Below are 288,358 nucleotides of genomic sequence, written 5' to 3' on the forward strand. Positions count from 1 at the left end.
AGATGAATAAGAGATTACCCTTTGCACAAGAGGAAGGATATTTCAGGTCACAGGAATGGAATAAGGAAAATATTAAGGGCCTGAAACATGCAGTATGTTTGGGCAATTGCAAGGACTTCAATGAGGTTAGAGCTTAGGGTGCGTGGGGGCAAGTGGTGGAACTTGAGCCTGGAGGAGTTGAAAGTTACTTTAAAAATGCATCTAGACCAACTTTCTGCTTGTGCCCTCTGCCTGGAACTATGTGGTATTTCAAAGTGGTTAGTGCAACTGAAGAACTGAATTTTAAATTGGATCTAATTTGATTAATTCTTATATAAGTTTTAATGTATTCATTATTTATTTTTGTCTGTGCTGAGTCTTGGCTGCTGTGCGAGCTTTTCTCTAGTTGTGGTGAGCAGGGGCTACTCTCTAGCTGCGGTTCATGGGCTTCTCATTGTGATGGCTTCTCTTACTGCAGGGCACGGACTCTCGGGCATGCAGGCTTCAGTAGTTGAGGCTCCCAGACTCTAGAGCACAGGCTCAATAGTTGTAGCCCATGAGTTTAGTTGCTCCGCAGGGTGCAGGATCTTCCTGGATCAGAGATCGAACTCCTGTCTCCTGCATTGGCAGTCTGAGCCATCAGGGAACTCCTAATTTAATTAATTTAAATTTAAATAACCACACATGGCTGGTGGCTGCTGCCTCGGAATCTAAGGAATTGATTCACGTTATGGGACATGAGGAACTTATGATGGGTTTGAAGCTGGGCAGGGACATAGTTGCATCTGTTTTGGAAAAGTAATGTTAAGGGGTGATGTGTCTTTCCTGGGAGAAGTTCTGACTTGCTGTGTGCCCTGCCTGGAGCCCACTTCTGAATAGTTACAAGGCCTAGGGGAGCAGAGCCCTGTCCCATGCAGTGTTGTTGCCTTGGTCACAGCTGATTGAGATGGAGTAGGTGTCTGTGCAAGGTTGTCCTTGTCTGGCTCGCCAAAAGCCCAGCGGGCTGGGGGTGGGGGCAGTGGGGGTGGCTTGATGCAAGAGCTCTACCTACAGGGACCCAGCATGGCCTGGTGGCTGACCAGTGCAAGCAGCTTTCTCCCAGAGGATTTAAGCTGATCTGTGCAGGGACTGTGATAAATTGGTGACATGGTAGAACAAAGAAGCTGGAAGAAAATCAGAATCATGGTAGGGAGACTCATAGAATTGCTATCGGGTGCCCAGAGTTGCACTGGACAGCCACTGTTGCTTTGCAAAGTTAACCAATAGAGAATATTACGTAATTTCTAAAAAAGGCTGCTGACACTGTCTCCTGTCTTCCTTACAGTCCTCTGAATCTTTATACTGATTAATAGCATTGCTTTCTAACTTGTGCCCTGAGAGTTTCAGGGTGCTTTAACCAGCTGATTGGCTTTATTTACTGTTAACAGTGAGACTGAGGACTGTACCTGGTGAGACTCTGGAACCCCTAGTCACATAGCAGGAATACTCTACGTGACTCGCAGCATGTAAGAAATTCCAGCTGAGACTCTGTTTGGGTGATTCATCCACATGTCAGTGGTTCTGGATATGAGAAAGAAAGTATATCCTGCAAAGACCCTTTCAGAGGAAGGGCAGCTGAACCCATGAGTAACTTTTCTGACCCTTCGATGAGACAGTCTTCAGCTGTGAGACTTGTCCTTAATGTGTTGCTACAGTGCATTTTGTTCTTATAACGAACTGTAGATTTCTAAGTGTCATCATTTTGGGTACCATGGCTCTTCCCATAGTTTATCTTGTTCTCCACTACCTGAAAAAGTCTGATGAACTCTGCTGGCATATTTGAACAAGGAAGAGGCCAGTTGTCAGGTGATGGAAGTAGTGTTCCCTCAAGATGGTGAGGTTTCCAGTCAAAGCGGGGGTGCTGAGAGTACAGAAGAAGGGGAAGGTTGGACTGAATTAAGGCGTAGACTTGACAGTGATGGGCCAGTCACCATTTAATTGGACGAAGATATGAAATGGGCTTCCCAGGTGGTGCTAGTGGTAAAGAACCTGCCTGCCAATGCAGGAGACGCAAACGGGTTCTGTCCCTGGGTTAGGAAGATCCCCTGGAGAAGGAAATGGCAACCCACTCCAGTATTCTTGCCTGGAGAATCCCATGGATGGAGGAGCCTGGTGGACTACAGTCCATGGGGTCACAAAGATACTTGACTAAAGCTACTTAACATGTGAACATGGAATGGAGAGAGGGGAGGAGGAGGCGATGACAATGAAGGATTCAACCTTAGGCAATAAGGGCAGCTATGCTAATATGGTTTGAGCAATCTCTATGAGATGCAGAGAAATCTCTTTTTTTAAGAGAATAGTGAAAGTTGTAACCTGTAGGTGAGTTGAAGAACCAATAATATAGCCTTTAGTTGAGCCTATTATATAGTCTATAGCCTATACTCCAACCAGAGATAGAAAATTTTGATTAGAAAATCAGATTTAGAAAACAGATAAACCAGATGTTTGGCAAACAGTGGCTATACCTTGTATATGTCCTTTTATGGGTTGCAGTCCATGGGATCGCAAAGAGTTAGACATGATGGGGAACTGCACAACAATAATAACAACAGCAAGGTCCTTTTACTGTTTGTGATTATTATTCCTTCTTTCAGTCCACAATACTGAGTGCTGCTATGTGTCAAAACTATGCTACATGCTTAGAATAAAGCTAAATCTACAGGCCTGGCCTCTGATCCCAAGGGGCTGCTTGAGGTAACACCATGAAATATTTGGCTATGGAGAGACTAATGTAAAGTGGGAAGATTGTGAATTGAAGAAAATAAAAAATGATGATCGTGAAATTATGAAATAACAATCTGGGTTTTTAAGTAAGGCTGTTTGCATAAAGATATTCACATAAGAATACTAGAATCTTGATAAATTGTTGGAAGATTTTGGAGCAGTTAAAATAATCAATGATCACTCTATGCTGACTCTGTTACTTTGGTAAAGTGATAAAAGAAGGTCTGCGCCAAATCTCACTCCTGGCTACGGGCAACTGAATTTGCTGGGCTGCAAAATGGCCAATTCTGGTGGGTACAGCAACAAGGAGGAAGTTAGCAAAGCTTTCAGTGGGGGTTTCTCAACTTTGACACTATTGAGGTGAGTTTGGCGGCAAGCCCTGCTTACTCCATTACATCTCTGCTTCTAGTCTCTCATTAATTAAACCAGCCATGCCTCAGATTGCCAAACTCCAAACTATAAGCAAAATCATAAGCAAAATCTGGAAACATTAAGAAGAAAATCCAGGACGGCAGAATGGATGAATGGTTCATTTCCCTCTCAGCCACTTGAACTTCAAAACTGAGTGTCAACAATGTCTTCTAAGTTCAGGTGGAATTCTTTAGTCTCCTCACTATGTGACACCCTCAAAATTGCTCTGTATTACTTTAGCTTGATGTATTATAATTACTTAATTCAATGTCTATCTCCCCAGACATGGAGAGCACCTGGAGACCAGTCACCAGGTCTCATTAATTTTTCTGTCCACTGGGACTGAAACAGTACCAGAAGCGTGTGTGTGTGCATGTGCTAAATCGCTTCAGTCATGTCCTATTCTTTGCGACCCCATGGACTGTAGCCAGCCAGGCTCTTCTGTCCATGGGATTCTCCAGGAAAGAATACTGGAGTGGGTTGCCATACCCTATTCCAGGAGATCTTCCCAACGCAGGGATCAAACCTGCGTCTCTTATGTCTCCTGCATTGGCAGGCAGGTTCTGTATCAGTAGCGCCACCTGGGAAGCCCATCCATGTGCATTTACTGACAAAAGCCACTGTTCTTTACTGTCACCCGTTATTCAGGGCTCAGACCTGATGTCAGTGTGGCTCACCCTACAATCCAGCCACGGTCTCTTGGGTAAAGTGCCCATCTCCTTTCTGGCACTTTGGGGAGGCAGTGGACCTGCAAAGCCAAGAATGCAGGCTCTGCAGTCAGCCTGTCTAGGCGGGAATTCTGGACATGTCTAACTCCCAGCTGTGTGACCTTAGGCTTCCACTTTCTGCTGTCTATCACCTAACCACAGTTCCTATGGTTTCTATGGTGTAAGGTTTTTGTGAGGATTAAATGAAATAATAATATAGGTAAAGCATTAAGCAGTTAGAACTGGGCATGGAGTAACAGACTGGCTCAAAATTGGGAAAGGAGTACGTCAAGGCTGTATATTGTCACCCTGCTTATTTAACTTATATGCAGAGGACATCATGTGAAATCCTAGGCTGGATGAAGCATAAGCTTGATTCAAGATTGCTGGGAGAAATATCAATAACCTCAGATACGCAGATGACACCACGGCAGAAAGTGAAGAAGAATTAAAGACCCTCCTGATGAAAGTAAAAGACAAAAGTGAAAAATTTGGCTTAAAACTCGACATTCAGAAAACTAAGGTCATGGCATCTGGTCCCATCACTTCATGGCAAATAGATGGGGAAACAATAGAAACAGTGAGAGGTTTTATTTTTTGGGCTCCAAAATCACTGCAGATGGTGACTGCAGCCATGAAATTAAAAGACGCTTACTCCTTGGAAGAAAAGCTATGACCAACCTAGACAGCATATTAAAAAGCAGAGACATTACTTGGCCAACAAAAGGTCCATCTAGTCAAAGCTATGGTTTTTCCAGTAGTCATGTATGGATGTGAGAGTTAGATTATAAATAAAGCTGAGTGCTGAAGAATTGATGCTTTTGAACTGTGCTGTTGGAGAAGACTCTTGAGTGTCCCTTGGACTGCAAGGAGATCCAACCAGTCCATCCTAAAGGAAATTAGTCCTGAATATTCATTGGAAGGACTGATGCTGAAGCTGAAACTCCAATACTCTGGCCAACTGATTTGAAGAACCGATTCCTTGGAAAAGACCCTGATGCTCGGAAAGATTGAAGGTGGGAGGAGAAGGGGATAGCAGAGGATGAGATAGTTGGATGGCATCACTGACTCGATGGACATGAATTTGAACAAGCTCTGGAAGTTGGTGATAGACAACGAATCCTGGTGTGCTGCAGTTCATGGGGTTGCAAAGAGCTGGACACAACTGAGCGACTGAACTGAACTGAACTGAACTGAAAGCCCTAAGCAGTGACTGGAACATCTTTAAACTATTGTTGTTGCTGTTGTTATTTTTTATCATCATCATTATAATCTTCGTTTACCTTGCCTTATCTCTGCTGGTTTCTTTGGGTAAGGGTAGTTGCCTGTTTGGAGAATTAAGAAGAGTCAGAAAGCTTCAGGAACTCAGGGCTGAGCCCTTTTAGGTCCTCCCGGTGTTGTATGTAAAGTGCAGGTATGGATTTGTGATTAAATAAACCTGATCCCTTCACTGCACCCTGTCCAGGTGGTAAAGAGATTGATGTCATCCTAATCCTCGCACTAAGAAAGACATAAACCTGAGAGTGAAGTGACTGTCTGCAATGAGCAGTGGGTCTGCACAGGTGATGGTGCCCAGGTTCCTGTGGGGTCTCTGCTGGGCTCTCCGAGGTGGGTATGCATCATGCTGGCACTACCAGTGCCTATTAAGCAAGGCACTTGCTCTTGCAACACTGGCAGTAAGGCAGTAATTCATTAATTCTGGCATCTGTCTACTCCCAGCCCAAGAGAAATTGGCACTGTAATTATCACTCTAATGATACCGCTTTTGTTGCAACATGTACATAACATTTCTTTTTTTCCATCTTGGAGGAAAGTGGGAAGCCCTCTATCTTTCAACCTCTCAGAGTCCCTGCATGACAGATGTGAGAGCTTTGAGTTGCTGATTTGTCCTGTTTATATTTTTCTTTTGCATTTTCAGCATCACTTTTTGAATCTCTGTGGGTTGAGAAGGTATCTTAGTCTGTTCACGTGGCTAAAACAAAATTACACAGACCTGGTAGTTTAGAAACAACAGGAATTTGATTCTTCCAGGAGGCTGGGAAGTCTGAGATTAGGCTGCCAGCATGGTGGGATGAGGCCCCTTTTCATGGTTCATACCCTGCATCTTCTTACTGTGTCTTTAGTTGTGGGAGGGGCTAGAAAGCTCTGAGGAGTGGGATCTCTTTTATAAGAACAATGATCCCATTCATGAAGCCTCCACCCTCATGACCTAGGCACCTCCCAAAGGCTCCACTTCCCAGCACTATCATCTTTGCAGGTTAGGATTTCACATATGAGTTTTGAGAGGACACAAACATTCAGACCAGGAGGAGGTGAAGATTTTTCATAGCAATCCTTTTTTTGTTTTTTTACTTTAAACTTTTTAATTAGTATTGAGGGTATAGTCAATTAATAGTATTGTACAACATTGCTCATTATTAGAGAATGCAAATCAAAACTACAATTAGATATCACTTCACACCAGTCAGAATGGTCATCATCAAAAATGCACAAACAATAAACGCTGGAGAGGGTGTGGAGAAAAGGGAACACTCTTGCACCATTGATACAACCACTATGGAAGACAGTATGGAGAGGCCTTAAAACACTAGGAATAAAACCGCCTTATGACCCAGCAATCCCACTCCTAGGCATATACCCTGAGGAAATAAAAATTGAAAGAGACACATGTATGCCACTGTTCATTGCAGCAGTATTTACAATAACTAGAACATGGAAACAACCTAGATGTCCATTGACAGATGAATGGATAAAGAAGTTGTGGTACATATGCACCATGGAATATTACTCAGCCATAAAAAGGAACGCATTTGAGTCAGTTCTAATGAGGTGGATGAACCCAGAACCTATTATACAGAGGAAGTGAGTCAGAAAGAGGAAGATAACCACCATATTCTAACACATATATACGGAATCTAAAAAAATGGTACTGAAGAATTTACTTACAGGGCAGCAGTGGAGAAACAGACATATAGAGTAGACTTATGGACATGGGGAGAGAGGAGGAGAGGGTGAGATGTATGGAGAGAGTAACATGGAAGCTTATATTACCATATGTAAAATAGATAGCCAGTGGGAATTTGCTGTATGGCTCAGGAAACTCAAACAGGGGCTCTGTATCAACCTAGAGGGGTGGAATGGGGAGGGAGATGGGAGGGAGGTTCAAAAGGGAGTGTATATATGTATACCTATGGCTGATTCATGTTGAGGTTTGACAGAAAACAACAAAATTCTGCAAAGAAATCCTTCAATAAAAAATAAATTAATTAAAAAATATAGTAGCTTCAAGTGAACAGCAAAGGGACTCAGCCATACATATACATGTATCCAATCTCCCCCAAATCGCCCTCCCATTCAGGCTGGCACATAATATTAGCAATTCTGAAATGAATGTATGACAAGTTCTTAAAACAATGCCTGGCACATGGACAGTGTTATATAAGTATTTGCTAAGTCGCTTCAGTCATGTCCGACTCTGTGCAACCCCATGGACGGCAGCCCACCAGGCTCCCCTGTCCCTGGGATTCTCCAGGTAAGAACACTGGAGTGGGTTGCCATTTCCTTCTCCAAGTATTTACTACTTTCCTTATAATGTAGTAATAAGTGCTCATTTTTTGGCTATTTGTTTCACTGGAATACAACATGTAGAAAAAGCTCTGCCCTGTTTCAGGCAATAGGTTCAGCAAACATTCCCCCATTTGAGAACCAATCAATCGTGGCTCTCCCCTATGTGGGGCTTCCCAAGTGGTGCTAGTGGTAAAGGATCCATCTGCCAACGCAGGAGACAAGGGTTGCAGGTTCGATCCCTGGGTCGGGAAGATCCCCTGGAGGAGGAAATGGCAACCCACTCCAGTATTCTTGCCTGAAGAATCCCATGGACAGAGAAGCCTGGTGGGCTACAGTCCATGGGGTCACAGAGTCAGGCACTACTGCTGCTGTTGCTACTAAGTCAATTCAGTCGTGTCTGACTCTGTGCAACCCCATAGACGGCAGCCCACCAGGTTCCCCCGTCCCTGGGATTCTCCAGGCAAAAACACTGGAGTGGGTTGCCATTTCCTTCTCCAATGGGTGAAAGTGAAAAGGGAAAGTGAAGTCGCTCAGTAGTGTCTGACTCTGGGCGACCCCATAGATGGCAGCCCACCAGGCTCCCCAGTCCCTGGGATTCTCCAGGCAAGAGTACTGGAGTGGGTTGCCACTGCCTTCTCCGAAAGGAGTCTTCTATGAAAGTTCAAAGTCCCCTTACAAACCTCATTGTATCACCCCAGGCAGCCAGTGCCAAACAGTTGACATGGGCAACCTGGATAAAACATTTGCCATCCCAGCCTAGGAGCTTACATTCTAGAGGCCTCAAGAACTCTGCCTCTCATAGTGAACTAGGTGTGGTAAAGCTGAGTTATTCTAAGCATGTTCAAAGCTCCCCAGCTCAAAGCCTGAGTGAAACTAAGGCTAAACCTATTTGACCTCCTCCACCCCTGGCACATTCTTGACTGACCTCTTTGAACTTTAAGATTCTTAATTTTCAGCAGTCTTTTACCTGAATGTCTGTTCAGCAATGAGGAAGTCTGAATATTGCTGAGGTGTTTAGAATTAGCCCTTTTTTGAATCAAAGACTTAGTTCTAAATGGAAAGACACTGATGTGACTTAGTAGTATAGGTTCTAGTATGTAAAATAAAAGGATAATAAAATAATAATTAACTAATTTTAATAATAAAAATCCTCAATTCTGTGCAGAAATGATTGTTTGGAAACTCGAAATCTTTAATGTATCGTGGGCGGTATATTTTTCTTCATTGCAAAGTAGAAAATTATTTTCTGTTTCTATATTCTACAAGGGATAAAAACATACATTTAAGCATTCTGTAATATATTACTTATCCCTACAAGCTAACTCTGAGACTGTTTTAGCCCTTCATTCAGCTAAATGAATACTGAATGATCCTGAATATAATATTTCTAAAATACTTATTTTTTGAGATGAGCCAAGTCACATCTCGGTTTTTCAACTATCTCATCTGTAATATTAATGTCCAAACTTCAGTCCAACCAATATTTATGGGCCTCACAAAAATTTAGAATGTATTTCTTTTTTTTTTAATGTATTTCTAAAATGCCTTTCAGACATAAAATTCTACGAAAGCACTGAATAAACATGTGTATATATACATATATATATAAACACGTGTATATATACACATATATATATATAAACATACATATATATATATCTCAAGTCAAAGTGTTAGTCGCTCAGTCATGTCCAACTCTTTATGACCCCATGGACTGCAGCCTACCAGGTTCCTCTGTCCATGGGGATTCTCTAGGCAAGAACACTGGAGTGGGTAGCCATTTCCTTCTCCAGGGGATCTTCCCAACCCAGGGATCAAACTTGGGTTGCAGGCAGATTCTTTACCATCTGAACCACCAGGGAATATATACACACACACACACACACACACACACACATATATATATATATATATATATATATACATATATACATTGGAAAAGGAAATGGCAACCCTCTCCCATATTCTTGCCTGGAGAATCCCACATACAGAGGAGCCTAGGGGGCTACAGTCCATGGGGTCCCAAGAGGCGGACACAACTTACAGACTAAATCACCACCAGCACTATATATATATATATATATAACCTTTAAAGAACATTTTCAATTTTACCTTATTTTTTAAAAAAATTTTTGGCCCAGCCACACAGCATGTAAGATTTCAGCTCCATGGCTATGGATCGAATCCCTGTCTCCTGCATTGGAAGCATGGAGTTTCAACCATTGGATGGCCAAGGAAGTCCTTGTTTTCCTTTTTAAATGTTCAAATCCTCAACCCAGAATAAGAGCACATTAAGATAGGGATGTCCCAGTCCATAATAGCTGCATCCTGCAATTGCCTGAACCTTCTAATGGGAATGTTTCTGTATCTTCTTATAGTCACTTCTATGACTGTAGTTCCTCTGGACTGTGGTTTTTCAGGAGCTGTCTTGAAATGGGGAGGATTTGGTTAATTATTGGTGTGGCAGATGAATAGAGGTGACCCAGGACATTCTAATGACTCGTTCCTCTCAGCAGTGTTCCAGATTCACTAAGCTTCTTTAAAGACTCCTGGCTGTCACGGAAGGTACATTTCAGAACCTGTAATAGGAGCCCCCACCTAGTGTGGCTCCGCTTCAGTGTTCTTTGCTCTCTAAGCAGGTATCGACACTGGAGTCTACTGGGCTCTCAGATGAGAAAGAAGTTTCCAGGATGCTTTTCACATTCTTATAGGTGGTGAAATCACAAAACAATCAGAATTCTTACGTTTACTTCAGGATGTAACAGATTGCTTTCCTATTTCCTGATCTCAGCCTTCCAAAGGACTTTTCTCCCCTAAGGATCTTGATTCCAAACAGCTGTGCATTTCCTGTGTGTGTATCTGGGCCCCAGTCTTCCAGGCACCATGGGCAGAGAAGAGATCCCTCCCAGCTTAAGTTTTGTGTTTTGTTTTTTAAAAGAGAATCCAAAATAGGTTGGATACTGTGGCACCTGGTCAAGGTAGAGTTGTATGTACTGTTGATGTCAATTAAAAGGGTGATAACAGAAGTACATATTTTTGGTCTACCAAGGCCATAAATTGCAGAAAGAATTCACCAAGACAGCAGGTCGGTGAGTGAGCTGGTTTAATTGAATTGGTATTTGTACAAGGTGACACCCTCTCTCATACCACCCACCCCCTCCCTGGGTGACTCAGCCACTGAAGGAGAAGCCTCTGAACTGTTCATTAACGCAGGCAGGTGGAGGTGGAAACTGCTTTCAGTAAACCCCACGTACTCATTCGTCTCAGCCGGATCACCTGGGGGAATCACTGCAGGTTGTTTAGACAGAAAGTCCCGGTTTTCTGCCCAAGACAGGTAAGTTGAATTATATTTGCAAAGGTAAAGACATCTGCTTTATTGCGTCACTTTCTCTGCTTCCTTTGCAAGTGGTTAAAATTAGAACTTACTCACTTAACTTTGTCTTCTTTCCGGTGAAATTTTGACAGCTTCCAACTGGCTGCTCTGCTTGTCCACAGCTCTGCTGCTCTTTGTTGTGATTTTAGATGGCGTTGCTTTTAAATTCTCCACAGTTTTACACATTTCTGGCAGCAGAGAAATGAAGGCCTGTTTGAGTTTCCATGTGGGAGCTGTCAGCTGGCAAATCTGGTCACACATAAGGATAGTAAATTCTTAAATCGAGGGGCCAGCATTTGCTGGTTTACTTTCTCAAGATACTATAAAAACCTTTTTTTAAAGGAGCTCCCTGTCTTCACAGATGACACTTTTACTGAAATGGTGAGCTCTACCGTTTTATAGATAAGAAGTCTTATTTGTTTATCTTGACTGCTGAAAACACTGCAAGTCAGTCACTGAGCTATGTGAGAGGGCTAGCCCTCCACCCTGTCCTCTCCAAATAAGAAAATCATGTTTATTGAGTGAATGTATCAAGAAATAAAGCAGGGCGGGATTAACTGGCTGAGGGGTGGTATGCAGTTTCCCGTAGAGATTCGTTCCTGTGCATTTTGCCAACTTGACTATGTTATATCCTGAGTTCCAATTTACAAATTGATTAATGTAGATGGGGGCAATTTTCAATGTCTATTCAAATCCTAGTCCTGCAAAACCAGTTTTAGAAGTCCTTTGATAAGAATAGAAAAGTTATTTTAACCAGGCTTTCTTTTATAATTAATAGCTAAGCTGATTTGTCAGACCTGTGTTTTTCCTCCACCATTTCCATTCAAAACTCAGAGCTGTGGGAATCAAACCCAGGTGCTAATCACACTGAAAGAAAGAGAGCTCTCTTTCTTTCAGAAGGGTGCTTCCCACAGCACATCTGTCTCGGCCTTGGATTCTAGAGATTACATCACTTTCCATTGCTGAGCAGGTTACCTGCCATCTCAGAGGCATTTAGAGCTCAGTGCTCAAAGGTTACTGAGCAATTTTATAATTGGTTTTCAAACATTTTTAGCAATCAGAAAGCTAAAGGGTAGCATTTGTGGATTATAATTTTGTCATGAAATGTGATCAGATTTAAAACCAGCTTTCTCTTCCACCGTTTATAATGCACAAATGGTCCTTCTGATGTTTGCTGTCTTCCAGAACTTAAGTACTAGGAAAAACAATTTGAGAAAACTGTGAGATTACATCAATAAAAATTTTGGTAAAACATTTGGTTGATTCTGAATGTCAGGGTAGACAGAGAATGCAGATAAAAGGCCAGGATTTTTATTGCAATTTTAGCTTCATGTGAAATCTTAGAGCCAATTGACATAAATTTGCAACTGGAGCAGTCAGCCTCATATAAGAAGATGATATAGTATTCACACGTAGGTTGTAGGTAGGTTGCAGGTTGTGATACATGCACTCAGAGCCAGCCTCACCTCGGCTGCCAGTCTGTAGGTGCTGTTCATCTGGCTGACTCCTCTAACGGCTGGAATTTTGGTTGAAATAGCTGAGAGATTCATTTTCCTGGGGACTTTGTCAACAAAGAGGAGGTGTTTTGAATGACAAAGCCCAGACTGTGAAATGAACTGTATATAGTTAACTAAGCAGTCAACTCAAGCGATTTTCACTGATAGTGACCCTGTGATTTGGGCATTGACTCCAAGCACTCTTCAAGAGGGATGTGATAGACTCATTGACCAGCCAGCGGTCCATGGGAAACCTTTGCTGGTCCCACAGTTTGTCTTCTGACATGGTCCTGCTTCTAGGCTATTGGTTGATCATGTTTTTCTTGCTGAGAACTTTGAAATAAGGGTTTTGTGTATTAATTATTGGAAACTTGTCTGTAATTGCTTGAAGTTTACTTTTGAATCAAAACTCTTTATCAAATGTATTTCTTAAGAGTTTCTAGTCCGTTGTAAAACATCCATGTGATTTTAGAATTTGGTAAAGACCCTTCCTTAAATGGACGCTCTGTCAAATAACAGCTATATTTATTAGATTTGTGTTTATGTTAGTTGCTAAACTTTTTAAAGATATGAATCATCCTTTTACTGTGATTATTAAATGGAAGAGTGCTTTTTATAGCTACCCATTAAACAACAACTGGCTTACTTCTAGTTCTGAACTCATTGTAATTGTATACTTGAGAGCTCTAAGCATCTAAATAATTTATTCTCTGTTTCTAGACCCAAGTTTTCCTGGCCTAAAATGTGATTAAGTCTCCTTTTAATGGAACCTTCTGGGAGAAAGTAATAAATCATATAGACCATACTTTTTTAAACTAGAATACACCCATCCAAGGAAACTGTGACAGTATTCCAGAAAATTCTCAGAAGCCACAAGATATGCAGAGTACATCTGCATCAAGAACTAATTTTAAATATTTTGGAGAAAACGGCCTCCCTGCAGCCTTACCTTCCTCACTCATCTTTCCCAGTGTTCTGTCTCTCATTAAGTAAACATTTGAAAGGAATCTACAGAAGGCTGGAATCCAGATAGACTTGGATTTAATTATGACCCCACTTTGACCAAGTGTCACTTATATGATCATACTTACCTCACAGTACCAGCGAATAAAAAGAAAATTTAGGGTCCCTACTTAATTATGCATATATTTGTATAATAAGATAATATGACTTACGTAGTCTTTCACAAAAACACAAAGATATGTAAAACATGGAGAAAAAATTTCTGTATGAAAAATGTGGGACCTAGATTAAGAAAATCACAGAAGTTTACTATAAGGCCTAAACTTTGTTGAGAAAAAACATCTTTGAGTAGGTTCCTGGATGAACAGATCGAATGTCACCAATGTCAGCTCTTCTTCAACCATTTTATAGGATTCATGCAGTTCCAATCAAAAGTGTTAATAGAATATTTCTTTTGAAATCAAAGAAAATAATTTTAATGTTTATCTTAAGAAATTAATAAATTAGAATAGCTGATATAATTTCTACAAGGGAAATTAGTGAGGGGTGCTTGTATTAAATATTAAAATGTATTATAAAAAGACAGAACTAAAATAGTTTGTTTCTGTTGCAAGAAACTAATGGTAGATCTATGGAACAGAAGAGACAGCCATGAAGCACATTCTTGAATATATAAGAAATTTTTTATGTGACAAAGGAAAAATCATGTATCAGTGGGAAAGGGATTATCAAAGTAAATCCATATAGATTAGAGTTTATATGTAAAAATAAAATACATCCTTTAATTAGACGAAAATGTGTAAATATTTATTAATCTCATTTTTGCAACAAATGTTCCTCTAGAATTGATTATGTGCCAGACACAATAATAATATTTGGAAATACAACTGTAGACAAAATGGTCTTGGTAACAACCCTCAGATTTACAATGTGTGTGTGTGTTGGAAATGGAGACAAACTATTCAGCCACGCAAACAGGCAGTCTGTATGGTAATGTTGTTATGGAGAGGTACTCTTTGCCTTGTGAACACTTAGTAAGCCTCTTAACTCAGCCTGGAGAAGTGAAGGCACAGGCAGGTTATGATGGTATCACTGAATGCCTCTAGGAGGATATGTAATGTGTGACCTTAAAAGTCTTTCCTGAAAGGAGAGTAAGGGTGAAGCTGCTAAGTCGCTTCAGTCGTGTCCAACTCTGTGCGACCCCATAGACGGCAGCCCACCAGGCTCCCCCGTCCCTGGGATTCTCCAGGCAAGAACACTGGAGTGGGTTGCCATTTCCTTCTCCAATGCATGAAAGTGAAAAGTGAAAGTGAAGTCGCTCAGTCATGTCTGACTCTTGGCGACCCCATGGACTGCAGCCTTCCAGGCTCCTCTGTCCATGGGATTTTCCAGGCAAGAGTACTGGAGTGGGGTGCCATTGCCTTCTCCAAGGGTGAAGAGAGGCTCAGAAAGAATGCTTCAGGCAAAAACCGTAGTGCACGCAACAGCATAAAGGTGATTAAGAGGATGGAGCCCTCAGGAATTGGAATAACTTAGTCTAGCAGTAGCTCAGATGGTAAAGCGTCTGCCTGCAATGCAGGAGACCAAGGTTCAACCCCTGGGTCGGGAAGATCCCCTGGAGAAGGAAATGGCAACCCACTCCAGTATCCTTGCCTAGAAAATCCTATGGACAGAGGAGCCTGGCAGGCTACAGTCCATGGGGTCACAAAAAGTCAGATACGACTGAGTGGCTAAATTCCCTGGTAGAGCTTGAGTGAAGCATGGGGAGTGGGAAGAAAGAAGACCGGAGGGTACAGACTTGTAAGCCTTGTCAACAATTTGGATTTTATCCTGACAGAAATGGAGGCCATTGAAGAATTTTAAGCAGAGTGGTGACTTGTGAGAATGGATTAAGAGTGTAAGTCTAGAGATTGGGAATATAGGTAGGAAGCTGTTAAAACAGTAAGCAGATGATGTCAGCTTGAATATAGAAAGATAGACAATCAAGAGAGATGTAGGAGAAGAGTTACAGTATTTGGTGATCACTTGGATTTTGAGGTCAGAAAGAAAGTTTTATTGATGGTCTACCGGGGTTTTAAGGAGTGAAAGAATTCAAAAGGGGAAAAATAGAGAATTACAAAATTAGAAGCTGCTAATGAAAAATTAGAATTAGAAGCCAAATGAATACTGGGAAAGTAAAAATAAATATTTCTGACATATAAAGGTGTCAGACATATAAACGTTTTCCTACAAAGAAAATAAGAAAGCAATAAGAAATCTGTAATATTAATCAGTGGATAATTCACAAAATAAGACAATAACCAATAAAATTATAAAAATATGCATTTGAGCCAAAATGATTCTACTTTCACCTATTAAATTATTAAAGAGACTAATAAATGACAATTCTAAATCCTGGCCAGTGTGTGGACATTCATGTGCTGAGGGTGGATTGTAAACTGGTATAAAGTTTATGGGAAGATATTTCACAATAGAGACCAAGGACATTTTAGAAGTTACAACCCTTGGCAAATAATTTTACTTCTAAAGATCTATAAGACATAGATAAGAATAATAAGGGATGTGGTCAAAAGATTTGTATGGTTTTGTTGGAAAAAAACAGAGGAGTTATGTTATACTGATAGACCCACAAGATGAAATATTTTGTACTTGCAGAAGAATTAATTATTCAAATATTTTAAAATGGTATTGAAAATGTGCATCAGTAGGCTGTAATATGCAAAATAATAATAATGGTAATAAAACAACCCTGGAGGAAAAGAACAAAGGTTGATGAAAGGTATCTGACTTTTTCCTTCTTTGTGCTTTCTTATATTTTCCACATTTTCTGTTGAACATATATTACTAATATAATAAGAGATTTTACTGTGTAAAATTGAGATGAAGAGTGACCAGATGACAGAGCTGTAGTGAGTATGAAATAAGATTAAGATAAAGAACTTTGGGTAACAGTGTTTTTGTTCATAGTACATGGTCTAAATTTGGGTTTTTTTACTCATTTAACAAATGTTTTCAGTTAGAACTGAAAATAGTGCTTGAGGGGCTCAGGCAATAGATAATTTTTATTAGATAGCATTTTTATTATTAATAATAAACATTAGACCAGTGTCATGATATGAATTTAATCACTGTCACAGAGACTAGGACTCTGCATGCTACAGCTTGATGTTATCTATCATCTGCAGTAAAGATTGGTGGTGGGAACAAGGGCAGCTGGGGGCTCATGCTAAAAGCAAGAACAAGCAGTAAAAACATTTTATGGTCGATGGTTTGTTGTTTAGTCACTCAGCCGTGTCCAAACTCTTTATGAACTTATGGACTGTAGCCCTCCAGGTTCCTCTGTCCGTGGGATTTCCCAGGCAAGAATACTGGAGTGGGTTGCCATTTCCTTCTCCAGGGGATCTACCTGACCCAGGGATTGAACCCGTGTCTCTTGCATATCCTGCATTGGCAGGCAGATTCTTTACCAATGAGTCACCAGGAAAGCCCTTGGTTGATAGTTTTCAGATTCCAAATTCATAGCGTATAGATAACTAACTGGCTGGCTTCAAGATTTCCTTTGTGCTACATTCTGAACTATTTCACCCTCAGTAAGCAAGTTTTCTAATGGCAAGTGTAGACTGGGAAGCTGTATAACTAAAGAAATAGCAAATTTCTAACCATCACAGCAGGCTAAGCAAGTCTTTCCCAGCCTCGTAATTATTGGATTTCCTTCTACAGTGCGTGTGAAGGCTAAACATAGTCCATTAACTTAAATGCACTTATTAACGTTTACACTTCGTGAAGCCCTGTTTGTTTTATCCTTACATAATATTTCATGTTCTTTTAGGTGATAATTAGTTGTTTGATGGTTTGTTGTATTTATCTCACAGAAGATAATGCTGTTGTTTATTGGGTTTTAATTATAGAGTTTCTCTTATTCTTCTGTTGAAAATAGTTTAATAGCGTTTGTGCTTTTTTCAGTTTCTAGGCATTTTTCCCTATTATTAGTGATTTCTGGGAAGCAAGTACTAGTAGGTATTATTGAACCATGAAGGCTTTTTCATACACAAAAATGAATACCACCAAGCTACATATGTCATTCTAGACATTTTTGCTGTGTTTATTTCCATAGTCTATGTTTGCTTTTGGTTTTCCCCCCATCACTTTAGCGATTTCTCCTAAGCAACTATTCACATTTGGTCTTCCCTATAAAGATATCAATTTACCCAAGTCTATTAGAAGCTCAATAAATTAACTCTGGAGAGACTCTGGAGCATCCAACTATCTCTCTGCTGTTCCCATGATACTTTGTTAAGAAGATCAGAGAAAGTCTGCCCCAAATCTCTCAGTGGAGGTCCATCACAGATTTCTATTGCAAAGGAAACATCATTCTCCTCACCCTTTCTTTTAACCTGGTAACTTTCTACCTGTTGACACCTTTTTATTTCCCGAGCTTCTGGGACAGGAACTCTGATGTCAGCTCTGTTTGGGTTGGAATCCCAATTGTGCACTAGCTTTGTAACTTGAGGCAAACTGCTCATCCTAAAAACCTCTTTCCAAAAAGAGAGATTTTTTTCCCCTACTTTCCTTTTTTTCTTTTTTTATTAGAGGACATTACTCAGCTATAAAACAGAAGGAACTAATATCACCCCCTCTCCACATTTCCAACTCATGCACTGCCTTCTGCAAACAGACTCTGACTTCATTGAAATCATTCATTATAAAGTTTACTTAGGTGGAGAAGGAGGATAATCACTGTATAAGCCTTAAGGCATTATGTGGGTATGTATTATGCATAATACATGCATGCGTGCATGCTAAGCCGCTTCAGTCATGTCTGACTCTTTGTGACCCTGTGGACTGTAACCCAACAGGCTCCTCTGTCCATGGGATTCTCCATGCAAGAATACTGGAGTGGGTTGCCACGCCCTCTTCCAGGGGATCTTCCCCAACCCAGAGATTGAACCCATGTCTCCTGCAGCTCCAGCAATGCAGGCAGACTCTTGATTGCTGAGCCACTGGGGAAGCCCTGAGCATAATACATATACAATCTAAGCTGAATAGGGCTAACACTATCACGTGACCAAGTATCAGTGGTGAATTCTTTTTGTTGGCGTTTTTCTCTTTTCTTCTTTCATCTTCTAGTTTGTTATTCTATTTTCTGCTCTGCATTTTTTTTTTCTTTTCTGTCTTGCTCTTCCTAGTCTCTTTCATCTCTGCACCACCTCATTCCAGTTGCTTTGCTCACACAATCTTTCTTAGGGAGAGTTAGCAGGGAGTGGTAACCCGTAGCCCTTATTAGGTATGTCGAGAGGCATTTTGTCCTTGGGAGGGAAGAGAGAAACCCACAAAGTCTTTTTGTCAGGAGGACCCAAAAGACGGAGAGGAGTGCAGCTTAGCTGGGAGGTGACCCAGGGGAGTCTTTGAGTTGGGCTAGGAGGAGCTGGGGCTGACTGGCTGCAGGGGCAGGGGGATCACCTGGTGACCTAAATCTCTCAAGGAAGTGCTATTATTCAAGATAGAAATTGAGAAGGCCCAGAGGGAGATGAAGAGAATCTGAAAAGGGACAACTTGAGGAAATAGGGGATGTTTGATAGTTTCAAATGCATCCAAAGAAAACCATGGAAAACTTGACTGGCTTTGTAATTCAGAATTTAAGAAGACCAATGTTTTTCTAAAATCTAAATACAACATGTCTTTGGGCAGAAGCTGTAGAATTGGGTACAAACTAGTACTTTCTGGTGTTTGGCCACTAAGAGGAAACGAAAGAGAGGCCAAAAGTTGAAAATATATATATTTTTTCCTTCTACCATATTGACTTTTTTTGGCCATGCCACGTGGCTTCCCCAACCAGGGATCAAACCCAGGTCCCTGCAGTGGAAGTGTGAAGTCCTAACCACTGGACAGCCAGGGAATTCCCTCCCTATTGACTTTTGACAACATGATTTCACATCAGAGTTTTCAACTTAAGCATTTGGTGGTTTAAAAGGGAAAAGTTTCTGTAGTTCCCAGCATAATAGAGACACATCTTTTTACACATCTTTTCCCATAATATTACACATTTAAAATATACTTGTTGGCATATGTGCCAGTAACGGCATTTTAAGAAGCCAAGATGACAGTTGTATCTTTCTCATGAGAAGTTTAAAACTTGATTGGAAGGAAGCCAAGGACAGCACTTAGAAATAAATCTAATTGGCTGAACTGAGACTATTGAAGTGTGATTATCTGGGTGTTAAGTAAATATGAAACTCAGCATAACCTCAGCTGCTGAAATAAGTAATTTCTTTAAAAAATAATATAAAAATGAGATTTTGCTGCATGTATTTCTTGATATAACCAATTTGAAAGGTTTTTAATCCCCAATCCATTCTACAAATAGGTATTTGTTTAACAAGACCATTATTCACAGGGACCTATATTGTTGATCCATTTTTAATAGCAGTATAGAAAATTTCCATATGTAAAAAATGTATATTCTGGTCAAGATGGAGAGTGTTCCATTGCAGTAAAATTTCTGTGGAATTAGAGGTTGTTGAAAGAGGAGCTTGCACCTTAAAGGTTTTAGATTGGAGCTTCTAGAAATGGTTCTGGGGCCACCAAATGGACTGACATAAGGAGATAATTAGGGTGTTGTGGCCAGTGGGTCCTAAGGAAAAATAAAAGAGCAGAACCCTGAGGAAGTTTGTGCAGTTGTGAGTGAAACATGTAGATTTGATGGAAAAAAAAAATTCCCACTGTATTAGTCATTTTTCACTTTAAAAAAAGCTCCCAGAGGGATGGTACGGGGAGGGAGGAGGGAGGAGGGTTCAGGATGGGGAACACGTGTATACCTGTAGCAGATTCATGTTGATATATGGCAAAACCAATACAATATTGTAAAGTTAAAAAATAAAATTAAAAAAAATAAATAAAGTGAGAAAAAAAAGCTCCTGCATACTTATTAAACTATTATCATTTAAAAATAGAATATATTATATTTTCCTATCTCATTTCACATCAGCATTTGGTGGTTTAAAAGGACTCAATGGACAGCAAGCAGCTAGGAAAGAGTATAAAACATTATCAAGCCACTGAACAGGGAGAGATTCAGAGAAGGAGTCAGGTAAGGGATAGTGCCAGGCCACTCACAACTTCAGTGTGGCCATGGGAGGGGAGAGGCTCGGGGTTGAGCTGCCCAATGGTGATGGAGCAGCTATTTACTACTGCTGCTCCTCCCAGCTACTCTCCCATTATCTCCCATCTTCTGGAACTCCTGGGCACTTCCTGCATATCTGGGATTGGCTACATCACATGATACTTTGTGCAACATGCAGTATTGTGCACTGAGAAGACCCTGGCATTGCAATCATATAGACCTAATTGCAGTTCCTGGCTGTCACTTCCTCTGTGGCCTTGGCCAGGTTATTTAGCCTCTCTTGAGTTCCTATAATTAGAGGTAATAATACTCATGTGGAGGATTAAATAAGACGATGTGAACTAAGCATGTGGCACAATCTGAAGCAACAGTAGGAACTAAACACATGATCCTTCTTGCTAGGGGCATCAAACACATAGACATGTTGCAAGAAATAGTGTTTTACTAATAAAAGAGTCACTGGTATCTCATATTTTGAAGACCACCATGGGCTTTTAGACCTTCTGTTTCAGACCTACACAATGACCTTGTAACAGGCAAGAAGAGCACTAAGCTTGAGTAACAAAAATATGAAAGAGTAATCTCATGAATAAACTAGGAGGTTTACTTCTCTCTCACCCAAAGTTAAGAATTAGATCATCCAGGGCTGTCTGGAAACTCTGTAAGGAACCCTGCTCCTTCTAACTTCCCTCTCTGCCATTGTTAGTGTGTGACTTCAGTCCTGAGGTTAGTTCGTAGTCCAAAGATGGCCACTCTTACCTTTAGTCTGGCAATTTCAGAGATGGGAAGTGTGAAGTGCAAAAGGCCTAATCCTTCCCAGGAACTTTCATGAAAGAGGGAACAAGTTGAAACTGGGGTGTCCCAGAGAAAGCAAGTGAGGTCACTGGAAGCTATTCCTAGAAAGTATCCCAGAGACTCTGGGGGTGGAGCCAGAAAGGTGTTTATGGGATACCAGAGGCTACTCATTGGCAGGGAGACAGCAGTAAGGGCCCTGATCTTGTCTGGATTTCAGAGCTTATGACTCCTGGAGAATGCCTGGCTACCAAAGCATGAAAATATCAGATGCTTTAGCAGGATCTGATTACAGCCAGCCTTGAATATAAGGTGTGTATGTGTGTGTTAGTCACTCAGTCATGTCCGACTCTGTGACCACATGGACTGTAGCCCTCCAGATTACCTCCGTCCATGAGGTTCTCCAGGCAAGAATACTGGAGTGGGTTGCCATTCCCTTCTTCAGGGGATCTTCCTAACCTGGGTTCGAACCCAGGTCTCCCGGATTACAGGCAGATTCTTTACCATCTGAGCCACCAGGGAAGCCCAAATATACAGAGTTGCTACATATTACCACATTCCTCTGTCCGTCGGATTTCCCAGGCAAGAATACTGGAGTGGCTTGCAATTTCCTTCTCCATAGGACCTTCCCAACCCAGTGATTGAACGTAGGTCTCGTATATCTCTTGCACTGCAGGCAGATTCTTTATCTGCTGAGCCACTAGGGAAGGGTAAATATAAGGTAAAGAGGAGGTGCTATTCTCTCTACAACTGCAGGGAGTCCCTGGCAGAGAGGAAAAGATGAAGAACCATGAGCTGGAAAACCTCAGGTGGAGTCCCAGCTTTGCCTCTCAGCCACTGCTCAAGCCATGTCTCTGCTAAGTTGGGATTATATTACTCTTAGAACATGGCTATGTAAATGAAATGAGATAAATTATATATTACTATAACATCATCTATAGAATTATTATTGTCTGAACTCTCCTCTTTCTTACCCAGCAGAGCCTAAAGGGGCAGCAGAAGCCTGGTTTGGGGGAAATTGAGGTGGAATATGGGGAGGATACCAAAGAAAATCTAAAGAAACAACATCCAGATAGAACCCTACATATGTCCCCTTTAAGTCTGGCTTCTTTTGCTTAGCTTGTTTCAAGTTTCATCCACATTGTACTGCATATCAACATGTCATTTCTTTTAGTTGCCAACTAATATTCCACTGTATGGGTGTACCACATGCCGTGTACCCATTCATCCATTGATGGGCATCTGGGTTATTTTCACTTTTTGGCTATTTGGAATAATGCTGCCATGACTATTTGTGTGCACATTTTGTATGGACATAGGTTTGTAAGCTAGGAAGTATCAGGGAATACACAGATTAGGCTGCTCTGTGTGTTTGTTTGCTGCAGTGATTCCCTGAGAAGCTGTCCTGGTTCTCCTGCTGCCAGGCATTGCGGGCAGAGATCATGGGACTCCAGAGATGTCAAGAGTCAGGCAGGCCCTGCTGTGTACCAACCCTCTCTCAGTGTAATGCCAGGTACCTGTCCCGTCTTGCAGTGACTCATCACAACCATTATTGCTGGTTGCCGAGGAATGAGTTGGTTTCAGTTTAGAACCAGATTCTGCTTGTTTACACTTTGGCAGTTTACATCCTCTCCCTGAGCTTCAGGTGTCTCATCTGGGAGATGGAGGTAATAGCTGCTGTGCAGAGTTTATGTGAGGAAGAGTTTATGATGCCTGTGAGGTACCCTGTCACGAGCAGATACTATGGCTATGGACAACAGCCCTGTGCAGTGGGGCCATTAAAAAAAATGAAGGTCAGAGATACGGTGGCACGAAGCTCTTTGAATGACTTAGCTATTTTAGAAATGTTTAAACTACTTCCCCCATAAGGACTCTATTAGTTTGCTAGGGCTGCCAAAACAAAGTACCACAGGCTGGTAAGAGAAATTTGTTATCTGGGGGATTTCTTTGGAAGTCCTAAGGTTAAGGCTCTGAGATCTCAATGCAGGGGATGGGGCTCCATCCCTGGTTGGAGAACTGGGATCCCACATGCCATGTGGTGGGGCCAAAAGATTTTTTAAAAATTCTTTAAGAAAGAAAGAAATTTGTTGTCTCACAGTTCTGGAGGTTGGAAGTCTAAGATCAAGGTGTCCTCAGTTTTGATTTCTCCTAAGGCCTCCCTTCAGAGAAGGCGATGGCACCCCACTCCAGTACTCTTGCCTGGGAAATCCCATGGACAGAGGAGCCTGGTAGGCTGCAGTCCATGGAGTCACGAAGAGTTGGACAGGACTGAGCAACTTCACTTTCACTTTTCACTTTCATGTACTGGAGAAGGAAATGGCAACCCACTCCAGTATGCTTGCCTGGAGAATTCCAGGGACGGGAGCCTGGTGGGCTGCTGTCTATGGGGTCGCGCAGAGTTGAACACGACTGACGTGACTTAGCAGCAGCAAGGCCTCCCTTCTTAGTTTCAGGATGGCCACCTTCTTTCTGTCTGCATCCTCTCACACCAGAGAAAAGGTTTGTGTGTCCAAATTCCTCTTATAAGGTCAGAGGAAAGATTGGATTAGGCCTCACCCTAATGGCCTCATTTTAAAGTAATCATTTCTTTAAAAGCCCTGCCTCCAAATACAAACACATCCTGAGACACTGGGGTGTTAGAAATTTTGAAAAGGACCTAACTCAGTGCATAGTAAGTACCGAGGGGGCATCTACTCTGTCCCACAGGCTGGAAATGAGAAGACAACATCTTGGGTCTGACTTACAGAACATTCGGTCTTTTGTGAGAGACAAATAAGCAGTTAATTGCCAAATGCCTCTTCTCTGTGGACCCTGCCCTGTGTTTCATGGTTGAGTTTGCAATCTCTGCAAATACATTACCAGCTGTACATTCAGCATTCTGCCCATGTCAGAATCCCAGTTCAGTTGGCTACAAACCCTTCAGGTCTTTACTGGCTCAGGAAAAGTTTTATCAGAGCCCATTTAGAAACAGAAAGTTGGTTTGCCAAGAGCCCAGAGAAGTGAGGCCAGACTGAGGTGACGTGAACAAGTGGTTGAGACTGAAGTTTGCCAGGCCCTTTTTCCTCCCCTTTCTTCCAAATTTAAGGGGCCTCCAAATACATGAGCGACTTCACTGTTAAGGATTTCCCTGATGGTAAAGCATCTGCCTACAATGCGGAAGACCAGGGTTCAATCTCTGGGTGGGGAAGATCCTCTGGAGAAGGAAATGGCAACCCACTCCAGTACTCTTGCCTGGAAAATCCCACAGACAGAGGAGCGTGGTAGGCTACAGTCCATGGGGTTGCAAAGGGTCAGACATGACTGAGCGACATCACTCACTCACTCAAATACATGAGACAGGGTCTGCTCTACACCCCTTGCGTGTCCAGCACCCAGTGGTCCAGGCTGTGCATCTCCTCCCCACTCCCAACCACACCTCCTCTATGTCTTTGCTTTACACTTTCCGAGGTGATAGAAGCCTGTGTCATCATCTTGATAGACAAATCTGACCCTCAAAACAACCACAGTTCATCTTGTTTTACTCATAAGGGAGCTGAACTATAAATATCATTGCCAAAGTGACACAGTAGATGGCACACCTTAGATACAGGTCTTTCCAATTCTCTGGTGGTGAGGTGGTAAAGAGTCCATCTGCCAAACAGGAGACACGAGCTGACCCCTGGGTTGGGAAGAACCCCTGGAAAAAGAAATAGCAATCCACTCCAGTGGATTGTTTGGAGAATCCCATGGACAGAGGAGCCCGGCAGGCCACAGTCCATGGGGTCACAAAAGAGTCGGACGTAAGTTAATGACAACTTTTTAATTTCACTGAGACCTTGAGACTCTCTGCAGAGTGAATAGCTGCCAGTCTTATGCTGGTTGTTAGTCTGAGGTTGGGTCCTCTCAAAGCAATGACTGAGAGGCCCTTGGGTGCCTGTGATTTATGAAGGGTATATGTCCAAGAGAAGGAGAAAGGGAAGAGGGGGGAGGGTTGGGGAGGCAGGGGAATGAGCTGGGCAATGATGCGCCCCCTGCTGGCCTAACAATGCCACGGTGAGGGCTGAAGCCCCAGTCGCCCGCAGAAGTGGCTCTGCGTTCCGGGGTAGTCAAGTTGCTGGCTGCGGATGTAGTGGATGAGGGTGTACAACTGGCAGCCCCACCAGCCAAGGGCAATTTCCCAGAAGAGATGAAGCTGTGAGCCCATAGTGCCAAGCCCTAGGCTGGTAAAGTCACCAGCAGCTTCCTCTTCTCACCCACTCTTGGGGCACTGATATTCTAAATGAAGACCCCAGGGAAACAATGCCTTGATCCAGAAAATATATCTTTACCTTTTCAGGTCCTATAGTCCATTATCGTAGGAGATACATTTGAACCAGAGGGTGGGAGATGGGGGCTTTATAACCCTCACGTTATACCTGTAAACTGCTGTCTGATGATGCAACTGTAAGTCTCAACTCATTTATAGTTTGACAAGGTGATTTTTGTGTACCTTGTTCAGATGATCATCACAACCTTATGAGGTAGGTAGTGGGTTTCATTAGACCATTTTACAGGGAGATTAAGTAGTTCAGAACTTTGATGTCATGAAGCTGGACCTAGGACTTGATTCTAACTCAAGACGGAGGGCCCCCCCACATTCCATACACCATCTGGTGGGATGGACTCTGCAAAAAATATAACATCCCACCTAGGGTGACCAAGTCATCACTATTGGCCCAGGACTTTTCCAGTTTAAAAACTGCTGCTGCTGTTGCTAAGTCACTTCAGTTGTGTCCGACTCTGTGCGACCCAGTAGATGGTCGCCCACCAGGCTCCCCCATCCCTGAGATTCTCCAGGCAAGAACACTGGAGTGGCTTGCCATTTCCTTCTCCAATGCATGAAAGTGAAAAGTGAAAGTGAAGTCGTTCAGTCATGTCCGACCCCATGGACTGCAGCCCACCAGGCTCCTCTGTCCATGGGATTTTCCAGGCAAGAGCACTGGAAAGACTAGAAAGAGCATTGACTCCTCGGGTTTAAAAACTGAGAGTCTCACATTTGTGGAAATTCAGGGCTGACTTCTCTGTTAAGCAGAAAGGCCACACCTGGGGCTCGCAGTACCTTTAGGGCCCCAGAACAGACACTTGTCATATTATCTTTCTTGTCTCCACCTCCTGGCTCAGTGCCAAGCTCTCAATGCATATTTAGTCACTGAATAAATGAATTAACTGATGGGCTGATTCAGTCAATTGCCTGTCCTGTAACATAGGGGACACTAAATACTCCTGACTTCAGTATCTTCATCTGTAAAATAAATACATTGGAATAGATGAACTCTCATGTTCTCAGGGGACAGTTTATATCATATATCAAATCCAGGTTATGGGACTGTCCATGTCATTGAAAAATGTGTCTCATTAGCAATGAACGAGCCCCTTGTTGATTCTTTGTTGAGTCATTGTCGTGTTTTTCCCCATCCCCGTTTTTCTTTTAGGTCCTGACTGGAAGGCAGCATGTCCAATTTCACCTTGAGAAAAACATCTCCCACAGGAAACGGTAATGTAGATGCTGTTTCCTTTACTCAGAAAACTTAAAAATCTGGGGAAAACAATCCATAGTTCCTAATTTTTTTCATGTAGCTATGAATGCTTAGAAGCAGCAGTCTAATTTAATTAACATGGCCAAAGTTAGGCTTAAGATAAAAGTCAGAGTGCTGTAGATTTAACTCATCTAATTGCAATTCAAAGATTTCTTTTAAAAATCATGTATAGGTGACCTTCTGTATTTCTGACTCCCATGGGATCAAAGAATCATGTTATTTATAATCAGAAGTGTCAAGACTTATTGAGTATTATAAGTACTTCCAAAACAGTCTTGTGTGTCCTTCCAAGGCATATTTCTTTCTGAGCAAAGTGGCCCACCCACTAAACCCAGTATTGATTTAGCTGAGCCTGTGGTTCTACCTTCCCAGCTGCAGGGCAGGGCTTCATAACATGCACAGGTAGTTTCAGTTGGCACCACAGCAGTCTTATATGTTATGTTATCTTTGATGATAGGTGTGGGATTTGTTCTTTCTTGCCAGTGCATCCTACTTTGAAACAGTACTGGAGGTTCCAGCCTAGAAGATGGAGGTTGGACCATCAGATGCGCCTCTCAAGATTTCCAAGTTAGCAAACACACACTCAACTCCATGGCACTGTATCTCTTGAGGTTTCATTTTTCTGTTGTTAGATATGAGGACTACCACGCAGGGGACCACACTGAGGCAACAGGGTTTCCAAGAGGTCAACAAAAGAAGGACTTTCTTACAGGATAATAGCTGGATAAAGAAACGTCCTGAAGAGGAAAGGTAAGCGGGCATGGAGAGGAAGGAGCGGGGAGAAGAAAGAGCTATTCTCCATTTAGGAAACTAATGGCCGACTGGAAAGTGGATGCTTTTTTTTTTCCTAAAGCACTTTGTTGCTTGGCCTCATTTTTGGTAAGATTTAGTAAACATACTTTGGTTATATCAGATTTTTAATATCTGATTTTTAATAATCTCTCTACCATCTTAAATATCCAGATACCTAAAAGAACATGAGTTGTGAGTGAGAGAAAGCAGGATTTCAGTATTATGAGTAGCATAGACATTGATAACCTGAAAAAAAAAAAAGACATTCCAGTTTCCAAAAAGGTAATATTTAGTCCATGGTGGGGATATTCCTGGTATATATTGATCATGTCAGTTGAAACAAACAGAAGTATGATTCCAAATTTACAAATTTAATAATAACTTATCTGAAATTTCCTTATAAGCAAGTGAAATAGATAAATTCTTGGCTCATTTTAGTTCCCACTGGCTGTATACCTCTAGATCCAGGAAGCTGCTAAATGCACTGTCACTTAGTGAGTGAAGACATTTACCAAGAAAGTATTGTCTGTTTTAACCATTACGTCTATTAGCTATATGTTTAAAGGTTTGAAGACTATGTCCCTAAACATATTGCCTCATTGCCAGCACAGATTTATAATAGATATTTGTCTAACCCAGATATATTTATTATAAATTGTGTGTGTGTGTATATGTGTGTGTGTGTGTGTGTGTGTGTGTGTGTAGGAGGCTGTCTATGGGGTTGCACAGAGTCGGACACAACTGAAGCAACTGAGCAGCAGCAGCAGCAGCAGCAGCATACACACACATACATGTGTGTGTCCTTAGTCACTCAGTTGTATCCGATTCTTCGACTCCATGGACTGTAACCTGCCAGGCTCCTCTGTCCATGGGGACTTTCCAGGCAAGAAACTGGAGAGGGTTGCTATGCCCTCCTGCAAGGGGTCTTCCCAACCCAGGGATCAAACCCAGGTCTCTCGCATTGCAGGCAGATTCTTTACTGGCTGCGTCACCAGGGAAGCCCAAGAATACTGGAGTGGGTAGCCTAGCTCTTCTCCAGGGGAACTTCCTGACCCAGGATTGACCCGGGGTCTCCTGCATTGCAGACAGATTCTTTACCAGCTGAGCTACCAGGGAAGCCCATGTATATACATATGTGTGTGTATATATAGATAGATAGATAGATAGATAGACGCATATGCATATGCCTATGTTCTTTGATTCCCTCTTACATGTCAAGTTAGATGCAAGATACTTTACATATAAAGCATCACTAAATCTCACAACTATCATCAGTTCAGTTCAGTTCAGTCACTCAGTCGTGTCCGACTCTTTGCGACCCCATGAATCACAGCACGCCAGGCCTCCCTGTCCATCATCAACTCCCAGAGTTCACTCAGACTCATGTCCATTGAGTCGGTGACACCATCCAGCCATCTCATCCTCTGTTGTCCCCTTCTCCTGCCCACAATCCCTCCCAGCATCAGGGTCTTTTCCAACGAGTCAATTCTTCGCATGAGGTGCCCAAAGTACTGGAGTTTCAGCTTCAGCATCAGTCCTTCCAATGAACACCCAGGACTGATCTCCTTTAGGATGGACTGGTTGGATCTCCTTGCAGTGCAAGGGACTCTCAAGAGTCTTCTCCAACACCACAGTTCAAAAGCATCAATTCTTCAGCGCTCAGCTTTCTTCACAGTCCAACTCTCACATCCATACATGACCACTGGAAAAACCATAGCCTTGACTTTTGGCAAAGTAATGTCTCTGCTTTTGAATATGCTATCTAGGTTGGTCATAACTTTCCTTCCAAGGAGTAAGCGTCTTTTAATTTCATGGCTGCAATCACCATCTGCCGCGATTTTGGAGCCCCCAAATAAAGTCTGACACTGTTTCCACTGTTTCCCCATCTATTTCCCATGAAGTGATGGGACCAGATGCCATGATCTTCGTTTTCTGAATGTTGAGCTTTAAGCCAACTTTTTCACTCTCCTCTTTCACTTTCATCAAGAGGCTTTTTAGTTCCTCTTCACTTTCTGCCATAAGGGTGGTGTCACCTGCATATTTGAGGTTATTGATATTTCTCCCGACAATCTTGATTCCAGCTTGTGTTCCTTCCAGCCCAGCGTTTCTCATGATGTACTCTGCATAGAAGTTAAATAAGCAGGGTGACAATATACAGTCTTGTCATACTCCTTTTCCTATCTGGAACCAGTCTGTTGTTCCATGTCCAGTTCTAACTGTTGCTTCCTGACCTGCATACAGGTTTCTCAAGAGGCAGGTCAGGTTGTCTGGGATTCCCATCCCTTTAAGAATTTTCCACAGTTTATTGTGATCCACACAGTCAAAGGCTTTGGCATAGCCAATAAAGCAGAAATAGATGTTTTTCTGGAACTCTCTTGTTTTTTCAATGATCCAGCAGATGTTGGCAATTTGATCTCTGGTTCCTCTGCTTTTTCTAAAACCAGCTTGAACATCTGGAAGTTCGTGGTTCACGTACTGCTAAAGCCTGGCTTGGAGAATTTTGAGCATTACTTTACTAGCATGTGAGATGAGTGCTTTTGTACAGTAGTTTGAGCATTCTTTGGCATTGCCTTTCTTTGGGATTGGAATGAAGACTGACCTTTTCCAGTCCTGTGGCCATTGCTGAGTTTTCCAGATTTGCTGGCATATTGAGTGCAGCACTTTCACAGCATCATCTTTCAGGATTTGAAATAGCTCCACTGGAATTCCATCACCTCCACTAGCTTTGTTGGTAGTGATGCTTTCTAAGGCCCACTTGACTTCACATTCCAGGATGTCTGGCTCTAGGTGAGTGATCACACCATCGTGATTATCTGGGTCGTGAAGCTTTTTTTTGTACAGTTCTTCTGTGTATTCTTGGTACCTCTTCTTAATATCTTCTGCTTCTGTTAGGCCCATACCATCTCTGTCCTTTATAGAGCCCATCTTTGCATGAAATGTTCCTTTGGTATCTCTAATTTTCTTGAAGAAATCATACAAGGTAGTTATTACATTCTCATTTTACAGAAGAGGAGTCTGAGGCTCAGAGAAGTTAGGTAACTTGTCCAAGAGCGCACATCTATTAAGTGGTAGAGCTGAGAGTAACATGACCCATTGTCTTTCCGTTACTCCAGCGGTTCTCAGTCAGGGACAATTTTGCTCCCAGGGTATGTTTGACAAGGTCAGGAGACATTTACAGATGTCCAAACTAGGGGTGGGGTACCCCTGACATCTAGTCAGTAGAGGCTAGGAATGCCACCAAACAACCTATTAATACAATGCACAGGACACTCCTCACAACAAAAAATGATCAAACCCATAATGTCAAGAGCACTGAAGATGGGAAGCCTACATTACAGGATACTTACTTCAAGCTTTCTACTAAACTATTCATGCATGGTTGTTTGAGGAACATACTTGTAATTGGTGAACAAAAATGTCTCTTAAATTCTGTTATTAAATTCTATTATTTAAGAAACTATAGGGGTATTTGGAGATACACTAAGTTTTGGAGGTAACACTCTTAGATAACAATCAGTTTCACATACTAAATTTTGGAGTTAACACTCTTGGCCTACAGTCATTTTCTTCTATAAAGCAACATTTACAGCTTCTCTTGAAACCTATTATGACATTTCTATTTTTCCAAAGTGACAGAGGGAGATCAAAGGTAAATTTGGTGCTGCAAGTATTTGCACAGATGTGGGGAGATAGAGATGTCTAAGACAATTTACAGTTGGTAGGAGCGATGGTTTTATGCCAGGCACACTTCCTTAAAAAGGCCTAGGGAAGCTTGGACGGCGTGACAGCTTCTCAGTGAAGGGGAAATTGGCTCTGATGCTTCCCCCACACTCGCTGGCCCAGTGCTGGGCTCCTTGTTAGGATTTTTCTTCAGGCAAAAAGTGCGTCTGTCGTCTGCTGCTCTCCCCCAGGTGTAGGGAGGGGATAACTGGGAATCTGGAGGGTTCTCTTGGGATCTTTGAAGGTGTATATTTGCTGGAATTGTTTCAGTTTCACTGTTCATCTTTCTTTTTAATTATCTACTGCAGTTCTTTTATAGCTTTATTGTCAGTGGTTCCAGAGTGTTGAGTAACATTAGTGGAGCAGAACCAGGAGAAATGTGATATTTCAGGTTTGGTTGGGTTCACACTGAAAGGTTCAGATACTTACTCTCTGCCTTGGCTCAAGGCCAAAGTCTTTACTACATGTTTTGACATTTCCTAACATTGCCTGTGGGCTTCCCAGGTGGTAAAGAACCTGCCTGCCAGTGCTGGAGACATAAGAGGTGCAGGTTCAATCCCTGGGTTTGGAAGATCCCCTGGATGAGGGCATGGCAACCCATTCCAGTATTCTTCCCTGGAGAATCCCATGAACAGAGGAACCTGGCGGGCTACAGTCCCCTGGAAGATGGCATGGCAACCCACTCCAGTATTCTTGCCTAGAGAATCCCATGGAGAGAGAAACCTGACAGTCTGTAGGGTTGCAAAGAGTCAGACGTGACTGAAGCAACCTCCCACATACACACACAACATTGCCTATATCTTCAGGTCCACTGTACAAAGTAAGAAGATAGAACTTCATTTTATGTATGAAGTCCTATTGCATGATTGACCAGTAGGAAAAGCAAAAGTTTGGAATATAGAGATCTGGGACCTAAACCTACCCTTGTCACTTGCTAATCTTTTAGCTTTAGGAAAGCCACAGACTCCTTGATTTTCTCATCCATGAATTGGATATGAGTGTCTCCCTTGCCTAATTTATAGGGTATTTTAAGGACCAAACAGAGCACACTATATAATCTCATGGGTAAAAAATAGGCTAAATCTGTGAACAATCCACCTTCTTAATCACAAATACTGGTATATATTTTCCTACACTTTGTCAAGGAAAACTATCAAGGTGATCGAGGGGAAAAATTTCAGACATAACAGGCTTAATTAAATTTAAAACATGTTTGAAAAAAAGTTTGCCTTCCTGCAGAAAAGCCTGCTTCTAATATACACAAAGTAGTTGGCCAAGCATTCCCACACTCTGATGAAAGAAACCAAAACCAAAAAAACCAAAAAGCAAATACTCATTCTGTTGTGGAATCACCTGGAGATCTCATGGGATAAATCCGAATAATGGTCGTTTGTACTCCCAAACTTGTTTCTTTTCACCGTGCTCTTTCAAGTGGTGACTGGTTAAAATAAATGCATAGTTGTATTCTTACACCTGAAGTAAAATGAATTAACTTTGCCAAGCATTGCAAGCTCTTTCCTGTCTGCCTTATTTAATGCTTACTAAAGGCTGTGATAACTTTTCACGTGACTTAATTTTGTTCTTTCTCTGCAGAGACGAAAATTACGGTAGGGCGGTGCTCCACAGACACAATTCCCACGATGCCTTGGACAGGTAGGTGTTTCAGACAAGTTACATCATTAGCAGAAACACAAAGACAATTGTTTTTGAGAGTAGACTTGTTCGAGGCTGAATATTGGTGCCTAGCCGCAGGCTTTCCCTGATGTTCTGGGCACGTGAAAGAGAATCTGATAACATTAGGGATTTTCACAAAGCAAACTGTGCTTCTCCAGCTTTCTGCTCCCAAAATGCAGCTTGAAGGCATAGAATCATCAATCCACTGCTCACCCTACCAAGGTGGCCTTCCTGATGGGAAAGAGCAAGGGCTCCCACAGAAACATGATGAGGTAAGATATTTCCAAGCCTTAGAGAAAGGAACCTAAAGAGAAATAACAGCTGAGTTCACTTGCTTTATGGGACAGTATGTTTCTTTTCTGCGGACGGTGACTGCAGCCATGAAATTAAAAGATTCTTGCTATTTGGAAGGAAAGCTATGACAAACCTACACAGCGTATTAAAAAGTAGAGACATCACTTTGCCAACTAGGTCCATAGAGTCAAAGCTGTGATTTTCCTAGTAATCATGTATGGATGTGAGAGTTGGACCATAAAGAAGGCTGAGCGCTGAAGAATTGATGCTTTTGAATGTGGTGCTGGAGAAGACCCTTGAGAGTCCCTTGACAGCAAGGAGACCAAACCAGTCAATCCTAAAGGAAATCAACCCTGAATATTCATTGGAAGGACTGATGCTGAAGCTGAAACTCCAATACTTTGGCCACCTGATATGAAAAACTGACTTAAGGGAAAAATACCTGATGCTGGGAAAGATTGAGGGCAGGAAGAGAAGGAGGCAATAGAGGATGAGTTGGTTGGATGGCATCACTGACTCAATGGACATAAGTCTGAGCAAACTCCAGGAGATAGTGAAGGACAGAGAAGCCCAGTGTGTTGCAGTCTAAAGAGTTGGACATAATTTAGTGACTGAAAACAACATTTCTTTTCAGAAACTCCTAGGCATGTGGAAAATCGCTAAATGATACTCAGTGGCCAGACAAATGCAAATTAATAGGAAAATTTAAGCAAAACTCATAGTCACAATGATGTAAATAATCTAAGATTGATAAAATGAAAAGACAATATTCTTACTAAAGCACATTGACACTAACACACATACAAAGAACCACACCCAGCAGAAGAACCTAGTTATTTCTCAGACAGAAGTGTTATCTGGTTTAATAGGCAGATTCATGGGGTCACAAAGAGTCAGACATGACTGAGCAACTGAACTGAACCGAACTGACCACCAAGACATACTTAGTAAAGGACTATGATTGTTTTTTCATGGTGGGGCTTTAAAAAGATAAGTATACATTGTAAAGTAACTGTTGTTATTTAGTTGCTAAGTTGTATACAACTCTTTTGTGACCCCCATGGATTGTAGTCCACCAGGCTCTTCTGTCCATGGAATTCTCTGGAGTGAGTTGCTACTTCATTCTCCAGGGGATCTTCCTGACCCAGGGATCAAACCCATGTCACCTACATTGGCAAGTGGATTCTTTACTACTGAACCACCTGGGAAGCCCCGAAGTAACTATACTCAAGTAAAAATTAATTAAAAAAATGTTAAGTGGACACTTTGAATATGTCTATTTTGGAATTTTTATCTGTGAATTTTTCTAAACCATTTAAAAAATGTTCAGAATTTTGATGTGTTGGAGGAGGAAATGACAACCTACTGCAGTGTTCTTGCCTGGAGAATCCCAGGGATGGTGGGGCCTGGTGGGCTGCCATCTATGGGGTCACACAGAGCCGGACATGACTGAAGCGACTTAGCAGCAGCAAGGAACTAAAAAGCCTCTTGATGAAAGTGAAAGAGGAGAGTGAAAAAGTTGGCTTAAAGCTCAACATTCAGGAAACGAAGATCATGGAATCTGGTCCCATCACTTCATGGGAAATAGATGGGGAAACAGTGGAAACAGTGTCAGACTTTATTTTGGGGGGCTCTAAAATCGCGGCAGATGGTGATTGCAGCCATGAAATTAAAAGACACTTACTCCTTGGAAGGAAAGTTATGACCAACCTAGATAGCATATTCAAAAGCAGAGACATTACTTTGCCAACAAAGGTCTGTCTAGGAAGGCTATGGTTTTTCCAGTAGTCATGTATGGATGTGAGGGTTGGACTGTGAAGAAAGCTGAGTGCCGAAGAATTGATGCTTTTGAACTGTGGTGTTGGAGAAGACTCTTGAGAGTCCCTTGCACTGCAAGGAGATCCAACCAGTCCATCCTAAAGGAAATCAGTCCTGGGTGTTCACTGGAAGGACTGATGCTGAAGCTGAAACTCCAATACTTTAGCCACCTCATGCGAAGAGTTGAGTCATTGGAAAAGACCCTATTGCTGGGAGGGATTGTTGGCAGGAGGAGAAGGGGACAACAGAGGATGAGATGGCTGGATGGCATCACCGACTCAATGGACATGAGTCTGAGTGAACTCTGGGAGTTGGTGATGGACAAGGAGGCCTGGCGTGCTGTGTTTTCATGGGGTTGCAAAGAGTCAGACAGGACTGAGTGACTAAACTGAACTGAACTGAAGGGTCCCGAGTTTACCCCCCTCTACATGAAGTATCCCACTGGTTTTTGGGTTCCCAGCCTTAGTTCTTCTGTTTGACTGTTCTGTGATTTAGCTGACTGTCCTGTGACCTGTCCTGGTCTTCATGATTTTGAAGCTTATGTTCTTGTTCTCTGTTGGCCCTCTCTTACAAACAAAGGGAACCTGATAACTTGAATCCAGGCACTAGTGGAAAACACACCCATTGTATTTGCCTTTCTCTGGAACTATTAAAGAACATACTTTTTGTGAAGCATGACCAGGAAAACTAATATTCATGTTCTTAATATGTTTCAAGATACGTGTGTGTGCTTAGTTGCTCAGTCATGTCCGACTCTTTGTGACCATGGACTGTAGCCCACTAGGTTTCTTTGTCTGTGGGGACTCTCCAGGCAAGAATACTGGAGTGGGTTGCCTTGCCCTCCTCCAGGGGATCTTCCCAACCCAGGGATCAAACCCAGGTCTCCCACATTACAGGTGGATTCTTTACCATCTGAGCTACCAGGGAAGCCCATGTTTCAAGATAATGTAATTGTAATGCCTTCTATGGTAATTTTATATATTTAAAATTGACTGAGCGACTGATCTGATATGATATGATCTGATCTGAACCCTTCATGTTGCTGGACAGCATTCTGGCTAAAGCAGCATATTGAGCTGCTTTAGTTTTATTTTATTTTATTTATTTATTTAGAAGTTTTATCTTCACAAATAAAAATCTATAAGCCTGAGACATTTCCCCCTGGACTCCTTGGCGAGTATCTCAAATGACATCTTTATAAAAGGTAGTGTAGGTTATTTTTCTCCTTGCATTTGCACAAACAGATGTCCATGTGACACTTTTGCATCCTTCTGCAGAGTTTGTGTCCACTTTGGTGCTCACCCAACACCACTTTGGAGCACCTACTATGTGCTGACACTGTGCCAGGTGCTGGGAATACAAAGATGCATCAGACACCAGCTGTGATCTTAAGGCGCTCTCACATTTCATGGAAAAAGATGGATCCATAGACACAGATACTCAGATTTACCATGCAAAGTGCTTGTAGAAGTGTGGGCCATGCTATGGGAAGAAGCAGAGGGTAACTCTGACTGAAAGAGTGGAAGCCCGCCCTGAGGAAGTGCTCATTGGTGTTGCTGCTTGAAGGATGGAAGCTGTTTCCAACTAGGAAAGGGTAGCTGGTGAGTGAGGGGCTGGGAAAGAGGCACTTCCAGCAGAAGTGATAACATGCCCAAGAATTCCACATGAGCAGAGACTGAAAATAAAGGAAAATAAATAATTGTCTCGTCATGCTAGAAGACAAGCTTCATAGGACGCACAAACAGCAGGACATTTTACTATGTCCTTTCTCTGCAAGATCATTAACATGTGTCAAAGGAGGCAGAAGGCACAACAAATAGTACCAGTGGAGATGCCCTTCGGAGCCAGACAATATTCTGCAGTCTGGGAACAAAACGAAACCCTTGCTTCCATAAAACTTCAAGTGATTCAAGTGAAAGTCACTCAGTCACGTCCAACTCTTTGTGACCATGTACAGTCCATGGAATTCTCCAGACCAGAATACTGGAGAGGGTAGCCTTTCCATTCTCCAGGGGGTCTTCCAAATCCAGGGATTGAACCCAGGTCTCCCGCATTGCAGGTGGATTCTTTACAAGCTGAGCCACCAGAGAAATCCAAGAATACTGGAATGGGTAGCCTATCCCTTCTCCCATGGATCTTCCTGACCCAGGAATTGAACCGGGGTCTCCTGCATTGCAGGCGGATTCTTTACCGACTGAGCTATCAGGGAAGCTTCCTGGTTAAAGGTCGAGGAGGGAGAGATTGAATGTAGATGAACACAGTATGGTATGTCCTGTGGTGATAAGGACCTGAAAGAATGAAGCAGCTAATGAGACAAAGCAATGGCGTCTGTGAGGGGCTATTTCCTGGATGGGGGTCAGTTCCATCTGCACCCATGCATTACACCTGCTAATGAGTCTCACCATGACCTCACTCTGAGTTTCCTTAAAAACACAAGAGATTGCATTAGCCATTTTTAATAAACATTATTCTTTCCTTAATAAACACTATTCCCTCTATCTCTGTTCATTCATGTCTGTTAATCCTCCAAGTCCCAGCTCAACCTGTATCTCATCCAGGAAGCCTTCTCTGATCCCCACCTCCTCCAAACAAGCTTTCTCAGCTTCAAACTCCCTTGTACTTGACCTGAACCTCTTTTCTGATACTGACTGCTTTCTATGCTTGGATGTACATGTCTTGTCCTGCTAGCTCTGTGTGTGCAGGGTCTGTCTATAGTTAATTCATAACTCATTCCTCAGCTGATGATATACTGTCATCAGTATAGTATATGGTTTACCTGCAAATATTTGCTTAATAAAGATACACTACATCAAGTTAAAAATTGCATCTTAAATAGTATACTGTTTTGGCACATTTTCTGATTCAGTACCTTTGATCTGTCAGCTTCAAATGATGCTTTGAAGTGCAAATACAGTCAATCATGGTAGAATTCTCCAAAGAGCTTACTTTCCCTGTATTACTGGGTTAAGACATTGAACAGGCTTTTCTTGCTGATTGATCAGTCTGATCAAGCTATCTCCAGTGCTTTGATGATCATGGTTCCTTCTCTAATTTTCTTGTCTTCTCTCTGCTCCCTCTTTTTCAAATTATCTGTCTGTCTCAGCTCTCTGCCACTGTCTCTCCTCCCCCTACTTCTCCCAGGCTCCATCCTTTCTCTTTTCTAACACTTTCCTCTGTTCATTTTCTTCCTATGTTTCCTGTTTCTCTCTTTTCTTCTCTTGCTCCCTCTTTCTTCCAGCAAGGCCTCTTCTTTCAACCCTGTCCACGGTGCTGAACTGGTAATAGACTGATTTGTATGTAGCCATCCCACCGCTGCCAGACCAGAGTTTTGGAGAAGGCAATGGCACCCCACTCCAGTACTCCTGCCTGGAAAATCCCATGGACGGAGGAGCCTGGTAGGCTGCAGTCCATGGGGTCGCTAAGAGTCGGACACGACTGCACAACTTCACTTTCACTTTTGACTTTCATGCATTGGAGAAGGAAATGGCAACCCACTCCAGTGTTCTTGCCTGGAGAATCACAGGGACAGGTGGGCTGCCGTCTCTGGGGTCACACAGAGTTGGACACGACTGAAGCGACTTAGCAGTAGCAGCAGCAGCATTGTGCTGGCATAAGGCTCTGATGAAACTGTAAACAAACAGAGCTGATGATAAAGGATTGAGTTCCTCTTACATAAAAATCAACAACACTGAAAGCGGTACATATTAGTAATTAACTCTTTTGCATGATGTGTTGCTTGTTTCACATATCCTTATCTTCGACTTGAATACGTTCCATTGTAATTAGATTAATTGGACCTAAAGAAGAATTCTTTTATTAGCATGGGGAATTGGGTTTGCTAATTTATCCTAGTCAGGTCAAAGCCTGGGACAATTTTGGTACTCCAAATAGGCCTTTTCTGGTAACATATCTATCTCCAACCCCAACAGGCCAAGATTTTACCAAATCTGTGGAAATTGTATAAACTATTTTTTATAATTTATTTGATCTTCCTATAATTATTTTTTGCTACAGGAAAACAAATGAGAGGGAAGAGCCAAAAGCCACAATCAGTCGGTACAGATCTGACGACACTTTGGACAGGTAAGGTGTTTTGAACCAGCAAGTGGAATGTGTAACATATGTTAAATCCCATTTCTTATAAGGCATGAGGCAGATAAATGTTTACCAAAGTGAGCTTCAAACTATGATATTTTATCCCCAGGAACAGAAGGGCTATAAAGATGGAATTATCTTCTTCAAAACTCACAAAATCTTGACTTGCTATGCTATTTTCCTAAAATCTTGCTAATAGTACATCAAAAGGAAAAATCCTAAAGGAACTGGTTTGAGTATAGATGGGATGGGCACTGCATGTTATCTTCTTAATTTTAAAAGGAGAATATAGTTTTTTGTGTGTGAGTCACCAATTCTTGTTCTAACTTCTATTTTTCCATTCTGGAGGCAGAGAAACAGCAGTTTTTGTTTTAACTGTCTTATGGAGAGACTATACATTTTAATAACACAGTAGTTTTGATTCACTCTAGGATAAAGACATTAGCTCTTTAGAAAGTAAAACTGCTCTTTCAGCCATGGAGTCACTGCATGGCTGTACATGAGTCATTGTGTTGTGCCTGTTGTTGGCTCACTCCTAGGTGGAAGGAAAGGAAGGGCTCATAAATAGAAAACTTAGGAATATCTATTCAGGTTGAAGTGTAAATGCTACGAGTCACATTTAAATTTTATATCTCGTAGAGGTGCTTATCGGGAGAAGGCAATGACACCCCACTCCAGTACTCTTGCCTGGAAAATCCCATGGACGGAGGAGCCTGGAAGGCTGCAGTCCATGGGGTCGCTAGGAGTCGGACACGACTGGGCAACTTCACTTTCACTTTTCACCTTCATGCATTGGAGAAGGAAGTGGCAACCCACTCCAGTGTTCTTGCCTGGAGAATCCCAGGGATGGGGAGCCTGGTGGGCTGCTCTCTATGGCGTCGCACAGAGACGGACACGACTGACGCGACTTAGCAGCAGCAGCAGAGGTGCTTCCCAGGTGGCTCAGTGTTAAAGAATCTGCCTGCCAGTATAGGAGACACAAGAGACTTGGAAGCAGTGCCTGGGTGGGGAAGATCACCTGGAGGAGGTCATGGCAACCCACGCTAGTATTCTTGCCTAGAGAATTCTAGGGACATGAGACTGTTGGGCTACAGTCTGTGGGGTTGCATGGAGTCAGACACAACTTAGCAGTGAGTACAGAAGTGTTTATTAAGCATAGATAAAGAACAAAGTTAATATCTTCATTTGGAGTCTAGACACACTGAATGCCCGAGGCCATCAATAGTCGAAGCCACACCCCTGTAAGCTAAAGACGTGCTGTCTTTGGAAACAAACACGCAACCTGCTGCCCTTGCAGCATATACACTGAAACTTATGGCATCTAATAGATTCCATATTCAGACCAGGCCAAAGTCAATTAAAACAGCAAATGCATGCACTTCTGCACTCTTTATAGGCTTTTAAGTCAATCTCCCTAATAGCGAACTAAGGGGGTGACATCTCTCTTGTAATTAACAACCTTGACAAGAATCAGTTTGTGAAAGTATATACCCAGGATCTCATCTCCACAGTACTGAGTGAGAGAGGAGTCACAGTGCTTCTGTCTGTTCATCTTGGCCTTGTGGGCTGTTCTAGTGCTCTGTTAATTGAAGCAGGAAACCCTACTTCTAGGGATGAATTTACAAGTGAGGCAATTATATCTCAAGAAAGGTAAATATGTGGGAGACCTAAGCCTTCACAGGCTGAATGTTTGTGTTTGAATGTTTATATCAGGCCAGTCAAGATGGAACCTTAGAACACCAGTAGTGAACTAGACCAGACCTCACAGTCAAGCCAGTTAGTCATTCTCAACCTCAGCAGCAGATTAGAAGCACTTAGAAAGTGAAGATGTCAGTCTCTCAGTCTTGTCTCTTTACTACCCCATGGACTATAGCCCACCAGGCTCCTCTGTCCATGGGGTTCTCTAGGCAAGAATATTGGAGTGGGTAGCCATTCCTTTCTCCAGGGGATCTTCCCAACCCAGGGATTGAACCTGGGTCTCCAGCACTGCAGGCAGATTCTTTACCATCTGAGCCACCAGGGAAGCCCAAATCACCTAGAGAGCTTTTGGACTGCACTGATAATTTCCTTCCAACAGCTCTTAGTCCCTAAATCTTAATCTAATTAGTCTGAGGGGAACTTGGGCATCTTTTAAAGTTTATGACATGATTCTGATGAGCAGCCAAAATTCCAAACCACCAAACCAGCCCAAACCCTTCATTTTAAAACTAGAAAATGAAGCCAGAGATTTCTTGCTTTATCTACACAGAGGATTAGCAGTGCATATTGGGAAGATGAGCTCCTTCCCCGGGCACTCCTATCCCCAGCTCACCCCCAACAGTGAACTGCATTCATCTCTCTAAATGTGGGCACAGGTGTGAGGGAGAGAACACAGACTAGGTCAAGAAAGGCAAGCCCTGGTAGCAGGAGTCAGACCCCATCATGCAGGGCATTCCAAGTGTAAGATGTGAAATAATTTTAGGAGGAAGATGATCAAATATATTAGGAGTGTGCATGTGTGTGCCATTTTAGTACTAACGTGTGTAATAAGTAAATATGAGAAAAGTACTGAGTTACCTTTAAGGAGTTCCCTTTTAAAATATACATCTGTCGGTAAAAATATGAAGTGTTCTAAAGAAGCATAGGTAATCAATAGTACACCGTAGCATTTCGCTATGGCTCAAACCCTGAAGATTGTTTCATATCCAATTTGGAAAAACCAAGGTTAGGGAGACCTCTAGTGTTCTGTTGTGGAAGTGTAACTTTTCCTTTGGTTCTTCCGATCGTGTTGCTGATTAAGTATTTCCTGTCTCCAAGACTGACCAATCTATCTCATATCACAAGTTGATAGAAACTTCATTTCTAAGGGAAGTACCAAGTTAATCTCCCTAAGAAATGAGAAATTGATGAATACATTGGAATGATGTTTAAATTGATGATACATTGGAATGATGGTTCTGTCCATTATGATTTTATTATTTTATTTATATAAATTATTATTTACATTATACACAATTACTTATATGTTATTTATAGACTGACCCCCCTAGTGTTGTGAAAGAGATAGTGGAGGTGAAAAATAATAACTGAAGAAAGACCTGTTGCTCATGAGTGTTGCAACAATTAGACTACAGAACCAGGTGTATGAACGTTGGCCCTATGGAAAGACTTGGAGACAGACTGCTTCCTGGTTGTATGGCCAAGAGAAAGCCACTCACATTCTCTGAGACTCTATTTCTTCAGCTATAAAATGAAAATAACTACATCTACCTTGTAGAGATGTTCTGAAGAGCAGAGAAAATTGCAAAGAGTAGTAGGGAGCTATTTTGACTATTCCACGCTATATTGCCCACAAAGACAAACACTGTAGAATTTTGATTAACTTCATTTAATTTTAACATCACAACTCTCCTTTATTTAAACCTTGAAGATGATTGAAATTAAGGTTCTGTTTTCTTTAGACAGATTGTTATTTTCAGGGTACCAGAGAAGCAATTTCCCAGGATTATTTTTATCTTATATGAAGATCTTATAGATGGCTCTAAAGTCTGAGCAGTTTGCAAGGAACATTTAAGTTTTATGATTTAGGATTGCATGACATCATGTTTATGATATTCACCATGGTTTACTGCAGAACCCTTTAAATATAAACATATCAGAGGCTCAGTAGCAATTAGTGCAGAGAATATACTTGTAGTCTTTGGTCTAATGATCACCTGAGTGATCTTCATGAGTTTTTTTTTTTTTTTTTTTGCATGTCTGTGCAAATCCTTTATTAAAGCAACAGCCAAAATACAGGATGGCTCACATTATTTTTTTTTCTTTTCTTGCTACTGTATCAACTTTAATACTAATCATTTGTTTATACCTTTAAATTATTTTTTAAAGGTAAACATTTATAATTTACAAATCAACAGAGTGACATTTCTATCCAGATACATTTTTCCATCTTATTTCCCACTTTTAACAAGGCATATCTAGAACCAGAGGGACAGCACATCAAATGGAAGAGCCAGCACCTTCTGCGAGCAGCAGCGCCAGACTGTCTAAGAGATACACTGAAGGTTTACATTCCTTATCAACTAAAAATAATTTATGCCAGAATATTCTCAAACCTATTTGCCTTCTGTTTTTACATTCTCTATGAGCTTCGATTTCGATGGTGGTATTCTGAGCATTAGACCCCTTACATATGACATCTCTAAAAAAAAATTTCAATTAAAGGTCATTATCACCATCATATAATATTTTCTCATATAACAGACACTCAGTCCTTCAGGAAGCATAACAAGCTATTTTGTTTTATTCCATTGCCTCCCCCCACACACACTAATTTGTTTAATCCAAACCTTGTTAATCACTGTAGAAACCCTACAAATCATTAGGAAGATGAACTTTGTTATATACTAGAGGATTTTTAAACAAACAAGTGAATGTAAAAGTGATTAATACCTTGAGGATGGTGGTGGTTTAGTTGCTAAGTTGTATCTGACTCTTTGTAATCCCATGGACTGTAGCCTGCCAGGCTCCTCTGTCCATGGGATTTCCCAGACAAGAATACTGGAGTGGGTTGCCATTTCCTTCTCCACATCATGAATTTTAAATGCGGATTCATTCTGTACAAGTTAATACCTGGATTGTGAACAGTCAGTTGAGAATATGGAGCTCTGGATGATTCAGTGTTCCTCCCTTTTTGCATGCGAGAGTTACCAGTTTACATTCAAAGTATCAGCATTATGCACCATAAACAGAAACTGTGGGGTTGACTTGGGGAGTTTTCATGTATTAGTGTTAGTTATCAAGTGTTTTAGTTACACGTGTCACAATGACATCTAGGAACTGAAATCATTTTAAAGCTGGGAAAATAAGCCATATTTTTTCACCATGACTTGTTTTTAGAGCAAGGCAAGGTGATCATCCATCTTCCCAGGAACAGTTTATATAAAGCCCTGTAGTAAAGTGGATGGTGGGACTTCCCTGGTGGTCCAGTGGTTAGGAATCCACCTTGCGATCCACGGGTTCGATTTGTGATCAGGGACCTAAGGTCTCACATGTGGGATTGCAGCCAAGTCTGCTCACAGAAACTACTAAGCCCACCCACTACAAGGAAAGCTCTCGCTCGACACAATGAAGATCCTGTGTACTGCAACTTAGACCCGATGCAGCCTAAAGAAATATATAAATATTTTTAAAAAAGAAACAGATGCTATGTGCTCATTTCCATGGCTTATTTTTTTTAGATAACATAAATGATAAAGATAACAGTTTAGAGAAAATTATATTAATAGTAGACCCATAGTATGAGATCAGCAGAAGAATCTTGCGAACCTTTTGTTTTCCAGAACCTAATTTTTCCGCATCCTAGTTTTGTGCAACGTGGGGAAGGGAATGACAACCCACTCCAGTATTCTTGCCTGGAGAATCCCATGTACAGAGGAGCCTGGTGGGCTGCAGTCTATGGGGCTGCAGTTTTGTGCAAACCTGCAGAATCCAGAAGACAGCCTCACATCTCAGGAAGAGCTTTCCTTTCTGATGTGCTTTTCTAGGGGTTGCAGTTGTGAGATCCCACCACTGGCATGCAGGCTACAGGATTCCTAATTTGTCTTCTGACCCAAAAGACAGACAAACACACCTTTCCCAGACCTACTCTCCTATGGAGATCTGAGTTTAGAGTGTTTTAAACCTCTGATGGTCCCCAGGACCTATTAACACAATGTGTTAGTCAGTGTAAACAAATTTGCCAGGGTAGAGCAATTTTTGTGACGAGTTCTCTCCCCTGCCTCCAAATCTCCATGGTTTAGCCCAATAGAAGATTATTGCTTGCTCTCAGCAGAGTTCAAAGTGATAGCCTGGAAAATTAGGGGAAATCTCTGCTCCAGGAAATGACTCAGAGACCTAGGTTCTTTCCATGTTTTAATTCTACTATCTTCAACCCGTGAGCACCAAAGCTACAGTAGAAGAGGAGGAAAGAGCATGGAGGATTGTGCAAGAGGTTTTAATGGTGGTTTGGGAGTCATGAACAATATTTCTGTCCACATGCTGTAGAATTCAATCACATGATCCCAATATATGTGTACTGAAGATTGGGATGTGCAGTCTTCCTGTGTGCTCAGAAGGAAAACAAAGAGATTGACAAACATATAGCCTTGTCTATACCATAGCGAACTCTGAGCTGGTGATGGGCAGGGAGGCCTGGTGTGCTGCGATTCATGGGATCGCAAAGAGTCGGACGTGACTGAGTGACTGAAATGAACTGAACTGAACTGATCTGATACCATAGAATATTTGTTTAAATTGCTTAAGTTTTCCATTGATTCCTTTCAGTGACATAGAAAGTACTGTCATTGGGTAAATTATTAAACAACAATGAAAAGGAAATAGTTAATGAATTAAATGCTCAGTGAGTCAGAAAGGCTAGCTGAAAAGCATAAACTTTAAAAGTTACAAACTATCAAAATGGCCCAATAAATAGATTTTTGTGGTGAGTATAATAGTTTTTTTTTTTTTATTGTAAAATTTTATAAAATGTAACACCTGAAAAGCAATTGTTTTCACTAGAGAAAGGTTATGTTGATTCAGGCTAGAAGTGATTCTAGCCTGAAAGAGGTCTAAGAGGAGTTTAAAAACTTAAATGTTGATCCAGACTTTTGTCTTATTTCTTTATAAAGGATTTCAAACAGAAATGATGCTGCTAAAACATATAAGGCCAATACCCTGGATAACCGACTAACCAATAGGTACCAGTATCTACTAACTTGGGGAAAGGTTCAAGTACAATATTTTTCTAAGCATTACTTACTTACATACAGTTCTTCAGTCCTACTTATTATCTTTCTGTAAACCCTTATCCTCTATTTTTTAAACAGAAATAATTTTGGCATAAAAACTTGGCTTCTACTCATGGTTAAAGAAAAATAAAATCTTATTCCTGGCTTCAAAATGAAGAGAATTCATTTCTTCAGGCCATCATTCTTACCACATTTATATTTCTGTTTAAATTATCCTGGTGGCAACAGGATGTATTATGAAATACATGTAAATGTAAAGTTTACATTCCTAGTGTAAAAAATTATTGAACCCATCAAAGAAAAACACTGGGCTTAAAAGATGAAATTTCTAAAGAAAAAAACCTTTTTTTGGAATCTAATACACAAAAAGGTGAAAAATCATGAGATCAACTTTTCAAATGTATTCAACTACTGATACTTTCTTTTTCTTTCTCACAACTAATGTTAACTTTTAATAGTAATAACTCTAACTTCATGGACAACTGCAAATTGATGCAAGAATTTATTCTTTGCTGCTGCTCAAACTTTGCCTTCTTGTTTTCTTACCAGAAATGTGTCCACGTTTCAACCACCAGAAGTGACAAAGATGTATGTACTTCTCTAACTAATCTTACATTTTAAGAATAAAGTGTATTTCTTCCTATATGTCCAAGAAAAAATCAAGGTGTATTGTCTTTAGGCCAAAGTTTCATTGTAACACAGCCATGCCTGCCCCCGCCAGCTTTGACAGGTTAAATAGTATTGATAGAAATACTGAAGTGGTCAGCAAAACTTAAAGTACTTTCTATGTGGACTTTAACACAAAAAGTTTGCCAACCTCTGCTCTAATCAAACACCGAAGCTTAAGTCATTCTTTATTTCTTTTCTTTTTAAAGTCTAGATTCTTTACTTTTTTGCCCATAGAACTTTAAAATTTTTTCCTACTCCTATGGCAACTCTTTATTCTTGTACATTACACTTGCCTCCCAAAACACCCATCACATCTACAGCTCAGTTGAGTCTTGAAATCATGGCTTTGCTAACAATCTGTATAGACAAAATGCATTTTCCCTGGAATGTACTAATGGTGGTTATAAACAAGCAAAGTAGATATATTTTTGAAAACTTGGTTGATTTTTAAATTTGTATTTTCAAAAAAAGTAATTTTCACCCTGGACTGCCCTCCAATAGTTGAAACAGGCCTGAGTCACTTCAATTTTTTGAGGGTCTGCATATATTAACAAATGCTAAATAGAGATTTGGCTTCCCTAGTGGCTCAGACAGTAAAGAACCTGCCTGCAATGCAGGAGACCTGGGTTCAATCCCTGGGTCAGGAAGATCTCCTGGAGAAGGGAATGAAAACCCACTCCAGTATTCTTGCTTGGAGAATTCCATGGACAGAGAAGCTTAGCGGGCTACAATCCATGGGGTCACACATAGTCAGACATGACTGAGCAACTAACACACACACAGATTTAAAACAGTGTGATTTTTAAATGTTTTCTTAAACAAGCTAATGTATTTAATAAAAAAAATTGTAATATAATTCTGTGAGTCACAGCATAGACAGGATTTAAAAATATTTGTTGGAATCGTTTGATGTGGAATCAAAGCACATCGAAATTGATTGGTCTGGGTTTCGGACACCGAATGTCATATAAGGAATGACTTCTCCATTCAATTCCTTCTGTTTTAATTATTTGAATGGAAGCCAGGTGATTTGTAAAATGGGTAAACTAAGGAAGAACTTTTTCTGCTGTTCTTTCATCCTCAAGTGAAACATTTTGTGGTGATTAGGAGTAGGTTGTAAGTCCTTTCAAAGGTGAGATAAAATGAAAAGTTTCAGCAATGTGCTCACTGCTTGTTCTTGTGACAAAACAGGCAACCTGGAGGTCTGTCCAGTGCAAAGGCCACCAGCACCCCCGCTTCCACTTCCACTACTACTCCTGTGAAGAAAAAGAGGTAGGATGGGCTTGTTGGGCGCCCCTCTTCCTGCTGTTCTCTCACAGATTGATCTTTATTAACGTCTGAACCAAAGCATCCACCAAGGCCCCCGGGTGGCATCTAGTTTGCTCTCCGCCCTTCCTCCTCCTTCCCTCCTCCCCTTCCCAGGGATCTGGTGCCTACTGTCTTCTGCTGCCTTCACACTTCAGTCCTTTCCTCCCCAGTCTCCTTTTTAAAAATGCCATCTTTTCCTCCAATTTTATTGAGAAATAATTGACATACATTGCTGTGTAAGCTTAAGGTGTATAGTGTGATTTACACATATGGTGAGGTGATCACCCAGTATGTTTAATTAACATCCATCATATCTTCCCAGGTGGTGCTAGTGGTAAGGAGCCCTCCTGCCAATGCAGGAGACATAAGAGACATGGGTTTGATCCCTGGGTGGGGAAGATCCCCTGAAGAAGGGCATGGCAACCCACTCCAGTGTTCTTGTCTAGAGAATCCCATGGGCAGAGGACCCTGGCAAGCCACAGTCCATAGGGTTGCCAAGAGTTGGACACGATTGAAGCAACATAGCATGCACAAGATTCATCATTCTCACAGAACATCCATTATGTCAATAAAAACATTTCTCCTTTTGATGAGAACTCTTAAGATCTACTCTCTTAACTACTTTTCTATGTATAATGAAATGATATGAAAGAGAAGTTGCTCACTCGTGTCTGACTCTTTGCAACCCCAGGGACTGAAACCTGGCAGGCTCCTCTGTCCATGGGATTTTCCAGGCAAGAATACTGGAATGGGTTGCCATTTCCTTCTCCAGGGAATCTTCCTGACCCAGGGATAGAACCCAGGTCTCCCACATTGCAGGCAGACTCTTTACCATCTGAGCCATCAGGGACTCCTATGTATAATACAATCATGGTAACTGTAGTCATCATGTTATATATTACAACCCTAGAGCTTATAACTTCTTTATCCTTTGTTGGACGATGTTTCAAATGGATATAAAATAAGTTGGCCTAAAGGACAAATAAAAAAATGTAAGTTTTTACCTTTTGGCCACCTTCCTCCAATCTCCCTCAATCTGCCTGCCTCTGATAACCACACATCTGATCTTGTTTTCATATGTGCCATCTTAGGGTCTTGAATAGCTAGGTAATGTTTTGATGCTAGAACTCAAATAGTAAAGCTACTTCAGGTAACGCATGTTAACAGAGTCCTACTACAGAGAATGCCTTATCCTGCACAACAGCTGCAGTGTGGCCTAGTGTCACTAGACTCCAGAAACCAGTCTGCATCTTGGAGGCCTCCTCTGCTATGTAGATCGGGCTTCCTCCACATTCAGGGTCAAGGGTCCTATCTGGAGGCATCGGTCTCTGTTTGCGTGCTTATTACCTCTTCCTTCAACTTCCCCTGTACGGCCTTCCACTTTCACCTGTGCTAACTTCCATTTATCTAGTAGGCATGGAGGAAGAGGTAGATCTTCAGTGGTAGAATCTTCTTTATGTAGCAGAATGGGATGGTGGGAGTGATTTTTGCATGTTGAAGAGAACATAGTACCAGTGAATCGTGACATGAATGGAAAACAAGCTTTCGTGAACCTCACTGCTTTTGAAATTTTTTTATTTTCTTTGCTTGCTCCTCTGCCCATGCTTGGGCTTCCCATATGGTGCTAGAGGTAAAGAACCTGCCTGCCAATGCATGAGACGCAAAAGACATGGGTTCCTCTCTGGGTCGGGAAGATCCCCTGGAGAAGGGCATGGCAACCCACTCCAGTATTTTTGCCTGGGACAATCCCCATGGACAGAGGAATCTGGTGGACTACAGTCCATGTGGTTGCAAAGAGTCAGAAACGACTGAAGCGACTTCGCACGCACACACAGGACTCTGCCTGGTATAGGGCAGGTGTTCAGTGCTTGCTGATGAGCTGGCTGACTGCCACGCTGCTCCTGAAATCCTCCTGGAGGGAAATGACTGATTCTATTTTCTCCTGCAGACAAAATTTTGATTGTGTCTACAGAGTCTCAGGAAATAAGATTATCCTTCTTTTGGATCCAAATTTCACACTTCCCCTGATCCTTTCTTTGTCGTTAGGAGAAACTGAAAGGGAAATTTAAGGTCAGTTAGTTCAATCTCCTACCCCGGGCAAGAATCTTTCCTCTGATAGGCTAGGCATCATTCAGGAGCATTGCAGCCAGAAGCATGACTCTCACTTTTGTGATGTGCCTTGACTAAGCTCTTGGGGGTTGCATTGAGCTGAAATTGGCTTTGATTTACTCCTATCCCATCAGCGCAGTCCTGAAATCTCAGAGAATAGACCAGCTTCGAGAATTTAAAGGACTCTCCTGTCCTTATCCTTGATCTTCCTTTTCCAGGCTATCTTACTCTCCTCTGAACATCATTTTTGATATATAACTTAGTCTTTTTGACAGAGTCCTTAGCTATCTCTACCAATTAAAATGATGTCTTAATAATGGGAAAGCATCTTTCTAATTGGATATGTGTGTGTGTGTGTACATTTATGTATAAATGTATGTGCTTAGTTGCTCATATATGCATCTATATAAAATTGAGCTTGGCATTGCTGTGGCATTCATTTATACTTTCAATATTCTTACTTTCAGCATTTCCTGTCATACAGAATTTTTAAAACCATATTTTGAGTAGAACATAAGTGTTGTTATTTTTATTATGAAATGTTTCAGAAATGCAGACGAACAGAGAGGTGTGTTGATAATGAGCACCCATGAACCTACCATACAGATTCAACATTATTATTTTCCAGATTTCCTGCAGATTTCTTTTTAAAAAGTGTCTACATTGTTTACTGTCAAAGGAAATGGGCAAAGGGATTTATTTGGGAGAGCAGATTGCCTGCAATATAGGCCGTTACTTCCTATGGCAGGAAGTAAATAGTTTTCATTTTATCTCTAAGACCTTGTAGGAAAGTCATCTCATTTCCTTTTCACCTGTCAATTTATTTTCAGCTTTTCCTGGAAGACATGTGGGTGGGGGGTCAGGTCTTTGGAGCACAATGCTTATAACTGATGTCATTTCTTAACAGACAGTCCTGGTTTCCACCACCTCCTCCAGGTTACACCACCACCCCAAACACAGGAGCAAGCAGAAGGTAAGAGAAAGATGTCAGAGGTAATTGCTATGTAATATGATGGAAGAATGTGTTAGATATTGACAACATATAATTGTGGATGCTTTGGAATAAAGCTGAGGCAATTTTGTGAACTCTGAGCTCTCAATAAGATAGTGCCCAGTGAAAGTGAGGTCAGGGTACAAGTGTGCCTGGTAGGAAATCTGACATGCTTTGAGGTGTAAATGACTGTATTTTTAGTTTGCTAAGGGTTGCTGTAGCAAAGTACCATAAAGGTGGGTGATATGAGAGAAATGTATTGTCTCACAGTTGCAGAGGCTGGAAGCCCAAGAGCAAGGTGTTGACGGGGTTCCTTCTGAGAGTTGTGAGAAGGGATCTATTCCACCCTTTTTCCTGGCTTCCGGTGTTTTCCTACCAATCTTTGGTATTCCTGAGTTTGTATAAGGGCTTCCCTGGTGGCTCAGATGGTAAAGAATCTGCCCTCAATGCAAAAGACCCAGGTTCGATCCCTTGGTCAGGAAGGTCCCCTTTAGAAGGGAATGGCTACCCACTCCAGTATTCTTGCCTGGAGAATTCCATGGACAGAGGGGCCTGGCGGGCTACAGTCCATGGGGTCGCGCCATTTCAATCTCCACCTTCATCTTTACATGGTGTTTACCCTGTGTGCCTGTCTGTGTCCAAAGTTCCCCCTCTTATAAGGACACCAGGCCTATCGAATGGGGGCTCATCCAACTCTGGTATGATCTCATCCTGACTCAGCTACTTATGTCCATGACTCATGCCTTACCTACTTGTGTCTACTAATGTCCCCATTTTCCAAACAAATTTGGAGAGGACATCATTCGATCCATAAGGAGGGCAAGGGAGAGAACAGGGCCCATCACTAGATGGGGCCCAGTGTGGGCTCTCGTGCACAGTCAGTTTTGCTCTGATGAACCCAGATGTCAGGATGGGAATGTGTATGGCAAGTTCTTGGTGAACTTAAAGTGACAGATGAGTAGTGTGTGTTTGCTTGTACTTTTTTGTTGCTGTTGAGAGCAATAATTATAACTAAATTAGAGCCCATGTGGAGAACACCTGGCTCTACCGTTTCCATACTGGGAATGTCAACAACTATTTAAATGAATAAATATTTAATAATAAGTGATTACTGTATGCCAGATATTGTTCTAGGATCTTGGGAGATATCAGGGAACAAAACACGGAGCCTACACTCAAGACTTCAGTGCAATAGCCACAGTGTAGGCCTCTAATAATCTATGTTGTCATTAGCACTTGACGAAAAATAGGTCTCCAAGGTGGTTTTGGTTTAGGTATCCAAAATTATTTTCATGTCATCAACCTCTAGAATATCTTCACCCAATATTTCCATGTTTAAATGGGATTCATTTTCCCAATCCAACACTTGGAAAAAGGGTATGAAGCAGTGCCCTTGTTTCATATGAGACTGTTTTATTTCCAAAAGTTTTCATCTGTTGAACAGGCTTTTAATGTGTCTTTAATTTCCCAAATAATAGGTATATTTGGAAATAAATGTCTTATAATTTAACTTGAATCTATAAGGACATAAATAACTTTAGTTGACTAATATACAAAAAGAACTCTAATTGTCTTTCATACCCGTGGCTTCATCTGTATATATGTGTGTGTACATATGTATTATATTATATGTGTATAACATATGTATAAAATTATTGGACTTGTTGAAAAATCACAGCTTGGAATTATACCAACCTTCTCTTAAAATATTTTCTTTTTAAACCTGTTCATCTTTTTAAACCTGTGGGTGGTTTCCAATTATATGAACTGCCAAATATGGATTGTGTCTCTAATTATAACCTCCTTTCTCCTCGGGCTGTGTTTAGATATTTCTCCATGAGTGGTACCTTTCATGGAACTACCCAAGATATTATTGTAAGATACCACTGTATATTCCATCCAATTTTGTCTTGATAGACAGTAACTGATACTTAGAAACATTCATTATGAATTTCCCAAATAACTTATTTTTATCTTTTATCTGTTATTCCATTGTTCATGTAAATTATCATCATAATAAGCATGTGTTATGTAACTGTGTAAAGATACGAAAGGGCTATTCCTACACCACCATCATATGTGCTCAGTGCACATTCAGCTATGGATCTGTTTGAACAGAACTGATACTGCCTGGCTATATGCCCTTACAATTTATGCATAGCTGGATGTGATTTACATGGTAAATAGATAAAATTAGTTACAATGCTTCTATTTCTGATTTCTGGATCAGATGCCTAGCACCAGATTTAAGGGAGAGAGAAGATTATTGGATAAGGTTGATGAATTTAAATATCCACTCCTTTCTTAAAGTCACAGATTATTAATAGAATGGCTAGACCAAACGACTTCTCTTCGAGGATCAGAGCTAATGTTATCCCAAGCTTTCAGGGAAAGGAGAGAATAATAGCAGTATAGCAATGCCTTTGATTCCTAAAGCTCTTTTCTTTGGAACAGCTCCAAGTACTGCTTCTGTTTCTCACCTTTAATACCAGTGCATTCTCGGGGCTGAGAAGTAGCCTTTTCACCAGAAGCCAAAAACTAGAAGCAATTATTAAATGATGAAAGGAATCAAAGATTTCCAAAAGAGATCTTTGTCCCCAGAAGAACAAAAAGAAGATGGAAATAGGTCAGGAACAAATAAAATGGAGAACTGTGATTTTTAATACTAGCTAATAGCCAGTGCTAACTTTATTTCCCTTCCACCTTTACTAATTCACTGGTCTCCATCTCCCTTTCTCCCCTTTCTCCTCTTCTGCAAAAGAATTTCCCCTTAATACCAACACTCACTCTCGTTTCTGTTCTTCATTTTGTGAACCTTCATTTTTCCATCACCTAATCTTTCCAAGAGATTTCATTTTCTCCCACACACCCATTCCCAGTTATTACAAGGAGAGGTCATTTTCCTGAATGTTTTTCCCCTCTAACCTCTCTGTGATCTTTAACCCCATGGACTACCCCATTCCTCAGTTTTCCCTTTCTTGACTTACGTAGTGTGGAAGAACCAAACTTAGTTGTGTTTGGATTGACAACTTGTATTGGTGTTGTGTTTGGATTAAAATCTGTTACAGGCATGATGTAAGCTGCACCCAAGTGGTCTTAAGCTTTTTTTTTAATCTATAGAAGAACCCATAATATCACACTTTTCTCTATATTTATATGTATATCTGTACCTATAACTCTACAAGTCTGTGTTTATGTCTACAGCCATTGATATTTCTATAGCTACATCTAGAAATATATCTACATCTCATTCTGTCTATATAATTAACATAAGGTTGGTGAATTCAGTTCAGTTCGGTTGCTCAGTTGTGTCCAACTCTTTGCAACCCCATGGACTGCAGCACGCCAGGCTTCCCTGTCTATCACCAACTCCTGGAGCCTACTCAAACTCATGTTGGTGAATTCAACTAGATTTTAAATGAGCAAGTTAAATTTTCTAATATAACTATACAGTAGAGCTAAAGAAAAAAGCAATTTCTTAAAACAAATATCATTTTATGTATGACACACATTAGTCTTACAATGAGAAGGTTAAGATCTGGTGAGCAAACAAAATTTTGGAATTAAGAATCAAATATCTCTGAAAGTCTCTTGCCCTCTTTCTGATAAAACAAGTAGAGAAAGAAGCTGTAATTCATGGTAGTAAGACACAGCAGGTAAAGTTCTGAACTTAAATAAAACTCTTTCTAGCTGATTGCTAAGGTAACTCCTTAGTCCTTGAATATAAATGTTCTCTGATCTCTTTTTTCTCTTGTTGAGAAGGGAAAACTCTAGCACAGGGTTTTGAATGACCAACGTGTATGTGCCGTGTGAGCTGTGCTTAGTCACTCAGTCATGTCCAACTCTTTGCGACCCCATGGACTGTAGCCCGCCTTTGTCAGAGGACAGGCTCCTCTGTCCATGGGGATTCCCCAGGCAAGAATACTGGCTGGAGCAGGTTGCCAAGCTGTCCTCAAGGGGTTCTTCCCAACCCAGAGATTGTACCCAGGTCTCCCGCATTCAGACGGATTCTTTACCATTTGATCCACGAGAGAAGCCATGAATACTGGAGTGGGTAGGCTATCCCTTCTCCAGGAGATCTTCCCAACCGAGGAGTCACACTGGGGTCTCCTGCACTACATGTGGACTCTTTACTAGCTGAGCTACCAGAGAAGCCTGTCAGCCTGTGTCAACAAGATTATTTCCTCTGAAATCCTCTTTTCAACTGCCATCAGAACCTATAGTTTCTTTTCATTTTAATCAGGACTGAATCAAATTTTAGCTCTGCAACCTTTGTTCCTCATTATACTGATCTATCTCTCCTTCCTCTGTGATCACTGGTTTACCCCCTTTCCCATGTTCAAATCCCTTTCATTATTTCAGAATATCACTTCTGTTTTAATGTTTTGGTGTAATGTAATTTGAGCTCTATGTATTCGAGATTCTGAAATACATAGAAATACATGTGTCATCAATATGGAAAATTATTAGAAGGTCAGAGCCAGTGAAAGTTTTTCCTTTTCCACGTGTTTCATTTTAAAATTTGTCAGAAAGCCTGACGCAAAGCAGTTTGTCAGCAATCACTAGTGTCTATCTTAATTTCTCAAGTTCTTAAACTTTTTCTCATCTTTGAGTCTTCAAAAGAATGATAACATACGCCAGGACTTGAGCCAATGGTGTGGATAATAGGTGCCATTCATGAGAAGTGCTCAGTCAAATCACAATAAAGTACAGATGCAGCATTTCTAGGAAGTTAATATTAACGTCGCTTCTGATTTTAGAACCCACCTTTAACTCTTGGTATTCTGTTTACGGTAAATTTAAGTGCGTATGCCTTTGTATTTAGGTGATGCAGAGATACAGTGCTTTGATGGCATATGAAGCTCATTTAAGAACCTTGTGGAAGCCAGATTTAGGTAGCAGTTGCTTAAACAATATGAATGTTTACAATGTTACCCATTATAGTGATTCTGGAGAAACAATGAGGCAAACCACCAGCACCACCAAAAAAAAAAAAAAAACCCAATGTGTTTTTTTCTGCAATCATCTCCAAAGACAGAAAATAAATTGTATAATATCTGATAAAATTAAAGTAGTGGAAACACATGCAGGAAATCACCATATTGTGAAATGCTTGCTACATACTTTCATAATTTCTCATCCATATTTGTTTCAATATTCTCTTTCAGTGGTTTTCACTTCCACTTAGCTGACTGGTAGATATGAAGGAGGAAAAAAATTTCTGATTGAGAAGTGGGTTGCTATGGCAACCTTGCACTACAGTTATATTTTTCCATCTGTAACTATAAATGGTAAAATGTAGCTTTTCTAATTATGCTGCAACATTTTTAACTCTATTGGTACCAAACCTTCTATGAAGTTTGCTGTCACCCTAAATTAAATCATTATATTTAATTTTTATCACAACAAACATCTTCTTGTATTAACTGGAAGCCATTTTGCAAAACCTAAGAGTCTAAAATGCTCAGTAAAATGTCAAAGTATAGTGATTTTAAAATTGTATTGGAATGCCTAGAATACCAATTATATTTATTCAAAATAATTAAAACATAAGCCTGAGTCAGGATTTGTTAGGAGAAAGTTAATTCAGAATGTGCTGCTATGGATTCAGCAATACTTGAAAATTTCTATCCCTCTGTGTCCACTGGAAGCTAAAGTTTATTTGTGCTCTTATATTAAATTATACTATTTAAATGTTATTAACCACAACTGAATATTCATACATTTGGAAAGTGCAGCATATGAATATTCAGGGTACTTAGCACATAGCAAGTAGTATTCATGACTACTGTGGAATTGAAGATTCCTTGCAATATTCTGCCTTCTCATGGTCATGTAGTGGTTTGCCAGCCACAGATCTGAGCCAGTCTCATCCTTTTATAAATGAAGAAGCAGATTCTTCAGAGAGGATCAGTGTTCTTTCCATGATCAAACTGGAAGTCAGTGGCAAAACTAGTCTAAAATCTAGGTCTCTGAAATTTTTGTTCAGTCCATGCTCTTTGTTGTGATGTGGTTCATTGAAATGGTCCCTGGCCACTGAAAGTGAGACACTGTTAGGGCAATCATGCTTTTGAACAAATAATCGAAAGATTATTCTCTGGAATCTTTAGAATGCCTTGCATTCTGCAAGCTCTTTGAGACCATGGACCACGTCACACCTTTTCTAGTCTTGAATGCCCAACTTTGCTTGTTATATGTCCTAACATAATAACTAGGGCAGTTGTGGAATAAGTGCTTTTGATGAACTGATACCTTTGGGCAAGCAAATAATGCAGGATCTCTTACTGTTATTATATTTTCATTGGAAATACCTGGAAGGATAATGGTTTAATACAGTACAATAGAGCGCAGCAGTCCCCAACATTTTTGCACCAGGTTTTGTGGAAGATAATCTTTCCATGGACTAGGGAGGGGGGATGGTTTCAGGATGATTCAAGTGCATCACATCTATTATGTCTCTGCTGATCTGACAGGAGGTGAAGCTCAGGCAGTAACGTGAGTGGTGGGGAGCAACTGTAAATACAGATGAAGCTTCACTCACTAGCCCACCACTCACCTCCTCCTCTGCAGCCCAGTTCCTAACAGGCCACAGACCAAAGGGATGCCTGATATAGAGGAGAAAGCATGGGATTAGACATGAGTAAGAGAGGTTAGAACCTTGGCTGAGTCACTTACTATCAGTGTGACCCAGGGCAAATTGCTTACCTTTTTTGAGACTCAGTGAAAAAAGTAAATTCTATACATAATTCATATATATATACACACACACATATTCCACAGGATAGATATATGGACTAAATAAAGTATGTGAGAAGTATGTCAACTTGGACAAGTTGACATGTTACTGAAATGCAAAAATGTAAGTTCCATTTCCTTTGCTATTGTTGGAATAATAATTCTACTGGCAGGCTACAACAGCTAAGCATAATCCGAAGTGAAAACAAAACTCACCATCCGTTTTTTAAGAGTCAATTATTCTTTCAACCCTGACCTGTGTTGAGTCATAGAAACGTTCTTCACAAAGTCATTCTGGAACACAAGTAACAGAGCCAAGAAGTGACATTTGCAGGAGCTTATGGAAATGAGGGAACATATACAGGTTGACAGTGATATCTCTATTAGCTCTGGCCTTTGGGCTACAATCTGCAGGTTTTCAAATGTTGCCCAGGAAAGCTGCCTTTTGATTCCTGGAAGTTATTTTTTACAATTATAGCAGCTAGTGTGGTGTCATCAACCCTGCGGAAGGTCTTACAGGCTGGAAGGAAAGACAGAGGCAGAATCAGGGTCAACTGATCCAGGCTTAAACAGCGCATCTCGAAGTGGTGTTCAAACAGGATCATTCCACATGAATGTCTCTTGTTTTTGTCTCTTTGAAACATTCCAGGCCACAGCTTCCTGCCTCACTCTCGCATTCTAAAGCCCCCGCTTGGCAGGGCCTCAAGCTCCTGGCTCAGCTTGAATGACGCCTCTGATTGCCCCCAGGGCCGGGGTTCTGTCATCTGTGACTGTCACTGTGGAGATGCAAAAAGCTCCTCTGAGATGGACTGAAGTCAGCGTGGCCTTGCCCTGACCCAGGCCAGCAGGGGTGTAAATGCATTATTCTCGCTTCTCTGCTTTTCTTGGCCTTCACAAATGCACATCTGACTTTTATTTCCCCAAACCATCTCCTTCCTGTACACCCAGATCTTCTTCTCGATTCATCTCTGCCTCTCAGACACACCCAGGCAGTCTTTCCGGCCTCTTTGAGGGCTTAATGGCTTCCCAGGTGGGGCTAGTGGTAAAGAACCCACCTGTCAATGCAGGAGACATGAGAGACAAGGGTTCGATCTCTGGGTTGGGAAGATCCCCTGCAGGGGGAAATGTCAACCCACTCCAGCATTCTAGCCTGGATAATCCCATGGACAGAGGAGCCTGGTGGGCTACAGTCCATGGGGTTACAAAAGAGTCAGACACGACTGAAGTGACTTAGCACCACTTTACATGGAAGAAATTTAGCTTTTTATCACTGTGATTCTGGCATAAGCAAACTTGGGTACCATCCCTTGTCTCCCTTTTTGTAAACCTCCTTTCCATCTTGTTACTACTCTCCTGCCTGTTTTCAGATATCCAGTGCTCTGTGTAGACTCATTAATACCTGGGGCCGACCAACTTCTTATCCTTTCCTCTGTCCCTGGAAGAGACGCACATAACCAGCTCATCAACACAGATGCGTGAAAGACACATTATCATTTGAGTGACATTACATTGTTGCAACACAGGGATATGTTTTGAGAAGAGAAGATGATGACAATCAATACAAACAAAAGAACATCTAATTGTGAAATCTAACATTAGGTCAAAATGGGGAGAGTGTTTTCCTGTAAATTACTTTTTGCAGGCATATCATATTACACAATAACTCATCTGAGCACTCAGCGCCCAACAGGTACTCAGTGAAAGTGAAAGTCGCTCAGTTGTATCTGATACTTTGCGACCTTGTTGACTATATAGTCCATGGAGTTCTTCAGGTCAGAATATTGGAGTAGGTAGCCTTTCCCTTCTCCAGGAGATCTTCCCAACCCAGGGATCGAACCCAGGTCTCCTGCATTGCAGGTAGGTTCTTTACCAGCTGAGCCACCAGGTACTTGGTAGTGGAGTCAACAACGGACAGTGGACTTCTATGGGACAGGTAACCTTGAACAGATTTTCAAAGCTTTAGACTCCTGTTCAGTACCCATTTTCCTTCATGCCAAATAAAAATTCAGCCAATCACTCTCTCTTCCAACACATCTTTATCGGGCACCAATATCGTGTACAGTCCTAGTACTTGGCGTGCAACTATCCTTTTAGGGACTTTCGGTCCAACCAGGGTGGAGACAAAAAATTATGTGCAATTCAGACCAGCACAGTATGTATTGTGAAGAAGGTGCACTACTGGGAGACATAGAAGAGTTCACCAGAGCACTGGGTACCACTCCGCACAGTAACTCCCTCAACCAGAGGCTGAAGGGCAAGGAGGGCTCTCCAGGTGGAAGGAGCAGGAGGTACGCCCCAGAGCAGAGAGACTGTGGTGTGGGGTGGGATGGGGTTAGGAAGTGCCAGTGGTTTGGCTCCTCTACAGCACTGGGTTCACATGGCATGAAAACAACCGCAGCCACAACCCTTACACTAAGCCAGGTGGAGCTCTAAAGCTTTGCATTGCCCTCTTGCTGGCTTCAAAGCTGCCATCAACACAAGAACCAGAAGACCCACTGTGCTCTGTGTCCACTCTTCCACTGCCTCTCACCCAGGGACTCACTGTCACACTCGGCCAGAAAAGCTTCAGGACTAACTCTATCATGTCCCCCACCCCTGTGGCCATGGATCCCTATGGGAACCCCAGTCAGATTATTTCTTATCACCTGGACCATCCCTGAAGAGCTCCGTGCATCACTGAACCTGACCCAGGCCTGCTACTGCTGCTGCTAAGTCACTTTAGTTGTGTCCGACTCTGTGCAACCCCATAGACGGCAGCCCACCAGGCTCCCCCTTCCCTGGATTGTCCAGGCAAGAACACTGGAGTGGGTTGCCATTTCCTTCTCCAATGCACGAATGTGAAAAGTGAAAGTGAAAGTGAAGTCATGTCCGACTCTTCGTGACCCCATGGACTGCAGCCTACCAGGCTCCTCTGTCCATGGGATTTTCCAGGCAAGAGTACTGGAGTGGGGTGCCATTGCCTTCTCTGTGACCCAGCCCTACAAACCATCCCAATCCCTCAAACTGGTCCACAGACCTTCCTGGATATGTCATCCATTATCGTCAAAACTCATTCCTCTTCAGTCTTGTCTCTGACTGAATGATCTCTCCCCTCCTTGGTGGGTTCTCCCAGAGAACCCTGCTCCCCCAGCCTCCTTCCCAGTGACAGCTGCTTTTCTTCTAATCCCATGCACTGTGCGGTCTGGAGGAAGAGGAGGGATCCTGTTTGCTCCTTATTTCTAATTTCTATTTCTCCCTCCTCCCTAAAACTCCCTGTCCTCCTTGAAGCCATTCCCTTGTGAGCATCTCTCCTTCCCTGGAGTCATCTCAAGGTCTCTGAGTCACTCACCCTCACTCTGTGGGGACTTCAGCACTTGGCTCACTGTTTCCCCACACTCCTCCCATCGTAATGCCTGAAAGTGAAAGTGAAAGTCACTCCGTTGTGTCCGACTCTTTGTAACCCCATGGACTGTATACTCCTCGAAATTCTCTAGGCCAGAATCTTGGAGTGGGTAACCTTTCCCTTCTCCAGGGGATCTTCCCAACCCAAGGATCGAACCCAGGACTCCCACACTGCAGGTGGATTCTTTACCAGCTGAGCCACAAGGGAAGCCCAAGAATACTGGAGTGGGTAGCCTATCGCTTCTCCAGTGGATCTTCCCAACCCAGGAACCGAACCAGCATGTCCTGCATTGCAGATGGATTCTTTACCAACTGAGCTATCAGGGAAGCCCTCATAAAGCATGGTCCTTCCCAAATTCGTGTAATGGATCCTTCCCATCCTAGACTTTCACTTTCTTGATCTCCTCTCCAATGATCTTGTCCATTGCCCTACCCCAGCCACCCACAGATTTTTCCCTTGTAAGAGTGAAAAAGTTGGCTTAAAGCTCAACATTCAGAAAACGAAGATCATGGCATCCGGTCCCATCACTTCATGGGAAATAGATGGGGAAACAGTGGAAACAGTGTCAGACTTTATTTTGGGGGGCTCCAAAATCACTGAAGATGGTGACTGCAGCCATGAAATTAAAAGACACTTACTCCTTGGAAGGAAAGTTATGACCAACCTAGATAGCATATTCAAAAGCAGAGACATTACTTTACCAACAAAGGTTCATCTAGTCAAGGCTATGGTTTTTCCTGTGGTCATGTATGGATGTGAGAGTTGGACTGTGAAGAAGGCTGAGCGCCGAAGAGTTGATGCTTTTGAACTGTGGTGTTGGAGAAGACTCTTGAGAGTCCCTTGGACTGCAAGGAGATCCAACCAGTTCATTCTAAAGGAGTCAGCCCTGGGATTTCTTTGGAAGGACTGATGCTAAAGCTGAAACTCCAGTACTTTGGCCACCTCATGCGAAGAGTTGACTAGCTGAAACTCCAGTACTTTGGCCACCTCATGCGAAGAGTTGACTCATTGAAAAAGACTCTGATGCTGGGAGGGATTGGGGGCAGGAGGACAAGGGGACGACAGAGGATGAGATGGCTGGATGGTATCACTGACTCAATGGATGTGAGTCTGAGTGAACTCCGGGAGTTGGTGATGGACAGGGAGGCCTGGCGTGCTGCGATTCATGGGGTTGCAAAGAGTCGGACACGACTGAGCGACTGATCTGATCTGATCTGAAGAAACCATATACACTTCAAAACTTCAAAGTTTTCCTTTTTCTGGCTTCCATTTTCCATCTACTCACTTTCTATCTACACTTTCTGGTTCAGTCCCTCCAGTCCTCTGATGCCAGAAGTTTCCCAGTCCCACAACCACCAGTCCATTGGTTCTATCGTCTTTCCACAGCCCTTCTCCCCTCACATCCTCACTTCCCTCCATGTCCATCTCAGCTCCCACAGTCCTTCACTGTAATCACCTCCTCACATACCCCTTCTCCTCCCTTGTCATCAGTCTTTATTACACTCTATTGGCTGAATTAGAAGCTTCCTTAAATCCACTCTCTGTTCAATCTGTTCCTGCCCCTGAAGTACTGAGCGTGGCAAAAGAAAGCAATGGCTATTGGCCTTATTTTAGTTCCATGAGCACTGACTTCAGCAGAGCCATTGGTGTTGCCCAAAGAGTCCTTGAGAGGCAGCATCATGGGGGATGGTTTATGGAGACAGACTTCTTGGTTTGGATCTTGCACTCTGCCCCTTACCAGCTGTATCATCACAGGGTATTTATTTTCACTTTCTGTGCCTCCATCTTTTCATCTATAAAATAGGAAGAAGTAGAATACTTATCTCTGGGATTGAAGGGAGGATTCAATGAGCTCGCTCTCTGTGCTTCCAAGACCAACCTTCCTGCATGTGCCCTCAGTCTCCTTACTTCCCATGTCTAAGCATTTTCTGCTCACTCTCCCGCACCATCAAATTTGCCATCTTACCTGGATCATTCCATCATCATATCTACATACTCTCATACGCTTCATTGACCTACCAACCTTCAGGTAGCTTCCCAATTTTCTCTTCCCTCTTCACTGCAAAGTGCCTCAAAAGAAATCTCTACGTCTATCCCTCCGCCTCCCATTTTCTTTGAGATCCACTCCTAGAAGTTTGTTTTTTTTTTTTTTTCCACTACTGCTCCATCAAAACTGCCTTCGTCAGGTTTATCAATGACCCCTATATTGCCAACACCATGGTAACTCTTCACCCCAGTTTTATTTGACCTGTCAAATGTCTTGCATTTGGCAAGGCTAGTTACTCCTTCTGGAAACACTTGTCTCACTTGACTTCCTGGCACCACACCCTTGTATTTCTCTTCTTTTCTCTTTGGCTGCTTCTCTTCAGATTCCTTTGCTATTTCTTCCCCATATTCTTGATGTCTAAATATTGCTGGGATCAGGGGTTCCACCCTTGGCCCTCTTCCTTCTCTACTTAGGCTGACTTCCTGGGTGGTCTCATCCAGTTTCAAGTGTTAGATGCCATCTCAAAGTTGGTGATACTCTGTCTCCAACATCCTCATGGTTCAGTTTATTACTTCCTTCAGGTCTTGGCTTATATTTCACCTCACATGCAGGTGTTCCCACACCATCACTATATTCTCTCACTGTTTTATTTTCTTCTTAGTACTTTTCTTCATCTGCCATTTATTTATTTGTGTATAGAAAACCTTCTGAAAACAGGGAAATTATCCACTTTGTAGAGTGCTTCATGCATAGAAAGCTACCAATAAGTGTCTTAAATAAAAGCATGATTTCATTCAGTCCCAACAACACCCCCACAGTGCTGTTGGAAAGGTTACTACAAATGAGGAAATGGAATAATTTAGGCCCTTGTCACACAGCTGGCAATTCAGGCAGCCCAACTCCAGAGCCTACATGCTCCCTAGTGCACTGCAGAAGCCAGAGAGGTACAGAGTCGAGATCACAGGGTATTTCTATGGAATTTATCTCGAGGGTTATGGCGAACTACTTGTGTAGGAGTTTGGGGGTAGGGAAGTGACATGCCCTGGGTAAAGTGCTGTGTGTGTGCATGATAAATCACTTCAGTTGTGTCTGACTGTTTGTGACCCTATGGACTGTAGTCTGCCAAGCTCCTCTGTGGGACATGGGATTCTCCAGGCAAGAATACTGGAGGGGATAACCATGCCCTCTTCCAAGGGATTTTCCCAACCCAGGGATCAAACCCATGTCTCCTGCATCTCCTGCATTGCACGTGGATTCTTTACCACTGAGCCACCAGGGAAACCCAAGTAAAGGGCTGACTCCATCCCAAACATGCCCATAATTGCCTGCTTCAGTTCCTGGGCAATCAAATCATGCCATTTCAGAGGCTGTCTTGGTGCTTTGTTGGAAAGTTTAGGCTGACAGTGTTTATAAGCTCTGCCAGCATCAAACTGGCCTGTGCTGTCAATGTTTAAGGTGGATTTAGTTAAGAGCTTCAAATCAACTTCATCTTAATGTCTATGGAATTGAAAACCTTTCTTGCTGTTTCCATAGCAGCTTGATAGTTGACATAATTCCTAAAGAAGCTTATATATTAATTTAGCTCAGGAACCATTTAGTCTGTTCATGTGCTGCTGACCCAAAATATCACAACTTGAGTGAGACAGTCTAGTAAATTACTAAGCTGTTTAAAGTACACATAATGTTTCAAGCTATAGTTGGGGAGGACAGGGTTTCCAAAAATCTGATTAAATGAAGTCTCCTATAATTTACAGATTTGACTTCTTTAAAGTTTAGAACTCCAAACATCCTAGCCTTTCCAGTAGCTCATACAGGAGGCTTGTAAGACGCACGAGATATTTCCACATAGACAATAAACGCATTTGGTGAATAGATGTTAAAATTTACCTGGTTTCCATGGTGAAATGAACTGCTGTTTTCTGTTCTAAAGGGAACCAACTGTTCACCCTCCGATACCTCCAAAGCCCAGTTCCACTGTTTCATCTCCTAACCAGCCGAAGCAAGATAATAGGTAAGACCTAGCATTCCAGAATTTCTGGCAAAATGAAGTTTAAAGGAAATGACACCATATGAATTGTGACTTATGCAAAGCATGGGTATGTTTTTTGTGCAGGGTCACTGCAGAAGCACTTGGAAAGCTGCTCTAATTCCATTTGCCCACACAAATGTGTATTTATGTTTGCCTCTGGGGTCGCTGAGGGTAGGACACAACTGAGTGACTTCACTTTCACTTTTCACTTTCATGCATTGGAGAAGGAAATGGCAACCCACTCCAGTATTCTTGCCTGGAGAATCCCAGGGAAGGGGGAGCCTGGTGGGCTGCCCTCTATGGGGTTGCACAGTGTCGGACACGACTGAAGTGACATAGCAGCAGCAGCTGGATACTTATGGCTGCTACCTGTCCTGTGGAAACAGACTTTCAAGATAGAAACTGAGCAATAGTCACGCCCAGGAGATATTCATACTCAGGTGTCCTCTACTTTATGTATTGGGAACCAATATGTCAGGAAGCCTCTCTCCCTGTATATAAATATATATGTATATATGTGTGGCAGTGGAGGTTTAGTCACTCACTTGTTCCAACTCTCTGTGACCCCAAGGATAGTAACCCGCCAGGCTCCTCTGTCCATGGGATTTCCCAGGCAAGAAAACTGTGCAGGTTGCCGTTTCCTTCCCCAGGGGATCTTTCTGACCCAGGGATCAAACCCATGTCTCCTGCATTGAAGGTGGATTCTTCACCACTAAGCCACCAATGAAGCCCATTTATTGATATATATATGTATTGCTTATATATTGATATGTATATATATTGCAAAGAGTTGGATATGACTTAGCTATTGAATGACAGCAACAAGAACAAATATGTGTATAATATATATGTATATATTTATATACAAACACACACACACGTGTATATATATATATCTTAACTAGTTAAGATTCCCATTAAGAGCTACATTTTCTAACAAAAGATGTTCTTAAAACTTTGTGTTACTGTTCAAACCCTCCCTTACGTTAGAAAATACCTCTGGGTAGTTCTTTAGTCTTACTGAGACATTTGTAACTTATTTAAAAGCTACAACAAATTTTGAAAAATATTATAATTACCTTGCCTCCAAATCAAGGGAAAAAAAAGACAGACTTGCTTTTTCATTTTGAAACTCCAGTGCTCTCTAATTAATATTTAGCAACAAATACTTAGAGACTAATTTGGAGATCTGAGCACCTCCCCATGTGTTGCTGTTAAACAGTTTACTAATCTCAAGCTATTTTCCAAGACTCACACAGCACATTTCCACTATTGTTGAGAGATTTTTAAAATGGTGTCTCAGTGAAGACTGAATACATTAGATTTGCTTGATGGCCTGCCTTTGATTCTTTTGTATTTTTACTTTTTGATGGTGATTTTTTTGACAACATGTAGGACTATTGGAAAACTGTTCTTCATTAAGAGGATAACTTTGCCCAGAAAATGCTGATTGCGTGACAGGGCTATGTAGCTTTAGGCATTCAACTTAATGTGTTAAAAACTCAGGTCTGAATTTCTATTCACTGAAATGTCACAGGATCTTTGAAATTTTGTCCTTAGGAAGAGAGGATAATATTTTTTAATGTTAAAAAAATTCTTCTTCATTGAATTAATGAAAAATATAGGCCAGATTTATGATGTCTAATCTGTGCAATGGTTATAATTATACACTTGAAAATAACTTTTCAGGCTTTCTATCTTATATTATTTTTCCTTTTACTTTGACAGTATTGAGCAATGTAATATTAATGTGAATTGGATTTTTCAGAGGGCTAAAAAAGTTGGTGTTAGTACCTCCTGAATTCAAAACCTTGGATTCTAGAGCAGTGAATTGAATAGATTCAAAAGAAGCTAAATTTCATCAGAACTGGTCTAATCTGTTTTTACTACTCTAATTTATTTCTTCCACAAATGATCCTAAATATAAAATGAGGACAACTTGCATGTTTTAAACCCTGATTACTTTAATCACAGCAAGATGATTTTAATGAAAGAATATGAAAGGGAAGTGTTTCCTATGTAATTAACACATGTCCTCAGGAGTACAAAAAATAGTTGAATTTAGTTTCTTGAGAACAAGCAAGAATGTGTAAGTAGGTCAATTAGATACTTAGAAAAAAAGCTGAGAAAAGCCTTATACCACAAATTGTTACAGAACCTAACACTGTAAAACTTAATTCTAACAACTCAGTGTGGTCATTCCCAATGTGGTGGGTGTGCTGGAAAAATGAAAGTGTTTACCATATTATCTGAGCAAACATATTTTTTGATAGTATTCAAATGGGTTGAGTCTTTGAGAAAAAGATGTTCCTGACACCTAACAAAACATGATTTTTACTACTTAAAAACTTTGTATCATTATTTAATAGAGATAAGTGTATTTATCTAATAAAGATAAGTGCTTTATTGATGACTGAAAACTAAAATAAATGAACATGAACATATTTAGAAGGTTATTTCCACAGTGCTCTTATTCCAGAAAGCACACTTTCATCTCTTTGAATGTAAATGTTTCATAAATTTAAATTTAACAGAGAAGTGTTTTCTTATCTAACAGACATTATCTTTAATTTGAAAAATATAGGCAGATATATCCAGCTAAACCAAGTGTACATACAGAAGCCAACAGATCTGCTGAAAGAAATATAAGGTACAATGATCTATCCTGATATCTCTATATCTATATCTATATAATTGTATAAATGATAAAGTATGCTTTATTAGAACACTGAAACATACATGAAATTAATAAAACAGACAAAATCAGTTTTCCATCTGACTTCAATAGTGGGTAATAAATATTTTTATATGTACTTAGATAATTTTATTCCTTTTATTGCTATTTCTAAATATTACATTAAGAACAACCAAAATTCCCTGAATGTGATAACAGAATAAGATCAAACCCCTTAAGACAGGAAAATCTCTCTTTATTCCTAACACTTGTCCCAGAGCCTATGACATAAGCTGATGTTGATGTGTAAGGGAATAGGTGGAAATACAGTCATCTGACTGAACGTCTACAAAACCTTTGCTTGGAATTGGCCGTATGATAAGGTCACTGAGCTTCTCCTGCACCATCAGTAAAAGGCTTACAAATTGTACTGATGCTTTTGAGTAAGATTTCCCCATGACAGTCCTGGTTTACGCCTATTGTCTTAAACATCCCATCTGGTTTAGTATTTGTTTTAGATGTATCTTTATTTATTTATTTGAAAAAATACTATTTTGAAATTAGTTTTTGAACAATGTTATTTTATAAGTCAACCAATATGATAAACCAGTTTGTTTTTTATGGTAAAAAACACAGCATTAATTTACCATCTTGTTCATGTGGGATAAGTCGCTTCAGTTGTGTCTAACTCTTTGCAACCCCATGGACTGTAGCCTTCCAGGTTCCTCTGTCCATGGGCTTCTCCAGGTAAGAATACTGGAGTGGGTTGCCATTCCCTTCTCCAGGGGATCTTCCCGACCCAGGTTATCAAACCCATGTCTCTTATGCCTACCTCCATTGGCAGGCAAGTTCTTTACCACTAGAGCCACCTGGGAAGCCCATCTTAATTTACCATCTTAACTATTATAATAAATCTTTATTTTAAACAATTTTTTAAACTGAAAACACTTTTAAAAGTGCAAAACTTTATGTATTTTTTTTCTTTATTATCCCCCGTGACTCTTAGACTTATGTCACGCAGATACCTTACCTTTTAGGAGAGTTAAAGGAGTTACCTACTGACTTAAGGTACAGTTGTATCTCAGCATTTTCTACAGTATGTCCTATGTGCCACAAGATATCAATGAATGTTCTGGGAAAGAGGCATTTAAAAGCCAACACATTTAGGAAACACAGGAGAATAGATTTCTCTATCATGAATTTCCAGAGCCTTCAGTGTGCATATATGTACATTCCAAATCTCTAAAAGTCAGTTATGTTTCCTCAGTTCACTTGACTACAAAATTCTTTCTTCATGGAACTCTGTTAACTTTCTATACAGTATTGTTTATGAAACACAGGTCTTAATTCAGGTAAACCTAAAATTATTCCTTTTCATGACCTAGAGATGTAAGTCCATTACATGTCAGGTGATTCCACATACCCTACAGTTTTAAATGTACTTTCTTTCCCTTTGGAAGACTAAGAAGATAGATACTTTCACTTCATATAAGGGGTTAATTGATCTTCTGAATATGTTGCTCAATGTTGCTTGAAAACTGCAAGTGTTAGTCACTCAGTCGTGCCCGACTCTTTGAGCCCCTGTGAGTGGTAGCCTGCCACGCTCTTCTGTCCATGGGATTCTCCAGGCAAGAATGCTGGAGCGGGTTGCCATTCCCTTCTCCAGGGGATCTTCCCAACCCAGGGATCGAATCCAGGTCTCCTGCATTGGCATGTGGATTCTTTACCATCTAAGCCACCAGGGAAGCCCAAGGATATATGCTCAGTGCCATTATAATGTTATGTATAATGTATGCTCAGTGACATTATAATGATCTCTGGTTGATAGAAAAACTTCTAAACATACTCTGTGTTTACTTGTGCAGTTAAATGAATTTCCCCCCCATATCCTTTTTAAGTACGTAACTTGCACATAGCAGATACACGTCTTTAGGAGAAACTGTAATTATTTCAGTGAGCACTAGGTGGCAGAGGCGATGCCCCAGTGGAGTGACTGGCGTGCACGTGTGCCCTTGTGTGAGTGCTGTGAGCTGATGTGATAGGCTATTGTTACTCAGTTAAAGTCAGTAATTTCTGATAACGTATGGACTTTTGCTTTCTTCACTGAACACAGTTACTTTAGTTCCTTTAAGCATAGCTCAGTTGTCATTGACATGAGTTTATTTTTCATTGTTTGAAGGAGTCAGGATCTGGAGAACATTGTCAAAGTGGCCACTTCGCTTCAGAAAACTAACAAGGGGTGAGCGCTCAAGAGGTTTTGAACTTGCATTTTTCTTCTCTCTCTGTTTCAAAAATGCTTAGCCAGTACCTTTAAATCTTCCAAATATTAACGAAAGCCTGATGCTGCTTATTATATATAATTTGAAGGAAGAAAGAGTCACTCTCTAGATTAGTGTTCCTGAGAAACGGGTAATACTGACACGGACGGACACTCTTCTTTCTCCGCTTTCTCTTCTGTGGAGTGATGCTCATGGTGCTGACCTTGCTCCAAACCCCCAGTCCTGTACGTATGTTCTGACCCGGGTCTGTGCTTGTCCATCTCCCCAGCACCCCCATATAGAATGCCCCAGGTTATTTTCAACTTCCTCCCCAAATGTGGTATTTCCTGCCTTCTCTGTGTTCTTTCATTCAGGCAAGCCCACCTTTCTGGAATCATTTTTGATTCTTCCATCTTGACCCCTCTATGTAGTATCAGGCATGTGTGGATTAAATGTCTAAAGTGCCCTGCACACACCCATGGTCTCACCCAGTTCAAACCCTCATTGGTTCCATCACAGGTTATCAGAGTAGCTATTCAGACTGACTGACATTCCTCCAGTCTCTTCTCCCACTAGACCATTACTACCATCACTGCTGGAATTTTCTTTCTATGATTCTGCTTGAAAAATCACTCCACGTGGCTCCCCATGGCCTAGTCAATTGCATATAACTTCATGTAACGCCTTTGTTAACCTGGTTCTGACCTAACATTCCTTAGCAATTTTGGACTTCACCAGTTCCATTTATCCTACATTCAATACCAAATTAAACCACTTCCTTTCTGAAGTTTCCAGAGCCTCTGCCTTTGTCTATACCATTCTATTCATGACGCCTTTTCCAGCCTCAAGGCCACCGTATCAATACATTCAAGTTCTACCCATTTTTCAAGATCCAGATCAGATACCAACGCCTCTGTGAGGTCTTTTCCAAGTGAGTGACCCAGTGAGATGTGACTTCTGCCTCCTTAAGCGATTAGAGTCCTAGTATTCAAGTTACATAACAGCTAATCATATTTAGTATTGTTTTGTGGTATTTATGTAAATGTCTCATCTTCTTTGTTATCTCTTTAATCTCCTAGAGCAGATATTTTGTCTTTCTCACCATCTGTCATCTGCAAAGTCTAACGCAATGCTTTGTGCAAAGCAGAAGTGTTTATATAGTGGATAATGGTAAGACAATGCTGAGCAGTGAGAAAACCTTGGGTATAAACATTCCGTGGTTTAATCCCATGCCTACAGAATTTTTTTCCTTGTTCAGTGGAAGTTAGCAGTGCTAAGAGGGTTGTTAGGATTGCCAGCTCAAAGACCTGAGAAGGAGTCACAGAAGTGATGGTGAGCTCTTCTCTGCAGCTCATGGACACAGTCTAAATTTGGACAGAGACAGTGGAAAGTATCCTAAAATTTTTATTTTCATTTCTTCCGTTGTCTAAGTGTCTAGATTTCTCATTTTTTAATTTATTTTTGTTTGAGGAATATTTTTATGGGGATTGAACAGTGTTTTGGACTGGATAATTTTTGACAGCTGTTTAAGGGAGAGATAGGTGAGTGATGCCGAAGGGCAATTACGGTTTGGCACCAGTCAAACAAAAACAGTGAGAGCTTCAGTTGAATTAGCTTTCCTGTCCCCTCTTCCTCACCAGGATACACAAATTCCACAGCCAGACACATTATTCACAGGGAGAAGCTGCTACTTTGACGGGGACCGGGGGAAATGTCTGATGCTCTGGGCTATATGTAGGGACTCGATATAGCTTTTATGTTTATCTGAGTTGCTTTGTAATACTCCTTTGGGAAATGGACTATTACTCCTATCTGACTAAGAGCATTTAATTTATTGCAAATGCAGTGGTGAAACTTAATATCCAAGCTTTCATCAACTTGATGCCATTTTTAAAGCCCAGCTTCTTCATTCACAATGCAGTCCACATTTTACTTAATTTCCCACAGAGTGTCTTTTCATGATCTATGCTAATTTTCTTGTGGAACCCCAAATCCTGATAATCTCATCATTGTGACTCACCAGTCAGAAAGGTTTGGAGCGAAAATGTATAGAGCTTGCTCTTTCCCTAGGGGACGTGGAACAGATTTGTAGCCTCAGAGTTGGAAGGTAGAATTTCAAATAAGAGATGACAATATAGTGTTGTGTTAGGGTCTGGGTAACATTTGTCCCATGCAAGGATAGAACATTAATCCATTTTTTGTCAGGATTAGCAACTTTCACATTTCTATATTTATTCTCAGCCTTTGGCTCTACCAATGAATACGCAATATTGCTTGAAAGGATTCATCTCTGTGATGGCCGTTGATTGAATACGTTTTTCAGGTCCCTGAGAGGACCATGCCAGTAACTATTCTGGTGATCTGCTGTACCAGGCATCTCTAAGCACATTAGTGACTCAGTGACCTCTCGAGAGCTGAGCCAAAGTCTTGGTGCCTCTAAATTCAGTTTAAAAAATAAATATGGCAAGCATTTAAAAAATGAAAACATTAATATTGCCTGGGTACTGTTTACTATAATTGCCAAAATTAATTGAGAGTTTATGACATGCTAGGCATCACGCTGATCACTTTCTATTCATTAACTTATTGGTTCTTTTCTGAGGTGGGGACGATTAGTATTCTTACTTTGCAACTGAAAAAACTGAGAGAGCAAGAGGTTAGACAACTCACCCAGAGTCACCAAGTAATAAGCAGTAAAGCCTGGATTGGAATCCAAGTATCCCTGACTTGGGAACCTGAATGTCTAACTACCTACTTCCTTGGCCTCCTGGTCTACACCAGTGATGACTCAAGAAGAAAGAGGAACATTGAGAAAGTGTGGAAAATGTGTGGTTTTAGAGCAGGAAGAAGAGAGAACCAAGATTTATGAACTGGAAAACTGGATGAGGAAGGCAAGAGAAATGAGGGTAAAGCGGGTAGATAGAAGGGATGAGGGGAGGAGGTTCTGTGAGGAGCAAACAGGAAGGAAAATCCACTCCAGTCACCTTCTTGGGGGAGAGGGCTGAGCTAAGGAATATTCCAGAACCCAGGGGTTTGGCTTAAACAGGTAGCTCCTGAAAAAGCAGCCAATAGACTTCACAGTCCTCAAATACAAAAGCAGGAGAGCAAATCTAGCTGACCTGGAATGAGGGAGAGTAGAATTCCAGAAAGAGACCAGACTTACTGATAAACAAGTATTTTCCAAAATTTTCTCTGTGCAAGCACATTATGCAAAGATAGAATCTATAATAAGTCAACATACCTATATTTTTTGATGCACTTTGACCTTGTATTAAGCATCTACTGTGTGAAAAACTCCGGATTAAGCACTGAAGAGGATCCAATATAAAACTGTTCTAAATTTTAAGTGGTGTGGGAGTGTGTGTATGTGTCTGTGTTTCTCTCTATGTACACTCACACTTATATATGTAGAAGCAAGGAGACAATTGTGTGACTATTACTGGGTTGGGCAAAAAGTTTGGTTAGTGAATAAGTTATTCAATAAAATTCTTGGTGAATCTGAAAAACATGTCTTATTTTTACTTAAAATTAAGCGAACTTTTTGGCCAACCTAATACATTACAAAGTATAGCAAGGTAAGTACCATAAAGGAGATATAAAAACCCAAAACACTGCAAAGCTTCCAAAAATGTAGGACTCTCTATTCACTAAAAGGACTGGGAAAGATTTGTTGCAGAAAGGTCTGTCTGAGGAGAGCTTTGGAAGATAGACATGTTTTTCATGGATGATGAAGGTGGGATATTTGTTGAACTTCAGAAAACTCAGAAACAGTTGTTTTAAGCTGAATCTGTCCCTGACTTTTACTGAATGGAGATATTCTTTCTCTTCCCAAAGTGAAGAATTGGATAATCTCATCAAAATGAACAAAAGTTTGAATAGGTAAGATCTTTTTTTTTTTTTTTTTGCTTTATTACTGAATTCCCTTTGGTGCTTTTCAGTAGTTTAGAGCATGAGGACCCATATACTGGGCTAGTCAAAAGTGTCCTACAAATCTTGGACAAAAAGCTTGCAGAAATCTTCATTTCATCATTGTTACAAATGGTTATTACAATTTAAAGGTACTAATATTAAACTGTCATTGATTTTCATACACCATTGTTTAGTAAAGCAGTTATAAAAATAAACACATTTATCTTCCTGAAATTCCATTATATTAGTATGTAAATAGTTTCGTTTGGTCACTGAATGCTTTTAGTTTAATCACTACAAAACCCACTAATTTTCTTAGTTAATATTACCTGCTTATTTTGAATCATTTGTAATTGCATAATTTACAGATCTTATTAATTGAAGCTTGAAGTGCAATTTTAGTTTTCTCTCTGTTACTTGGCCCACTAATGCACAAAATAAGTAGGTACCAGAGTGAAGGAGAAACAAAGCAAATATCAAATGAGTTCATAGATCTGATGATAAAGAGATGTGATTTTTCATGCCCTGTGTTGACAAAAATGATCTATTAATAAATGACTACCAAGGACTCACCTGGAAGGAAAGTTATGACCAACCTAGACAGCATATTAAAAAACAGAGACATTACTTTGACAACAAAGGCCCGTCTAGTCAAGGCTATGGTTTTTCCAGTGGTCATGTATGGATATGAGAATTGGACTATAAAGAAAGCTGACCACTGCAGAATTGATGCTTTTGAACTGTGGTGTTGGAGAAGACTCTTGAGAGTCCCTTGGACTGCAAGGAGATCCAACCAGTCCATCCTAAAGGAGATCAGTCCTGGGTGTTCATTGGAAGGACTGATGTTGAAGCTAAAACTCCAGTACTTTGGCCACCTGATGCGAAAAGCTGACTCATTTGAAAAGACCCTGATGCTGGGAAAGATTGAGGGCAGGAGGAGAAGGGGACAACAGATGATTAGATGATTGGATGGCGTCACCAACTCAATGGACATGGGTTTGGGTGGACTCCAGGAATTGGTGATGGACAGGGAGGCCTGGCGTGCTGTGGTTCATGGGGTTGCAAAGAGTCGGACACGACTGAGTGACTGAACTGAACTGAACCAATGACTCACTAGGATTTGCTGCTTTTCAGTTTGTTTTTTTTTTTTAATTTACAGAGAGAGGAGGTATTAGATCAGGAATCAGACTCCGCAGTCTGATGAGGCCAGGCGGGTAGAGATGCATGAAGGGAACTGGCTCTGAAACATGGAGGGAGTGCCTGTCTCAGATGCCTGAATGTTTCTCAGCTCCAATTGCAATGTGAGAATTTGAGCCCAGAGTTGCAGGACACTTTCAGGAGATTCTGAAACTCCAGGCGTCCACATGTCATGATCAGCTTTGTAAATATTGGCTCATACTATAACATTTCTTGAATGCAAACAATGGACTTATTACAGCTTGCAGCTCCCCAGTTTGTATCTTCTTTTCTTTTCTCCAAGGTCCACTGCAATTTAATATTTGAGTCTAGGAAAAAAATCTGTTTGGAATAAAGTGATTTCAGGAATTGTGGCTCATCTTTCCCAAACAACTTCTATTTCCTATCTCAGATATAAACTGATCTTTGCTTATATGAGTTAAGTATCCATCATTAATAGTGACAAGGTTTTTTACTCAATTCTTTTAAAGAAATCAAGGTCTCGATGGTCTCTTCAGAGCAAATCTTAAGTCAGAATTAATGGAGAAAAGGTAAGTGCATCTGTCTCTAACCTGAAAATATTATCTTCCAGATTGCTTGTTTTATTCTTTCAGACATTAGCTGGAAGGGAGTTATCTCCTCTGGCATAAAAATGTGCTAACAGATGGGGCGGTGCACTCAGTATTGTACATGTAGTTCAGACATAATTGCCCAGAAGGATTTCTGCTGCTCTATTCAGTAAGAGTAAATGAGCAATTCATGAAAATTTTTTACTGTATCTGACCTTTCAAGATAACATAATTTTTTTTTTCAATATGCAGTCTCTTATTTTAATTTCTTTGTGTTTTTTAGAGCCAAAAGCCTTGAAAATCTCATCTTTGTGAATACCCGGACAGATAAAGATGGCAAAGGGTAAGATCTGATTGAGACTCTTACAGCCTTTTTTGATTGATTTGTAAACTGTGTGCCATTTCCTGGGGGAGACCTTCTGCTCAAGACAAGAGTCAGACAGGCTGGTGGAACAGACCCTTGATCAGGGTCAGGAGATGGGGGGGCAGGTATCTTGGTGCTACCTCTGTCACTAGGATCAATCAGGGTGACCCTGGACAAGTGGCCTCTGTTTCCTCAATCCATAAAATGAAGGGTATGATCTAAATAGATGGTCTCCAAGTTCCCTCTTACATCTAAAAGTGAAAGAAATCAAACAGATCACTAGACGTAGTGGACAATAGGCTGGTTTATGGACTAAATATATTCACTATAAGACATTTTGATGCCAATTGTATAGCCCCTCACCCCTGAAGTCTTTACCAGGGACTAAAGCATTTTTCAATTGGAATGTTGATCAACTCACTTCATTTGTCTATCACTCAGATGCACTTGTAAACATCTCAAGGTCAAAAGCCATGCTTTTATTGACTTTGTATCATAAAAAGTGTTAATTAATGGTCAGTAACTGAACATTTAAAGAAGTTGACTTACAGTTCTAGACTGTCACTGATATACTAGAAAATGAATTACTACTGATATTATTTTTCATGTTGAAAAATATCAAACTTTTGACAGTTTCATTAAAGAAAATCCCAGAACAATCAAGAACTGCATAAGGCTAAAGATGTATGGGGTCTCCACTGCTTTTTCTCCAGATTGGCTATTTTTACCTTGTATTTGGTTAGTCATTAGATTTGCCTTCCTAACATGATGATTTCTATTGTCCTGGTTATCTTTAAAAACCATTAATCTCTGCCAATCTGTGCACAGGCAGATATTCCAGCTTTCCTGGTCAAGCTTGGAAGTATGCCTTCTTAACCCTCTCTAATATAGAGCACTTAACAAAATCTATATAGTAAAAATTGTTGACAATCACCACCTCCATTCAGACATCGAATACTTATTAACAACGTATTAGTATAGTATGAATCAGCAAGCATTATTATGGGTGATTTTTTTTTTAATAGAGAACAGATGAAGTGAGAAAACAGTCAATTCTCTATAAGTGGTTATATGAGTTTTCCATTAAAGTGGTGGAAATTAGGAAAAGGGAGATGAGTATCACAAATCAATCATTGTATGGGCTAGGGAAGAAGAAAAAAGGGAATGATTTGTGATCTGGGATAGCTTGATAGTGACTGGGCTTTGATGCAGAAAAGACAGCTCTCAATGGTGTAGTAGGGGGCAGGCATAGTTCCTTTTCCTTCTTCCCTCCTTCTTCTTTATACAGAAAGAAAACCTCAGATGTCAACAGTCTTATCACAGTGAAAGACAGAGACAGATGAAAATAACATTGAACAATCAGGGGATTTAGAAAGATTAGCTTTCATTTTCCCTGTTTTAAGCTATCAGCCTGTGAAAGTTTTATTGGTTGTGACCAACTCATATAAAGCACTGGAGTCATCATAGAGTTATTTCTACTTTTCCAAGGTTTCTTTTTATTAAAGATAACTTTTCTAAATCTTCAAAGTGTTTAGATTCAAAATGCTGATCCTCTGATTTCTACCCTTAATATGAATGATTTTCATGTTTAAGGCAGACAATAGCTCAACACGTGTATTAAAGTTAGCTTCCCACCAACCCACCCTCGAAGGATAAAGAAAGCAAAAGTTGAAATGTGGAAAGAACTTTTAAATTGAGTTAATCACGACTGAGTCATGGTTGGGCCCTCACTATAGGATAGTTAGCATGTCAGCATTTGGCATGAGAAGAGCTGCTTGAATTAAATATTTCTAAAGACTTCTGATGTTTTAGGTGCTGATAACATCTTACTCCTATTGTGAGAAATCTGCTGTTGAATTTTTCTCTTTCTCTCTTCACTGCTCTGCTCTCTCCACCCCCTCCAATGTTGTAAAGAAACCAAGGCCTTGGAAGTCTTATTAAAGTTAATCAAAGGGCTGACAAAATCAAGAAAGGGTAAGTAAAGCTTCTAACATGATGGGGCTCCCTTTTTTCATGCTAGCTTTTTACACCTCTTTAGAAATGGAGTGTTATGGTTTCCTCTGTCACAGATGAGCCGTTGTAGTTTGGGGTCTGTCAGAGAGAGGAAGTAAGGAATATGATGAATCCTGTTTCTATAAGACCACATGCTTGCGTTGCCCTAATGTGCAAGAAAGCCTGTTATTCTATATTTTCTTAAATAACTTAAAAATGAGACAAATTTTCTATTTAAATTGAGAAATATAAAGGACAAAAAAGCAAAGTGAGAAGTGTGTTGGTAAAGTTTTTTTTTTTTTTTAATTTTTTTGGTTGTCTTGGGTCTTAGCTGCGGCATGAGAGATCTAGTTCCCTGACCAGGGACTGAACCTGGGCCCCCTGCATTAGGAGTGTAGAATCTTAACCACTGGACCACCAGGGAAGTCCTGCTGAAGCTTTTTAAACTGTGGAAATTAATAAAGATAAGCTAAGGAAAAATTACATCACAATTTCTCCAGTCAGTTGGCCCTGGAAACATCTGACACCCTTTCAGGAATGTTCTTGTTTATATGGTTTTCAGAGAAAACTGAATGCAACCTAACTGATACAGGTTTTCATATTTTTCCCAAAGAAGCCAAGATCTCAAAGAGGTTATTAAAGCAAATGCCACGACAGATCAGACAAGCAGAGGGTGAGATCAGCTTTTATGTTTCCGAATCTTGGTTATTTTCCCCTGGGTTAGCTGTGTGATTTTCTCAGCCCATTGAAGGGGGACGTATCTTTGAGTCTGGCTCCTCTCCTCTGTGTCTGAACCCTATTGCCCCGAGCTTTACCCTGGAGAGTCTATAGAATGTTCTATCTTAATTTAAATTCACGTAGCCCAATAGAATCCTAGAGATTAAGTTAACTTTTTATTGATAGATATGTTTTATAACAAAAATTAATTTAATACTAGTATAATAATTTTCTCTGAAAGCTTGAATTAATCATAAATAATGTGGAATGTGTATATTAAAAAATACTATGGGAATACTTTGAAACTGATCTAATTTTCTTTTTTTTAAGAAGTAAAGACCTTGATAGCATTATCAAAGTGAATCCCAAAGAAAGTGCAAACACCACTGGGTAAGACATACTAGTGTCTTTAAATCTGATTTCTGTAAGTGACAATAAAATAAAATGAGTTGACATTTTAATTTCAGAAACATGTTTTACTAGCATGGAATTGGATAATAATGAGGGGCTACATGACCTTTCACTGTCTGACTCTTTGCAACCCCATAGACTGTAGCCTGCCAGGCTGCTCTGTCCATGGGATTCTCCAGGGAAGAATACTGGAGTGGGTTGCCATTTCCTTCTCCAGGGGATCTTCCCAACTCAGAGAGTGAACCTGGGTCTCCTGCATTGCAGGAACATTCTTTACCATCTGAGCCACAGGGAAGCACAAAGATAAAATGATTTGGCACTTTAATTTCATAAACATGTTTTACTAGTATGGAATTGGATAAGAATGATGGGTCACATGACCTTTCCTCCTTGCTCCCCATAAGATTGCTTATTTTTGAAGAATTGTGCCAATGTTTGATAGGAAGTTGCCTTTTCTCCCAGATTTTGGTTTGGCGTTAGAGGTGAGTTATTGAATTGAATTCCTTTGTGTCTAAAGAAAGTGCAATCTTGACATTTTAAAAGTGAGTTTTTAAAATGGCAAAGGTAACCAAGAGTGAGGCTAGACTAAAATTCATGACAACAACTTCTCTACGGATGGTGTCTCAGAAGGCGATCTAAGGGAGGCACTGGGCGGTACACACTGTCGAGTAAGAGCCTCTCATCCTGGCCTTGCTCAGAGCTGGGCCCACAGGCAGCAGGGCCCAGTCACAGTACTTCTGCCAGCTCCTCCTGCCACCTTTGGATTCAGGCTGTGCCCTTTCTGATATTTCTCAGTGCCTTTTAATAGAGGAAACATGCATCTCCCCAAGAAGTGAGTCGTTTATTTTCCTACCATGTTAAGGCCTTTTTCTTGCTCTTATAATTTACCATAATCTAATTATGGGCTTCCCTGTTGGCTCAGATGGTAAAGAATATACCTGCAATGCAGGAGACTTGGGTTCAATCCTTGGGTTTGGAAGATCCCCTGGAAAAGGGAATGGCTACCCACTCCAGCATTCTTGCCTGGAGAATCCCATGGACAGAAGAGTCTATTGGGCTGCAGTCCATTGGGTTACAAAGAGTTGGACGTGACTGAGCAACTAACACACACACACAATTTAATTATATTCTAAAAGGCTTGATTTGGGGGAGTGGTTGCATTTATATGAAGATATCTATTTTTATTATTTTAATACTGTAAAACTATTATTTATATTATTACTGTCATCTAAAAATAAAACAGGCAATTATATCTGATTTATTAGATGGAAATTTACATTATATCTGGATCCAGTATAGAACTTTATCTATTAATAGCTTATGTTACTTCAGTGCCATCCATCTGGGATATTCAAACAAGATATATCTGAGGGCAAAGTTGATTTTGTTAAATAGTAAGTCATTTAATGTATACATACACATTTTGAGAATAAAACAGAAACATGCTAAGTTTCTTGTTGATAAATTAAGAAACTTAAATGGTTTTTAGCTCAGGATGTGAGAAAAGAGTTTTAATTTGCATTTAGAGCTTTAAAAATTACATTGATAGAGAATGTGTATATTTTATCACTTCTTAATTTTTCCAATCATTGTTCACTTGATTAGTGTTTTATTTTAATGACATTCATTAAAACTCATTTCCTTACTCAAAGGAAGCAAGACCTCAATGGGCTTATTAAAGTAAACCCTGAAACACATAAAAATATTAAGAGGTAAGTAATTTAAAGCTTTTCATTTCTCCTTTGACATTTATAAACTTACTGGAATTCTGAGTACTTGCATTCAGGAGAGCAAATTGGAATTCAAACCAAACTGAACTATTTTTTCCCAAATACATCATATTAAGCAATTCTGTATGACTGATACACAGAAGTGACCTCTTGCATTTTATTCTCAGGTGACATCTGCTATAAGGTAGATTTTGAGAAATTTAATGGGAACTTGACTACCTTATCTAGTATTTATTTCTTTGTGTGTATGTGTGTGTGTGAGGATGTATGTGTATGTACAGTGTAAATAGTAGTGTCATATGTACACACTCTATATTTAGAATGGATAACCAACAAGGGCCTACTGTATACCACAGGGAACTCTGCTCCATGTTATGTGGCAGCCTGGGTGGGAGAGAAGGTTGAGGAAGAAGGGATACATGTATATATATGTTGACTCCTTTTGCTGTCTACCTGAAACTATCACAACATTGTTAATTGGCTATATTCCAATATAAAATAAATCAAAAGTTTTAAAAAATATACTTTAAGTTAATTTTATTTATTAAAGATATAAAAAACTGTGTTATATGTAAATGTATGTGTGCATATATAAGTGTGTTGATATGTGTATGAGTGTGTATTAATCAGGATTCTCCAGAGAAACAAAACAGTAGAATATACAGTAGAAATACAGTAGGGTATACAGGTAGAAAGGGAGATTTATTATAAGGAATTAGCACATACCCTTATGGATGCTGAGAGTTCCCAAGATCTATTGTTGGCAAGCTAGAGACCCAACCAGTTGTGTAGTTCCAATTCCAGTTTGAAGGCCTTAGACTAGGAGAGCCCATGTTTAAGCTTCAGTTCAAGGGCAAGAGAAGAGCAATGTTTCAGGTCCAGCACTCAGGCAGGCAAAGTCTCCTCTTACCTCAGCCTTTTTGTTCTATTCAGTCTTTCAACTGAATAGCCATGGCCCACCCATGTTGGGGATGGCCATCTGCTTTACTCAGTCTACAGATTCAGATGTTAAGCTCATCCCCAAACTCCCCCACAGCATACCTGGAATAATATTTGACCAAACATCTGGGCACCCTGTGGCCTGGTCAAGCTGACCTGTGAAATTAACCATCACAGTGTGGATATGAAAGTGAAAGTGTTAGTTGCTCAGCCATGTGACTCTCTGCAATCCCATGGACTGTAGCCCACCAGATTACTCTGTCCTTGGTCTAAACCACCAGGAAAGCCCATCGCAATGTGTATATTTATATATGTAAATAAATGTATATGTGTGTATGTAAGTAGTATGTGTGTATAAGTGTACGTGTATGAATGCATAGTGAATATAAATAAGTGTATTCTGTGGGTGTGTAAGTAGTGTGTGTGAATGTGTTTATGTACAGATCATGTATGTATGTATACTATATTTGTATGCAGTGTGTATATGTGTATGTTGTGTAATGTATGTTTAAAGATGAAGAGGTTAACAAAGTGTACTTTGTAAAAGACTTGCCCTACCCGTGAATTGCCAAGGAAATCTGGAAAGCTTATGTCCTCTTGCTTTTTTTTTATTTTTTAAAAGACAGATGGAACATATCTGAAACTGAGCTTGTTGTCATGTTGCTGAGAAGCATACCAAGTAATTCCATGTGGTTTCTTTTGAACCTCTTTCCATTCGTTCACTCAGTACATGATATTAGGAGTTGATTCTAAACTGTGGCACTAAAGCCTGCAGGCCCCGGCTGGCTGAAGCTGGTGTGCATCGTCAGGCCATCCTGTTCTCAGCAGTGCTGGTGTGGTTGCAGACCCAGTGACCCGTTGTGTTACAGACGTGCAGTTTTTTGCAGCCAATAAACTAAGAAGAAAGCGCTGATTTCCCTGGTTACCTAGGTGTTTCAGGGAGGGAGCTTGAGGCAGTGAAAGGGAGCAGGGAGTCTAAAGGATCAGGGTTCAAATTCTGGCCTTGTCACTTCCCCCATGCTTCAATTTAGAGATCATAATGCTATCATACTTGGCACATTGGAGATACAAATAATTAACAGCAATAATAAAGATTCACATGAATTATGTTTTCTTAATGATTTAGATGGGGCTTCCTTGGTGGCTCAGCGGTAAAAAATCTGCCTGCCAGTGCAGGAGATGTAGGTTTGATCTCTGGGTCGGAAATATCCACCAGAGAAGGAAATGGCAATCCACTCCAGGTTTCTTGCCTGGAGAATTCCGGGGACAGAGGACCCTGATAGACTACAGTCCACAGGGTAGCAAAGAGTTGGACATGACTTAGCGACTAAACAACAACAATGATTTAGATACTTTCAAATACTTAATTTACTTTGACTCTACAAGAGAAATTCATGGTTTATCTTTCTAATTTTTATTAAAGAGAGTATTTCAAATCATTACCTACTGTTTTTCATAGGTTGAGGGGTGTGTGTGTGTATGTGTTTGCCTACGTGTACACATGCACACACACAAATGTATGCATTCACATGTGTATACTTGTGTGTGCATACGTGTGTGCCTACATGTGTGAATGCATATGAGTGTATGCATGTATGTGCAGACATGTGTGTGATTGTATACATCTGTCCAAATGCTTGTGCATGCCTGAATATATGTGTGAGTATATCCGTGTGCTTTTGTATGTATATGAGTACCTATGTGCACGATTGTGTATGTGTGTGCACTTGTGTGTATGTGTGTAAGAGTGTTGCAGTCTTTGTGTCTATTCGTGTATTTGTATGTGTATGCTTCCTGGGAGCCTTAAGGGCAGTAGTCTTCTTTTTTCGTTTCATCAAGCATCATTAAACTCTGTGGATCTCTTAAAAATAAAACAAGATTGTCTCCCTCCCTTATTAAAAAACTTTCAAAGTTCTCTTAATTCAGGTAGAATTAAGTTCTAAACTTGAGCGATGGCCTTTCACATGTTCAGTAAAGTCCAGCCAAACTTAGCTCTTTTCTATCTAGCCTTACTCCTGCCTTAACACTTCTGTGATTGCTATTCCCACTTTGGGTAGCTCTATTCCCAAATTGTTAGCTTCTCAAAGAGACTGTTTCTAACCATTGAATATAATTACATCACCACGTCCTCCTCCAAACCTAGCATCACAGGCACCAGGCACTGATTTTTTAATCCATATGTTATTATCTAGAATTGTAGCATTCATTTGTATGTTTGATTGCATATAGCCTGCCTCTTGCCAAGTTAGAATGGAAGCTTCTTTTTAAAATTTACTGATTTTAATTTATTATTTTTGACTGCATGGGGTCTTCGTTGCTGCACGCGAGCTTTCTCTAGTTTCAGTGAGTGGGGACTGCCCTCCAGCTGCAGTGCATGGGTTTCTGTTTGGGGTGGCTTCTCTTGTGTGGAGCATGGGCTGTAGGGCATGTGGGCTTTAGTACTTGTGGCTTGTGGGCTCTAGAGCGCCAAACTCTAGTAATTGTGCCCTTAGTTGCCTGCAGCATGTAGGATCTTCCTAGACCAAGGATGGAAATAGTGTTCCCTGCATTGGCAGGCAGATTCTTAACCACTGGACCACCGGGAAGTCCTGGAATGGATGTTTCTTTAGGGTTAAGCCTGTCTGTATTGGTCACAGCTATCCCAGCACTTGGGGCCATGGTAGGCTTTCTGTAACTGTTTGTGGATTGAAAGACTGCATAAGTATTGAAGAGATATACACTATGAGGCACTGCTTCCCACTGTGGAGCTCAAAATATTATTTTCCATTACTACTTTAACTAGCACATTCTTCTTTATTGAGTTTATGAACCTTAAAATTTAGACAACCCTCTGGGTGCTTTATTCAAAATAAAGAGATCAAGGTCTCCAACAGAACCAACACATATTACAAGAGAGGAGTTGCAATGCTTAATGCTGTGGGATTTCTTCTTGAGTACTCAAATGAGTACTACTGTTTCTAGTACTCAAAGTACTAGAAACAGAATTCTGGGAATATTTTTTTCTCAGTCACTGGCATTCGAATTCCACGTATTTTGTTTAGGCAACAAAGGGTTAAAAAAAATCAACATAGGATATTCTGGGGTAGAATAGTTGTTTTTTTCGGGGTTAACAATTTCATTATTTGCATGAAAAAGGTTCAAACTTTTTATTGCCGCTTTTAGCATGGATGTGCACATTCTCATACATCTGGAAATAAGTAAGAACTTGAGTCAGTATCTAGCTAGCTGCTTCCAGATATCTGTATCTTTTGATGTTGCATTGACACCACCTTGGAGACTTTATGATCTGATCTTAGCAGGGCCACGGGGCATGGGGATACAGGGTGTAAATGTCCCTTCTGTGGATGTTCTTTACCCATATGTTATCCTCCGTAGATCAGAGGCACGTTGGCTAGCACTGGGAATGTGGAAAACACATGTAGAAGCAATAGGAAAAAGAAAAATTCCATTAAGATCAGAAGCACAGATCCTAAAGGGTAACTGTAAAATATTGAGTCATTCTCAGTGACTACATGGTGTTTTACATTACAATTTTACATTATAACTTACATTTCAAAAGTTGATAGATTTTAATCTTATTGTTTATTGCCAACACAACCAGTCAAAATTTGTAGTTTTAATACACAGTAGGTACCAGCAGGAGATAACAGATTGTATATTATGGACTTTAACAAATTGCTTCTTGTTATTGTTGTTCAGTCGCTGAGTCATGCATGTCTGACTCTTTGCGACCCCATGGACTGCAGTACACCAGGCTTCCCTGTCCTTCAGCATATCCCGGAGCTTGCTCAAACTTATGTCCATTGAGCTGGTGATACCATCCAACCATCTCATCTTCTGTCACCTCCTTCTTCTTCTGCCTTCAATCTTTCCCAGCATCAGGGTCTTTTCCAATGAGTTGTCTCTTCATATCAGGTGGCCAAAGTATTGGAGCTTCGGCTTCAGCAGCAGTCCTTCAAATGAATATTCAGGGTATACTTATCTAAATCCAGTGTTTAAATAGAAAATCTGCTAATGGCTGACAATTTTACAAAATAAGTGTTCTCCAAAGTTCAAAATTCGCACAGCATGTTGGAAGCTGATGGGTAGAGTTGTGCCTTGTGGAATGTTTCAGGACTGTGTACACAGACTATTACAGAGTATGTTTAGTGCACCTGGAAAAGGTAAGGGCATAGCATTCAGTGAATCAAAGTAGAGGCCTATCTCAGTATTTGCTAGTGCCTGATGGCTCCAAGATTAAAGTATTGTCTCTCTGAGTCTCAATGAGTTTCAGAGATGTATAAATCCCTACATACTTCTGTGTGCTTTTAACAATCTTCAGCTCTTTGGCATGATCTCAGTGTTTATACTATTTCTGAGTTTTAATGAATAGTTTTATTAACTTGGTTGTAATCTGTTATCAACTTTACCACTTTTTCTATGTTTTAAAGGGGCCAGAGTCTTGACAATCTCATCCAAGTGACCCCTGAAGTTAACAGAAGTAACCCAAGGTGAGGATTACACCTTATCTTTCTTCCTTCCCATCAATTTGTGCATCAAGTTCTGAATCAGTCTGTGGCTCTCATTAGAGAAGCTGTGTTGAAAAGTGGTTTGGAGTCAAAACATCTGAATTCCACTACTTATCAGCTGGATATCTTTGAGCAAGTCCCTTGAATACCAAGCTGAGACTTCTTTAGTTATAAAATTAAGATCATAATGTCTGTTCCACTTTGTTGTTTGATTATTATAAAGATCCTGTGAAATAATGGATATAGAATCCCTTTAAAGAAAAAAGTGTTTAAATCCAAAAGTGTTTAAATTTCCATTTAAATCCCTTTAAATGGAAATTATTAACAAAACACAGTTTAATTATAGCTATTGCATCAGGTAGAATACTAAATGGGGCTGACAAGGTGGGATTTTTGGGGGCAAATAATTCCAGAGATGATCTTTTAAACTCAATCTTGCCCTAATTTTATGGTTTTATTTTGAGGGTATATAGGAAACTGATACCAATGAAAGTCAAAAAAGTTTTACTGTTTTAAGTGAAACATATAGACTGGTATTGATTTATCTCAAAACTTAATTGTAAAATTCATCTTGAGCACATATATCCTATAAAGTAATTAGTTTGACTTAATTAGTTGACATAATTTCATTTTTACTTATTACGTTTCTTTTTGTTTAAAGTTCCAAAGACCTGGATAACCTCATCAAAGTGAACCCAAGAACTGGGGAAAGTGTGCAAGGGTAAGCTTTAGTACATTCCTCTTTTTTGTTTCATGTTAACCAATGCTTAAAAACATACTTAAATCATCATTTCAGCAGACTGACACTGCTATAGTATCAATGGTAGTTCAAGAAAAAGCGTGTAAGCTGCACTACCTCATATGTAAGCTGTTAAAGACTTTGGTCAGCCAATTTCTAATACAATGTAGGTATTTTGATTCAGTAGGTGCAGTGTTTTCCCGGGATGGACAAGACACGTTTTTTCACAATTATATATCATTTATCTGAAATGTCCAGAATGGCAAATCCATTGGCAACCAAGAAAATAAAGTGTTTGGTTGTCAAGGGCTGAGGGAAATGATGGTTTTCTGGGTAGTCTTTTATGTGCAATCATTTTACTTAGCTATTTTTTTAAAGCTTTTTGTTTTGTTTTGGGGTGTAGCTGGTTAACAATGCTGTGATAGTTTCAGGTGGACAGCAAAGGGACTCACCCATTCATATACATGTATCCATTCTCCCTCTAACTCCCATCCCAGCTATCACATAACATAGAGCAGAGTTTCCTGTTCCAAACAGTAGTGGTCAGGACACTTTTATTGGTTAGTTTGTTTAATTTTCTTAAGCAGAGGGATGGCACAAGAGAGAGGAAAGAGCATCAGACCAGAGCCCAGAGATGTGGGTCTGGGCATGACTCTGCCCTCACTAACAGTGAGAAATGGCCCTGATCACGCTCCTGTTTAGACTTCGGTTTTCTCATCCTCACAGTAAGGAAATCGGGCCAGATGCTCCCTCGTCACTTCCAATGTTAATTCAGTTAATAATTTCCAGTAAGATGGTTGGTGTTATGACAAGTGTGCACACTCTGGAGTTAATTACATAGCTTTCCATTCCAGCCTTGCCACTGCAGGCCATGTGGGGAAAACTTCATCTTTGTGGGTCTCAGTTTTTGTGAAATGGAGATGATGATACTTCCTATTGTTGACCTGAAAAAAATAGATTGTCAGATATTTCTCCAGCTAAGACGGATTTGCTCAGATCATCAGAGAATTGTAGTCTGGGGTCTGCAACCATGGGGAGCCACATGCAAGTCCCTGCAGGGGAAGGAAGAACACTTTTATAGAGGGGAGGGGGGAAGGAGATTGGGAGGACCAAAGTAAACAGAGAGTTCACAGCTTTTCAATTGGCTGAGTCCTTGCCAGAAAAGAAGAACAGTCTTTCCTCTTCCTGCTGGATTCTGCTATTGGCACAGGGCAGGAGAGAGCCCCCATTCTGGTCTCCCAACTCTATTTCATTGAGGTTTCTGTTTATTAATATTTTTATACTATTTCATAGGGTTGATATGAGTATTGAATCATAGAAATCACTTAGCACAGTGCCTGGCACATCATGAATTTTCTGAAACCACTAATTATTGTTCATTATTTCTATGTGGTTATAGTTAGGTCCAAATATATATTTTCAGAGTCAACAATGAAAACCCTCCAATCTCTTGAGATGATCTCTATTTTAATAAATATTTTCTAGTAAAATATTTTTGTAACAAAAAATGCTCTTCCATTTTAGTAAATATTTTCAACCACTTGATGTAACCTGTCATATGATCTCATCCCTTTTTCCATGTCTTAAAGGGACCAAAGTCTTGACAACGTCATCAGAGTGACTCCAGAAACAAACAAAACTCACCAAGGGTGAGGTTTATGAAGCTCTTCTATTTCTCCGTTTCATTCTGTTCAACTTAGAAAATATGATAAAACTGATTGTTCCATCAAAGAAACTGCCAATAAGGGGACCCAAAACAACAGCTCTGTGTCAGAAAATTAGTGTTCAATTCCCTTATTCAGGGCTCCCTGGCTGTGAATATTTGTGGAGGAATTCCTTAAACTATGAGAATAATCTCTTATCCATGTGGGATTTGTTTTCCATGCTTGGGATTTCCTCAAAATAAATCGAGATTCCTCCTGGGATGAAGTATCTTCTCCAATTTCCTAGAAATAAGCAGCCTAAGAGAAGGTCTTCATGTGAAGAAAATCTCTTTCATTCATCCTCCATCTGTCATCATTTTTTCCCTCTCCTCTTCCATTTACACTCCAATAATTCCTAAAGTTGGGAGGTCATTTAAAAAAATTATAGTTAGTTCACTGAAATAATAAAGAATACAAAAATAATATTCTTTAAGGTACACTCTGTTGAGTAAATAAAGAGATATAGCCAAACCATGAACCTATAAACACATATTGTTATGCTAGTTTGAATGTGAGTTAAATATAAAAGGTACCAAAGCATACCTTCTCTCTCACAGAGTTTTCTATCTTACTTTGCTTCTAGGAATTCTATTTTTACAGTAGATAGCTATCATATAAAGTCTATTAGACTAGATCAGGAGTCAGACTTTTGCTTAAAGGGCTAGGGAATAAAATTTCAGGTATAGGGGCCCAAAACAGTCTTTATTTAAACTATCGATCATTAATAACACATTGTAAAGGAATGGGAATGGCTGTGTTCCAATAAGACTTTACTTGTAAAACCAGACTTCAGGCTGGGTTTAGCTTGAGGACCACAGACTGCTGATTCCTAGGCAGTATTTCATGTGGGTAGGTGAAGAGGATCAACCCTGCATGAACTTGGAACAGCTTCCAAAACACAGCCTCCATTGCATATATTGCTTCATTCACTTTATGGTTAGACTGAAGAATTTATCATTCTTTCATTTGAATATTGAGTTCTAAATTGTCCTTGTATTTTGTTCACTAAATAAAAGTATAATGTATTGTCACTGTCTAAAGGTCAGATACCAAATCCAGAGACCACGTAATACTTTATGTTACAGATTAAGATTCTATGAAAGACAGTTATCCCTTGTCTCTCGTCCAAGATGACTTAGTTTGTAAAGTGAAGAAAGCCTTAATCATATGACCTTCCCCATGCAATTTGTGTGAGCCTTGTTTCGGCACCCACCCTCTGCCATGTCTTGCATTACATCATGTGTTCATCTCTTCCAGTTGGTAGTAAAATATTTTAGTTTAGAGAATATCTGTTAGCTGTATAGTCTTGAACAAATTATTTCACCTCCTAGAATTCTCAGCTTCTTTATCTGTAAAGTGGGGATTGTAAGAATTACCTTCTTTGTGAATTATCAGAAAAATTAGCTTATGAAGCATTTATTCCCCAAGTACTTATTAGACATTACCTATTGGTATTATTATTACTGTTACAGTTTTTCTTCATTGCTGAGTCCCCATTGCACCACTCAATGCTTAGTTCAAACAAGATACCTAAGAAGTAATCTATTCGGTTGAATCTTATGAAATTGCTGACATTCAACAATTTTTGACCCACAAGATGACAATTTCAAATAATTCAATATAACAGAATGCAATAATTTACATGGAAGGATATGAACACGATAAAATTCATTTATAGATTAATCCTAAAAATTAGTTAGGTGATAGAAGCCTTTCTAGTCTCTTTTCTTTTCAGGATATACAATAAACTGTCCAATAATAATGTATATCAAGTTATATATCTTGTTTAGGCCTTTTGGTGTTAGAGTTGATATGAAAGCCCAGTGCAATAACAGAAATGTCTTTTTAGAGATTGTTGTTGTTTAGTCACTAGGTCGTGTCTGACTCTTTTGCAACCCCATGAACTGTATGTAGCCTGCCAGGGTCCTCTGTCCATGGGATTCTCCCGGAAAGAATCTATAGTGAGTTGCCATTTCCTTCTCCAGGGCATCTTCTCAACCCAGGGATCAAACCTGTCTCCTGCATTGGCAGGCGGGTTCTTTACCACTGAGCCACAAGGGAAGCCCCCTTTTAGAGCTATTATTGCCTCAGTTAAGTTCAGTTCAGTTGCTCAGTCTTGTCTGACTCTTTGCAACCCCATGAACCACAGCACGCCAGGCCTCCCTCTCCATCACCAACTCCCGGAGTCCGCCCAAACCCATGCCCATTGAGTCGGTGATGCCATCCAACCATCTTATCCTCTGTCATCCCCTTCTCCTCCTGCCCTCAATCATTCCCAGCATCAGGGTCTTTTCCAATGAGTCAACTCTTCACATGAGGTGGCCAAAGTATTGGAGTTTCAGCTTCAGCATCAGTCCCTTCAATGAATACCTAGGATTGATCCCCTTTAGGATGGACTGGTTGGATCTCCTTGCAGTCCAAGGGACTCTCAAGAGTCTTCTCCAACACCACAGTTCAAAAGCATCAGTTCTTCGGGGCTCAGCTTTCTTCACAGTCCAACTCTCACATCCATACATGACCACAGGAAAAAACATAGCCTTGACTAGATGGACCTTTGTTGGCACAGTAATGTCTCTGCTTTTTAATATGCTGTCTAGATTGATCATAACTTTCCTTCCAAGGAGTAAGCATCTTTTAATTTCATGGCTGCAGTCACCATCTGCAGTGATTTTGGAACCCAGAAAAATGAAGTCAGCCACTGTTTCCACTGTTTCCCCATCTATTTCCCATGAAGTGATGGGACCGGATGCCATGATCTTCGTTTTCTGAATGTTGAGCTTTAAGCCATCTTTTTCACTGTCCTCTTTCACTTTCATCAAGAGGCTCTTTAGTTCCTCTTCACTTTCTGCCATAAAGGTGGTGTTATCTGCATATCTGAGGTTATTGATATTTCTCCCAGCAATCTTGATTCCAGTTTGTGCTTCTTCCAGTCCAGCTTTTCTCATGATATACTCTGCATATAAGTTAAATAAGCAGGGTGACAATATACAGCCTTGACGTACTCCTTTTCCTATTTGGAACCAGCCTGTTGTTTCATGTCCAGTTCTAACTGTTGCTTCCTGACCTGCATACAGGTTTCTCAAGAGGCAGGTCAGGTGGTCTGGTATTCCCATGTCTTTCAGAATTTTCCACAGTTTATTGTGATCCACACAGTCAAAGGCTTTGGCATAGTCAATAAAGCAGAAATAGATGTTTTTCTGGAACTCTCTTGCTTTTTCAATGATCCAGCGGATGTTGGCAATTTGGTCTCTGGTTCCTCTGCCTTTTCTAAAACCAGCTTGAACATCTGGAAGTTCATGGTTCACGTATTGCTGAAGCATGGCTTGGAGAATTTTGAGCATTACTTTACTAGCGTGTGAGATGAGCGCAATTGTACAGTAGTTTGAGCATCCTTTGGCATTGCCTTTCTTTGGGATTGGAATGAAAACTGACCTTTTCCAGTCCTTTGGCCACTGCTGAGTTTTCCAAATTTGCTGGCATCTTGAGTGCAGCACTTTCACAGCATCATCTTTCAGGATTTGAAATAGCTCAACTGTAATTCCATCACCTCCACTAGCTTTGCTCATAGTGATGCTTCCTAAGGCCCACTTGACTTCACATTCCAGGATGTCTGGCTCTAGGTGAGTGATCACACCATTGTGATTATCCGGGTCATGAAGATCTTTTTTGTACAGTTCTTCCATGTATTCTTACCACTTGTTTTTAATATCATCTGCTTCTATTAGGTCCCTACCATTTCTGTCCTTTATTTAGCCCATCTTTATATGAAATGTTCCCTTGGTATCTCTAATTTTCTTGAAGAGATCTCTAGTCTTTCCCATTCTATTGTTTTCCTCTATTTCTTTTTATAAAAAGTAAATATAAAAAATGTATTTATTATAAAGAAAATAAATATTATTGCCTTTTTTGAGTACAAAAGCAAATTTTATTGTCAGAAGTCTTCTTTGTTCTGATATAGACCATGCATGAAGCATGATTCTGAATTGTTTAATATCTTGGAGTTGCCTCTATGTTACATATTCATATTATTTATATTACTTCCATACCTTAGAATCAGGAAATACACTCTCTTTTTTTTTTTTTTTAATTTTTAATTTTATTTTATTTTTAAACTTTACATAATTGTATTAGTTTTGTCAAATATCAAAATGAATCCACCACAGGTATACATGTATTCCCCATCCTGAACCCTCCTCCCTCCTCCCTCCCCATACCATCCCTCTGGGTCATCCCAGTGCACTAGCCCCAATCATCCAGTATCATGCATCGAACCTGGACTGGCAACTCGTTTCATACATGATATTTTACATGTTTCAATGCCATTCTCCCAAATCTTCCCACCCTCTCCCTCTCCCACAGAGTCCATAAGACTGTTCTATACATCAGTGTCTCTTTTGCTGTCTCGTACACAGGGTTATTGTTACCATCTTTCTAAATTCCATATATATGCGTTAGTATACTGTATTGGTGTTTTTCTTTCTGGCTTACTTCACTCTGTATAATAGGCTCCAGTTTCATCCACCTCATTAGAACTGATTCAAATGTATTCTTTTTAATGGCTGAGTAATACTCCATTGTGTATATGTACCATAGTTTTTTTATCTATTCATCTGCTGATGGACATCTAGGTTGCTTCCATGTCCTGGCTATTATAAACTGTGCTGCAATGAACATTGGGGTACACGTGTCTCTTTCCCTTCTGGTTTCCTCAGTGTGTATGCCCTACACTCTTTTTTAAAAAGTTCCAGGGTTTTGTTTTGTTTTATTCTGAGGAGAGGGAAGCAAGGAATACATGGAAATGATGTACACTTCAGATTTTTCTCTTGTTCATTACAACCTTGAAACAAATTCTAAATGCTGATTCTAGTACCAAATACAATACAGGAAATAAGAAATTTAAGAGCAACTTAAATTGAGTTTGTCTTGAAAGGAATAAGAATAAAACTAAATTTTCATATATATGTAGTTGTATAAGAAATGAATTTATATTAGCTATCTGGTTTCACAGAGAACTAAAAAGAATATTCAAGTAAAATGAAGTTTTGAATTAGCAACAATCACTTTATTCAATATTAAGATTAAAAAAATATACAAATTATAACTGATTTTATTTTATGTTACCAGCTATTAAAATTTACATTTTTCAGGAGCCAAGACCTGGACAGTCTTATTAAAGTGACTCCCTCAGCAAAGAAAAGGTAAGTTTATCAGTATTGTTGAAGACTCATGAGCAAGTCTTCAATTTATGCCCCAGAATAAAGTTAATTATTTGGCTAAGGATGTTTGAAAGGGATATGAAAAAAAAAAAGAGAAAAATTGATTTGCTGACATGTAATAATGCTGGATAGGTTTTTATATTGCTTCAATTTGTTATATTATAATATTGTCAAATTGTAATATTGAAGCTAATTCTGTATAATGACGTGAGAAATTCATTTAATGCAATTATAGTTTAACTAGATTATTACTGCAAATTTAGTTAATAAATTATAAGTTCATAAAACTGAATAAACCAAAGAATATTGGCTTTGTTCTCTTTCATAAACCTGAGGATTAATTTTTAAGTGACTCTTCAGAAATTTGGTGACATAACATCCCAATACTTGATTAGAAATATTTCTGCAAGAGTTTGAATATGCTCTGGTCTTCTTAAGAAGTTAAGGCTCATTGTCCACTGGAGCAAAAGTTAAGAAAAGCATGACAGAATAGCCAAGCTGCCTCTCAAAATTATTGTGATAATAATGTTGGTGAAAAGCCTTGTGCAGTTGTAAGGAATTATTGTGAACAGAGAGAGGAAGGATGTGGACAGGAGGCAACATGTGGTTACCTAATTCGCTGTCAGTTATTTCTTATACTTGGCCTAAAGAAGGCCTTAACTTTCATGCAACTCAATTTATTTGCAAAAAGAGAATGCTGATATTTAACTCAGTTGCTTTGAGGATTTAAAAAGATAACTATTTTAGACAAAGTAAAAACTCAGTACATTTATCACTTTTTGTCTAGGATCCCATCAAATGATTTACAAGTGTCAAAAGAAAAAACAGCAGTCATAAAATTTGCTAATTTCCAACTGGATTTGACCATTTATTTTGTTTTAGCAGTGAACAAGGTCTTGATGAACTTATTAACGTAAGCCCCAAAGCTGTCAAAAACACGGCTAGGTAAGACAAAGATGTTATTTATTTACTTTGGTTTGTTTCTCCTTAACTAAGCATAATATGAATATAAATGACTTGTAATCATTCCATGGGCAAACTGAATGTAAATCTTGAAAAGTCATCATGAATTTTATATATCTCTGATAAATAAGATGTGTATTTGCTAATAGAAAGAAAGACAACTCAGATAAAGCAATTGAAGGGAGTGACTGGGCTAGAAACATAATTTAGTCTATGCCCTGTTTATGATTTGTAGTATTGATGGCAATACCTTTGTTTCAGGGTTTGATTAAAATTTGTTAATGGTTGTTAATTTTTGAAAAAGAGCTGGACATCTCATTAGATTCATTATAAGCAAATTTATTCATCTCATTTTTGGAAAGTGATAGTTGGTGGAAATTTTATGAGGTTCATTATTTTTTAGATGATTTGCTGATCCTAGCAAAGTAATGGACCTAAAATGATAATTCTTTAAGTAGTATCTGTGATGATGAAAAATGAAATTCAATTTTTGCCTCTGGTTTATGGAGATTTTTATATCATTATATACTACTATTATAGACATATGTATATATTTAGATTATATATTTATATTTAATATTGTATATATTTAGATTTTTATATCATTATACACCACTATTATAGATATATATAATGTATATATTTAAAAATGTTTTTATGATTTCACTTTTTTGAGTTTATCTGGTACATAGAAAAATCACAAATTTTGGAGATGGAAAGAAGGAACCTCAGAGAACTCATAGCCCAGTCAGTTTGAACAATTTCGCAAACCACTATTTCAGTTAAAGCAGGGGCTGGTGGCTCAGATGGTAAAGAATCTGCCTGCAGTGTGGGAGACCTGGGTTCAATCCCTGGGTTGGAAAGATTCCCCCCTGGAGAAGGGAATGGCTACCCACTCCAGTATTCTTGCCTGGAGAATTCCCATGGACAGAGGAACCTGGCGGGCTACAGTCCATGGGGTCTGCAGAGTCGGACACAACTGAGCAACTTTCACTTTTCACGTTCCACTCAAACCTATTCAATTTACAGAAGAGGAAATTAAGACTCAGAAAGGTTAAGTGATTTGGCCAGGGTCACGGAGAAACTAGTGGAAGATGAACAGTGGTTCTGTGATCTGTTAGGCAGTGAATAATTACTGAACACCTACTGGGTTTGAAGCTTACAACTAGGTATCATTAGGTGCACATTAGGTATAATTATAGGCCGTGGGTGCCAAAAAAGAGAATTCAGTAGACATACTCAATCTTATTAACAGCAGGCAATTATCATAGATTAAAGCTAATTATGTACTGGGGGCACAGAGATGGGACTCCAAGACAATAATAGGTTGTCAATTTAATATATTACATGTACTGCTTGCTGAATATAGAATGTATTGTCAGTGAGTTGCATTTAAAAAAGAAAAGGAGAAATGAAATAGCTAATTCAGTAAATATGACAACCAGTAAAACTCATATTCATAGATTCCTAGGAGTAGAAGATGTTAAAGATGGGCAGAGGATTAGACTCAATCCCGTCTTCTCATTTTACAGATGAGAAGACAGAGGCCAGGGGCAAATATCTCATAGCCTTCTGTGAGTTCTTCCAACCCTCAGCCCAACTCCTGGTCTTTAAGTCACAGTTCACAGACTTTGATCTTAAAATAAATGAAAGTTGATCTAGCACCTCAGGAAAGAGTGGAAATTATAAAGCTAGGCCTTTTGCTGTTGCCTTGAGACAGCTAGAGGATGTTCTCCACTGCTTTCACAGGGTCGTGTGAAATGTTACTTCTGTCTTTGAAATGACTATGGCACAAATTTATGCCAATGACCGCAAAACACCTTATAACTTTTGAACTACATGAAGTGGGTGCATGCTAAATCACTTTAGTCATGTCCAACTCTGCTATGCTATGGACCATAGCCCACCAGGCTCCTCTGTTCATGGCATTCTCCAGGCAAGAATACTAGTGTGTTGCCATGCCCTCCTCCAGGGGATCTTCCCCACCCAGGGATTGAACCCACATCTCTCATATCTCCTGCATTGGCAGGTGGGTTCTTCACCACTAGCACCACTTGGGAGACCCACATGAAAGTAATGATAGCTAAATGTGCCAGTGTATCGCCCTATATCCTTAAAGCAAAATAAACGAAAGCAGTAACTTGAATAGGAAAAACATAACACTTTTTCCTGGATAAAATTCAGATCTCAGATTCCTGTGTTTTTTAAGAATCCAGGGCCTGAAAAAAGTGTCTATTTCATTGAAATTCACTGAAATAAGTTGCATGATACTATCAATCAAGGCAATTCAGGACTTGGTTTATTAACACAGGTGTTGTCATTTTAGGAGAAGTGGTAAATCATAGCACGTGTTTATGTTTTCTAAGCTAGTGATTCTCAAATTATAGACCAAAATCCATTAAATGGTCTTGTAATTAATTTAGTGACTGGCAGTCAGCATTCCCCCCCGCCCCAATTAACTAAAGTGAAACAGAGTAGAAAATGAGAGTTCTTCTTACGTTGGGAAGTCTTACTTTGTGAAGTTTATATTTTATTATGTATGTATGTCTGTCTTACTGACTGACTGAAAAGGTGATGTGTTGTGCTATGATGTAAAATGTATTTTTTAATGACTTCTATGATATAGTACTCCTAGAACTATGAGTAGAACTATAGAACTCTGATACAGTTCTATGATATAGCACAGTTCTAAGTTTTGCAATGAACCAAGTTTTCTGTCCTGAGCAGAACAGTAAAAAAAGGAAGTTCTCATGCTCATGTTTGCTTTTTTATACAATTTACTCTTAATTATGCTGGTAGGTGAAAATTATATGTTGTTACACAAAAATATTGAGCTTGATCTTATGTATTAAAAGGTTGAGGCCTTTGAACATATTATTTCCTCTACAAAATTTTATTCTTTGTACTTTTTTTTTCTTTTAGTGTATGAATAATCAACATTTTAAAGATTGTCTTTCAGGCACAATTTAATTTTACACAGATTTTATAACCAGTTTATACAAGAAAATTATATTTTGGATAATTCTCACATGTTTGGCATTTCTTTGATACTGTTTGTAGACACCAGTTGATTATCTTTAATTGAGAATATTATTACTGAAGATAATTCAAAACAGTGAAAATTCATTTAAGGGCTTTTTGTCTGCCATGGAGATCTAAGGACAAGGATAAGAGCTGAAACTCAGTGAAGCCATGAACTGGGAAGCAAATTCTGTGGAAAGGCTTAGGGGCTGGGGAGGGAAATGCACACCTTTTCCTCAGATTAAAAAAAAAATTTATTGGAATATAGTTGGTTTACAATGCTGTGTTAGTTTCAGGTTATATGTATACCACTCTTTTTTAGATTCTTTTCCCATGTAGGTTTTCTCAGACATTTTGATGATTAACCTCCAAGTGGTTCTCCTTTAGTTCTTAATCTCCCATCAGACTTTTGAAGAGTAAACTATGTTTTTATTTAAGGGAAGAGGACTTTGGAGGGGGAAAGAGATACAGGCAGGTAACTGTCTAAAATATACTGGAAGCAGGTGTTATCAATCCCAAGATTTCTTGCTACTGTGGGCTATTCTATTTCTTTGGATAAATATTATAAAATGGTTTAGAGGAACACTTTGAAAAATCACTAATTTCCAGCCCTTAAAAACAAAGTATTATATGGATGCAATGAGTGATCGCAAACCATGGTCTCTAACTGAGGAAAGAAAGTCATAGCATTTCAACTGGGAAGTCGACAGTTATCAGAGCATGTCCCTAATCTGACCATGATTTCAGCTTTTTAAGTCATCATAGAGGAAAGAGAAGTCACAATTTTTATGGATTACTGGAACTCTCTTTGCCAAGCCTTACGTTAAGTATAATCCCAGTTTTGGTGCTTATTAATTTTTTACAAAATGATATCATTAGTTGATGAATATGGTTTTTAAAATATCAAGGACCTTGTAATCATTTGTATCTTCGTATTGTTAAAGCATTCCGGAGTAAAAGTGGTGAATCACAAGATGTCTGCTGTGGACTCTGAGTCAGCGTGCCCTGGTAGATGGGCTCTGACAACAAACTGTGTGAAGTTAGAGTAGTTTTTCTCTTGATCCTACATAATGTATCCTCCCTGGATTGGTTGAAATGTATCTCAAGGCCGTTCTATGCCAAACCGGTAGGTCTCATAGATGAGTTTCCCTGTTGGCTCAGTGGTAAAGAATCCTCCTGTCAATGCTCAATCCTGGGGTTGGGAAGATCATCTGGAGAAGGGGATGGCAACCTGCTCCAGTATTCCTGCCTGGGAAATCCCATCGACAGAGAAGTCTAGCGGGCTACAGTCCATGGGGTAGCAAAAGAGTCTGACAACAACAACAACCAATGATAAAATAGCTAATCCCTTCTTCCAGTTCCAACCAACTTAAACCTGGATTATCTCTAACAAAACTGCTTTAATTTTTTTGCACTTAAAGAAATCAAGATCTTGATAAGCTCATCAAAGTGAATCCTGAAATTCTCCTCAAAAATCAAAGGTAATAGAACTGTATTAATTTTTGTACTTTGGGTAGGAAGAATGTTCTGTTTTACTGTTAGTTCAAGCAGATTTATAACTTTAGTGATCTTACCAAAATAATTTATAATTAACCTCTTTATTTTTCTATTTACAGAAACCAGGATCTCGATAAACTCATCAAAGTGAATCCTGCAGTAATCAGAAGCAATCAAAGGTAATCAAATAAAAGCAGTCATTTCATAGCTCTCCTGTCTGTTGCTCCTGACAGAGCAGATTTATAATACTGGTTTACAGACCTAGCACAAACAAAAAAACCCCATTACCGATTGGAGTTTGTGTTTTTCTCTTTTTAACAGCCAAGCTTTAGACAATCTCATTCAAGTGAAACCTTCAGCACTCAGAAATACTAAGCGGTAAGTGACTTTGCCTAACTATCTTGCTGCTGCTGCTAAGTCACTTCAGTCGTGTCCGACTCTGTTTGACCCCATAGACATCAGCCCACGAGGCTCCCCCATCCCTGGGATTCTTCAGGCAAGAACACTGGAGTGGGTTGCTATTTCCTTCTCCAATGCAGGAAAGTGAAGAGTGAGAGTGAAGTCGCTCAGTCGTGTCCGACTCTTAGCGACCCCATGGACTGCAGCCCACCAGGCTCCTTCATCCATGGGATTTTCCAGGCAAGAGTACTGGAGTGGGTTGCCATTGCCTGTACCCAAAGTTCTTTCTTTCTTCTCTTTTTAAAAAAGAAGCCTTTTGTTTTTCTTATGTTGAAATGAGCACACATTTATAACCCATGTGTTTCCTGTCAGCAAAGAACATGTTGTACTCTTCCGGAATCAATTGCATTCTCTCACATGCAGTTGTATATTTCTTATTTGCACGAAGACAAATTAGTGTTTGTTGTCTAGAGGAAATAGAGTATCAGGACTGAAATGAAAAATGTATGAAATTAATTAAGAGTAAAACACATTTTGGAGAAGCTGGACCAAACCAGTGATTTACATAGATGCTTACAGAGGATTGGAGCATTGGAAAGGATATTGAGTCTTCAGAATTACAGCTCCAAGTAAAGCCAGCAGATTTTAACCTTGAACTTCCATTTTGAGTTTTGTAAATATCTTTCAGTTCACTATCTTTATGTCATACATGTTTAGTTGCTAAATTGTGTCCGACTCTTTGCAACCCCATGAACCATAGCCCACAACAGACTCCTCTGTCCATGGGATTTCCCAGGTGAGAATACTGGAATGGGTTGCTATTTCTTTCTCCAGGGAGTCTTTATGTCCTATCTTTATGTTATATCTTTCACCAAAAGAGCTTATTCATCAATAATGCACCAGAGTGCATTGTATCAGAAGTCTACATTGTTCTGCTGACCTGAAATTTTGTTGTAATAAATATATAGCTAGGAATTATGGTCTCGCTATTCTGGGATGAAGAAAGCAAATAACATACAGAAAAGTGCTCTGAAGCCACGGTAGCAAGAGGACAGTGTGACATGCTTATCAGCCTGGTTCTTATGTCTTTTAGTTTGTTTTCTACATTAGTGTTTTCATTTGCCCTTTCTATTTGTGTGGTTTTTTTTTTTCCTTTTCTTTAAAAAAATTTTACAACATTGTGTTGGTTCCTACCATACAACAATGCAAACCAACCATAATTACATGTATATTGCCTCCCCACACCCACCCCAGTCCTCCTCTCCACCTCTACGTCCAGCCTCCCTTCCCTCCCCCTATTCCACCCCTCTAGGTCATCACAGAGCGCTAGACTAAGCTCCTTGTGTTATACAGCAACTTCTCATAGCTATCCACTTTACACACGATAGTGTATACATATTGATGCTGTGCTGTGCTGTGCTTCATCACTTAGTCATGTCCGACTCTTCACGACCCTATGGACTATAGCCCGCCAGGCACCTCTGTCCTTGGTGATTCTCCAGGCAAGAATACTTGAGTGGGTTGCCATGCCCTCCTCCAGAGGCTCTTTCCAACCTAGGGATTGAACCCAGGTCTCCCCATTGCAAGTGGATTCTATACTGCCTGAGCCACCAGGGAATCCCTGGAATGCTCCAGGCCAGAATACTGGAGTGGGTAGCCTTTGCCTTCTCCAGGGGATCTTCCCAACCCAGGGGCCAAACCCAGGTCTCCCACATTGCAGACAGATTCTTTATCAGCTGAGCCACAAGGAGGCGGGCGGGGGGTGTGGGGGCTGATTTGATGATAATCAGCCAGGATATTCAAGAATCATCGTAGAATAAACAGGAAAGACTGAGCTGCCTATTTGAAAAAAGGGAGTTCACTCAATGTGTTCAGTCACCTGTATCTACAGTGTATCTTTGTGGCCCATTGATTTTAATGGGTAAAGAGAGGGGGCATTTTAACATGCCTCCCAGTAGAAATAATAGCCACAAAGCACTTTTACATCCAATTCAGTGTGACAGGAGCACTGATTATTTAATAGTATAACAGCAGTGAATCAGAGTTGCTTTTGTGTGACTTTGCTGACATTTCCAGCAGCTGTATATTTAATTCACAGTTAGGGGCGGAATAAGCTTCAGTCATCAATCAGAATGTGAGCAGGTGTCCCTGAGCTCTTCTAGGAGCCCAACAATGTGAACAAATGCAGATGTGCACAGAATTTTCATTTACTCAGGGAAAAACCATTTGACTTTTAGCAGTGAGTTTCACATTTTCATGAACCAACATTAAAGAAAGATAAATATTTCTCAATTATCTGTAGCCTATAAGCAGCTGCTCCCATATGAAGGTTGAAACACATCCAGTGATACAGGTCTTTACTGTTAGAAGGGCATCATTCATCTAAAGTAGAAAAAATACTCTGAACTATTTGTAGAATTACGCACTGTGTGCGTGCTAAGTGGCTTTAGTCGTGTCTGACTCTTTCTGACCCTATGAAGGTAGCCTGCCAGGCTCCTCTGTCCATGGGAGTTTTCAGGCAAGAATACTGGAGTCGGTTGCCATGTCCTCCTCCAGGGGATCTTCCCGACCCAGGGATCGAACCCACGTCTCTTATGTCTCCTGCGTTGGCAGGCAAGTTCTTTACCGCTAGCGCCACCTGGGAAGCTCTTGTAGTATTATACTTCCTTCTTTATAAAGGGTTTCCTATTTGCGGAGACATGTCTTGCTAGTATTTCAATAAGACAAGAATTCTTCTCTATCTCCCTATTGTGTCTTTCTCACATTTCTGCTCAAGACAGAAAGCTGGAGATGGGAGGCCACCTTGACCCTTTCTGTTGCTTCATTCCCCGGAATCAATAGGTCAGTTTGAATGCTTCTCCTAATTATCTCAGGAACTGAGACACTTCATCATCCCCACTTGCTACTAGAGCCCAGCTTACTGTGAGGTCTCCTGACTAGTCCATCTGCTGTCAGTGATACCTTCTGCCCTCAGTCCATCTGCCACACTGTCGAGTGATCTTCCTAAAACATAAATCTGATCCTGTCCTTCCTCTGATGAAATCCTTTGGTGTCTTCTCATTGCCACTGGATAACATGTACCCCTTAACCTGATTTCCAAAGCCTAGCATGATGTTGCCTCCACAGGTTTTCCACCCCCATTCCCTGCTAGGCCCCACCCACAAGCAAAGTCCAGCCACTCACTCTCTGACCTGCTCATACCTTGCTCCTCCGCCATCATTCTTGCAGGGATAACTGCTATTTATACTTCAAGTATGAGCTTAGATGTCTTTTACTCAGGCTCTGAGAAGCCCACCCTGACCCATCACTTCTGCTTCAGGTCCTTCTAGATGTTCTCAAGCTATTATTCTGTTCTGCAGAATGTTTGCCTCTTACAGGGAATTATTATTTAATAATCTGTCTTCAACTACTGGGTTTTTAAGAGCAAATATTGGGTCTGTCTTGTTCACTTCTTTATCTACAGTGCATAGCACAATGTGTGGCACACATTAGGTGCTTAATAAATATTCTCTGAGTTACATGCTAAATCTCAAAATAAATGAAGACCTGTGATCACCTAGCTAGATAAAACCTATAGTGCCTCATAACTCTAACACTCTGAGCCCTCAGGAGTAAAACCAGACTGGAGGGATCTGATATCCTATGACTGGCTTCCTTGCTTAAACCAATGACTCTATTTTGAGCCACAATCTCAATGAACCAGAGTGAATTAGAGCCACTGAAATTCTTGATCATATCTTATATTTAAAATATCTAAGTTGATCATTTTCTCTATGGACCTGTTAATTTCTTTAATACAAAATCTTTAAGATTCCCTCATTAAAGCTAATTATAAAAATATGTAATGCTGGGCCCATATCGAGAAGTCAATAGAGTTGAAGAATTATAGCAGTTATCTCACTGTGTCCTACATTTCTTTCAGAGAGATAAATATTCCTTTTGAACTAAAGCTTAAAGCCTAAGATTTAGTTCTTGGCATAAAAGAAGTACCATAGTGAATTTTTTATATGGAGGCTTTTAATTTTGCAAATGTGTTTGATACTCTGCAAAAACAATTTAAGTAAGCTGTAGAGAGAGAAACATATTGCTGCTTTTAATAAACACCTCCCACACCTCATAAGAGAGGAAGAGCAGTTGGGAGTGATCTGTTAACTTTCACGTAGAGCATATCTTATGAAAACCTGTATTATACAAGACATAATGATAGCTTGGTCCCTGGAATCTCTCTTTTTTTTTTTTTTTTGGCCTAATCTGCTTTGTTAAGAAGTGTTATATTCCTTAATGGGGCTGTGGAAAATAGATTGCATGATTATAACAGATAAATACCTATATTCCAAATGTATGCCATGACTCTACATAACAGATAACTCATATTTCTTCCTAAACATTTTGAAGTCTACATAAAGAAAAACATTTTTAGTTACTATGGTTAACAAAATTTCTTTATAGCACTTCTTGCTGGATCCACAGAGAATTGGTGGTTTTTCTTAAAGTTGATTCTGACTGCTCATAAAATTACAAAATTACCAGGTCATCCTTCCATCGAACCGCCACAGAAAGGGTTTGGAATCAAGCCTTTGTTTGACCCTGCAGCATTTGGCTGGGCTTCTATAAAAATCTATTTTTCACACTTTGACTCACAGCTTTTCATCTTCTATCACGGTGTAAAAGACATGACGTGATAGATGTGGTCTTAATTAAAAAATGAACATTTATTTTCACATTCTTCAGCTTGGTAAGTTTATGGGCAATCTGAACTTCTTTTTATTGTATCTCCAAATCTAGCTGATGACACCAGTCAGGGTGAACAGCCAGAGAAAATCCACATTTTGTACTTTTCATAACCTGGAACTTTTAATTTTGCTTTAAATATTAGTATAGAGGATTCAGAATAAAATCTTATAGCCCACTCTAGCAAACTTGATATGTGGCACCATTTAATAAAAACAGCAAAATTTCTATAACCCTAATAACATGGTTTATTTGATGATTCACAATTATATCCCTTTTGGAGTGTGCTTCTTTGAAGGCAAGTACAGGTTCCAATTTTGAATTATCTACCTGGAGTGGTTGAATTTGTGAGCTTCTGGTGTCTCCTCCTTGCTTAGGTCTAAATCCACTTCTGCCCTCCTTCACCATAGCTAGGATCCAAAAGATTGGGTCCTGGGGGTGGGGTTGGGGAATGAAAGTATAGACAGATCAAAGATGCAGTATCTGCAGCAACTGGGAGTGGAAAGTGCTAAGCAGGTAAGGGTAGCTGGCATCAGGCTCAGGAACTATACATAATAGTATCTGTCGTGAGGGCAGAAGTGAATCTGTATTTGTTCACTAGGACTGCCATAACTAGAACCATAGTCTGAGTGGGTTAAAACAGAAATTTGTTTTCTCATCATTCTGGAGTCTAGAGGTCTAAGATCAAGAAGTCAGTAGGGTTGGTTCCTTCTGAAGGCCCAGATGGAAGGATCTATTCCAGGCCTCCCTTCTTGGCTGGTAGAGGGCTGTCTTCACCATTTGTCTTCACGTTGTCTTCCGTCTGTGTGTATCTGAGCCTAAATTCCTTCTTCTAATAAAGATGCCATTCATATTGGATTAGGACCCACACTGATGACCTCGTTTGAACATAAGGATCTCTGTAAAGACCCCCTTCTCCAAATAAAGGCACATTCTGACATGCTGGTGTTAGGACTTCAGCATATAAATTTGGTGGAAGGGCAATATTCGACCCCGTAAGGAAGTGTTCCAAAATAAGAAAACAAAGCTAGGGTTGGGAGCTGAGTGAAAAAAAGGAAAGAAATATGTGCAATTCAGGGGTGAAGTAAGGCAGGTTCTGGGTGACTGATGCAAATGGAAGTGAAATGTCCATCACTGTCTCTTGTGAACATTTTCTCTGTGGTCCTGGTGCATAATTTGTACCTAGATGTGTGCGGAGCTGGCTATCTTAGAGGTTCAGGGCCTAACATCTTTCCCCTGCGGTCCTTTTCATGTCTTTTCCCAGAGCTGGGTAAGGTAGCAATAAATTTCCACCAGAGAAGGAGAAAAGAGAATTTAAATACATTTAAGGCCATAAGTATTTTTGGAGCAGCTACTGCGTGCGAGGCCGTGTTAAGTCACAGTAATGTGATTTTATTCTTAAGTCATAATGAAAAACACCAGCTTCCTTTAAAAATGCCACTCAGTTCATCCAAGGTTAGCTTTGGAGGGAGAATCACTTCCTAGGATAGAATCCTCCTTCCCCAAGATTCACATTTCTGGGTGCTCTCTCAGTGTTTGCCTCTGCCAACCATCCCAGTTTGACGTTGCTGGGAAACCGGATTATGGAAGACCATGATCCTTTAAAGTTAAGTCAAATACTTAATTTTTAATCCACTATTCACAAGTGTTTAGCGAAGAATTATTTTCAAATGTTAACGGGGAGGATAATTTAATACCCTGGCTGTTAAAATAGTATGGTGAGTCCTGAGGTCGAGAGGTGTTTCTAGTAATTAAGGAAGGACCATCAAGGACTATAAAGAAAGCTGAGTGCCAAAGAACTGATGCTTTTGAACTGTGGTGTTGGAGAAAACTCTTGAGAGTCCCTTGGACAGCAAGGAGATCCAACCTGTCAATCCTAAGGGAAATCAGTCCTGCATATTCATTGGAAGGACTGATGATGAAGCTGAAACTCCAATACTTTGGCCACCTGATGCAAAGAACCTACTCATTGGAAAAGACCCTGATGCTGGGAAAGATTGAAGGTGGGAGGAGAAGGGGACGACAGAGGATGAGATGGTTGGATGGCGTCACCGACTTGGTGGACATGAGCTTGAGTAGGCTCCGGGAGCTGGTGATGGACAGGGAAGCCTGGCATCCTGAAGTCCCTGGGGTCGCAAATAGGTGGACACGACTGAGTGACTAAACTGAACTGATCAAGGTTAAAAAGGAAAAGCCTGCTGTCTCTATTTCTAAATTCAAAAGATGAGATCTGGGAGGTCTCCTCACATAGTTCTAGGAGCTATGCTGGAGAAGTCAGTTTTGAATTTTACATTATTCAGACTGTAGCATCAAATGATTTTGATACTTCCAAGCTACTTCTGAAATCCTTTACTTTTTACATATATTAAATTGGCATATTTTCTACTATAACTCACATTAAAAATTAATTTAATTAATTTCTACATTTTCAAAGATATGTAGCTAGTATTTTAAATGTGAGCTTTAAGTATAGCTACGGAATGCTGCCCAATTAACATATTTATCAATTATTGATGGCTTGGATGTTATATAAAAAGAGTAGTAAGTCTCACTCCACATAAATACAAAGACTTCTATATTATTTTTTATCCTTATAAATATCAATTTGAGTCTGTACACTGATTCCATGTAAAAGAACCTTACTTGAAATCTACCATTCAGGACCAGAGAAGGGAGATTTATGAAAACTGGAGTTAATGCTAAAGATGTGAAAAGTTACAGCAGAAATGAAAATACAGTCCCTCAACATTTTGGAATCCATAGTGCCCACTGCTGTGTCACTACACTTCTATTAATTATCACTTATTTATTCTTACTCAGTTCAGGCACAACTATAGACATTGTGCCTATAAATTTTATTACACTAACTCATGTATTCTCACTGAAACCTTGTGGACTTAGATATTATCCTAGTTTACAAAAGGAAGCTTAGGAAGGTTGATTAACTGGCCCATAAAAGTAGGGGAAGAAATGGCCTCACTCTTACTCCTAAACCATCCTGCAAACCAGTAGAGTTGGTGACAAGGCTTTTCCAAACTCATGGAAGAAAATTAAGAACTACCAGTATTATAGAAAAAATATATAAACAGCTAATATGTACATAACACACCAGAGAACATTGTATCTCATGAAAGTGTGACAAATCATTGTAGCCCAAGATTTAAGAATCTAATTGTCCCATTCATCCTCCACATTGTGGACTGTTGATTCAAATTTTGGGTTGACTTCTCATGTCTCTGTTATGCAAAAAGCTGGAATGAAGACTCTAAATATTAAAGACTTGATTTCAGATGAGCAGGTGGCTCAGCTTCAAGCCTTGACTCTTACAAATTAGTTAATTGACCTTGGAAAATTCACTTAGAGTTGCTGAGCCTCGTATGCTGTCCTGCAAGATTCCGTGAGATCTAAATGAGATAATCCACATGGAAATACAAAGTTAGTCCTTTGTGATGTGAAGAATTCACACAACTGAAATATCAATCAGTTGTTTCTTTTCAGACTGAATTTCTCAAACCTTCCAAAAACTTAGTTCACTTCTCTCTCATAATGTAATTTGTCCTCTATTTGAGTTGTATAGATCTAATAGCTCAATGTCAGATTTTTAGTGTCCCATATTCTTTACAACCACAAATGACTGTATTTAAAATTATGTACTGGTTTAAAATTTTTTATTCTAATGCTTTATTTCTTAAAATTATATGTAACTAAATCACATATACATATATATGTATTTAAATATTTGCTTATTTTTTTCCTGTAGAGACCAGAACCTAGAAAATTTAACTGACATAAATTACAATGTGTCTAAGAATAAGAATGAAAGGTAAGACTTATTCTAATTTACGTTTTTCTTATGAATTCTATGTGAACCTTCAAGTCTTCCCTGGTGGCTCAGATGGTAAAGTGTCTGCCCGCAATGTGGGAGACCAGGGTTCGATCCCTGGGCTGGGAAGATCTCCTGGAGAAGGAAATGGCAACCCACTCCAGTACTCTTGCCTGGAGAATCCCACAGACAGGGGAGCCTGGTAGGCTACAGTCCATGGGGTCGCAAAGAGTCAGACACGACTGAGAGACTTCACTTTCACTTTCATATGAACCTTCATAAATTATGTAACCCTGGAAGATTTTCTGAGAGGTGGAACTGTACTATGATGTTTAAATATAAATACTATCTGAATTAAAAAAAAAAAATGTACAGGGTGCTTGGGTTTCCTTGGCTCAGTGGTAAAGAATCTGCCTGCCACTGCAAGAGACTTGGGTTCAATCCCTGGGTTGGGAAGATCCCCTGGAGAAGGAAATGGCAACCCAATTCAGTAATCTTGCCTGGGAAATCCCATGGACAGAGGAACCTGGCAGGCTACAGTCCACGGGGTTGCAAAGAGTCGGACACAACTGAGCGACTAAACAACTGAGCCACTAAACAACACCAACAGGGTGCTTAATAGCTGATCTGAAGAAAGAAATTTGAATTCTGTTAGAATTTCTGACTAAGGGCCTGCTGTTCAATGACTTAGTGTAAAAGGCATGATGGAAATCGAGTGCTCTGCACTTGGGGTGTGAAGATTTATTTTTACTTACTGTTGCTTGGTAGGTTTTCAGCGGTGCAGAAAGCACTTTGAGAATCTCTGCCTTGGATACCTAGTGCTAAAAGAATGGGCAGATTTGTCACAGCCAGGAAACAGGACCTAATTTTGGAATTTCTTTACACCTCAGAGGATCCTGGCTTTAAAACTGTTGCACTTTTTGTTTCTTTTACAAGGAAACTTAGGATGCTTAGCTATGCTTCATTGTTGTTACAGATTGTTTAAATTAGGAAACAATTTTCAAAGTTTTCCATGTTTAACTGTTCTTCCCCCCACATGTGGGAGGGCCTTAAAAGCAATGCTGCTGCTGCTGCTGCTAAGTCGCTCAGTCGTGTCTGACTCTGTGCGACCCCATGGACTGCAGCCTACCAGGCTTCTCCATCCATTGGATTCTCCAGGCAAGAACACTGGAGTGGGTTGCCATTTCCTCCTCCAATGCATGAAAGTGGAAATTGAAAGTGAAGTCGCTCAGTCGTGTCCAACTCTTAGCGACCCCATGGACTGCAGCCTACCAGGCTCCTCCATCCATGGGACGTAGGTTTCAGTTTTTAACCTTCCTAAGGTGCAGCTGCCTTTTCTGTTAAAAAAAAAAAATTTTTTTGTTATGTGAATAAGTGATATTGTTGGTATCATGCAGAGGACAGAAAAGTAGAAGAGCTGGCTCACTGCTTCGTTCGTTTGGTTTTCCTGTCTGTTAAAGGCTCTTTGCTATGCGAGACACATAGTTTCTTTCTGTCCCCTTCATTCCCTAAATCATCTTCTGCTTTCTCTTTCTGTGATCTCAAGCAAGCCTTTGAGAGAACAAGGGAGGATACATTGTCAAAAGGATCCACCATTTTGGGAATAGTACTGGGTTTACAATTAACCAATCTCTTTCAAATATTATTTGGAAATGATCAAGATTTTAAAACTGACCATAAATGATGAAGTATCATGAAAGAACTTTTCCCTGAATGTGTTTTGAGAGGTGTTTCCGTTTCAGTTGGGCTTGTTCATGAAACAGGATCTTACTAGAAAGATTAATGAGGAAATGGAAATTCAAGGGCAGGGACTGCAGCCTGCCAGGCTCCTCTGTCCATGGGATTCTCCAGGCAAGAATGCTGGAGTGAGTAGCCATTCACTTCCCCAGGGAATCTTCCCGGCCAAGGGTATCCTGTGTCATTGGCGGGTGACTTCTTTACCACTAGTGCCACCTGGGAAGCATATGGAAAGATAAATGAGGAAATGGAAATTCCAGGGCAGAAACGTTAGGCTGGCCAGGCTTCACAGAGGCCTTCCCTGGAAGGCTGCTCATCCGTGGCCAGAGGCATTCCATCAGGAGTCCCCAGACATTAACCCTAGTGCTTTGTCATATTGTAGCTCAGTCATTCCTGAGTGTTGGCCTCTGCCTATTTTTCTCCTCTTCTTCCCTTTACTTATCATCATCCTTATTCTCTACCAGGGCTTCCCTGTGGCTCAGACAGTAAAGAATCTGCCTGCAATGTAGGAGACCTGGGTTTGATCCCTGGGTCGGGAAGATCCCCTGCAGAAGGAAATGGCTATCTCTAGTTTTCTTGCCTGGAGAATTTCATGGACAGAGGAGCCTGGCAGGCTATAGTCCCTGGGGTCACAGAGTCAGACATGACTGAGTGACTAACACTTTCATTCTCTACTCTATAGCTGTTTGGTAACCAGGGACTTTAGCCACTTCCCAGTTTCTCCTTCCTTATAACTTCTCCTTCCTCTAGCTTTCTGAGGCTGTCTGGTCTCCTTCAACAAGAAGATGGGGTTGTGGCCATCTGTGTAGAAGAAGTGTGTGATGGAAAACACCATGGCTGCCAGTAACGTGTACATGGTCTCCTTTACTCTCCTACAATTTCATCTGTGCCTCCTGCCTAACATAACCCAATAACCGCATGTACATTCACAAATGCTCCCCTCTCCCAGTGGGGTTGTGATCATCACAGTCAGTTATGCCCAGAGGCCTTAACCACTGCTACAGAATCTTTTGCTCATCTCTGAGTTCTGTATCTAGATATCATTCATCCTTCTTCAGTTCTATCACAGGATAGATCTTAAACAGGATCTATCTACAAATTAAATGGAAAATGTAGCACTGCCCCAGCCATGACAGAACAACTCTGATAAAAATTTTCGCTTGAAAAAAAAAAAAGTAGAAAAGAAATCCGGGCCCAGTTTTTGTGCCCATCTATTCTGTTTACAGGCTTCCCTGGTGGCTCACATGGTAAAGAATCTGCCTGCAATGCAGGAGACCCAGGTTCCCCTGGGTCAGAAAGATCTGCTGGAGAAGGGAATGGCTACTTACTCCAGTATTCTTGCCTGGAAAATTCCATGGACAGAATTCCTGGAAGGCTACAGTCCATGGGGTCACTAAAAGTCGAACACACTGAGTGACTAACATTTCACTTCATTCTGTTTACAGAATAGAAAGTTTACTTTGACTCTCAAAATGGGTGAAGATTTAACTGAAAGAAAATTGAGAATCAGGGATTAAGAGATTTGATCAGGTAGAGAAAATTAGTAAATTAAAGTGGTGTTCCGGTCTCAAGTTCTCTATTTCTAGAAGTGGAATACTTCTTTGCTTTAATTTTATTTTTTACTGAAGTTTAATTGATTTACAATGTTGTGTTAGTTTCAAGTTTACAACAAAGGGACTCACTTATACATATACATAATATATTCTTCTTCAGATTCTTTTCCCTTATAGATTATCACAATATATTGAGTTTAGTTCCCTGTGCTATACTGGGGGTCCTTGTTGTTTACGATTTCATATATAGTAGTATTCATGTTAATCCCAAACTCCTAATTTATCTCTGCTCCCCACCACTGCTATCCTCTTTGGTTACCATCAGATCAGATCAGTCGCTCAGTCGTGTCCGACTCTTTGCGACCCCATGAATTGCAGCACGCCAGGCCTCCCTGTCCATCACCACCTCCCGGAGTTCACTCAGACTCACGTCCATCGAGTCAGTGATGCCATCCAGCCATCTCATCCTCTGTCGTCCCCTTCTCATCCTGCTCCCAATCCCTCCCAGCATCAGAGTCTTTTCCAATGAGTCAACTCTTCACTTGAGGTGGCCAAAGTACTGGAGTTTCAGCTTTAGCATCATTCCTTCCAAAGAAATCCCAGGGCTGATCTCCTTCAGAATGGACTGGTTGGATCTCCTTGCAGTCCAAGGGACTCTCAAGAGTCTTCTCCAACACCACAGTTCAAAAGCTTCAATTCTTCGGCACTCAGCCTTCTTCACAGTCCAACTTTCACATCCATACATGACCACAGGAAAAACCATAGCCTTGACTAGATGAACACTTAAAATCTGTAAGTATTATAAGAACTCAAAACCTTGATAGTTTTGTGGAAGTAAATCCTAACACATAAAACAATTCAAAATGGTAAGCTCTTAGTAAACTGGCTTTGCTAGTGGCTCAGGAGTAAAGAACTTGCCTGCAATGCAGGAGACGTGAGTTCAGTCCCTTGGTTGAGAAGATTCCCTGGAGAAGGGCATGGCAACTGACTCCAATATTCTTGCCTGGAGAATCCCATGGAAAGAGGAGCTTGGTGGGCTACAGTCTATAGAGTCACAAAGACTTGGACACAACGGAACAACTGAGCACAGCAGAAGCTCTCAGTAAACTTTCGTTCTTCATGCAAAAGAGATTTATAAAGTTGGCAGTGACTTGGGTATTTATCAGTTGAAATTATTTTATGCTATTTAAAGTCAAGTTGTCACTCAGCCATTAAAAGGAATGGAACTGTGCCATTTGCAGAGACATGAATGTCACACAGAGTGAAGAAAGAAAGAGAAAAGCAAATATTGTGTATCGGTTTTATGTGGAATCTAGAAAAATGATACAAATGAACTTATTTGCAGAGCAGAAACAGAGATACAGATGTAGAGAACAAACAAGCGTATGGATACCAAGGGGTGAAGGGGAGGTGGGATGAATTGAGTGATTGGGATTGACATATATACACTCAGTTCAGTTCAGTTCAGTCGCTTAGTCATGTCTGACTCTTTGCAACACCATGAACTTCAGCATGCCAGGCTTCCCTGTCCATCACCAACTCCCAGAGCCTACTCAAACTCATGTCCATTGAGTCAGTGATGCCATCCAACCATCCTTTGTTGTCCCCTTCTCCTCCCACCTTCAATCATTCCCAGCATCGGGGTCTTTTCAAATGAGTCAGTTCTTCACATCAGGTGGCCAAAGTATTGGAGTTTCAGCTTCAACATCAGTCCTTCCAATGAATATTCAGGGCTGATTTTCTTTAGGATGGATCTGGTTGGAGATCTGGTTGGATCTCCTTGCCATCCAAGGAACTCTCAAGAGTCTTCTCCAATACCACAGTTCAAAAGCATCAATTCTTCGGCACTCAGCCTTCTTTATAGTCTAACTCTCACATCCATACATGACTACTGGAAAAACCAAAGCTTTGACTACAGGGGCCTTTGTTGGTAAAGTAATGTCTCCGCTTTTTAATATGCTGTCTAGATTGGTCATAACTTTTCTTCCAAGGAGCAAACATCTTTTAATTTCATGGCTGCAGTCACCATCTGCAGTGATTTTGAAACCCCCCAAAAATAACATCTGTCACTGTTTCCATTGTTTCCCCATCTATTTGTCATGAAGTGATGGGGCCAGATAACGTGATCTTAGTTTTCTGAATGTTGAGTTTTAAGCCAACTTTTTCACTCTCCTCTTTCACTTTCATCAAGAGGCTTTTTAGTTCTTCTTCACTTTCTGCCGTAAGTGTGGTGTTATTTGCATATCTGAGGTTATTGATATTTCTCCCAGCAATCTTGATTCTAGCTTGTGCTTCACCCAGTCCAGCACTTCTCATGATGTACTCTGCATATAAGTTAAATAAGCAGGGTGATGATACACAGCCTTGACATACTCCTTTCCCAATTGGGAACCAGTCTGTTGTTCCATATACGCTACTATGTGTGAAACAGATGACTAATGAGAACCCACAGAATAGCAGTGGAGAAGGAAATGGCAACCCACTCCAGTATTCTTGCCTGGAGTACCCCTGGACAGAGGAACCTGGTGGGCTACAGTCCACGGGGTTGCAAAGAGTCGGATATGACTGAGTGATTAAGCACCCTCACATTGTATAGCTCAGGAAACTGTACTCCGTGCTCTGTGGTGACCTAAATGGGAAGGAAATCCAAAAAAGAGGAAAATATGTACATGTACAGTGGATTCACTTTGCTGTACAGTGGAAACTAACACATATTGTAAAGCAACTATACCCCCATGAAAATTAATTTTTTTTTATTTTTTATTTATTTTTGCATTGATTGATTTTATTTTTAAACTTTACATAATTGTATTAGTTTTGCCAAATATCAAAATGAATCCGCCACAGGTATACATGTGTTCCCCATCCTGAACCCTCCACCCTCCTCCCTCCCCATACCATCCCTCTGGGTCGTCCCAGTGAACTAAAGAAAAAGAAATTGAAGTCAGGTTGCCAAAGTTAAGTCAAATAGGACAATGGAAATTAAATAAATCTGTTAAGCTGAGACTTGTTTTATTTTATGAATGTATTTACTCTGTATAGTAATTGGATATCCACAAATATATGTGCAATCTGATTAGTATATTCGGAGTTGAAGACCATCACCACTATCACTTTTAGAACATTTTCATCACCTCAGAAAGAAACACCATGCCCATTAGCAGTCATGTATCATTTTCCCCCAGCCCTTAGCTCTGGACAACTACTAAGCTACTTTCTGTCTTTTTCAGTTTCTGATTCTGGACATTTCATATAAATGGAATCATAAAATATGTGGTCCTTTGTGACTATTTTCGCATGGCATAATGTTTTCAAAATTCACCCATGTTGTAACATGTCTCAGTATTTCTTTTTATTGCCAAATTTCACATATTCCATTATGTGAATAGACAGAATTTTATCTATTCATCAGCTGATGGGCTTTTGTGTTGTTTCCATTATCAGATTGTAATTCACTATTATGAACAGTGCTGTGATCAGCATTCATATAAAAGTTTTGTGTAGAGTTTTTTAATTTCTCTTGGTAGCGTATATACTTCAGTTCAGTTCAGTCGCTCAGTTTTGTCTGAGCTGTGGACTGCAGCACGCCAGGCCTCCCTGTCCATCACCAGTTCCGAGAGTTTACTCAAACTCATGTCCATTAAGTCAGTGATGCCATCCAACCATCTTATCCTCTGTTGTCCCCTTCTCCTCCCACCTTCAATCATTGCCAGCATCCGGGTCTTTTCAAATGAGTCAGTTCTTTGCATCAGGTGGCCAAAGTATTGGAGTTTCAGCTTCAACATCAGTCCTTCCAATGAACATTCAGGACTGATTTCCTCTAGGATGGACTTCGGGAGGGTATATACTTAGGGGGTGGAATTATTGGATCCTATAGTAACTCCATTTGAGGAACTACCAGTTTTCTTAAATCAGCAGTACCATTTGATGTTGTCATATCAAATGTCTGTGTATAAAAGTTTTAGATAGCTAAATTTTCAAGGTAAACTTCTACAGCAGAAAACATTTTCTCAAGTGAAATTCCATTTGGAATTTTGTAAGTTCCAACACAATATTTAGTTTATAGTTTAAGAAGCTATTTAATTTAGAGATGAAACTGTGACCATTGATTCTAAGTTACAATTCAGCAATTTATTTCAGTGAAGGATAACTTAATAATAAAGCTATCCAGCAAAAAACACTGTGAGCCATAAGCTCTTTTTTATGAATATTATTCAAGGTGTCTAAGAGGAATACTTTGGTGGAGAGTTCTCCTTTGCAATGGTATCAGAATCACCTGCTGATCAGGGACCACACTTTAGAAATCAGTGCTCTTTTGGATAAAATGTCACACTGCCTCTAAGGCAGTGGTTCTCAATCTTGTCTTACATGTGAGACTCACTGGAGAGATTTAAAAGAATCCAAGTGCTCAAGCCATGTGCCTGCTAAGTTGCCCCAGTGGTGTCTGACTCTTTGCAACACTCTGGACTGTAGCCCACGAGGCTCCCCTCTGTCTATGGGATTCTCCAGGCAAGAATACTGGAGTAGGTTGCCATGCCCTCCTCCAGGGGAATCTTTCTGACCCAGGGACTGAACCCGGGTCTCTTAGGTCTCCTGCATTGGCAGTCGAATTCTTTACCACTAGCGCCACCTGGGAAGCCCTACACTAAACCAATTAAGTCAGAATATCTGATGTGGGACCCAGTAACATTTTTAATTTAATCTTGTTTTTTAATCGGTGGAAAATTGCTTTACAATGTTGTGTTGGTTTCTGTTGTACAACAAGGTGAATCAGTCATAATTATATATATACATCTCCTCTCCCTCTTGAGCCTCCCTCCCCTCCCCCATCCCCCTCCTCCAGGTCATCACACAGCACCAGGCTGGGCTCCCTGTGTTAAACAGCAACGTCCTCCCAGTTATCTATTTTACACGTGATAGTGTATATGTCAGTGCCGCTTTCTCAATTCATCCCACCCTCACCTTTCCCCACTGTGTCTGCAACTCTGTTCTCTACTAGGTTCATCAGTACCATTTTTCTAAATTCCATATATATATTCCAATACTTGTTTTTCTCTTTCTGACTTACTTCAGTCTGTATAACAGGTTCTAGGTTCATCTACCTCACGACAACTGACTCGAATCCATTCCTTTTCATGGCTGAGTAATACTCCATCACATATATGTACCACATCTTCTTTAACATTCGTCTGTCAATGGACATCTAGGTTGCTCCCATGTCCCGCCTATTGTAAATGTTGGTGCAATGAACACTGGGTTACATGTGTCTCTTAAAATTGTGGTTTTCTCAGGGTATATGCCAAGTAGTGGGATTGTTGTGTCATATGGTAGATTTTCCCTAGTTTTTTAAGGAATTTCCATATTGTTTTCCATAATGGCTATATCAGTTTACATTCCTACTGAGAGTACAGGAGGGTTACCTTTTCTCCATAACTTCTCCAACATTTATTTTTGTAGATTTTTGGATGGTGGTCATTCTGAATGGTGTGAGGTGATACCTCATTGTGGTTTTGATCTGCATTTCCCTAATAATGAGAAATATTGAGCATCTTTTCTTGTGTTTATTGGAAATTTGTATGCCTTGGGAGAAATGTCCGTTTAAGTTTTCTGCCCACTTTTTGATTGGGTTGTTTGTTTTTCTGATATTGAACTGTATGAGCTGCTTATATATTTTGGAGAGTAATCCTTTTTAAAAGCACTACAGATTATTTAATTGGTTTCCAAAGAATTGTTTCTCTAACTATTTCTATGGTTCTAAATAATTTTAAAAATTAGTGTTACCACTTACTGGCATCAAGATAGAATTTCTTTAGTAAGATCTATCACCATCTCATGAAAAACAAAGCTGGGCTTATCAACTATCACAGACCCTAAGACATGGTGATTATGTGGAAGTTGAGGAGAAGGCAATGACACCCCACTCCAGTACTCTTGCCTGGAAAATCCCATGGACAGAGGAGCCTGGTAGGCTGTAGTCCATGGGGTCACTAAGAGTTGGACACGACTGAGCGACTTCACTTTCACTTTTCACTTTCATGCATTGGAGAAGGAAATGGCAACCCACTCCAGTGTTCTTGCCTGGAGAATCCCAGGGACGGAGGAGCCTGGTGGGTTGCCATCTATGGGGGTCGCACAGAGTCGGACATGACTGAAGCGACTTAGCAGCAACAGCAGCAGCAGCAGCCGCAGTATCCTGATTTGGATCTGAAATTGAGAGGGGACATCAGTGAAAAAACTGGTAAAATAGAAATAAGTCTGTAGTTTTGCTAATGACATTGTACCAATGCTAATTATTTAGTTTTGACAAATGGATCGTGGTTGTGTGAGATGTTAAAATTAAGAGAAGCTGGGTGAAGAGTATACTGGAATTCTCTGAACTATCATTGCAATTATTCTATACTTTTAAAATTATCCAAGATAAAAGATTCTTTTTTTAAAAAAGTGTATTATCTTCCCAGATTATAAGAGGAACATATCCAAGAAAGAATTTGCTGTTCCACATTCCAAATTTATTTTCTAACATCTGATTTTTTTTGTTTGTTTACTTTACAATATTGTATTGGTTTTGCCATACATCAACAGGAATCTGCCACAGGTGTACATGTGTTCCCCATCCAGCATCTGATTTTTATTGACAATTATAAAGTATTGTTATTAGTCTCATTGTAAACACAACTAGGAAATGCTACTTGTGTTAGTCTGCTCAGGCTGCCATAACAAAATACCACAGACCATGTGTTAAAAGACAGAATTTATTTTCTCACTCTTTTGGAGACTAAAATTCTAGATCAAGATACTGTTGAAACAGGAGGAAGGGCATGGGGTACAACCTTAAAAAGAATGACATGGCCACAGAACATGAATAAACTGGTTAAAACCATCTAGGTCCAAGATGGCTGAAGACTCAACTCCCAGTAGACCTTGAGCCTCATTATGTGCTCATTGTAATACATGGGCATATGCTAAATGACACACCCACCAGCATCATGACAGTTCTGAGGCCAGCCATAAAGGGTCAAAAATTGGGCAGTGTGGCCCAGTTCCTAGAAATCTCCACCCTTTCCCCCAAATAATTGGAATAATCTTCCCACTCACTAGCCTATGAAATTACCCAGCCCACAAAAACTAACCACACCACGTTTTGCACCTCTCTCTTCTTGCCTTCTGCAATGGCCCACACTCTGTATAGTGAGCTTTTCTCTAAATAAATCTACTTCTTACCTATCTCTGAATTCTTTCACGATGTAGCAAGAACATCAAATTCATGAGGAACAATGTCAGGATTGGTTTCTGATGAGAACTCTCTCCTTGGTTTGCATATGACTGTGTCTGACTATGTCCTCACATGGCCTTTCCTCTGTGTGTCCACAGAGAGAGAGAGCAAGCTCTAGTACCTCTTCCTCTTCTTATAAGGACACCCTGTCCTATGGGATTAAAGCCCCATCCTTATGATTTCACCTAACCTTTATTTCCTTTTTATAGGCCCTGTCTCCACATCACACTGGGGTATAGGGCTTCAATATAAGAATTTTTGGCAGGACACAATTCGATCCTTATCAGAACTGTTTGCAAAGTATTTCCCGTTCCTATTACAGGTTTCACAAACTGGTAATGTTTGTGAATGATTTTACCTTTCTGAGGGCAGTACAAACACATTTCACACTCATTGACAACCTTTGTCCTTTGAAACTATTTGCTGAAATTGGGTTTTGTATTATTTGCTATATGATCTGAATATTTCCAAATAGTTCCTAGTTAGGTCTATTGTTCCAAAGTGACATATCCTAATGATCACATTTGAGAATCTTCTGATAATATTCATGCTACTTTCTCATTGCCAAGTGTCTTTTGAAACATCTGTCTTAAAAGTAGAAGATGGTTTTCCACATGCCAGAGATGATAATATGTGAACAATTGTTTTTCTCTTTAAAAGCTACCTGGAAATAGAAGGAACAGACCAGTCAAGAATGATAAATCATGATTGAGATCTAAATTCTCCTCTTGATTTTTATGTCTTGCCTCTGTCAGAGTTTTCTAACATGAGGAAAGAAAAAGAGCTAAAGCTTTCACTATGCCTACGTTAATTTTCCACTGTTTCATAGGAAAAAGCAAATATGCCTACACTTTGTTGAACATAGTGACATTTTTAGATTAGCAGAAATCTAGGTCAAAGTTCTTTAGCGATCTTCAAAGTACTGCTTTTCTGTTAAAATGGAAACTGGGATTTCTCAAAGCAACCCCCAGATAATTTTCATTAAATAGATAAACTCCCAGATATGTTGTACATGAAAAACTTTCGAAAATGGCATTGGTGCTGTGAGAATGTTACTGCAACCAGTTTCATATGGTTCCTGCCCTTGGTTAAAAAAGTATTCTGTCCTACTGTTAGCTAATGTGACACATGCCTATAGATTATTCATAATGGTAAGACAGTTGTGTGTATGGAGGAGTAAAATAGTACATGTATTCTGTCTATGTATATGTGCAGAAACCAGGCAAACAGAAACAGCTTTACTGTATGTTTACAAAAATGTTATTTGAACAGAATTTTAATAAAACAAAAATCCTCTAAGTGGCCTTGATTTTAAGTGCCAAATATTTGCATTTGCTTTCTCAGGCAAGATGGCCAGGTCACTGGATCTACTGAGACTTTAATCAGCCCGTCCTCTAGAACAGCTGCCTATTCTTATGAAGCCAGGAAGATGCTCAGGTACCGTGGTCAATTATGGAATAAATGACAGGACCATTCTCCTTCTGGCTTTTTTTCTCCTGTTTTTTTTTTTTTTTTTTCTTTAAGAAAACATCCACATGCAACCTGATCCTTCCTTTGAAATACAGAAAATTTTTTAATTTTGCTGTTGTTGTTTTTATGCATTTTTTGTATTCCAATAAAACTTTCTTATTTTAGGTTTAATTTTTAATTGAAAGATAATGCTTTACTGTATTGTGTTTGTTTTTGCCATGCATCAACATGAATCAGCCATAGGTACACATATGTCCCCTCCCTCCTGAACCTCCCTCCCGTCTCCCTCCCCATCCCACCCCTCTAGGGTGTTACAGAGCCCCAGTTTAAGTTTCCTGAGTCATACAGCAAATTCCCGTTGGATATCTATTTTACATATGTTAGTCGTATGTTTCCATGCTACTCTCTCCATTCGTCCCACCCTCTCCTTCCTCCCCCCTTGCCCATGTCTATAAGTCTGTTCTCTGTGTCTGTGTTTCCATTGCTTCCCTGCAAATAAGTTCATCAGTATCATCTTTCTAGATTCTATATATATGCGTTAATATATTATATTTGTTTGAAGTGCAGAAATTTAAAATTGTAACCAGTGGCTTTATAGGCTTATACAAAGGTGTTGAGTAAACATCTTGGTCATCTGTAAGTTGTCAGTTATGAATAAATGTAGATGTGATTTTTCCTTAAAAGTCTATAATTTTTTAAAAAAACATGATTGTGACATTGAATTGACTTCCTTGCTGTGTCCGACTCTGTGAGACCCCTGAGACAGCAGCCCATCAGGCTCCCCCATCCCTGGGATTCTCCAGGCAAGAACACTGGAGTGGGTTGCCATTTCCTTCTCCAATGCATGAAAGTGAAAACTGAAAGTGAAGTCCCTCAGTTGTATCCGACTCTTAGCGACCCCACAGACGGCAGCCCACCAGGCTCCTCCGTCCATGGAATTTTCCAGGCAAGAGTACTGGAGTGGGGTGCCATTGCCTTCTCCGGATTGACTTCCTTAGGTAGATTTAAAGGTTTCACTAAATCATGTGTTATCATGTTGGTTAACTAAGGTCCACTCTTTGCCTGAAATTTGTGGGGAAAGCAATGGTTTGGAAGTATGAATGAGACATTAGGGTAATAGACACTAAAACATAGTACACAAATATTCAAAGTAATCATCATGGTCTACAATAGACTTGCTAAGTGACTGATTTTCATAGTAGTATTCTGGAAATAGGCCAAGACAGTAGAAGTGAAGACAAAATGGGAAACATAAATTTTTCAGAAATGGATTAGTACCAATTTAACATTGATATTAAAAGACGCTTACTCCTTGGAAGGAAAGTTATGACCAACCTAGATAGCATATTCAAAAGCAGAGACATTACTTTGCCAACAAAGGTCCGTCTAGTCAAGGCTATGGTTTTTCCTGTGGTCATGTATGGATGTGAGAGTTGGACTATGAAGAAGGCTAAGCACCGAAGAATTGATGCTTTTGAACTGTGGTATTGGAGAAGACTCTTGAGAGTCCCTTGGACTGCAAGGAGATCCAACCAGTCCATTCTGAAGGAGATCAGCCCTGGGATTTCTTTGGAAGGAATGATGCTAAAGCTGAAACTCCAGTACTTTGGCCACCTCATGTGAAGAGTTGACTCATTGGAAAAGACTCGGATGCTGGGAGGGATTGGGGGCAGGAGGAGAAGGGGGCGTCAGAAGATGAGATGGCTGGATGGCATCGCTGACTCGATGGACGTGAGTCTGAGTGAACTCCGGGAGTTGGTGATGGACAGGGAGGCCTGGTGTGCTGCGATTCATGGGGTCACAAAGAGTCGGACATGACTGAGCGACTGATGATCTGATCTGAACATTTATATTTCAAGGGTTATAGTTTAGAAGGCATATATGAGCATTTTTTTCCCATTGGATTGTATAATTACCTTGTTAATTTGATTATCCTATAAACAAACTTTAAACATAAAGTCAATGGTTTGTATTGCAGCTCCAATGCTGAAACCAGGCATGCAGGATCAAAAGATACAGTTGTGTACACAAGGACATACATGGAGAATAGGTACTGGAAATTTATTTGAAGTATTTTGCTTTATGTATTTTATAATTGTGAAATAATCTGTGTTTAAGAAGAAATGTCATTTTTTGAAGGTATGCTAATTTTTTTCAAATAACAGACCATTTAAAAGAGTACTGAGTTCTAGATATAAGTTAATAATTCTTTATAATCTTTCCATTATTTGTAGTAGTAGTGTTAGTTGCTCAGTTGTGTCCAACTCTTTGCAACCCCATGGACTGTAGCCTACCACCGTCCTCTATCCACAGGATTCTCCAGGCAAGAATACTGAAGTGGGTCACCATTCCCTTCTCCAGAGGATTTTCCCAATTCAGGGATCGAACCCAGGTCTCCTGTGTTGCAGGCATATTCTTTACCATCTGAGCTACAGGGAGGTTATATTTTTAAGTAGCTGTCAAATAATCGTACAAAGTCATAGGACAGACTAAATGATATTTTAATATAACACATGTATACGTCATAGGATTGTTATTTGAAAGTAGTCAAATAGACATACTTGCCCATAATGAACCTTATAAAATCACACAAGTATTCCTGTGCTAATTTGGAGTCACATTTTAATTGTTTCTGTTGCTCACCTCTAATCTGAAACAAGGGGTATAACTTTTTAGTAAACATGCTCAGGCCCAGAAATTCTGCTGCCCGATGTGATGGATGTCGAGGAAAATGTCCACCAAGATCAGGGATTCACAAGTTATTCAGTTTTTCAGGAGTCTATAAAAAAGAATTAGCCTAATTGTGGCATAGGGTAACAGTGGGGCATTCAAATATGGATAAACTATGGGTTGTATATGTGTTGATCATCACCCAGTTCAAAGAGACCAGAGAGCAGTGTACGGGGTGGGTATGGAGCCTCCATAAATTCAAGGTGTGTCAGGATTTGAGCAGCCTTCCCCCTCAAAAGGATTTTTCAAACCCAAATAAATTTCCTTGTGAAATGCAACCTCAACCTTGATTTTCCTACTTAATCCAACTCTCCCTAAAATCAACAGTGATTTAGAATCAAATCTGAGTTTGTCATTTACTGACCATGTGGCCTCAGCAAAGCCACTTGACTTCAATTTCCTGTCTCAATTTTCTGACCCATAAAATGGGAATGACTGTTTACATGTCATGCATCAATATGCACAAACTCACTTAGCACCGTGGGCTCTGTGATCCATAAAGCAGTTTCTCTTTCTGACAGCAACTGCCTGCAGGTTGTTTGGAGGGAGAGAGAAATTTCTCATTAAAAAATCCCAGGTGAGGCATGTGGAGTTACCCCTCACTGTATGAAATAATAGGAACACATTGCTTCTGGTCCTCATACGTTCCTGGGTAGCGTACATACTGGGGAGGCAATTACAGGCAGCCAGCCGGTTAGTGCAACGCACTCTTCATTTGTCTCCAGGAGCGAATGACATTCATGAACTGGAGCGGAAAGGGAAGAAAGAGGACTTTTGAAAGTTAAAATATTTTTTTGCTTTATTTCAAACAATTTTTGGATGTTTTCATGTAAAAATAGAAGCTTCCAAGGTTTCCCCTAAAAGTTCAAGAGTATTTCTCTACGTGAATGATGTCTGTCTATATTTGCTTGCACTGAGTATAGTCATGCTTTGTGTATATTCTTTATGTTAGAACAACAGAGACCTTTCTTTTAGTAAAAATAAAGGAGGTGCAAGTACAAATTTTATGAAAAACGATAACTACTTTTCCTGCTTACACTTGTGCTTGCGATCTCCTTGCCCCATTCTTTACTTCGGTGGATATGTCGACTTAGGTCACCTTGGAGGTAACTTGCATATCAATACTTCTCCAGGGTAGAAAAAAAAAGAGTTGGTACATTGTCCTGACATATAACATATAACTTGCTTTGTTATTCACAAAGAATAACAATAGTGTGTGTGTGTGTGTGTGTGTGTGTGTTGCGCGCGCGCACGCTCTTCCTTGCCTACACAGGGGTATTAATATGTATCAATACTTCAACACTAGGGAAATAGTCCAGTTCTCACATGTCCATATGTGCTTGTTTCTAGCAAATCACCAAAGGATGGCTATCAGGAGACTGTCTCTGGAAAATACATACAAACTGTTTATTCGACTTCAGATAGGTGAGTATATCTGTACTTCCATACATACAAGTATACATATACCCATATCCACACATATATTAATAAACAGATATATTCTTGGGCTTCCTTGGTGGCTCAGATGGTAAAGAATCTGCCTGCCCATGTAGGAAATCCAGGTTCGATCCCCAAGTCAGGAAGATCTCTTGGAGGAGGGCATGGTAACCCACTCCAGAATTTTTGCCTGGAGAAATCCATGGACTGAGGAGCCTGGTGGGATACATATATATGTGTGTATTTACTTTTATAAATAATATGTTTTTATTAGATATGTGTATATGTACTTATAATATATATTTAATATATTTTTAGTATATATATATATACATTAAAGTATTACAAGTATATATATACTAAAGTATTATAAGTATATATATATTATATATATATATACACTAAAGTATTATAAGTATTTTATATATATACTATATATATACTAAAGGATTACAAGTATTTTATATATATATAGCATTCTTATTGTCCATTGAACTTGGAGATGACCCTCCTGAGAGTGATTGTTCTACTGCTGATTGTATGAGTGGAAGGAAATACAACCACCTCTGCATCCAGGAGTTTGTTCCTTGGCCTCCTGGCTGTCATTCTCTGATTTTGATGTATTTTGTTCCAGTAGAGCTTTCTGTGTTTTACAGCTGCCTCCCAGGCGAGTGTCTCTGCTGTGATCCCTGGGGTCCCCATTGCCACCACATTATTGGCCTCTAGGCTTCACTGCATCCCTAGATCATGTCCTCAGCCCTCTCTCCTTGTGGTCCTCTAGAGCCAGATCACCTTACAAACAGCTGCGTGGATGCACTGCTGTGACCCACTCCGAGCATGGGCTCAGTGCCCAGGAGGGAGGGCTAGGGTGAGCATCAATTTAATGCCAGTAAACTGACCCCAGCATTTTGCTCTTGATTACTCTCTTTTAGCATGTAATGCTCAGTGGGGCAAATAGGTGACACTCATGTGACACAAGTCTGCAGACTTCCAGCAGAGAAAATGAAAATAAATAATTCATGTTGCGACCCAACCACTGGAAACCAGCTGTAATACAAATGTCTGATATTCTGTTGACGGTGTTTCTCCATTGCTGGTGCTAAAATAAGGCTCACTGAGGGTCAGGACATATTTTTATGCATAGCCTTAGCTTGGGACACAGTCCTTGGCACCTCACAGATACTCAATAAATTGACTCCAGAAAAAAAAAAAAACAAAAAAACAAAACCTGTGTCCCATTTGCTGAGGGAAACATAGATGAACCAGGCATCAAAATTATATCCTCTTTTGGTCACTTTTGTGAGATCTTGTATTACCAAGGGTCTTCTGAGTGTCTTGGCTTTAAGTCATAGCTCTTTGATGTGACTACCTGAGCACCACAAATACTGTCTAGATAAGCAAAAAATAGAAAAAAAAGAAACAGAACTAGATTTTTCAAAATACTCTGAAAAGATCTTTGACTAACAGTATGATCTTAGTAAGGACATCAGCAACTTCAGAGTTTGGTGGGCTTATATTTTAATGGTTAGCTAAAGTGAAGGAAAACATCCTTCACTAAAGTATTGCTCTTCGTATGAAGAATTTCACTCCTGTTTCCCAAGTGGTCCTTGAAATTTTTTCAGTCACCAGAGCAAAAGTCAATTCTCCGTTAAAGCCTGTCAGTCAGGTAACATTTTCTGTTGATTATTGTGAGAAATTAGCTGTTTCCACACAGTTCTTATCTAGTCATGTCAATCCCATTTAAAGTCAAGTCATTAATACAGTTGGAGAAGGCAATGGCACCCCACTCCAGTACTCTTGCCTGGAAAATCCCATGGATGCAGGAGCCTGGTAGGCTGCAGTCCATGGGGTCACTAAGAGTCGGACACGACTGAGTGTCTTCACTTTCCCTCTTCACTTTCATGCATTGGAGAAGGAAATGGCAACCCACTCCAGTGTTCTTGCCTGGAGAATCCCAGGGACGGGGGAGCCTGGTGGGCTGCCGTCTATGGGGTCACACAGTCGGACACAACTGAAGCAGCAGCAGCAGCAGCATTAATGCAGTCATAAAAAAGAACAAAATAATGCCATCTGCAGTAACATGGATGGGTCTATGGATTATCAACTGAGTGAAGTAAGTCAGACACAGACAAATATATGGTGTCTGTCATATGTGGAATCAGAAAGGGTACAAACGAACTTATCTACAAAACAGAGATAGAGTCACAGATGTAGAAAACAAATTTATAGTTACCAAGGGATGGGGGAGGGAAGGGATAAATTGGGAGACTGGGACTGACATATATATACTACTATATATAAAATAAGAGATTCCCAGGTGGCTCAGTGGTAAAAATATCTGCCTGCCTATGCAAGAGATACGGGAGACATGGGTTTGATCTCTGAGTCAAGAAGATCCCCTGGAGAATGAAATGGCAACCCACTTCAGTATTCTTGTGTGAAAAATCCCATGGACAGATGAGCCTGGCGGGCTACAGTCCATGGGGTCACAAAGAGTCAGATACAACTGAGTGACTGAGCATGCACACACATTAAATTATTAGGGTATGAAAATTTATGACTAAGAGACCCAGTACTAGGGCAAACACTAAATTTAGTATGTTTTCTTCCTAATTGTACCCAAGAATTAAACATTGCTTCAATTTATGATCACAATTTAAATTCTTAATAAATTAGAGTTTTAAGTCATGTTATATGTACTTTCATCACGTTCAGTTCAGTTCAGTCACTCAGTCATGTCTGACTCTTTGTGACCCCATGAACCACAGCACGCCAGGCCTCCCTGTCCATCACCAACTCCCGGAGTCCACCTAGACCCATGTCCATTGAGCTGGTGACGCCATCCAACCATCTCATCCTCTGTTGTCCCCTTCTCCTCCTGCCCTCAATCTTTCCCAGCATCAGGGTCTTTTCAAATAAGTCAGCTCTTTGCATCAGGTGGCCAAAGTATTGGAGTTACAGCTTCAACATCAGTCCTTCCAATGAACACCCAGGACTGATCTCCTTTAGGATGGACTGGTTGGATCTCCTTGCAGTCCAAGGGACTCTCAAGAGTCTTCTTCAACACCACAGTTCAAAAGCATCAATTCTTCGGCGCTCAGCCTTCTTCACAGTCCAACTCTCACATCCATACATGACCACAGGAAAAACCATAGCCTTGACTAGATGGACCTTTGTTGGCAAAGTAATGCCTCTGCTTTTTAAATATGCTGTCTAGGTTGGTCATAACTTTCCTTCCAAGGAGTAAGCGTCTTTTAATTTCATGGCTGCAATCACCATCTGCAGTGGTTTCAAATCATTTTCTGCATATTAAGTTTATAATAATGATTGTATTGGAAAACACATTAAAAGTGCTATGGTCTAAGCTCACACACACACACACACACAATAACGTGGCCAGTGCCACTTTATAGGATAAAGATCAAATCCTCTGCACAGGATTTATGGGCCTTCAGCACCTTGTCCTGCTGAATACGGACTAAAGTTCAACCACTTCAGCCACCCTCATTGTGTCTCACCTTGACACGTCCCGTTCACTCTGCTTAGAACCCTTCCATCATGCCCCTCCCCACCTCACCTTGAGAGCTCCTTCACCTTCAAGCTTTAACTCACCTGGCAGTTATGCTGACAAGCCTTTCCTACTTCACCCCAGAGATTAGCTGTTCATCTGGCTGTGCTCTCCTAACTCTTCACATGTCCGTAATACATGGCGATCATCCACTCACCTGGCTACCCTAGTGGAAAGAAACTTCTTCTTGAAGGAGACCTTCTCGCTCTTCTTTATATTCCCAGCTCCTGTCTCAGTGTCTCTGGAATGCAAGGATGCTAGATAGTGCCTGCTTTCTACTCTTGAAGAGTTTACAGTCTAACATGGGAAATTTAAGCGTTTGTGTACATATGTATGGGCTTCCCCACTGACTCAGTCAGTAAGGAATCTGCCTGCAGTGTGGGAGACCAGGGTTCAATTCCTGCCTCAGGAAGATCCCTGGAGAAGGGAACGGCTACCCACTCCAGGATTCTTGTCTGGAGAATTTCGTGGAGAGAGGAGCCTCTCTTTCCCCCTCCTCCCATCCACTTTCCCTCCTCTCTGCTTCGAGTCCTGGTCCTGATGATAGGATTGATTGTGATTTCTGGGCATGACTAGTTTCTTATCATCTAGTAAGCCCAATCAAAGGGCAGGCCCAGAGGCAGCCCAGGGCTCTGTGGCCGCTCTGCCTTCATTCACATCCTGCCTCTGCCACTCACTGGCTGCATGACTTACCCTTCTATACCTCAGCTTCCTCTTGTGTACAATAATGATAAAAATAAGAGTAACCTGCTTCTCAGAGATGTTATGAAGAATAGACAGGTTTATATACACAAAGTGCATGGAAAATGTGCTACACGTGTTAAGCATATTAGCACTAAAGTATTAGCTATTTTATTTCACTACCCCAGTACTTTGGAAATTCCAGGCTTTTTATGCTAACACCCTGAGACTAACTAGTAAACTCTGCCCAAGGTGCTATTTAAGACTATCTAAGATCTTCCAAAAGGATAAGAATCACATAGTTATTGGCCCTTTATTAAGGCTCTGATGTGACTCGAGGACTTTAGAACTTGCTAATCAATTATTTACTATTGAACATTACTTTTCCAAAGTAAATTGCCAACAAAGGTCCGTCTAGTCAAGGCTATGGTTTTTCCTGTGGTCATGTATGGATGTGAGAGTCGGACTGTGAAGAAAGCTGAGCGCCGAAGAATTGATGCTTTTGAACTGTGGTATTGGAGAAGACTCTTGAGAGTCCCTTGGACTGCAAGGAGATCCAACCAGTCCATTCTGAAGGAGATCAGCCCTGGGATTTCTTTGGAATGAAACTCCAGTACTTTGGCCATCTCATGGGAAGAGTTGACTCATTGGAAAAGACTCGGATACTGGGAAGGATTGGGGGCAGGAGGAGAAGGGGATGACAGAGGATGAGATGGCTGGATGGCGTCACTGACTCGATGGACGTGAGTCGGAATGAACTCCGGGAGTTGGTGATGGACAGGGAGGCCTGGTGTGCTGCGATTCATGGGGTCGCAAAGAGTCGGATATGACTGAGCGACTGAACTGAACTGAACTGAATCATTTATTTACCACTGAACATTAATTTTCCAAAGTAAATAGCAAAGGATTTTTGTCACTAAAGTCACCCTAATATTCTGAGTCTTGCAATGACACCAAGAGAATCAGCAAGGGAGAATTTGGTGATTCTGAACCCTATAGACCAGGGTTTCCATCATTTGTGAATTTACCAACATGTTCTTGAATGGATTTCTATTTTTGTACTACTGAATGTTTGAGAGTTAAATTTTTATATTAATCTTCAACGTAATTTTTCTATGATATATGTACATTAATAATTTAAAACCCTCTTCTAGCTTCAAGGGGGTACTTATAACCTAGTTCAATTAGGAAACTGTGAACATCTTTAACCTGCTCAGATGCACTTTTGATTGCTAATGAATTAATAATTTGAAACTGTCTTTTATGTTAATTCTTTGATATCATTCTGAAATAACTAGAAGAATCCAGTCTGTTACTAGGATAAGTAAGTCCTCAACTTTCCTTGATTTTTACACAATTTACTAAAGTATCAATAAAATTAACATGTTATTTCCATATGACTTTATGGGGAATACATCTGTCTTTTTCATGATGACAAATTTATTTTTAACTGCTTACATCTCTATAGGTCTGTCATTGAGAGAGACATGTGCACTTACTGTCGAAAACCCTTGGGCACAGAAACCAAGATGATTTTAGATGAATTACAAATTTGCTGCCATTCGACTTGCTTCAAGGTATGGCTATGTTTCTTGCATTTAATTCTCATACAAAATTGCATAATGACTAGAATAAAAATAATTATCTAATGGAATATATGAGATGAAGTTAAAACTTTCAGAAACACTGTCATGCACATTAATAATGCACTGTTTAAATATTTTTTTGACTTCTTAGCCTGCAACTCCAAGGTTTATAATTACTCTCTTGACTTTAGGCTTAGAGTTGATTACTGATACGTTGATAACTCTTACTCTACAGATTTAAATCTATAAAAAGATAAACACTTGTTCTCTTTAGAAAAGTTTTTGCAGCATTTTCATAAATCATGCTGCTGCTTCTGCTAAGTCACTTCAGTCCTGTCCGACTCTGTCCGACCCCAGAGACGGCAGCCCACCAGGCTCCCCCGTCCCTGGGATTCTCCAGGCAAGAACAATGGAGTGGGTTGCCATTTCCTTCTCCAATGCATGAAAGTGAAAAGTGAAAGTGAAGTCGCTCAGTCGTGTCTGACTCTTAGTGACCCCGTGGACTGCAGCCCACCAGGCTCCTCCATCCATGGGAGTTTCCAGGCAAGAGTACTGGAGTGGGGTGCCATTCCTTTCTCCACATTGCAATAAACATATAATGAAATCAAAAAGGAAAAGAAATTTTTGAGAAGAAAGTTACTGGCTTCTTACATCATAAAATTAGGATCGATGGGCTTAACAATAGTTAAAACTCAGTCTGCCTTTGAGAGCATGATTAATTATAATTAAATATGGCTTAGTAGAATGAGCCAGAGAAGGCAATGGCACCCCACTCCAGTACTCTTGCCTGGAAAATCCCATGGACTGAGGAGCCTGGTAGGTTGCAGTCCATGGGGTCGCTAGGAGTCGGACACGACTGAGCGACTTCACTTTCACTTTTCACTTTCATGCATTGGAGAAGGAAATGGCAACCCACTCCAGTGTTCTTGCCTGGAGAATCCCATGGATGGAGGAGCCTGGTGGGCTGCCGTCTATGGGGTCGCACAGAGTCGGACACGACTGAAGTGACTTAGCAGCAGCAGCAGCGGCAGTAGAATGAGCTTCCCTGGTGGCTCAGCTGTTAAAGAATCCGCCCGCAGTGAGGGAGACCTGGGTTCGATCCCTGGGTTGGGACGATCCCCTGAAGAAGGGAAAGGCTACCCACTCCAGTATTCTGGCCTGGAGAATTCCGTGGATTGTATAGTCCATGGGATCGCAAAGAGTCAGATATGACTGAGCGACTTTCACTTCCTCCTCCTCCTTCAGAACGTTCATTTGGGATTCCCTCCTAGCTCAGAAGGTAAAGGGTCTGCCTACAATGTGAGAGACGTGGGTTCGATCCCTGGGTCAGGAAGATCCCCTGGAGAAGGAAATGGCAACCCACTCCAGTACTCTTGCTTGTAAAATCCCATGGACAGAGGAGCCTGGTAGGCTGCAGCCCATAGGGTTGCAAAGAGTCGGACATGGTTGAGCAACTTGTCAATATCAGTGTCTTAGTAGAATAATAATAATACTAAAGTGTACATAGTAGAATGTTTCTTTCACAATTTATGCTTTCATATGCCATTTCTTTTACTTTTCACAAAAGTATTAGGTAGGTCAACAATATAGTTTTTGGTATAACTAGGTGAGCACTTAACTAGGAACCTGAAGACCTGAGTTTGAGTTCTAACTGACACTAATTGTGGCCGTGTGACTTTGGACAATCATCTAAATTAGCTTAGCCTAAGTTTCTTCATCTATAAAATGACATAGCTGATTAGACTAGTGGTTTTCAATCCAGGATGAACGTTATAATCATTCGGGGAGATGATGAGAAAAATAAAATGCTTGGGACCAGCCCCAGTTACATCATGTATCTTCGAGATGATTTCTGGGCATTGGTGTTTTTAAAGCCTTCTTAGGTAGATCTAAAGGCAGCCAGTTTGAGAACCAGAGCCTGAATCTATGGGTCCTTTCTAGTGCTGATAGATTCTATGATTGATGCAAATTATCTGATTCAGTCAAGTAGATGTAATATTAGGCTAGCCAAAAAAGTCCATTTGGGTTTTCCAATAAGATGTTATGAACTTTTTGGCCAGCCCAATACTTTGATGCTTGATTGCTTCTCTTTCAGTTAGCTTCAGGCAATGACACAAATTCAATGCCTCATTTTGAGGCAACAAAATCCAAATTTAGGCCATCATATATAGAATTCTATATAAAGTAAGACATGAAAATTTCATAATTATTTCATTTTAAGACAGTAAACTTTCCTCGAAGTTATTCAAATTTACTCAGTGGAACAAAAATTAGTCTACAGCTGTTTATTTTAAATTATTATGCACAAAAGTTTTTAAAGAAGAAAATTCTCCTGATTATTGCCTTTGGTCAACAGGAATAATTTCCATTTTGTTATATTTTAGATGATTTATTTCCATTGTCAATTTAATCATAAAATACTACTGAGAATAAAAATACCCCCACACTCCTAAGAAAAGACAGATTACTCTATAGTCATAATTATAGAGAATTACCTGAACTGGCTTAAACATGTCTATACTGACCTATGACAATTTGTGTCAACGAACTTGAAAGCCAGCCGGTTGGCAGTAGACTTGCTCCAGTGAGCACAGGTTTAAGGTAGAGGTCAAGCCTTTCTTGCCTCTTTAACCAGCATAACTTGAAACAAATTTCCCCTTAAATTGTGTCTGGAGTCAGAAGTTTGTTTTGCTCAATGACACTGTATCTGGACAGTGTAGCTCTCCATTAGTAAGCAAACAATATATATATTTAGTGTTCTAATTTGCAATATCCAACAGTATTCTTGTCTTTGGCATAACCAATTTTTGAAAATATTCATCTACTTTATTGTGAGTTAGGTAGAAACTTCAGTAGTAGGTATGCCCTGAAATGCACACCTCCATAGTAGAGGGATTTATGAGAGAATTTGTTTGGAAAGTTTGGTGTGTGGATCAGACAAGTAGATTCTTACTTTTTCTCACGGTTCTTTTCATCAGAGTGTTGCTATAAAGGATGATATGGAATAAAGTAAAAGGTTCTTTTTTTAATCCTGTTAACCAAGAATCTAAACTTCATATCTAATGTAAACTTTATACATACCTTTCCTTTAGTGTGAAATATGCAAACAACCTTTGGAAAACCTACAAGCAGGTGACAGTATTTGGATATATAGGCAGACAATACATTGTGAATCTTGCTACTCTAAAGTTGTAGGTAAGTGTTGAACTCTGTGAGAAACTATCACTAACATTAGTGAACTTTAGGTAGTGTTGAAATATTTCAAACCTGTGGGGGATTCATTTTGATATTTGGCAAAACTAATACAATTATGTAAAGTTTAAAAATAAAATAAAATTTTTAAAAATGGAAAGTATTTTATTAATTATATTAAAAATTCAGCTGCAGATACAATGGTAGCATTTCATTTATGGTATAAAATAAGTCAAAATTTATGTTTTCTTCTGGTATGAGACCAGACATAGATACGAATAAGTTTAGGTCATTTATTGTAGGAAATTTTCCATTTTTTGCAAACAAAAATATACCTTCTTTGCTCAGATCATTGTTAGAATTAAAGTTCATTTCTGTGAATGATCTTTTATATTTGCACTGGAATATACTTTTATAATTTAATTTGGTTATTATACTAAACACCTTTTAATGTGAATTTTAAATGGAAAATTTAAAGTTAATTGTGTACTGGGGAGCTGGACAACAGCACTATGTAAAGGGAAAGTTTCCTGCTGGTGGCGAATGGAAAAGGAACATCTGTGGTTGTTACATGGGATCCAAAATATGGAGTTTAATGACAAATGTGTGATATTAATGAGGTGCTTGGAGGCTACATCTGGAAAATGCTCTGAAAAATATTCAGAAACCCATGTTCCATCAGGCTGCAGAATCGATGACAAGAACAAAGCTAATTATATTCATACTTGGCTTTTTATTTTCTCATATTCCAGCCATTCTCATATTCCTTTTTCTTCCTCATTGAGCAGCCTTATCAGGATCCAGTGTTACATCAGGGGGCCTTGATATGCATGGTGGCAGGTCTAAAATTTTCAGTCCCAGGAGTCCATGAAATGGTTTAGGAGATGTGGTTACCAAAACACTCAGATGTCTTTGTGTCTTCCTCCCTGTCTGTGTGCACTTTTATAGTACATATAAGTTATCAAGACATGATGCTCAAGCATGTCGTAAATATGAATACGGGGCATCAGTGCTTCATATTCACAGTATGACCAAAAGCCTTGCCACAGTGATGAATTCAGTAGGTGGTAAAAGTACACTGTTTAGTTCACCCCACCTCCACTGATGAATAATTATTTTTAAAACTTTAGTTATAAGCTTATTTTTGTACTGAATTTGTATATATAACTTATTTTCTTTACATTTTTCAGCCAAGTGGATTCAGTAATTCTGGCACATGAAAATCAAGAGGAAAGGATTCATCGAGAAATTAAAATTTTTATTATAAGAACATGTAATCTAAAAAAGCTTTTACACCAATGACTGACTCTTTGTATAACAATTCTGCTATTGCATAAATAATATAATTGCTTATACTAAGGTCACATACATAAAGGGAACCATCTGGTATCTGGTTAGATTTAGAGATAAAAAATTTAAGTGGTCTAGTTAGCAGCATCAAAGGAAGGATGTTTCTGATGGCAGTGAGCATTGTCAGCCTTGACCAGGTCCATCTCTGCTCAGTATTAGTCTGTGTATCACGGTTTCCATTAGAGACCAGGATTCCCAGTTTCTCATCTTTGTTTCCCTAGGGATTTGGATTTACAGATGTTACTGACATCTTGACAAAACTGCCAAGGAAGCAAGATATGTACATTTCTTATATGGAAAAGAAACGTTGATAGAAATTTTGGCAGAAAGATAAAGTCTGGCAGAAAGATGTTAGTGTATAAAGGTGTATGGACCTCAGAAAATCACTTAAACTATTCAGATTTTGGTGCTATTATCTGTAACATGAGGGGAAGTGGAGAAAATGATTTCTGAGGTCGCTTTCTGCTCCAAAACTCTGAGATGCTAAAGCAAGTTTTTGTTTGATCTTTAGAATCATATCTGAATCTGTGTTTGTTAAGCATGCAGAACCAGATAGGATATCTAAACAATTTAATGTTGGTGTCATCCTTTAGTTTATTACAGATATAAGTTTTATAGAACATGTTTTATAAATACAAAGACATGCATTTATTGGTAATGGGTAAAAATCACATGGCATGTATAGTTTACATATTATAATTTGTTACACTTTCTTTTCAAAATCTGGATTTGTAAATGATCTATGAGAAATAATGGTAATGGACCACAAAGACGTGTTCTGTAGCATGCTGTACCTATTCCTACTACATAGCACTTTATATTTACAGATGGCTTATACAAATAAAATGAACTGTCAGTTACACAGAATCTTCTTGTGCATCATCTATAAATATTACTCAGTGACATTGATATTGTCAATTATAGTGATCATAATTTATTGTATTCTGTGCTATACTACTTAATTTTTTGTCTGCTTAAGCCATAACATTGGTTTTTAAAGAGCTTTTTCTTAAGGAATTGAAAAGTCAGTAATCTTGTGTGAAATTATTATTATTAAAATTGAGACATCGCACTTATAAACTATTTTATATGCATATAGGAACTGCTTCTCAAAGGAAAGCATATGGAGCATTGAGAGAGGGTGAGATTCTAAGGGAGTTTAAGGCAGTTATAAAAAAATGACTAACTAAGGAGACCAAAAAGATAATCATGTTATTTTCTAACTGTTGCTAAATGTGAAGAATGATTCTTCCATATAATGATTTCAAGCATCTGTTCCTGTTAGATACTGGTCTACAAAGTGTTAAACACTAAATACTTATCAAAACACAGCAATGTGTAATCATTGTCCTATGGAGAGGAAGCCAGAAAAAACAATTAATAATAATTTGATATTCATTAATTCATGCTTGATGAGAAGTGGTGGTAATTGAGCCATATGTTTTATTGTTCTCTTATTACATGCTATCAGAGTGGATCAAAAGAAATAATTTTCTTAGAGTTGAAATTCGTGGCAGGAAAGGATGAGTAGAATAGTAGCCCTCTCTTTTATAGAGAGTGTATTAACATCTCAATGCCTTTGTAGTAATTAAAAATCATTTGAATGCCATTTTTAAAGGGCTCTACTGTTGAATGCTTCACTTCAAAAAAAACCTAACAGGGGCACTCTTTCTCACTCTTCTGTAGCTATTTAATGGACCCTTTCTTCTACAATAATGTATTAAATTAAACCAAAAGCTGTTGTAAAAATAGAGTAGATACAGAGTGAAGCGAAAAGGGCTGCTGATTTTACCAAGTCCGCTTCGTTATGTCTGGGATTATTTGCACCATAGAGATGACAGATTTCTAAAACAATTTTAAGATCTCATTTTTGTTTGCAGCGAATTATGTTATGATTGGCATATTTTTCCTGGACACAAGTGCCTACATCTCAGAATACCAGGCCCTGGATTCTATTACTAATTAAAAGATGTCTCTAAAAATAATTAATTGCTCTACTATGAGAGCATTCTTCTAAAAAACAAAATAAAATGTATCTAGTAATCTTGGAGATAGAATCTGTTAAAATCTTTTTTTTTTTCTTTTACTAAGGCCGAGAAATAAAAATTTATTCAAGAAGTAATCTGTGCATCCCTAATTATTTGATTGCAATCACTCCTATAATTAGTTATGTGATGAGATGGTCCAGTTCTCACAACCGGGGCACTCTCTGACTTGTTTACTATGATAGAAAATCATGAGCATTTGGAACATTTTCCATCTCAGCTTGATTCAGAGCTCTACCAAAACAAGTGACTGTTTGGTCTACATTGAGGCAAACTAACAATGTTAATGTTATTTTTTTGTTGCTGTTGTAGTTGTTACTACTGAATATACTGGTTATTTGGTATAAGGTAAATAAATTATTTTTAGTATTCTACCTATTTCATAGCATTCAACAGTTCCCAGAGACACTTGTTCAGTCGCTAAGTATCGTCTGACTCTTTGCAACCCCATAGACTGCAGCACACCAGGCTTCCCTGTCCATCACCAACTCCCAGAACTTGCTCAAACTCATGTCCACTGAGTCAGTGATGCCAGCCAACCATCTTATCCCCTGTCACCCTCTTCTTCTCCTGCCCTCAAGATTTCCCAGCATCAGAGTCTTTTCTAATGAGTTGGCTCTTTGCATCAGGTGGCCAAAGTACTGGAGCTTCAGCTTCAGCATCAGTCCTTCCAATGAATATTCACGGTTTCCTTTAGAATTGATTGGCTTGATCTCCTTGCTGTCCAAGGGACTCTCAAGAGTCTTTTCCAGCACTTCAGTACTAAAGAATCCCTTCTTTGGCACTCAGCTTTCTTTATGGTCCAACTCTCACATCCACACATGACTACTGGAAAACCCACAGCTTTGACTAGACGGACCTTTGTTGGCAAAGTGCTGTCTCTGCTTTTTAATATGCTGTCTAGGTTTGTCATAGCTTTTTCCAAGAAGCAAGCATCTTTTAATTTCATGGCTGCAGTCACCGTCCTCAGTGATTTTGGAGCCCAAGAAAATAAAATCTGCCACTGTTTCCATTTTCCCCCCATCTATTTGCCATGAAATGATGGGACCAGATGGCAAGATCTTAGTGTTTTGAATGTCGAGTTTTAAGTCAGTCTTTTCACTCGTATATACCGATATTAACTTGCATTGGCCATTTGTCTCACGAGTCTATTTCCTGCTACTTAAAGTGTGAGATTTAAAACATTGAAGTGCTGTTGTACCCACCAGCCCAAACACTGCATGATCTATAAATCTACGCTTACCCCCTTCTCAGATAACTCTTTCGTTAGATACCTAAGAGCTGTGGAATGTTTTGCATGTGCTACAGAATTGCTTGTTGACTTTGTCACAACACAACTGTTGGGCACCATCCTGATTCATGTTTACTGGACCTATTTGTCCTGCCATTTGAGAAGTATGGCTTCTGATATATTATTGAAGTGTTCAGATGCCTCTTGAGTTAGGTAATGGTCTCAATTTTTTTCACTGGAATAGAGGAAACTGATTATCAGCATCACTTATAAATACCACCTTGGAAAGATCTTCTAACTTCATTGCCTTTGAAACATTCTCATTCATACATGAAAATCCAATCATTCTAGAGTCTGTAGGAAAAAGTGCATGGCTTATAATCTACTGTCATTCATTCATCTGTTCATTTTCCAATAACTTAAAAATCTTCATTTAGAGTCTATGTTCCAGATCTCCATGGTAACCAAAATAGCCAAGACTCCTGTCCTCATGGAACTTAAATTCTAAAGAAAGGTTGGAGGAGCAATTTGAAAGACAAAATGTAAATAAACACAATAATTTCTGAAAGCAAATAAGACCATGAAGGAAATAAAATACAGCAACCAGGTCAAGGGGCAGTATTTAAAAGTAATGTTGTCAGATGATATTTCAAATAACAGCTGAATGATGAGAAGGAAATAGCCTGGGGAAAAGCACTCCAAGAGAAGATATTTTAGGATTGGCCAAAATCATTCTACTTTCTGGGCTAAATGTGTCCTTGTTTCTCTTAAATATGAGATCCAGATTCATAGATGCCAAGAGACAGAGAACAGTCAAAGGATTTTTTAAGCTTCCTCTATTCCTCATGTAAAACAATATTCAGATATTACATAGATAGCTTTCAGGTCTCTGCCAATGGGTGGGTTACACCAAATGGTTACTCCATCTTGGTCCTCAGGCTGAAGTTGCTCACTGGATAAAGGAGTGACTGTGTCAGTGGTGGGTCTGAACCAATGCTCACCTGAAGTGGAAACAATGGGCCAGGTATGACATTTGCTCACCTCATTTGAGGCAGCACTCAGGATCTAGTTCCTTTCTGTTTTCAAAAAAGAGACAGTAAACAGTTAAGCAGCAGCATTTCAGGTCTAGAAGAGACTTCTCACAGGAATGTTACAAATGTTACTTGTTCTATTCCTTTGTGGCAATATGAATAATGTATCTGGTTGAAAGGAACATACAGATCTTGATGTAACTTTCTTGACAGTTACAATTTGTTAATTTTACCTCTTTTCCCAAGAGAAAAGGAAAGATCACCAGCTTCAAGGACCCTTCAGGTCCATAAAGGCAAATTGGATTGGAAGTCTCCCACAACAAAGTGTTTAGGCCCTAAGGCAAGTGTGACCTTAGCAATTACAGAAAGATTGCCAGGAGGCTGGAATTAGTGAACATGAAACGATGCGGTTGAAGAAGCAGACAAGAGATAAACTGTGGTTGTTTCATAATATATTATTAAAAATGTACATCATCAAATGAATGGTGATATTTCATCGAATTCATTTATGCCTTTTAAATTTGTTTTATTAAGACATTGTTGAATATAATTGGTTTCATGAACAGATTAAAATTATTTTGAGACAAATATAGTTTACTGATTTTTGACAAAAGCACAAAGAGAATTCAATGGAGAAAGAACAGTTTTTTAAAATAGTACTGAGATAATTGGACACCCATGTACAGAAAAGAAAAAAACAGTACCAAGACACAGACTTTACATCTTTTACAAAAATTAGCTCAAAGTGGATCATAGACTTAAATGTAAAATGCAAAACCACAAAACTTCTCAAAGAAAACTTAGGAGAAAAACAACATGACCTTAAACTTGGTTAAGAGTTTTTTGATATAACATCAAAAGTGCAATCTATAAAATTTTTAAAAAGAATTTAAGTTCAACTTTGTTAAAATTTAAAATGTGTGCTCCATGAAAGACACTGTTAAGATAATGAAAAAATAAGCCACAGATTGGGAGAAAATACTTGCAAAGTACATATCTGGTAAAGAACTTGTTCTGCATATCAAAGAACTCTGAAGACTAACCACTAAGGAAACAAACAAACAAAAAAAACTTTTAAAAATGGGCAAAAGATCTGAAGAGTCACCTAAGCAAAGAAGATACACAGATTGCAAATAAACATATGAATGTCACTCAGTGTCACTTTTCACTGCTGCTAAATCACTTCAGTTGTGTCCGACTCTGTGCAACCCCAAAGACGGCAGCCCACCAGGCTCCCCCATCCCTGGGATTCTCCAGGCAAGAACACTGGAGTGGGTTGCCATTTCCTTCTCCAATGCATGAAAGTGAAAAGTGAAAGTGAAGTGGCTTAGTCGTGTCGACTCTTAGTGACCCCATGGACTGCAGCCTACCAGGCTCCTCCGTCCATGGGATTTTCCAGGCAAGAGTACTAGAGTGGGGTGCCATTGCCTTCTCCAACTTTTCATTAGGGAAATGCAAATTAAAATAATGATGAGACTACTTCCTGACTATTCAAATGGCTAAAAACTAAAACCTGAGAATGCCAATTGCTGGCAAGGATGCAGAGCAGCAGGAACACGCATTCATTACTGATGGGAATACAGAATGGTACAGCTGCTTGGGAAGACAGTTGGGCAGTTTCTTACAAAGCTAAACATATTCTTTCACATAAGTCAGTAATTGTGCTCCAAGGTTTCTATCCAACTAATTTAAAAACTTATGTTCATACAAAAAGCTGCACATAAATGTTTATAGCAGTTCTATTTACAGTCATCAAAAAACTGGAAGAAACTAAGATGTCCTTCAGTAAACAAGTGTCTCAACAAAGCTGTGGTATATCTATACAATGGAATAATATTCAGCAATAAAAAGGGATGAGTTATCAAATCTTCAGAAACATGTACACTTCTTCATTGCATGTTGCTAAGTGAAAAAACCCAGTCTGAAAAAGAAACCATATTGTATGATTCCACTTATGTAATGGGCTTCTTTGGTACCTCAGTCAGTAAAGAATCTGCCTGCAGTGCAGGAGACACGGATTTGATCCCTGGGTCGGGAAGATCCCCTGGAGAAGGAAATGGCAGCCCACTCAAATATTCTTGCCTGGAGAATCCCATGGATAGAGGAGCTTGGCGGATTACCAATGGGTCGCAAGAGTTGGATGTGACTTAGTGACTAAACCAAACCACTTATGTAACATTCTAGAAAAGGCAAAACCATAGACACAAAGCAAAAAAAAAGAGTACGTATTGAAGATCAGTGATTTCTGGGGCTTGGGGGGAGTGGGGCTGGAGAAATGGAGAGCTGAATAGGTGAAGCATGGGGAAACATTTAGTGCCATCGAACTATCCTGTATACTGTAATGGTGAACACATGACACTATGCGCTTGTCAAAACCCAAAGAACAGTTCAAAGAGTGAACTTTAACAAATGCAAATTTTAAATCTTATTTAAATCTTATTTAGGTTTTCGGGAGCAAGGGATCCCAGGATGGAATGCGGAATGCTGCAAAAGAATCCAGTAGTATCGGAAATGTGTGAGACAGTCTCAGTAAAGGCGTGGAGAGGAAAATGTGCTGACCTTAGTAACTTTGGAAAGGAGTGGAGTGTGTAAGACTAGAGACACAAGTAACAGTGCAAGAACATTATACTCTAGTGGATCAAATTGTTTTTCATGGAGTCAAGTTAACAATTTGGAAACCAGTATATATATATATATACTGGAATTGATAATTTAGTAAAGAGACAATAGTTGGTGGGAGCCAGATTTCTTACCTTTGGAGTTGGAGATTACAGATAAGGAGGGGAGGAAACAGGAAGGATCCTTGTGGTAATGAATGAGTTAAAGACATCAATATAATTTCATGTTTAGCTTAATATAGACACAGGTGATTATATATAGAAATATCTATAGGTATACACATTTATTAATACTTGGGTTAGTATACAAACATTTATTTTCTTGCTCTGTCAGCTGACAGAGCTTAGAGGCAATAAATCCAGATCTTGATTTTTAATACCATTCCCCAATAAAAGGGACAAAGGCTCCTTGGAGAAATGATTGGTTTAGGGCTGGGGCAGGATGTAGAGAAGATGCACCCAGAGCATCTTGTAGTGTCAGGAAGTAAGGAAATGCTCAAACATACACGTGCACATACATACAGGTACACATGAATTGTATGGATATGTCCAAGGGACACAGGAGTTGACTGAAAGAGCTCCCAATGGCCAAAGCTGACATTTGAGCAACTGAATAAATAACGTAGTATTGAATTATAACCCAAAGTATAAAATAAAGACTTGTGAGTCAGTGCTGGTATAAATAGATGATTGAATAAGTGAATAATGGAGGAGACACAAATCTCCTATTTACAATTCCAAATAATTGATGGAGCTACTCCATCCTCAAGGAGGTAGAGCATAACCCTTCACTTTCTGTATGTGGGCTGCACAGTACATACCTTCCAGAGCACAGAATGGGACAGGAAAAAAAGAAATTTACAGAGGAGGGATCTGACAAACACTACTTCAGACAGGTATCAAAATTAACATCAACAATCATTGATCATATTACTAGCATGCACTCTAGGATAGGATATGATAAAAATGGCACAGCCTCTCTGAAGCCTTCTTTCCCCCAACATATAGTGTGTGTGTGTGTGTGTGTGTGTGTGTGTGTGTGTGTGTGTTCAGCTGCTCAGTCTATAGACTCTTTGAAAGGGCATGAACCATAGCCCACCAGTCTCCCCGGTCCACAGGATTTTCCCAGTAAGAATCCTGCAATGGGCTGCCATTTCTTTTTCCGGGTGTGTGTGGGGGGGTCTTCCCAACCCAGAGATCAAACCTACTTCTCCAGAGTGTCTCCTACCTTGCAGGCAGATTCTTTACCACTGAGCCACCAAGGAAAATACACATCTTTATTGAATGGTCCGTACTCCTCGGAACTGTCAAAGACATCAAAAATTTAAAAGTCTGAGACACCTTTGCAGCCAGAAAAGAGCGCCTGAGGAGCCGTGACAACTGAATGTAATGTGGTTCCTGGATGAGACCCTGAAACAAGAAAGAACCTTTTATTCCCAAAGAATTCAGGATAAAATAGAGGCTTTAGTGTTTCTTTTTTATTTTTTTTAATTTTAAACAAAGACAGACTGCCACATGTAGACTCATTAGGATGTGTCTGGAGTCCTGGAAGCTTGGCTACCCTTCGTTTTTCTACAGCTGGACCTTGAGAGCTTGTGTGCAGGTTCTAGCAGGGGAGCACAGCGTTTCGTATACCCTCAACCCAAGAATGGTCCTCCTCCATCTGGGAGGGTGGACCAAGTGTGCAGCTTTGAGAGGGACACACAGGGAGTGATGAGACAGGGAGGTCACCTACCTAGTCAGACAGATCCACCACATCATGCCTGGTGGTCAATATGGTGACAGGTGTTGCAGCCAGATCACCCTCACATCGAAGACTTTAGTTCATAATTGACTCATGAATTGTGACAAAGCAACCACACTAATGAAGGGTATTCATAATAGATGAGCCTCTGTGTGAGATGTATGGGAACTCTGTGTCACCTTCACTGTACGTGCTAGTGCCTAGTTGCTCAGTTATGTCTGACTCTTGGACATATAGTCCACCACATCTTCTGCCCATGGCATTTTTCAGGCAAGAATACTGGCGTGGGCTGCCATTTTCTTCCTCCATAATGTTTTCAGTAAGTCTAAAACTACTCTAATATATATATATATATTTTAATAAATTAAATTGAGTAATTATTATTAAAACCCTCCTCTAGCTCACTGATGCTTGGCATGTGAAAAAAAATGATAGATATGGTGTTAGAATACAGACTGAGCTTCATAACAATGAAAATCCAGGAAGATAAGGGCTCCAAACATAAAGAAATTTCTTCCTCTTCCACATGGCAGCCCTGAGTTGGGCTCTAGGCTCTGTGGGTAGAGCATCTCTGGTCTAACCTGGGGATGCTGACTGCTCCTATCCTGTTATTCAGCCGTGTCCTAGGGGGCTGCTTTTACCCCAAGATCTGAGCAGAATCACCAGTGTTACTTCTGCTTTCTAGCTCCATGGAAGGGAGAGTGGAGGCAGTCACTTTCTTTTTCTTTAACGTTTTTTTTTTTTTTTAATTGCTGTAAAAGTCAGATATATGAAACATGCTATTTTAGCCAGATTTAACTGTACAGTTCAGTGGCACTAAGTACATTCACATTGTTGTATAACTCACCATCATCCATCTCCGAGATTTTTCACCATCCTAAACTGAAACCCTGTCCCCATTTAACGCTAAGTCCCTATACCTCCTCACCAACCCCTCTACCCCTGGCCCCTGGAAAAACTTGCACACAACACTCCTACTTGCATCCCTTTTGAAATCACTTGGGACGCATGGTTAGGTGGATTGCACAGCAGGACGAACTGTGATCTCTAGTCCAGATTACATTTGAGGATTTCTATTACTAAAGGAAGAAGGCCGAATAAAACTAGCATCTATGACGAATCTGTCCTTCTGGCTACCTGCTCAAATACCCAAGAGCACCTTTCTTTTTTTAAAAAAATTTTTCTTTATATATTTATTTGGCTGTACTGGGTCTTCCTTGCTGTGTGGCTTTTCTCTAATAGTAGAGAGAGGGGGCGACTCTCTAGTTGCATTGTGCAGGCTTCCCTTTGCAGTGGCTTCTTCTGCTGCAGAGCATGGGCTGTAGGTCACGTGGGCTTCAGTCGTTGCAGCTACCGGCTCTAGAGCACAGGCTCGATAGTTGTGGCATGTGGGCTCAGCTGCACTGTGGCATGTGGGATCTTTCTTGATCAGGGATGGAACCCATGTCTTCTGCACTGGCAGGCCCCCAAGTGCCCCTTTCTTCTCCCACACAGAACACACCCCTCAAGAGGGTGCATCCTGAAATCCCATTCCATCACTCATCCAGCTCAGAGGCCAGGAATTCTGCTTGACTCCCAGTGCCCTCTGGCAGGTCCTGATACAACTCCCTCCAGTGCAGAGACCTATAAATGGAAAGGGGCATTATCTATCCCTCAACCAGCCCATGCACCACTGTGCAGTACAAACAAGGCAATCAATTAGAACTCTCATTCAGAAAAGGGAAGAATGGCACCAGTCAGTGACCTATGGCAGCAAACATGCTTGCTGGGCAGCCATTGTGAAAAGTCCCCTGTGGTATTACGGTTCTTGGTTTGATCTGGTCTGTTCTCTGGGAGGCATTGTCTTGTCCACTGTCCACCATGGTCACATCTGAAGTGAGCATTGGAGGTTCGGATTTGGGGACCCAAGATTGCTTCAGGGTTGGAGGGGGAACGGCAAACTGTCATAGACTTCTATAAGCTTGGCTTCCATTATATTTTTTAGCAGAACAACTTGCTCAAAAACTTAATAGGCTTCTATTTGTTTCTAGTTAGTTCCATGTGAAATTAACATTAGCAAAGGCCTTGGGAGGTCATAGTTCTTTCATCTGCTGCTTCTGCTCTTTTATTTACTGGCCTCTGTGCTTAGCTCATCCCTCTCCTTCAACTAAATGACCTTTGCAGTTGATTCCCATTGTCTGAGGGAGAGTGTTTAATGGAAGGCCTGGTCCAGTCTCTGAGAAACATTGCTGTTTCCTGCTCTTTGTCATAAAGTTGCAGTTCGCTTTTCTAGCTTGATTGAGCGCTCATTCACTGGGCTTCCCAGGTGATGCTAGTGGTAAAAAAAGAAAAATCCACCTGCCAATGCAGGACAAGAGAGATGGGTTCCCTCCCTGGGTCAGGAAGATCCCTTGGAGAAGAGAATGGCAACCCACTTCAGTATTCTTGCCTGGAAAACCCCGTGGCCTGAGGAGCTTGGCAGGCTGCAGTCTGTGGGGTGACAAAGAATTGGACACAACTGAGCACCTGAACACACACACACTGAACTCTCAATCAACTTAGACTGCAGCTCTCAGTGAGAGCAGAACTGCAATGCTTAAGTATTTAAGCTTGCAAACTGGCTAATGGACACCTTGCTTCATCTTTCTTATGATACCTTGTTAAATGCAGTAAGGAGCAGCAAACATGTACTGACTCTCTGAGCTTTTTTTCAATCTCTTCAGCTAGAATTATGGGCTCCATAGCTAAAGTAAGCAAGTGTTGTTTAGTCATGTCCAACTCTTTGGGACCCCATGGACTCTATCCCACCAGGCTCCTCTGTCCATGGAATTCTCCAGACAAGAATACTGGAGTGGGGGAAGGCGCCAAGATGGCGGAGGAGTAGGACGGGGAAAACACTTTCTCCCCCACAAATTCATCAAAAGAGCATTTAAACGTCGAGTAAATTCCACAAAACAACTTCTGAATGCCGGCAGAGGACATCAGGCACCCAGCAAAGCAACCCAACTCCTCGAAAGGAGGTAGGAAAAAATATTAAAGACAATAAAAGAGACAAAAGAGGGAGGGACGGAGTTCCGTCCCGGGAAGGGAGTCTTAAAAAGAGAGAAGTTTCCAAACACCAGGAAACCTTCTCACTGCCGAATCCGTGCCGAGCTTTGGAAGCACAGAGGACAACATAACAGGGAGAAAAAATAAATAAACAATTAAAACTCGCAGATTGCGAGCCCTACGGTAACTCCTCCAGCGGAGAAGCAGCGCAGACGCCTGCACACGCCATTAGCAAGCAGGGGCTGGGCAGGGAGGCGCAGCGCGGGCTGCAACGCTTAGAGTAAGAATCTGGCCTGAATACCCTGAGCGCTATCTGAGCGAAATAATTTGGGCTAGCAAACCAGACTGTGGGATATCTACCATGCGAAAAGCCAGCCCTAACCTAAGACACCGCCAGCCCGCGCACGGAACAAAGGACTAAACAGAGATAGCCGGCTGCAAACCTTCCCCCTCCGGTGACAGGCAGCCAGAGCCGGAAGGGGGCAATTGCAGCCCCAGAGAGACATTATCTATAAAACTGTAAGCAGGCTTCTTTGCTAACTAAAACTTATTGGGGGTCTGGACGGTCAACATCTGCCTGAGAAGGTGCGCCGGTTTTACACCCAGATAACCAAGTGGCAGGGAGGCGATAAGTTGCAGCATTGGCGCTCGCCAAACACCTCATCACCTGAGCTGCTCGGACCTGGGAAGAGCACAAAACGCAGCCCCAACTGAGTCTGCGCTTCTGAGGACTACCTGAGTGCCTGAACCTGAGCGGCTTGGACCTGGGAGGTGCATGCAACCCAGGGCCAGCCTCGGATTGTTCCCGGCGGAACAACCTAGAGCCTGAGCAGTGTGGGCAGGGAGGCTACACGCGCCGGAGCGGGGCAGACCCAGTGTGGCTGAGGCACTGCGAGCGCACGCCAGTGTCATTGTTTGCAGCATCCCTCCCTCCCTCCCCATATAGCGACTGAACAAAGAGAAGAAATACAGCTCCACCCACCAGAACACTGACACAAGCTTCCCTAACCAGGAAACCTTGACAAGCCACCTCTACATACCCACACACAGCGAGGAAACGCCACAATAAAGAGAACTCCACAAACTGCCAGAATACAGAAAGGACTCCCAAACTCAGCAATTTAAACAAGATGAAGAGACAGAGGAATACCCAGCAGATAAAGGAACAGGATAAATGCCCACCAAACCAAACAAAAGAGGAAGAGATAGGGAATCTACCTGATAAAGAATTCCAAATAATGATAGTGAAATTGATCCAAAATCTTGAAATTAAAATGGAATCACAGATAAATAGCCTGGAGACAAGGATTGAGAAGATGCAAGAAAGGTTTAACAAGGACCTAGAAGAAATAAAAAGAGTCAATATATAATGAATAAATAATAAATGAAATTAAAAAAACACTCTGGAGGCAACAAATAGTAGAATAACAGAGGCAGAAGATAGGATTAGTGAATTAGAAGATAGAATGGTAGAAATAAATGAATCAGAGAGGATAAAAGAAAAACGAATTAAAAGAAATGAGGACAATCTCAGAGACCTCCAGGACGATATTAAATGCTACAACATTGAATCATAGGGGTTCCAGAAGAAGAAGACAAAAAGAAAGACCATGAGAAAATACTTGAGGAGATAATAGTTGAAAACTTCCCTAAAATGGGGAAGGAAATAATCACCCAAGTCCAAGAAACCCAGAGAGTCCCAAACAGGATAAACCCAAGGAGAAACACCCCAAGACACATATTAATCAAATTAACAAAGATCAAACACAAAGAACAAATATTAAAAGCAGCAAGGGAAAAACAACAAATAACACACAAGGGAATTCCCATAAGGATAACAGCTGATCTTTCAATAGAAACTCTTCAAGCCAGGAGGGAATGGCAAGACATACTCAAAATGATGAAAGAAAATAACCTACAGCCCAGATTATTGTACCCAGCAAGGATCTCATTCAAGTATGAAGGAGAAATCAAAAGCTTTTCAGACAAGCAAAAGCTGAGAGAATTCTGCACCACCAAACCAGCTCTCCAACAAATACTAAAGGATATTCTCTAGACAGGAAACACAAAATTGGTGTATAAACTCGAACCCAAAACAATAAAGTAAATGGCAACAGGATCATATTTATTAGTAATTACCTTAAACGTAAATGGGTTGAATGCCCCAACCAAAAGACAAAGACTGGCTGAATGGATACAAAAACAAGACCCCTACATATGTTGTCTACAAGAGATCCACCTCAAAACAGGGGACACATACAGACTGAAAGTGAAGGGCTGGAAAAAGATTTTCCATGCAAATTGGGACCAAAAGAAAGCAGGAGTCACAATACTTGTATCAGATAAATTAGACTTTAAAACAAAGGCTGTGAAAAGAGACAAAGAAGGTCACTACATAATGATCAAAGGATCAATCCAAGAAGAAGATATAACAATTATAAATATATATCCACCCAACATGGGAGCACCGCAGTATGTAAGACAAATCCTAACAAGTATGAAAGGAGAAATTAACAATAACACAATAATAGTGGGAGACTTTAATACCCCACTCACACTTATGGATAGATCAACTAAACAGAAAATTAACAAGGAAAAAAAAAACATGTATCTATAAAGTTCACTAAAGCAAAGCACAGTAAAATGAGGTATGGCAATAAAAGGCGTTAAATTTATCAAAAAAATAAATAAATAAATAAAGTGCTGAAAATTAAAAAAATAAAATAAAATAAATAAATGTGTCTACCCAGTACATACAATGTCTGACACATTGTATGTTTTAAATAAATGATGACTATTGCTGATTGATGTAGATTTCATTTGTATACATATTGTGTTTCCCCCAAAGGAACTGTTTTAAGTTTATTAAAACATAAGGCTTAAAAAAAAAAAAAAAAGAATACTGGAGTGGGTTGCCATTCTATTCTCCAGGAGATCTTCCCAACCTAGGGATCAAACCCAGGTCTCCCACATTGCAGGCAGATTTTTTACCATTTGAGCCACCAGGAAAACCCATATTTCAGTATACATCAGTATAATGTTCTCCAAGTTCATCCATCTTGTTGAGAATGGCAGGACTTCCCTGGTGGCTCAGATGGTAAAGTAAGCAAGAACTTGGCCAAATGTTTTTCCATGGCATAACAAAGGTCATCAAATTTCCAGCCTGCAACACTTCCTTGCTTCTTATTGCACAAACAACTGGCCCATACCACTTGTTTCAGGCTTTTATTTGGTAGCAGCCTATCTCCAGCACCAGTTTCTAACTAAGTCAGGGCACAACCAAGTGGCTATAACAAAGAATCTCTAAAATACAGTGATTCAAACAGGGTGGATTTTTTTTTCTTTTTCTCATAAGAAAACAGGAGACTCTGTCCACAAAATTGTCTAAAGTGTATTGTTTTGCCATCCCTAGAATCTCATGATCAAAGCTAGCTCTTGTGACTGTGCCCCTGCCTGAAACAAGAGAAAAAGAAAGGATGTGATAAAGAATATGCTCGTGCTCCTGTGACTCACATTCAGTTGGCCACACTTAACAGCAGAGTCCCTTGGAAAGCAAGGAGATCAAACCAGTCAATCTTAAAGGAAATCAACCCTGAATACTCTTTGGAAGGACTGATGCTGAAGCTGAAGCTCCAATACTTCAGCCCCCCTGATTCAAAGAGCTGACTCGTTGGAAAACACCCTGTTGATGGGAAACATTGAAGGCAGCAGGAGAAGAGGGCAACAGAGGATGAGATGGTTGGATGGTATCACCAATGCAATGGATATGAATTGGGCAAACTCTGGGAGATGGTGAGGAACAGGGAAGCCTGGTGTTCTGCAGTCCATGGGGCCGAGAAGAACAACAAAAACAACAGCAGGAAGGTCATGACATGTCTCCTAGCCAAGCAATAGGTGTCAAGGTTTCTGGCACTAAAGGAAGATAGAGAAATGCATTGGGAGAGCAGGTTGTAGTCTTGGCACAGAGCCCAGTGAGCTTGGACTCCTGATTCATTCCTCCGGAGAGCTTATCACTGGATGATGGTAACCCAGGGTCTCCTATAAATAAAGCATGCTTCGGCATACAAAGACATTGTGATTTATGCCTCCCAACCCTATCACTGTTAATAATGCCTTTTTTTTTTTTTTTAAAGAATTTTTGATGTGGACCATGTTTGAAGTCTTTGTTGAATTTGTTACAAGATTGCTTCTGTTTTATGCTTTGGTTTTTCGGCCATGAGGCTCGTGGGACCTTAGCTCTGGGATGGACCATTGATCGAACCAGCACCCACTGCATCGGAAGCATGTCGCCTTAACCACTGGCCTACCAGGGAAGTTCCAATAATGCCTTTCCTTGATGAACAAAGAATTTTACATCTGTGTGGCCATTTAAGTATGATTCTGACCCAGTATGCTCATTAACAGGATCCAGAAATGAAGAGGACTGGGGACTTCTGTCCCTGAACAGCTCCACGCTAGAGCTAGTCTGTCAGGGGCAAAGCTAGGATGGGAACCCAACATGCTAAAGTCTCTTTCACTAAATGTGGGGTTTTAAAATGAATGCAGTAATCTAAAAATGATCTCACCAGAATAGAATACAGTGACAGACTAAGCTTCACATGCCATTCTCTTATTTAGATAATTCAGTATTTTATTAACTTTTGGCATTACAATGACACACTGCTAACTCCTACTTAACTTGTGGTTTTTACAATTCTGGATCAATTTATGCCATACATTTGCAAAACAAGTTCTGTCCTAGCTTGCATTTGTATAGATTTCCTCTTTCATAAGTTATTTTTTTTTGTGCTGTGCACGTGTGTCACTATTGAACTAGAGAAAGAGTCCTTTTGGATCTCATTTAACATGAGATGCTTGAAAGAGTCAAACTCTGGCACCAAACAACAATTTTACTAAAGTTGATATGTGTTTTACTTGTTATATGCCCCTGAATTTACTATATTTATCACTACTCTAAAAAAAGTAAAATTAAGATAAATCCATATTATTTTCTATATCTTGCTATTTTGTGTATATATTCTAATATTTCTTCCGGAAGCATAGCTTGTTGTTGTTGTTTTAGTTGCTAAGTCATGTCAGACTCTTTTGTGACCCCATGGACTGCAGCCTTCAGGCTCCTCTGTCCTTGGGATTTCCTAGGCAAAAATACTGCAGTGGGTTGCCATTACCTTCACCAGGGATCTTCCTGACCCAGGGATTGAACCCGTGTCTCCTGCATTGGCAGGCAGATTCTTTACCACTGAGACACCCAGGAAGTGCAGGATATATAACATACTGGTCTATAGTTTTTGGTTCCTTTCTAAAATGCAGTTCCCTTTTTCACTTTTAGGATTTTCCATACATTCTTTCACTTTACATTTTGTGTAGAAATAGATTTCACCATGCGCTTCTGTAAAGTTTGTGAGTCCCCAAAACTTCTGACATGAACTGCAAGTTCAGGAGGTCTCTAAGACCACTGTCCAGCTCAATTATTCATTAGAAGAACTCCTAGAAGCTGTCATACTCCTGGCTATGATTTATTATAGTGAAAGGATACAGATTAGTATCAGCCAAGGGAAGAAGCACTCAGGGCAGGATCTAGGAAATGCCAGGCACAGGTCTTCAGGTGTCTTCTCCAGGTGGATTTGTGTGTCCCATGCCTGTTTCTCCAAGCAATTATGTATGCCAATACACACCAAGTTGTGACAACCAGAGAAGGTCATCTCAACTTTGGTGCTGAGATGTTTTTACTGGGGTTCAGTTAGGTAGACTTGGTTGATGGCTCACATCATTGACCTTAGTCCACAGCACCCCACCTCCACTCCAGATAGGGCTCATACTATGTGGCCCAAAGCCTTCACCGCAAATCTCAGAGTTAGAATAGAACATCTGGAGTGGCTCAGGGTCCCCCGGCAAATAGAGACACACATAGAAGGCAGGGGATTCCAGGGATCTCCCAGGAGTCAAAGGCAACTGCTCTCTGGGCAATGCTAATCCTTTACTACACATCTTTCAAGTAAATAGTATTGTAAATCTTGTAAATCCAGAGACACGTAGGGTTCAGTCCTATCACAGTGCTACATTCATTCAAGAAGCATAGTTCAACTCTTGAAATGTAATTAAGGAGAATTCCACCTTTCAGTAGTGACTCTAAAAGGACATGCAAGAGGACCCAAATACATACTCCACATCCGTTTTTATTAAAGTCCTCTTTGCTGCTGCTGCTAAGTCGCTTCAGTCGTGTCCGACTCTGTGCGACCCCATAGACGGCAGCCCACCAGGCTCCCCGTCCCTGGGATTCTCCAGGCAAGAACACTGGAGTGGGTTGCCATTTCCTTCTCCAATGCATGAAAAGTGAAAAGTGAAAGTGAAGTCGCTCAGTCGTGTCCGACTCTTAGCGACCCCATAGACTGCAGCCTACCAGGCTCCTCCATCCATGGGACTTTCCAGGCAAGAGTACTGGAGTGGGGTACCATTGTCTTCTCCGAAAGTCCTCTTTCCCCATCCCCAATCCTATCTCCATGTATTGGAGAAGGAAATGGCAACCCATTCCAGTGTTCTTGCCTGGAGAATCCCAGGGACGGGGGAGCCTGGTGGGCTGCCGTCTATGGGGTCGCACAGAGTTGGACACGACTGAAGCGACGCAGCAGCAGCAGCAATCCTATCTCCCCCAACCAGAAACAAAACAAAAAACCTCTTAAACCCACAGCCTACCTAATACTGCCCTCCTCCTTTTCTCTTTCTCATCACATTGTTTAGACATGAATTTAGGCTTAAATTCAGCGCAAAATTATCCATCCTCTTTAGAAGTGGGAGGGGATGGCAAGCGGGGCTCACCAATGCATTTAGTGTGGGCGGCTGCGACCGGCGCATTTAGCGCGGGCAGCTACCCCACGTCCGAGGTCAGGGGCAGAAGCCGGGAGCACCCCACGCCTGAGAGGAGGTGGCCAAGAGGAGTTACCCCATGTCCAAGGTCAGGGGCAGCGGCGGAGAGTGCCAGGCTGAGATGGCGCAGGAACGGCCAGGAGGAGCTACCCCACGTCCGAGGTCAGGGGCCGTGGCTGGGAGGAGCAACCCCACCTCCAAGGAGCGGTGGCTGCGCAGGCGCAGGAGGGCCTAGAGGAGCTATTTCACATTCAATGTCAGAAGGCACAGCGGTGAGGCAATACCCCTCGTCCAAGGTAAGGAGCAGCGGCTGTGCTTTGCTGGAGCAGCCGTGAAGAGATACCCCACGTCCAAGACAAGAGAAACCCAAGTAAGACGGTAGGTGTTGCAAGAGGGCATCAGAGGGCAGACACACTGAAACCATACTCACAGAAAACTAGTCAATCTAATCACACTAGGACCACAGCCTTGTGTAACTCAATGAAACTAAGCCATGCCCGTGGGGCGACCCAAGACGGGCGGGTCATGGTGGAGAGGTCTGACAGAATGTGGTCGACTGGAGAAGGGAATGGCAAACCACTTCAGTATTCTTGCCTTGAGAACCCCATGAACAGTATGAAAAAGCAAAATGATAGGATACTGAAAGAGGAACTCCCCAGGTCAGTAGGTGCCCAATATGCTACTGGAGATCAGTGGAGAAATAACTCCAGAAAGAATGAAAGGATGGAGCTAAAGCAAAAACAATACCCAGTTGTGGATGTGACTGGTGATAGAAGCAAGGTCTGATGCTGTAAAGAGCAATATTGCATAGGAACCTGGAATGTCAGGTCCTTGAATCAAGGCAAATTGGAAGTGGTCAAACAAGAGATGGCAAGAGTGAACGTCGACATTCTAGGAATCAGCGAACTAAAATGGACTGGAATGGGTGAATTTAACTCAGATGACCATTATATCTACTACTGCGGGCAGGAATCCCTCAGAAGAAATGGAGTAGCCATCATGGTCAACAAAAGAGTTTGAAATGCAGTACTTGGATGCAATCTCAAAAACAACAGAATGATCTCTGTTCGTTTCCAAGGCAAACCATTCAATATCACAGTAATCCAAGTCTATGCCCCAACCAGTAACTCTGAAGAAGCTGAAGTTGAATGGTTCTATGAAAACCTACAAGACATTTTAGAACTAACACCCAAAAAAGATGTCTTTTTCATTATAGGGGACTGGAATGCAAAAGTAGGAAGTCAAGAAACACCTGGAGTAACAGGCAAATTTGGCCTTGGAATACAGAATGAAGCAGGGCAAAGACTAATAGAGTTTTGCCAAGAAAACGCACTGGTCATAGCAAACACCCTCTTCCAACAACACAAGAGAAGACTCTACACATGGACATCACCAGATGGTCAACACCAAAATCAGATTGATTATATTCTCTACAGCCAAAGATGGAGAAGCTCTATACCGTCAACAAAAACAAGACCAGGAGCTGACTGTGGCTCAGATCATGATCTCCTTATTGCCAAATTCAGACTGAAATTGAAGAAAGTAGGGAAAACCACTAGACCATTCAGATATGACCTAAATCAAATCCCTTATGATTATACAGTGGAAGTGAGAAATAGATTTAAGGGACTAGATCTGATAGATAGAGTGCCTGATGAACTATGGAATGAGGTTCCTGACATTGTACAGGAGACAGGGATCAAGACCATCCCCATGGAAAAGAAATGCAAAAAAGCAAAATGGCTGTCTGGGGAGGCCTTACAAATAGCTGTGAAAAGAAGAGAAGTGAAAAGCAAAGGAGAAAAGGAAAGATATAAGCATCTGAATGCAGAGTTCCAAAGAATAGCAAGAAGAGATAAGAAAGCCTTCCTCAGCGATCAATGCAAAGAAATAGAGGAAAACAACAGATATTCTGTAATAGGCAGGGAAATGGGGAAAATCAATGCATATGTCAATATTAATTATTTTTTCCTGACACAGTAACTTCCAATCACTGGGAATCAACTGTGTTTCAGACACTTTACATACATGTGTTTCTGGATCTAATATCTTACCTTTTCAGAGATGTCACAACCCAGGAAAATTTTCAACAATTGTAAGTGGAAGCAAAGTCATTCAAGAAATACTATAATAATTGCTGCTGATGTGCTTCATTCCATAATATGCCAGGAGCCGGTGAGGCATTCCACTCGTGACAAAGGTCATGAGGAAGGAGGCTCGGCATACGCAAAGGCGGGATCGAGCCTCAGGAGTCCCCCTGGATATTCTCGAGCATCTACCCCCCAAAAAACCAGAGTCTGCCTACTTTATTGCTTTGTGCTCTCACCTCTGACTTTACTGGGGGCTGTCCCCTACCACCATCTCGCTCTCTCTGTCAAAGAGTTAACTTACAGCTCCAATTAATAAAGTTCCTGGGCAATTAGGAGTGTTTAAATCCAAACCCCTCAGATGGCTCTCTAACTCGCCTGACAAGTTTACCTGGACTCCTACAGCTATGCATACAATTGTTTACAGTCTCCCAGCCTCAAGAGGCACGGGAAGCTTAAGATATTCAAATAGCTTAGAGCCTCTCAGAGAGTTAGAAACTGTCAGAATAAACTAGTAAAAGATTTCATTGATGAGCCAATGCTTGTTGCCAAGTTTTCACATCCCCTGAATTGTATCCCTGAATGTGTATTAATTAATATAGTTGGTATATAGAAAAAATAAGTAGTGGCCTTGGTGTTAGTAACTTTAGACCCTTAAGGTAATAAATTCTTTCCTTTGTTGTAAACCCATTACACATCCACCCTATAGGAATGCAATTTTATCTTCGCAAGATGGTGCCAAACCTTGAAATAATTACTCTTAGAGAAAATAAGTCTTTGTTGATAAGTCCTTGTCAAGAGTCATAAAATGTTAATAGGCCTTCTGGCCAGAAGATGATGTAAATCACCTAAACCATTTGTATACGATAAATTTGCAGGAAAGAAACCCTGGTTTTTGATAAGGATCAAAAACTGCTGACTTTGCATCCCCTATTATCCTCTATGTGTAACTTAGGGTATAAAAACCCCTGTTGAAAATAAAGCTGCGGGCCTTGCTCACCAACGCTTGGTCTCCCCATGTCATTCTTTTCACATTTTGGCTGAAGTCTCCATCTGGAGCGCGGAACCCACCATGCTTACTAATTATGCCTGGGCTTCTAAGACCCACTCGAGAAGGTGTCTACGGTGGGGCACCTTCCCCTATTCGAGAGGGCAACTGCGGCCTACGTAAGTGGTGCAAACTTCTTGTCTTGAAGTTTTATTGGTCTCCCGCTTAAACCAAGCTACTCAGCCTCTTTTCTCCACTGAATTTTCCTACTGAACTATCCTCATTCTATTACTCTTTATATCTCTAATTAGCATATAAATAGTGGCCTAGGCCGTCTCTCCTTCGAATACCCTGGATCAGCCGGGGCTGGATCCCGGCAATAATACTTTGATATGGTAAAGGAAATACATACTACGGGGGAGGCGGGGGGAGATTACATATGTAAGTATCAAAATATTAAGCTTCAAAAACTCCTTTTTCTTTATATTATTATTTGTGGTTGTCTTCTAGCTCAATGCTGGATGATTAATTTAAGGAGGAAAAGTGAAAAAAAAAATTAGGATTCTACCAAATTTTAACAAACACAAAATACCAAAATGCAGGCACATATGCATTTTAACTCTTTCATTAGGTACTGAGACTTCTGTTCTATAAATGGGCTTCCCTGATAGCTCAGCTGGTACAGAATACACCCACAATGCAGAGACCCCGGTTTGAATCCTGGGTTGCTAAGATCCCCTGGAGAAGGGATAGGCTACCCTCTCAAGTATACTTGGGGTTCCCTGGTGGCTCAAACAGTAAAGAATCTGTGTGCAATGGGGGAGACCTGGGTTTGATCCCTGGGTTGGGAAGATCCCCTGGAGGAGGGCATGGCAACCCACTCCAGTATTCTTGCCTGGAGAATCCTGGTGGACAGAGGAACCTGGTAGGCTACAGTCCACGGAGTCGCAAAGAGTTGGACACAACTGAGCAACTAAGCACATTCTATAAACTCTAGTATATATGGAGATGGCTGAATCTGTTATGAAGTTCCAATACACTTTATTTAGTAGAGAAAAATGAGCTACGGAGAAACTTCCCACTAGGTATGTACCCCTAAGAGTATCATCCATTAATTGTTAAACTGTCCATATATATGGTTCAGGGTACATTAAAACTGAATTTGAAACACAAGTTATATATTCTTTTGGCAAAAGAAAGAAACAAACTTTCCTTTCCCACCTCCTCCACCCCTTCACTCTTCCATTCCCAGCCCACTCCCACTTACCTCAGCCTCATGAAACTGTTTCAACATAGCAATTTACTATGTTTACATTTTTAAAACACTGACGCTGTATTATCAGTGCATCTCCCTCCTCCATTGTAATTTTTGAATCTACTCCAATATCTAGGCAGTGCTCACATGTCCCAATTTATACTATCAATGTTCTCTAAGTTTGTTTGAATCACAATTCCAAAAGCTCTGTCCATTGCATTTGATTAATATGCTCTTGGCTCTTAATCTAAAGATTTTTTCCCCTCCATCTCTTTTTTTTTTTTTCCACCATGCAGTTTTGTCATTTTTCAGAAGAGGAGGAAATGAAGAAGGGGATGGGGAGAAGGAGAAGTTGAGTTGTTTGTCTCAGAAAGTCTCCTACTGTTTATATATATATATATATATATACATACATACATACATATATACATTTGATGGTTTTTGACATGTTTTTGGCCCTCATATTGCTCTGTCTTGAGATGTGGTTAAGTTTAGGTTTGATGCTGGTGGTTGTGGTGGTGGTGGTGGTATGTGTGTGTGTGTCTATATGAAGACTACTTCATAAGTGATATTGGGTACTTTCATCAGAAGCACATACTGTGTTTCATTTGGTGGTATTAACAATTTCATGGCAATTTCAAAATGTGATGTTTTCATTCTACTTTCCCCTTTTCATTTATTAGCCAGAATACATCTATAAAAGGACACTTTCTCTCGTCCGCAGTTTGGTTACTCTGAATATGTATAGAAAAGGCAGGATAAAGACTTTATCCTTTATTTGAAAGTATTAATCCCTCAGTTGTGTCCGACTCTTTGCAACCCCATGAACTGTAGCCTACCAGGATCCTCTGTCCAAGGGGTTTTCCAGGCAAGAATACTGGAGTGGGTTGCTATTCCCTTTTCCAGGGGATCTTCCCAACCCAGGGATCGAACCCATGTCTCCTGCATTGTGGGCAGATTCTTTACCATTTGAGCTACCAGGGAAGCCTTTAGTTAACAGTTTCCAAAATAATAACTCAAAGCCCTAGTATTCTCCAAAGATTATCTGTGTATTTAAGTATTATTTTGAACCCCAGGATTTAAACATTATTTGATTTGTTTCAATCCATGTTAGAGACTGTTCCTTATTGACACTTAAGTCGTCTGATCTTTGAATGGTAGGAGCTTATACAAGTGGGCTCCGCGTCCTTTTCACACAATCCAACTAGACTTTGATAAAACGTTTCAAGCTTATCTAGTATATTTCCTACCTTAGCCCTCCCACTAGCCCCTTTTTTTCAAGGACCCATATCTCTGTCTGTAGAAAATGGTGTTTAAAGACCAAATTCTAGGCATTAGGGTAACATCGCTATTGGGTTGATCAATATCTCTAGCCATTTCAGTGGATAGTGCTAAAAATAATTTTTTTCACAAAAAATTTACATGAATCTGCACTGTTACTACAATTCAATTCAAGGTTGTAAGGTAAACTCATTGGTGTTAGTGAATATCTCCTTTCCCCCATAGCCCATACTATGGTGCACACATCACAATCTCCAAATAGCTCTACCAACACCACTATCAGCAAAATATTTCCAGTAATTTCTTCAACTCAAATAAAAGTACCTCTAGGAAAGGGATGGAACCTTAACACTGACAGTATGAATTATTCTTTCTTAGCAAAAACTAATCCACATACGTTAAGCATATTTACTTAGTGTTATTTAAGATCTGTATCAAAATGTTGAAATACTGGGGTATATAGAGAAGTTCCTCTCAGGAAGATAACAGGATTTTCTTTGCAGAATTAGCACCTTGTAATTCAAATGAGTCACCAGAAAGTCTATAACTAATTCTTATCTCTGCTATGCATCAACCAGAAGGCTAACATTTTTACAAAGGAACCCTCTTGTAATGTGACAAGATTCACAGTAAGTTGATCTCCTTCCATGAGAAAGGCCCAGTAGGGGTCAAGCCATACCCAATTATACCACTGTTCAGTCTAGAAGCCCTGAACAGTTACCATAGCCACTGGGAAGCACTGAAGTAACAGATGGTAAATATAAAAGAACAGCTTTTAAAATTTAAAACAAATCTAAATGTAAACCTTCCTTATCATCTCCATTCCACGCTTTCCCAAAAAAGGGGTGAAAACCATCACAAGTACAATTCTGAGATGTTTATTTAAAAAGTATCCTTTATCCTAGTTTTCAAAATCCACTACAATCCTATTAAACAGTGGTTTGTCCTTGGTGTTTTTTTTTTTTTTTGGTAAGGTGTGAATGAGTGTTAAGTTGCTTCAGTAACCTCCAACTCTTTGTGACCCCATGGACTGAATCTGCCAGGCTCCTCTGTCCAATGGGATTGTCCAGGCAAGAATACTGAAGTGGGTTGTCATTCCTTTCTCTAGAGGATCTTCCCAACCCAGGGATGGAATTTGTGTCTCTTACATCTCCTGCATTGGCAGGCAGGTTCTTTACAACTAGCGCCACCTGGGAAGCCCAAAGAAAACATTACATAATAATGAATTATACACAAGAAGATATAAATCATGAACTTATATGCATAAATATACAACACAACGAATATGTATGTTCATACATACAATATCAGGATAGGACATTCAAACACTTTTCAGCGAGATAACTGATAATCTAGTAAGACTGTAGAAGATTTGAATAACATTAGTGACTTGATTTCAAATAAATTTATACAAATTATATATTTCATAAAGTTTTTGTTTAGATAAGTATTATATATTTATATGTGTATAAATATATAATGTGTTTGCATCTTGCACATAACAAATAGAATTACATATATTATTCAAGCACACTTGGAATATTTCCAAATGCTGGCAGTATCCTAGGATACAAAAGAAGTCTCACCAAATTTCAATGAATCAATTACTCAGACAAAGAGAAATAATGTCTGATCTCACTTACATATGGAATCTAAAAACAGAACACAATAAAACAAAACAAAAAAATGAATTCACAGATACAGAGTGCATGGTTTGATGGTAGAGAGGTGGTCAAAAGGTACAAACTTCCAGTTATAAAATAAATAAGTCATGGGGATATAATATTCAGCTTGATGACTATAGTTTAAAAATATCATGTTATATATTTGTATGTTGCTAAGGGGGTAGATCTTAAAAGTTCTTATTACAAGAAAAAAAATGTAAATACATTAGGATGTTAGCTAGACTTACTGTGGTGGTTGTTTCACAACACATATGATTATTGAATCATTGTGCTGTACACCTGAAACTAATACAATATTATATGCCAATAATATCTCAATTTAAAGAGTCAGTGAATCTGATTTATATACACTATGACTTCTAATCACAATGCCATTAAATAAGAAATCATTGAGAAATCTGTGTGCAGGTCAAGAAGCAATAGTTAGAACTGGACATGGACCAACAGACTGATTCCAGATAGGAAAAGGAGTACGTCAAGGCTGTATATTGTCACCCTGCTTATTTAACTTATATACGGAGTACATCATGAGAAATGCTGGGCTGGAGGAAGCACAAGCTGGAATCAAGATTGCTGGGAGAAATATCAATAACCTCAGATATGCAGATGACACCACACTTATGGCAGAAAGCAAAGAAGAACTAAAGAGCCTCTTGATGAAAGTGAAAGAGGAGAGTGCAAAAGTTGGCTTAAAGCTCAACATTCAGAAAACTAAGATCATGGCATCAGATCCCATCACTTCATGGCAAATAGATGGGGAAACAGTGGAAATAATGATAGATTTTATTTTTGGGGGCTCCAAAATCACTGCAGATTGTATCTGTAGCCATGAAATTTTTAACGCTTACTCCTTGGAAGGAAAGTTATAACCAAACCTAGACAAAATATTAAAAAGCAGAGACATTACTTTGCCAACAAAGGTCCGTCTAGTCAAGGCTATGGTTTTTCCAGTAGTCATGTATGGATGTGAGAGTTGGAATATAAAGAAAGTTGGGTGCCGAAAAATTGATGCTTTTGAACTGTGGTGTTGAGAAGACTCTTGAGAGTCCCTTGGACTGCAAGGAGATCCAACCAGTCCACCTTAAATGAAATCAGTCTTGAATATTCACTGGGAGGACTGACGTTGAAGCTGAAACTCCAAGACTTTGGCCACTTGATGCGAAGAGCTAATTCATTGGAAAAAACCCTGATGCTGGGAAAGATTGAGGGCAGGAGGAGAAGAGGACAACAGAGGATGAGATGGTTGGATGGCATCACCAACTCAATGGATATGAGTTTGAGTAAACTCTGGGAGTTGGTGATGGACAGGGAGGCCTGGCATGCTGCAGTCCATGGGGTTGCAAAGAGTCGGACATGACTGAGTGACTGAACTGAACTGAACTGAGTAAAAAATAATAAGAAAGTTTAGATATACATTTAAACTAAAACTATATTTTTAAATTACAAATGAACTCAAGATACAATCACAATGAATTTCTAGCCAGATAACCATAAAAGCAGGAGATTCCAAAATTTAAGGGGGTCAGCCAAAATATTTAAGATAAATCTCAGCCTTCAATTTATTTAGTAGCAGGAAACATTTACTTAAAATTACATTGTAGCGGGCAGTGCCGTGGGCATACCTGGTGGCTCAGATGGTAAAGAATCTGCCTGCAATGATCCCTGGGTCAGGAAGATCCCCTGGAGAAGGAAATGGCAACCCATTCCAGTATTCTTGCCTGAAGAATTCCATGGACAGAGAAGCATGGTGGGCTACAGTCTGTAGGGTTGCAAAGAGTCGACTGAGGGACGGACTTAGCACTTCCACTTTTCACTTCGGACAGTGCTATATACTAAATAGGTCCAGTTCTCTTTTAGGTCACAGGATACTGTTGCCAAAACTCTGGTCACTGGTGCTGATTAGAAACACAGGGACAGAGTTTTGGGTAAGGGAGGAAAGAGTAGCTTTCATTGCTTTGCCAGGCAAAGGGGGGCCACAGTGGCCTAATGCCTTCAAGACTGTGCCCTCCAACACTGGAGAGGGTAGTGGGGAGTTTTATAGTGTTCAAAGAGTGGGGCGTGATCAGCTTGTGGCCAATTCTTGGATTGGTTGGCATCAAGGTGAAGTCTGAAGTGTCATCAACCTTCTGGTTTCACCTAGTCTGGGGTCTATGTTCTTGTGGTCAGCAGTTTTCATCTGGAGGGGGTCTGCTTCCTATAAAAACAGCTCAGGAATGTGTGTCAGACCTTTATCTATATCTTTCAGGGAACTGCGAGTTCAGTGATTCTGCTCTGTGGCAGAATTATAATCTAAATTGTTACTAGTTCCCCCATCCAACAGCTAGTCTTTGTTTCTACACCTTCGCATTTCCCAATCATTAACTACTGAGTCGGCATTTTATTTCAAAAGACAAAGACATAGGGGTTTGTCCATAGTTTCAGTTCCATGACATACTCCTGTTACTTTAAAAGTGTATGTAGCCCTGTGACTTGCTTTGGGCAATGAAATGTGGATAGAAGGAACTTTTGCCACGTTCAGGCAGTAGCTTTCTGAGCTATCATGCGGGTTGTCCAGGTACTTTATTCTTACCTCGGCAATGATGCATGCTAAGTTGCTTCAGCCTTGTCTGACTTTGCAGCCCTATGGATTGCAGCCCGCCAGGCTCCTCTGTCCATGAAATTCTCCAGGCAAGAATGCTGGAGTGGATTGTCATGGCCTTCTCCAGGGGATCTTCCCAGCCCCGGGATTGAACTCGCATCTCTTACATCTCCTGCATTGGCAGGCAAGTTTACCTTTACCTTGGTAAACTAGGTATCCATAGTTTACCACTAGCGCCACCTGGGAAGCCCTTAGCAATGATAGATACCTGAGCAAAGGCGACAGTCTTCTGAGTCGCACTCTAGCTCTCTCCCTGTGTGTCCACATGTGCAAGGCCACGGCATCCTAGAGACAGATTGCTACCATCTCACTTTCAAGTTGGGTTTCCACATTAGACTCTGTGGAAGATATCTGTCTTCAATGAATGAAATTAATTTAGATCTCTCTTCTTTGAAGCTGTGTTTGCAATCTGTTGGTCTCATCACCTACTGAGCCTGATCTTTTAAAATTTTATTGTCTGTTGTTTTCTGTTTCTAGGTTTTCAGTAGCACATGAGAACGTTCAGACACTGTTTTCATAGACTAATAGAAAGTGGTTACAATTACCATTAAATAAAGTCTACAGTCTGAAAACAGAGGCTTTAAACTGGCTACAAAGCTGGAAATCTGTCTAGTAGTTAACCCCTGACCCTCCCCCATCCTATTTGCTATTCTTTAGTTCTCAGAGTAAATATCTCTGAGATATTTTGCATTCTGTTTTGATGAAAGGGATCATATCTTTTAATAAAGAATTTTCTGGGGCTTTCGGGGCAGTCCAGTGGTTAAGAATCCACCCTTCTAATGCAGGGGGCACAAGTTCAATCCCTGGGTCAGGAACTAAGATCCCACGTGCCACGTGCTGTGGACCCCCCACTCCAAAACTGGTTCATAATAAAGTATTTTCTGTTAATTGACACTTCCTTTCTGAAACTAAACAAACAAAAAATATTCCTGAAGATGAGAAGTAAGAACATATTTGTAATCATGATGACAAAGTCCTTCAGTGACATGATTATAACTGTTGCCTCCATGAAGGATTTAGGATGAGTGAAATAGTGAAACACAGATAACCTGGTTATGGGTCTCAATTATTGCATTTTCTTAAAATTCATTATGTGCACTGACCATTGTTAGGCACTCACTGTAGGTTTATTTTGAGTAAACTTGCAGTGACTTCTTTGAGGCTGGCTTATACTGATACTTTCTAGAATGTGATGCTGTGCCAAGAGAACACTGCACTGTTTTCTGTATTGCCTTTTGCTTAGATTCCCATAATGTCCTTGCAGCTATACCAGTAACTTGAAAGAGAACTAAAGGATCCACTATCATAGAAGGACTTCTTGCTCTGCTGTGTCAGACTTTCAAATGATTTCTGACTTTGATTTGTAACACTCCAGTGCGATCACAAATTTTTGCAAAGAAGTTTTTTTTAATAAAAGCTTTGGAAATTATCAAAGAAAAAAAGAGCTCTTTTGAATTAAAGAAAGAAAACTTCCACACTGACTTTTATGATGAGAAATACATTTGAGGAAAACAAGAAATTAGATTGTTCAAAATTCAAACACTTTCAAAAGCTCTAGACATCCAGCGCGCAATGGTAATATAGAGTACCAATTTTTGCCACCAAGACTCAAGTTATACCAGATTCATTTTTCTCTCATAAAGTTAAAAAAATGAAGGAAAAATGAAAAGATGCCTATTTTTCAAGGTTTAAATAACCTTATATGTTTTCTTTCAAAAAGAACAACTTGTTCAAAAGTGTCTGTTTTAGTTTTGAAAGTTTCAGATTTTGAAATGTTTATGAATTTCAAAAAATGACTTTTACATTTTTGAATTTTTAAATACATCCAAAATCATGATGGGATCTGTTCAAACCCAACAAAGGCTGTGACTTGGTTTCTTCTGAGTATTCTTCAGAGCGGTTTTGACATGTGAAGAATCCAAATGCCTAGAAATACAATACAAAGCAGTGATAGTTCATGCTGTTTTGTCATCTGTGCAGAAATAAGCATTGAATGAATAGCCTTTGTACTGTCAGAAGTGTTGTACCAGCACTGGCAACTTTGTTGATTTTGGAAACCTACTGTTTTCTCATCTGTGCTTGGTGACTTTTTAAGTTCCAGTAATATTTGCTTGTTAATGAATCAGACTTTGTTCAAGGCATTCTTGGCTATTGATTTTGCATAAGTCAATAGTTTTTATTGATAAACCATTAAGAACAGAGTATGGTATTCTGCTGGGTTCAATTTAAGACCAGAAAAGACATACTGCAATTAACAAGCTAGGACTGCCTAGCTTTCAATTCCTGGCTCTGCCACTTTGTAGCTGGGTAACTTTGGGTAGGGGCTTCCCAGGTGCCTTAGTGGTAAACAATCTGCCTACTGATGCAGGAGACACAGGAGACAAGGGTTATATCCCTGGATCAGGAAGATGCCCTGGAGGAAGAAATGGCAACCCACTACAATATTCTTGCCTGAAAAATCCCATGGACAGAGAAGCCTGGTGGGCTACAGTTCATGGGGTTGACTGAGCGACTGAGCACACAACTTTGGGTAATTTGTTTGACTTCCTGTGCCTCAGTTTCCTCATTTATAAAACAAGACTAATTATAGAAAGTACTTCAAAGGGCGTTTGATGATTAAATGAGTTAATGCAAGTAAAGGGCTTAGAACCTGTGGCATTTAGTAAGACCCCTAGCTACTATTAAGGTAAATATTTAAAGTTTCATTTTAGTGGGCATGGTAGATGTGTGAGTGATTCATAAAAACAAAACAAATTGACCACAGAGGAAATGATATTGATCAGGAGTTAGAGCTCTGTGCTGTATCCTACTTCTGTTGTTGCTTTGAAATATCCTAGATTCTGTCTGATAAATGAATATCACAATACTTGCCCAATGCCTCGCTTGCTTGATAAGGGAATCAAATGAAATAACATATACTTTCTACATGAAGTCTTCCAAAAATTTTAGCCAAAATTAATTGTTCCTTCTTGGGCACTCCCTAAGCTTTCGACTTGTATTTTTATCATGACACATAACACACTAAGTCTTAATCAATTGTTTATATGCTTCTTTCACCAACTCGATAAGGTCTTGGTGGTGGAGACACTGTCTTACTTTTAAAAGGTTATCTAGCATCGTGACTTGAACATAATAGATACATGATAAGTGTTTATTAAAAAGGGCTTGACAAGGATACCTTGCCAAGTCAACAGAATTATTATTATTACTATTATGGTTATAGTAACTACCATTATATGTAACTTTACAGGGTATAATTACAGGGGTTGTTGGTGTGAATTCTAGTGGTAGAGTTGGGTGGGGTCTGAATGGAGCAACCCATACAGAGATTCATTTACATAAATTCTAGCTTCATATATTTTTGTTTTCTCTCTGTGTTATTCCCTTACTCTAAAATCCACACATTAATGCAGCAAGCATTTTTCTAGCTTTTAATTAGGTCAGACGTGAAATAATTATCATGGAATCTGCAAAAAGCCTTCTAATCCTCCCATGCTGTTACCATATGACAAATGAGGCTTATAGAAGTAACCAATTAGGGTCTTGTCTAAATTTCAGCTAGAACTTGGGTATTTATTTATTTATTCATCTATTCTTTAAAAAGACACTTCAATGGGTTTTTGCTAAGTGCTGGATTTGCTAGACACTGGACAAGGGTAGTGAGGACCGACATTATTCAGGACTGTTTTGCGTGGATAAACAGGAATCTCAATTAAGAGGGGAAAAAGAAATCAAAGACTGTGGTCTTTCTAAATGAACTTGAAAATGGAGCTGGAGATCTTTAATCTTCAGGTGATTTTCTCAGGTGGCACAGTAGTAAAAGAATCCACCTGCTAATGCAGGAGAGGCAAGAGACACGGGTTTGACCCCTGGGTTGGGAAGATCCCCTGGAGGAGAGCATGGGAACCCACTCCAGTATTCTAGCCTGGAAAATTCCATGGATAGAGAAACCTGGCAGGCTACAGTCCAGGGGGTCACAAAGAATTGGACATGATTGAGCACACAACCCTTGGTAACGTATCAGGTGATTTTCTCTCCTTATAGTATTTGGATTTATCAACTTGAATGAATGCAGTGGTCATATTAGGGTATATCCATTGCACTGATGGAAAATCTACATTTAAAACATAAGGGGCTTACTCTTAGTAGAATTTCACTCTAAGACAAAGGCACAAAGAGAACGGTGGTTGGGCCACTAGAAACTGTGCCAAGAATTTTCAAGACTGAATTGGGCAAGTAATCTAACTTCGTTAGCCTATCTGTGAAACTAGGATAATGGACTGTACCTAGATTTACTTGGAGAATCAGATTTACAGACTCAGGAAGAAACTACGCTGTCTTTGCAATTTTGTGGATGAATCAATTTGGTGTCCATAGATACTATTCCAGGTATAGTGAAAAATACAAATCAAAATAAGTTATTTTCTCTCTTGAATTTCACTAGAGTGACCCAGTGACCACAATTCTGGAGTGTAAGGAATGGGGAGCACTGGTGAAATACCTGTTTCTTTATCTGATTTTGAATGTGCGATAGATGGATAATTCTCATCAATTTATGGTGTTTCAAATGTATACTTAAAGTATAAAGTTTTTAATGAGATATGTGCCTTTATTTTCCATATCTTGTTTGTAAATCTCTGCAATCACCCCATGTATTTAATTTAAAACAAAAATATTTTAAAATTGAGAAGCTAGGCATGCAATTTCTTTCAACACACAGAGCTTACAAATTTGCATCAAAAAAAAAAATCAAGACTGCTTAATTGAAACCTTGACACCATCAACCTCTTTAATTACGTGTTAAAGAGACAGGCATCCTGGAGATAAGCAACTTAAAATCAGTGTGCATTTTGAGTGTTTCTGGGGTGTGTACATATGTAATTCCCAGAAGGGGAAAAAAAAGAGGTGCTTTCATAGAAAAGAAAGAGATGATTTAAAATTTCTCTATTCCTGAATTTCTTCACACTTAAACAGGAAGAGGGCAAATTTTTCTTTTTGGAAGAAGAATGCAGAATAGAAATTTAGGATGGGAACGTTTCATCTCTTTGCGAGGTCTAAATTTCAAGGAATGCTCTCTGGAGACAACAAAGATTTTTTAAAATACTAATTGCTACTTAGAAAACAGTTCTCAGGATTGACTACTGATTGCTTGGATATATTCTATACACCTTACTGAGTATATGGGGGAGGAGCAGGATTTTTTCCTCTCCTTCTCCAGAGTATATAAATTTTGCAGAAAAATGACTCCTTTTCTTTATGTCTTAATTCTGTCTTCGCTCTTCTGCGCCTATTCCCAATTTCTTTTGCTAATGTGGAACCCAGCAGCTCTTTGTTCTCATTGTATCTGTTGTCTCCCTTTGTGTTGCAAGGATACTGCTCTCTGCATCTGCCACTGAGCATGCGGAAAATCCTTCCATAGATTCTTTACTTTAGGACTTTCAGTAGAATTACTCCACTTCTCCAGGTTTTAGTAATAACCAGAATATCTAGACGCTAGACGGAAACTTGGAAAGGTGATGGGTGATACAGGTGGTTCCGGTGGTCTAGCAAGCTGGGACGCTTGGTAGGAAGACTCAGGGAACCAATTACACATATTTATCTGATTTACGGAAGATCTCACCAAACAAGTGAAATGGAGATCACCCTCCCTACACACAGAAGTTGGAGATATAAATGGGCAACTGACAAGACACAAGTGTTTCTGAGCAGGAAGGCACAGAGCTGTATCTGTCATAAAACCAACAGATACAATATGGGAGCAGTTCCAGAGGGATGTGGTACATGGTCACGCAGACTGGTATGGAAAAGTCCCAGAGCTTCACTAGACAGTGTATCATCTGAGGATGAGAGCCAGTTGTGCGGAAGTGTCTTATAATAAAGCCCTCAGACTTTTCTCCGTGTTAAACACCCCCAATTGCTACGTCAATATTAATGGAATGAAACTTGACTCAATTCTTCTGCTTAAGAACCCTTCCCCAACCCCGTTTAAAAGCAGATCTATCAATAATTTCCGGAAGATGGAAGAAAAGGCAGTTCGCAGGAGAGACAGGGGTACCCGGGTCAGAGTTCCTAGGTTTTCTGCTTTTCTTCCCCACCCCCACCCCAGCAAGACCCAAGAGCTTGTAAATTATTTAACAGATGGAACATCATTCAATTTTACTAATGTTTCTCCCACAATGATTTTTTTGTCTGTTTTGTTCACTTGAATGCTTGGCCAACTCTTAGAACGGTATCTGGCGCAGGGTTAGGAGCTCAAAGATCTTTTGTTTAATCAATGTATGATTATATACATGGTATAAAAATACTCTTTTTCGTGTTAAACATTGGTGGTAGTAGAACAGTTCAAATCAGACGACTTTAGAATAAGCTGGACACTTGGCTCTTTACCAACTGGTCACTCTCCCCCTCTTAGTGAGAGGGCGATTTCCTTTCTCCTGGACTCTTCGCTCTCTCACCACTCTGTTTTTGCATTACCAATTAGGGGCTTAACAGCATCATCTCAAAGCCTTTCCGCTCCACGTTTTTACCTTTTGGTACTCAACGTTCCCTGGCCTTTTGGATTTCGATTGGTTTAACCAGCTAGTGGCTAGTAGATGTTGTCGTTCAGCACAAGCGCTCTGGCAAAAGACCAAACCTGCGGGCATTCTCTGTACCCCGCCAAGGCAGGCACCTGCAGCGCCTGCTTTTTTGGAACACCGCCCCTGGTTCTCAAGTCTGCGCAGTTCCCTCGCCGGCCGCGGCTAGAGGAAGTGCCCGTGGCGGGAAAGTGCTGGCCGCGTCCAATCAGGCACCTGGGTTTGGGTAGCGTGGGCGGGGGCGGTGGCCCAAGGACCCCGGCCCGCGCCCCGCCCCTCGCGAGCGCCTCGGGCCCCCACCTCAAAGTCCTGTCCTACACCTCGGCCCCGCCCACCAGGCGCCCGCGCCCCGCCCCGCCCGGGGGCCGCGGCTAAAACCCGGAGCCTTCACTGCGCCCAGGGGACTGGAGGGACGCTCTGAGCATGTGCAGAGCGGCTCGGCGGCGACTGCTTCGGCGGGAGGCTGGGCCCGGGTGCTGATGCGAATCGCCCGCTCGGCCTCCGCCTAGCGTGGTCGGCAGTCCGGGCCGGGGCGGTAGGGAAGGAGCCGTAGCTTCTCCCTGCGGCGCGAGGAGCCGGTGCTTCGGCACGCCCCCACCCCCTCCCCGGGTGTCCGAGGCGCTCTCTGGGCCCACGATGATGGCGGAGCAGGTGAAATGCGCTTCGGCGGGGGGCGGCTCCGGAGCGGGCTCCGGGCAGGTGGTGAACACCGAGCTGGAGGTGAAGAAGCTGAAGGAGCTGGTGCGCATGCTGGAGAAGCAAAACGAGCAGCTGCGTAGCCAGACGGCCACCGCGTCCGCCGCCCCGCACCTGCTGCTCCTGTCGCCGCCGCCGCCGCCCGCCGCGCCGCCGCCCGCCGGGGCCTGTAGCCCCTTGGCCCCGCGGAGCCCTCCGGCCGCCGCCGCCGCCTCGGGGGGCCTGGGGTTGGGGCTGGCCTTGGCTGCGGGGGGCGGCGGCGGCAGCGGCGGCTCTAGCCCCGCTTTCCCGGGGACCTACTGCCTGCCCAGCCCGGCGCCCTCCCTGCTCTGCAGCCTGGCGCAGCCCCCCGAGGCTCCCTTCGTCTACTTCAAGCCTGCGGCGGGCTTCTTCGGCGCGGGCGGCTGCGGCGGCGGCCCGGAGCCCGGGGGCGCGGGGACACCGCCGGGGGCCGCCGCCGCGCCCTCCTCGCCGCCCCCCACGCTGCTGGACGAGGTGGAGCCGCTGGACCTGGAGAGCTTGGCCGCCTGGCGGGACGAGGACGACTACACCTGGTATTGCCGAGCTCCGCTGCGACCCCCGGGGAGGGCGAGGGCTGGGCGGGAGAGTGGGGGGACCACAGCCATCGTCCGTAGACGGGGTGACCAGGCAGATGCTGAGCTGGGCGATAAGCAGAGGCTGTTGAACCAGGGTGGAAACCTATTTTCTCATAGTTCAGGCTGATCCATCAACAGGCTGACCCGTTGTCTGGGGATGAGCTAGCTGGTCCTTTTCATCTTCTTGTTTTGTCTTTGCTGATGATTGGGTACCAAAGCTCCTCGTTAGCGTTAACTGCAAAATCCACGCTGTCTTTTTGTCACTCGGTCCTGCTTTTTTTTCTTCAGTCTTTTGGGGGATGGGTAGGGGTTGGCCTCTATCTGCGCTGTTACTGTTCTGTCCTCCCAAACCAAGACTGGGGGCAGCATTGGCGTGCTGTCCCTACCTCCTTGGTACCCTGAGCCACCTAGTGATGGCTCTCTCTTGAAGAGGTTCGTTCTGTCTGTTGATTGTCTTCATTCGCTGCATCTTTGATAGCTTCTCACTTCAGAGACTGACTTGCTTTTCGCAGTGTGCTGAACTCACTGGCTTTCCTATCAGTAAGGGTGATAAGAAAAAAAAAGCTTTTCGGGGAATGGTGTGAGCAGCTTGAAGGCACTCTGTTACCTAGGACCCGAGGAACTTGCTTAAAAAAATAAATTCGTGATTGAAGAAAAGTGAGCTTAGAGAAGCTGCTTTTATTTATTTATTTTTTAGGAACTACAAGTTATCAGAAAACTTGAGGCTGGCAGCCCTTATTCGGTTGAAATCTGTTAGCTCTATTTTCACAGATCAGTGGGTGCCTGGGGGCGGTAGTGGTTGTAGTTCTGATTTCTTTATTTGTAATGGTGCTTGCTCATGGAGTAGTCACTTCATGCCTTTAGGTTGGTTCACGTTGTCCTTGGTCACTAGAGGCAGTGTGATGTGGTCAGATGAGTAGATCCTTCAGATCAGGTGGGACTTAGGTTCAGGCCTGGTGAATGAACAGCATTCACGTCTACTTAGCAGTGGCCTGAAGAATAGTTGTAGTCCTTTTCTCTATAATCTCAGGTCCTCTTCCTGTCTTCAGGCTGGGTTTTCCTCACTTTCTTTGTGTTTCTGTTCCATGATTGCTCAGGAGGGAATGAGAGATGGTTGCTCGGGAGGGAATGAGAGATGGAGAACCTTTTTGGTTCCTTTTTTTCGCACTCTTACGGTGAGAACTGTGACTGTAAGGTTCACTAATTGACTTGATTCTGAGAGTCAAAATACTTGGAGCTCTTTCTATAAATAGGGGTAGTCATCCTCCTGATTACGTTCAGGCAGCTGGGCAGGAGGCACACAGGTTGTAAATATTGAAGCCACTCACTGCTTTCTGGAACTTTAACCATTTCATTTTTGTAAAGTCCAGGCTGTATTGTAACTTCAAATTCAGCCTGAATATGGCACCAGAAAATGCCCTCATGGTGGTTCTTAAGGTAGTTCCTAGTAACTGTAAGCCCTTTCGCCACTTTCAAATTATTTTAGATTGATTTAGTCCCCACTTGGCCTTTTCTGGAGATGTGTGCTTAAATAATAGAAGGAAACTTACTGTATTTTGGATGGGGATCGATCCTGTGCTTTAAAACTGTTAGCATTTTAAAACTTATTATGATATACTTACTATTTTACAAGTGTATTAGATTTACTAGCACATATGTTGTGAATATAATTGTAATATTTTCTTTTATTAAATGGATTTCAACTATATTTTGTTATCCTCCAACTGTTGCTAGTATTTTGATACCTAGGGTTTCCTTTTGTAGTTAAATTTTTGTCAAAACAGCAGTAAAGTAACTTAAAAAATCACCTGCGTAATGAGATTAGCCAATCAGCACTTGAGATGATTTGAAGCAAATCTAACCAGGTTTGAGTTGTAGCAGGATTTACTAATTTCACTCATCAAGTATATAGGTGAATGAATAAATCAGTGCCTTGACACTTTACGGATGTTTCTACAGACCAATGGGACACTGTTTAGAGTATCTTCTTCAGAACAAACCAGGGTTAGAATCCCAAATGGAAAAACAGGGAGGGGTTGTTAATCTTAGTGGGATGGACTTAAATTTTTTTTAAAGTCCCCTGATTTATAGAAAATCATAGCATTTTTATACATTGAGGTTTTTGTATTGCAGTACTTGGTTTATTGCTGAACAAGCAGTCAACGGGATTTACTTTTCAAAACTAAGCCCACTTGTTGATGCTTGAAGAGTTCTCTGATGTTCCTTCATCCCCATAAACCTCATCTCCCACCCTGGTGACGTCATTTGGCTTCCATGATGTGTTTGCAGGAGAGCAGCTTCACTTCCCACCCCTATTTATTAAGAAACACTTAAAGCTGACAAAATATGTACTTGATTATTTTTAAAAAAATTTTAAAATTTTACATATTCATGGTAAAAGACAAAACACAGAAGTGAATATAAAGTCACAAAGGTCTTCCCTTTTGTCCTTAATTTACTACTGTGACTGAGGTAACCTTGTTAACCTTCAAGATAATTATACAAATTAACATGCAAATGTACACATCAGTACTTTTACACTTAGCTTTCATTGTATGTATCTTGCCAGTCTGTCCCCCTGTGCCAACAGTTGGATCATTTTTTCCCTGCAAACTTTAAACTTTTTATTTTGTATTGGATTATAGCCGATTAACATTTTGTGGTAGTTTCAGGTATAGAGTGAAGGGGCTCTGCCAAACATATACAGGGATCCTTTCTCCCCCAAACCCACTTCCTATCCAGGCTGACACATAACATTGAGTAGAGTTCTATGTCTTATACAACAGGCTCTTGTTGGTTATCCATTTTGAATGTAGCAGTGTGTACATGACCTTCCCAAACTCCCTAACTATCCCTTTGTCCCCGCAATCATAAGTTGGTTTTCTAAGTCTATAAGTCTCTTCCTGTTTTGTAAGTTCATTTGTATCTTTTCTTTTTAGATTCGTTATTAAAGTAACACTGTTAAGGAATAAGTTACTGTTAACTTTTATTACCTACAATTTTTCATGCATTTTTATCATGACTTTATCCTAATGGGTTAAACAAATTGATTATTTAGAATAGTACTTCCTGCTTAAATGTCATAGAGAAAGTTCAGGAAAGAAAGTTCGCAAATGTAGGTTAATCATTGAACATTTTAGAAGTTCTTTTATGCAAGGCTACTTCAAATAAAATCTTCGAATATAACTGTTCATCTTCTGTTACAACCTAGGCAAAATTTGGCTCAAGAGAAAACAGTGAATAACAGAATAACATTTGCTTGGTGATAGTTTATTAATCAGTCAGATCTCATAGGCCTTTTTTCCCAAACAAGTTATTTAACCTAAAAGCATCTTCTGATTAAAAAAAATTGGATGTAAGAACGATGTGTTCTGCTTTTTGTTTTGAAGAAAAGCTTTGAAACAAAACAATTGTCTCATTTCTTCAAATTCTTATCTTGGTTGAATTTTAAAGTGTTTAACTTTGCCTCAGTATAGTCTGGTTATTTTAGCACAGTTCTGCTAGAATTAAATGTGTGAAAATTGAGTTGGTGGTTTCAGAATCTTAAGTCCAGTTATTACAATCCTATAGTAAACTTTACATCCTGCTCTGCTGTTGATGCCATCATATTACAAACTTGACAGCCTCAGCTCTCCAGGAGACCACAGACTAGAAAGTATAGCAGAGAAACTGATCATCAGCAGCAAATTAAAAGCTCAAAAGGACTAAAGTCCCAGTTCACGCATGAATGATTTGCTGGTCTGTACAGAAGAATGTTTTAAAGGGCTCTGTCCCAGTGTCACCAGGCTAAAAAGGACCAGGGTCCTTCTTAGGACCAGGAGAGGGAATCAGACTGGTATGAAGTGCCCATGGGAACAGTAAGTCATTAAGTGCATACTGGACCTTTCTCTGACCTATTTCAGTGTTAAGGGACTGAAGCTCCAAGGAGAAATAACTTATGTGAACCTCTTCAGTTATTTACTGAAAGAATTGACTAAAAATCAGGTTATGTGAATTCAAAAGCATTTATACCATTGATTATTTTTTTTTCCTCCAGGCATGGTTGTGACCCATTAGTAGGCTCCAAAGTCCATTTCATGGACTGACCTGTATTATTTTTTAATGAAGTGCAATAGACTATAAAATTAGGATCAGAGTGCCTGTATCTTATAATGCAAACATGGGTTGATTAAACTTATTTCAGTTTTATGTGTATATGTCCTACGTTGAAATAGTAAGTGCACTTGTGCATTATGGCTAAAGTTAGAATTTTCTAACTCCAAGTTTTTCTGTTTTAAAGCAAAATGGATTTGGAAAAACAAGTAGAAGAGCACAGTTCCGTGAGGATAGTGTAGCGCTGGGGCATCTCAGGGCCTGCACACCTCAACCAGAAGACGAGCGTATTCAGACAATGCCAAGATTAAAACATGCCAGCTGATATAAAATATAACCATATAAGGAAGCATTTATTTTAGTGGAGTAGCAATTAGCAGAGTATTGGGGTTTATGTAAAAGGGATGTGGCAGGGATTTTAACTTGCTCAGTTGGGAAGGACAGGGGAAAAGTTCTTAATGATACAAGGGTAAAATGGTGGAAAATACAAATTACGGAAAGTTTAGTGAATGAGATATTCATCCTCCTTGTATACCATCAGGGCCCTGGACAGCTGGCTAAAATCATTGCCAGTTTTGCATCAAAGCTGTTGAACACCTTGTGTTATACATATGGCACAGCTAAATTAGACCACCTAAACTGTTTTGGTTTTTTTTTTTTTATAATTGATTTTCAGTGAAAAGACCAGAGGGTACTTCACTTTCTGACAATGCTAATTGAAAATACGCAGTGTTTTCTCAGAGCAAGGGGAGTTGACTGAAGTCTCTGCTGATGTGCCTTCTTAAATGAATAACTTTGAAAACCCTGCAGGGAGAGGTTGAAATAGAGTTTAGATCTAAATGTGGAGGGAGAGGGAGTGTCTGCTTTAGGACCCTTCAATAACTAAAATTTAGACTTGATGTATCCTTTTAAATAGTTCAGTGGGGGTAGATTTCTGACCGGCTTAACCCTAGCAGGTGCTACTGAATCTAAGCTGACTAAAGATTGATTGATTGTGCTAATCAGCTACCGTGTTTTACCTTTGCTTAATATAAAACTTCTAGTGATTGAAGCCTCTTAAAATGGCTTATCTGAAAATTGACACATTTTCCTTTTCCGTGACAGGTCTGTGATATGCATGTAATTGTTTTGCAGTAACATTTATTTTTGATTATCTGCAAAAAGGTTGTTTTTAGAACCAAACGTTGAGATTAGCCAAGACAATTTTTCTAGACATTCTGAAATACATTTGAAGCATTAAGGGTTATTATGGTAGACTTTGAATATTCCTTTTGGAAGATTTGAAGAGAGGGGAAGGAAAATTAGAGTGTGACGTTTTAAATGATAGCTTTTCTAATATTTGTAGGATCCTCAAGTGTTAGACTAAGGCTTTTTAGATATTCTTGCCAGATTCTAACATACCATCAATGAAACAGTACAAGGTGAAAGAGCAATTGGTAGGAGGTATGTTGTATTAACAGTGGCAAATTAGGATATTGTAAATATTACTGGCATTGTAATGATGAGGTGAACTTTATGACTTCTCAGAAGATAAGAGCCATTTACGAGAAACACAGGTTTTACCTTGCTTATGTAATTTTGGAGACATACTCAGGGAGTTTGTAACCACATGGTCTTCATAACTAATTGCCCTTTACTTCCTTTTAAATCCAGTTCTAGGCCTAGCCAGAGACGTAGTAGGGCTCAAAACTATCCTGGAAACTTTGTTTTAGAGGCTGACTTAAAAATGATCCTTTGTCTTCATTCCATATATTTTCATAGTGCTTCTAAAGTTCTGTCAAAGTAATACAATAAATAGGATGTAAATAATACAAAAAACGCATCTATACAGAGACCTATTACAGAAAGCAACTGTCTGCTACCCCTGAGTCTTCCATACAGATACTGCTGTGTACTCCCTTAGCAGTTTCTTCATTCTTTATTTCTAAGGTCTTTATACCACATGATCTTAAAAAGCTATAGACTTGTTTTAGAAAATAAAGACTAAGCACTCTTCCCTTCATCCGCCGTATGTTCTTCCTTTCTCATAAGAGTTTTCATAGTTTCTTCCCTTAAATCATTAGTTATTACTGTTACTAGCTGAGCCCTGTTAATTGTATGTTACATTGATTTTCTCCAATCTCTTTGTTCTTCCCAAGAGTTAGTAACAGCCTCTCTGTTTTCTTTTCACTTTCTTTAATCCCTTGTTACTAATTATTTTGTCTAAACGTGCTCCTGGAGTCATAAAGTTTCTCAAGAAGGTCAAAAATATTTGATGATACCTTAAATCTGTTTTTAAAAATTTACTTTGTGGTGGCATCCCTTCTAGAACCCTTAATTCCATCGCTCCATCCTTTACTGCCGGCTCCTTAGACTAGATGCACAGTGCTCTTGTCATTGGTAACTCCTTCGGTTTCTTGGTAGTATTGATCTCCTGTTTCATAAACCTTTGTCTCAGAATTTCATTTATTCTTGTGGGTGGGGTGCAGTCTCAGTAGCTTTCTGAGGACATGCACGAGAAGGACTTTGAAATCTTGTGTATTTGACAATGTCCGTAATCTGTTCTCATGCAAGATTCATAGTTGGGCTGGCTATAAAAGTCTAAGTCAGTTATTTTTCCTCATGTGTAAGGGCCCTGTTCCATGATTTCAGTTTTTATTGTTTTACAGCTGTTGAAGCGCACTGTGATTTGGACGGTGAATTCTTTGTGACTTTTTCTTTGGTTTTCTTTCTTTACTCCTAAGGCTCTTAAGTGTCATTGTGTACCTTGTATGGGTCTGTCTCCTCACTGGTCGCACTGGGCATTTGTGGGCACCTTCAGTCTAGAACTTGATGGCCTGCCTTCAACTTTGGAAAATTTTTGGCCTTTACAAAACCTTTCTTCACTTTCATGTTGTTTAGAACTTAAAACAGTCAGATGGGCCCTGCCTGGTACAATTTTAATTTTCTTATCCCTCTCCTCCTGTTGTTAATCTTTGTGTTTTGCTCCTGGAAGACTTCCTCAACTGGATCTTTCAAGCTCACTTATTGAATGTTTTGTTTCTTCTATTAACAGTTGAAAAGTTTCATTTGCCAAGAAAGAAGTAACTGCTTCTTTGTAAATATCCTGGTTTTGTCTTGTGAATACAACATTTTTTTCTCAGTTGATGTCAGTTATAATCATCTTGGACTTTTCATCTGTTACCTGCATTGTTTTTCTCTTTAGTTCTTTTTTCCCCTTCTACTTCTAGTCTCATGGTTTTACTTAAAAGGAATATTCCATGTATCTGATGTCTTTTGTTGTCTCTTCATACCCAAAGGTGGTATTGAAATTGATCTGTCAAGGCTCTGTGTGGATGGAGCTCTTTGGCTGACTTTACTAGACATGGGGTAGGTGGTCAGTTGAGGTTTCATTACCACTAGGTCTTCTCTGGGGTTCATCTGGGTCTCCAAACATAAACTTTCTGTACTCCTGGGAGATAGAAGGCAGTCAGCTTTAGGAATGTAAAGGGGAAAACAGGGCAAGTTAGCAAGAAGATTCAGAGAAGGCAATGGCACCCCACTCCAGCACTCTTGCCTGGAAAATCCCATGGATGGAGGAGCCTGGTAGGCTGCAGTCCATGGGGTCGCTAAGAGTCAGACACGACTGAGCGACTTCACTTTCACTTTTCACTTTCCTGCATTGGAGAGGGAAATGGCAACCCACTCCAGTGTTCTTGCCTGGAGAATCCCATGGATGGGGGAGCCTGGTGGGCTGCCGTCTATGGGGTCGCACAGAGTTGGATACGACTGAAGTGACTTAGCAGTAGCAGCAGCAGCAAGAAGATTTTCAGTTAGTCCCTCTGGTTCAGTGAGGTGCTTCCTCTCTCTTTCAGCTAGGTTTGGTGTGCCTGAAGTCAGTTTCTCTGGGTCACCCTTAGCCACATAGTAAGCCTCTGGTCTTAGGCGGTGGTGGAGGAGTGGTGGGACTTGCGTATGCAGTAGAGAAGGTGATCTGAGGTCCCAGTTATTCCTTATGCAGACTTTCAAGTGAATTCTTTGCTTTCAGTCACAGGCTCACCTCCATAGTCTATGAACTGCAGGATAGGGGTGAGACGTAGTAGCAGAAAGCATGAATGGACAACGGAAGATGAAAGAGATAACTCCCTGTACGTGACCATGGCGGAGCGGGTCCCAGAGCAGTCGCAAATGCCTCTGGGACGTGAGTGCTGCTTTTCAATGTGCTGTAAGGCCATGTGGTCAAATGAGAGAACCAGATTACGTGGGCATGGAGAGATTAAGGACGTCTTTCTAAGGGGATCCCCTGCAAGTGAAAAGCAAAACACGCTACCAAAAAAACCCCCAGAATGGTGGGAGTGTGTGAAATCCCTAGGCAGGCTGGTTGGTGGAGGTTTCTAGCGGCAGGAGGAAGGAACAGTTGTCCCGGGAGATGCTGGAGGTGATTTGCAGAGACGCACTTCACATGGGCGCTGAGATAGGTTCGTAAACAAGCCAAGGCTCAGACAGTGCATGAACTTGTGTGTGTATTAAGCAGTGAGGAAATTTTATTAAAAGAAACTGAAATATAAAGAAGTTGCATGGTGACTAGTGTTGTGGCTCATGTCTGTGGGGGCTGTGGCACCTGCCTGATAGATGGCAGCTCCGGGCTCACTGAAGGACAGGATGCAGTCAGCTGCTTATTGTCTTGTGACATTTTTAATAAAGATTCATTACTCTGTAAGTGAACTGTGAAGTGCATATATTTAAAATGTACTATTTTGTATATATTGACGTATGTGTAATCCATAAAGCTATCACCACAGTCAAGATACTGAATATATTCCAGCACTCCAAACTTCCTTGTGGCCCCTTGTATTTCATTCTCTTCTGATCCTGACCACCTCCAACTCAGCCACTGGTCTGTTTTCTGTCAGTCGAGGTTAGTTTGCATTTTCTGCACTTCTTTATCAGTGAAATCACAGAGCATGTCCTTTTTTTGTTTGGTCTGGCTTCTTTAAATCAAGGTATGACAAGTCCCCTCTTTCTGAGAGTGCATTTGTAAGTCCAGCAGTTAGCCTGGGTGCTCAGCTAACACAATCGGCTATATAGTACTGTGCTGTAATAGGTTTATAATACTTTTAACACAAACACAAATAATGTTAATACATAAAAAACAAAAGACACTTTTAAACTTTCAGTAGAGTACCTTAAAGTACAGTAGTACAGTACAGCGGCTCTACCGTTGTTTTGCCTTGCTTCACTCTGTTATTTTCACTTTTGTTTCCATTGTTATTGCTTGTCACTTCTTAGTGGTACCCACTACATCACTGCTGCTTTTCCACTTGCTTACATACATCATGGGTTTAAAGATAGTGTCCTCTATACAGTCCTACGCAGTAAAGTACACAAAAGACCAACCGATTATAGAGGATGCACGCACGTTCACGGACAGCGTATGCCAGTCACGTGAACCATTACAACTTAACGTGATTAGTTGGATACGAATGCATGTTTGCAGCTTTGAAAGTTTGTGATTTGAAGGTTCTGATGTAGGGGACTTTATTTAATTATTTTGAAATTCATGTGTTATATGAATCACTAGTTCATTTCTTTTTATTGTGAGGGTTTTAGATGATAGGGACACAATAATGGTTTGTCTTATCTGTTTATCTTTTTATGAACATTGAGGTTTTCAGTTTGGGGCTATTAAGTCTTTGTGTGGACACACAGCATTTGTGTCTTTCTGGTAAATACTTTATGATTTTTGAGTGGCTGGATCAGAGAGTAGGTGTATGTTAATTTTTAAAAGAAGCTGGCAGAATCTTTTCCAAAGTGGTTGTGCCATTTTATATTTCCACTGGCAGTGTAGCAGAGTTTCGTTTGCACCAGATTGTCACCAAGGCTTGCTATGGCTAGTCTTCTCCTTAGGCATTCTAATAGCTGTGTAGTAGTGTCTCACTGGGGCTCTCATTTTTCCCTAATGAGTAATGGTGAGCATCTTTTCAACATCTGTTTGCCATCCATTGATCTTTGATGAAATGTCTGTTTAAATCTTTTGTTAATTTTTTAAAAACTGGGTTGCTTATTGAGTTTGTAGAATTTCATATGTATTCCCCTTATAAGTTCTTTTATCTGATAAATGATTTGTAAGTGTTTTCTCCCAATCCATGGTTAGTGATTCATTCTCTTAATAGTCTGTTTCAAAGAGCAGAGAGACTTGTTAGTTTTGGTGAAGTCCAGTTTTTGTTTTTTTTTTTCTTTTCTAGATCATGCTTTCAGTCTAAAAAATGTATCTAAGTAATACTTGCCAACCCAAAGACAGCAGGACTTTCATCTATGGTTTCTTCTAAAAGTTTTACAGTTTAGGTTTCACGTTTTTGTGATCTGTTTTGAGTTAACTTTGGATATTGTGTCAAGTATGGATCAAGGCTCACTTTTTGCATGTATTTGTTCCAGCACCGTTCGTTCAAAACACTGCCTCTTGTTCATTGAATTGTCTTTGTAGTTTGTCAAAAATCAGTTTTCCATGTATCTGTATTTCTATTTATGGACCATCTGGTTTTCCATTGATCTATTTATCCTCGTGCCGTCCTATTGATAAATTGTCTTCATTACTGTAGTCTCATGATAAGTCTTAATTAGTTAGCAGTAGCTCTCCGAATTCATTGTCTTGGCTATTCTAGGATCTTTGCACTTACATATGAATTTTAGAATCAGCTTTTACAAAAAGCCTGCTGAGATTTTGATTGGAATTTTGTTAAATGGATCAATTTAGGGCTAAGTGACATCTTCACAATATTTAGTTCTCTGACCCATGGACATGGCCTGTCTATATATGTATCTTTTAAAATTTCTCTCAGAACGATTATTATAGTTTTCAAGGAAAAGGTCTTGGCATCTTTCATCAGATTTATCCTTAGGCATCTTGTGGGTTTTTTTTATGCTATTGTAAATGGAAGTGAAATCTCAAAAATACTGATTGTTAGTAATTTTCTTTTTTTTTAGTTGCTCTTTTCTTTTGTACTTTGATCTGGTGTTCTATACTTCTGCTGCTAAGCTCACTTATTCTAGTGTTTTTTTTGTATATTCTGGGCTTCACTGATAGCTCAGTTGGTAAAGAATCCACCTGCAATGCAGGAGACCCTGGTTCAACTCCTGGGTCAGGAGGATCCCGTGGAGAAGGGATAGGCTACCCACTCCAGTATTCTTGGGCTTTCCTGGTGGTTCAGCTGGTAAAGAATCTGCCTGCAATGCAGGATACCTGGGTTCAATCCCTGGGTTGGTAAGATCCCCTGGAGAAGGGAAAGGCTACCCACTTCAGTATTCTGGCCTGGAGTATTCCGTGGACTGTACGGTCCATGGAGTTGCAAAGAGTTGGACTTGACTAATCAACTTTCACTTCACTGTATTTATTCCTCAGTGTTTTACATAGATGACCATGTCATAAAACAGATAAATTTGTTTCTATCCAAGCCAAATTGTTGCCTGATTGCAGTGGCCAGAACCTGCAGACCTCGTATTGTTCTTGATATTAAGGGGGAAGTGTTCAGCCTTTCACCGTTCAGTTCAGTCCAGTCGCTCAGTCGTGTCCGACTCTGTGCGACCCCATGAATTGCAGTACACCAGGCCTCCCTGTCAATCACCATCTCCCGGAGTTCACTCAGACTCACGTCCATCGAGTTGGTGATGCCATCCAGCCATCTCATCCTCTGTCGTCCCCTTTTCCTCCTGCCCCCAATCCCTCCCAGCATCAGAGTCTTTTCCAATGAGTCAACTCTTTGCATGAGGTGGCCAAAGTACTGGAGTTTCAGCTTTCACCGTTAAGGAGCCTTTTTTGGTGGTCGTTTAGTTTCGAAATCGTGTCTACTCTTGCAACCCCATGGACTTGTAGCCTGCCAGGCTCCTTTGTCCATGGGATTCTCCAGGCAAGAATACTGGAGTGGGTTGCCATTTCCTTCTCCAAGCTTTTTTTGTAGATGTCTTTAATAAGACTGATGATGTTTCCTCCTGTTTCCAATTTACTGAGTTTTTATCAGGAATGGATGTCATATGTTTTTCTTTGTATTTTGAGATTATCATATGGTTTTTCTATTTTAGTATATGTGGTAAGTTACACTGATATTTGAATGTTAAGCCAACCTTTCATTCATGGGATAAATCTCACTTGGTAATGATGTATTCCTTTTACATATGGTTGTACTGAATTCGCTAAAACATTTAGACCTGTTGGTTCTGTGTTCATAAGGGTCTTCAGTTTCCTACCTTGTGATGTCTGTATCTGGTTTGGGTATCAGGTTTCATGGCTGTGCTGGTCTCAGACTGTTAGCATGTGGGGCTCTCTTCTATTATTTTGAAAGAATTTGTGAAGAATTGTTGTTCCTCAAATACTTGGTAGAATTAGATAATGAAATGTTCTGGGCCTTGGCTTTTCTTTGTGGGTAGGTTTTGTTTGTCTTTGTATTATTCTTCTAACATGTGTATTTATTTTTAAAGTGCACATGTTGTAGGAAACATAATTGCGTCTCTTGTGACCCCTTTAAACATGAGGAGAAACTTGCTCGCATGCCCATCAAAGTATTTCCCCTTAGTTTTTATTGCTCCATGTGTCTAGGGCGTGTGCTTAAACTGATCATTGGGCAAATGGGATTAATGGAATTGGCACAGTTGGCTCAGCTCAGCACATCCCTCTCAAGGTAGAGTCTCCAGATGGCAGTATCAGTATTACTTGGGAACTTGTTAGACCTTGAGTTCTTTGATCTCACTCCAGACCTACTGAATCGGGTTGGAGCTGCCTGCAATGATCAGGTGTTAGCAATTTGTGTTTTAACAAATCCTCAGATTTTGATACGTCAAAGATTGAAAACAACTGGCCTAGACTAATGTTTACCTAGGGGTATAGAGAGAGCTTTGTGGTAATAGTTTAGGGGTCTGACAGCAAGGAAGGGTGAAAGGCGAGGATCCACATAGCTTGGTAATCATCTTGCCACAGCAGGCCAAGGTGGGACTCAGGAATAAGAATTCTGAACTAACCAATATACTGTCAATGAAGCCAGGACTGTGGGCCACATTCTAAGGGAAGAATGATATATTAGGAGTACTATTAAATTGATTAAAAGAGGTATTTTGGAACCTTCCTCTCTAACAGGAGTCAGCAAACCGTGTCCCATGGGCATATTGGACCTACTGCCTGGTTTAAAATCTAGCTAATCAGCTTAGATTTTTACATTTTTAAATGATTGGGAAAAATCAAAAGAATACTGTTTTGTGACATGTGAAAATTATGGGGAATTCAGCATTCCGTATCTATAAATAAAGTTTATAGGAACAACAGCCATACTTGTTATTTATCATCTGTGATATTTTGGGGTTGCAGAGGCAGAATTAAGTGGTTACGACAGAGACTGTGGCCCCAAAGCCTATATATTTACTAGCTGGTCCTTTATAGAAAAAAGCTTGCCAACCGTGAACTATAAGGGTAATTTGCTAAATAGTACATTCCGCAACCATCTGGGATAAATTACTCTAATAGGTGGTGGACCAGACTGTAACATAAAAGAGTGAATAACAAAGTATGTTATTTCAGGAATACCACCGCATTGGAATCATGGTAACTTTGCTTGAAAGAGTTTTACTTTAATGAGATTTGTAATTAGAATGCAGCTTTATATAGCAAGGTCAATTACTGGAGCCTGTGATTGTAATTTTCTTTCTTCCTTTTTTTAGTCAACTGCTGGTTAAGCCTGAAGATAAAGCTTTTTGTATTGCCCTATCACTAGAAAATATTCTAAAATGTACCAGGAGAGAAAAATCCATGTTATGACTTGAGTGGCTCTGGGGTGGTTATCCTGACCACTTCTGTGTAATAGTGTGGGTGCTGGAGTGAGCTCTTCCCAAAACAGATTTTGGAAAGCAGTCAGGTTTTAATTGAGATGTAAGGACCTACCAAATTTAGTATAGATCTGAGACAGGGGACATACCTGATATATTTAAGGGTTGAGAGAATCAACACATAGCTGACTTTCATTTGTTTTTAGACTTATTTTTTAAAATGCAAGTCAAATTTGCCTTGTTTGCCACATCATGTTTATATGCGTGACCCCAAGGTCACAGAAAATGCTGTCATCAAAGAGATGAGATGAAAATGTTCATTTCCAGAAATACAAGTGAGCTGGTCAAATCATCATGGTGGCCCCTTTGAGGTCAGTTCAGTAACAAAAGCCCCAGATCTCTGACCCGCTGAGACAATGTTCCGTAGTTTTTTGAAGTCCTCCTTGCCACCAAGCTACAGAAGGTGTCATCTTCTACTCGGGGATGTTTGTCTATTAAAAATAACTTTGGTATTTTGAAATAATTAAATGTTAAGTTATAGAAACTGTTAAATACATGTTGTTTTCTCAAGTAGAAGAGAGGTAATCTCTATATAGCTATATAATCCCTATAATGCAGATTTCTTTTTTTAAGGTTGTACGTTGGCTCTTCAAAGACATTCCCGTCATCAGAGAAATCCCTGAGTCCTTTGCAGTGGTGTAGACATGTCCTAGATAACCCGACTCCGGAGATGGAAGCAGCAAGGCGTTCCCTGTGCTTTAGACTGGAGCAAGGTAACCGCGACCCGTCTACCCACCTCCTCAAACTCCCGCCACTGTCCACTGGGTCTTGTTGCTGGTTTTGGAGTAGACACTGAAACACCTTACCCTGAGGGGCGGGTGTTGCATGCAATTCACTTCACATGTTTACACAAGAGGGTTTCTCAGTGTAGAATATATTTAGTTCTGTGCTTGTTTTCAGTCATGTTTTCAGCTCCTTTTAGTGTTGTAGGAATACATATTTTTCTATTTTTTTTTCTGTTTACAAACATACCACTAAATAAAATGGACCAGTCTTACATTCTCCTCGGATGGTTATAAGATTGTGTGGTTGAATTCCAAGATAGTAAACTGGGGTTCCACTGGGATCTGGGTACAGACCTTTTGAGTTCCCTAAATGTTTACTTGGATGTGTTAACTGGAAGTCCTAACTTTTATAAACTACGAGATAGTCTTCATATTCTATGTAACATTAACTACGGAGCCCAGCATACGTTAAAAAAAAAATCAGGATAGTTGTAGCAGGGAAAGAAAAAGCAAAAGGACTGAGCAGTACTCAGCTCTTGGCTATTTTGATAAAGCAGGCTAGTACTTAAGGCTGTGATTGCTGAGACTTTTGCTTGTTTCCTATGCTCTTGGTATCTGTTTCATTATTGAGGAACACTTTATTCCATGGATCACTCATGTCCAGATCACACTGGAGCTTGAAAACGGGGTTAAGCGTTAATCTTAACCCTCCAGATGAAAGAATCAGAGTAGTTGGGAGTAGGGCCAAGAGAATCTACATTGACAAGGTCACCAGTGCAATTCCTAAGCACGTTGAGGTTTGAGAACATGGCCTATCAAACTCTTGAAGGGTAACAAATGCTTATAAAATGTGGACATGATAAGATAGCTCTTAATTCTCGAGCTCTTAATTCAGACAGTCAGAACATTAAGTTCTTGATGTCTTTCATTGTGTTCTAACTGTGTTTATCTGAGGCAGTGACTCCACTCACTTTTAGGCGTGAGAACAGGGATGGTTAGAGAAGTTTATTAATGAGGACACAGTGGTCTTTGGAAGCAGAGCCAGGGCCTGGGTCTCCCTGACACTGAAGGCTGGTCTTAAGTAGTATTCCATACTGCTTTACTGGCATAGTTAACAGAAAATGGGGGCAGACGTCCGTTTTAAATGTATCACGTTCAGTCATGTCCTATTGTTTGTGACCCCATGAAATGTAGCCCGCTAAGGCTCCTCTGTCCATGGGGTTCTCCAGGCAAGAATACTGGAGTGGGTTGCTGTTTTCTCCTCCAGGGGATCTTTCCAAACCAGGGATTGAACCTGAGTCTCCTGCATTGGCAGGTAGATTCTTTACCACTGAGCCACCTGTGGGGAAGGCCAAATTAGAAATCAGCAAGTTTTACTAGCATTTTAACTAAAACGAAATAAGTGATGTAGTAATGGAAAGTTTGAAGAGTGGAGTAGGAACAAAGGATTTCAGTTCAGTTGCTCAGTCGTGTCCGACTCTTTGTCACCCCATAGACTGCGGCATGCCAGGCTTCCCTGTCCATCACCAACTCTGGGAGCTTACTCAAACTCATGTCCATCGAGTCGGTGATGCCATCCAACCATATCATCCTCTGTCATCCCCTTCTCCTCCTGGCTTCAATGTTTCCCACCATCAGGGTCTTTTCCAGTGAGTCAGTTCTTTGCATCAGGTGGCCAAAGTATTGGAGTTTCAGCTTCAGCATCAGTCCTTCCAGTGAATATTCAGGACTGATTTCCTTTAGTATTGACTGGTTGGATCTCCTTGCAGTCCAAGGGACTCTCAAGACTCTTCTTCAACACCACAGTTCAAAAGCATCAACTCTTCAGTGCTCAGCTTTCTTTATAGTCCAACTCTTATATCCATACACGACTACTGGAAAAACCATAGCTTTGACTAGATGGACCTTTGTTGGCCAAGTAATGTCTCTGCTTTTTAATATGTTGTCTAGGTTGGTCATATCTTTTCTTGCAAGGAGCAAGCGTCTTTTAATTTCATGGCTGCAGTCACCATCTGCAGTGATTTTGGAGAAGAAGAAAATAAAGTCTGTCACTGTTTTCATTGTTTCCCCATCTATTTGAGTGATCATGATCTTAGTTTTCTGAATGTTGAGCTTTAAGCTAGCTTTTTCACTCTTCTCTTTCACTTTCATCAAGAGACTTTTTAGTTCCTCTTCACTTTTTGCTATTAGGGTGGTGTCATCTGCAGATCTGAGGTTATTGATGTTTCTCCCAGAAATCTTGATTCCAGCTTATGCTTCATCCAGCCCAGCATTTCGCATGATGTACTCTGCATATAAGTTAAATAAGCAGAGTGACAGTATATAGCCTTGACGTACTCCTTTCCTGATTTGGAACCAGTCTGTTGTTCCATGCCCAGTTCTAACTGTTGCTTCTTGACCTGCATACCCATTTCTCAGGAGGCAGGTCAGGTGGTCTGGTATTCCCATCTCTTGAAGAATTTTCCACAGTTTGTTGTGATCTACACAGTCAAAGGCTTTGGCATAGTCAGTAAAGCAGAAGTAGATGTTTTTCTGGACCTCTCTTGCTTTTTTGATGATCCGGTGGATGTTGGCAATTTTATCTCTGGTTCCTCTGCCTTTTCTAAATCCAGCTTGAACATCTGGAAGTTCATGGTTCATATACTGTTGAAGCCTGGCTTGGAGAATTTTGAGCATTACTTTGCTACCATGTGAGATGAGTGCAGTTGTGTGGTAGTTTGAACATTCTTTGGCATTGCCTTTCTTTGGGATTGGAATGAAAACTGATCTTTTCCAGTCCTGTAGCCACTGCTGCATTTTCCAAATTTGCTGGCATATTGAGTGTAGCACTTTCACAGCATCATCTTTTAGGATTTGAATTAGCTCAACTGGAATTCCATCACCTCCACTAGCTTTGTTTATAATGATGCTTGACTTCACATTCCAGGATGTTTGGCTCTAGGTGAGTGATCATACCTTCATGATTATCTGGGTGGTGAAGATCTTTTTTGTCTAGTTCTTCTGTGTATTCTTGCCACCTTTTCTTAATATCTTCTGCTTCTGTTAGGTCCATACCATTTCTGTCCTTTATTGAGCCCATCTTTGCATGAAATGTTCCCTTGGTATCTCTAATATGCTTGAAGAGATCTCTAGTCTTTCACATTCTGTTGTTTTCTTCTGTTTCTTTGCATTGATCACTGAGGAAGGCTTTACTATCTCTCCTTGCTATTCTTTGAAATTTGCATTCAAATGGATATCTTTCCTTTTCCCCTTTCTTTCGCTTCTCTTCTTTTCACAGCTATTTGTAAGGCCTCCTCAGACAACCATTTTGGATTTTTGCATTTCTTTTTCTTAGGGTTAAAACTTTGGTGACAGATGCATGTGTAAGATTATGGCCAAGACTCTGCTCTTGATTCTGGTCTCATTTCCCTGAATGGCCCTAAGCAGATCAGCAAACTCCCTGGGCTTTCCTCTTTCAAGGGTTGTATCCTTAAGTTTCCTTATTCCGACACCTCTGATTCAAGGACTTCTTTTGTGTATGTTTTCATCTATGCATTTGGCTCAGTTTCATTTGAAATTAAAATTCAGTTAGAATCCTTTAAGTTCAAGGATCAACAATATGAAAGAGATCAGACAGGAAATATTTTAGACTTTGTGGGCCATCCAATTCTGCCATCCCTAGAAAACAGCTGTATATATAAACATTAGTGGACAAGGCTGTAGACAGAGAATTGAGTTTCCATGGGATTTTTTTTTCATGTGTCAAGAAATACACTGTTTTTTAAATTTTTGCTTTTTACCATTTTTAATGGTTAAAAATATTCATAGTTGGTGGTACTCTACAAAGAAGCATGAAGGATTTGGGCCCCCCAGGTCATAGGTTTGCCGACCCCTGCTTTAGTTCACTTGCACACAAGGTGATTTAACACAATGTAACATATTATGGCTGAAAAATTAATCCTAATTGGTGGTTATTTTTGAGATTTTAGATTTATTATCTAGTTTTTCATCTAGTTTTTTACTCTAGATATTTTATCTAGATTTTATCTAGTGCCTTATTATCTAGTTTTCGTTTCATTGGCAAGGGGCTCAGGCAGAATTGTGAGGTCAGGAGGACAAGAATTACAGTTTTATTCATAGTGTAATTTAACTTTCATATGAAAGTATTTGAGCAGAGAACTAGCTTTTCAAATCCAAAATTAGTCTTTTACTACATTTGTATATAAATCTAAATCCTCTTTGGCTGTGACATTAAATGCTTTTGTTCCAAAGATCCATGATCCATAATCCCATTATGAGATAAGAAATGGATTAGAATAGGTGGTCCAATGGATTAAAAACAGTTTTTGAAGGTTAATATGTTATATAGCACAATACGTCTATAGTTTAGTATTAGTCCTCTGGACGTAATAGGGAAAATAGTAAGTTCCCACCACATTGTCCCGTGCCCGTTTTATTACCCAGATGCAGTTTCTTGAAAGCTCTTCTGGTTTTGTTGTCTACCCTCTTTTAAATTCCATGCTTTTATGGCTATTGCTTGAGTTATCCAATTTAGTCATTATCGGTTGGCTTTCTACTTTGAGTGGTGACGGTTTCATTGTTAACTCCCACCTCTCCCCCTTCCCAGCTATTTCTTTTCTCGGCATATTCTCCCATGTAGCTTTTACCAATCTTGGGATACGTCAGTACTGATTATGATAGCAAAAGTCATATCTAAGCCATGCAATATTTTATCATTGTTTCTTTTTTGTTTTATTTAACTTTGTTTTTCCTAGAGTTAGTGACCTTTGTAATTTATCCTCGGACTCTCCAAATGAAACCTTCACAGTGCGGTTAGATGTGGACTCCGACCAAGGGTTTTCATGAGGTTTAACTCTTCCTCCAGGTAGTACCCTTGTTCTCCCCGCAGCCTTACCTGTTCTCTGCAGGCCTGTGTGCATCTATCATGGTGGGACTTCCTTTGCCCTCATCCTGGGAATTCCGCATTGTGTCTTCTGCATCATATTGCTAATAGCGGAGACTTCTAGTGAAGTCTCCCAGTTTAGTGAAGTGTATTCTGCTGTTGCTTTTTGTGGGGAGCAGGAGAGGAAAGAGGATATGTGGGAGGTAAACGCCGAGAATGTTGTATGTCTGAAAATGACTCTGTTGTACCTGTCTTTTACACTTTGTTCTTTGGGCTGCATTTAGATTTCTTGGTTTGAAACCATTTCCAACAGTTGAGAAGGTAGTGTTACATTATGTTTTAGCTTGAGGATTGCTGTCAAAGTCCTATACCGTTCTCATTTTTGATCTCTCTGCTTAAAATACACTGGATATTTTAGAATCTTTTCTTCCTGGTATTTTGAAATTGCTGTTTTTTTTTTTTTTTTTGGTGCTAGACAGTGGTCTGTTCTAATCTGGAAACTTCAGCTCTGCAAAATTTCATGCATTGCTTCTTTGTAATCGCCCTTCCCCTCCAGTTTTCTCTGTTCTTTCTTTCTAGCTACTCCTTTAGTCAGATATGGAATTTCTTAGACTGGTGTTCAGATTTTATATTTTTCTCTCCTTTTTTTTTACTCTTGATATTTTTGGGGGGGACGTATTCTGCTTTCTTGAAGATTTAAAAAGCGCATCTGCTAAAGTCTTGCCAAGTATTTATTATGGACCTGGTTTGTGTTGAGCACCGTTTTAGGTGATGGGGATCCAGAAGTGCCCATATCATATTTGAAGTCTGTCCTCATGGAGTTTACAAGCTAGTTTACAGATAGTCTCTTGATCCCCCTGTCTTTTCGTAAGGCACCCTTATTTGTGTGAAGTATTGTAAGTCTAGCAGCTTTGTGTTTCAGTTTTAAGTGATCAAACCTGTCTCTGAGAAAGCAGGAGAGGAGCAGCTGCATGAGCCAGAAAGGGAGCCCAAGGGTTTTAATGCTTTTCCCATACACTTTGCATCAGTCATCTTGTGTCTGCTACCAGTCTCCCTGTGGGTAGGGTAGGGTAGGGTAGAATGCCGTACCCTCTGGGACCCTTACCTTCAGTTTCAGAGCTTTTCCAGGCCCTTGTTCATTTATCCTCCACTGTGGACCATCAGAATGTTGAAACCCAACTGGGTCCATCACCTAATGTTTATCTGGTTTTTTAATTTCTAAACAAAATGATTCTTCTTAGTCTGATAATATGTCCTCTCCTATTCTCCATGTGGATTTAGGCTTGGGTTAGCTGCAGTTCTAGGGTGGTATTGTAAGATAATAGAGAAGAAATCATAATTAATCCTCCATACTGAAGAATTCTTATTGGAGTAATTTATAGCTAATTATTACAGCTAATTAACTGGCATCAGAAATTATAGTTTTAACTTAAACTTTATTTATAAAATAGCATGCATGGTCAAATGGAGTAATGTATTTTAGAAGTTTCAAGTAATTCAGTCATAAAGTGTTTTCTTTTTGTTTAGACTTCCTTTCTCTCCCTTGAACCATCAGCATCTTCACGTAACAAACATCGCTGACCATCTGTGAGACCAGGGTTGTATCTAAATTGCCCGAGGACAGGACTCTGTTCTGTTGATCTTACCAACTGTAGAAGGGGACCTGACATATAGACACTGTTAATGGTTGAATGAAGGGATGTAGTGGACGAGGTTTTGATCTAGTAGATGTAGTGTATCAGCCCTACCTAACTCTGTAGTCAGGCATGCCACGTGTTTCCAGGGTCTTGCTTATAAATGGGGCCATCTAACAGATTTCACAGGGCTGTTAGGTTTCAGGAAATGTTGAATGTGAACTTAATTTGAAAAATGGGAAGTGCTATATAAATAAATGGACACATTCCTAATATGTAGTTCTTTCTTTAGAGACTGAACCAAAAACTACAGGGAATCCTCTTAGTTTGGCTATTTATAGACAATGAATAGTGGGTTTTTTTTTCTCCTTTGGGGGGTGAAACTGTTTTCTCTACCTATAAATAAAGATACTTGGTACAGCTGGGGGTCTCAAATGGAAGTTTTACAAGTATAGTTTATTCAGTAATAGAAAATTCAAGAGGACCTCTTGAGTCTGTTCCTTTTCTTCTTAGATCTCTCTTCCGTTTCTGACATACTTGTCTCCATTCTTGCCCACTTCCCCCACCCCTTAGAATATAAATAACAAATACCATAGAACTTTCATGGGTAGCATTAACTTGCATGATATCCTAAACTGAAATAAGGCTAATCTAGAGTCTTTTGTTAAGTCTATGTCGTGAGACTGGGACGTTAAATAACCAAGTAACGATCAAAAAGTTTATCTAAGTAATATGAAACACCCAATAATGTGGCTCAGTTAATTTGGGGCCAGTTAATAAAAGCTTATCTTGCCTTAAGATTCTTGAATGTCCATAGCTATTGAATCAGGACAGGTCACACTTGAGGAGCATGGGTTTAGTTTTCACCAACAGTGTCACCCTGCACACCTAGCCATCTTGGGTCATGTTTCCCTGTGACTGTCTCTCATTTCCCCTGGGAAGATGTCCTAAGCAAATGTGAAGAGTGAAGAGATATTGCTTCTTTATGGAGCTTTTCCTCTTATCTTCATATGACATCAGTTCCCATTCTTGTCTCAGTTGTTATGATGGAGTGTTTCTCTCTAAATTTAGCCAGTGAAGAAGGAAGTTGTCAGCTAACCCAGTGCTCTGAAGGTGGCCTTTTTCATTAGCAAAAGCCACACAAATTGAACTGAGACGTTAAGAACCTTATCGAGTGTCTGTCACCCGGAGCCTGTCCAGTTTCTCCTTGCGTGGCCTGAGATGGTATCTCCGTCAGCTCGTGTTTCCAGTCTTGAGGTGCTCTGTCAGATTCAGAATACAAAATTAAAACTGAGTCCATACGGTTCATTTTAGGTAAGCTTCGTAAAGGGTTCCCTTTCTTGTTGGAGAAGTAATCTGGAATCACACTAAAATGTTTCTATGGAGACAGGGTCTCTTGACATTTGCCCTTATCTCTGTGTGCTGGAAATCGAAGCTGCATTGTCATGGCCGTGTGCTTCCATCACAGCCTCGCTTTACTTCGGGACTCAGGATAGCTCCAGTGTGTGTGCCTCATTATCGGGAAGGATGTTGAGTACAGGAAGTAACACACTAATAGGGACTGTGTTCCCGTGAAATTAACTTTCCATCCCTTTATATCCAGCAACATGGATATGTTATTTGCCAGATATTCCCAAACAATCGCCCTTGCTTTTATTTTGCCAATTATGCATGTGTTTCTGTTTGGTTTAGTTTTGTTTTACATTTCTACCGTGATTAGAAATAAGCTTATTTATTAAAATAAGCATTAAGTTATATGACAGTACATAACATTTGTTATAAAGGAGACATAATTGATATGCTATTTTGTTATCTACTAATGAGAAAAAATAAAACCGATTCTCCCAAAGCAGTTGTTTACTGCTTTTCACGCAGCTCTGATGATTGATGGCACTTGTCTCTATGGCAGTAGAATTTTCTTTCGGTAGGTGCTCATACTTGCTTCTTGGGGCCTCTGTGTGTTTAGTCACTCCTTTGTGTCTAACTCTTTGCGACCCCATGAACTGTAGCCCACCAGGCTCTTCTGTCCATGGGGAGAATACTGGAGTGGGTTGCCATTTCCTCCTCCAGGGGATCTTCCCTGCCTCGGATGGAACCTGCATCTCTCGCATCAAAGACGGATTCTTTACCCACTGAGCCATCAGGGAAGCCCTGGAACCGCTACAAAACAGTCAATTTCTGCAAGAATTTGTAGACACCTTTCCTGAGACACTAGGCCTTGATCAGAGATGATTCAGATGCTGAATCGTGAACTAAATGTATGGAGCACTTGCTCAGTGCAGGCGCAGTGCTGAGGGCTGAGGGTGCAGTAGTGGGATGAGCTTTCCACCTGGCCTTTGGAGATGTGTCCTGTACAATGAACGGCGGACACCAATAGCAGCTCTCGTTCTCTTTTTTTCCTTTCCCTTAACCATTGTTCCCCATCCCTTTTGGCACCAGGGACTGGTGTCATGGAAGACAGTTTTTCCGCAGACCGGGGTGGGGGCGTTTTGGGGTGATTCAAGCACATGGCATTTATTGTGCACTGGATTTCTGTTATCAGCCCCACCTCAGATCATCAGGTGTTAGATCCCAGAGGCTGGGGGCCCCTGCCTTAAAACAAGCATCATGATGTTCAGGGGCCTGAGGGGGTGTGGCCGGGAAATGCTTTCCTGGGGATGTGACATGTCAAAGCCTCAGCAAAAGTTCGGCTGGTGATAGTGGGGGAGGAGGGCAGGGAGCAGCCCAGACCACAAGAGCTGCTGTAGGAAGGCCCTGAGACCAGACGAGGCTCGTGATGTAAGAGGTGCTGGCAGACCATCGTGGTGGGAGTGGAGCGCAGGGAAGTGAAGAGAAAAATGTGAGCTGAGTGACTCAAGAGACTAGGGTCGAGGACTCTGGACTCTCTCGAGATGGTCGGGAAGCGTTTGAATAGTTTAGGCAAAGGAGTGGCGTGACTGGACAGGAAAGCCTCAAGGTATTGTCTGAGTTGGCTTACACGACTGAGCGTTTTATGAAATCTGGCGAGATTTGGAAAGTTGAAATAGCGATTTTAGAAATTCTTTGGCATGTTAAAGTTAGGCTTTAGCATTTTCTTCGGATAATTCTTTAACTTGTTCAGTCACTGAGTTGTCTGATTCTTTGTGACCCCGTGCACTACAGCATACCAGGCCCCCCGTCCCTTTAGCTTAAACTTAAAAATGTTTTCCTCCTGCTTCTCTCATTAACATCCTGAATTTCTTGTGTGGCCTCCTTTGAGAGGCAGGAGTTTAAAATGTGGCCACACACATCATTGTGCTTAATTTACTTTGAAAAGACAAGGCGTTGATAGGCTCATGTATTTCGAATGCATGGCGCTTTAAACTGGTGTACAATGGCAAGTGTCGTGTGCTTGACTTTGGAGCCCCTGTCACTGTGTGTTGAACACTTGTGAGTTTAGTATTTTTCCACTTCTTACAGCTGTAAGACTGCAGTTCGTGAACTGGGGTGACTTTAAAAGTGTAAATTGTATGACAGTCAGGTTTTAGTCATCTTGTGTGTGCTTGTGTGTTCATACACATGTGTAAGTATGCACATGCAGTGTGACCGTGTGTGATCTTCCGTTTTCATTGCATTTTTTGGATAATGAAGTGGAATCAGGAAAAGGATACTCTCGCAGTATGAGTTGCTAGTGTGTGCTGAAGCTGATGACCACAAGTTGGTGGGGTGTCTCATCATCAGGGTAAAACCAGGTATGTATTCTTACAGGAAGCAGAGAGATCTGATTGAGAAGCAGAGCTCGAGGCGACGCCAGGTGTCCATGTTAGACTCAGGAAGCGGGCAGGAGGAGTATTAGAGGAACTCTGAAAGCCTACCACCTTCCTCCCCTCAGAGAGAGAGAGACACCTTTCCTTTGTGTGGTTGGGAATCTCAGCCCCTCTGCTGCTCTATGTCCAGGCACCTGTGGGGAGCATGCTTATGGAACAGGCCACCTCTTTACGTAGTGGCTGTCGTCCGTTTTCTTAGAGGCAGCTTGGGGTAATACCTATACTAGTGCAGAAGAAACTCATGCTAGTTACCTGTTCAGATTAACTTAGTCTTTATTCATAAATAATGAACCAGCAATCAAGTCTCACTTGTGGTTTGAGAAAACTTAAGAGCATGAACAAAATAGATCAATTACTTTGTAAGAAGAACGTAACTATGGGAATTGAGAGATCAGTGTGTTCCAATTCAGGAGGGTAATACAGTTTTCAAACAAGAACAGCTTGCTCAGAAGAGCAGTGGTCAAAGTATTACTATTTTTAGCCATTTTTAACTTCTTGAAAGTACTGAAGTAAAAATGGAGAGGGCTAAGAACCAAGCCACTTCTCTGAATTAGGCAAAGGAATCTCCCCAGAAGAGAAAATTGAGAGAAGTTACAAGAGGAGAAAGGGATGACAGAGGATGAGATGGCTGGATGGCATCACCGACTCGTTGGACATGAGTTTGGTTAAACTCTGGGAGTTGGTGATGGACAGGGAGGCCTGGCGTGCTGCGATTCATGGGGTCGCAAAGAGTTGGACATGACTCAGCGACTGAACTGAGGGCACTTGGAGGACAGACTCAGAATCTCTTATCTTTAACAGTTGTAGAAACAGGAACAGATAGTTTAAAGGAAGAATCAGTAAATAACGGAATAAATTTTCTTTGAGCTGAAAAAAGACAAGCCCTCAGCATACACTAGGCTAGGTGAAAAAAGACCTTGATATCCTGATTTAATTCAGATTTTCCAGGGTTAAGGAGAAAATCCTAAAAATGTGCTAAGAAAGAAATAAGTTCTCTTCAACATTAGTAGACCTTAGACATTGCTTAAGTATTTAATATTGGGTGCAAGATGGGAAATACTATCTTTAAAGTTTTGAGGGAAAGTTCATTTCAAACTGTAATTTTGTACCCAGGCAAATAATAAGTTATGGAGACAAGTGGAAGAAGTGTTTGGATCTGTGAAGACTTAGAAAATTTTACTTTATGCCTCTTATTTTCATGATGGAAAAAGTAACAGGAAAAAGATGCATCAGGTCTCAAAAACATTGGCCACTGAGATGACCTAGGAGAAGGCAAGGAATATAAGAAAACGAGTTGGCTCTGCAGGCTGGTGATGTTCGGGTCTAGTGCCAAACAATTAGTTCTCTTTTTGATTTTTTTTTGGTCCTTTCACAATGCTCAGTTCTCCAGTTAATGGTACTTACTACACGAAAACACTGAAATGCCACATTTATGTGGCTTAACAGCCAGTGGTCACCTTAAAGCAGGTTTAGCACAGAACGAATTCACAGAAAACCTTGACAAAATTGAGATAGAACCATCAAATCTGTGGACAGAAGGTTGGAGAGGGTGAGCATGCCCTAAATGTCGAAACTTCTCACTGCAGGGAGTCAGGTACAAGCGAGCTGGTGGTTTGTCTACTTAAAGTTGCACTTACATGTGAATTACATAGCTGTTGCGAATTCCAAAGCAACACTCCTGGAAAAGGGATCTGGCTGTTTTTGACTTTTATGTATATTTTAATGTTCTTCTCCATGGAGATATTTTAATAAAATCATGGAGGTGTTTAGTTTTAGGGCCGAAAAATGTTTCTGCTTTGTTAAAACTTGGCTGTTTAGGTGTACTTTCTACCACCACTCCAGATTAGTAGGTCAGAGGCCTTTTCTGCCACTGGAATGTCGGCCACATACATTGTGTCCCTTCCTGACAGAAGAGTACCCCAGCTCATGAGATACTAGACAGGCAGGATGGTCCAGAATCCATTTCTAGCACTCTTCTCTTTAGGAATTTCTGCGTGCTGTCTCTTGGCCTCCTGGGCTTGGATTCTTAGCACACTGTATGTGTTCTTGGGCAGAAAGACTCGTACTGGTTATCTGGGCTTCCCAGGTGCCTCAGTGGTAGAGAGTCCACCTGCAGTTCAGGAGACCTGGGTGGGGAAGATCCTGTGGAGAAGGGAAAGGCTACCCACTCTGGTATTCTTACCTGGAGAATTCCATGGATAGAGGAGCCTGGTGGGCTGACAGTCCATAGGATCACAAAGCGTCAGACAAGACTGAGCCACTAACACTTTCTTTGCAGTCTGTCCTTAGTGTTGGTTGGGGGGAACCCACTATACTGACATGAGGTCATGTAGCTTGTTTCTTCATAGCCTCAGAATCTGTAACATCTTCCCTGTCTTATCACTGCCGTGTAGAACTTGAGTTGTTCTGACCAGCTGTCATGACTTGGCTCTTGTCAAAATTGAGAACAGCTGTGTGCAGTCCACATGACACCATTGCATCACTGATAGAGCCTTAAGTCACTCTTTTCCCTTGTTCTTTGCGGGTTCTGTTATTACTTCCACGTAGGCCGTCTTCTTACATTCTGTGGCCATCTTCACTGTCCTTAAATTTGATGTAAGCCATAGCAGTCAGACCTGGGGGGAAAATGACTTCTCCACAAGGGAATTTTTAAACATGCCTTTGAAGTCTAGTTACTACTAAGTTTAGATTTATTTTTAATCTCCCCTGTTAATTGCAGATGGCAAGTCTGATGATGATGATGACTTGTGAAGCTGTAGAGGTCACTCCAGCCCTGGATAACACTGGATTTGGTCCATGTGCACTTAAAGCTGGCAGCTTATCTTCAGTTCTGACCAGTGATTAAGTGGAAACAAGTGGACAATCCACAGAATTTCTCTTCCCAGCCCTCGTTTCCCAGCTTGACTTGTAGACCATTGTCCTGGTTAGAGAAGACCCGAGAAGGACCCAGTAGTAGGAGAAGGACCCAGTAGTAGCTGCGAGAGAAGAGTGTTCAGCATGTGGTCTCGGGACTGGTGAGGGTCTGAGAAGTAGCAGAGGCCTAATGCCTGAATTGTGATGATGAGCCCTTTAACCAGGAATGTTCGTTTATCTATGAAGTTCAGATTAAGAGTGATTATGAAACTGATCCTTACGGAATAAATATTAAGTAATGCTCCTTCGTGGTGAAATTTTGTAAGTTGTATTCAACAAGTATTAAACGTTTATCTGCCAATCTTTGGGAATATACACCATCTTTTAGTTCCTTGCAAGGAACTAAATGTATTTGAAAGGAACTAATGTATTTAAAATCTTAATCCTAATGTTGCAGTTACTTTCTTGACCATTTCTGGGTATTATTTATATGCGTAAATGAACTCTTTCATTAGATGTTTCTTAATGGTGGCAGTCAGGTTTTTATAAATTATTTATAAACTATTACACTGAATATGAAGTTTAAATACTGAGTATCAGCATGCTCTGGGATCATAGGTATATATATTATATTTATGTATAAAACATATCATAATTTTAAATCATTACATTTGTCATCATAGGTTGAATGAACTGAACTTGTCGGAAGAGATTCAAGTTAAGCTAGTAGGTTTTTCTAGCTGTAATTGGAAGATGGAGAGACTTGGGTTTGAGGAGTAACTTTCTCTGATTATGTAGCCTGTAAGAGTACACCAATTAAGGACCTCATCATCTGGTTCTTTAATCTTTCTGTGAATCCACTGGCACATGCATATGAGTTGAATCCTCTTTACTTTGGGAAAGAGCACTAATGATCACCTATTTCAGAGTAGCAATAGGACCTCCTAGATTCCGTATGCTTGTTTATCAGGCCACGGAGAAATTAATGCTACTGAAGTCCACCAAGTAATAACAGTGGATCAGATAAGCCACAAGCCATATGTCACTACTCCAGGGGCCTGGCACAGGTGGGAGCCAAGTCGGCAGTGCTTACATCCTGTTAACTTAAGTCCAGAAAACCTTCACCTCTGTCTGTGCAGTCAGTTTATAATAGTGAACCTGCGAAATGCTGTGTTTGCCCATGGTTTTTAGTCCCCGTGTTTAAGCTTAGTCCAAACGTTTGAGTACATCTGTGTGCCAAGCATTTCTACGGACTGTGGATACATAAAGCTGTAATATGATCACCTAGGAAGTTTATTCTGGAGAGGATGGTTTGTGAAAACAGAGCTCTTCCTGCCCCAGTGACTTGTGGGCTTGGATCAAAATGCTGTGGTCTGGATACAGCTTCTTGCCAATACGAGAAGAGTTAGTGTCGCCCGTCCTTCAGTGATCCTGGAGCCCCCTGTAACTGGTATTAGTAAAGGGCTGTGTAGTTGAATTCCTCAGCTTGGCTTAAAACTGAGGGCTGCCTGTTTGCTAAGTTGTTTCAGTCGTGCCTGACTCTTTACAACCCTATGGCCTGTGGCCCGCCAGGCTCCTCTGACTGTGGGGATTCTCCAGGCAAGAATACTGGAGTGGGTTGCCATGCCCTCCTCCAGGGGATCATCCCAAACCAGGGATCGAACCTGCGACTGTTGCATCTCCTGCACTGGCAGAGGGGTTCTTTACCACTGTCTCCGTCTGGGAAGCCCTGAGGGCTGCCTACCTGTTGTATAAAAGAAAGAATAAAATAGGAAGGATTGAGTGTGTGTTACTCTCTCCTTGCTTCCTTTTCCTCTGCCTTCTGGGACTCTATGGAAAAGAACATCATTATTTAAGAGTCAGAGATATGATTTAGGAGCCTGTGGTTTTGAAGAAACAGTATTTCTTAGAAAATGTGTCATTTGGGACATTTGTTTCCTCTGAGATAGTCTTTGGGTAAATAATTGAGAACTGTTGACCTATCCTGGTCAAACCATTGAAGGTTCAAGATTCACTACTTTGTTTGAGTTGGTAACAGCTGAGGAAAGATTAAGCCTGGGGACTCATTTAAATGAGCTATAATGTAAAAAGCATACACATCATTTTGAGAAGAGAGGCTAAACTGCCTAAGTATTAGGAAAAGTGGATCATTTCTGCATCTTCCTTTCTTCCACCCAGCTTCCAGGACATTTCCCCTTAGAATTTAATAAAATGTCTTCGCTTCAACTTGCTGTCACTTTTCTGTCAGTTCAGTCAGTTCAGTCACTCAGTTGTGTCTGACTCTTTGTGACTCCATGAATTGCAGCACGCCAGGCCTCCCTGTCCATCACCAACTCCTGGAGTTCACTCAAACTCATGTCCATCGAGTCAGTGATGCCATCCAGCCATCTCATCCTCTGCCGTCCCCTTCTCCTCCTGCCCTCAATCCCTCCCAGCATCAGAGTCTTTTCCAATGAGTCAACTCTTCGCATGAGGTGGCCAAAGTGCTGGAGTTTCAGCTTTAGCATCATTCCTTCCAAAGAACACCCAGGACCGATCTCCTTTAGAATGGACTGGTTGGATCTCCTTGCAGTCCAAGGGACTCTCCAGGAGTCTTCTCCCACACCACAGTTCAAAAGCATCAATTCTTTGGCGCTCAGCTTTCTTCACAGTCCAACTCTCCTTTTCTGTAGTCTTAAAAAATGTTCTGTGGTTTGTGAATACATGCTGCAGACTTCTGTCACACTTGCCACAGCCCTGCCTGTTACCCTCCTACGATCACACCTTCTCTACCAATTAGAACACAGGAACACAAGAATGCTACACAGATTTGCTCCAGGTCTGAGCACTAGCATCTGGCAAAATGGAGACCGGAACTCTGGTGTCCAGTGTCTTTCAGTCTTGTGTGTCTTTACTACAGCATGTTAGGAAAAAATGACAGTGAAGAAGCATGCTATCGGCCATTATTATTATATCTCAACCTCTGGCATACCCTTGCGATAGAATATTAATCCTATGTATTTATAAAAGGAAATATTAAAAAACTGGTATGTGTATTATTAGTCCAAGGGTTGGCAAATTATGGCCATATCTGGTCTCCTACCTGTTTTTGTATGGCCTCTTTCACATTTTAAAATGGTTGAAAAAAATTAAAAGAACAGTATTTCATGACCCATATTTTCTATTAAATTCAGCTCTTGGTATATAGAAAGTTTTGTTGGTGCATAGCCATCGTCACTCATGTGTGTTTTGTCTATGGCTGACTTCATGCCATGATGGTAGAGTGGGCAGGGTTGAGTGGTTGCAGCACAGACCCGATGGTGGCAAAGCCTGAAATGCTTACTGCCTGGCCCTTTACAGAAAATGTTTGCCAGTTCTTGTGTTGGCCTGTTGCTGTGGTCTCTGACTTTTGTTGGCATTGAACACAGCCATGTAGCCCTTCCAGACTCCCATCTAACTCCTCTTACTAAGATCGTACCCTGGATCTCTCAAATTCCCTAGTGGCAAATAACCTTCAGTCACTAGAGTTTTTATTTTTTCCCTTACTATTTATAACAAGTGGTCACTCTGACATTTCTATGAATAATACAACCGCCACAGTTCAACTGTCTTAACCCAACAGGACATAAATGCCCTTTAGAGAATCATGAAGAGGACACTTGCTAATGTCATGTGTTCTATTTAGGACTGCCTATTGAGATTAGTTTTCTTCCAGAGAGATGCTGTCTAGACTCGCCTACATGATAGCTCATACTTGTCCCAGGTCATTACCCTTCACAGATTCTTTATTCCAGCCTCTGCCTTCTCAGCATGTTTGTTGCCTTTTAATTTACAGATAAGAGGCCACAAAACCCACCTTCATCTCCTGCCTCCTCTGCTGGTTCTCCCTTTCCCACACTTAAATGCTCCTTCCTTAAGCCTCTTCTCTTTTCCTTCCTTACAGTGTCCTTGGGTGCTTTTATTTATGCTTGTGGCTTCACCTAACAGTTGCTTGCTGATGTCCTCTGGTCTCTCTGTCTCTAGCCCTCTCTCCTGAATTCTGACTCTACTGGAGACCAGCATGCAGGCATGTCCTTGAATTCAGTTCATTTTTTCTTAAGCATGCTTGTTTCATCTCCCCCATTTTAGTGGATGACATCTGTGTCTTGGAATCCGTGATGTTGGCCTTGCCTGCCTTCTTTCCTCTGCTGCCTGTATTCATTGAGTCACCAGGTATCTCCACTTCAGCTTAGATGTCACTTAACATGTTCTCACCTTGTGTTCTGCTAATACTTAATTTGGTGCCTTGTGAGGTCTCTACCAGCTCCGCTGGGAAGCCTCCTAACCAGTCTCCCAGTCACCAGTCTCTACCCAAGTAGTGCATCATCTGTATGGCTGTTTATGCCATCATAAAATAGCATAGCTGGTCATGACTTTCTCCTTTACAAAGTCAAAACGCTAACTGAATATTAAAGCCAATACTGTATACTAGCAGTTACCAACCTTTTTGGGACCAGGGACAAGTTTCCTGGAAGACAATTGTTCCACAGACTGGAAGTGGGGGGATGGTTTCAGTTTGATTCAAGTGCCTTACCTTTATTGTGCACTTTATTTCTGTAGTTATTACATCAGTTCTGCCTCAGATCACCAGGCATTAGATCCTGGAGGTTGGGGAACCCTGCTGCCTGTGACAGGACATAAACAGATCCTCCCAACGTTTCTAGCCCTGATTCTTCTCCACATTGCCTTTGCTTCTGTCCTAACATTGGCCATCCCCTGAATATGCATCTCTTGTTCATGTCTCCATGGCTTTGCACGTGTGATATAGTTGAGCAGTTACTGAAAAGTGCTCTTATAGGTATAGTTCTTCAGCCGGTCTCAAGCTGGACTGACATGTCTCGACTCACCTTTGTCTTCAAAGATACACTAAATTGTAGTTATAATAGGTTTAAGAAAGTTGGCAGAATCATTTAGATGTGAAAGGAATGGTGGAATGGTTTGAAACGGGGGAATATTAGTGAAGCTGCCAAGATTTTAACCACGTTCAATGTTTGTGTGTTGGACGTTGTATTAGGTACTCAACTGGCTCTGTCTACAATGAGGGGAAAGTGTGAAAATGATGGTTTCCATAGTAGAGCGTTGCTTTATTTTGAACTTTTCTAGGTTGATGCATACTGTCCTTTTGAGGATTACCACTAGGATTTTCACATTAGATCAGTTATTCTTTTTATGTGAATTAAACCATGCTGAATTCTTAGATTTTGATTATATGCATGGATATATATGTATGTGTGTGTGTATATATATATATACACACAACAAAAATTCGAATATTTACAATGAGTCTAAGCAAAGATGATCAAGATATGGAGTATCATTGTTTCTGGAAAAATTTTTCTTAGGAATATTTAGTGTCGAAAATTTAAAATATTTACATTCTTTTTTAAACCTCTCCCATTACCTGTCCTTTATGATTTTTCTTGTCATTATCACCACTGGAGCATTTATCAAATTGATTTTTTCAGAGGAAGTCATATTTTGCTTAATGATGTATAAAAAATAGCTTCACAGATAGAGTGTAATTTATTTTTTTAAGTTAGACCACTTTGAAGGTGTACATAAAATAACTTGACAGGCCATTAGACACTCAAACTAGCTTCTCTCTAGGAAGATAAGGGATCCATCCACAATTTAGTATTGATACTTTGTCACATTTATTTCAATAGAAAATGCTTATTAGATAGAAGGTGGCAAAGTTGCAAGCTTAACCAATACCAATTATATTCTTAACAAGAAAGCTTTAGAAACTCTTTAGACGTGGGCAGTGGGGTACAGGACAGTGGATAAGGGTACGAGTGAGATGATCTGTAGTACCTTCCAGATGTTATATTTGGTGAAAAGCCACTGCACTACTTAAGAAAGGAAGAGAGCAACATGGTTAAAGTGGTCAGTGACCGCCACAAGCCTGCTGGTGATGGTCAGAGCAAGCTGGCTGAGGGTGGCATGGGTGGCCGGAAGTTGGTGAAGGAATAGCAAGAGATGGCCAGGGTATTGATCAAGGAAGTGGCTGTAGGACCACATGGTGCAGACAGAAGTGTTCTGGTGGAAAGTTGAACTTAGGTATTTAGGGATGAATGACTTGCCAAGTTAAGACTTGCCAAACAAGTCTGTTTAATCCAAGTTGAAGAAGCCCTTAAAACTCTGGAGTAGGAAGATAGGAAAATTAGCTGTTTAGAAGTTTATCACTCATTTTGGCCTTCATCAAAAAATTGTCTTGCTCCTTTCTTCAGTTCAGTCACTCAGTCATGTCTGACTCTTTGCGATCCCATGAACTGCAGCACGCCAGGCTTCCCTGTCCATCACCAACTCCCAGAGCTTGCTCAAACTCATGTCCATTGAGTTGGTGATGCCATCCAACCATCTCATCATCTGTCATCTCCTTCTCCTTCTGCCTTCAATCTTTCTCAGCATCAGGGTCTTTTCCAATGAGTCAGTTCTTCGCATCAGGTGGCCAAAGTGTTGGAGCTTTTAGGACTGATTTCCTTTAGGATTGACTGGTTTGATGTCCTTGCGGTCCAAGGGACCCTCAAAGAGTCTTCTCCAAAATCACAGTTTAAAAGCATCAGTTCTCGGATGCTCAGGTTTTTTTTTACGGTCCAACTCTCACATCCATACGTAGATTCTTAGGGTCATTCTGATCATCATATTAAGCCTCTCAAATAATTTGATATCCTTATATGCAGAAAATCCATTAAATTAATTGGAAAAAGCAGAACTGCCTTGTGAAAAGTTCTCTTGTTTGTTTCTAATCTCTGTGAAAATGCTTCCCGTTAAAGTTGTTCCAGTTCTTCAGCTACAGAGTGAAGAATAACTGGGATGCAGTGGCTTCCACTCTCCTCCCCTCTCCTCCTCCACCACCACCATGGGCACTAATACAACATCATTGTTTTGTTTGCTCGCCTCCGCAACAGTTCTCCTCCCTTTTCTTAAAATCCTCCATGCCGAGAGGACAATGCAGGGCTTTCTTTCTCGCAATAGGTGCTAATTGTGTTCTTAGTTGGGATCTTGCTGTCATAGCCACAATCACTGTGCCATTATACTGGGTGGCTGGGTCACAGAAGTCATTGTGCAGAGTAATGAATGCTGTTTAGTTCTGATGCGTTGTCGCCTGCATCTGTGGGTGAGAACACGCAATCAGTGTAATCTGGTGAGTGATCAGACTGGTGTGACATAACATCATCTGTTAAGCAGGTGAGCAGTCAGAAAGAGCAGTTGGGTGTTGCTTTTTTCTTTAATATAGAATTGTTAATGAGAAACTTTGAAGGTATGAAACAAACTACATAGTGGGTGTTGCATCTTAACTGCTATTTCTCAGTGTATCTGGGGCTCAGTTTACATATCTGGTGGTTTAGGGCAAGGAATACCAGCTCTGCACATCTCTGCTCTGGGCAGGTTGGGAAGGACTCCTTAACCCCCAGAGAATTGCATGTTGGATAAGGGTCGTGACGTGTCAACCAGGAACGTGGCTTCCTGGCAGAGTCCAGTTCTTGAAAAGTGTGGATTCTGAAAACGGAATTGCTGAATGCAAATTCCTCAGCTAGTTCTTTCATCTTTATAGGAAACAGGTACTTCTGTAGTTGTTCATATGGGATGTACTATCTCTCAATAATTCTTGCCAAAGTAACAGGAAGCATTTTGCTCTTGTAAGTAACCTTGGTGATATTTTGCAAGGACCTCACCAGCCCTGGGATTGAAGCTCGTTAACTTTCTTGCCTGCCCACAGCCCACAGCTTCTTCTTTTCCACCCCACTGCCCCCCATTTTTGAACACTTTTCAGCTATTTGCTCATTAGCATCGCTCATTAAAAGTGTCCTGGGGAGTGCATTTCAGAGCAGTCCTTTTTATACATGTTTCTTCAAGTTTTGTCAGATTTCCAGCAAATATAACCAAATTACTGCTCAAAGTGAAACTTAATTTAATTTATATTTTTTATGGAGGAGGGAAATATGTTAATTAGGACGTGTGAGATAATGTACAGTTAGATCACCTGCCCATGCAGGTACATTCCTCCTTGTTCCCTGTTTGTTTAGTCGCTAAGTTGTGTCTGACTCTTCGTGACCCCATGGACTGTAGCCCACCCAGCTTCTTTGTCCGTGAGGTTTCCCAGGCAAGAATACCGGAGTGGGTTGCCATTTCCTTTCTTCCGTATTTTATAGTATTAAATTAATAATGTGTGTAATCCTACCTTTAAAAGTTGCATAAATAACATGTTCAGTGCAGAAAATTTGGAAAATATTTTTTTATGAAGAAAAAAATCCAACAGATTATCAATTATCTCTATGCCTGCTATCTAAAATAACTATCAGTAAGTTTTGGTGTATATACACCCTTGTGGTATTTTTATAGATCATTTTTCCATAAAATTTGTTTTGGCCTCAAGCCCATTCAGAAATGTGGTAGTCATTTTAAGTTTCTTCCATAATCCATGATCAAGTTTTCATAAAAATATTTTGATCAACATTTGTTAATAGTAAATGGATTGAAAATAAACCTTAGGACAAAACTATAGGACCATTAACAGTTAATATTAAAAGAACTGTTTCTGTAATTATAAAGATAAATTGCTTTGAGTTTTTCTTTTGACCTTAACATTTTATATTATTAAAACATTTAAGTTTTTTTGTGCAGAAATAGAAAAACAGAAAACATTCATAATGAGGAAATTAAGGACAAATTTTCACTGTTATTTAGACATACTGACTGTGAGCAAGGTGCTCCCGATTGATTTGTTCTTCATGGTGGTAGAAATAGGACCCTTATTCACAAATAGCCCGTTTTTACATATTTTTCCCTAAGAGAAATGAGAGGCAGTTAAGAGTGAAAAGTTGCTTTGTCTCTTCGTTTTTTTTTAACCTCTTCCCTTTCTCTCTGACCAGTCCACGTTTGCTTCTGTATGGCTAACTGCTGCTGTTTATTTTCTGCTTCTGTGACAGCCAGCCGATGGCGAAGTCTCTTCCCTTCAAATGTCTCACTGGCTTTTCCTTATAGTCCTGTGGCGAGACTCAGCCCTTATAGCAATGGCATTAATACTCCCAGCTTCTCTAAAACCTCAAATAAAGCAATACTAACACCTGAAAGAACAGGTAATATTTCAACTTCTTGATTAGCTGCTTACTTTGTGAATCGGTCACCAAACACAGCTTAAAAAATAATCCACCTTTCATTGCAAAGCTTGAGGGTAATTTTATCATGATGGGGAGTTTGCTGCATATCTACTTTGTACGAAAAAGGCTAGCATTAATTTATACTTTAATATCATTAATCTGCTCTTCATTTTGTATAGCAGGCAGCTTTACCTCCTTATCAAATGTGTATATTACATATATGTATTTCCAAATGTGCTTTTAAAATTAAATGTCGAACAAAATAGAGGTACTTTCATAATGGTTGAAGATTATAAGACTTTTATATCTTGTTTAAAAACTTTTTGATCACTTTTTAAGTCAGGGTTATATAGAAAGAATAGTCATAGTAGCTTTATATGTGATGGCCATCTCAACAGTTCCTTCATTGTTTGAGCACTGGTGTGATTCCATTCTTATAATTTTCTCTCTTGGGTCCTTTCTTCCTTGGTTGTCTTATCTCAAGTCACTGCTTACTTTCGTGAGTGACTTCTAGTCTCCTGTGAGGACTCTATCATCACAGATAGAGTGGTCAAGGTTTATGAAGGTTTTGTGTGTGCTTTTGTGTGGACATGTGCCTTTTATGTATGATATTCTTATCCATGTCTGGCACTGCTGTTTGCACCTGTTTAAAAAATGTACCAGATTAAAATTTGTTTTAAAATATATAATCCATTATTACCAGCAACAAGCATGTCTGATTAATTGGAAGTGTACAGCATGTGCCTCTTAATGCCTGTAGGCATATAGTTAAGCTAATAGGATGCAGGTTTAGCATGATTGATTTTTCTTGTCTTATGGTGGTAAACAATACACGTAACGTGAAATCTACTGAAATCTACCTTCTTGACAGTTTTTGTAGTGTACAGCAGAGAGTGGTTTTCGAACTATAAACACTCACTTTGAAACCAGAAGATGAGTGGTTTTGTGCATGTGAATTACAGACACATGAGAACACGCGTATTGTCTTGCCATTGTCTTGTCACAGTGGTGTGCTGGCCGTTTTTTTTTTTTGGTGACTTATGAAAACAGGAAAAATACAGAGGAGTCTCTTTTTTTTTCTGTTTTTATATATCCATCAGCCACTCTGTGTCCTTGGATTGGAGAATGCCTTGATTTGCTGACTGTTGATGTATAAACTGTAAAGCACTTACAGATATCAGTTCTTTAGAGTTAATAACAAACGTGCTTCCTTGTTTTTAGGTTACACATCCAGGGGCCCCTCTGAGTCCCCAGTCATCCATAGACAGTGAGCTGAGTACTTCTGAGCTGGAAGACGATTCTATCTCCATGGGATACAAGTTACAGGACCTCACAGATGTTCAGATCATGGCTCGTCTGCAAGAAGAAAGTATGTTCCTCTTTGTAAACTAGAAAACATCTTACACTAGAGGCTTCTACTTGAAATCTAAGATTTCAGGCATTTCTCCCCCAGTTAATGGGTAAACAGTTCTATTCTTTCTCTTATACCATCCTACTCTGGAGGTAGAGCAGTTAAGTGCTTCTCAGTCTCATGACCATTGTAAAATATTGAGATGTACTCCAGCCAAAATACATGGATGTAAAAACATTGCCAGTATAGCCACTGTGGAAACAGTTCGCCAGTTTCTTAGAGTAACTGCCATTTCTATAAGGCCCAGCACATTGTATTCTGGGCATTTATCCTAGAACGATGGAAACTTGTGTTCAAAAACACAAAACATGTACATGAATGTTCATAGCAGCTTTATTTGTAATAATAGCTAAAAACCAGAATGATCTCTGATGTCCTTCAATAATAAGTGGTCCGTCAAGCTAGGATACCTCCATACTGTGGAGTACTACTCAGCAAGAAGAAAGAAGAAAGTCTGATAGACATACCATCTTGGGTGTATCTCCAGGGAATTATGCTGAGTGAAAAAGATGCCCCAGGTTGCATACTGTATAATTCCCTTTAGATAACATTTTGGAATGACATTTTAGAAATGGATGGCATAATAGTGGCTGTTGGGCTCAGGGACATGGGACACGATGTGGGCTCTCAGGAGGGAGGTGGGCATGGTTATAAGAGGGCAGCATGAGGGATTTGGGGAGCCTGTAGCAGTTTGGAGTGTGGTGGTAGTTATACCAGTCTACAGGTGATAAAATTGTATAGAATTTAATACGAACACATGTACATATATATAAATAATAGTGGGAAAATCTAAGTCTGATGGGTTTGTATCACTGCCAGTATTCTAGTTGTCCTTTTATGCTACGATTTTGCACAGTGATACCATCAAGGAAAGTGGGCAAAGTGAGTGTGCAGTTATCTTAATAAACAGTCCACTAAAAATGCCTTCTCAGATGCAAACTTTTTAATATAGAGAGTGGATAAACAACAAGAGCCTGCTGTGTAGCAGAGGGAACTATCTCAGTATCCTGAGATGAACCATAAAGAAAAAGAATCACTTTGCCATGCAGTAGAAATTAACAAAACATTGTAAGTTAACTATATTTCAATAAAAAACATACATTTCTCAAGATACATAATTATGGAAGAGGAGATAATTAGAAATGGGACAGTTTAGGGGATAATTGGAAATGGTTGTGCAATAAAGTTACAGCAAGTAATCTGAGAGTGAACGACTTCCATGGTATTAATGGTATCAAAAAGCAAAAGAAGATGTAGATCACAGAACTGGGCTAAGCTTATTTTGGAGTTAGCTTCTCAGGCCAACATAAATAGAAATAGCCAAGTATCATTTGAGCAAAAACAGTTTCCTGCTTTTAGAATTGAGCAAGGCTGCTATGAGAAACACTATGTTTCTTGTGCAGGATTAAATAAGATAACATTTTGAAAGGAAAAGTGATTATTTTATATTCTATAACAGTAAACTGACAGTAACTCTTTCTAAAAAACAGGTAGCTGAGAGATGAGATGTCAGCCTCAGGAGTTAAGTAGTCAGGCACAGGCCACTTTAAAAAAAGTTGTGAGTTGGCAGTGAGATAAATAAGTAGAGACTTGCAGGTTGACTATTTTTAGATGACTGTCATTGAGGATGACCCCAGAAACTACTGAAGTTTTGAAGTGTTAGCATGCTTTGAAAAAGGTAATATTAGTAACAAAAAGAACAAGAGAAGTGACCTTGTTAGGAAAATATTGTGCCTTAGGTTTTGAACTTTCCTTTGACTTTGAAAGCTGGGGTGGGGAGCAGAAGGAGCGCCTACATGGGCAGAGAGTTGATTCTTTGAATTGTCTTAACTCACAGTTAACTGCTCCTAATGATGAAGAATAGGTTTTCCTACGCACCCTTCCTAAGCATCTCTCCAGATTTCATCAGGAATTGCTTAGGGATATTGACAGACACTGATTGATGAACTGGAGCCGTGTATTTAATCATCCCTGGAATTAGGGCAGTTTTTTTTTTTCCCCTAAAACAGGATAGTCTAGTATTAGCTGTCTGTTTGGTAGGTAAATGTGTCTATTTTCTTGGGTTTTAATAAACTAAGAGCAAGACAGCGGGTCTCCATTTGAATCGTGTGCTTGGCATGAATTTTCCTGCAATATTTGATGAACTAGAACTCAATAATTAAGCCAAACTGAAATGTCTCCTAAGGTAATAGTATTTCCTGTTGTTCTTACAGGTCTCAGGCAAGACTATGCTTCTACTTCAGCATCTGTGTCGAGACACAGCTCCAGTGTGTCACTGAATTCAGGAAAAAAAGGGACATGTAGTGATCAAGAATATGATCGATTCAGCCTGGAGGATGAGGAGGAATTCGATCATTTGCCACCACCTCAGCCCCGTCTTCCAAGATGTTCCCCTTTCCAAAGAGGAATACCCCATTCACAGACTTTCTCCAGCATTCGGGAGTGTAGGAGGAGCCCCAGTTCGCAGTATTTTCCTTCAAATAATTACCAGCAGCAACAGTATTATTCACCTCAAGTCCAGACTCCAGATCAGCAGCCCAACAGGACCAATGGAGGAGGTAGGTTGTAGGCCGTTTTGGTATCTGATATGCTTAGATCTTTCCTATGTGGCCAAGAAATGGATTGTTTCTGAGGTGAACTTAAGTACAGCCTCAAGGCCTTACCAGTTCAGTTGATGTACACTTAAGTCTCTGATTGATCCGCTTTTGATTACGTGTCTCAGACTTAGAGATTTACAGCTTCAAGAAAACCTCTGTGATGTAACAGATGGAGTCAGAAATGGGAAGCATCTTTATGTTGCGCCTGGTATAAGTATAGTGCGGCAGGGTTGCGGGAGTTGAGGGGCTCGTGGAAGAGCTTCATAGAGTTGGAGGCACAGAGCTGCACCCTCCCTTGTCTTTCTCGAAACCCCGCGTCTCTCCCCACCTGCCTCTGGCTCAGAATGCTGGATGGTGAGCCTGGACAACGGTGCTTGGCGAGGCTGCTGCTTGTGCATGTGGAGACCTAGGGGATGCTGGAGTGTGCTTTCCCCTGACTTCTTGACATCTAGAGTTAGGTCTGCACAGCAGTGTGGATATGGAGGCTGAGGTTGTGTGTGGTAACAGCAAGGTGATGTGTCCTGATGTCAACACAGAGGGTTGGAATATATGTTATTCTCTTTTGTATTTTTTTTCTACCTCCCTCTTCATCATTTATCTTCCTTCCTCACTCCCAGGAGTTATAGATCATGACTTCCAAGAACTACATGGAGAATAATCATGTGATATTTTAGCCTGGTATGTTTTTATGATAACGATCAGTCCAACCCTCACACACAAATCCTGTAGCGTGTGGAGAAACAAGCCATATTTATAGACTTATATTTTTGAATTATTATGTAGTACCATTTCTCACACCTGGGCCCAGAAATGATCATTTAAGCAAGTTATTTAAAAATGTTGCAAGGGCAGATACAAATTGTACTAGTCATCACCTGCCAGCATGTACGAAGTTTTTACTTTATCTTCCTCTGTACTTGTAATTTTCATGCTAATTGAGAGATCATTTGAACATATTTAAGGTTTAATAGTTAGAACTTATCTCTGTTTAATACTTTCAGATTTCAAATCTAAAAGAAAACTGTGGCAGGTAAAGTGACTGCCATTGATGATCAATTCATTAAAGCTCATAATATCAAAGACAGTAACTACCGGATCATTAAAACTGCAGGAGAGAGCACCCAGAGTTGTTCCCATGAAGGGTTTTTTTTTTTTTTTTTTTGTCATATCCTGCCTATCCAGTAGATGCTCCCTCTGCATCTTGATTAGTATTGTCAGTGGGATCATTTTTCCCCCTTAGAAAAGTGGTGTTAACTTACATTCAACACCATTATGAAAAGGATTAGGTTTACCTAAACCTGTGTTACGATGGTTCCTATTAGGAAAATGGAAACATATCTCAGGCTAGTGTCTGACTGTGGTAGTTTTATTTCTCTAAAAGGGCTGGTCTCTACATGCAAAGGAAATGGAAGATAACAGCAGTTCTCTGGATTGAACGTCTGGCTGATCAACTTGATGGCTGAGCACACAAGCTGTGAAGGCTGGTAGACGCTGAGTTGCCAGTCTGGCCTACCACTTACACCTTTCCCTGTCTTCCCATGTCTCTGAGTTTTCATTCATTTGGTTACAAAATGTAGATAAGTAACATCCCTTTCTTAGAAAACTCAGGTATCAAGTCATCTGATATACATTCTCCTTCGTGTAACATGTAATCCTTTAACCTAAGTTTGTTATAAGGAATCAATGAAATGATGACTGTTTCTCCTGAAACAAAAATTGCTGACAAAGTTAAAAGTGCTAAAAAGTAAAGGTTGTATCCTCATCTCCACTTTTTTTTAAACTTTTACTAATATGGCGCAGATATCTGAACCTTCATTTGTTACCACAGTATTATTTAAACAAAATTGTAGAATAAGAGTTGTAACTTGGAAACTAATCTATCAATTATTTTTCTAAATTATTAAAATAATATAGATGGAAGAAAACAATTGTTATAATACTGATCTAATTTAATTAAAAATAAAACAGAAATGTGTGGTAATAACTATTTCCATAGCTCCTACCCTGCTTGGGTTCAAAAGGGATGGCTCTTCAAAGTCCTTGGAATATTTCTGGGGCTCATGGGATTAAAAGGAGCACTCAGTAGTCCCTCCTTACCTGTGACTTCGGTTACCCATGGTCATCTGCAGTCTGAAAATGTTAAATGGAAAATTCCAGAAATACAGAGTTGTAAGTTTTAAAGCGTGTGCTGTCCTGAGTACTGTGAGGAAATCTTGTGCCTTCCTGCTGTGTCCCAGGTGGGACACGCGTCCTCCTCTGTCAGGTGTATCCAGGCTCTGCATGCTACCTGCCCATCAGTACCTGTGCAGGAGAAACATCCTAAGGTTCATTGTGTGTGTTAGTCACTCAGTGGTGTCTGACTGTTTGTGACTCCATGACTGTAGCCCACCAGACTCCTCTGTCCATGGCATTCTCTAGGCAAGAATGCTGGAGTGGGTTGCCATTCCCTTCTCCAGGGGATCTTCCCAATACAGGGATTGAATCTGGGTCTCCTGCACTGCAGGCATATACTTTACCATCTGAGCCACCAGGGAAGCTTTATAAAGTTCAGTACTATGTATTAATACTATTGATGGATTCAGGCATTCCCGAGGGTCTTGAAACATATCACCTGCTGTTAAGAAAGGGAGGGACTACTGTATTTTGAGTAGTTTGCTAGGTATGATAAATGATTAAATCTTACAAAACATTTGCTAACTGTAATTTTTAGGATTTGGCGGGGGAGGAGGGTGATCAGTGACATGTTGGTATTATCCTGAGGACCTGTATTCACGGGAAGGCTAGCTTTAGATGTTTGGTGGGTAACTGGCTGCTGCCTTTATTCCTTAATGGATCCCTAAAGATGGATAATAGAAGAAAAGATTGAGAAACAATGGTCTAGACTATAATCCCATTGAGAGTTGGAAACTCGCCTAACACACTGTATACCATGAGTGAGTGAAAGTTGCTCCGCAATGTCTGACTCTTTGCGACCCCATGCACTATATAGTCCATGAAATTTTCCAGGTCAGAATGGGGAGTAGGTAGCCGTTCCCTTCTCCAGGGACTCTTCACAATGCAGGGATCGAACCAGGTCTCCCACATTGCAGGCACATTCTTTACCAGCTGAGCCATAAGGGAAGCCCACTGTATAGCATAAATATCGTTTATTCATTCATTCCATAAAATGAGGAATGGTGTCCAAGAGGAAGGACCAGCATGTTCACGGATGCAGGGACATGTGAAGTATTTGGAAACGCTGTGGTTCACTCTGGTTGGCGAGCAGGCTGTAAGGCAGGGGCAGCAGGAGGTGAGGGTGGAGAGGTCTGCAGGGACCACACCTTGGAAGGATCTTTGCTCAGCCCAGGAGCTTGGGCTTTCAGAGGAAGGGGAAGGGGAGCGATTGGAGGGTTTTAGGAAGTGGCTGGAAGTCACCAGCTATATGGAAGGTGGGGAGGAACAGACAGGGTGCACAGAAACCCGTTAAGATGATTCTGTGAAAATGTGGATGACAGATCATGAGATCTGTGCTAGGGTGGTAGAGGGAGATGTGTTAAATATTTACGAGGCAGAATTGACAGGACTTGGAGTTGAGGAAGAAGAAGGGAGGTGAAACTTGGAAGCTAACACCCCTTTCTAGATTAGGTGACTTCAGGGATCTAAGTGATGTAGATGGAGCTGTGTCTGTGTGAAGGAGAGAAAAAGGAATCAGGTTTGTCCTTGAATGGGTTTTTGCTTAGTATTCAAATATATCTGTTTTCTGAGCTTGAATGACCTGATATATACACGTTGGCTTGGCGGGCGTGGTATTAATAAAGAGAAAACTGTCTACATTGTAGAGCTACAGTCTTGTGTGTGCATACATGCTAAGTTGCTTCGTGGCTGAATTAAAATTCATAGAGGTCTGTGTGTGGCTTACTCTCTGCTGCCTCTTGGTGGTAGAAGGTGTATTCAGCAAGAAAAAGAAAGGGAAGTGTCTGAAGTCTCCAAAGGTTTGGTGGCATACTCATGACCCTTAAAACTTTCCAGAAGTTAATGTGATCATGTTGATGTGATGAGTGGCTTTCTCAAAACATCTCAAGTTAGAATTTTAAAAATTTCTTCCTTTTTGATGTTCTACCAAAAGTTTCAGTAATAGTTGGTTTGACACCTCTAGGTGTTTTTTTTAACTAACATGTAACAATTTCTAGGGTTTTTTTTTTTTTTTTTAATGTTAATGGCTGTAAGATTATTGTCTAACCTCATTTTGATATAATTTTATCTAAGAACAGACAGCTAATTGACTAGCTAATCCCTCCCATTTTTAAAGAAAAAATGCTTTCCATTAGCTGTTTGTTTGGTGGAGCCTTTCTGAAGATATTAAGTGTCTCCCTATACGAGGGGTAATCAGTTAGCTTCTTAGAGTTCATAACACGTATGATAATTTGTTTGTCATTGAACAAAATATGATTTCTCTTTGTATTTACTTTTGAAATCTAGTGTCTTAATCAGCATAAAAGTAGTGATTTTTTTTAACACAGTAAAATACTTTTCTAGACAAGCTCCGAAGAAGTATGCCTAACCTAGCTCGGATGCCAAGTACAACCACTATTAGTAGCAATGGGAGTTCTCCAGTCACCGTGCGGAATAGTCAGAGTTTTGACTCAAGCTTGCATGGAGCTGCAAATGGAATTTCAAGAATACAGTCTTGTAGTAAGTATGACAGATTTTTTGGTAATTTTCAGTTAGTTATAACACCATTAGGAAAATATCTTACTATTTCATTTTTCTTTCTTTCTCTGAACACTACAGAGAAAGTTATCCTTTTGACTTTTATTTTGTATTTCACCATTAAGAAGTATTTTCACTGGTGCCTGTTAATAATTAGCAAATTATATGTTACCAATTAATAATTAGCAAATTGTATGTTAGCCTTTATACCTAAGGATATAAGTAGAAGCCCTGAATGGTGATTGATCTCTTTACTCATCATACAAAAATGTTTTCTGTGCGGTCCTGCCTCTTTCTAGCTGTGCACTTGATATATTTACTCAGAGGAAAGCACAGCTATTCTGTCCAGCTCTTACTGTGGTCTTGTTTTGCATCAGTCCATAGCTTTCCCGGGGCAAATGAAGTTCTGTTTTAGTGTGACTGAAGAGTAGGATTTACCTACTTCATTGCAGTTTGCCCACAGTCTTTCATTCTCTGTATGTTTTACCCAGTGATGAGGAGCATGGTGAGAGTACAGTCTAGCGTTCTTGTGTTCTCACTTTGTGTTGGGACGTCTTGGCTCCAGGTTCCCTGCCCCCCACGAATGCTGCCTGTATGGGTTGCTGCTGCTGCTGCTAAGTCACTTCAGTCATGTCTGACTCTGTGCGACCCCATAGATGGCAGCCTACCAGGCTCCCCCATCCCTGGGATTCTCCAGGCAAGAACACTGGAGTGGGTTGCCATTTCCTTCTCCAATGCATGAAAGTGAAAAATGAAAGTGAAGTCGCTCAGTCGTGTCCGACTCTTCGCGACCCCATGGACTGCAGCCCACCAGGCTCCTCTGTCCATGGGATTTTCCAGGCAAGAGTGCTGGAGTGGGGTGCCATTGCCTTCTCTGACCTGTATGGGTAGTCAGGGTTAAGTCCAAGACTGACCCCTGGGAGGCAGATTCAAGGCCACAGGCCCAGTATTGATGTACCCAGACCTGGAAGGCCAAGTGTGTGGCTGAGCACCATCAACCAGATGGCTTAGGTTTCCACCCAGCAGACTCCTTGGTGCCCCTGATAAACTACCCCAGGTTCCTCCACAGGTTGAGAATGGGTCAGGTTTCTGGTTGCTGCTTGTGTCATTCACTGTGTCACACTGTACTGTCGTTAATGTTCATCTTCCATACTAGCTTACTGGCTTTTCCTAGGTGTGGACCATAGTTCATCTGACTTTCTGTCCCCAGCACCTGACTTGCTGCTGGGCACATTGAGCTCTCAGGAGATGTTTGAACAAATGTATAAATGAACACTGTAGGGCTGGATCTTAGGTCTTCATCTATTAATATTTGAATTAAAGGCTTGTGTAAAGACACAGAAGATGGCCTAGGAACTAATGGTGGGAAACTGAGGACTGCTTTCTAATTTTATGTCAGGAGGTTAGGGCAGATGGCCAAATACATCATGATGAAATTTAACTGAGATAGAAGTTCTGTGCTTGAGTATAAAAGTCAACAGTATAAACATAGAAGGGGAAAATACAGTCATGACAGTAGCAAACAGGGTGATGGTGAGGAGTTTTTGTGAACTCTAATTCGGTGTGGATCAGTAGCACAGTTTGAGTGCCAGAAAAATGTAAGTAACCCAAAATAGAACATACCCTACAAACAATGGAAAGTCTTGATGGAAGTCCTGAAAAAATGATGAGAGCATGTCAAAAGGATACAGGAAACGGCTTGATGAAACTCCCAGAGACCAAACCTGCGACAGATTGAGCTACAGAATAAATGATTATATTAAAAGATTATAACCCATAGATTAAATCATCATAGCTTCATACTTAATTGAATAAATGGAGAAGAGGGGAAATTCTTCTTTATAGAAGAATTGCAATTAATAAACATAAAGAAATGAAATAGAAAAATCATTGTGTGTAACTCAAGCATAATAATGAGAGAAAACAAAAGAACTTGAGTGTTAATGTGTAAGAGGAGGTCAGTCGTGAACTTGTTTCAGATCTCAGGACTCTGTTCTCATTGACTTTGATCCCTAAGCAAATATCCTTTATACATCATGCATGTATATGAACATCATGCGTGTATATAAACATCATGTGTGTGTTTCGTGAAGAGCTAGTTCTGGACTGGTGTGCCTTCTGGAGCGAACAGAGTGAACAGAGAAGGTTGGAGAGGCAACTCCAGAAGGAAGACGCTAGGTTTGCAGGCAACAGCTCGAGTCTGGGTCTTTTCTTAGTCATACATGCATGGGAAACTGTGTATCCTTTCTGATCCTTGTTTTCTCATTTGTAAAATTAGGCTTGTGTCTATTAATCTTGACTAGTTTCTCTGTTATTTCTTTTTAAACTCAATGTAGTTATCTGTCTTGTGTGTAGGAGAGTTAATGGGACTAATAGGACTGCCTTCCTGAAATAACTCTTCTGGAGTTTCATTTCAAATGATATACTTTTTGAAATTTCATTTAATCTGTAGTTAAATTTTAGAATTGGTATCTTAGCAATATTAGTTTTCTAATTCATTAACATGGAATATCCCCTCATTTACTTAGGTCTTATCTGTCAAAGTTTTGTAGCTTCCTGTATAGAGGTTTAATACAGCTATAGTTAAGTTTATTCCTAAGTATTTTATCTTAAAAATGCTTTCATAAGTAGCATTTTTTTCAAATTTTAGTTCACTGATAATTTAGAAATACAACTGATTTTTTTTCTATTTTGATGTTATGTTCAGCAGCTTTGATAACTTCATTATCCTAATAGTTATAAATTTGGAATATACTTGTAATATAATACATCTGAACACCAATGCGTATTCAAGAATGTTCATAAAACCCCAGACTTGGAAGTAACCAAGCTTTGCATCATCAGGAGAATGGATTTTAACATACATTCTGTGGAATACCACACAGCAATGCAAATATATGGATAAATCTCAAAAACATAATGTTGAGTCAAAGAAGCCAGTCACAGAAGAGAACATACTCTGTAATTCCATTTACATGAAGATCAAAATAGGAATAACAAATCTGTGGTGATAAAAATGAAAGTAACAGTCACTTGCGGGGCGTGTTGATTGGGAGAGGATGCGTGAGAAGCTGCTGAAGCGCCGGCAGTGTTTGCTGTCTTGATGTGGATATGGTTACATGAGTGTGTTCATGTCACAATTTCATTTCGTTCTAGGCTTAACGTTTGGGTGCCTTTAGCCTGGCGTGCTACAGTCCATGGGGTTGCAAAGAGTTGGATTAGCACAACTTAGCTGCTAAACGATAACACTTTATGTATATGGTGTTTCAGAAGACACTGGGCCCAGTATGCAGATACCTTCATGTGTACATTTAAAACCCTTTCAAACAGCATCAGTGTCTTTGGGTACGACACACGTGCAGACAGTGGTGAACGTGTACATGTTCTCTCTCCTCCTAGTTCCGTCCCCAGGACAGCTCCAGCACAGGATCCACAGCGTGGGACATTTCCCAGCATCAGTGCGGCAGCCTCTTAAAGCCACGGCCTACGTGAGCCCAACCGTCCAGGGCAGCAGTAACGCGCCCTTATCCAACAGCTTACAGTTATACTCCAACACGGGGATCCCCACCCCCACCAAAGCTGCAGCTTCGGGCATCATGGGCCGCAGCGCACTTCCAAGACCTTCACTGGCAATAAATGGGAGTAATCTGCCTCGAAGCAAAATTGCACAGCCTGTCAGAAGGTGAGAGCCTTGGTCCGTTCTTCCTTGTAACCCTGTTCGTGGGCTGCAGTTAGAAACCGCCCCAGGCGCCACCCTGCCATTTCCTCTGTCTAACCCTGGTTGGTTACTCTTCGCCTTGTGGCCTGACTCGTGACCTCCTGCCTCTGGATTCAATATTTTTCAATCTTTTTTTTTTGTTTTTTTTAATCAGAATGGGCACAAATGATGTTAGGCATGTACACAACACACCCTCCTCCCACAGCCATGATTTAAAAAGCATCTTAGTGACGTTTCAGTTCAGTTCAGTCCAGCCGCTCAAAGTGGTGTTTAGTTGGGGTTTATTAGCTTATGTTGGGAACTTTGGTATGTTCCAGGTAGAATTTTTTAAATTGCACATTGCTTGCCGGGCACATGTTCAATGAGCTCACAGTCATGTTGTGTCCTTTCTGAAGTGGATCTGCTGGAGTGTTTTATGGTTAAAAAACAATTCCATAAAAGTGAGTTGACAAATTAGATGATGCGACAATGGAGGCAGTAAATACATACAACTCTTACAAGAAATTAGTATTTGGAGGAGGAGAGGGAGGGGAGCCACGGTGACAGTTTGCAAAGGGTGTGGGAACAAATTTTTTTTATTTATGCATTAGGTATGTATAGTTTTTATTTCCTGATGCATAATAGGTGCTCAGATCAAAAGCAAATTTAGAAACTACTGCAAAACAAAAGTAAATAATCTTACTATCCAGATAGAAATCACTTTCGTGCGTGTTAGTTCAGTGCAGGGCTGTGTTTCATTCATGACTGAATAGAATCACATTGTTTGATGCATATGTTACCTGTGGACAGTACATTTGTCCTTGGATGTCTGTCTTCGAACTAATCTCCTGGATAGGCTGTCATTGCCAGATAGAGGGTCTGGTTCCCCAAACTTAGGCAAACATTGGTTTTAACACTTTTTAAAAATTTGCTGCCAACATAATAGGCAAATCTCTTGATTATCTGTAAGATTGAATACAAATAGAATTACATGAAGAAATTTTCAGTGAAGCAACCACTGATGTTTTCAGGCCATTTTTCTGTCATGTTTATCTTTCTCTCTGATTTTAAAATGCTCTTACTACACTTAAGGATATTGGTCGTTTTCCCCTTATGTTGCACATCTGCCTGTGCACATACAACACTCGTGGCAGCGTGCTGGGAACTGGATATTCCTGAGGATGGGCATGTTGACAGCCAGAACCCCAAGGCACACAGGGGAAAGTGCCAGCACGCTGTCACTGCTGGGGTGAGGGTGGGGAGACCAGAGCGCGACGACTTGTGGGGTTACTTACAAGCCATTTCCTTTTTTAATCCTTTCACAGTTTCCTTCAGCCTCCAAAGCCTCTGTCTTCACTCAGCACGCTGAGGGATGGAAACTGGAGAGACGGTTGCTACTGATGCAGTTTTCTGTACCCTTGAGGAGTGGGAAAGAACTGGAAAATGAGGGTCGTGTTACCCAGCTGGCTGGGTAACAGCGGGTGTCAGGATATTCTTTCCCTTCTGCATTTTAACACATTTACTGCATTGTTTTTCAGTGGACCAATCACCAGAGACTAATTATTGCACTTAAATATTTGCCTGAGATACTGCAACGTTCACAGATCCGCAGTTGCAGTATTGTGACACTTAGAGCTAGGACGTTTTTGTAGAACTGATAATGTACCTGAATCCTTTTTGAGAGAGTTGAGGTGTATCCATAATGCTTTCTTTGCCATCTGAGGTTTTTGTTTCTTTTTTTTAACCTGTTCAATTTACTTACATGTTCTAAACATCTTCCCATTACATGTTCTGTATTTTAATACATTGCATATTTACAACTAGGTTATATAACGTATGCTTTGAAATTTACTTTTTTATAGTTTACAGGAATTTTATTTTTTGTGCCTATTTCTTTTTACACCTATGTGAACCACTATGGAACAACTTAAATTTTGTGCCATAAAAATATTTTTGTGGTAAGGTACTATTTTTTTAGCTCTAGGGATATATCAGCAAAAATCCATCACACAATTGAGACATAATTTTCTGTTGAATGAGCACAATGTAAGCTGAAGCATTGCAAGGAGACAGCCAGACAGCAGCGTGAAATGGGTCTTGTTGTTTTCATTGTTAACTTATTGTCATTCCTGGCTTTCATATTTATAATGGCATCATGAGCTCATTGCACTTAATACCTGCAGTGTTTGCTACTGTACCACAATTGATTTTCAAAACTTTTACAGAGGATGAAACTGTAACATTTTATTAACAATGCTTCTGGAAATGAATGCATTTTAAAGCAAATAAATCTTTTTGATAGACCTTTTACAAAATCCATTTGCACTAATGAATGCTTTCTTACGGGATATGACTTACTATTTGTTACTGTGTACACCGCTGTTTTGGAATGTTTAGAAATAAAGACTATTTCGGCAATATCAGGTCACGCATGAATGTGCAGCATAAATGATACCAACCCCACACCTATGTTTCACCACAATCGTGAAAGCATTGTGATGCTCTTGAACAGGTCAGTCAGACCTAAAGTGGGTAGGCAGAGTATTCACATTTGTAAGCAACTCTTTTTCTCTCAAATGCTCGGGATAAGATATGTGAGATATTAGCTCTGTAGTGGGGTTTGGGTCCCCATGTAAGAAGGTCACTAGAACCCAAAGAACCAGAAACCCATTCCTGGATGAATACTGTCAGTGGAGATGCCAATATTTTATGGGGGTTGAACTTGAAGTACTTTCTCAATGTCAGTGAAACAGCAAGGTATTATTAGTCTACACTTTATTTGATATATATTGGAAAACTTCTTGCCAGAAGGTGCTATGGAAAGGTTAGGTAAAGGTTTTATTGTCAAGTTTTAAAATAGAGTTTTTCTGAAGTTATTTGAGATTTTTATTTTTAAAAAGTGTGCCTTTCTTCATAGTTCCATGGAGAAAAACAGTGAGGCTGACTTTTGAGTCCAGGTGTATCTGATCTCAGAAGTCTGTTTTTACCACTACTGCACTCTTCTGTGAACATATGTAGTCAAGTCAGTACATTTAATAAAAAATGAGTTTATATTCTGCTGAGAAGATGAAAGAATTCAACTCATTTGCAAATCAAATATTTCATTTATATTCAAAAGAGTCTGTTCAGCCCTTGCAATAAAAACCAAAGATCCTTGCACCTTGGAATTTACATTCCAGTTAGGAGAGAGACACTAAACCACATACAAGTAAGTAGATTGCAATACATTAGGTCTTCAGTGCTATGGCAAAAAAGGAAAAGGAGCTGAACATCAGGGGAGTTGAGAGAGTGGAGATGGGGAGAGATCACACTATTAAGTGGGGTCATCTGGGTAGATCTCACTGAGAAGTTGACACCTGAACAAAGACTTAGAGATGGAGGGTCCGCCCTAAAGCTATTTCTCAGCCTCGTTCACCTGGAATTCTACCGGACACAAAATGATGTTGGTGGTCATTTTCGCAATTCTCCCTAGGGTGGTATAGAACATTTATTCTAGATGCATACAGGAGAATTTAATGTATTACATCAACAGAGGCCCTAGGGTACAGCTTCTCAAAACGTGGTCCTCACACTAGCAGCATTAGAATTAGCATTTCTTGGAAACTTACTAGAAATGCAGATCTTTAAGCTCACCCCAGACCTATTGACCCTCTAGGGGCCCTCTAGGTGGTTTGAAGAGCCATCTGTGAGAAGAGCTGCTGGAAAGGAGGAAGCCACCTAGGCGAAGGCTTAGGACAGTGTACATCCATCTGGGATGTCTGAGGAAGAGCAGAGAGGCCAATGTGGCTGCAGGCAGAAGGAACATGAGGGAAGCGGTAGAGATGAGATCGGAAAGGAGAGAGGGGAAGGCCTGTGGAGGGCATGTGGGCCACAACGAGGCTTAGACTCTACTCTGGAACGGGAGCTGTTCATGGTTTTGAGCAGCAGCATTCATGATTTGACTTTTTAAAAGTATCACTCGTATTTCATGGGAACAGACTAAGAAACGGAGATGCGTAAAAATGAACTGTTCGATTTAGGCAAGAGAGATGATGAGCTAGGCCAGCAGGATAGTAATGGAGGAGATAAAATGGTCAGATTCAGGCTACCTTTTAAAACTGTAGCTATCAGGATGTCTTTGTGGATTGGATGTACTGTTAGAAACCAGAAGAAAAACTCCAGGTGTTTGGGCTGGCCACTAGAAGGATGGAGTTCCTCCAACAGAGATGAGGAAGCTGTGGGTGGGGAAGGTTTGAAACCATGGTCATCTGGCTGAGCTCACGGACACCCTGTATCTCACATGTAGTCCTCACACTGGGTAATAAACCGGAACGCACACAGAAGGGGTCCTGAGAAGCTCAGTTATCCAACACAGAAGGGAACTGTAATGCTGAGTGAACTCAGCCAATCTAGCCCAGCTGACATGTGTACTAGTTAGCTATTGCTACATAACAGGCTTCCGTCATGGCTCTGTGGTAAAGAATCTGCCTGCCAATGCAAGAAACAGGTTCGATCACTGGGTTGGGAAGATCCCCTGGAGAAGGAAATGGCAACACACTCCAGTGTTCTTGCCTGGAGAATTCCATGGGCAGAGGAGCCTGGTCAGCCACAGTCACTGGAGCCGCAGAGAGTATGACGCGACTGAGCAGCTAAGCACAGAATAGCCTTACACTTAGGTTTTGCTAACTAGAGTAGTTCTGCTACCTTTTCCTTCAAGAGTGTCATGGATATTCTTGTTCCTTTGCATTTCCGTATGTATTTTTAAATAAACTAGCCAGAAAAACACCCTGTTGGAATTTTGATGGGATTGCATTGAAATTATAATTCAATGTGTTGGAAATTGACTGTTTACATATTGAATTTTAAAATCCTCAAACATGGTCTACCTCTTCTTTTATGGACTGAGGTATTCTTTAATCTCAATAAAAATATGCAGGTTCTCCCCAGAGGACTGAAATGCCTTTTGCAAGGTTAATTTCTAGGTGTGTGATACTTTTTTATGTGATGTTATACTTATGATATTTAAAAAATTTCATTCCTAATGGTTGGTTTCAAATGTTTTATTCAACCACCTTAAATGTACATAAGTTATATTAATTTATATTTAGACTCTTCATATACACAGTCAAATGTATGAATATTAGATTTCTTTCTTTCCTATATCTTGCCTGTGATCTTCAATGAAGTATTACATACAAATGATAACAGATAACCATCTTTCTGCTAATTGAAAAGCTTTCTGGTTTTACCATTAGGTTTCAAATTTGCTGATAGCTGTTTATCATAAAAGAATGTGAATTTTAACAGACTTCCTGCATCTATTAAAATGTGATTCTCAGTTTTTTTAAGTTTATTTTTAATTGGAGGATAGTTAGCTTACAATATTGTAATGATTTCTGCTATATAACACCATGAATCTGCCACAGAGATACATGCATCCTCTTCCTTCTAAACCTCCCTCCCACTTGCCTCCCCATCCCACCTCTCTAGGTTGCCACAGAGCATTGGCATGTGATTATCTCATTTAATCTATTAATGTGATGACTTTATGATGGATTTTTTTAATGTTGAATCAACCTTGAATTATTGAGATAAATCCAACTTGGTCATAATGCATTATTCTTTTTTAAAATAGATTAATTTGATTTACTAATATTTAGAAGTTTTGTCCAACTTTTGGAATAAAATTGTTTTATACTTGTTCTTTCTCAAACTGTCCCTATTAGGTTTTGGAATGAAGATGGTGTTAGTCTCATAAAATGAGTTGAGGAGTACTTTGTGTTTTTGTAGCTGGGAGGATTTGTTTAATATTGGAGTTATTTCTCCCTTACGTATGTGATAAATCTTAGTGGTAAAGTCACTGGGGCCTGGAGTCCAGTCAAGTCATGTTTTTAAAATCTGATCTTGTGTTTTGTCTACTTCCAAAAGCATGATTAAACCTCTTTATCGGTGGATTATCTATATACTCTTTAGAGTTCTGTCAGATTTTGCTGTGTGTCTTCTTATGCCACATGATTTGGTGTGTACATACTTAGTATCTTTCATCTTCCTGGCAAAGTGAACCTGTTATCTTTGAACCAGTCTTCTGTATCTTTTTTTAAAATGTCTTAAAAATCTATTTTTCAGATCTTAAATAGCTACATATTTCTTTTAGTGTTTGTATGATATATATTTTTAAACCTTTGCTTTCAAACTTTTATTATCAGGTTAAACAGCATACAATTCAGTATTTTTTAGAACCTATAATGAAAGTCTTTGTCCTTGAACTTGATCATTTAAGCCATTGTATATAAAATATTACTGACATATTTAGATAGAAATCTATCACCTTCTTAATGAGTTTTGTTTGTTACATCTATTCCTTCTCCCCCATTTTTGTCTTCCTTTAGATCATTTTTTTTCATTCTACCTTTGTCTCCTGTTAGGTTGAAAATTATACCCTAATCCTCCTTTGCTCTTCTTTTAGTGGTTAACCCCCAAAATGACAATTTGTGCTCTTAACCTATCAAATAATAATTTACCTTTATCATCCTCCTAGGTAACAAAAGGACCCCCAAATCACCTTACATTTAATCCTTAAATTGTATGTGAAATTCATGATTCAGCCAGGGACTGGGGAGAAGAGACAATATTTAGATTTTGGGGACTCCTTAAAATTCAGAGAAATCAGACTTAGCCATGTAAACAATATTTACATGTAAAAGATATTTAGAGAAAGAGTGGTGACCGGACCAAGGGAATGCTCAGCTTCTATAAGGTCAGCAATGTGATCTTAAAGCAGGTTCTGAGTTCACTCAGCCAACAAATCACTGAGGTTGTCAGGCTTTGTTCTAAGAGGCCCCCAGGGTATCCCAGCCAACAAGTCAGTTGTGGTCTCTACCTTCATGGAAGTGACACTATTGATTCTAGTAAGAGAGAAATTCAAATCTTAACAAATACCATGTCTTTCCTATAAAGGAACAAGCAAGGAGCTAAGATACAGAGTAACGGGGGATGGGAGGAGTGGGGAGGATGCTCCAGAAAGGCCTTTCTGAGAAGAGATTTAAGCTGAGGATGCATATGAATTCATCAAATGAAGACAAACGGGAAGGTTATATTTGGGAGTGTACACAGGGCCAAAAAAACGTTGGTGGGGCTGGACCTTAATGGCCCAGCTGGCTCTGTGCTTTGTGGGCCCAGTTCACAATGAACAGTGTGAAAACATACTAAGAATTACAGGATGGCAGCAGTCCAGCATTAAAGCAACCACGGGGCCCTTCTGAGCACCAGGCTACGTGCCACTGCACAGGTCCCAAGCCCACAAAGCCAGCCCTGGCTGGAGAGAGAGGCAGGAGCATGAGCTGGGGAACCTCAACTAAGGAAGGGCTTTGAATTTTACTCCAAGTTCGATGGGAAGCTATTTATTAATAGTAACACTAACACTCACACTTTTCTTCCTATGTGCCTGACACTCCACGAAGCTCTTTAGAAGTTTTCTCCTAATTTAATCTTCACACAGTTTGATTGTTCTAAAATTACACTTGTGTGATTTTAATTTGTGGAAGTGACTGAGTGATGACATCAGGAGGTTGATCCACTGAAACAAGACTTTTATGACTCACATTTCCGGAGAGGAAGGGGCAGGTCACAGCACTCAGGGCCAGGCTGTGGTCAGGAGGTGGAAGTCTAGGCTGGAGTCTCTAGCTGGGGTCTCTGTGAGAAAGAATAGCAAGGCAGAGTAAACAAGTCTAGAACTGGCTGATCTGAATAATTCCAGGGGCGGGGCGGTGGGGGGTTGCTATAAGGTGTTTCTAGTTGCCTAGTACTTGGCCCTGGTTTGATGAGGATGGGGAGTGTGGGTTTGGTGTGTGAGAACTGGATAATAAGGGTTGGGGACCCGGCCTTGGAGCAGCCAGTCTGCCCACTCAGGAGAGAGGTCAACACTTGGCTGATAGTTTGATGCTGTGATGAACGGATGCGAATAGACATAACAAATCTAAGAAAACACAGTTAAAACACCCACTGACGTAAATACTACTGAGTGTGTGTGCATGTTCAGTCATATTCGCAGTTGTAAATGACTCTTTCAACCTCATGGACAGTAGCCCTCCAGGCTCTTCTGTCCATGGGATGTCTCAGGCAAGAATATTGGAGTGGGTTGACATTTCCTCCTCCAGGGGATCTTCCTGACCCAGGGATTGAATCAGAGTCTGTCACATCTCCTGCATTGCAGGTGGATTCTTCACTGCTGAGCCACCAGAGAAGCCTCTAAATACTGTTAGCATCCCCACTTTATTTTGTTTTTCTACATCCTTAGGATTTATTTTCGGAGAAAGCAATGGCACCCCACTCCAGTACTCTTGCCTGGAAAATCCCGTGGACGGAGGGGCCTGGTGGGCTGCAGTCCATGGGGTTGCGAAGAGTCAGACACGACTGAGCGACTTCACTTTCACTTTTCACTTTCCTGCATTGGAGAAGGAAACGGCAACCCACTCCAGTGTTCTTGCCTGGAGAATCCCAGGAACGGGGGAGCCTGGTAGGCTGCCGTCTCTGGGGTCGCACAGAGTCGGACACGACTGAAGCGACTTAGCAGCAGCAGCAGCAGCAGCAGCAGGATTTATTTTATACCTGGGAGTGGATACTTTTTGACCCTCTTCACCATTTTTACCTACTCTCCACTCCCTGCCTCTGGAAACCAGCAGTTTGTTCTCTCTGAATTTAGGAGCTCGTTTTTGTTGTTCCTGTTTAGAGTCACTATATACGTGAGCTCATATGCCATGTGTCTTTCTGTTACCTATTAGAGAAGTTAAACAATGTCACAGAGCTATTGGGTGTCAAAGCTCAGATGTGAACCCTGGCTTTTAATCAAAAAGTAACTTGCACAAATAGGAAGTTAAAATTCATTTTACATGGAGAAAGGACAGAGAGCCAAGTGTGGAAGTGAGCACAGAGTGGGGTGGTCATTCCTTGTGGAGGGGGCAGTACATGAGCAGGGAAGTGGCATGTGCAAGAACAGATGCTAAAATGCTTGGTCAATCTGGTGAGCTGTTCGATTTAGCAGCCTGCTGTCTGCAGCGGAGCGCTGGAAGAGATTCAGCTGAAGGCGTGGGCAGGGGTTAATTTAGGGGGACTTGGAACCCATGCAGAGTACAAAAGGGAGCCAACTCTTGCCGAGAGAAGACTGGAAGGCAAGAATGCCATCTAAGATGGCATCAGCCTGGGCTCAGTGCAGGGGCCACAGACTAGCTGTTTTGAAGCAGAAGGAATTTGATGGAGGAAATGAATGGCTATAAGATCACTGGAAAGACAGGTGGGCCTCTGAGAATAGCTCCTCACCCCACATTGCAGACCAGGAGACGGGCTAACGGTATGAGAGATGGGGCAAACAGAATCGGAAGCTGCCCTGAAATCCTTGGCTCCACTAATGCATGGCCCATGCTCTGGTCCAGGGATCAGGACATGCTGCATCCAGGCTTCATCACTGTGCCCTCCAGATCTGCAGCAACAAAAAGCAGATGGACCATGCGCCCAAGTGTCCCACCCATGAAAGCACTGATCAGATGAGGGACTCCTGCTGATGTTGCCACAGAATAAAGCCAGTGCTTCTGTGTTTGCCCACAGAAGGTCAGATATTTGGTAAAGAGTCCAACTGCCAACCCAGGAGACACAAGGGACGCGTGTTCGATCCCTGGGCTGGGAAGATCCCCTAGAGTAGGAAATTGGCAACCCACTCTGGTATTTCTTGCTTGGAAAATTCCACAGACAGAGGAGCCTGGAGGTCTATAGTCCATGGGGACCCAAAGAGTCAGACACGACTTAGTGACTGAACAACAATAAAGAGTCAGACACGACAGAGCATGCACACGCCCAGGGTAATTACAGGCCTGCAAGAGCATCTGACCAATGGACCCTTGGCTGCATCTGGAATCCTTGCAGCAAGAAAGTCTGAGGGATGAGGGTTTCAGCTGTTCTCTGCAGTGGAGGGAGCCACCCCCATCAGACCACCACATCCACATCCACCACAGAGATGACTGTACATGCCTGGCAGACAGTGGATAGGGAAGGGAAAGGCATGGGAGATGTGGAGAAGGTAAGACAGGCAGGGCTTGGTCCCTTACTAGAAAAGACTTTAACCAGAACTAAGCCAATTTAATACATGGCCTCGGCAGAGCCATTTCAGTGAACGTCATGTCCAATGATGAGAGGTGAGTAGGGGCTGTGGTCCGTTTTCTGCAGCCTCCCAGATGAGAAGCTATCACAGGTGTGTTGCTGTGACATGGATGTGACGCGGGTCACCACTTTTCTCACTCTGATGTCATTTTCCTCATCTCTCACTGCTTGACAGTTAAGTCAGTGGTGACGAAGGGCTCCATTCCTGCACTAATAGCTGGGCTACTAAGGACAGATCTATTCATCTGACTTTCCCCAGAGGCAATCAACTCTGAATATTCACTGGAAGGACTGATGCTGAAGCTGAAGCTCCAATACTTTGGTCACCTTATGCGAAGAGTTGACTCATTGGAAAAGACCCTGATGCTGGGAAAGTTTGAGGGCAGGAGGAGAAGGGAAGGACAGAGAATGCCATGGTTAGATGGCATCACCAAATCAGTAGACATCAGTTTGAGCAAATTCCGGGAAATGGTGAAGGACAGGGAAGCCTGGTGTGCTCCAGTCCATGGGGTTGCAAAGAGTCGGACACGACTGAGTGGATGAAAAATAACAAGAGTCAGATTCTGAGACAATGGTCAGCAGTTTAACTGGGAGGTGTGGGACGTGCCACAGGTGAATGGGAATCAGGGGAGAACCAGGAAAGGGGGCACTCAAGGGGGTTTAGTTGGCCACCTGCCAAAACTGAAGCCCATAACTATACTCTGGGAAAGAGTGAACACACCCCAGAGGGTCTCCCACTCAGAACTGAGATGTTTGTTCAGCAGCTCCCGGCAGTCAAAGGGTGTTAAGTCCCCAGATCTCCCCATCTGCTATGTTGGGTGACAAAGCTTTGCCTTCCTCAGCTTCAAAGAAACTGGAGCCTATTATACAGAGTGAAGTAAGTCAAAAAGAAAAACACCAATACAGTATATTAACACATATATATGGAATTTAGAAAGATGGTAACAATGATCCTATATGCGAGACAGCAAAAGAGACACAGATGTATAGAACAGTCTTTTGGACTCTGTGGGAGAGGGCGAGGGTGGGATGGTTTGGGAGACTGGCACTGAAACATGTATATTATCATATGTGAAACGAATCACCAGTCCAGGTTCGATGCATGAGACAGATGCTCAGGGCTGGTGCACTGGGATGACCCTGAGGGATGGGATGGTGGGGGAGGTGGGAGGGGGTTTCAGGATGGGGAACACATGTACACCTGTGGCAGAAGCATGTCAATGTATGGCAAAACCCACCACAATATTGTAATTAGCCTCCAATTAATTTACAAAAAAGAAAGACACAACTGGCTGGCGGTCAGTGCACACTACTGGGTCAGGGTCTGAAAACTACTGATCCCGGCCCACAGCCCATCTTCCCACAATCTTATATAAGCTAATAGTGATTTTTACATTTTTATAGAATTGCGTAGAGCATATGTGACAGAGACGATGCATGGCCTGCAACGCCTAAAATGTTTACTTTGTGACCCTTTCACAGAAAAGTTTTCCTGACCCCTGATGTGGATTATCTTGCAGTAACAAAGAATCCCCACATTTCAGGCAAAAAACAGCCATTTCTCTTGTGTGCTCTAGGGCAGGTGTCCCCAGCTTCCAGGATCTAATGCCTGATGATCTGAGTTGGAGCTGATATAATAATAATAATGATAGAAATAAAGTGCAGAATAAATATAATGTGCTCCCCAGACTGTCCCCCTTGCCCAGTTCTGTGGAGAAATTGTCTTCCACGAAACTGGTCCCTGGTGCCAGAAAGGTTGGGGACCACTGCCTGGGGTCCAGTGGACTCAGAGGAGGCTTTGCTACACCGTGGTCATGCTAACCCTTCCGATAACAGGACTTTCTCAGCAGGGAGCGGCAGGGCTCATCAGAGCAGAGAGAGAAAACTGAGTCAGAGACCAAGCCCCGAGTACTCCAGAGCGAGAGGGATGTGAGCCATCTCCGCTGCACGTAACCAGAGCTGCCCACACAGCCTCTCTAGCCGCACAGGAAGTAGGGAACATGATCTGTGTCCAGGAAGCAGAGGCGATCTGGGAATATTGGTGAGCACTGCTCAAGGCTACCTGCATTCTTTCACATCTTCCCTCCATTTCCCCAATATAATTAAACAAGCTTTTAACCTCAGCAATATTGACTTCATATACTATATTTTCCAGGAGATAATGAATATTTTATGTCTTTATTTTAACCTTTTTTATTTTGTATTAGAGTGTAGCTGATTAACAGTATTGTGATACTAATAGGTTCAAGTGGACAGCTAAGGGACTCAGCCGTGCATATTTCTGTATCCATTCTCCCCCAAACTCCCCTCCCAGCCAGGTTGTCACATTAGCATAGAGCAGAGTTCCCTGTGCTATGCAATAACCATTTCATTAAAAAAACTGCTTTACATTCCACACAGCTCTGATAGTAAAAAATGTCAGTGATCTATCAATCCCAATTTTTCTTTATTTTCCTTCAAGATATTACTCTGGAGCCTCCTCACTTCTGTTGTTACCCGAGCCTGCTGCACAGCTGAGTTTCCTTTGCTTCTCTCCTGGACCGGATCTCCTGTTTCCTAACACCAGATCCCTCTCAGTTTATTCCTGCGTTTTCATGGAGCACACTTATTAGTATTGGGTTGGCCCAAAAGTTTGTTCGGATTTTTTCGAGATGTAACAGAAAGACCTGAATGAACTTTTGGGTAAACCCAAGATTGAGGGCAGGAGAAGGGGATGACAGAGAATGAGACGGATAGTATCACTGACTCAATAGACATGAGTTTGGGCAAACTTCAGGGGACCGTGAAGGACAGGAAAGCCTGGCATGCTGCAGCCCATCGGGTCACAGAGTTAGATACGACTTAGCAACTGAAAAACAATAGCTTCCTTGAAAAAGGGTATACAGAAGATATATTGCTTTGAAGACATCAGGTTTAAGTATACTTTAAGGTGCTGCTACTTGACTGGTCACATAGAATTCCAACTTGAAAATCATTTACATTTAGAATTTTGATGTCATCCTTTTATTGTCTTCTAGATCCCAGTGTCATTACTCAGAAATTCTATGCTGTTCTTCTTCTCAGTCCTCTATATTTCCCCTTTTATTTTCTGACCCTTTGGTGTTCCAGTTTCATTGTACTTGGTACTCAAAGGGGCCTGGAAATCTGAAAACTGTCAACGAAATATTACTCAGTTGATTTAAGAAAGAAATGGAAAATTTTACTGGAGCCAAATTGAGGATTATGACACAGGAACACCATCTTGGAAAGTTCCAAGAACTGGAGCTTCTTTATATGTGTATGTGTGTGTGTGTGTGTGTGTGTGTGTGTGTGTTTAAATCATGACTATACTTTAAATGAAGTATTACTGACAGTTACAAAATCCAGATTTGCAAGTACATAGTGGTGGGCCGTAGTGACTCTTCACAAGATCAAGAAGGAATGTTCTCTTTTAAGGAGCTGTCTTATGGGTGCAAGGAGAATGCTGTGCTTTACGGCAGAGCAGGTGTTTCTGCCCATGAGCGAGGTTTGGCTGATGCCTAACTGCAAGATACGCAGGGCACAGCAGAGAGGAGGGAAGAAGCCAAAAGGCAGAGAAAAATTTTTATGTTTGTATTATTTTTTGGTCTTGCCATAGAATGTGAATTTTATTTCACAAAACTCATGCCTATTTTCTATTTTTGTGTTGTAATTTGTCCCCTTCTCTGTACTTTTTCTGTCCTCCTTTCCTAGAACTGCTGTTAATACTACGACTTTTCCTATCTTTCCTCTTCTATTATCCATCCTTTTGCATTTCTCTCCTGAGAGCTCCTCTAATATGTTTCAAACAGTTGTGATTTTTTAAAAAAATTTAGGCTATTTTGAATTCCTATGACCTCCTTTTACTGTTCTGTTATTCCTTTCTCATAGTATTCTGTTTCATATTTTCATGGAAGCAGTATGTTCTTTTCTCTTTCTGAGAAAGGTAATAGAGTTGTTTGACATTTTCTTCCATTTCTTTTATTTTCTTAGTTCCTTCAAAGCTTCTTTTTGTTTCTTTTGGTCTTTCTCTGGTATGTGGAGACTGGCAATATTTAGCAGTGAGGCACTGAAGCTGATGGAAAGACAGACATGTGTCTATGGGGCTTGTCGATCAATGATTCTTTGACTGCTTCCTGTGATCTTGTGATAACTCCCAAGTGTCAGAACTCTAGGGTGGTTTAGTATCTCCAAAGAGGGACCCTCTGACTTTTTGCTTTGGGGAAATAAGCTTGATGGTAGGTCCTCCATTGTGTGAGGAGGATTCTGAATTTGCTTGAATCCCTTGACTTCAGGATAGCTTCTCACCATCCCTCTCCTTTGTGTCTGGTGGCCCTGGAGGTGAATCATTATTCATTTTATTCAAAAGTAAACACCCCATCTCTTAAAAGTGTAGGCTATGGTTAGTCCCTTGATTGCATATAGTGAAGGCAATGACCTAAGAAATTAATTGCTTTGTCTGTCATCTTTTAAATAATATTCCTGTTTTCAGATTCTGTTCCCCTCCCCACCCTCCCGTCTATGGTCTGGGGTTCTGCAAACTCAGTCTTCTTGATTCTTTCAGGGCAGACATGCTCTAAATATTTTTGGCAGGGACATCCTACAGAATGAGAAGATGTATTTGCAAACCTCATATCTGACAGGGAGTTAATATGAGAAATATATAAAGAACTCACACAATCAATAACAAAAAAATCAAATAAACCAATTAAAAAATGAGTAAAGAGTCAAATAGACATTTCTCCAAATATGATATGAAAGGCAAACAGGTATATGAAGAGAATCCCAACATCATTAGTCATTAGGGAAATGCAAATTAAACCATAATGAGATATCACCTCACACTTGTTAGAATGACCTTCATAAGAAAAAAGACAAAAAATGCTAGCATGAATACAACTACTATGGAAACACTATGGAAGAGCCTTAAAAAATTATAAATAGAACTCCCATATGATCCAGCAATTCCAGTTCTGGGAATATGTCCAAAGGAAACAAAAACAGTAATTTGAGAAGATATCTTTATCCCCATGTTCATAGCAACATTATTTATAGTAGCCAATATATGGAAACAACCTGAGTGTCCATAGATGGATGAATGGAAAAATAAGTTGTGATATATATGTGTGTGTGTGTGTGCGTGTGTGTATATAATTCAGCCATAAAACTGAGAAAATATCACTTGTGACATCATTGATGAATCTCATTGAAGGCATTATGCAAATTGAACAAGTCAGTTAGAGAAAGATAAATACTGTATGATCTTACTGTGTGGAAAAAAAAAAAAACAAAACCCAAAACACAAACTCTTAGGAAAATAGGTCAGGCTTGCAGTTCCCAGAGGTGAAGGGTGTGGGTGGGGGAGGGGAAATTGGAGGCGGCTGGTCCAAAGTTATAAAGGAAAGTTTTAAAGTAAATAAATACTAGGGATGTAATGTATAACACGATGACTACAACTGACACAGATACATACGTTAAGAGTAAATCTTAAGAGTTCTTATCACAGGAGAAATTTTTTTCCTTTTTAAAAATTATATCTATATGAGAAGATGGATGTTAGCTGAATCTATTGTGGTAATCATTCATAATATATGTAAATCAAACCCTCATGCCCTGTGCCTGAAACTTATTCAGTGATGTATGTCAATTATTTCTCATAAGATTGGGGAAAAATTAGCAAGTTGAATTCAACAGTACATTAAAAGCATCATATATCCAGGTCAAGTTGGATTTATTCCAGTGATGCAGGGCTGGTTCAACATCTGCAAATCAATGTGAAACATTACATTAACAAAATGAAAGGTAAAAAGCATATAATCACCTCAACAGGTGCAGAGAAAATATTTGACAAAATTCAACATCCATATGACAAAAACTTTTCAACAAAGCAGGTATGAAGGAAACATACTCAACATAATAGCAGCCATATATGACAAGATCACAGCTAACATCATACTCAATGATGAAAAGCTGAAAGCTTTTCCTCTAAAATCAAGAACAAGACAAAAATGCCCACTTTCAACACTTTTATTCAACAAAGTGTTGGAAGCTCTAGCCATGGCAGTTAGGCAAGAAAAAGAAAAGGCATTCAAATTGGAAAGGAAGAAGTAAAACTGTCATTATTTGCAGATGACATGATATTACATATAGAAAACCCTTAAGATGCCATCCAAAATTGTTAGAATAAGTGAATTTGTTGTAGGATGCAAAATTAATACTTAATAATCTGCTGCATTTCTATACACTAATAATGAACTGTCAAGAGAAATTTTTTAAATCCCATTTAAAATTGCATCAAAAACAATACAATACCCAGGAATAAAATTAACCAAGGAGGTAAAATACCTGTACACTGAAACTACAAGACATTAAAAAAAAAAAATGAAAAGGACACAAATAAATGGAAATATATTCTGTGGTCATGAGTTGGAGGAATTAATATTGTTAAAATGTCTATACTACCCAAAGCAATCTATAGATTCAATGTAATCTCTATAAAAATTCCAGTGGTATTTGTTATAGAAATGGCACAAACAGTCCCCAAATTTGTATTGTTGTTGTTCAGTCACTCAGTACAGTTGTGTCCAACTCTGCAACCCCATGGACTGCAGCACACCAGGCTTCCCTGTCCTTCACCAGCTCCAGGAGCTTGCTCATGTCCATTGAGTCAGTGATGCCATCCAACCATATAGTCCTCTGTCATCCCCTTCTCCTCCTGCCTTCAATCTTTCCCAGCATCAGGGTCTTTTCCAATGAGTAGATTCTTCACATCAGGTGGCCAGAGTATTGGAGCTTCAATTTCAGCATCAGTCATTCTGATGAATATTCAGGGTTGATTTCCTTTAGGATTGACTGGTTTGATCTCCTTGCAGTCCAAGGGACTCTCAAGAGTCTTCTTCAGTACCACAGTTCAAAAGCATCAACTCTTTGGTGCTCAGCCTTCTTTATGGTACAACTCTCACATCTATATATGACTACTGGAAAAATCATAGTTTTGACTATATGGATCTTTGTTGGGAAAGTAATGTCTCTGCTTTTTAATGTTGTCTAGGTTTGTCATATTTTTTCTTCCAAGGAGCAAGCATCTTTAAGTTTCATGGCTGCAGTCACTATCCACAGTGATTTTGGAGCCCAAGAAAATAAAGTCTGTCACAGCTTCTATTGTTTCTCCACCTATTTGCCATGAAGTGATGGGACTGGATGCCATGATCTTAGTATTTTGAATGTTGAGTTTTAAGTCAGCTTTTTCATTCTCCTCTTTCACCTTCATCAAGAGGCTTTTAAGTTCCTCTTCCAAAATTTGTATGGAACCATGAGCAAGAAGAGCAAAGCTGGAAGCAGCACACTCCTTGATTTTAAACTCTATTACAAAACTACAGCAATCCAAGCAGTGTGATAGGGGCATCAAAACAATACATAGATCAATGGTACAGAATGGAGAGCCCAGGAATAAACCCACATACATTACCACAGAGAAGCTAAGAACGTACAAGGGGGAAAGAACAGTCTTTTCAATAAGTGGTATTGGAAAACTGGAGAGCTACATGCAAAAGAATGAGAGGATCACTGCCTTACCCAAGCACAAAAATTAACTCAAAATGCATTAAAGACTTGAACATGACATCTGAAATCCTAAAATTCCTAGAGGAAGTAAGTTCCTTGACATCAATCTTGGCAAAGAATTTTTTGAATCCAACCAGAAAAGTAACAAAAACAAAAATAAATCAATGGGACTAGCTCAAATTAAAAGATTTCTGCACATCAAAGGAAACCATCAATAAAAAGGCAACCTACTAGCTGGGAGAAACTGTTTTCAAATTGTCTGATAAACAGGCTTCCCTGGTGGCTCAGATAGGAAAGAATCTGCAAGGCAGGAGACCAGGTTCGACCCCTGGGTTGGGAAGATCTCCTGGAGAAGGAAATGGCAACCTGCTCCCAGTATTCTTGCCTGGAAAATTCTACAGACAGAGAACCCTGGCAGGCTACAGTCCATGGGGTCAGAAAGAGTCAAGCATGACTGATCGACTAACACTTCCACTTTCATCTGATTATTCAAAATATATAAGGAGCTCCTACAACTCAATAGTAAAACCCCAAACAATCTGATTTAATAATGGGTAGAATGTCTGAATAGACATTTTTCCATAGAAGACATACAGATGGCCAGCAGGTACATGAAAGCTGGCTCAACACCACTAATCATCAGCGAAATGCAAATCACAGCCACAGGGAGGTATCTCACGCCTGCTGGAATGGCTACTAGCCAAAAGACAAGAAATAAGTGTTGGTGGGGATGTGTTGAAAAGGGAACCCTTATGCACTATTGCTGGGAATATCAGCCGATATGGGAGACAGTATGGTGGTTCCTCTGGTGGCTCAGACTGTGAAGAACCTGCCTGCAATGCTGGATACCCAGGTCCAATCCCTGGTTAGGGAATATCCCCTGGAGGAGGGGATGGCTACCCATTCCAATATCCTTGCCTGGAGAATTCCATGGACAGAGGAGCCTGGTGGGCTATCGTCCATGGAATCTCAAAGAACTGGACATGACTGAGTGACTAACACATTTCACTTTCATGGAGGTTCCTCAAAATATTACAAATAGAACTACCATACAATCCAGCAATTCAACTTCTGGATATTTATCCTAAGAAAATGAAAACACTAATCAAAAAGTTATCTGCACTCCCATGTTCATTGCAGCATTATTTACAATAGCCAAGATATGAAACAACCTCAGTGTCTGTGGAAGTATGAATGGATAAAAAAATGTGACATACGTATATTATGAATGAAATACTCACACACAGTAGAATATTATATATTATGGGTAGACCTGGAAGCAATTGTGTAAAGTGAAATAAGTCAGAGAAAGAGAGAAATAATGTATGTTCTTTTATACATGGGATCAAAAATTGGTAACCAAGCTCTTAGAGATTAGTGGTTACCAGAAATGGGAATGGGGGGATGTGGGCTGAGAGAAATGAGTGAAGGGGTTCAAAAGGTTTAAAAATCAAACAAAAAAGAGATACAGCTTTTCACACGTTAGCATATTTAGCATGAAAGTCACATAAAACATATCCATACGTGTAGGAAGAATTTCATTTTGCTAGCTGCTATCTCTTCCTTTGCTACATGATAAACTTCTAAATACAGCAAATATGAGGCTAATTAATAGTTGTAGAATGGCTAAGAAACTACCAATTGCTTCACTACGTTTTAAAAAATAATATTTGAGGGACAAGGGACATTAATAAATTCACATTTTGTGTTTCTGGGTGTCTCATTAATTTTGAAGTGTGTAAACTTTTGTTTTTAAGACTATTTGAAAGAATATACTGTCTGGTTTATTATTTTCATTGCACAATTAATCAAACAAACAGGATGATATTATAAAATCCTGCACTTTTTTCTTCTTAGATTGAGATGCAAATAAAATCAAAGTTTGATGATTAGAGAAGCATTTTTTTATACAATTCGTATTTTTAGATCCAGTAGTTAAACCTAAAATTGAGCATATCTCTGTATTTTGCATGCAGTTCTCTTTACCTTCTAATAACATCGATTTGAAGGACAACTGGACTGTAATGACAAAGTTATGATTAAGAATTCAGAGCATATGACAAGCACCCTGAAGTAACACTGAAAGTTCATAACTCATACTCAGTGAAAAGGCCTGACATTTTTGCAAAGGATAAAACTATGCTGTATTTTGCTTCATGATGAATTGTCAAGTATAACATTAAATTGCGGAACATTAACTCTATTACTTTTCTATTGCTGCACTTGACGAACTGTCATAAACTTAGTGGCTTAGAACAACACAAGATTATTATCTAACGGTTTGCAGAGGTCAGAAGTCCAGGTTCAGCTGCACTGCGCTGTCTGCTCAGGGTTTCTCAGGGCTGAAATGGAGGCGTCTCACGGGATGCCTCCTTTTTGAAGCTCGGGTTCTTCCTCCATGCTGGTTCGTGCTGTTCGCTAAATTCACATCCTTAACAGTGGAGGCCCCAAGGGCCCTGTTCCGGTGGCCGTCAGCCTGGCTTAGGCTCAGCTCCTAAAGGTTCCACCTGGCTACATGGCTCCTGCCCTTGCCAATGTCCTTTTAATAGGAGGCCCAGTCCTGTTAAGGGCTTAACCATAACATAACATAACATAACATAACATAACAGAATGCATCTGCTATGAGGGAGACCTGGCTTCCATCCCTGGGTTGGGAAGATCCCCTGGAGAAGGAAAAGGCTACCCACTTCAGTATTCTGGCCTGGAGAATTCCATGGGTTGAAAAGAGTTGGACACGACTGAGCGACTTTCACTTTCCAGTCCTGTTAAAGGCTGACTTGATTAGATTTGGCCCACCTGAATAATCTCTTTTGATTAGCTCAAAAGTCAATAGGTTAGTAATCTAATTAGAGGAGGGATTCTCTCTTTTAGTTTCCTGCTGGGAACGCACGCAAGTGGGATTATATCGAAATTGTCCACCAGGGGGCAGTAATCTTAGGGCCACCATAGAATTCTATCTTCCGCATACATTGGTCCACTACGTTTTAATTTTTTTAAATATTTATTTGGCTGTGCTGGGTTTTATTTGCAGCAGGAGGGATCTTCATATGGGATCTTTAGCTGTGACTTGTGGGATCTAGTTCCGTGACCAGGAATTGAATCCAGGCCTCCTGAATTGAGAGCTTGGGGTCTTAGCCTCTGGAGCACCAAGGAAGTCCCTTGCTGTTAGGTTGACGGTCAAATTCACCATCCTGCGTCAGAAAATCGAGTGAGATACTAGTGAAGAAAAGAGCAAACGACCTCCTCTAGCTAAGATATGAGCTTCCCTGGTGGCTCAGTGGTGAAGAATCCGCCTGCTATGCAGGAGAGGCAGGTTCATCGCTAGGTGGGGAAGATCCCTTGAAGGAGGAAATGGCAACCTACTCTAGTATTCTTGCCTGGACACAGGAGCCTGGTGGTCTGTAGTCCATAAGGTGGCAAAGAATCGGACATGACTTAGAGACTAAACAACAAGAGCTAAGATATGCATGTGCTACCTTGTTCCATCACTTGAGTCTTACTCCACAATGCCCGTTTCTTAATGAGCACTGGTCTCGCTGAGGATCTTTTCAATCCTTTCTAGTATTTTCTACTTATTCTTTTCTGTTCCATTTGATAACTCTTTAAAAAGTTTATCAGGACTCACAAAATGAATTTCAAAAACTGATTTCATGATCCATGGTTTGAAAAACATTGCGAAGGGACACATTTTATTTAAATTGGCCACCTGGAAACATTTTCACTTTAGAAAGAAACACAAATATACTTATGAAAAAAATAATTATTTCTGAGTGAATTAATACAGACTAAATTATAAGTGCAGATGGGTCAACAAACATGTCATCCTCAAAATTTCACTTAAAATTCTTTTAAGATAATTAGCAATACCACTTCAGTCCACAGGAGGGCAACATCTGTTTTAGTTATATTTTAGGATTAACTGTAAACATGCTGTTTTGCAGAGAATAGGAGTTCTGTTAAGTGAATTATTTATAGTGTACTGGTGTAAGCAAAAAGTGGTTTATGCTTGGTTATTGAGAATCAATCCCATCAATACCAAAAGAGCTGCCATTTATTTTGGGGTCGGATCCAATAGAATCAGTTGGAATTCTCTTTCCTCTTGGATTTCTCTTATTCCATTTTCCTTTTCTTTTATGTCCTTTCTGTCCATCTCTGGCCTATGTTCTTGCACAGGTGATCCATGGAAAGCCAGATTGCCATAGGTCCTGAGGAAATGGAGTCATCAAGTCCAGATGCCGACTCAGATTCTTTGTGAAGTGCCTTTTTGAGTTTCCAAGCTGAACTTGAACCTCAATCACCTGGCTTGCGACATGTGCTAATAATCAGAGGCTCTTGTGGTACCACTTGGGTGGACCGATGTCACTCTCTTAACTAGTGTGAGAGCGGAGTCCTGCCTGGAGTGGGCCAGCACATGTAAAAAACATTCTTAGACCGCTAGGCCTTTTAAGGCTTAAAGGTATTTTGAATCCCTTCTTGCCTTTACTCTGGACACACCACGATCTTGTGGCGACCCACTATGACTGTTTAACATTGTTGTTGGATTTGACCTCACCCTGTGGCTCCGTCACTAGGAAGTTGGCAGGAGGCCCTGAACATTCTAGCTAGGTGTGGAACGAATTCCCTGCCTTTTGTTCCACTTAGGCCTGTATCGTCACAGGTGCTAACCCTGACCCTTCTGTCTGGGGAGGATTTGGGTTAACCAGATCCTGTTTCCACATTTCTAAAGGGCCTGAAGGGCATCAAGAGCAGCCACCCATGTGTGGAGTTCATTTCCCTTCTTACCAGTGTCACGTGAAAAGTTTTTCACTTGCTCTGCTTTCTCTTGCCTTTGAGCCTCTGCCTCTGTTGCTGCTCTGCTCTGACTCACATTCCTCAGCCCTCTCCTTGTCTCCATGTCCTGCTTCAGGAGTTACCTGAAACCACTTTTGAGAGCGGTGGCCTGTGGCTGGTGGGTCTCATAGCCCCTCATAAGCTGGCATCATAGGTCCCTGTTGACTTCTTGGTCTCTCACAATAGATGGTAGCCCCCCCACCCCCGCCAAGACCTGTTGTGGTGCCAGGGACCTAGTAGGTGCACAACAAAACCTGTTGTATGAATGAAGTGAAAAATAACTGCTAATGCTCTGGTTGACCTTGAGTTGATAGACAAGGTACTTGACAGATAGATTGGTGCATAGTCAAACTTGTAGGTAGACAGGACCAACATGGTAGGAGTCAAGGGACTTAGATGTATCTGGATGGAAAAAGTGTTCATCGTGGGGTGGGATGAGATCAAGAAACTGTGGGGATGGGAAGCTAAGCTGATGAGGGTGGATGCATGAAGAGTCTGACGAGGTCTGGGGGTGTGGGTCACACATGCAGCTGAATGCTTTGGTTCTGGACGGGACAGGTGACAGGCCTTCAGCTTGGTGGCCTTTTTCTTTGGTTGCTGGGACCAGTAGGCAACGCAGGAGGCTTACTGGCTGCCTGGGGTTGGGAGGAGGCGCCTCTCAGAAGGGCAGCACTGGAAGAGGGTCACCCTCTGGAGTCTGGGCACTTGACCTGGACCCTGAGTGGCATTTGGACAGTAGGAGCCTGATGTTCTGGAGCAGAGGAGGGGTAACACACTGCCTGGTGAAAAATCCCCCACACTACAAAATTGCTGGAGCTGGGCGTTCCCGGTTTTGGATTTGCTCCAAAATGTAGGCTCCTTTTTTTATTCTTTTAAATATTTCATTATAAAACTCCAAGTCCCGCCCCCCCAAAAAAATAAAATGGGGGTTTCCCTGCTGGCTCAGTGGTAAAGAATGCACCTGCCCATGCAGGAGACACGGGTTCGATCCCCGATCTGGGATGATCCCACTTGCCACCAGGCAGCTGGGCCCAAGAACCACAACTATTGAGCCTGTGCTCTAGAGTCTGGGAGCTGCAGCTGCTGAAACTCTTGGTCGCAGCACCCGTGCTCTGCAAAAGGGAAGCCATCATGGAGAAGCCTGCACGCCGCAACCAGAGAGGGACCCCACTCGCCGCAAATAGAAGAAGCCTGCGTGCAGCAACGAAGACCCAGCACAGCCCAACATAATGAATAAACAAATAAAATGCTGAGGAGAAATAAAAGGGAAAAAAATCTTAAAAAAAAAAAAAAAGCAAACACCTCTTACTGTAATTCTTCAGCATCATGCCCCTCTCTTCCCCATCTCCCAAGTCCTAGAACCTAAAAAGGCATCACCAACACTCAGACACCAGTTTCCAGGAAGAGCCCAGCCATGCTGAGCTTGTTTTTTTTCTCTTTCCTGGAAGTGAACTTGGCCCCTAGGGTTGGTGTGGCCCAGGGTGTCTGAGTCGCCCCCCTGGTAAGACTGGCATTTCAGTGCTTGAAATGGAAATGGGCAATTGTTTGAAGGAGAGCAGTTCAGGACGGGCATGTGAGAAGCATAGAACGGTGTATGTTTCCATAGCTAGGGAATTCCAGAATCAACCATTTTAAACCACAGTTTGAAGATACCTTGGAAAAAAACTGTCTTATTATGGCCTAGAAAGAACCATATTTTGGAAATTAGATAGCTTCTCTGAATGTAGATCTTCTCCGTTTGGTCTTGGAAAGGCAAACCCTTACGGAAAAACAACCCTCAGAAAGTTAATAAGTGAATGCTTGATTGCTTTGCTGCTATTAGAGATATTTTTAGTTGCTGTCAACAAACTTAGTTTTGCTTAATTCAGAATAAATGTCTGGGAAGGTACATAAGGTTGTTACAGATGCACATGTAAAGATTAGGCGAATGGGTGAGTTGAACATTTGTCCTTTAAGTTTATTTATTTTTTTTCATAACTATACCCAAAAGGAGGAGATGGTTAAAATAACTAAAAAGTAAGACAGATGTATGATATGGGGCTTCCCAGATGACGCTAGTGGTAAAGAACCTGCCTGCCAATACAAGAGACATAAGAGGTGTGGGTTTGACTCCTGGGTCTGAAGATCCCCTGGAGGAGGGCATGGCACTGACTCCAGTATCCTTGCCTGCAGAATCCCACTGACAGAGGAGCCTGGCAGTCCACAGGGTCACAAAGAGTCGGACACGACAAAGAAACTTAGCAACACGCATGTCTGATAGTAAAAAGATTCAAGGATAAAAACGCTCACTGAGGTAATTTTTATAATAATAAAAATAGGAAATAATCTAGATGAGCATCAGTAGGAATGTAGATTAAAAAAAACCCTGGGACACAGTGGAGAACTATGGTAGCTAAGGTGAATGGGTTGCAGTCTATGAAATAACATGGAAAAATCTTGGAAATGTATCTTTTCAACTATACTGAAATCCAATCAGCATAGAATGGAAACATAGTTTTGAATGAAGAAAGTAAGTGGCAAAGGATTTATGCAAAATGATAAAATTTTAATTTGAAACAAAGTGATACACTGTATCATGTGTATATGTTTATAACAATACTTGCAAATACTTTCAAGGAAGAATAAATCCCACATTCAGGACACTGATTGTCCTTGGGCTAGGAGGGGAAGGAGATGGGGGATTGGGATTGTAGTTAAAACTATAAATGTCATACTTTTAAAAATAAATTTCTGAAGCCAAAATGATGAAATGTTAAAGTGTATTAAATTGGGGGTGATAGATACACAGATGTCTATTTTATTGTATCTTGTATATTTTGCTCTTTTTGGTGGTTTGGAGCTACAATCATAAAATTGAGATGCATCTAAAAAGTAAGCCTCGGATAAGGATTATGGTTTTTTATTTCTTTATTTTTGATTGTGCTGGGTCTTCATTGCTGAGCACGGGCTCTCTCTAGTTGCGGTGAGCGAAGGCTACTCCCTAGTTACGGTGTGTGGGTGGTGCATTGCGGTGGCTTCTCTTGTTTCTCCCGGTCTCTAGAACACAAGCTCAGTCGTTGCAGCTCACGACTTTAGTGGCTCCTCGGCAGGTGGGATTTTTCCCAACCAGGGATCAAGCTCGTGTACCCTGCACTGGCAGGTAGATTCTTAGCCACTGGATCACCAGGGAAGTCTCAGAATTATTGTTAACAGACTCGGTTTATCTATTCCCAGCCTCTTCAGATAGAAACCCCATTTTGTTCCATTGTGCCCAGCTGATGCTGTGCCTCTGAAATCACTGGGGGAAAGGAGAGGCTTCCAGAGGGTGTGGAAATGCAAACCGAAGCAAGTCGTCAGCAGCCAGGAGGTTTTTATTTTCTCCCAAATGGGGACTCTTTGAAGGGAAGGACAGTCTTTGATCTTCCTATATCCATACAGCACATCCAGCCAAGTGCTAGGAACACAAAGGCAGCTAAAAATATCAATAACAAAGCTTCTGGTTGTGCTTCTGAGCATTCAGGGCAGGTTCACATGGATTCCCTCCTGTTGCCTCACGGGGGTCCTGGGAACCTGATTCAGATCACATTACCAGCGCTTCTCTGTCTAATCACGACGGGCTTGTCCTGTTCAAAACAGAATCAGGAGAAATATTGTTCTAAGAGAGATGACCTGGGACATCCTGCTGAGATAAGTTGGTCTGGATTGCGTTTGGCTCATCTTGTTACAGGACTGATAAACGTCCAGAACAATGACCCTGTGTTTCTCTGTTGGATTTTATTGAAAGGATCTTGCATCCAATTCTTCTGGCTGTGACAGAGCCTTAGCATCTTGTCTCAGTGCCTGCCTTACAATTTCTGAGGGTTTTCATGGTTTCTGTCTATAAACCAGCACTTTGAAAATTCCCTGCATGAAAGATGTAGTAAGAGTTGTTGTTCAGTTGTTCAGTCGTGTCCGACTCTTTGAGACCCCATGGACTGCAGCACACCAAGCTTCCCTGTCTTTCACCGTCTCCCTGAGTTTGCTCAAACTCATGTCCATTGAGTCAGTGATGCCATCCAACCATCTCATCCTCTGTCGTCCCCTTCTCCTTTGAGTAAGAGTTACATCAAGTTGTTTCAGGAAAATGACATGTCTGTGCTTATTGGGCCCAAGTTTGTCACTCTCTAGGCAAGAGAAGACAGGGTGACATGCTTAGCACAGTCCATTGGATCTGATTTTTATATCACAGGTTAGCCATGAAAGCAGATGGCCAGAGAGGACCAGAACACTGTGTGTGTGTTACTCTGCAGAAATCTTTCTGCCATTAACATCCTAATTTCTGATAATGTTCTTTTGATTCACAGCAGATGGTTTGATTGTTTCCAAAGGATTAAGAAAAAACCCTGAATGAAAGTCTGATAGCTCCTTTAGGCTGGTGAGTGCAGTCAAGTGGGTGTGGGTTCCACTCTAGGCCCAGCTGCCTCACCAAGAAAAATGATTTTAAAGAATGCAGAGAAAGTAAAGACATCAGACAATTTCTTGAGGGATGGGAGGTAGCAAATTATGATGTAGGGAATGATCTCTGTGAGGGCTAAGGAGGCAGAAGTGAAGTGTGGAAACCCAGAGCCCTTTTTAAAAATTTTATTTTTATATCTTTATTCACAATGAAATTTGGTCAATAATTTCTTTATTTAATAATTTTATTTTTTAATTCATTTTTAAATTTTTGCTGTGCTGTGTCTTTGTTGCTGTGGAGGCTTTTCTCTAGTTGCAGCAAGGAGAGGGGCTTCTCCTTTTGCAGAGCAGAGTCTTTAGAGCACAGGCTCAGTAGTTGTGATGTGAGGACTTAGTTACTCTGAGACATGTGGGATCTTCCCGACCAGGGATCGAACCCATGTCTCCCACACTGGCAGGTGGATTTTTTACCTCTAGACCACCAGGGAAGCCCTTCTTCTAGTGGGCACACCACTGCATGGTGTCTATTCGAACGGGTGGAGTCAGGTAGCAGGTTGGGTCATGATGGGAAGGAAGAAGAGATGTGGTTTGGAGGAGGAAGATGGGAAAACTCTAGCATTGCTTATGGCTTCAGACGTGACATGTCAACTAGACTTGACTTCTGATTTTGGTGGAAAAGCAAGACAAAGACACAGATCTGAGTTCTCACTGTGTTCTGGGCACTTCACTGAACACTTGAAAGTAAATTTTAATCCACATGTCAAACATAATTGTATATTTTTTAGGTTAATCTTTTCAGAAGAGAAAACTAAGCTTAGAGCAATTTACTTCTCCAAGTTCATGTAGTAAATGGGAGAGGGGGAATTTAAGTCCACGTTTGTACTTGACTTCAAAGCCATGTTTATTCTACTTATTACTCACTATTTGGACCATGGAGTGGATCGTAATGCAAATGAAGGCAGCTGTGGTGTGCACAAACACAACACACACATTCACTCACTCACACGCTTACACTGTGTTCACAGAGGTGACAGCTCAGTGTGTGTCTCCCCAGTAACACAGGCTGATCAGCTGAAAGGACGGGAAGAAAACATTAGAACTTTCACTTACATTTTCATCTCGGGTCTTTTAAATGACTACTTTCTGTGCATATTATAAATACTGTATTATGTACATTATTTTTACACATATATGTATGTGTGTATGTATGCCTGTGTCTGTTTATATATACGCATATGATGTGTGATCAGAAATGTTTGACGAGTGATGATATAGACCAGGGGTTGGAAATTACAGCTCGTGGACCAAATCCAACCCACTACCTGATTTTGTAAATAAAGTTTTAATGGATCACAGTCATGTTCATTTGTTTACATATTGTCTGTAGCTGCGTCAAGTAGTTGCGAAACAGACCACACGGCCTGCAAAGCCCAAAATGTTTCCCAGGTGGCCTTTTACAGAAAATGCTTGCCACCCCCAGATTTGTGCAGTCGAAGTAGACAGTGTAACGGTTGAAGCAAAAGCTTTGCCCAAAATCATAAATTGACTTTCCATCACTGTTCTTCCTAGAAGTTTAGCAGAGAGTTGAACTGTGAAGAAGGCTGAGCGCCGAAGAATTGATGCTTTTGAACTGTGGTGTTGGAGCAGACTCTTGAGAGTCCTTTGGACTGCAAGGAGATCCAACCAGTCCATTCTGAAGGAGATCAGCCCTGGGATTTCTTTGGAAGGACTGATGCTAAAGTTCAAACTCCAGTACTTTGGCCACCTCATGCGAAGAGTTGACTCATTGGAAAAGACTCTGATGCTGGGAGGGATTGGGGGCAAGAGGAGAAGGGGACGACAGAGGATGAGATGGCTGGATGGCATCACTGACTCGATGGACGTGAGTCTGAGCGAACTCCGGGAGTTGGTGATGGACAGGGAGGCCTGGCGTGCTGCGATTCATGGGATCGCAAAGAGTCAGACACGACTGAGCGACTGATCTGATCTGATCTGAATGGGTGTGTGTGGAGAAGGAAATGGCAACCCACTCCAGTGTTCTTGCCTGGAGAATCCCAGGGACAGGGGAGCCTGGTGGGCTGCCGTCTATGGGGTCGCACAGAGTTGGACACGACTGAAGTGACTTAGCAGCAGCAGCAGCAGCAGCAGCAATGGGTATGTGTGTGCTCAGTCCTGTCTGACTCTTTGTGACTCCATGTGCTATAGCCCACCAGGCTCTTCTGTCCATGGAATGCTCCCAGCAAGAATACTGGAGTGGGTTGCCATGCCCTCCTCCAGGGAATTTTCCCAATCCAGGGATCGAACCTGCATCTCTTACCTCTCCTGCAGTGGCAGGTGTATTCTTTACCACTAGTGCCATCTGGAAGCACAGGAGAGCCTAACAGAAGTGGCTAAAACCTAATGCCTCATCTCAACAATCAGAAGTCAACGTTTTATTTAGTACTTGATATCTCATTACCTAAATTCCTAGCATCTTATAAACCTATTCTGTGCAAAGCAGGTTATGATGAGCAGGCAACAGTGTTAGCACAGAAAAAGTAAAGGGAAATGTACAACAAGGAACAACAAAGGATACTTTCTATGAAAGCCAGGATTAATCTACCTGCCTGCAACCTGGCTCCCCAGCACACCTCCACTTATCTTCCTCAGCTGCAGGAGCTACGGAATTATAGCTGGAAGCTCAGTCTTGCTTGGTACTTGGTCAGTGTACAGACCAGCTTGGCCTCAGCTCCACGAGCAGGTTGTTTCTGGAGTAATTCTAGGATTTGTTCTGTCTGGGGCTCAGTTTTCCTGTTTATGGTCTCACTGGGATGAGCTACTGAGTTAGGGTTGCAACCTAGCCACAAGCTACTGAGTTAGGGTTGCAACTACATTTTAACCCTACCTGCCCTTATACCTACAAAAATGGTTTTCTTCCCTCCTCACTCAAAACTTTTCAGGATCCTGATGTCTCCACAAGGGGATCTGAATCAATGCCATGTGCACATGCTAAGTTGCTTCAGTCATGTCCAGCTCTTTGTGATCCCATGGACTGAAGCCTGCCAGGCTCCTCTGTCCATGGGATTTTCCAGGCAAGAATACTGGAGTGGGTTGCCATGCCCTCCTCCAGGGGATCTTCCTGATCCAGGGATTGAACCCGTATCTGTTATGTCTCCTGCATTGGCAGGAGGGTTCTTTACCGCTAGTACCACCTGGAAGCCCCACACCTACGCCTTATTTATTAATAACTCGCAGACTCAGAGTTAAAGAGCCTGGATCACAACCACATCTCTGCTTGAACTCAGACACCATGCTTTGGGCTGCTGGCTGTTCTTAGCCTCAGAACTAGGTTAGCCTCTCTGGCACATTCCATGCAGATCCCTGCTTGTTGCCCTCCTCTGACAGCCCATTTGGAGGCCCGAGCATGCTTTGCAAGTAAGAACATAAGGGTTTTGTCTGCAGTCTTCCTGAGCAGTAAAATTCGAGCTTCAAATATTTGAAATAAACGGGGCAACAGAACAAAGTCACTTAGGAGATAAATAAGTCACAACTGAGATGTTTCTCAAGTGATTAAGCATCTCGCCTGTAAGCCTAGTTCTTCGTGTTGAATTCCTAACAGCTTTTTCAACCCCTTTCAGGTCAGAAGAGTTGGCGTGAGGTCTGAACCCTCTAACTTGACAGTGATCAGAGATGAATAATTCCCTCTAGCCATGACTCCTATTTTCAGTGGAGATTGTGGTTGCAATACCACTCCAGGCCTCAGAGGCTCTCATCAGGGTCCCCAGTCTCTGAAATGGAAAATGTCCACTTAACCCTGCTGAGTCAGTTAAGCAAAACTTAGTATTGATACCGAATTGCTACATGATATTACATGGCGGTCGGTTGACCCAGCTGCCACTCACTGCTGTTGTTCAGTCACCAAATCGTGTTTGACTCTTAGCAACCCCATGGACTGCAGCACACCAGCCATTCACTACCTAGTTGTTATGGATGCTCACAGATTGTTACCTTGCTTTTGTTTGGGTAACCTTAAGATGAAACTAATGATCCTTTGGGATCTGGTCCTTTACTCTCCTCCCTCTAGGCAGACAGATTCTTCAGCATATAAATCAGATTAGATTTCGTCTCTGATTCAAATTTCTCATGGTTTCCCAGAGAAATAAGTAAGACTCACAAAGCCCTGCGAATCTTCACCCTCCTCATCCTTTAGCCACGTCCAGCTTCTCTGCTCATTTCAACCTTAGAGCCTTTGTGGTTGCTGGTTTCCCTGCCAGGAATGCTCTTCCCCAAGATCTTTGTGTGATCACCTCAATATTATCACCTTGTCTTAGCACGAATGTCACCGCCTCAGAGAAGTCTTCCCTGACCACCGTAACAAGATAGATACTCTTCCTCGCTCTTACTTTCTTCCCCAGTTACCCTATTTTACTATCTTCATACACTTATCACTGTATGGATTTATGTTGTATTGTTTATGTCATTTTCTTTGCTTGCTTTTTTTTTTTAATCATCCATCCATTTATTCATTTATGTCCACATTCAACAAGAATAAATTCCACGTAGGCTGAAGGTCATTTGTCCAGTTGCCTACCTTATATTCAGAGAATAGTAGTCTGTTCTTAAGTAAATATTTTTGGGCAAAGGATTAAAGGGACAAATGAAGCAACGGGGTAGCTTTCTCTGCTTCTTGCATCATTTATCTTCTTCCAGTGTTTCATCTTCATGAAATTCTCACTTGCATCCTCTCAACCAGGCCCCATATTTCACAAATATCCTCTAGAAACCCCTAAACTGACTTTGAAGTCAAGATTTTCCTCATCCCTGTAGACAAACAGGAAACGCAACTGAACATCTCTATTTCTAAACTGCTAACGGTAGCTCCTTCGACTTCCACCCCGTTAAGCCTACCCACAGTTATTAACAAGAAGGCCCCCAAACCCCCTCTGCTAAATGCTCACATATTCTCATAAGTTTATCAAATTAAATGATGGAAGTTGAGCAGGCTGTGGGAAGTTTAACATATTGTGCCAATTAAGATTACATGTGCATTTCAGAGACATTATGTCTTATTGATTTTGAGAAATGTGCTATCTTAAAAGAGCCCAGATACAAAATGGAAGCCAATAGCAATTCCTCAAACGTCTTTAAACCATACATTTTTAATCGATTTCATGCAGGTGTATCAGCAAGAATTTGATCAGAGAAGCAGAAGTGATAAAAAAAGATTTATTATAGGGATTTGACTTTGTGTAATTATGGGACTTGTTAAGTCATTATGTAAATCCACTGCCTTCATGGCTAGTACTGGGTCTAGTTCAGCTGGGAGAAGCCGGAGGGAAGAAGGGCATGAAGTGTGGAAGATGAAGGACAAAGTGAAACCTAGTGAAGGTTAGTGGGTACTTGTGTTGGTCTCTCGCTGGAATTCACGGTGGTCTTCTTTGATTGCTTCCATGCTTTCTACTTTGATGGCATGGGTGACTGCAAAAGAACTGATGCTCTTTGCTCTTTACCGAGTGGGAGCTGAAAGAACTGAGGCCTGGATGTTGCCCCATACCGCCAAGGTGAGCCAGCATGTCTGTGACAATGTGGAGGCGCAATAGCGCTTGACTCGCGACCAGTCTTCCCTGCATAAACATGGCTACCGCTTCACTTTCACCTTCTAAATCTTGAACGCATTTTTCTTTCAGCCAATTCCAGCTCGAATCATTCAAGGAAAAATGTTCCTGTCTTAGCTGCTCTCACACAACCCCAAGTCACCGTAGAAAGTAGCAGATCTTATAAATCCCTACCATCCACACAGTCATAAATGTCTACTTCTTTGAAGCTCATTGATTCCATATCATTCTGGGTACTCATTTACACTTTACTTCCAAGCAGTGCCTCACTTTTAGGAAGTCACTTAAATATTGCACTGGCTAATTAAGGGCATTTTGATGATATTTCTAACTGGCTCTTATGCCATTACATCCTGACTCTGTGATCTACCTTTTTGTTTTTCTTTTGAAGGTTTGTTTATTTTTGGCTGCTCTGGGTCTTTGCTGCCTGCGGGCCTTCTCTAGTTGCGGTGAGCATAGGCTACTATTCCTTGAGGTGTGCTGGCTTCTCACTGCTGTGGCTTCTCTTGTGGCTCCCAGGCTCTAGAGCACAGGCACAGTATCTGCGGTGCAGCGGCTTAGTTACCCTGGGATCCTCCCAGACTAGGGATTGAACCCACGTCCCTTACATCGGCAGGCGGACGCTTAACCAACAGACCAGCAGGGAAGTCTAGTCTTCTTATTTTTTAATTTAAAAGAACTGAATATAGAAAACTCAACCAATCAAAATGATCTTTGATCAATGTGCATACCTATATTCTAGGTCTAAATCTAGGAAGTTTTATAATATTTATTTTTTCAGATATAAATATCGAACTCTTTGTGGATGAAATGACATGATGTGTGTGATTTGCTTCAAAGTAATAAGGGAAAGAAGGAAGTGCCAGAGAAGGAAGGGAGTAAATAAGAAATACAATAGAAAATAAAAGAATAATTGCTGAGGTTCATAATTGTTGATGTGGGTAATGGGTTCATTACACACACCATTCCCTCTACTTATGTATATGTTTGAAATCTCCATAAGTGTTTATAGAAACAGTTGCTTGCCAAAGAATTTTGGTTATTGCATTTTGTTTTTTCTCAATTTACTATTGACTAAGAAAAATGAGGTGCCTTCATTATAAGATCCCCAGGGAGACAGAGCCCTCTGCCCATATGATAATTTATACCTACTGGTCCTCATAAATTATTCTCCCCAGCCCCAACCTTCTGGTTGCAATTCCAGACCTGGGAACATTTGTTCACTGACACAGCAAGACATTATTCAATATGCAAAATGTAATACAATCCCCTGTATTGCTTCACCCTTGACCTCCCTCAGCCCCTCTTCTGGCAGAGCCTTTCTGGTCCAGTTTCAGAGAGAATAAATCTCCTGCCTCATGTCTGTGTTGGTCACCCAGCTGTGAAAGCCAGGAAGTGGACTTGGAAGTCTGTTTCTTACAAAGATTTGAATGAATTCTGTTGTATCAGCCCCCTCTTACATCCTTTTGAGAACTGACTTCAGTTTTTGGCTCCATTAAATCAATTATAATTAGTCCTTGGAATTTCCAACTTCCAAAATGATACTGACATATATTGTTTCCTATTATCCCACCTATAATGCTTTTTGTTTTTATTAATTAGTATCATTTTTATCCTTCATTCCAAATTTTAGGGTTGAGAGGGAGCTAGAGATAAGCACATTTGTTTAATCCAATCCCTTTAGCTGAAAATCCCTGCTTGAGCCTGTCAGCCCAGATCATTGCCTCCCTTTATTTTCACAGGACTCATCTCTGGTGTCTTGTGTGGATCTATCTTCTTCCTCATATGTTAACTGGTTGAATATTTTGAACCATGCCTTCCCGGACTTGCAGTATCTGCCAGGCTCACCTGCTGAACCAGATTCCTACTTTTAGAATCTTTTGATCAGTACGGTCTCTCCAGACACGAGTAATGCTTCCTTGGAGAATTAGTATCTAGCTTAACCAAATCACTCAGAGTGATCATTACCATCAGAAGTATCAAGACATACTGTGGAAGAGACACTGATGCGTACTTTACAAGCAGAAACCAGGAGAATTCTACCTTCTGGAAGCTTATAGCGTCAAATCCTGCTTGGAAACAGCAGCTCTGTGAGTTCAGCTGAGTCCATTAATAGGTTCAGTAAAAGGGATTGTCTTTCTCTTATAGGAATCAAAGGTTCCTTCTGGTCATTTTATTTTTAGTATGTGAGACATCTTTGGAGTTAGTGGCAAGCTTCCAGAGGTGATGATGATAGCTCCCCTCTGTCCACCTTGTAGAGCTGGCAGAGAGGGAAACCAGCAAAAGAAGAAGCCAGGGCATTGGAAGAAATCCTGGGAAGTTTTGCCTGTGGAATGAGGGGTGGGGGGAGGACCTTTTCCTCCACCACAATCTCAATTTTGTTGAGATCCAGAAGGAATTATGATCCTGAGCCAATTTGTAAAGCTGCATTTGGAATGTGTACTTGGATTTAGACAGTGCTCTCTACTAACACTAAAAGAGTGATTTTGACACAGCATGTGTGTGTGCTAAGTCCCTTCAATGGTATATGACCTTTTGTGACTCTATGGACTATAGCACCCCACGCTCCTCTGTCCATGGGATTCTCCAGGCAAGACTATGGCAGTGGATTGCTGTTTCCTTCTCCGGGGGATCTTCCGGATCCAGGAATCGAACCTGCATCTCTTATGTCTCCTGCACTGCCAGGAGCATTCTTTACCTCTAGCATCACCTCTGACACAGTAATTAGAGTTAAATACTTAAAGGAAGATGGTCCACTATTCTGCAAGCCCTGGTTTTTGCTTCTTCATTAATACTTCTTGTTGCAAGCTCAGACAGAGCCTTCTGATAATAGCACATTTTTTTCCTCCACTTTCTTTTGCTTCTGCCTCCTCTGCTTCTTCTCTTCAATTATTATTATTTAACATTCATTCCCTGTTAGCTCAACTGGTAAAGAATCTGCCTGTAATGCAAGAGACCCCAGTTCTATGCCTGGTTGGGAGGATCCCCTGGAGAAGGGATAGGCTATCCACTCTAGTATTCTTGCCTGGGAAATCCTGTGGACAGAGGAGCCTGGTGGGCTACAGTCCATGGGGTTGCAAAGAGTTGAACCCAACTGAGCAACTAAGCCCAAGAACATCACAACATTCATTGAGTTCTTGATATTGGAGATTAGAAAGAGTAGTAAGACATATCTCTTGTCCTCAAGGAGCTTACCATCAATACAGGAACACTGAACTTTGGGACTAGTATTCAGTTAAGAAGAGCATGTGCATGATCAATCGCTCAGTCGTGTCTGACCCTTTTTGTGACTCCATGGATTGTACCTGGCCAGGCTCCTCTGTCCATGGGCTTTTCCAGGCAAGAAGAATGGAATGGTCTGCCATTTCCTTCTCCAGGGGATCTTCCCGACCCAGGGATCAAACCGATGTCTCCAGCATTGACAGGTGGATTCTTTACCATTGAGTCACCTGGAAAGCCCTCAGTTAAGAAGAGGAGATAAAATTCCAAAAAGAACCAGATTTTCATTTTCCATTTTCTTTTTTCTTTAACCTGGTGCTCTGTGACAATCTAGAGGGTTGGATGGGGTAGGATTGGGAAGGAGATTCAGGAGGGAGGGGACATACATATGCCTATGGATGGTTCATGTTAATGTATGGCTGAAGCAACACAATATTGTGAGGCAATTATCCTCCAATTACAAACAAATACATTTAAAAAACCTTCATTCTCATTCTCTGCTTTACTCTGTGTCTGTGCAGATGCATGTCACCATCATGTGCAAGCCTTCCAATTTTGCATGGTTAACGCACATGTGACCCACATTTGCCCAACTCCCTTGTTTTTTCACAGAAGGATGTGTCATCTTTGGTTTGGATTCGTTAGTTCTTAATGAGGAAGTCTGCCTCAAACTCACCCATCCTTTTTGTGGGAGAGGTGTCACCCTTCCCTTCTCCTGAAATAAAACTGGTTGCAAACAAACCTCATCTGTTTCATGTTTCTGTGTGCGCGACTCATGAGGTTAGAATTGGTTTCTTCCATTATCTTAATTGAATCCATCTTCTACATGTAAACATTTTAAAGGGAAATGTGAATTGTGCAAGGGTAGAATGGGACCCTTAGTTTGAGGCCTCTTTTTGTTATTAATTGGCTGCATTTCCCATGCTGTTCAGGCATGGTTTTTTGCCTCAGTTTCCCAATCCTGGGAATTCCCTTTAGAGTAATGGCTGTTTATTTCATGAATGTTGCAGATAAGAAAAAGTTTGCATGAACAGGCATGAAACATACTTTCTGTTTAAACCACTTTTGAGGCTGGAACATCACAAAATATAGCTTCCCATTGCCCCAGCACAAAGCAAAGATGTATAATGTTTTATAGTTCCTCTGTGTAGTTCAAAGTTTGTTTTGAATTTATTAATCAGTTGCAAGCCTCCTTTCTTGTTTTGGGGAAAGCTATATTGTTCTGATGAGATAAAATAAGCTTAAATGTGTCCAACTTGTGAAGATAAATTTTTCTATGCCTTATAATTCCCTGTCTTCATTTTCTTCACATTATGCCTTTTCTTCTATATCCATATGTTATTTTTGCCTGATTAAAGTGAAAGTAACTTTATCGAAAAAGAAAAAAAAAATAAAGTGAAAGTACCTTTAAAAAGTCTAGCAGTGAGATTAAATTTTCTCCTTGTTCAAATAGACTATTAAAAAAAGATCTAGGTCCATAAGGTTGTAGGGGATAAAATTAAGATATTTTGAAATATCTTAATGATTTTTCTTTTAAATTAAGATATTTTGCATCTATGTACAGCATATCTGAAGTTGTTTCTGCTCTTATTCCACCTTAATAGGAAAATCTGTTTCCATAAAATAAACAGTAGTTCCATTGCCATGGATTCTTTATCTTATGAGACTAAGGATTACTATGATGCCTTGAGAATATTATTCAGTTTACCAAAATCTGGTTTGTACATACATTTTCAAAAATTGCATGAAATCATGCATGTCGTTCTCCACAAAGCAGACAGTCATATTTTAAAACATTATTTAAATAATGCCTCATCTCTCCTTAAGATTCCATGTAGATTTTCTATTGTATTTAGAACAGAACCCAAACTCCTTCCTGTGGCCTTTGAGGCCCAATGTCATTTGACTCAGGCCTCTTCTGCACATTTTTTTCCTCCATTTCCTTCCACTTACTATATTCCCCAATACTAACTCATTGATTCGTTTATTCACTTGACAAGTATTTTTTGAGGGCCTAATATGTATTAGGCCGACTCTTTGTGACCCCATGGACTGTAGCCTACCAGGCTCCTCTGTCCATGGGATTTTCCAGGCAATAGTACTGGAGTGGATTGCCATTTCCTTCTCCAGGGGATCTTGCCGACCCAGGGGTCAAACCTGGGTCTCCCGCATTGTAGACAGACGCTTTACCATCTGTCTACAATGTAATATGTATTAGGTACTGTTATATGTGGGGCTTCCTGGTGGCTCAGGGGTAAAGAATCTGCCTGCAGTGCAGGAGATGCAAGAGACATGGGTCCAATCCCTAGATTGGAAAGATCCCCTGGAGGAGGAAACGGCAACCCACACCAGTGTTCTTGCCAGAACAATCCCATGGGCTTGGTGGGCTATATAACCCATGGTGTTGCAAAGAGTCAGTCATGACTGAGCATGCATGCACACTGTTCTATACACTATAAATACAACTTAGAACAAATGCAGCAAAGTCTTTCCTCATATGGAATTAGTAACTTGGGTGACAAATAATAAACACAATAATATGTTATGTGTTAGGACATCCAGTGAAACCAAATACAGTGTACTGCAGCTGTTGCTGCTGCTGCTGCTAAGTCGCTTCAGTCGTGTCCGACTCTGTGTGACCCCAGAGACGGCAGCCCACCAGGCTCCCCCGTCCCTGGGATTCTCCAGGCCAGAATACTGGAGTGGGTTGCCATTTCCTTCTCCAGTGCTTGAAAGTGAAGAGTGAAAGTGAAGTCGCTCAGTCGTGTCTGACTCTTAGGGACTCCATGGACTGCAGCCTACCAGGCTCCTCTGTCCATGGGATTTTCCAGGCAAGAGTACTGGAGTGGGGTGCCATTGCCTTTTCCGAAATACAGTGTACACTTCGGGGCAAAGATGGAGGAAGATCTCTGGTTGGGTAGTAAGGGAGTCCTCTTTAAGACGATAACATTTTAAAAGAAGTGAATGGAATGAGAGGATGGATGAATGAGGAGGTTTGGAGAAAGAGCATTCTAGGTAGAGGAAACAGTGAATGCAAAGGCTTGATCTAGAAGTAAGTTTGTGTGTTTGATGCACCAAGAGAAGGGGGTGGAAAAGAATGAGTGAGGGAAGAATGGACTACGAGATCATAGAGACTGGCAGGACCAGGTCATGTAAGAACTTGTAGATGAAAAGCTGGATTTTATTCTGAGTGTGTTGGGAATATATTTTCAAAGTGTAAGAGAAGAAGCTAGGGTTGGGGGTTGGAGGGCATTACTGCATTTGTATAGGTGAGTGTGCATGCAGGCTAAGTCACTCCAGTCGTATCTGACTCTTTGTGACTCTATGGAGTGTAGACTGCCAGGCTCGTCTGTCCATGGGATTCTCCAGGCAAGAACACTGGGGTGGGTTGCCATGCCCTTCTCCAGGGGATCTTTCTGATCCGGGGATCAAACCTGCATCTCTTACATCTCCTCTGTTGGCAGGTGGGTTCATTACGCCTAGTGCCACCTGGGAAGTGAATAGGTGAGAGATGATGGAATCTGGGACTAGGAACGGAGAAGGCGATGGCACCCACTCCAGCACTCTTGCCTGGAAAATCCCATGGACGGAGGAGCCTGGTAGGCTGCAGTCCATGGGGTTGCTAAGAGTCGGGCACGACTGAGCGACTTCACTTTCACTCTTCACTTTCATGCATTGGAGAAGGAAATGGCAACCCACTCCAGTGTTCTTGCCTGGAGAATCCCAGGGACAGGGGAACCTTGTGGGCTGTTGCCTCTGGGGTCGCACAGAGTCGGACACGACTGAAGTGGCTTAGCAGCAGCAGCAGGGATTAGGAAAATGGCAATAGATTGTGAAGAAATGTCTGGGTTCTAGAATTTTTACCATGACATTTATTATTTTATTTTATAAATTTTTTCATTGAGATTAAATAAATTGCAAGATTTAAAAATGTTCAATGTGCTGATTTTATATTTGTATACACTATGAAAATATTCCCCTCAAAAAGTTAATTACCATTGATGCATTCATCAATTCACATATTTACTGGATTTTTTTGTTTGTTTGTTTCGGGTGAGAACATTTAAATTCTCCTCTCTTAGCAGTTTCAGAGTTTTTTTTTTTAAGATTACATCAAAGGTATTACTGTTGGATTCGATATACTATGTAAGAGGTCAATGAATTTAAGGATGACTCCTGCAGTTTTAGCCGAAGCAACTGGATTAGTGAAGGCTCCATTTACTAAAAGTGGAAAGATTGAGAGAGGATCATGATTTGAGGGGAAAGAAAGGGTTTTGTTTTTTATTTTTTGGATACACAGAATCTGAGCTGCCTGTTAGAGATTCATTGGAAGATGTCTAGGCAATTCAAAATGTAAATCTGAAGCTTATGGCGGAGTTTGTGTCTGGGATATCCAGATGGTATTTGCAACTGAAACAGCAGCTAAAATAAATTAGGGAGTTGATGTGGCTAAAAAAGGGGGAAGAAGAGGAGAAATTGCCTGCACGAGAGGTTGTGGAGGGCCATTAGTTGAGGCAGAAGGAAAACTGGACTGTGTAATTTTCTGGAAACTAAGATGCTAAAGACTTTCAAGTGGAGGAAATAATCACCAGTGTCAAAGCCTATCAGCCAGGTCATGTGAGGTGAGGACTGTCTGGACAACTGGATTTGGCAGCAGAGAACCACTGGTCACCTTGACAAGAGTCACTGATGTGCAGCAGTGGGGTGGAATTTAGCAAATTGATATTATTCAGCAATTTAGCAGCTGGCTTGGGCTTCCCTGATAGCTCAGTTGGTAAAGAATCCACTTGCAATGCAGGAGACCTCAGTTCAATTCCTGGGTCATGAAGATCCACTGGAGAAGGGATAGGCTACCCACTCCAGTATTCTTGGGCTTCCTTTGTGGCTCAGCTGGTTAAGAATCTGCCTGTAATGCAGGAGACCTGGGTTCGATCCCTAGGTTGGGAAGATCCCCTGGAGAAGGGAAAGGCTACCCACTCCAGTATTCTGGCCTGGAGAATTCCATGGACTGTATCAAAGAGTTGGACATGACAGAGTGACTTTCACTTTAAGACATACATTGAATTCAAAAATAAAGCAATATTATTTTTGTTTAGTAATGCATTAATGTTAAGACTAAAATAGCTGAGGTTACCAGAGTTCAAGGTCTTTGTGAAGTTACTTGAAACTTCCAGTTCATAACAAAAGTGAGTACAGGGGAGAGGAAGTGTAGGACCAGAAGAGTAGTTAGTAAGACTCCTAGCAGCACCATGTGGCTGCTGAGATATAAAAAAAAAAAAAAAAAAGTGAGTACAGGAGGTGAGTTCTTCAGTTATAGGTACTCAGACTCACAGGCAGTGTGGGATGAAGTGATTGTGCATAATTTCCAGGGCCAAATAGTCTGAGTTCAAATCCTTGATTTCTGTCTGTCCAAATTTCACTCAAACTCTTGAGTTTTTATTTCTTTGCACAAAGTAGGAATAATATTGGCAACGTCAAGAAATTGCTACTAGAATTTACTGGAATAACATGTGTAAAGGGACTAGTAGCACAGTCCCTTACCTTCCCTCTCTGAGAAGTTTTAGAAAAGTCACACAAACACCACCTGTGCCACAGCTTATGCCAAAAGAGGGGCTTCTGTCTCCTTGGATTTCTCTTATTCTGGAGAAATAAAAATAGTTCAATTAAAAATGTCAGCTTCATCCAAGTGTGGATAAAGTTAGTCCCCATGCTTAGAACACTTTCCCTGGGAGAAGTGATCCTGTTGTTTTCTTTTTAAAGAGAAGCAATGTCTGGATAAACAAGAAGATCCTACTGTGTAGCACAGAGAAATATATTCCATATCCTGTGATCAACCATAATGGAAAAGAATATATATGTATAACTGAACCACTTTGCTGTACAGCAGAAACAACATTGTAAATCAACTAGACTCCAATAAAAAAGAGAAGCAATTTCTGTGCCCCGCCCCCAACCTCAATGCTTCTCTCTCTCCCTCTCACCTTGCTCCGTCTCTCATCTCTCTCAACATTCTCTTAATTTTTCTGTACATTTCTACTTTCTTCTGTCTACTTCCCTTGGTTTCTGATTTTACAGATGATGTGAAGATGCTGGGAAAGATGGAGGGCAGGAGGAGAATGGGGGAGACAAAGGATGAAATGGTTAGATGGCATCATCGACTCAGAGGACATCAGTTTGAGCAAACTCCAGGAGTTAGTGAAGGACAGAGGAGCCAGGTGTGCTGCAGTCCATGGGGTCACAAAGAGTCAGACAGAACTTAGTGACTGAACAACAAATGTGTGTTGGGGGGAAGGGGACGTCTTAATTTGTAAAGACGTGGTTGACACCAGTGATGGCTGCGTCACTGACGTTTTCTCTAGGAATTCCCACCAGGTGATTCCCCGACTCTCCTCCAGCTCTTCTGCTTCTGTGTGGCTGAGGACAGAGAGGACTCATTCCTGTTCTTGTGTTGCACATAGCATGACAGAAGACCTCCATGGAAACTTCTACGGATCTTACCTGTGATCTCTCTCAGACTCGTCCCTTTTCCCCAGACTTTTCCTCTTTCCATGAAATATCTTCTTAGTTGGGGAATCTGCATCCTCAGCAGCTCATGGAGCTACAGAACTCCTGCCCTCTGTGCATGATCCACCAGGCTGTCCCTTCACTCTCATAGTCCTTCCTCCCTGTCTCTGAGTTGCTTTCCGGCAGCGGGTCCTGGTCCTCCTGTGTAGGTAGGACTATTCCTGCATAGTCATTGATCAGGAAGTAGAAGACTTTCAGGCCGAGTGACAAATAATGGCATTTCAGAAAGCTGAGTCCTGGAAGGGATTACTCTCCGGAGAGTTGTGAGTTCCGCTGCATCTTTTGTTTATTTCATGGAGGTGAATGAGCCTGCAGAGACAAATGTGCTCCAAGATGTCCCTGGAGCAAGGTTACAGCCCTGGTTTTTGCCTAGGTTGTGCCTGTCACACTCCACTGCTGCTCACACAGAGGAAGGAGAGGCAGGCTTTGCTCTGGACTCATTGAGGTGTGCAAGAGGAAAGGGGACCCACACACTGACCCGAGCTGGGCTTTCTCTGTCTCTTGTAGGTAGTCAGATTTTCTGTGCATGTGTCCTTGGGGAGCCTTCAAGTGCTTACATGAACTTGACAAGCACCTGTGATTTATATTTTGAATCTTGCCCAAGTTTGTACAGTGAACTTTTGGTTTAGACTGTGGGGGACATTTTGAGCCGACACTGAGAAGGCTGCTTGAAAACCAAATGATGTAAGTTGAGGTGCAACTGCTCTGAATTGTTTTTAAATGGAGTAAATAAGAACTTCTGGAAACATGTACGCAGAGCCAGTGTGGAGATTCTTGGCTAAGAACAGATGGGGATGGGAGATCCGTGTGAACTCTGAAAAGCCTTGCTACCCACATTTCAGTTTTCACTTATGCTTCACAAAGAAGCATCTGTTACATAAACCACAGAAGCCCATCAACGTTACTGAATCTTGAAGCTCAAGGTGGGTTGAGAAGCAGAGTGTCAAATGTGGGTCTCATGATTTCAATCAAGTCCTGTTAGAAAGATTCATCTTTACAAAATGAACTGTGTGTTTGGAAAAAATAACCTCGAAAAATTCCCACAACCAATACCTGAAGGAAATCTTTTGCATTTTAGATAAGTTGCAGTCTTTTATGAACTTGAACTTGCAGTGTCAGTATCCCAACATCTTATAAAAGAGCCAGATGAGTGTATTTGCTGTTCTAGGTGAATCTCTGGGTTACAGGAAATGTTTTAAGGCTCGTTTTGGTTTTCTTTTTAAGGAAGTATCAATAGTTTTAAATAACAAAAGCAAATTCACCCAACTTGCTACAGAATGCTAATCTACAAAGACTTGACTGTTTTCAGAAAATGAAAGTCACTGACTTGTGTTTGACTCTTTTGCGAGTCCATGAACTGTAGCCTGCCAGACTCCTCTGTCCATGGAACTCTCCAGGCAAGAATACTGGAGTGGGTTGCCACGGCCTTCTCCAGGGGATCTTCCCAACTTGGGGATTGAACCTGGGTCTTCTGCATTGCAGGCAGATTCTTTATCATCTGGGAAAGGCTTGAAAACCCCAAGCCTATGACAGTTTTCAGAACCCCATAAATCAGCTTTATGTCCACCATGTGAAAGTTCTAAAATCTTAGAAGAGAACGTTAAAAGTAAAATCTCAAAGGCCACTCTAGCTGCTGTTTTTCCACATAAAATGAACTACAATAACAGCAACAGAGGAACAAGACCAAAATTCCAACCCCAACTGCAGACGACTGCCAGATGGTTCTTATCTCATAAAAACTCACATAAATATCAAGAAGGCACATCAGATCTTCTGTTTTTTTTTGTTGTTGTTGTTGTTGTGTTTCTACCACTTGTTATCTTATCTATAAATTTTCCCCAGAGTGGGAATTAAATAGGATCCTTCCTTCTACATTTGTTATCTACTTTAGGAATTAAGGGGGATCCTACCATCTTTTCTCATGAGATTGTGAACTGTGATGGTTGATGAAAAGCGCTCAGTTGCAAGGCATCGGATTCAACTAAACACCAGCTTCTTTGGTCCTCAAGACACTACGGAGGGCACGGAGTTTGGAATGTTCTCTACTGTGAAGTTCCTGGGGCCCTTGGGGAAATACAAGCTCCTGCAGAAGTGCATTTGAGCAGTGACACTTCAGTAGTTGCTTTGTTTCTCTGGGTTGAGATGAGAAGTTTTCTTACATGGAACGTGTTCACCATGGTGAAAGCCCATCATGTTGATGGTGGGACTTCCCTGGTGGCTCAGTGGTAAAGAATCTGCCTGCCAAGCATGAGACACGGGTTTGATCCCTGGTCTGGGAAGATACACTGGAGAAGGAAATGGCAATCCACTCCAGTATTCTTGCCTGGGAAATCCTATGAATAGAGGAGCCTGGCGGGCTACAGTCCATTGGGTTGCAAAGAGTTGGGACACGATTTAGCAACTGGTGTGCAAAAAAAAAAGAAAAAAGAAAAAATGGTAGATAGAATGAATTCTACCTGATTCTAGATGCTGAAGATAATTCAGCTATATAAGTTTGGGTTCTGGACTTATCTCTTTAACAAAACAAACCATATGAGAGTTTAAGGCTGGTCAGGATGCTGGCTATGGCGTCACAGGTTTAAAATGATCAAAAAACTTCATGTTTTCCAAAAATTCCTATGCAATTGTGTTAACTCATGTAATAAGGAGCTATTGTTTTTCTAAAGGATGATATTATACAAAAATTTCCAGGGTGTTTTTCATAAACCCTCAAAGATGGAATGTTGGTAAAACATGGCATATACTGCACATTATCGGTCAGTTTTTGCAGAGTAGTTATTGTTCCTATTGCACCATAGTCATTTCTCTTTTTGTGTGTGTGCATAGTTTTGTGTGCACAGAGTGTGTGCATAGCACTTTGGCCCCTTGATAAGAAGAGCTAACTCATTGGAAAGGACCCTAATGCTGGGAAAGATTGAAGGCAGGAGGAGAAGGGGGTGACAGAGGATGAGATGGTTAGATAGCATCACCGATTCAATGGACATGAATCTCAGCAAACTCCAGGAGATAGTGAAGGACAGGGAAGCCTGGCATGCTGCAATCCATGGGGTCGCATAGAGTTAGACATGACTTAACAATGGAACAACAACAAAATAATCTTGTCTTAGTAGTTATCAAGTACCTGAAAAGCAGAGGCTCTATTATTGGTTTTTTTATTTACCTTTTCTAGAGGGGAAATGGAGGCTCCATTATGGGGTATCTGCTACTGGAGGAGAGGGCTGAGGACTAACCACCGAGGCTCTCAGTCCTTGTTTTGCACCGTCATCAAGAGTCAGGACTTCATGAAGACCCTGGAGGTGTGATGAGGACATCTTAGATACCTTTACACAGCTCTTGCTTTATGCCCATGCTCAGAGGACAAATCCTGGGTGCCTCTTCAGGGAACTAACCTTGCCCCACTCTACCCATCATCTTACTTACTTTCTGCTTTATGTCTTGGCTCATGGCAGAACTAGATGAAGTATTTTTTGTTTGTTTGTTTTACTCCTGAGAGTGGCAAAAATAACTTCAAGCAATCTTTGCTTTCCAGTCTATGTTTAAACATATTGAAACACAGTAATTGACATCGACCACATAAGAAGACTGACCGTATGCCAAGTACAGAGAAGGTGGTGTGGGTGTTCTCTGTTCTTCTCAATCCTTCTGTTCTCACCCATCATAATCAGCATGGTGACCGTCTTCCTTTTCTTTGATGGAAACAAGTGAGTTTCTATCTCGTGGCCTTTACATCTGCTGATGCTTTTGTCTGAACTGCTTTGAAATGCTCCTCCCTCTGCCTTGTATAACTGATGCTGCTCATCCCTTGGGTCTCAGCCCAGTGTCACTTTCTTAAGGAGACTCCTATGACCAACTTCTCTGTCACAGCATTCACCGCACTTACTCTATTGGAATGATCTTGTTTATTGGCTTATATTCTTATTTTCCATCTCCCCTCATAAGAATATACACTGCCAAAGAGAAGGAACCTTGCCTGTCTTATTTTCTGCTCTGTTCCCAGTATGCAGAGCACTTTGTAGTATGTACACAACCTACTCTACTGGCTGAATAAATGATCTCATGGTTAGATACTGAATAATAGTTTGTAACAACCGTATGAAATATTACTTTTCTCATTAAGAAAAAATGAGACTTGGGGAAATTAAGTAATTATCTTGGTATTGCAGAGCCAGCAAATGGAATGTTTTGTTACTGAATTTGTCAGATTTTCATGATCACCAGTAACTGTATCTTTGTTCCCATTTTCAGCCTTGTCACACAATCACAAGAATCACCTTGAAATGTAACTAATGTGCTTAACCCTAGGACATTCGTTCATTTATTTATACCTTGATAAACTCCAGTGAAATTTCAAGTGACCAGAATACACACTCTGAAGCTAGATAATGTTTGCCATCAAATCAGTGGAAGAAGATAAACATCCCAAGAGTAGATGAGATTTAAAATGTAGGATGTACATTGAGGTGCATGTATCTTTTTGAAATAGTGTTTTAATTTTTTCCTGGCTTTATACCCAGGAATGGAATTCCTGGATCATATATTTTATTTTTAGTTTTTTGAGGAACTTCTGTTTTATTGTTCATAGTGGCTGCACCAATTTACATTCCCATCAAAAGTGTGCAAGGGCTCCCTATACTCCACATTTTCACCACATTTGCTATTTGCAAGCTTTTTCATGCTAGCCATTCTGACAGGTATGAAGTCATATCTCATTGTTGCTTTGATTTGCATTTTTCTAATAATTAGCAATATTAAACACCTTTGCAAGCGCCTGTTAACCATCTGTATGTCTTTGAGAAAATGCCTGTTCAAGTCTTTTGCCCATTTTTTGATTGGGTTGTTTTCATTATATTGAGTTGTATAAGCTGTTTATATATTTTAGAATATTAACTCCTTGCTGCTCATACCATTTGTGAATATTTTCCCATTCAGTAGGTTGTATTTTTCTTTTGTTAATGGTTTCCTTTGCTGTGAAAAAACTTTTAACTTGAATTAGTCATATTTGCTTATTTTTGGTCTTGCCTTAAGAGACAGATCCAGAAAAATATTGCTATGGTTTATGTCAAAGAGTGTTCTGCCTATGTTTTCCTCTAGGAGGTCTATAGTTTCAGGTCTTATATTTAAGTGTTCAATCCTCCTTATTTTTGTATATGGTGTGAGGAAATGTTGTAACTTCATTCTTTATGTATTTGTCCAGTTTTCCCAGCACTGTTTAGCAGCACTATTTACAATAGCCAAGATGTGGAAGCAACCCAGATATCCATCATCAGGTGAATGGCTAAAAAATGTGCAGTTTTTTCTATTGTTAGACCTAGAGAATATTATGCTTGGTGAAATAAGCCAGACAATGACAGATACTATATGATATCATTTAGGCATGGAATCTAACAATTACAACAAATAAATTAATATAGCAAAGAAGAAACAGCCTGACAGATGTAGAAAACAAACTAGAGGTTACTAGTGGGGAGACAGAAGGGGGAGTTGCAAGATAGGGGTATGAGATTCAGAAATGTGAATTACTATGTATAAAATAGATAAGCAATAAGGATATACTGTACAGCACAGGGAAATATAGCGATTATTTTTCTAATAGCTTTTAATGGACTGAATAATCCATAAAAATGTTATGCTGTACACCAGAAACTAACATAACACTGCAAATCCACTGTCAGTTCAGTTCAGTCGCTTGGTCATGTCCGACTCTTTGCGACCCCATGGACTGCAGCACTCCAGCTTCCCTATCCATCACCAACTCCCAGAGTTCACTCAAACTCATGTCCATCGTGTCGGTGATGTCATCCAACCATCTCATCCTCTGTTGTCCCCTTCTCCTCCCTCCTTCAGTCTTTCCCAACATCAGGGTCTTTTCCAGTGAGTCAGTTCTTCACACCAAATGGCCAAAGTATTGGAGTTTCAGCTTCAACATCAGTCCTTCCAATGGATACTCAGAACTGATTTCCTTTAGGATTGATTGGTTGGATCTCCTTGCAGTCCAAGGGACTCTCAAGAGTCTTCTCCAACACCACAGTTCAAAAACATCAATTCTTCAGTGCTCAGCTTTCTTTATAGTCCAATTCTCACATCCATACATGACTACTGGAAAAACCATAGCTTTGACTAGTTGGATCTTTGTTGGCAAAGTAATGTCTCTGCTTTTTAATATACTGTCTAGGTTGGTCATAGCTTTCCTTTCAAGGAGCAAGCGTCTTTTAATTTCATGGCTGCAGTCACCATCTGCAGTGAATTTGGAGCCCAAGAAAATGAAGTGTTTCATTGTTTCCACTGTTTCTCCATCTATTTGCCATGAAGTGATGGGACCGGATGCCATAATCTTAGTTTTCTGAATGTTGAGTTTTAAGCCAACTTTTTCACTCTCCTCTTTCACTTTCATCAAGAAGATCTTTAGTTCTTCTTCACTTTCTTCCATAAAGGTGGTGTCATCTATGTATCTGAAGTTATTAATATCTCTCCTGGAAATCTTGATTCCAGCTTGTGCTTCATCCAGCCCAGTGTTTTACATGATGAACTCTGCATATAAATTAAATAAGCAGGGTGAAAATATACAGCCTTGATGTACTCCTTTCCTGATTTGGAACCAGTCTGTTGTTCCATGTCCAGTTCTAGCTGTTGCTTCTTGACCTGCATACCCATTCCTCAGGAGGCAAGTCAGGTGGTCTGGTAGTCCCATCTTTTTAGGAAATTTTCACAGTTTGTTGTGATCCACACAGTCAAAGGCTTTGTCATAGGCAATAAAGCAGAAATAGATGTTTCTCTGGAACTCTCTTGTTTTATCAATGATCCAGGGGATGTTGGCAATTTGATCTTTGGTTCCTTGGCCTTTTCTAAATCCAGCTTGAACATCTGGAAGTTCACGGTTCATGTACTGTTGAAGTCTGGCTTGGAGAATTTTGATCATCACTTTGCTAGCTTGTGAGATGAGTGCAATTGTGTGGTAGTTTGAACATTCTTTGGCATTGTCTTTCCCTGGGATTGGAATGAAAAGTTACCTTTGTCAGTCCTGTGGCCCCTGCTGAGTTTTCCAGATTTGCTGGCATATTGAGTACAGCACTTTCACAGCATCATCTTTCAGGATTTGAAATAACTCAATGGGAATTCCATCACCTCCACTAGCTTTGTTCATAGTGTTGCTTCCTAAGGCCCACTTGACTTTACATTCCAGGATGTCTGGCTCTAGGTGAGTGATCACACCATCATGGTTATCTGGGTCATGAACATCTTTTTTGTTTAGTTCTTCTGTGCATTCTTGCCACGTCTTCTTAATATCTTCTGCTTTTGTTAGGTCCATACCATTTCTGCCCTTTATTGTGCCCATCTTTGCCTGAAATGTTCCCTTGGTAGCTCTAATTTTCTTGAAGAAATCTCTAGTCTTTCCCATTCTATTGTTTTCCTCAATTTCTTTGCATTGGTCACTAAAGAAGGCTTTCTTATCTTTTCTTTCTGTTCTTTGGAACTCTGCATTCAAATGGGTGTATCTTTCCTTTTCTCTTTTGCCTTTAGCTTCTCTTCTTTTCTCAGCTATTAGTAAGGTCTCATCAGACAACCATTTTGCCTTTTTGCATTTCTTTTTCTTGGGGATGTCTTGATCCCTGTCTCCTACACAATGTCACGAACCTCTGTCCATAGTTCTTCAGGCACTCTGTCTAGCAGATCTAATCCCTTGAATCTATTTGTCACTTCCACTGTGTAATTGTAAGGGATTTGATTTAGGTCATATCTGAATGGTCTAGTGGTTTTCTCTACTTTCTTCAATTTAAGTCTGAATTTGACAACAAGGAGTTCATGATCTGAGCCACAGTCAGCTTTTGGTCTTGTTTTTGCTGACTGTATAGAGCTTTTCCATCTTTGGCTGCAAAGAATATAATCAATCTGATTTCGGTATTGACCATCTGATGATGTCCAAGTGTAGAGTCTTCTCTTGTGTTGTTGGAAGAGGGTGTTTGCTTGAATCAAGGCAAATCAGAAGTGGTCCCACAGGAGATGGCAAGAGTGAACATTGACATTTTAGGAATCAGTGAACTAAAATGGACTGGAATGGGTGAATTTAACTCAGATGACCATTATATCTACCACTGTGGGAAAGAATCCCTTAGAAGAAATGGAGTAGTATCATAGTCAACAAAAGAGTCCAAAATACAGTACTTTATGCAATCTCAAAAACAACAGTATGATCTCTGTTCGTTTCCAAGGCAAACCATTCAATATCACAGTAATCCAAGTCTATGCCCTGACCAGCAATGCTGAAGAAGCTGAAGTTGAACAGTTCTATGAAGACCTACAAGACCTTCTAGAAATAACACCCCCAAAAGGTATCCTTTTCATTATAGGGGACTCAGTGCAAAAGTAGGAAGTCAAGAGGTATCTGGAGTAACAGGCAAATTTGGCCTTGGAAGACAAAACGCAGGTCAACTCCACTGTAGGTCAATAAAAAAATGTAGGATGAATCTCAGATAAATAGATGTAATGCTCATCAGAAACTGGTGCATATTCTTGAATGAGCTGCAACTTTGGTTTTACATTGTCTAGAAGAGAAAAAAAAAAAAAAAAACCCACCACATTCTTTACAGTGTTCATAAGGCAAAAATGAACCAATTATTCTAAAGTAGAGCAATTTTGAAACCCCAGAAAAGTATCCTTGGCTTTTCTCATAAAAGATGCAATACAGCATGAGAAATAACTTTCTCTGTTGCATCTATATATTGTGCTTATGTTAGTCTCTCAGTCTTGTCTGACTCTTTGCGACTCAGTGGACTGTAGCCCACCAGGCTCCTCTGTGCATGTAATTCTCCAGGCAAGAATACTGGAGTGGATTGCCATTCCCTTCTCCAGCATCTATATGGGAAATAAACCCAAAATTCTCATGTTTGTCTCCCTGGTGGCTCAGTTGGTAAAGAATCTGCCTGCAATGTGGGAGACCTGGATTTGATCCCTGGTTGGGAAGATCCCTTGTAGGAGGGCATGGTAACCCACTCCAGTATTCTTTCCTGGAGAATCCCCATGGACAGAGGAGCCTGACAGGCTTTAGTCCATGAAGTCGAAACACGATTGAGTGACTAAGCACAGCCCAGTCCTTTATGACAGCACACCAAAGTAAAAAACAGTTCCATGAGGACCCCCAAAATAATTCTGTGGAGATCCCAAAATGATGCTATTGGTTGTCCAGCTTGTTGCTGGGATGGCTTCCTGAAAGATACATGTTAGATCACTTTGATTTACATCAGGTCATAAATACTGTTCTCTATCCAGGCTGATCAGTACTAATTAGCAGTTAATCCAAGGAGGGTGGGAGATGCATGCCCACACACACATATGTAAATTCTGGCAACTACTTAGAGTTCAAAGACTCTGATACTGGTTAGGTGGATAATCATAAGCTCAGAATTACTGAAGATCAGAATAGGCTAGTCAGCTTGGTATAGATCATTGGATTTGTGGTTAAAATTTTAAGGAAGTGTACTTGAATTTTAAGAGTTGTTGATGTAGTTTTGACTTGTGCAATGGGGAGTATTTTATTAATAGGGCGCATTTCTGTGTCATACTCTTTTCTACCACCTAGTGTTAGTTCTGAGGCCTGGGGCATCCACTCGACACTCTGAATGCTTGTTCTTACTTATTCTTGCCATAGTTGAAGGAAGTGGAACGTTTAATTGTGGCTCTGGACTGACACCTCATCCTATCTCTTGTAAGTTGTTATTTAATTTTGTCTAAATTTATTGAATCACCTGGATGGCTCAAAATATTAAATAGATGTAATAAGATTTCCACACACAAGCAAGTAATTTCCAACAGTGGTTTGATTATACAAGATGGGAAATCTTTGGCATGTCAAGCATATGAGATGCTGGGAACTAAGTCAACGAAACACTAATCAGTTCATTTAGGAACTAATAACATCAGCCCCGAGGCTACAAGAGCCATTCATACTGGGCTTCCTCCATGAGGGGCTCATGGTCTCTGAACTGGTAGGAGAGTGGATTTCATCAGATAAGCTGTCAAATGCTTCATAGAACATGCCTTGGAGAATCAAGCTTCCACTGTTCATACAATTTTATCAGACACTAGCAAAGTAGATTTTCCAGTAAAACAGGAAATTGCCCTAAGGGCATGCTTTTGAACATTTATTCAAGATGTACTTTAAATGCTGTTTCAGCTGTCATTTTTTGCTATCGGCAGAAATGTCTTTGCTTTTGTTTCAGATGAACAGTTCTCTTTAATCACCAAAATCAACTAAAATGCAGAGAAAACAAGAGCTGTAAAAATTAAAGCCTGTGCAAGAAGGGGTAAAGATAGGTGGGTTTGGATGCAAAAGCAAGTTAAGTTGATTTGGAGCTATGGTTGGTATCCTGAATTAGCAACAAAAAGATTTCTTTCTTTAAATAAGGTTAGTAAGATGTTATAAAAGAATGAATATGGGGCACTATAGCACAGGAGTTAAAGGCATAAACTCGGGAGGTAACCTGCCTAATTTCAGATATCAGTTCCAACAATTCTCACTTTTGGACTTTGAGCACATTACTTAACTGCTTTGTGCCTCAGTTTCCTTATCTGTGAAACAAGAATAATTACCTAATGCATGTGGCTATTGTGCAGATAAAGTAGAACGCTTTGTAAGCACAAGATAATGATTTGCTAGATCATGGAAAAAGCAAGAGAGTTCCAGAAAAACATCTATTTCTGCTTTATTGACTATGCCAAAGCCTTTGACTGTGTGAATCACAAGAAACTGTGGAAAATTCTGAAAGAGATGGGAATACCAGAACACCTGATCTGCCTCTTGAGAAATTTGTATGCAGGTCAGGAAGCAACAGTTAGAACTGGACATGGAACAACAGACTGGTTCCAAATAGGAAAAGGAGTTCATCAAGGCTGTATATTGTCACCCTGTTTATTTAACTTATATGTAGAGTACATCATGAGAAACACTGGACTGGAAGAAGCACAAGCTGGAATCAAGATTGCCGGGAGAAATATCAATCACCTCAGATATGCAGATGACACCACCCTTATGGCAGAAAGTGAAGAGGAACTCAAAAGCCTCTTGATGAAAGTCAAAGTGGAGAGTGAAAAGTTGGCTTAAAGCTCAACATTCAGAAAATGAAGATCATGGCACCCGGTCCCACCACTTCATGGGAAATAGATGGGGAAACAGTGGAAACAGTATCAGACTTTATTATTGGGGCTCCAAAATCACTACAGATGGTGACTGCAGCCATGAAATTAAAAGACGCTTACTCCTTGGAAGGAAAGTTATGATCAACCTAGATAGCATTTTCAAAAGCAGAGACATTACTTTGCTAACAAAGGTTCGTCTAGTCAAGGCTATGGTTTTTCCTGTGGTCATGTATGGATGTGAGAGTTGGACTGTGAAGAAGGCTGAGCGCCGAAGAATTGATGCTTTTGAACTGTGGTGTTGGAGAAGACTCTTGAGAGTCCCTTGGACTGCAAGGAGATCCAACCAGTCCATTCTGAAGGAGATCAGCCCTGGGACTTCTTTGGAAGGAATGATGCTAAAGCTGAAACTCCAGTACTTTGGCCACCTCATGCGAAGAGTTGACTCATTGGAAAAGACTCTGATGCTGGGAGGGATTGGGGGCAGGAGGAGAAGGGGACGACAGAGGATGAGATGGCTGGATGGCATCACTGACTCGATGGACGTGAGTCCGAGTGAACTCCGGGAGTTGGTGATGGACAGCGAGGCCTGGTGTGCTGCAATTCATGGGGTCGCAAAGAGTCGGACATGACTGAGTGACTGATCTGATCTGATAGTTCTCTATGAAATCAGTAAGGACTTCTATAAAAGTTATAATACAGACATATTGACTATACAGCCATTTAAAGCATCAAAGTTAATAACTTCTGGAAGGTACATCAGTATAAGATTTTAGGAACCGATTTAAAGTTTCCAAATTTGGGAAAACAGAATGTCTGTCTCAGAAATATGGAATGAATATATAGCCATATCTAGTTGTTGAAACACTCAGTTTTCAACAAGCAGGACAATTAGAGCCTTCACACCTTTCAGTAGGAAACAACTCCTGGTGGATGGTAAATACCTACCATAAAATAAAACATTGTTTTATACAAATAAGCTTATTATAGCCCTTAAATGAAAACATAGTTACTTCCCATTTTATTATTTATTAATCTAAGCCAGTGTGTCAGGAAATGACTGATCTCATGTGGTATTCATGCGGTCCTTTACTTTCTTCTGATAAAAAAGACTAGAAGAGCCATTAATGTCTTTTGCCGCAAGTCATTTTGTGGAAGCATCAGTTCATTTCCTATGTAAAGGAAAATGAAGTCGCCTCCTTGACACGTGTTCTAAAAGGCAAATACGGCATTATTAAACTATAGTCCAAGTCGGTAAGAAGCAAATTGCTTCAGGTTGCTTCAGTGGTCTGTATGGATAACACAGCCACACTGCCCCCTGGATGACCTGGTATTTATCTTTGAACAATGCTGGATATACCTTATATAGAGATGTTGACTTTTACTCAACTTTTAAACTTATCCCAAAGAGGCCAAACATATATGTTGACCAAGCTCACTCTTTGATTTGCAAAGAATATAACTTTGTTCTGAAGTTTATAAAAGCTCATTCCTCAGTTTGTCAGAATGACTTTCATCTTGAGTGGCCTGTGGAATGGTATCCAGTCTTCCCACTGCACCTGTCTGGTAAGGAGACATCATGTTATCCCCACTGGAGAGAGTGCCAAAGGACGGTGGAACAAGTCTAAGTGATTTGCCTAAATTATATCTTAAAAAGAGATCATAACTTCACACCATCATTTTACTTTACTTTTACTTTCTTTTTAGAATCTTTGAGAAACAAATTGACTACCAAGGAAGGATCTCTGTTTATCAGTTTTGGCTTCCTTTAAGGGACAGACAGTAAGAGTCTTAATTAGGTAATACCACATTTGGGTATCTATCCATCATGCCTATGAACAGCCCTCTTCTCATTCCTACTGTTGCTTTTTTCCTAACTCCTAAAGGATTTATGATTCTAGTGGTTGATTCTTATTGCTGTTGTTTAGTTGCTAAGTCGTATCTGATTCTTTTGTGATCCCCTGGATTATAGCCTGCCAGGCTCCTCTGGGATTTCCAGAGATCCCATGGATTTCTGTCCGTGGGATTTCCTAGGCAAGAATACTGGAGTGGGTTGCCATTTTCTACTCCAGGGAATCTTCCCAACTCAGGGATCAAACCCCTGTTTCCGGTATTGATTGGCAAGAAGATTCTTTACTGCTGAGCCAGCAGGGAAGCCCATTTTGATCGTGAAGCTGTCACCTAAAAGGAATATGGTCTCCCTGAGAAATTCAGTTTTAGAGGGGAAACTGGAATGGAAGTAGGAATGTGGGAAAAAAGATTTTGAACATCTCCCACGTACCAGGTACTATGCAAGTCCATTTTATGTGTGATCATAATTGTTTGTCACCATAATCCCATGCATTCTTCTAATTCATCACACTCACTGCAGAAGAGCTAGAGATGCTGTCAACAGCAATACATCTTTATTTAAAAAAGATCCACTACAGTTGACTTACAGTATTCCAAAGAAAACATGCAAGGGCCAACAGGCACATGAAAAGATGCTGAACATCATTAATCATCAGGGTGATGAAAATCAAAACCACAACGAGATATCACCTCATGCCTGTCAGAATGACTATCCTCAAAAACACGGCAATAGTACTTAACTTTGGCTACACATTAGAATTGCCTGCGTTTGAGAGGAACTTTAAACAAATCCTTTTGCCTAGACAATATTTAGCACAATGGAATCAGAATCTGTAGGGGTAGAACTCAACCCAGATGGTTTTTTTTTTTTTTTTTAATGTTCTGCTGATGGAGCCAATGTGCAGGCCAGATTGAGAACCACTGACCTAAAGAATGGTCTCCTTTCCCTGCTGCGCCTGCTTCACAGAGGGAAGTGTGAGAGCAAATCCAAGAGCAAACTCATTCATTTAAGTGTTTACTTTCTATGGACTCTCATCTTCATATTTTAATAGGATAGAAAAGGAACTCTTAAAATTAATACTTTAAATCAGAAGCTTTAGAAGGGTTGTTTCCAGGTTAGGTTTTGGGTTGGTTGTGTTCAGGATTATGTGTTCCTGTCAACAGGTAATTGGATTTGGCTTGTTTGTGGTGTTTTGGCTGTTTATGAATCAAGCTGTTGGGAACATTTGTGTATAAATCTTTATGTAGATGTGTGTTTTCATTTCTATTGGATAAACATCTAGGAATAGATATGCTTGGTAATATGGTAGGAGTATGTTTAACTTGATAAGAAACCGCTTTCCAAACTGATGTATATTCCCATCAACAATATGTAAGAGGGATTTCCGTGGTGGTTCAGTGGCTAAGACTCTGTGTTCCCAATGCAAGGGGCTCAGGTTTGATTCCTGGGCAGGAAACTAGATCCCACATGCTAAAACTAAGAGTTTTCAGGCCTCAACTAAAGATCCTGCCTGCTGCAACTGAAGATCCTAGATGCTGCAGTGAAGATCAAAGATCCTGTGGGCTACAACTAAGATTTGGCACAGCCAAATAAATAAATAAAATAAAAACAATATATGAGAATTTGAATCACTCAACCTCCTTGCAAATACTTGGTATGGTCAGGGTCTTCAATTTTATCCACTTACTGGCTGTGCATGATATCTCACTGTAGTTTGAATGTACTTTTTTCTAATGATTAATGATGTTGAAAATGTTCTCATAGTAATATTGATGATTCATATATATTCTTTCATGAAGTGTATTTGACTCATAAACTATTTTACAATTAGGTTAATTGTCTTATTATTGAGCTGACATTCTTTCTCAGTGGAATTTCTGTGAAAGAATTAACCACTTATGCCCAAAGGCATCTACTATATGCATTATCTGCTGTCCATTGCTTTATTATGGCATAAATTATGTGCCATTCTTGGGAGAATACCTTGGAAGAATAGGAAAATAGTCCTATAAATTTCTGATTTCAGGTGCAAAACCTTGTTAAAATTCATTTTCACATATAATGCATAATATTTCCCCCCTTCTGGTGGTTTATCTTTTTGTTTTCTCTTGATCTCAAAGAGAAGTTTTTTATTTTGATGGTGCCTAATTATCATTTTTAATTCTTCATTTTGGGTCATTTCTTACAAATCTTTTCCCATCCCAAAGTTAACAATGTTTCTCCCATGTTTTCTTCTAGAAGTTTTATTATTTTTGCTTTTACATAGAGGTAGATATTCTGTTGAGTTTAATTTTGCATATGTTATGAGCTAAGAGTCAAGTTTACTTGTTGTTCATGAGTATCCAATCATTCCAAAATCATTTGTTAGAATAGTCTGTCCTTCTCCATTGAGTTACTTTACTATCTCTTTAAAAAATTATTGACCTTATATATATGGATTTGTGAACTTTCTTTTCTGTTCCATGGGTCTAAATTTCTTTCCTTCTGCTGATACCACACTGTCATGTCTGATAACTTAATAGTACATCTTGAAGTCAGAACAATAACTCTTCCAAGTTGGCTCTCCTTTCTATCACAGTTGTTTTGGCTATTTGTATTTCCATATACATTTTAGAATCAAGTTGTCAATTCTTAGAAAAGAAACGGCTGGGATTTTGATTTTGATTCCATCAAATCTATAGCTAATTTTCAGAAGGATTGACATTAACCATATCGAATGCTCCAATCCATATATATATACAGTATACATTGTATTTATTTAGGTCCAACTCAGGTTCTCTCCGGAGAAGGCAATGGCACCCCACTCCAGTACTCTTGCCTGGAAAACCCCATGGACTGAGGAGCCTGGTAGGCTGCAGTCCATGGGGTCGCTAAGAGTCGGACAAGACTCAGTGACTTCACTTTCACTTTTCACTTTCATGCATTGGAGAAGGAAATGGAAACCCACTCCAGTGTCCTTGCCTGGAGAATCCCAGGGACGGGGGAGCCTGGTGGGCTGCCATATATGGGGTCGCACAGAGTCGGACATGACTGAAGTGACTTGGCAGCAGTAGCAGCAGTTTCTCTCAGGGCTTTCCTGGTGGCTCAGTTGGTAAAGAATCCGCCTGTAATACAGGAGACCTGGGTTCGATCCCAGGGTTAGGAAGATCCCCTGGAAGAGGGCATGGCAACCCACCCCAGTATTCTTGCCTGGAGAATCCCTATGGACAGAGGAGACTGGTGGGTTACAGTCCATGGTGTTGCAAAGTCAGACACCACCAAGTGACTAAGCACACAGTTTCTCTCAACAACGCTTTTCATTGAAAAGACTTTACGCATATTTTAAAAAATTGTCCCTAAGCAGTTTATGTTTCAGAAAGATTTTAAAAGTGGTATTTAAATTTTTAAAATTTTCTAAGTGTTTATTATTTTCTGAAGTGACTATACAATATCATATTATACATATATAAAAATACAATGGGTTTTTATATGTTGATCTTTATCCTGCAGCTTTCCTAACTTCATTTATTAGTTCTTGTATATTTTTTATTATAGATTCTGTCTGTAGTTTTTTCTACATACCTAGAGCAGTGTTCTTTGTGGAAAAATACAGTTTTATTTTTTTCCTTTCCTTTTGTTTTCTTATCTCATTTCTCTGGCTAGAACGTTGTTGAACAGAAGCAAAGAGAGCAGAATCCGTCCCTTGTTCCTGATCCTAGAGGGAAAACATTGTTTTTTTTAAATACGACATTAGCTGTAGGGTTTTCATAAGTGACCTTTATCAAGTCGAAGAATTTTCCTTTATTTTCAGTTTGCTGAAAATTTTTTATTACTAATGAGTATTGAACTTTACCAAATTAATTTTTATGAAACTTTTAAAATGCCATTGCCCCCATATTTGTTCCATAAAAAATCCTTGTGGAAAAACAAAAAAATAGGAACGTGTTATCTAGTGTTAGTGGGGATCATCTTCATGTAGAAATTTCTTATACTCCTACATTCTGTGTAAAAAACAGGCACACCATATTTCTCAACTTTTCTCAAACTTTTAAAAATACTAAACTCTATCTTTTGAAATAAAAATATAAAATATCTACCTGGTAATTCAACAAATAGTTTCAGGGCACCAGTAGTAGGTTGAGTAGTCCCCACTCCAGATTAAAATAGTCAGGCTTTCCAAAAGTAATTAACAGAATTAATAATTAATAACTACAGCATTAATTAAAGGGAATGACACTAGTGGTAAAGAACCTGCCTGCCAATGCAAGAGACATAAGAGACTTGGGTTTGATCCCTGGGTCTGGAAGAGCCCCTGGAGGAGGGCATGGCAACCCACTCTAGTGTTCTTGCCTGGAGAATCCCATGGACAGAGGAGCCTGGGGGACTACAGTTCACGGGGTTGCAAAGAGCAGGACATGACCGAGGTGACTTGGCATGCATGCATGCAATACTGGCTTAAGTATGAAAAGAAAAGGACCAACGAAACAAGATAAAGTTTACAAACAGATCTACCTGTAAATGGTTATCTGATTTATGACACAGTTGACACTGCCATATAATAGGTAAGAATGATCTTTTGAATAAATATTTCAGAGTCAATATGATATTGATAGGAAAAATAAGTTAACTTGACTCTAACTCACAAACACCAACATCCACATCAAGGTGTAAATATGAAAGAAACAATAACAAAATTTTAGAAGAACTACATCTTCATGATCACACAGCAGGTGATCATGTCCTAGACAGGGACAAAAAACCCTCTAAAACATGAAAGAGAAAATGGTCAATTGAATATTAAAATTGAGAACTTCTGTTTATCAGAAGATATCACCAAGGTAGTAAAAAATACAACTGACAGAGTGGGTGAAAATATTTGCAATCATAGAAGTACTAAGAAGTACTTAGAAGTACTAAGGACTTAGAAGTACTAAGAAGTACTTAGAAGTACTAAGGACTTAGAAGTACTAAGAAGTACTTAGAAGTACTAAGGACTTAGAAGTACTAAGAAGTACTTAGAAGTACTAAGGACTTAGAAGTACTAAGAACTTCTACCAGTTAAAAGAAACAAATATAAAAATAAATATAAAAAATGGACAAAATACTGGAATAGACACTTCACTGGTAATTATGCCAGTATTAGTTATCTTTAATTAATTCTGTAATAATTGATTCTGTGAATTTACTTTTGGAATGCCCAAGAAGAGAATATCCAAGTGATCAATATGTATATGAAACATGGTTTACTTTTATTAGTCATCAGAAAAATGCAAGTTAAATCCACAGTGTGACTGAATATATATCTACTAGAATGGCTAAAATGAAAAAAGAAAAAAAAATGCAAAACACTGGTAAGGAAGTAAAGTAACCAGAATGCTTGTGCACCGTTAGTTGGACTATAAACAGGAACAATCACTGGACTATCTGGGGAAAATATTTGACATATTAATATGTATATCTATGTCCCCATAATTCTACTCCTGCTTACATTCCCTAAAGAAATGCAAATACATATTCAAAATTCATATGTACAGACTTGTTCATGAAAAGAAAGTAAGAAAGGGAAAATGTTAGTCGCTCAGTTGTGTTTGACTCTTTGCCACCCCGTGGACTGTAGCCCACCAGGCTCCTCTGACCATGGGATTCTCCAGGTAAGAGTACTGGAGTGGGTAGCCATTCCCTTCTCCAGGGGATCTTCCTGACCCAAGGATTAAACCCAGGTCTCTTGCATTGTAGGCAGATTCTTAACCATCTGAACCACCAGCGAAGCCTGCTCCTCAATAGTAGAATCAATAATAAGTTGAAGTATCTTCATATACTTCTTTCTTTAAAGAAAGATTTCTTTCGTTTATTTGACTGCATCAGGTCTTAGTTGTGGGCACTCAGAACCTTCATTGCTGCAAATCGGCTCAGCGGTTGTGGCACATGGGCTTAGTTTCCCTGTGGGCATGTTTCCCTGCATTGGAAGGTGGGATCTTAAGCGGATTCTTAGCCCCTGGACCACCAGGGAAGTCCCTACTTCTTTCGGTGAGAATGAATATGCTACATCCACATGCAATAACAAAGGAGAATTTTAGAAACACAGTAGTGAATGAAAGAAAGCAGACACACAAAATGTCTCTTTCCACTTGTGTACAGTTTGAATCGGTTAAATCTAATGTTTGTTTATACAATTCATGAGAGTGGTTGTCCTTGAGGAGGCTGGTAGTGACTGGAAGAGGACTCAGGGGTGGATTCTGAGCCACCAAACGCATTGACTTTTTCTGTTTCTGTGGGTTCTGAATAACATCCTCAAACACTCTGTCCCCAGCTCATGGCTGTTTCCTCCCAGCATGTACAAACCAGAGCCATTTGGCACAGGCACATGAATTTTCTGGTAAAAACTGTAGGTGTTAACAGTTTTTTTAGGAACTTACTCAGAAGATCCTAGGAATTTGCGGAGATGATTAGAAGACTCTATATGGTTTTTGTTTTTTTTTTTTTTTTGCCTTCTCTTGTGTTTTCCTGAGTCTTGGTGGTGATGGTTCTTCTGTTGCCCTCTCTGCAATCTATTATCCTCTCCACTTTGTGGCCCAGAAGATTGCTCCCTTTCTGAATTCTGATTGGTCTCAGCCGAAGGGAAACACTGACAGGAGATGAAAGGACTAGAAGAAAGATAATCAGTGTATTTCATGTCCTCTCTCTTTCTTCTTTGATTGTCTTTGGGAGGAGCGGAATACTACAGCTCTTCCCTGGCGGATCCTCCTCTGTGGCTCCAGACTTCATTGTACTCTGATGACACTATTTCCTCTCCTTGCTTCTTTAACCAAAGTGATAGCCTTGCCTTCCTTTTGTTGTTAATATCTCTGTGCCTTGATATCTCTTGTTGGTTCCTTTAACCCAGCACTCACCCCTGTAGTTATTCCCTTTATTAAAATCCTTTTATTCAAATAGGCTTCCCTGATAGCTCAGTTGGTAAAGAATCCGCCTGCAATTCAGGAGACCATAGTGTGATTCCTGGGCTGGGAAGATCTGCTGGAGAAGGGAAAGGCTACCCACTCCAGTATTCTTGGGCTTCCCTCATGGCTCAGCTGGTAAAGCAATATGGGAGACCTAGGTTCGATCCCTGGGTTGAGAAGATCCCTTGGAGAAGGGAACAGCTATCCATTCCAGTATTCTGGCCTGGAGAATTCCATGGACTGTATAGTCCATGGGGTCTCAAAGAGTTGGACACAACTGAGAGACTTTCACTTTATTAGCATATTTGTTCTGAGTCCAAGCTTTTACTGTTCACTGCATGACAAGCAACAAGCCAATAAGTCAAGAGATGAGTTATTGGCACAAGGAATAGCGATTTTATTTGGAAAGTCAGCAGACTGAGATTTTGAACTCAAAGAATCATCTTGCCTGAGTTAGAATTCAGGCTTCTTTTGTGTTAAAAAGGCAAGCCAAACATTTCCTAGTTCTGGCTAGCCCAGAGGGGATGTGTTCACTTCTTCCTCCCTGTAGTCATTCACAGATGTCATATTTCAGTAAAGCCCAAATAGGTGCCAATGTTTAAATTCATTCAGTTAGGCTCCTGTCTGTAATTCTATGGAGGAAACATTTTATTAGATCAAGTAAGATGAATAAATTATAATAACCATTGTGGAATAATGTTCTGAATTCTGTACATTAATATAATGAAGCACTCATGAGCATCTGGGCTTCCCTAGTGGCTCAGATGGTAAAGAATCCCACTGCAATGTGGGAGACCTGGGTTCAATCGCTGGGTCAGGAAGATCCCCTGGAGGAGGGAATGGCAACCCACTCTAGGATTCTTGCCTGGAGAGTCCCATAGACAGAAGAGCCTCATGGGCTACAGTCCATGGGGTTGCAAAGGGTTGAACATGACTGAGCAACTAACACTTTCACAATGAAGCCCCCAAATGCTGATTTCCTAAAATAACCAATGACTTTGATGTCAGGTACATATTATTGCATAGACTGGACGTTGGATACTGAATCCAGGTCCAGCCAGGTGTTCTTTTCCTAGAAGTCTCTTGAGTAGTTTACATGTGTTGTGTTGGGTGAGATTGAGCTTTCATATGGACACTAGAGACAAAGAGTAAAGTCTTCCTTCTAGTATTCATGTAATTGTATGGATCTTCAGGGCTCTCAGCAATAAGCTTGATTAGAGGGCTGGTTGCAAAGCCCCATTAGAGGTGAACAGGGTCCTCTCTCTCTTATTCATCTGCACTGCTGGTAGAGTTAATGTTTTGAGTCTGAAGGACACTATGACTGTTATCAGTTTTATTGGACAAGTGAATATAAAGGTAATTAAAGAGACCATGCCTAATAACCCAACTCTTACAATTTAAAAGTAAGAAAGAGGCCTGATAGGGTACCAGGGATACACCTATCATCCTAATTAAGTGCTAACAAGACAGTTGTCCTCACTTTGGTAACTTCAGTGTATTCCCCCTGTTAACGGTCTCCATCCAGTGGACTCATCTACAATTCTTAATTCTTGCCCACAGTTACCCTTCATTCTCCACATGAGCAATGTTTCTAAAGGTTTCAGTGTTTAGCAGGTGGTGTCCCCAAAGCACTCACCCCAAATTGCCCGTCCACTTTATTCATTCATCCACCATTTTACACCTTCCCCCTGCAGTTCAGGTTTGGCCAAATTGCCACCCAGTTTGAACTTGTCATCTCTCCTAGCATTTCTACTTTATTAAGCAAGCACATCTTGTAAATGAAAACAAGAGAAGATGCGTGGCTAGCTCATTCTGTTTTTTATTTAAATTAAAAAAATCACCTAGCCACCAGAATTGCTGAGGGAAGCTGGTGGGGATAGATCAAGTAAATAAATGAATCAGGTGAGGATGGACAAGTGAATATTCAAATACAAGTAGCAGTTTTCTAAATTAGAAAAGCCTTCTACTCGAGCTATAGTCAAACCACTCAGTGCTGTGGTCTAAACTGTCTGAAAGACAGGAAATTCTGTTCTTAGAAATACAGAATAACAGTTACTGATGTTTGTCCTATACAAGTCAAAGAAAAACTCTTTGCACAATTATCTGAAAACCTCCTCTTTTTGTTTGACAGTTTGTTTAGTATCTTTTTAATTATAAGAAATTCTGGGAAGGGATCTTTTCTGTAAGGGAGATTAGGAAAGTTAAACCCAAACAGCCTGGCCAATGGGCTTTCCTGATGGCTCAGCGGTAAAGAATCCATCTGCCAATGCAGGACTCATTGGTTCAGTCCCTGGGTTGGAACCATCCCCTGGAGAAGGGAATGGCAACCCACTCCAGTGTTCTTGCCTGGGAAATCCCATGGACAGAGGAGCCTGGCTGGCCACAGTCCATGGGGGTCCACAGGACTGAGCAACTAAACATCAGCAGCAACAGCTGCTACCAATATTTGCTGAATGTTGACTCTAAGAAGAATTGGATAAGCTATTTCTATATAACCACAGGCCTGGGTGTAGTTCCATGGACAAGATAATAGCTTTAGTTGAAGGGTCAGTGGTAAAATGATGACATCTTGATCCTGTTCATAATTCACAAAGAATAATTTCCTTTAGGGATAATGAACTTCTACAGTGTGCAGCAAAGTATAGTCCACTCCCAAAACATCTTTTCCAAAATTCTAGAAACTTCTGTGTAGCTTCCTGAGAAATTTAGTAATCCTTACAGTTGTCACTAGAAAATTCATGAGGGTATTCTGAATGGCTCTGGCTTGTACATGCTGGGAGAAAACAGCCACAGGCTATGGACAAAGTACGTGAGGACGTCGATCAGAATCCACAGAAACAGAAAAAGTTAAGTCTAAGCCACAGATGGCTCAGAATCTGGGAACACTGACCAACCAAGGATCTGGATAAAGAGACCTGTCGATCTATTTCAGGGACCTACAGAGAGCCAGAACAACAAATCCATGTCTCTCTCCACCTCTAAACGCTTCCATTAGATAAACCATCAGCATTTCAAACTCACCACATTCCATTTGTCCATCATGAAAAATGAGGAAGACAGAAAGAGTAACAGGTTCCTGGTTGCTGATGTATGTGTAAGTTTGGTGACGGGCTTATGTGGGGGATGATACGGGAGTGTTGAGGTACAGACATTTGTAGACAAATGCTAATTTAATATATGTTTTAACTATTAGAATATTGGATTCATGATAAAAAGCTATTTTCCTTTTGGAATTAAGCTTTCTTTTGTGTAATAATTTTGATTCTTATTAATTACTGTTTCCTTTAAAAAAAAAAAAGTGTATCTTCTTTAGGGACTATCTGGGGCCCAGTAATTCCATCTTCCTAATAATTTATGACTGTCCTGCTTCACCTCCTGGTTGACAGCTGTTTTCAGGTTCAGTCTTGATGAAAACTTTCCCCTCATTTTCTTTCCAGTGATGGGCACTCTGTACCCGCCTTCTGCCAGCCAGATTGCAAACAAAATATGTTCTTTGCAGTGTTCATCAAAATGTATGTTGTTTTACCTGGAAATGATGTTTGGTAGATAATCATAATGGTGTGATCACTCACCTAGAGCCAGACATCCTGGAATGTGGAGTCAGGTGGGCCTTAGAAAGCATCACTATGAACAAAGTAGTGGAGGTGATGGAATTCCAGTGGAGCTATTTCAAATCCTGAAAGATGATGCTGTGAAAGTGCTGCACTCAATATGCCAGCAAATTTGGAAAACTCAGCAGTGGCCACAGGACTGGAAAAGGTCAGTTTTCATTCCAATCCCAAAGAAAGGCAATACCAAAGAATGCTCAAACTATCGCACAATTGCACTCATCTCATGGAGAAGACAATGGCACCCCACTCCAGTACTCTTGCCTGGAAAATCCCATGGATGGAGGAGCCTGGTGGGCTGCAGTCCGTGGGTTCGATAAGAGTCAGACAAGACTCAGCGACTTCACTTTCACTTTTCACTTTCCTGCATTGGAGAAGGCAGTGGCAACCCACTCCAGTGTTCTTGCCTGGAGAATCCCAGGGACGGGGGAACCTTGTGGGCTGCCATCTATGGGGTCACACAGAGTTGGCCACGACTGAAGCGACTTAGCAGCAGCAGCAGCATATGCTAGTAAAGTAATGCTCAAAATTCTCCAAGCCAGGCTTCAGCAATATGTGAACTGTGAACTTCCTGATGTTCAAGTTGGTTTTAGCAAAGGCAGAGGAACCAGAGATCAAATTGCCAACATCCGCTGGATCATGGAAAAAGCAAGAGAGTTCCAGAAAAACATCTATTTCTGCTTTATTGACTATGCCAAAGCCTTTGACTGTGTGGATCACAGTAAACTGTGGAAAATTCTGAAAGACATGGGAATACCAGACCACTTGACCTGCCTCTTGAGAAACCTATATGCAGGTCAGGAAGCAACAGTTAGAACTGGACATAGAACAACAGACTGGTTCCAAATAGGAAAAGGAGTACGTCAAGGCTGTATATTGTCACCCTGCTTATTTAACTTATATGCAGAGTACATCATGAGAAACGTTGGGCTGGAAGAAGCACAAGCTGGAATCAAGATTGCCAGGAGAAATATCAATAACCTCAGATATGCAGATGACACCACCCTTATGGCAGAAAGTGAAGAGGAACTGAAAAGCCTCTTGATGAAATTGAAAGAGGAGAGTGAAAAAGGCTTAAAGCTCAACATTCAGAAAATGAAGATCATGGCATCTGGTCCCATCACTTCATGGGAAATAGATGGGGAAACAGTGGAAACAGTGTCAGACTTTATTTTGGGGGGCTCCAAAATCACTGCAGATGGTGACTGCAGCCATGAAATTAAAAGATGCTTACTCCTTGGAAGGAAAGTTATGACCAATCTAGACAGCATATTAAAAAGCAGAGACATTACTTTGCCAACAAAGGTCCATCTAGTCAAGGCTATGGTTTTTCCAGTGGTCATGTATGGATGTGAGAGTTGGACTGTGAAGAAAGCTGAGCACTGAAGAGTTGATGCTTTTGAACTGTGGTGTTGGAGAAGACTCTTGAGAGTCCCTTGGACTGCAAGGAGATCCAACCAGTCCATCCTAAAGGAGATCAGTCCTGGGTGTTCATTGGGAGGACTGATGCTGAAGCTGAAACTCCAATAGTTTGGCCACCTGATGCAAGGAGCTGACTCATTGGAAAAGACCCTGTGCTGGGAGGGATTGGGGACAGGAGGAGAAGGGGATGACAGAGGATGAGATGGCTGGATGGCATCACTGACTTGATGGACATGAGTTTGGGTAAACTCCGGGAGTTGGTGATGGACAGGGAGGCCTGACGTGCTGTGATTCATGGGGTCGCAAAGAGTTGGACACGAGTGAGCGACTGAACTAAACTGAACTGAAAGTTCTTTAGCTTAAGGAAAAATATTCTGTATTCTGTCACACATAATACTAACTCCCATATGCTTGAGTCCTTGTTGATCACATTCAG

At 40.6% G+C, this 288,358-nt stretch overlaps 2 protein-coding genes and 1 non-coding gene across 18 annotated transcripts; 2 read left to right on the forward strand and 1 right to left on the reverse strand.

The window, feature by feature from the left end:
* The first annotated feature begins 10,550 nt into the window (after window positions 1-10,550).
* SCEL (sciellin) lies at window positions 10,551-137,438 on the forward strand. 16 transcript variants are annotated; one of them, XM_070380622.1, is made up of 34 exons: window positions 10,555-10,764; window positions 26,625-26,686; window positions 27,362-27,479; window positions 32,835-32,894; window positions 39,042-39,110; window positions 45,770-45,838; window positions 46,439-46,477; window positions 47,750-47,830; window positions 50,883-50,948; window positions 65,001-65,081; window positions 67,684-67,749; window positions 69,953-70,012; window positions 73,866-73,910; window positions 75,608-75,667; window positions 75,969-76,028; window positions 77,964-78,023; window positions 78,658-78,714; window positions 79,089-79,148; window positions 80,822-80,881; window positions 86,269-86,328; window positions 87,008-87,067; window positions 88,675-88,734; window positions 93,936-93,986; window positions 94,887-94,949; window positions 99,410-99,469; window positions 99,605-99,664; window positions 99,807-99,863; window positions 108,376-108,438; window positions 120,346-120,438; window positions 122,450-122,521; window positions 124,552-124,626; window positions 130,356-130,464; window positions 133,566-133,668; window positions 134,856-137,438. In XM_070380622.1, the coding sequence occupies exons 2-34, from the start codon at window positions 26,644-26,646 to the stop codon at window positions 134,870-134,872; spliced, it is 2,157 nt and encodes a 718-aa protein (XP_070236723.1). In that variant the 5' UTR covers window positions 10,555-10,764; window positions 26,625-26,643; the 3' UTR covers window positions 134,873-137,438. The 16 variants fall into 16 exon arrangements, with proteins under 16 accessions (XP_070236736.1, XP_070236734.1, XP_070236728.1 ...); XM_070380621.1 differs by having other exon boundaries at window positions 10,557-10,764; window positions 78,655-78,714; window positions 94,890-94,949; XM_070380623.1 differs by having other exon boundaries at window positions 10,557-10,764; window positions 79,092-79,148.
* TRNAR-CCU (transfer RNA arginine (anticodon CCU)) lies at window positions 78,393-78,465 on the reverse strand. The gene has a single exon. It is a non-coding gene; the product is annotated as a tRNA-Arg (tRNA).
* Window positions 137,439-170,428: 32,990 nt separating the features above from the next.
* On the forward strand, window positions 170,429-223,132 carry SLAIN1 (SLAIN motif family member 1). Its single transcript, XM_070380853.1, is given in 9 exon segments — window positions 170,429-171,334; window positions 185,867-186,006; window positions 208,124-208,273; window positions 209,516-209,531; window positions 209,533-209,663; window positions 211,919-212,263; window positions 216,818-216,973; window positions 220,391-220,673; window positions 222,014-223,132. Coding segments are annotated over 9 exon segments (1,911 nt in total). The 5' UTR covers window positions 170,429-170,720; the 3' UTR covers window positions 222,090-223,132.
* Window positions 223,133-288,358: the final 65,226 nt, after the last annotated feature.

This window comes from Bos mutus, chromosome 12 (assembly GCF_027580195.1).
Source record: "Bos mutus isolate GX-2022 chromosome 12, NWIPB_WYAK_1.1, whole genome shotgun sequence".
Classification (NCBI taxonomy): Eukaryota; Metazoa; Chordata; class Mammalia; order Artiodactyla; family Bovidae; genus Bos; species Bos mutus.

What these genes read in the sequence shown, in the direction of transcription:
- SCEL (XM_070380619.1), top strand. Translation starts at nt 26,644, where the DNA reads ATGTCCAATTTCACCTTGAGAAAAACATCTCCCACAGGAAACG. An exon ending in GATAACCGACTAACCAATAG is followed by an intron (nt 45,839 to 46,438) that starts GTACCAGTATCT and finishes TTTTCTTACCAG; the next exon opens with AAATGTGTCCACGTTTCAAC. An exon ending in GCACTCAGAAATACTAAGCG is followed by an intron (nt 99,864 to 108,375) that starts GTAAGTGACTTT and finishes TTTTTCCTGTAG; the next exon opens with AGACCAGAACCTAGAAAATT.